We start from the raw sequence: 288,358 nt of genomic DNA, 5'->3' as shown, positions 1-288,358 counted from the left end.
TTATTCAGAATTGTAAACACAAGTGATTAAATCATAGTTTGTCAGAAAATCTCCAGTTCTGTAATCAAAGCATTTGAAAAATACATATTTTTGAAATAAAAAAAAAAATTTAGAAACTGTGAACAGTTTTGCAGCTGAGTTTGGACGTTAGAATGGTATTCCTGTATCTATTTTACAAATCACATACAAAGAGATTATATGAAGTACATAAGCTGACCACAAAACACAGATAACTGAGGATAATAGCCATATATCCTGACTTAAAAACATCTAATCTATCAGTCAGCTCATCTCTCTAAATTTTTAACTCAGTAATGCACTTGTATTAAAGAAAAACTTCCTCTGCTTTTATTTTCATGTTCACAAAATATTTTACCTGCATCACACTCTGTGCTGCTGCCTTCTACAAACCGAGTCCCTTGAGGACAAGCACAGGTGTATCCTCCTGGTCTCAACAAGCAGAGATGGCTGCAGATATCTTTACAAGGATTAGGCACTGAAAGATAAAAAAATGTGGTAGAGACAGTTGAAGAACAATGCAGCAGCTCAGCCATATCTCAGTTACTGAAATAAAGCAGGATACTGCATAGTCAGTAGTGTATCATCAACACCACATATAAGAAATCAAAACAAGTCTAAATATCATTCTTTTTGTTTGTTCCTTTATTGTTGATGTTTCTTTTCAAACAACTGATGTCAAAACACTGCATTTCTAAAGCCTCCTGTCTGCCTTTTCTTACTTTCTTCCTAAGTGAGAGACCACAGTTGTTGGAAGGCTGTATAATACCAGGAAGTGAAGAAACAGAACAGGCGGCCTTTTGCTTCTGAAAGCCAAAACATCTTTGAAGAAGTGCATGCTAGATGTTCTGGGTATCTCCCCTGTGATTAATGCAGACATGTCATAGTTATAACATCCCCCTAGGAACAGTATTAAGCGGCTAATAGTTTCTATATTACAGGGATAAGCTCGTATTGTGACTGCCATATCAAACAGTTCCAAGATGAAAGTAAAAAGGGAAAGGACATGGCCATGATCTATTACTAATTGACTCTGAGGAACAGTGTATGCTATTTCACAGCTGATTCCATTTTAAGTATGTAGAAAATACTTACTGGACACTCATTTTTTTATTTTCAGAAATAACACCACGTGCTGATGACGTGTTATCAGAAGGTTATTAAGCTCTTTTTGAAATCGACAATACCAACTTCAATCTCACAGCAAGGAGTGGCTCATCCAGGGTACTGATTACCTACCTGACTGATTGTATCTATGCTGGTGATAGATGCGCACTTGTGTAAGCCATGGATTTACAGTCAGCACTTTCACTTTTTCTCCATTTCCAAATTTATCTTTTTTCCAGACTTCTCCTCGTTCTTTAGCTATCCAATATAAATGGCCTTCAAAGACATCAAGGCTGTATGGACTGCCTACTTCTCAAAAGAACCAAACAGTAGAATGTCAGCAAGCAAGTCTCTAGCAAGAACAAAACAACTGCTATTCTTCAGCTAAATACATCATTTAATCCTTTCACTTCGATAAATTCATAGCAGGAGACAAATATCATCACATGACTGACCACCTCATGACATTGGTACCTGCAAACTGCTCAATAACATACATTAAAAAAGCAAGAAACTAATTTGCCATATTGTCCCTAAGTTGGTCACGTACTCACAGGGAATCTGGTTTCCAGGCATTATGAGCTTTGAACCTGGTGTACTACATAACCCTGTATAATGGAGGAGAAAATGCTACCTAGTCTTGCACTTTGAAAAGCTCTTTAAAATTTAGCCCTCGCGTGCACACCAGATGCTTGTTAAACACACATTTTGGTTACTATTCTGTGAGTTCCATAATAAATTCTTACCTCCACGTAATACTACGGTTCTATCTGTCCCATCATGTCTCATAGATTCAATAATATTTTCTTTAGAATCACTCCAGTAGATCCTATCATTGTTCAAATAATCAATAGAAAGACCCGTTGGCCAGCCAAGGTCTTCAGAGACCAAAGTTTGTCTTTGCTGCCCATCCATCCAGGCACATTCAATCTTGGGTTGCCTTCCCCAGTCAGTCCAGTACATGAGCCTGAAAGAACACAACCAGAATTCAGTATAGTTCAGAATTTCCACATACACAAGAGTTTAACTGAACAGGTCAGTCATGAAATATAAAGCTGCTCATCAGCAGCCTATGTTCTGCAGGTGAGATTAGTAAAGTCACACCAAGTTCACAGAACAAGCATGTTACATATACAGAAGATAAAAGATGTTTGCATCTCAAGTCCCAGTTTGGAGAGAAAGTGATTTCAGAGACACTCATTCTTAATGGAAGAAAAATGACTGAATATTTTGAGCACTAATTAGTCAAGATAAAGCTACTGAGTCCAAATGACATCAAGGAACTGTGCTGCTTTACTCCAGTTTTGAAGCATATATCACAGTATCCTGTGATAGGTCATCTAATACAAAGTGCCCCAAGCACTGCTGTTTAACATACCAGTGTATTTACATCGTTTTTCACAGAATGAGGATATTTCTCCACTACTTGGAAGTTAGTAAAAAGAGGTTCACATAAATTTCCTTATGTCAGTCACAATATAGAAATTTATGTAGAAATTTGGTGAGCACATAGCATTATAGAAAGGAAATCTTTATTTGGCCTACCTGCTGTCATCACCAATACAAGTAACTGTATGAAATCTAATCCTAAAATATATTTACGAACATCCTATATAAAAATTTCTTAACATCAATAAAAGGAAAAACCTGAATTTAATCAGGAAAATTAGTCCTTCCTGTCAAGTTTATCATTGTGATTTCTTATTTTTTATTTTTTTACTGAGTAATATTGAAAGTAATTCTGAAAAGTCCTGTAGTAACTTACCCACGTTTTGGATTGACAGCAATAGCTGCTGGTTGATCCAGCAAAGAAAAGATAAGCCATTTTCTGTACCGTCCATCTAATTTTGCCACCTCTATTCGATTAGTCCCTGCATCAGTCCAGTAAAGATGTCTAAAATACAGAAAACAGAACATTTTAAAAGTATATGGCTTCTACTTGACAGAAAAATAATAATAATAAAAGAATTAAAGCTACGTAAAAAACAAAACGAAATCAATAAAATGAAATTGGATTACATCTGAAAATTTTCACCACCAACATGAACTTTTTGACACAATCAACATCAGAGTTAAAATTACAAAAGTTATGCCCAACTTTTTCAGTTTTTCTCCAAGGAAGAAAAAATGAGGAGCAATATCATCATTTCTAGGATTAAGTAAACAAACAAACAACAAAAAAAAATATTGCCATATGTTCGCCTGAAGAGTAGTCACAGCCAAAAGATGAAGGAAATAAAACCATCATTCTTTCAGGCACAGTTACAGAAACAATCATTTTTTGAGAAAATGTATAATCATCAGACTTCAGAGCAGCATTACTCTGGGACTAGCTCATACACCACAAGGGTAGTAAGAAATGAGAAAACAGAAAAGAAACACGGCTACAGACTGGGAAGATCTCCTTTCAACAGTAGTGAAAACTTGTTTTCAAGTTTACTTGAGTCCTCAAAGAAGAATTCATCTGTCATGAAGGCTAGCAAATCATCACTAACTGACCATAGCTGATCTGCCACTTGTGGAACAATACAAGTTTCCTCAAAGAATACATGGTGCCATCTTCAATCTACATTTGACCAATTGATCTGCTGTCTGTGCCTTTGGATTACCTTCAAAGCAAGTAACGTAAAACAGAGAGAATTAACAAGGAAAAAAAAAGTATATTTTTCACTCCCTGTTAGATCCTTGACATATTAAATGCACAACATTTTACTAGCTTTTCAGTACACTCACCTTCCAACCCAGTCAACAGCTAACCCATCAGGATTAACTATGTATCTGAGATTCAAGTCAACTTCTTTTGTAGGATTGTTTCTACTGCTGTCAAAGGTGGGCAGATAGGCACGTTTGATGGCTCCAAACTGAGAACCCTGTGCCAGAATGCTGAAGTACACAATACCTTAACAAAAAAAAAAAAAAAAAGATTTTTTAATGTCTAGTTATTCCAAATTTTTTGGAAATTCTAATTTTTCAGAAGCAATTTTGTCAAGATTCTATTTCCAATTTTTTTATTCATAAGAATGCAGAAATTAAACTACATACATTGCATTAGTGGTCTATGATTCTCATAGTTGATAAGTACACCTAAAATGATCGTGACGTAGGTTATAAAGAAATACTTATCACATTTTTCAGGAGTAAAGAACCTTAACTTTGAACCTTTTGCACAGGATATTAATTAGTTTAGCTGAGTTCTTACAGGACTTGAATCAGGTTTGGGGATCAGCAGAAGCAGGAGATAAGAAAAAAGGGCTTGTTCATAGCAGTCATCTACTATTGCATAATCCTAAAAAGCAACAATTCCACAGCTGGATTCATACCAAAACAAAAGGAAAAAGAACAAAAAATATGTAAGATCAAAGTAAAGCATTAAAAGGAACTACACCGATGCTGAAGAACAAGAAGAGGGGATGGGCACATTCAAACAAGATCTGTCCACTTAATTTATCTATCTAGTCTGATTTTGATTTCCAACATGAACTAAATATGAAATGTGTCTTTTTCAACCAGCCACTGCGTGGCTGAATATTAATTTTCTACACATACTCACTTAGGCCTATCCCCTCAGGGTCCCAATCATAATCCAGAGCTTGGATGCGCTCCTGGTTATCAATATAGTCAGAGTACTGTTCTGATGAGATATTGTATCTTCGAATGCGCACATTATCTGGCAGCAGCAACAATGGAGGATTACCTAGACAATGATAATTAAAATTTTTCTTATGTACATTTATTTTTAGAAAAAAAAAGCCCACAAAGAAATTCACGTATAGTCAAAACTAAACTGTGACAATTTCTCTCTGAATAAGAAAGTAGAAGGGACACAGGACTGCTTCTGAAGCTTGAGAGCTTTCAAATCACACAGTTTTGCAATTAAACACCCTGGACATACCACTGAGCAGAGTATCACCCTTTTCACCATAGACTCTGCACAGCCATAATCACTAAGAAGTCCTTACAGCACTGGCATGTTACCACCTCACATCACCAAAGCAGAATGCAGGCATACTCTGCACAGCTCAGATCTTACCACCCCACAAAATGGGGAACAATTTCAGTAAGTATTAACACTTACTCAGTAATTTGAGTTAAGCAGCTGCCTTAGCTCTTCTACCCGATTCAGAATACTTTCCTATCTGGCCACAGGCTAATTTGGGTTTAGCTTCAATACTCCACAGAGGTGTGAGTCTCACCTGGCTCACTGTGCTGGTGAGAAAATGTAATTGTACAGCCTTTTTTTTTACATGACAGTGTCCAGCTTGGAGTCATGGACTTAAATCCTAGGCCTCCTTCTTCCTTCTGTTTGCTGGGGGCCTGAGGCCTGGACACAGTCTTCCAGATGGGGCCTCACAAGAGCTGAGTAGAGGGGGAGAAATCCACGTACCATAACATCATCCACTATCTCTTAAAGCTGTTACACTATAAGTAATTATCTAAATACAAAACTGTTTCGGTATTTTATACAATACTATTGTGCTGACAATTTTTTCACTTTTTTCTTCAGCTCTGTACTACTGTTCTACCACTGTTATCTGCTGAACCAGCTCTCTATCTACTCTTGCTCTTTACAGGTAGCAATCAATCTTGCTGTTGCTTAACATACCATTAGCTGCACACTGTTTCCCTTGTTGATCACCAACAGACTTGAAGCCATCCGCACAAAAACATTCATAGCTTCCTTTGGAATTTTTGCAGTCCTGGGTACATGTTCCAAAGATCTCGCATTCATTGATATCTGTAAAGAAAAGACACACGGAGCTTAATCTCTTTCTCTCACGACTTGGTCATCCTTACTCTATGAAGCAGTAGGCTTAACCCTTCCCCATATACTGTAAAAGATCAATGACCTAATAAATGATCTTTAACATCAACATCAGTTATCTAAAAGAACTCCAGATACTGCTTATCAGATTACTTTTCAGAACCACATTTTTGATCATGTATTTTTGTGTTATATCTGCTTCATCTCATCTTTCTTTGATGAACTACACTGAGATGCCAAAACCTCGTAGAAATGGTGAAGCAAAAAGACCTCGTCCCTAAGAAACTATATCAGCAGGAAGGATCAGGAGGAGTGGCCTTCTACTATGTTTAATAAAACTATACAAATCATCCATTAGATCTGGGACTAACAAAAGAAGCAATCTCATCAGAATAGACTGAAATAGTAAACATGACGGTACTATGCTGCATGATCACCAGAAGCACATTTTTGGTAAACTCCCCACAATATTTTATTGGTATAGAATGAAGGCAAAATAGTTTAAGAAGCTCTGGTAAATGTACAGAGATCCTGTTACAATGCAATAATAAGTAGTCGTATAGGATGATGAAGTGTTAGGTCATTGAGCACTTGTCAGTGATAAGATGTTTAGAAGACTGAAAATACCATCACAGGAGTTTCGGTTATTTTCACTGGCTTTGTAACCTGGCCTACAGGAACAGATAAAGCCTCCTTCGGTCAAGTTGGTACAGTTATGTTCACAGATATTTTCTGCACAAGTTCGTTCTGTTCCAGGATCTGAAAATAATGTAAATTAGACACTTATAAACAAAAAATGAAGTTTTAAGGAAGTAATAATTGTGACTGCTGTCTCTCTGACAGCTATTTTCAATGACAGTGTTAGTTTTCTAAGTGAAATCCAATTAACGTGAACATCCTATCTGTAAGACATAAGTAACTTACAGAGCACAGTAAGCATCATTCAAGAGTCAACTAAGAATAGTTTCACCTGTAGAAGCAGGTTATCAGGATCAGGATAAACAGCCGTAATCAACCACGCCCAGATCCTTAACAGTATTTGCAGCAACTGCAGAATCTATTTGACAAACTTGACTAATTCCTAGCTTGGCCAACCTACCCTCTTCTTATCTGTTCTTTCCTTATCACCTAAGAAAAAAGTATTCTTAATTGCTACCACATATGGCACAGACAGCTTGTTCACTCAGTCCATCATTTAAAGCCTTCTGAAGTCAGTATAGGTCATTGCATAGAATGCACTACCCTTTGAGATATGCTTATAATGGAAAAGACAGTATGATAGATAACCTATGACAGATAGAAAATTGTATTCTTCTCAGAGTACATATAGAATTAAATCGATTTTGACATACTTTACATATATACAAAGTTCTTTCATATTCAGATACACTGTATGTAAGTAAAAAAAAGAAGTAATGCATGTTTACTGATGGAGCATAAGACACTAAGACATTACATTAAGCTTATTATCTCTATCATAATATACACATTCTAGTGCTAATTTAAACACCTCTATTAAATATATATGTAGAAACAAAATCTTTGTACACACACAAAACCTTTTCTCTCAACATGTTAGGTTTTTGATGTAGGGAAGGTTAGGAACATTAATATCTGACCTGCATTCACATCTATCCACAAATGCAGAATGTTGAATGCCAGGAGATGTCTTTGATTTTCACTGTTTCACATTATTTCCATAATTTTATATTTTCATCAAGTCATTGCACTAGGTTGTACTGCCTAAAGACAACTAGAAATGTATGTGAAACAGAGAAATCAGCACTGAATTTCTGAAGGCTTTTCTTCAAAGATGGAAAAAAATGACATTGTCATGTCTAATCAGATTAAACCCCTCACAGGCTAATTCAGCATTAATACTTCTTAGTATTCTACCCAAGAAACATGTACTGCTTCTGAAATGTTTATTTCAATAGCACTGAATTTTTGTATTCTATTACTACTTACTGCAGCCCATTTCATCAAAATGGTCTCCACAGTCATCGTAATTGTCACAAACATAATGTAGAGGAATACAGTTTCCATTACTGCACTTGAATTCTTCAGTTGTACAAGGTCTTGGGGTTGGTTCTCTACCTACAGTTGAGAAGATAAGCAGTCTTGTATCACAACTTCAGTTATACAGTCCCAACAGACAGCACTATTACACATTTTCAATGAGGAAGGAAAATGCAATCTGGTAAAATAATGACTAGTGTGACTCTGCAAGTCTGTACCAGAGCTAACCAGGGCCTTCCTCACCTCTAGTCACGCCTCAATGAACTGAAAGATTACTCTCTATCTTACGAAGGCAGAAGATACAGTCTCCCTGTTAATAGCTAAGTAATTTATTTTTTTTAATAGTACAAACCTATTAATACCATTTAACTTTACTTAATACACCTACTGCAGTCTTCAAGAGATTGAGATATTAGTAAACTATTAACTTTAAGAAAATTGCACAATAGAGCCAACAAGTAAGTTAGCTTATTTTGGTTGCTCAATAAACAACAAAAAAAAATGATTACACTTCACAATATAAAAATCAACTCAGTCAATACAAATTACATAATATATTTGAGGGCAAAATCCTACTGAACATTAACAAAGCTTCTGTAGGATTTGGCCTTAAATATAAAAATTTACTACGTACATAGCAGCGCTATAAAATTTGCAAGTACCTAGTTATCCATTTAAAGAAGTCCCATCTATCCATCCCATCCTTATCTCACAATACAAACAAATCTTTCTTGTTTTAAAAGGACTTTATTGAAGAATAGAAACAATAAGTAAAGTTCATAATAAAATAAAATTTTATTTCAAAAAACATACTCTGTACTTTTCAGGCAAACGTTTATTTTTGCTACTTACATGGAGAACTGTGAATACACTGTATCAATAACAATAAACTGGTTTTCATATACTTATGTTTGATTTTGACATTTAATAATGCTGAAGGCCTTCAAAAACACATCACAATTACTGAATTTCCTATTTGCTGCTTAATTCTCTGTGTACTTACAGTGTTCCTCTTTCTCATCACTTCCATCTCCACAGTCATCCTCCTGGTTGCACAGCTCATGACTATATATACAGCGATTGTTTTCGCATCGGAAACGGAACGGAGATTCACAAGCAATATCCACTGAAAAGATTGAGTTAGTCACACTGATACTTCATGGCACTGAGTCACAAGCTATCCTGATCAGTTTTAACCTTCAAAACTAAAACATTTCCTATATTTTCAAAACGTATTGTGGTGGCTTTCAGAATATTTTCTCTATATTTTGGTGACCGTATGTCAGGGCACTACGTATTTTTTTGTCCGAAGACAGTATACAATCTTTGGCCAAAGAGATATCCTATAATTACATATAACTATAACACTGAGGTTTCTAGATTTGTTTATAAAGCTGATAGAGTTAAGTGGTTATAGTGGTTATTTAGTTCATACCTAACAAATATCATTTCCAATGCATGTGTTACACCTCTCATCGAGCTAAAGTCAATCCTACTCATCCATATTTAGAAAGACATTTTGACTCTATTGATGGCTTTGAAGACTCACCTTTGAGAATGTACATTATGTGAATTATAACTTTAATGGCAAACTGATGCCTTTATTTTAACTATCCCATTTGAAAATATAAAGTACCACCCTTATTCTTTGATATACTTCTCCTATTGTAATCACGTTTTATTCTACATTTTAATATTTTGATACAAATTTTCTCTCTTACAGCAAAGGTGAAGTTCCTCATCAGAGTCATCTCCACAGTCATTATCACCATCACATTTCCAGTATGGCTGGATACAGACATGGTTTTTACACTCAAACATCATGGGTGGACAGTATGTACCATTAGGATACCGTGTGGCTGAAAAATACAAAATTATTATGACATTATTATTAACTGTTGTAATGCAAATACTAGAGTATTTCTTCACTGCAGACCAATAGATAGAGGAAATCAACAGATTGAAGCTATCTGCTCTTTAAAACATCATAAAATCCCATTCTATTGCAAAACATTTTTAGAATACAGGTCAAGTGGAAAGAGTGGACCCTGCAGTGTAAGTGGGATAATTAAGAATTCTAACTCACTCACACATCTACCTTCTGCTGACCTGGTAAACATATTGATATTTCCTAGCATTATAACTGTGCTTACAATTAATGTAAGAGAAGTCAACCTACTAACATTAAAAAACTGATTCAGAACACTATTCTCCTCAGTTTCTACTGACAGCACCTACTGTCGTGGAATGTAGTACCTCTAAGGAGACATCTCATGTAAAGAGACAGTAAAGTGCATCTCTTTCTGGAAGTATGCTCAATGAGCACCAATTACAAAACTTGAAACTCACGACAAGTTATTTCATCAGAGAAATCAAGGCAGTCCGCATTTCCATCACATCTGAAGCGCTCTGCAACACAGTGCCCACTATTGCACTGGAAATAACCTGGGTGGCAGGTCCTCAGCTCTGAAAAGATTCAGAAGTAACTGTTGAAATATCTCTTCCTTCAAATCCTATGAAGCATTCAGTTTCAGAGAACATCATCCTACAGAAGACTGCAACGTCATCCCAGACCACTAAAACTGTGATAGCTGCTCCATTAAAGATGCTTCCCATAAAATACCATTTTGCAGAAAACTTTCTGATTTAGAAACAAAGCATTAGAGGCAGCATCCAGGTAATACACACCACAGTCACGTTCATCTGAATTGTCTTCACAGTCATCATCATGATCACAGACCCAGCGGGAAGGAATGCAGCGCAAATTGTCACAACGGTATTCACTTTCTGTGCATTCTCGAGGACCTTCATTTAAAATGAAAGTACAAACTTACAGATTTTCTCAGCTGTGGATTTAAATATCCACACCTGTCTTACTAAAACAGACAAAAGCAGTACTGCCAATGATATAATATAAATTAAAACTGTATATCAGCCTTTCCCCATACTGTTTGCTTTTTGATCCTCATTACATGGAAAAAAAAAATTATCACATACTTAGGCAAGAGGAATTTGTACTCCAAATCAAGAAAAAGTAATCTTGGTTAACTATGTAAAAAACCATGTACTCCTATATCTGAATACAGGGAAGAATTTGAATGTCATTTCCTAGCGGAAAATGGGAATTTATCTTATAGTGATGACTAGATTTATCAGTTTTTTTATTGATCAAAAATGCTTCCTTGAGACATTATTGTGATAGTTCAGCAAAGAAAATACAGATTGTAAAGTAAAACCATCAAATGATTGCAATTGAGATCTGTCTGTCACAGACTGCAAGAAACAAAGGGCTAGTTCAGTCAAAAGTCAGACTACACTGTTATGGCAAAAAAAGAACTCACTGCAGTTGCGCTCATCAGACTGATCTCCACAGTCATTATCTCCATCACATTTCCAGCGCAGTGGGATACACCGATGATTGTCACAACGGAAATCTCCAAGAGGACTGCAAGTCATCTCCTCTGCAGCATAAACCATTTGCCAATAAAACATGAGACCAGCACACATTAGTATAGTCTTTGGATGAGATGAAAAGGACCAGAGTTAATGGAAGTAGATAGAGACATCTGTGTCAAAAACCGGGTAAAATGACTGGAATCATTTCTACACACATAATTTTTCCTAAAGACAGGTAACTACTAGTTAAATTAGATTATATTGATAAAAAAATCCCAGATTCATGATTACTGAAAAGATTATCAGAAACCCCAGATGTTTACAAATTAAAGAAATCTTTTTGGTACAAATTATGCTGAGTGGATCTTCTTTTTCAGACATACCACAGCCTTGCTCATCGCTGTTGTCTCTGCAGTCATCATTCCCATTGCACACTGCCCACAGTGGTATGCAACGGTAGCTGGTTCTACAGCTGAACTGTGTGTGGTTGTCACAACGATAAGCAGGGCCCACTGCAACACAAGTAGTAGTTGTTAGCTGTTAGCCAGAAAATTGATTGGTAATGATTTGCAGTCAATACTTTCTATTACTGGACTTATCACCATGACATATTTTCCTTTTTTTTTTTCCCCCCCATTAAAAGCATGCCAAAGTGGAGTAAGGTAGAAATTGGTGAACTAGCATTCACTGCTTCCATATAGGCAATAGATTCTGTAAGCACATAACCTTTTTTACAAAATATTTTTAAGGACCAAGTGAATGATAATGCTAGTGTGAAGGTCAGTGTGAGATAATGTCAGCTCTTGCTAACAAGTCAGCATAATTAAGCATCCTCATTTGCAAGAATGACAAAGCAGTGAATTATCACATAGAATCTATGCTTTCTAGTACTCTTTACCATGTCAGCAGCTACCTTGAAATAAATATTTATTTCCCATTAATTTCCAACCACAGGTAAATTAACTAACGCAGTCTGCTCTGCTTTTGGTGCACCATAATGTAGGCATCTTACTACAGCTAAATGCTTACTGCATTCGTGGAATGGCTCGTCAGAATTATCACCACAGTCATCATCCACATCACACTTCCAGGACTCTGGGATGCAGCGTCCATTGTCACATTTAAATTGGCCTGGGGGACAGGTCCTACTTGCACAGTGAGTAGTATCTTCATCTGAGTTGTCACCACAGTCATCCTCTCTATCACACTGCCAGGCTTCTGGGATGCATCGTTTATTGGCACATTGCCACTGATGGGTTTCACACTGGTGATTAGCTGAAAAACAAATTGGCTATCAGGATACTTACAGGAATTGTCTGCTGCAGCAGTGTTACCTCAGTAGACATTTATCATGTCTATGCTACTTTTTTTTTTTTTTCTTAAAGGCAACAAACATCTAAAATATCAGAATCTACTTGCCCAGTTGAGGTACAGGTTCCTAATGCTACAGGGCGCATTTCCCACAAGCTCACTAAGGCTGTAAGTTTTTCAAGGAATGAGATTGTACTATCTTCTCCTAAAAAGGAGGGACTAACCCCAGTATTCAAGTATGATGGAGGCGGAGACTCCCAACCACTAAGCAGAGAAGTGAAATTCTGCCTCTAGCCATGCTATCAACTTAGATTCATATTGCCTGATATGTCTGCTCTTCTAAGCTATGAAGGAACAGGCTACCAAACTTAGAAGATCATGCTAATGACAGCTCCGTAATCTGTAAATGTACACCCTCTATTCCCAAGAACAAGGCATGGAACACTAATGTTAGTAGTACTAGCAAAGTGGGGGAGATTTGAAGATCTATGGAAAGAAGAGTCAACACTAACCTCACACAAAATTTCCAGACTCCTTACATCTCACTGGACACTACCCTACTGCTATTTCATGTATACTTGAAAAATTCTTCAAAAGGAAGCAATATATTATGATTACCACATATTTTCTAAACTAAAAGATTCTACTTTCATATAAAAGATGATGAACAAAAGGAGCTATATAGATCAAAACTGACTTAGAAGTATACCCAGGACATAAAAATAGTGACATGTTATGCAGCTGTCAAATTTGTATTTTAAATAATCCCTTGTGCCATATTTAAGAGTTTAGCTTTTTGAAATTCATGTAAAATTGAAATTTCATATAATTGTCATTGTTAGAAACTTTGCTAACGAATGGCAATGAAAGTAAATTACACAACCACACTGTTGTTTTCCTTTATGTTGTTTTCCTTTATATTACTATGCTCACACCTGCTAGAAATACATTATTTATAAGCAGAAGATTACCAATATGTTTTCTAATTTAGATATAAGTATGTGGAATAAGGTTTCTAGGGCAATGACATTATACCGCAAGCATTCTTAGTCTCCATCATCAAAATACTACCATCACAAACAGCTCTCCAAAACAATCCTCCCACATGTATTGGGTTTTATGCAACACAGAGTGTGAAATAATTTTACCTTATCACAAAAACCTGGAGAATATGGGAAAAAAGAGTGCACCTATGTGCTGATCAGGAAGGCTTAGATTTCTCATATAGATCGTTGATTTACACAAGATAAAACAGAGTGGATTCTACTCCCAGCGCAAATCTGACTCAATGGTATAAGAAAATTCTACATTTTGTATACTTTTACTCTCTTTTGCTCTCTTCTGTGTTGAGATAAACTACTCTTGTAAGTGCAAGACTAGACAATTAGGACCTGTATCTCTCTACCTCCCATTTTCACCTGCGAGAAGAGGATAATGATAATAATATATTTTGTTTACATAGTTTGTACTGGCAAAGCTCACTTAACATTATTACTGGTAACATACCACAAAGCACAGGATCTTCATCTGATCTGTCATGGCAATCTGACAGAGTATTACATAAGAAATGTGGACTTGTGCAGTTTCCATCATTACATTGGAACTGACCAACAGGGCAGTAACGCTGTGGACAGGTAGGGGGCTCATCAGAGCCATCTCGACAGTCTCTCTGCCCATCACATTTCCACCAGATAGGAATGCACCTACAAAAAGAGAATAATGTTTCCTTTTCTGAGGAAGCATCTCAATGGGTAAAATAAACAAACAAAACATCCTTTCACAGTACAGAACACAGTTTTGCCTCAGTCTAATTTCTTGAAACTGTGCCAAGACACCTTGAATTCCATCTCTTCCTCTTCATATGTCACATGTTAACAAACTATACCAGAAGACTCTAGGAACAGATGATACTGGCTAACCTCTAAAACGAGGACTGTATTTTAAAGTGTATTTGTGGTAACCATCTCTCAGCTCCTGAAATCAATCTTCACTTCGATTTTTAATCAGGTAACGCATTAATAATTCACATGTTCAGCACAGTAATTTCATAACAGATCATCATTGTAACACTGCTGCAATAGGCCACTCTATAAGAATAACAGCCTCACAGGTTCCAGAGTGATACAATGACAGCACAGCAGCTCTTCGGCTACACTCCTCACCTCCCACAACAGCTATCTCAGAGAAAAGAGTAAAAAATGTCCCCCCCACATCTTTTAAATGTTTTCTTTTCAGGGATATTCTCAGACAGCACGTCTGGAAGAAAAAGGTGCATTAGAAAAGATGTACAAATGGAAAAAAGTCCAGACTTCTGATTTCAACCCAAACTTTGCCATATAAGCACATTGTGTAATGAGGAAAAAAGGTGGGGGGGGGGGGAGAAGCAACAAACTAGGAGTCTGCAAATATTTTTCCTAAACAAAGTCTGTCTGGTCCCGGTTTTGTCTTTGCTAGGACATCACACAGTCATAGTGAGAAGAGGAGGAATTATTACTTTCATGCCCATCTCTGAACTGTGAAAAATGTCTTTAAAAGGCATCAGAAAAAAAAGATGGTGAACAGCAGACTTACCTCTCAGTGTCTGCACAGAGAAACTGTGTGCTGGAGCACATTGGAAGGCAGTGTGCTGTACTACCAAAGTGCACTATCATGAAGTTATCAGGACATTCACAGGAATAACCCTGTCCACCAGCTTTTATCAGACACAGATGGGAACAACCACCATTGTTGGTGCCACAAGGATTATTAACTGGTAAAAAAGAAAAATAGATATTACCACACATTGCAAACCTCAGGACATAATGGTCAGTCTTCAATAGACTCTTCATCCTACATTGAAAACTTAAACGTAAAGTTTAAGAGTTTAAAAATAAAACCTATATTATTAGGCATTCAGAGAGTGCCTATATGATTTCACACACATGAAATGCATACTATTGGTCATGAATTTTAAGAAAATAATTTAAAATAATGCATTTCCAGTCTGATTGTATTTCAGCAGCTAATCAAGGTCCATTAGTATGTGTAAAGCAGAGAACTACATTTGCTCTGTTTATTTCATTTCCCTGAGCAAAAGAGAAAGCAAAAGAGAAAAGTTCCACTCAGGAACTTTTACATTAGTCTCCATATAAAAGCTGGCCCTATAAATGCAAATATAATGCTGTTTTCTTACTAAAAGGCTGCCTGTATGGATGGTAAACATGGATGTCAAATGGCCTATGCGTGGTGTTTACAAGAACAGTCCTGTCTGATCCATCGTATTTATTCCCCTTTTCCACAGTTCTTGTGTTCCAATCAGTCCAATATATTGTGTCTTCAAAAATCGTTACTGCAAATGGGTGAGGCAACGTCCCATCATATACAGTATGACGATGATGTCCATCCAGGTCAGAGTACCTAAAGAAAGAAAAATTCACAAACCATTCACGTAAATGCTATAAGATCTTTTCATCTTTATATGTTAATGTTAGAACTTTATTGGTGACAAGGACCATGCAACACTTATTCTAGGAAAATAAATGAATTAGGGGAACATCCACTGACATGTAAAATCTTCCCATATAAGTATATCAGCTAATCCAATGAAATTTTGCACACTTAACATTTTACAAAACATTACTCCTGTCACATAAGAGACTGGCTTGCCTAAATCATCCAGACTTCTAATAACTGAACAGTTAATTCAACAGGCCTCTTAAGCCTCTACATTTTATATGCCTTCCTGATTTAGAGCCATCTCTTATCAGGCATCCTTAAAAAGATTTTATATTTTTGTTGTGATCTTGCTATATAGAGTTAAATCCTGAAACACAAGACAAATAGAGACAGAGAAACATAAATGTAATTAACATGTATTTTAAAAGGACATTTTTAACACCAGTATAAAAAAGGCTGCCAGATGAATTAAATGTAAAGAAAAAATATGAATAAAAGTATAACCCTAAATGCATATATAAACATGAATATCGAGGATTTGAAGTCTTTCAATGCCATCACAAGAACCAGAGTGCTACTTAAGGATTTCAGTGGACCTTTAAGAGGTAATTTTTTAGCACTAAGCTATTTAGACTAATCTAGGCCTACGTAGCATGGTTTGACAGGGGGCTTAGACTATATGATCTCTGGAGGTCCCTTCCAACCCCTACAATTCTGTGATTCAGTGATTAATAGATTTTTATTAATGAATGGGAAAAAGCTATGTGCCAACAGGAAATTTCATACTGTACCTATGGAAACGTCTGTAAAAGCAGAGGATAACATTACAGATTAAGTTTTCAGACATCCTCTAATGATGTGTGTATTGTTTTACCAGCACCTAACTAGTGTAGACACCGCAGCTCAACTAATACATATACAGAAGGGCATCAGAAGTAGTGATTTTACTTTCAGTTCTGCCTTGGTTCAGACAAGGTATACATACAGGTAGCCTGCATATTCCAGCATAGACTGTGACTCTTTTTATCTGAGTTTTTCAATAATTTTTGGTACATTTCTAGCAGGACCTAGAATGCAAATATATGAACTAGGCTACTGTGTCATTCATATCACCTAATGCTCCAGACTTCCTTAATTTGATTTCCTATAGCATCAGTGGATAGAAGCATGGTGCTTATAGCATTTACAAAGGCTACGACTGAAAACTGGTATGAGCAAGTTACTCAGTTGCTTTATTCTTCTCTGTGTACGTACTCAATGTAGTTCAGATGGGCATCTGCCCAGTAGAGCTTGTCGTTGGTGTAATCTATGGTAAGTCCATTGGGCCACTCTAACTTTGTAGAAATAATCACCATCTTGTCCTTGCCATCCATGCCTGCTCGTCCAATATAGGCCCGATCTGCCCAGTCTGTCCAGTAAACCTGTCTGTTCGAATAAAAACAACTAATTAGGTTTATATTTAAAACACACTGAAGTAAATATTAGAAGCTAGACCTCAAAGACAGCATTTCTTGCAACAGAATTAACCCAAATATCAAGTAAGATAGGAAAAATGTTAATGCAGTTACTTGTTACATTAATCACCACAGCAAACAAGTAGATGCATGCAAGCACAGTCAACTTCAAAGAATGCAACCACACCATCAAGCTACACAGGATTAATCTTCCTAGCTTTGCATTAAAAATTTCCCTTTTCCACATGCAACCAAATTTCACTTTTAATATCAGCCTGCGCAGCATATAAAGCTACAAAAGGCAAGCTGTTGTTTTTCCTAAGCTCCAGCTAAGATTTAATATCACACAAATCTAAGTGCACGCAAACAAAATTTATTTCAGATTTTCAGAGACAGTGCAAAACTATTCAAAAGGAAAAGCATTTTTGAAATATCATACCCATATTTTGGATGAACAACAATTGCTCTAGGATGCTGAAAGCAGTAAGTGTTGTTGATATCCACACATTGATCCACGAGTTTTTTCTGGAATCTTCCATCAAGTTCAGAGACATATAGGCAATCTTTGTAGGAATCCACCCAGTACAATTTTCTGAAGAGTTTTAGAGTTAATTTACTTTCTTTATTTACTTCACATTGATTTTCACATTTTTTTCCTTCTAGAAGCAATATATCCATGATAAAGGAAGAATATACATACTGTACTAACGTCTCTTGTACACCATGCTTCAGTTTGCCCTTTTCAGTCCTTTGTACTTTTGTCCACAACATTAGTGCCAAATTCAAACTTGTAGTTGCCCAGTTGAATAATAATATTCCATTTGCCTATAAATTACTGAGCAACCTTTTCTTTCCCTCCTCTCCTACCAACAACAGACAAAGAGAAGCAGGAAAGCACACAGGCAGTATAATGGATTGTAACTGGAGCTGTAAAGTGTTCACCTCTTCCAGGCTGTCACCTCTGCTCCAATCAAACAAGTAAAGGAGTCGGCAGGTTCTCCTTTGAATAATGCTTGCTATTACAGTTAGAAAGCCTTATCTAAATCTCATCTCAAATTTTATAACATTTCTTTTACATTACTTAGGAATTATCTACAGCTGTAATCAAAGAATACATGCAAGCTGATTGATTTTTGATTGATTTTTGAAACCCTGCAACAAAATAAAGCATTTAATTGAATTAATTAGAATTAAGATAGACTACTTTGAAATTGCCTGCAATGCTTTTTTAGCTCCACTGTGCACAAGGTCACTCCAGAAACAGCCTAAGTCTCTGCTTACACCACTCTGATCAGTACTGCGGTACTCCCGTGAGATAAGAGAAGTGAGAAGATAATCTTCCCCAGCCTGTAGCTCATGATATCTCCCAACCATCACCCTTTACTGAAACTGCAGACCAACTGGCATTTGGGAGTGATGGTAACATAATTATCATTAGCTTCACAGACAAAGTGGTGAAAAAACTGACTTGTGAATATATCAATAAAGTTACACCCTCATAAGTTCCAATTATGACTCATTATTCTGAAGGGCTTTGAACTTTTCATATTGAGAGTAATGCAGTAAAAAAAAAAGAAAGCAAAAGCTGATGAAATACAGTCAAGAACACTGTCAGAAAGGGCATCAAATAACAACAGTTTCTGTGGCAATAAATCAAGCTACTTTATGATACTTGTCAGGCAATTAAAATATTACCACAATGCAACATGCTTTCCAATTTTTCCATATATGTCTGCCTTTAGCAAATTATGTCAATGTTTAGCATCAGAAAACAATGTATTTCTCAAGAGCACAAAACCACACTCCTCATTTCAGTATAGGAGCTTAAATTAATTAATGTTTATTATTACTTCTTAACTGGAATCTAGTAATTGCTTATTGCATATTGTGTATACTAAGAGTGAAGCTTCAATTCTGACCTTTATTCCTTTACTAGCAACTGCAAATAATAGCAACTACTAGCCTAAGCTCAGAATCCCCACTCTCAGGAATATGTAATTTCCCAGCTGCCTGCTCAGCTCATCTGTTCATTGATAGTTTCCTAACGTGCTTCTCACATGAGCCACATGCATTACTGTATTATTGATGATAGATCAACTCTGATATAACCTTGGTAAAATTATCTGAGAATCAACTAAACAAAAGCACCATGCAAAGTACTATAAGCCCATAAACTTTCCAGAGCAGCTCTATAATACTGCATCTGTAATCCAAATTAATTCAGTGCTCTTTGTTTTGTATAAAGTAGGAGAAGAAACTTAAGGCAAACTCCCTCATATTTCCTTAGTAGTTCAGAAAGACAGAAAATGTGTTTTCTTACCTGCCAACCCAGTCAACAGCGATACCTTCCCCATTCGGCACATCATCACTTATCACAGCCTCCTTATTTGTTCCATTTAGGAACATTCGTTCAATGACCTTCCTCCCCACATCAATCCAGTACAACCTTTTTTCCACCCTGTCAAAGTCCAGTGCCACCACATTTCTTAGTCCTTGCAAAATGAGAGAGTAAGACTGGCCATCTGCTGTGAGATTTCTCAGATAGTAACGGTTGCTAAAAATAAGGTATGGGGAGATATTACTATTTTGTCGGCAACTTTTTCCGTCAGGCTCCCGGATATAGCCTGGGGCACACTTACAGATGTAGGAGCCAGCTGTGTTCTCACAAATCTGGCTACATACTGATGGAGTTTCATTGCACTCATCAATATCATCACAAGTTCGTTTATCTGACATTAGTTTGTATCCAGGATGACAAGAACAGTAGAAACTTGTTTGGGTGTCTGTGCAGTCATGATCACATCCACTGATTGAAGGGTCACTGCATTCATTTATACCTAGGGAAGGAAAGGAAGCTCTGCTCAAGCAGCTGACTTACAGAGAATATACTGCAGTGATTTTATAATGTATTGTTTCAATCTGTCTCTCCCTGCCTTCCCCTGAAAATACTGAATACAAATCTGGGCTGGCAGTAATAAGGAGAAGTGCCTCAATACAATAAAAACTCTTACAGCTCTTTTGAAATCTGTTGCCAAACTCACCGAGCACAAAAGGTACATAAACCAATGGTGGATTTTGGAAATTTAAGGGCAATAATGAAACAATTTATAAATTATATTTACAGTTTATATAATTAGCTAACTTCCATGGCTTGGCTCAAAACAGTATATAATTGATGTGATTTAATTAAGAAAAAAGACTAAATGTACCCATTTCTCCACCACCACATAATAGATATGACTGCAATTATGAAATTATTTGAAGATCGTTTTTTCTGATGAATCTGCCAATGCATTAAATAGATTAAGATAGTCCAAATAAACCTAAACATACCACATCCTTTTTCATCACTATTATCTAAGCAATCATCCAACCGATTACAGACTTTAGCCATCTCAATGCAGTTTCCATTGTCACATTTAAAATGATGGGGAGAGCACGTTGCTTCTGGTGTACTACAGAGGTGTTCCAGCTCATCAGACTCGTCACCACAATCATTATCTCCATCACAGAGGTAGGCCTTGGCAATGCAGCGTCCATTTTGACAAGTAAACTGGTGCTGCTGACATGGTTCATAGATGCAACTCCTTTCATCACTGGCGTCACCACAGTCATTCCGCCTGTCACATCTGAAGAACAATGAACACTTTTTTCAAATACAAGAAGGCAGCCACCACCTCCAGTGCTAGATGCACTCTCTTGATTTCTAAAGGAGGTCACATAAGGAGGGCTCCAATGGAAAAGACCTTTAGAAAACAGGGACATGTTACATAGAGACTGATCTAGTGAGTCCAGCTTGTATTCTCTGTATCCACTACGAAGTGAACAGAATCACCTCATGAGAGGCTATTAGGTACAGAAAAAAAAATTAAATACCAATGATGAGAACAGGGAATATTAACATCAAGGACTCCCAATCATTTTTGAGTAAAAATTAATGCGTGAATGCATGGTAGATAAATGGAAGTTACAAACCTGTAAGCACTTCGGATGCATAAGCCATTATTACAAGTAAACTCATTTTCTGTGCAAGATCTTCGTGTGCAGTTCTGGTGTTCATCAAGTGCATCACTGCAGTCAGCGTCGCCATCACAGATCCACGCCCGAGGAATGCACCTCCGGAGCGGCGGGCGATTGTTGGTACATGTGAACTCTGCAGCCGTGCAGCTGCGGTTTGCTAATAGAGAGCATGTTCACCAGGTCAGCAAGTTGCTCTGCATATGTAAAACATCCCTCCCAACACACAGCCTGGATAACAAAACTTAACCCACAACAGGGCCACGCTCTTCTCCACGTGCAGAAATAGGTATCACAGAACTTCCATATACGAAACTCAAACTTATTCTGATCAGTTCTCAACTGGACACTGCTCTTCATTGAGGCTAAGAGCCAAAACACTTTGGAACTGCCTACCCAATACTGGCACTTGCAGATCTCCAAATCTTGCTGGATACTACGTATGTGTTTTCCGCATGTCTGGCCAGATTTTCTGGCCGCTGAGCACATTTTAGGCTTAGGCTGTCTAGCTCCTGCTTTCTTCAAAGTATTCAGTACTCCAAGGATCACACAGATGGAGAACCACTGAAATTAAATAGTGCAAGAACTACAAGTGTATCCAGCTGTTGTTAATGGATTCAAGGAGCGGGACTAGGTTTGCTTGATTTTGTCTCTTTTTTCATCCTCTAAACAGCCAAGGGTTATTTTGCTCATTTATTTGTAAATAAATTATGCCAAAATTATGTGGATATTAATATTCAAAGATTTAGCACGTGATGATTCAGGAGTGTCTCTGCTGAAGTTGCTGCCCAAATCACACAAACATTATCTCACTTGAAACTCGACAATTCAAAGAAGAGTACTCACAGAATTTGAACATTTTTCTTTCTTTTTTAAACCAATAAACGATCGATTTTAATTTAACATAATGAAAACGAAGGTACAGGAAGAATGTACCTCATGCTTAAAGTGCATCTTTTATACATAGAAAAAATGGTAGGGTGTTTTTCTTGTTTCATTTTGTTTTTTTTAGTGTGTGTCTTTTGCTTTCTATAATGGAAAATGTCTGTTGAATAAAGTAATACTAGACACCTACCACAACTATGTCTTTGATCCTCATCACTCATATCCCCACAGTCATTATCACCATCGCAGATCCATGTTGCTGGGATACATCTGCCATCATCACATCTGAACTGGTCGCTTGAACAAGTCCGCACATGAGGCTCTTAAAAAATGAACAGAATCACTTTGCTTGTTAAGCTAACTTGCACTGCAACAATAATCTACAGAAAGAGGTGCTTTCGGGAAAATCCTATGAACATGAAATTCAAAAGGTTAAGTAAAAAGCTTAAGTAGAAGAGATGCACTGTTAAGAACACAAAGTCCCCCTCTGGTCAACTATATTGGCAATCTCTACAAATACTGTGCTGTTTGGATTATCAGCCTGCTGATCTTTTTATACCTGAAAAGCACCCTGCTTTAGAAACCTGAGAGCTGAAGACTTAAAAGTGAAAGCAGCATCAAATACAACATGAATACAGCAGTCAGCACACAATGACCCTGTTTTCTTTTACATTATTTATGTAATGAGGATCTGAAGTCGGCATAAGATGCAAGACATTTTCTTAAACTAGAGGTGCAGCTCTAGAAAAGTGCAAAGTGAGCTACCAGGCCTACTTAAATCGTAGAGACACTGTGTTATGTCACCTTTTACAGTGACAGTAATGACTGTGCTGTCATGTTAGTTCTCAGATACTTCACTCAGTCCCTCTTTTTTTCCTCCCTAGAGATTACTTCTTTTAATCTTCCTTCCCCCTCCCCATGCTTACTACCAACAGTTTCTACAATGTGTAGAGGATTTGCCTATTGCACTTCTACAATATTCTTATGCATACTAGTAAAAAATGTTCCTCCGTATCGCACATTCCTTTTTTCCCCAAATGAAATACTGAGTACGTACTTCCTGTACAACATGATATCTGGTTTTACATTCAAAACAGTGACACGACAAAATACTTGCTAACTCTCATCTCTTGATTCACCACCTCCAGAGTCTTAGAGGAGCTTATAAATAAAGAAGAATAAATTTTGGCTATTAAAAGTCTTCATATTCCACACACGGCTTGAAGTATGTTTAGCGACTCTAGATACTCACATTAGACTCACATTAGAGTCAGCAAATAACCCTCAAAAGATATTTATTTATTTGTGATCTAGTCTGGATTCAATCAGTTAGCTCTAAGAGGAACTACAGGTTTTCCATAAACCATCTCGTCTTTTGTATGTATCTTCTGAATGTACACTTACCACAAGAGGCAGGTTCATCAGAGCCATCAGCACAGTCTATTCCTTGATCACAGTACCAATGAGCAGGAATACAGCGTCCCGATGTACAACGAAACTCATTGTTTGTGCAAGTCATTGAGACTGAAAGAAAAAAAAATGACTTCTTTCTTCCTGTTACCTTTTCAACTCATTTTAAGTTGCTTTTGAGTCTGTGTTATGCAAAAACATTAGACAGCAAAACAGAAAAAAAATATGCTGGAAAGATGACTTTTAGTAGCCTGTCTGCAAAGAGCTCTTTGTATAAACTAGTTTGAGCGTCATACATAAAACATGGATTTCATTCTCTTCTGACATACACATATCAGCTAATAAACAGAATTTGTTCTGGAAGTAGTACTGCATGCAACAATTGTAGATATGTTTTATATTTATACTTGTTGTGTTTTGTGCACAAGAAAATGAGCACAGACCAATGTACTGATTTCTTCAGTGCCTAAAGAAAGTGGTAGGAGATGACGTGGTAGACTGCTAATTTCTTCAGTAGTTACTGCTACTATTACTATTCTGTAACCTCTGAAGACTTCAAGATACCAAAATGGACCCAGTATGGCCTTTTAACAAGGTCCTTTACGTGCCTTAATGACAGAAATCAAAGGCAAGTTGCATATTGTTCATTAATGTCTTAAGGCTTCATTTATCTTCTATTCTCCCTAGCTCTTCCTCTTTTTTGCCCTTCACCTCTTCTCAGTTTTAAAATTCAGAGGGATGGGACATAAAACACTAGAAGGGAAGGAGTAAACTTCTCATGAAAAGTACATGCATGGGTTATTACATTTATACACTTGCAGACTTTTTTTTTTCTTGACAGGTAGACGTCCATGCATAAAAGGGGATATCTTTTGAGTAGAAAAACTGCAGTATGGGTAATTTGAGGCTTGTAACTTTAGCCAAACTAGGAACAGCAAACATAATCCACTCAAACAATATTAAAAGAAGTCATTGTCTGAAAATATCCACTGTATTTTAGAAACAGATCCAGAACATTTTAAATGAGAAAAGTGCTACCTATTATCTAATGCAAAAATATGCTGTTCTGTAATTGATGTTGACTAAAAACTACACATTTTTGTACAAAAGTTGGAGTCAACAATTAACTGTGAATCCTTTGTTAAGGCATAAAAAACTGCATGAAATAGCTAAAAGAAATAACATTTAAGAGTACGTATCATTTCATTTGATTAGAAGGAAAATATTCTAATAATAAATTCCTGGAAAAAAAGTCAAAAAGTCAATTCACTGTAATACTGAAGTGACAAGTTACCTTGCAAAAATAAATAAATAAATAAATAACACAAAGCAGAGTAGGCAAAAGATATGATCCCTCAAAAACTGCCTAAACACTGTGCAAAGTCTAAAAAAAAATTAAGCAAGTTAGATGAACAAGAGCAAATAATACAACATATCTTTTATCTCTTCAATACTACAAAAGAGCAGATTTTGAGAATAGTTGCAGTTATGACAAAAGTTAAGGAGCACTGGAATAAATTAATGAAGTGCAAGGAGGTTAAAAGCCTTATCAACTTACCACAATGAGTAGGGCTTTCGTCACTCATATCTCCACAATCATTGTCACCATCACATAAATACGTTCGAGGAATGCAGATGTTTGTGCTTTGACATTTGGTAAAACCAGACTGACAAGTGCGCTCCGCTTTAAAAAGAGGGCAAAAACATTTCATTAAAACATACATACGTAATACTGTTTAAAAGACTGATCTGGGACTCTGACCAATACAGAGCACATTTTGTCAGATATTTTTCAGACAAAAGATTGTCAATGATTCATTATCACTTTCACCCAGAAGTGGCCAAAAGGCTTCAAAGAGGCTGAAGTAGTTTTAAAAATTCCCAGAGCTGAGACAGTTGCAGATGTACTCTACTCACTCAAAACAATACCAACTCAAAAGCAAAGTACACTGCCATTTTCCTCTTCAATAGAGGATAAAAACAGCTTTCCCTGGAAAAGGCAAGCAGGTATGTGTAAATAACACAAACCATTTTCTTCTCTTTTCTGCCCAAATGCTAAATTGCAGTCATACCTCTCGTTCTATATGGAAACAACGAGGCCACTGCTTTTACTGGGAGAAGTGTTGTCAAAAACACGATCAAAGGAATACACACTAATACTCAGAGGTGAGGGAATGTAAACTGACAAGCATTCACAATGTAATGTTGCATTTGCAACCAGCTGGTACTGTGTGAATCACCACACCAACTAAATGACTGACAGAGTGGGAATTTCAAACGTTCGCATTTCACTTAGAACTAAAAAGAATTAAGTCACAAATAATATATCTCAAGAAAACAGTGTTAAAACAATCTTCTTCTATTTTTAAATTAAAGTACTTGTCTAAAATAATCTAACAATCTTCCTGCAAAAAAATGACTAGTTTGATTAACTGCATTAATACTCATAATAATGAGCTGATCACAATTTGTATTTTATGGAAAAAAACATACATTTTGAAAAGTATAAGGAATATAATTTTAAACAGAACAAGTATAAATCATGCTTGTATAAGGGTCTCATATATATTCCTAATAATTAAATCCAGTGTACATAACATAGTGTGCTGCAAAGCATACAGCAAAAATCCGCTGTCAAATTCCACACTAATTTTGCATAAATATAGGTTCTACATCCAATTTATCTCAAATAATCTTTTTCAAGTCAATGGGATTACTCACAATAGCTAACATTAAGCACTCTAATAGAATTTGCTGGGTCAAGGCAGATTAAAGCAATAGTTATTAAGAAAGATCTCAGGGTACTCAAGAACATCTTTCAAGGATCAGTTTGCTTCAAATTAACACAAACCAGAATATGTAATGTAAATAAAAAACCTTTTATTCTTTTTTTCTGCCTTTGTCATAATTCTTCAGACTCGAAGAGATTTGCCTCCTCTTTGGTCTAAAGAATCAGCCTCAAATATGCACTCAGTAATTTGGAGGAACTTACGGCAATTTCTCTCATCTGATGTGCCATTATCGTAACAGTTGTTTACTCCATTGCAGACGTACTGAAGAGATATACATCTTCCATTATTGCAAGTAAATTCTGTGTGGGAGTCACAAGTCCGGAATAAGCAGCCAACCTCATCGCTATTGTCTCCACAGTCATTGTAATGATCACAGCGGTAATGATAGGGCACACATCGCCCATTACCGCAGGTAAAAGCTGTTGGCTGACAAGTATGGAAAGCTGAACAGATAAAAAATCATTTAAAAAAATTAACAAAGAATAAAATACATGGATAAAACAAACTAAGTTTTCTGACAAAGTAGCAAATCAAAACACAATGGTTTTACCTGCCAGGGCAAAGACAGCTGCAAAACGTACTGCATGAAAAGTAAAATATATATTTGAATTAAACAAAGGAGAAATTTGGCATACATGATATAAATACTATAGCACTTCCGAATGTCAACTAATTTGCTATAGAATTCAGATCTAAAGATGCATAACGATGTCTATAAGCAAGCAAGCAACAGATGATTTCAAAACTACAGCTACAAGACCTACAGTCAAAAAGCCATACAGGCAATAGAAAACATCGCACAGTCAGGACAGAGGATGCATCACACTAACATGCAGTTATTTTAAATGCTTACCACACACACTCTCCAACTCATCACTGCCATCACCACAGTCATTGTCGTTGTCACATTTCCATCGCTCTGAGATGCAGTGTCCATTCAGGCAGGTGAAGAAACCAGTATCACACCTGGTACCATTATCCACAATGCAGTGCTTGTTATTATTGGCTAAATACCAGCGACCTTCAGATGGGCACTGACATTCTGCACCAGCTGGACCTACATTCATATTTGACAATTAATATCAATGTTTTAGAAAGGGTTTTGTTAAAACTGTTCACAGCCCTAAATGCGATGAAAATGAAATGCAATGAAATCCTTATAACTACCTGCTTAAATAAAAACGTGGCCATTTAGCCAGATTCTTATCCCAGTTAAGCATATGCAAACCCACTGAAACTCAAGAGAGTTAGAGTTCCCTACAGAAACTGAGATCAGAACTTGGAAAACCACAATATAACATCTTACTGTCCAAATAATTTATTGGTGGCTGCAAAATGGTCTCTGATGCTTTCAGATATCAGAGCTACACCAACTGAGGCCCTATCCTTCAAAATGTGATAAGAAGTATCTATTCAGTATATGTTGTATCAATGTATATTGTTAAGAAACTTGTATGTTAAAAGTATATATCAGTTAATATTATAAATACCTACATTATTAAGATATGCTGCTGATCTCATCTCACATCCTGCCTCAGAGGAAACAGAAGTTAAAATCTTAGAAAAAAAATGTTTTGTTTTTATATCAGAGAAACACATGACTTTTGTTTCTGAAGATTCTCAACAGAGATCGTCAAGTGTGTTGGCAAAGTACCATGACCCTGAATGGCAATCACCTTGATTGCATTATATAAACAAAATAATTATTAAATTAATAGTAAGGAGTATTTCAGACGTCTCCATATGACGTAAATTTCTTATATTATGATTTCTAACATAGGCAACGCTAACAGCTTACAGTCATTAAGCATAGTTGCTTACCTGGTGCACAAATGTGACTGCAACCACCATTGAACTGGTTACAAGGGTTGGTACACTGCTGCTGTTTACTTTTCGCCCAGACGTGAATATCCATTGGTCTTTGTGGAAGATTCGTTATCATTACAATTTGATCTGAACCATCATATTTATTAGCTCGGTAAATGCTTCGTGTGTTCCAATCTGTCCAATATATGTGCTGATCAAACAATGTCATTGCAAATGGATGCAGAGCAGTACTAACAATTACTTCACGGTTTGTACCAATTAGAGTGCATCGCTCAATTTTTTGCCTAAAATAATAATGAAATAACGACATTTTAGGGGAAGTCTTTCAACTTAAGATACAAAGCCATGCCCTTATTAGTGCTGTGACTACTACTCACCATTTCAGTGACATGCACCAAATCAAGTTAAGAAAGAAAATACTATTTTAGAGAAAGTAGGATGACATATTTCAGGGAATAGCATAAACAAAATGAGAATAAACAGGAGGAAGAAAGGAGGAGTTACGGCTATACAGCTGGCCTTTGTGTTCTCTTGATGCACTAAGAGCTAATGAGCACTCTCATTCTTTGAACATCTGGTTCTCGTATCTTAGCTCATGATCCTCTAACAGGGGTAAAGGACTCCTTTAAGAAAAAAGAGGACTCACCTCCCATGCACTTAAAAGTGAGATTATAGGAGACTTGACATTGTTTAACTATCTGCTACACTACCTCCATTAATTAGAATTTAAAAGAGAAAAGAGGATGTCTCATTTGACATTCTGCACCTGTAGCAGGATCCTTTGGATAGAGCATCCTATTACAGGTTCCTTACACACAGATGAATCCATGTAAGGATGCCTTCCCTTCAGAAGATCCCATAGAGGCACAGACCACGAGCGTAATTATTTTACATACATCTTTCTGCCACAGCAGAAGAGATCTGCATGAGAACTGCTTTTTTGAAAGAACCAGATGAGTATAGTCTGATTACTGCAGTGATTTTTCAGAGAATATGGGTGAATTTGAATAGATGCAAATTAAGTTATTTTTAAAAGCTTTCGTGGGGGTGACAGAAATTCTGGTGGTCTACACTAAAGGGTAGGGATCTGTCTGGTTGGAAAAGTGAGAACTTGATGCCAAAACTCTACAGGTGATGGCCATTAACCACAAGCAGTGAATATAATATATTCACTGAGACCACATGCACAGGAGAAAATGCCTATAAAAGTAATGAGTTGAAAGTAAGATGAATGACATAAAGCACTGGATGAAATTTGTCTTGTGACATCACAAAACTTCTTGTTGTAGAGTAGCTCCATGTTAACACTAAAAATTGATACTTTGTTGCTATAAAGTATTCCTTATAATTTCTACAATACAAATTATTAAATTTAATTACGATGTTGAAAACAGTATTTAAAAAAAAAAGGAGGGAAAAGAAATAATAGACCTACCCAAATTAACCTAACGGAAATCAACACCTGTGTTATCAATACGTACAGATTTGCATCAGCCCAGTATAGCTGCTGTTCTTCATAGTCCAGGGTTAGCCCATTTGGCCACACCAGATTGGTGCTTACAATAGGTGTTCTGAAGTTTCCTCCAAGTGTAGCTCGTTCTATTTTGGCATTGGAGCTCCAGTCAGTCCAGTACATATACCTGTCAGTACATGATTGCAAAGTTATGTTTTCAGCAAATAAAGTTCACAGAGCTGTTAACTGCCCCAGAATATCTTCACTCTGGTGTCAACAGTGGAACTGTAGAGTGCAAAACTAGGGGAAAAAGAACTACTTCCTCTATTTTATCTCATATTTATAAAGGAATCTTTCAGCAGGGATCATTGGGCTCCACTGGAGTGAACTTCAGGAAAGTTCTTCCAGCTCCCGTGAGAATCTAGTGAAGTTAAACATTCTCTTTCTTATATCATTTGATATACAGTATAACACAGCCCCTAACTTTGAAAAGATGTCATATTAGAAACAGAAATTCCTGAGGCTCTCAGGAAGCACAACAGCAGTAGGAAAGAACTTAAATATAATTGACTTTTTATATATGACTTTTAGACAGATCTCTTGGTAGCATCACCTGATTATCAGGACGTAATATTCTTGAAGAAATCTTTGTTTCAACAAATACCCCTTGTTTCTCTGCCTTACACAAGGAATGGATGACGATTAGTTGCTTGAAAAACATCTGCTCTGAAAAATCATTCTCATTTACTATCCAGTACCTGGCTCCTAATCTCACTTAGTGAAGCCTCGTGCACTACGCATTCATAAGTGTTATAAAAAAAAAATCAATGAAGAAAATAAAAATTTCTAAGGCTGAGATAAACTTGAAACCTGACCTATTTAGATTTAGGGCAATTATGCACGCCTGAAATCAAGGGCTTAGAATAGGATATATCTAGCAGTCTTCATCAAAATCCAAACTAGGGTTTCACTAGCAATGAAGATAAGGCATACAAAGTGCAACACATACCCTCTGCAGGGATCTAATACTACAGCTCTTGGTCGCGGAACCCGAGCAATCACGGTGCGGTTAGAGCCATCCACAGCCATTGAGCTGATAGTCTGATTGAGGTAGTCACTGTAGTAAACTCTGTTGCTGATCCAGTCAAAGGCTATGCCATCTGGAGTCCCCAGGTCTTAAGACATATACAAACACACAAACAAGAGTTGAGTACAGCTTTCTGAGATATCACAATATCTCATCTCTTATAATAACACCACCAACAACATTTTCTTGAAACACAACTGATGTCAATGTAAGTCTGTCCACTTAAAAATCTAAATACCTAACAATTCAAGACCTTCAGTAGTCCTGCAAACACAGTGGGGTTGTAAAGAGCTAAAGAAGTTAACAGGAATCATCCCTCATTTCCATCGTGTTAGTTCAGAAAGCATCGAGACAGGAGGAGGCAGATAATAGACACTGTTTTGTCCTTATTTTGTACTTACACTATAGGAGAACTCATACGCTATGACAGACTGTGTCACAGAAGAGAGGACAGCAATAGCAAAGACTTGAAGATGTAAACTCTTGTAGAAGGTGCTGTTCTATACAACCCTTAACAGCAAGATGTGCTGACATAAGGATCTAAGCTGTCCATCAATCAAACATAAACCATTTAATCTGACAAGCACTAGGAATGATTACTGGCTTTCTTAACACGCGACCTTAGCCATCTCATTCTGAACTCTGCTTCATCACACTTCCGACTCACTAAATGTTCTCCTTTACCCAGACTGCTACCTTGCTTCCTTCACGTCGCTTGTGCTGAAGATCTACCACAGAGCTGCTTGATCGGCAGCAAAGATTAAGTCAGAGGAAAAACAGAGAGATTGTCCAGGATCATAATAATTCAAAACCTTTTAACAACAACAACAAAAAAAAAAACAACAACACTACAGAAGCCATTTTTAGTACAAGTATTAAATACATATAGCTTGTCCTTTCATGCTGGTAACTTTGTATTATCTTTCTGTATCACTATGGTACTTCCTGCAGTATCAGAACTACTGAAGGCACGTAACAATATTCAACCAGCTTTATATTTCCTTGACAAGATACAACAAGACTACAGAAATGAAAAACACTGAACAGAAGAGACAAAGTAAGCATTTTATCAGTTACCTTAAATAATCAGTCTACCTTGACTGCAAGTGTAAGAATACCTGTTGAGCTACTGCTAAATGCTGCAGTCCTTGTTTACCAGTATCAGATTATTCTGAATCACAATTCAATGCACTTACCAGATGCAACTACTATTGGAGTGCCAATTCCTGAGTAAATACTAATATAACTGATTCTTCCAGCCCTTGAAGGATAACTTTGTGTAAAATATATTCGGTTGTTTATGCTGTCAAAATCCAGGGCCACTGCAGTCCTTAACACATTGACTGCATGGAAGGGAGGGCTGTGATTTTCAGGATCCAGGTGAATACTTCTGAGGGCATTCTCAAGAGCAAAAATCAAGTAATCATCCGTTGAAATGGTACATCTCTTGCCATCATTGTCCAGTGTGCCAAAGGCACAGCCACATTTGGGTGTTTGCACATCAGGCAGGGCAAAACACAGATGGGAACAGCCTCCATTATCATCCAAACAAGGATTGTTGTTTACATCAAGTGGTGAACGTGACTGAAAATGACTATTGTAAATGGTAACATCCCTTAGCCAATTAATGTTGTCTCGTATTACTGTTGGTTGATCAGTATTGCCTGGCTCCTTGCTGGCTTTAAACACTTTTTTCAGGTTCCGATCCACCCAGATCATTGAATTCCCGAAGACAGTGATACCATATGGAGTTGGATAGCGACTGCCGTAACGCACAATTTCAACATCACCACCATCAGGCTGAATTCTTGCAATCATGTCTAAGGAATCATCTACCCAGTAAATGTAGCCATTGCTGTGATCTATGGCCAACCCACGAGGCGTGACAATGCCCTCAGATACCAGAACTGTTCTGTTGGTGCAGTCCAGAAATGCACGTTCAATCTTTGGATTTTGCCCATAATCTGCCCAGAACAAGTATCTGTTTTTCGGATCTACTACTATGTGCCTCGGCATATCTATGGTAGTTTTCAGCAGAACACGGCGATAAGTTGTGTTTAAACGTAAAACTTCTATAAACGTCTCTGTCAGGAATGCATTTGTAAAATAAAGATTTCCTGCATTAAAAAAAAAAAAAAAAAAAAAAAGGAAGGAAGGAAGGAAGGAAAAAAAACAAAGGAGAGTGACAAAATTTAATATATAGCATCACCACCTGATAAGAGTGAGCTTATAAAATACTAAACTATAAAATGAATATCCATAAAAAAATCTACAAGTTAAGAGCACAAAGTATGTGGCTCTGCTTTGAGGAATTAAAAAAAGAGATGATCAAAATAACAATATCAGATTATTTTCTACATCCTTACTGATTTCCATAGAGAAAATCAGTAGCAAATGATGAAAACTGCATTAACCACGGTTCTTCTTTTATTTTTTCAATCTAAAACACTTATTGTTATTATACAGCTGCTTTTAGCTTGTGCTTTCATATTCTCATCTCTTTACCTTTTACAACGTAAAACTATGAATTTTGTGTTGTGGCACAGCACTGAACAAAGTAACTACATTAAGCACATACAACAGATGATTCTTCCAAAATCTGTCCCAACTAACCTATCAATCTCCAGAAGAACTTCTGAAAAACCTACATATAGTATGGATATGTATAAAACTGAACTGTTAGTGGCTACTTTATTGCATAAACAATAATAGTCTCCTAAATTCCACTATGCTTACCTGCTACCCAGTCAACTGCAATGCCACGGATTCCATTTCGTCCTATTCCATTTGTAACAACATTTCTAAAATAAGAACCATCAGGTTTAATTTTACGTATTGCATTCTGAGAAGAAACTGTGCTACTGAAGTCACACCAGTAAATGAAACCAGAAGGCATGTGAACATCCACATGAAGCACATTCCGTCCTGAAAAGCAGTAATTAATCATCTTTAATATAAACTTACTTAATTCAAAACATGGCATGCAGACAAAAAATGCCAAAATACTAGGTGTTGTAAGATCTCATTTTACTATAATTGTCACATACCTCCTCCTGCTAGCGGTACCATGGCTTCAGAGTGATCAGATGTCTCTAAACTAAATCCTTTAATTGCCGAAAGCATAGAAACAATTACAAATGAATTGTATGGAGAACAGGTTCTGTTATCAGGATTTAGCTGAAAGCCAGTAGCACAGGCACAGGAGAATAATCCACCAGGAACAGGTAAGCAAAGTTGTTGGCAAACTCCAATATTATTATTGCAGCCATTTGAGGAACCAGCAGAATCTGTGAAAGGAAGATGCGGAAACAAAAATCTGAACTGTATCACTACAAACTCCTGCAGATGTACAACCAAATACATATACTTACGTAGTATTAGCAACCAGCTGGCAAAAAACATCTTAATTCCCATTTAAGCATTATGCGTCAGTAATCAATTTGTTTATTTTTTCTCACTTAAGATCAACAGGTCAAAAAAACAGACAAAAAAGACACAAAAATTTAAAGCTAAAGTAGTTGAATTTTTTATTTAGTCAATTTTACTTTGATGATGTTTTAGTAAAATCTCTCACGCCAGTTAAGTCCCTTAACAGGACAGTAAAACACCTCTGGGTAAAACCAGATAAATGCTTCTGACACATCAAACAATTTGTTTTGAGGAAGCAAGTATCCTATCTCTAACGGAAGTTTGAGTTTCCACAAGTTACAAATCTTGGAAATAGCTCTTTAGCAAATACTCACTATCTCTATAATACACTCGTAGGCACTTCAGTCTTGGGACGTTGTCTCTCAGTACTACTTTGTTTGCTCCAGTAAACTTGTCAACTCGTTCAATAACTTCATAATCTCGATCAGTATAGTACAGAAAGGTATCGTACACTGCAATTCCCCATGGATGAGAAAGATGAACCACGAGAGTCACACGATTTGTACCATCCACATTGCCTTTCTCAATCTAAGAGATCAATTTAAAGTTTAGTTTAATTATATAATATACATTAATTATATAATATACATTTAGTGTTGCAATGCTAAATTAAAATACATCATATGCTACTAAAATCTCCCTATGGACACAATCTTTACGTACCTTCCACAGAGAGGAAGAAAAGGTTAGCAGGATGCTAGTAGCTAAACGCTAATTGCTTCTTCATTCAAATCATAATTCATTTTTAAAGGTAATCAGTAACTGTTATTCAGATCTAGCCTGGTCCTGCACTTCCCAGTTACATGAATAAACTGAAGCAACTGAATTAGTCTTGGGAATCACATACGCACAAATAAACAGGTAACACCAAGAATTACAAAAGTACCACTTACCACTCCTGTGCTTGTGACAGCCCAGTACAACTTTTGTTCTTTAATATCAATGGTAATGAATTCTACGTGATCTAGGTTGCCAGTGAAGAGCGTTTGAATGCCTGATCCATCCATGTTTGCACTGGCAACCTTCGCTGGAACTCCACTGTCAGTTCCTTGATCCGTCCAATACAGCTTCCTGTAACACAGGAGCACATTATCACACCTATTAACAAAGCTGCTGATGGAAATCAGTGGTCGGTAGACAATAACGCACATGCTTAAATCCATCTCCTTCCTCTGCCAAATACTTTGGCACATGATGAATAGAGATCACTTAGAACCGAACCTCAATGAAAAAGTGATTTTTTTTTTTAGAAGAACAATGCTCTTTAAACTATTTTTAGAAATTCATGTACTCTTTCCTGTATCATCCACCAAACTGTCACAGGAGATAGGCTCAGAAGATTATTAGAAGTATAATAAGAAGGCAGGAGAATAGTTTTAAAAAGTTATGTTTCCAATTTAGAATTAAAACTGCAAGTTCAAAAAAAAAAAAAAAAAAGTCAGTTAACTGGCTCTGAGGAATAAGTGCACTGCTCTGGCCCCAGTTGCTGAAGAGCAGCTAGGGAGCACAGCAAACAGACTACATAATAGATAAAAAAATATATCAATGTATCATTGTAAATGTTTCATTTACAAAAATATTTCATTTATGTGAAAGACTGACAGGTCACCAGCAGAACAGTCTCATTACTAACATGGTCTTATGAAACACTTTGATTTTGGGGAAAAAAAAGCAATAAAAACCCAAAAAAGCCCACAGCATCATAGTATCACAGTGCACTTTTGTACTGGGAGCAAAACACTGAAGTCATTTTTAGTACTATGCTGTTTAGCATCTGACATTTATCCCATTTAGTGTGTCTTCATTATCAATAGGCTTAAAAACAGAAATCACAAGAAACACTTCAGTATTTGCTCTGGGTTACCACTTCTTTTTGTTTAATTTTTTTGTTTTTTATACAGTCATTCTGAGATCTTTTTTAATTAAAAAGCATGTTAAGTATACGGTAAATTAAGGAGAATGGACATCCATCCAACAATTCATTTAGTCATGCAATTATTTTCTAGGCCTTTGTGAGAATAAATTAAAAAAAAATAGCATCAAATCCAGGTTTTAAGCAAAAGGTCCTAAACATTAAGAAAAATGTAGAAGATATATTCAAGTCCAAATACAACTGCGATTTTAGTAACTTACCCTCTTGCTGGATCAACTGTCAAACCAATCGGCGCGCCAGCTCCCAGAGAAGTACCATCATTGGTAATCAGAGTTTTCCTGTACATTACTTCACCATGTAGCTTCAGGACCTATCCAAACATTGAATTCATCAAAGCATGTAATACAAGAACTTAAGATAGATATTTAAATCAAAGGAAGAGCAGAAATTGCAGAAAACTTGATCAAACACTATGAAGAAAAAGCAAGTTGCTTGGTACTCTAATATTCTTCCTTCTCTCACATGAATCCCACGAAGATCAGAACTGCCTATGTTAATATTAAAGTATCATAGGTAAAAAAATGAAATGTATTTTAAAAAAAACAAACCACTAATCTTTCAGCTTCCATAATATACTGATACTGAGTATTACAGACTGAAGGCATTGATGAAATGCTCATTGTACACATATTACCTTGTATCTGTTTAAATTTCAAAGTACATATTAATATTTCAGGACAAGGAAATTCATGGTGATTTATTCACACTTATTATATTACACGTTGATTATTCTCTATTTCCCTACTCTATTTGTTTTTTTGTTGTTGTTTTTTTTTCATTTTCCGTGTTATAAGACTGCTTGCCTCCACTAAGATACATAATAGGATACCAGAGCAATGGGGACTGGATCTTACTGCATTCTATGGCCACATTCCTTACAGTCAGAAGCAACGCAGTAGTTTCTTTGATTTGAAGTGAAAATAATAAAAAATTAGTAGTAACTACTGTGTCAGGGAAGTTTGTGTCTGAAACACTAGGAGCCTACTGACTTGAAGAAAAAGAGATCCATGCACAAATAAAGTTCTCAGAATACACTGCTTTTAAAATCTTTTGACTGCACAAATTTACATTTGTTTCTTCAAGTGTGCAAATCACTTTGCTTCATACTACCTATATGCTCTAAAAAAAAGTTAGTTTCTGATTTTCACTAAAAAATTGTTCAAATTTCAAACTTTATATGTAGCAGCAAAATACCTAGGCTCTTAGTTTTCAGTTGTTCATAAATACTACCTCAATTGACTGTGTTCCTGGGTTACTGTAATAAAGATTTGCAGATATCCAGTCCAATGCCAGGCCAATAGGAGCACCAATAACAGCTGCCGGAGCAAAAACTGTCCTGTTAGATCCATCTGACCTCACTCTGTGAATTTCACCCTTGGAAAAATAACAGAGGTGTAAGCATTCAGAACAGTTACATAAAAAACAAACAAAAGAAAACATGATTTATTCCAACCATGTAAGCAGATACTTCGTATTACAATCATTTCTTAGAAAAATGAAAATTTAACAATAGTGAAGTATTTTCATATGTTCAATTCATAAGCATGGTAAAAAAAAAGTTATAGTTATAATTTACAATAAAGAGGCACTACAGATCATTAACTGAAGTGATTCACAGAAACAAAATGGCCATATAACATGAGCCTGAACCTGTCTATTTTTAAGCTATATATAGGCACATTACTGCAATTTGTACTTCACTATCAAAAGATTTTACCAAGATATTTCAGCTAACCAACTTGAATAAATCTCAAATTTAATAAAGGAAAATAGTGTACTTTATAAGCATAAATACATAAGAACCAAAATTCTAATAAACTGTAACAGAAGAATCAAAACTGAGATTAACACTGCAGTTTCCACAGAATGATCTCTGAAATAACTTATGACTTGTAGGCTCAGTAGTATAACCCACAAAATATGATGTTAAAGCATGACACAAAAACAATGAAAAAACTCAGATAGACAAACTCCACTGAGATCTGAAGTGTTTACTATAGCTGAGTTTTCTTCCAGTTGCTTCAGTTTTACGAGTTCTGCAGAACAATCACTTCAGAAAAATCACCCAGTAATCATTAGGCCTGTACTTATTTTTAATCACTTTGTTAATATACCATCTAACAAAATTACCTCAGGGCAGAATTGAAAATGGCATTTCAGAAAGGGACCAATGCTTCAGCTGTCAAAAATCTTCTGATTAAGAATTCCAGACCAAATTCACTGCTCACTGAAGTAAGTACAATTTCCTAGACAGCAGGCTGAATACTAACAAAATTGTTTTATTTGTAAATTAACCCGTACTTGAATCCTTAGGCCCACAGAAAAAATAGCAATAAACTGTTTATATAATATTATATAATAGCACTGTTTTAAATCCTGCTTTGAGTCTGACAAATGCTGGATATTTATAATTTATTCTAGCCAGCGTATGGCATCGTAGATATTTTTCAGAGAACATTACAAATTCTCCTGCCTGTCATTGGCATCTGCTTTTAAATAATCCATGGAACATGACAGCTGAAGATAAAAATACTTGGGAAGTGTTTTTCAGATAAAATTGTGAAAACTTCAATAGTGAGTTGTCCATATCCTGCTTCAGACAAGGTGAACAAGAGGATGGATGTTTTCTTGAGATCTAACTAGAGCTTCAAATGTTCCCAGAACTGGGAATGAAATTACAGCTACCAACTATTTAACTATAGATAAACTCGTAAGAAAAGCCAAACATATGAAGGATGGAAGCAGAAGCAAGCTGTAAAGAAAAATGCCTTGTGACAATGGTCAAGGACTATAGTAAAGAAAGAAGGCAAATATGCTTCAACTATTAGAAGTAGTATCTTCTTCAGGAAGAAATCCATGACTGACAGAGGCCTCAGCTCCGCTGGTGAGCAATGGCATCCTGGGACCTGCAGGTCAGGGGCAGAGGTAAGGGTGACAGCCCATAATCATCCATTTATTAGGCTGAAGCTCAAGATCTATCTAAAATACTGTGCTTATCTGCACTCAGCTTGCAGAGGCTCCTGGTATTTCCCTTGCCAGCTGTGTTAATGGATACATCAGCTCACGATCACCTACAAAACTGTTCAACCTCCTGTAAATGTCAACTGTATGTATCTGCTGGCTGAGATGTGTCAAGAATATTTTTTCAGACTGCATGGAGGATCAAATAGATTCTCAAGGATTCATCAATTGCTTTTAAGTTTCCAAGAGCAAAAAGATAAATTGCTGAATCATAAGTTTCATACCAGATCCATCTCTGAGGCTTCCACAGAATAACTAAAGAGACTTATTCAAACAACTATAATGATCTATTAAAAATCATTTTGAACTATAATTAAAATTATTAACCTTCTATTTTCTACCTGGAATGGCTGTGATTTTTCCACACTTTTCTTCTGTTTAAGAAAAAGATGCCTCTGTACTGTGTTACTTACAAAGTGCTCAGACTAGAAACCAAATCCTGCAAGTATGCAATTTCATTCTACTAGTAACTTCATTTTAATATTTAGTGCCACTGGTCAGATGTACTATTGTCCATGGAGAACTCTTCTCTATCTGCAGAGTTAAGTTCTAAGCCAATAGGTAGGTGAAAGAGCAGACTGCAGCTAAGGACTGAGTACATTTCTGTCAGTACTATCTGGTCTTCATGTCTCTGCAAGAAATAGCGTTTATTAAATACTTTGGTGGACAAATATGAAATTCACAAATGAGATTAAGCCTCTTTTATATATATACTAGGGTAAAAGCCTTTTATTCTCTTCAATTATGTTTTTTAAAATTCTTACCTTTAATTCAATAATAAAAAATATTTTAAAGGAGGATATCTTATTTTAGCATACATTCTGAACAAAAATACTAACTTACTGGATTTTCAACCCAATAGATCATCTGTTCTGAGTCATCAAAGTCAACATCAACACCATTTTGAACTCCTGCTATTGGAACCATAGCATCATTGGTCTTCTCCTCAGGGTTCAGAGAAATTCCATAAATTATATTATCTCTTACGGCAATAAGGAAAGGGTGTTCAACTGTGAAAACACATAATGTATATCAGAGATAACTTTCCTCTGTTAAAAAAAAAATACATTCCCCACCTTTACCAAAGGCTCCTTAATGACAACTCAAAAAAAAACCTGTGCCACATTCCATTTACTTCACCATGATCCATCTGAATTCCTTCACATACTAAAACTAGTAGAGTTCTAAAGAAGCACCCAAGTGGCTTTTTAAAGAACAGACCATTAAGTATCAAGTAGGAAGAGGGAGCGACATATTGTTTAAAACTGAGATAACTTTAAATGAAAAAGATCCACAGATCTCAACACAGATTTCAAATGGTAGCTTATCCCACAGACAATTTCTACATAAACTTCAGTGACTTGAAGCGTCCTTACTAAGAAGCTGATGGAAAAAATACAAAATGAAAGCTTTATTTGACAAAACCAACACGTTCAGGTTTCTTGTCACAAACTGACTGCCAGTAACTTAATTTTTTTGTGACTTCCTAATAAATTAGCTGAATGATTTTTACAAATCTTTTGGTAAAGAAGGTTCAATGTGAACCTTTTTATGTGAAGTTTGGTTTGCAAGGATTAATTCTCTTACAGATATATCACCTGTATCATCTAAAATTCTAGGCTGTTTCTAGATTTTCTGCATTTGATATAGTAATTCATTATACTGGAGGAAAAAAAATTCAAGCTGTGAAATTTTGATCCTATCTAAAATGATAGCTGACAAGGAACACGGACACCATCCCTCCATACAAGAGGAAAGCAAAGGAGCACGACTTCTTGCAAAGCAAAATACAAGCTGAGAAAGTACGTGATAAGTTACTTTAAGAATATACACAGAATATATATCAGGAATGAAGGAGAACCACTGATGTTCTTTATCCCAAAGGACAAAAGTGGCGTAAGAAATGGAAATAAATGGGAAATAATATAATTGAATTGAAACCAAGAAGGCTTCCAGACATCAAAATTGTGAGGTTCGTTGAAGTATAGGAGCAAGAATCCAAATTAACCTTCAGGTGGAGCCTAACTGATGAGAAAGGACACATTACATAGTGGTACTCAAGGACAGGAAGGAAGGAGACTTGATAATCAAGCAATTCCCTCCTAGTTCTACATATCTACGTTCTTAGAAGTGCAATTAGAGGCTGAATATTTATAATGCCAAGGACAACACCTTTCCAGAATACTCCTTCATTTTTAACCAGCGCTCTACTCCTTCCAGATGCCACTGCAAAACATTCAATGTATTGAGAAAATTTTAAATGCAGCTTTTTCACGGTGCTTAAAATTAGAATTTCTTCCATTTTTCCCAAATAAAGTAATCTCTGTCTTTGAGCTCCTTCCTGAACCTGACTCCACACCTTTTTAGGACACGTACATTCTATTCCATCCTTCCTAAGTGAAGTCTGCCTGGAATATTCCCAAACTTTGATTTCATAAAAGCAGCAGCTCACAGTTCTGAAGCAAATTATCTGCTTGGCAGAGGGATGGCTCTGAAAATCAAGTCTTTTTTTCATCATGACTACAACCCTACCTCGCATGCAGTTCCTGTTGTCAGGAGAAAGCATCCATCCAGAAGGACAAGCGCAGGAAAAAAAAAGTGGTCCAGATGAAGAAAGCAAGCAGAGGTGGCTACAGGGTGATGATGCACAGAAATTGATACCTGAAAAGAAAACTAAATTTATTAGCAACTATTAACAATACAAGAAGCTAGAAAGCTACTCAGTGCTACTGAAAATGTCAACTCGGCACTAAATTAGCTCTGATATTTCCTTGAAATTCAGAATCAAGTTACTTACAAGAACCACAAGTACAGGACATAAACCAGCAAAATTATCATATGGATCGTTTCATTTTCTTCTCATAAAAATCTCTCTAATTCCTTTTCCAAATTTTGTTAACTGCATCAGAAGGCCTGCAGGACTTTCAGACACTGATCAGAATAACCTTTCTGGATGGGAGATTTAGATTATTTATTGAAGCTTTTCTGAAGAAAATTAAAAAGATAACATAGCTGACTATGCATCATCCAGAAGTAGTAGGAGTTCAGTGTATAATTTCTTGTATCTCTTTGAAACCTAAAGTCTACATTGTGAAATAGAAACAGAAGAGTTAAAAAAGAAATCCTTGATGAATGCTATTACTATAAATTAAGATTCAGCCATTTAGATCACTTCGGGGATTTTTCACAAGTCATCTTCATAAAATAAAAACCAGGTTGTGAGAATGAATACTCTTAACTACTGCAGCAGGTTTTATTCTAAGAAGCCAGTATATTCCAGGAAATAACAAATTATCCCTAATAGAAAAAAAAACTAATAAGAACTGAAAAGAATTTAACAAGATGGCAATTAATGACAAACTCAAAACTAAAACTGTAAGAAAACAGCTCATCTCTATTTAAAATCTAGTTGATGTGAAATCTTTGATTTACAAAGCAATAAGAATAGACGACTATCTGAAAACTGTATCTGGAATTTCAATTCCCAAAAAATTGCTTTCATTTGCAATTATTGCAGCGTTGAGGTATGTGGCAAGTGCTTTCTTCCTTGTCTGTCCACATAAAGAATAACAAAGCAAATAGAAGAGGAATATCATGAAATGAACTTATTTAATATAATGAAGAAAATAAGCCCCTTTCTCCACCAGTGGCAGGAGTATTTTTAAACTTCAGGCTGTAAAATAAAACTTATAAATAAAGCTTATTAAATCAAAATTACAATATATAAACTAATGGGACCCTACTGTGACTAAATAATCTAGCAACAGCACTCAGCACCTTTAGTTATAAACACGATCAAGGAAAGTTCTGTTCCAAAACAGTGCATACATACCACTGCATTAGAAATTACTTGCAAATTAATAACATACGAGACTCTGTCCCCCTCCATTAGAAAGTCTTCAGGAAAAAGAGTATGTAAACCACTGTAATATTTATTTGCAAAAAGCACCCCCAACACAAGGTATAAAGCACAGGAATCAAAGTCAATCTTTAATGCAATGAAGGATTTAAATTTATTATTCCATTAAGTAAACGATAACAGCAATTTGCCTGAAAGCAAATAAACATATAACTTATGTATGTGGAAAAAGTCTGGTTTGCCACAGAGACAAATTTTAAAAATGAAAACATTTTCAAAAAATGCTCCAATTTATGACAAAAACTTCAAAATAAAGAGCAGAAAAGTTGCACATGGTACTTTCCTATTATTCTCTTCAGCTATTCATTATGCTTACGTGATCCGTAGGCCACCCCAACTGAACCCCATACTATTCAGCAGGTCGGAGAGGTTGAATTGATCTTCAATTTTATATCAATGGCATAATTTTTTTTCTTGTTTTAACTAAGACTATTTGTATACATGGCTGATTCCAGAATGCATGACATTACTTTGAGGAATATTTTTGTAATCATCAAAGTTGTTTTGCTGAACTTACCATGAGGTTGCTTTACAGGATGAAGTGCCACAAGCCCCAAAGGCTGGTGAATGTTATAAATCATAACTGTTTGGTTTCCCCCATGCCACTTATTGGCTCGAATTACTCGGTTAGTGTATCTATCACTCCAGTAGACAAAATCTTCAAAAATAGTTAGAGTATGTGGATGCTGCAAAACCTGTAAGTTAAGAATGTTTATCAGTTCAATTCTGGAGATAGTAAAGCTTGCCCTGAAATAACAACAGAGCTGAGGAAAACAAAAAAAACAAAAAACAAATCAAACAAAAAAAAGCAGCTGTGCCTCAGAAGCTTTTTTTATTGCAAATGACTATGAAGTATCATCTACTGCCTGATAACAAGGCATCAGTTATGAGATGATATTTAAATATGTACAGCATGAAGAACTAACAAAAGAGTCTAACGACAAGGCAGAACACAAGGAAACAAAAAAAAAAAATTAAGAACCAGTTGCAGATTTTCATGGGCACAAGAGTCATGGATCTGTAGAGACCTTGCAGTCCTGATAAACTTCCAATATAATTTACTGCCCTGTTGAAGACGATGATTCAATGAAATTTCTGAAGACTAAGGCATGAAAGATTGCACTTGTTTCTAATACATGAGAATTGTCTGCCTATTCAAGATAAATGGGTCCCAAAGTTCAATTCTTAAAAATACAGTTATTTATACCAGCATATGAGAACAACTAAACTGTTGTACTGGTACTCCTGCCAACTGACAGCAGTACTTAAAGATATCCTGACAGAGGTACAGTCTTCTCAGTACTTCCAGCACATAGTAAATCCTGGCAGCAGATCATCCTCTGCTGCTGTTAAGATAAGCTGCAGTCATCACTGACAGAAGGTGACAAGGGAAGTCCTCCAGAGTGTTTTTTTGTTTTTTTTTTTAATTGTATTGCAAATACAGCAGATAGTAACTGCAGCGTCAGATGCCACTTTTAGACTTTACACTTGTAGACAGAACAAATGAGAAGGATCTAAAGAATAAGTCTACACTTAGCTCTAGGATCCACCAAAGACCTGAAAAATGGAATAGTTTATGTAATTCCTCATTTTCTAGCTGTAACAAGCAGCTAAAATACTTCACTACTTAATTCACCAGAACATTTTGGAAAAAAAATACATATTCAAGGCTATGATAGTGCAAATATTAGTTAACAGTGTATTTCAGCAAGGATACAGGAAAACACTTTTTTTAATTAATGTCTTACCAAGTCACTCGCAACCACCTGTCGTCTGTTGTTCCCATTGTAATCACAGAAGTCAATATAATCAAGATAAGCATCAGCAAAATAAAGAAGTTTATTTGGGTAGTCAATGGAGAGTCCATTGGGCCAGTAGATTTTGCTGTTAATAATCACTGTTCGGAATTTGCCATCCATGCTGGCTTTCTCAATTCGTGGGTTTTGGCCCCAGTCAGTCCAGAACATCACATGAGCACTGAAAAAAGTAACTTAAGAGTTACCAATCTGAAATAAAAAACAACAAAAATCCTGCCTACAAAGCTTCATTAGACCAAAAGTAAAAGAAATACTTTTACAAAATATCTTAACCAATGATACTGAAATCACTCAGATCAGCAATATGCTTATTCAAGATATTATCATCATTTCTGTTGTAAAAAATTTCGAATACCTCTAAAGCTATTTTCTTTTGTAAACACAAGAACAGTAAATACAAGTTCCTGTGTTATCAGTATTTTTCAGTGTTGACTGTAACGTGATTCTGTTTCCTAAATACTATCTTGATGTGTGTTTGTGCTTTCACGGGCATGCACTGATAGTGCTAAGAGCACTATAACTGAAGAGCTCCATGTGGCTAGCAGTAAGCAGAGTTCAAGGCACTGGAAAGCACATAAAACACAAGTCTACAACATGAACAATTCAAAACATAAAATTTTATTTACTCTATTGTTGCTCAAAACAGGAAGGCATTGTTGTGATGACATTAACTGTGACGGCCATTATTTCTCATCTGGGGCTACAAGGGAACCTGGTCTTTGTCAGTAAGAATAGGAAGGCACACCACCTTCTGTTGAATATGTAATTGTGGCATACAGTTGACTAATAACAATATACAAAAAATTTTAATTTAAAGTTTGCACCTAGGCAGAAAATACAGGAAGATTTATTTCTGAGGAAGACAAGTATTTTGCTGGAGCAAATCAGATTAACAGATTATGAATAATGACCATTTGAAACTAAATATTAAGTTAACACTGTAAACACACAACTTTAAAAAAATATTTTCAGTATTCTCTTCCACTTATCATTTACAATTACAATACAGTTGGACATATCTCAGGTTTGAATTTTTTTTTATCAAAATATGTATCTTTTCAAAACAAACAAAAAAATCTTACTCAGTTCTGGGATCTAACACGAGTCCTCTTGGGTTTGTCACATTTTCACTTATCAGCACAGTCCTGTGGCTCCCATCCATTTTAGAGACTTCAATTGTTTCCAGAACAAAGTCTGTCCAGTAAAGATTACGTCCTACCCAATCTACTGCTATGCTTTCAGTCACTGTGACACCACTGTCAAACACCTGTTAACAACAAATTAAAAAAAAAAAAAGAGAGAGAGAACAAACTAACTGTTATCACTTTTTCACATTTCTCTACAAATACAGAAAACAGGGAAACAAATCTCTACTGTTTGCTAGGCCACTTATACAGAATGAGTCCCAGAGTACTTACTAGGCATATACCCAACTCTTACTAACTTTAGCCAGTCTATTGCAGAAGTGTGGACATACTATGGGGAAAATCAGTTTACAGTCTAGCATTACAAAGCTTCCCAAAAGCATTCAGGTTCCTTTTTCAAAAAGGTATAGGAAATGTTAGCTTAACATCTACTGAGTTTTTTCACTTAGTCTATGTTATCTCCCTTCTTACTACATGGGGATCTGCCTCTTCCCTTAAGTGGAGATACGGTCTCTTCATTTTATTTCAACAGTGAAGGGACAAGTGAAACTCGGTGAAACTTACTATTTTTCGGTCAGTCCCGTTTTGGTATGCACTCCAGATTTTATCCTGTGTTGTATCAGACCAAAAGATACGATCTGAGACTGAATCAAAATCAATAGCCACAATATTTCTCCCATCCCTAATGAGAGAATATATACTGTGTGACTGAGAGGTGATGTTGTCCACGACAATTTGGTTACGACTTGCTACTAGCAAAAGAAGATTCCCAGACTCTGTTAAAGAAAAAGAAATTTAAATAAGCTACTAAGCTACTAACAGCAGTTGTCAGACAAACAACATCAAATAATTTGACATGGTCTGGTAGCATCAAAGTAGTTATATAGATGCATGGATTGAAATGGCAAATTCAAAATCAATTCTCAGGCAAATACATTCTATCATATCTACTCTGTCCATCTTGACACCTTGGGATCTACTTTGGCTTTCTTTTATTCTTTCTCCATCATTTATTTCAACAGACTCTCCTTCCAGTTTTGTATCTGGACCTTGGGTTATCAGTTTGCTGCTGACATCCAGAACTTACTTCCCCCTGAGCCACCCTCAACTTTCAATCCTGATTCAAACTGCAAAGGTCAAGTGCAACAAGTTAGCCTTCTCAGTCTGCAGAACTCGAGGATATCCCTAAATCAGGAACCCAGTGGTAACAATGGGTTTATGGTTCCTCTGTACAGCTAGCATGCTATGTAAGAGATACTGAATGACAGAGAACTAGGCCAGGTCAGCGTTCCTTGCTCTCTAGAATTATGACCATGACACAGGCATTAAACCTCATCAAAAGACTTGGATTTAAACACCCTCTATGCATTGAACTTCATAAAAGAGAAGATTTTAACTCATGGTTTAGAGGTGCCTGGCACTGCATTTCTTCAGAATATTATTTTTTACTATTGTGGAGTTAATAACCCAGGGTGCTAATTTGAATATTACATTTTAATAAAATAATAGTTTCCAATTAACCCCTCAGGTGGCAGTTTCAGTACTCAGGATGATCTGCTATGAATGACTGAGAGTGGCTGTTGCATCCGCTCTTTCAAAAGATAAAGTACAAGAAAGAAAAAAATGGACATTTGCCAGCCCTACTGTCATCCATTACGCTGACACCAGTATTCCTCACCTGCCACTTTACAAGTTCTCCCATTGGTTTCCAGAATGTATCCTTCATCACAGTAACACCTAAAAGATCCTCTCTCATTGTAACAGTGCTGACTACAAAAGCCTGGAGGGTCACATTCATTAATATCTTCACAGGTCTTAGAATCATTTGCAAGCTGGTAACCAACAGGACAAGTACACTGAGCTCCAAAGGGTCCTTGAATGCATTCATGAGTGCAGCCTGCATTATTATCGGAGCAGCTCTCCTGATCTGAAATGGGGTTGAGAAAAGAAATAAGCATATAGTTAACTAATATTTTGCTGTTGCATTACCAGCCAGAAACTGCTGTTAAAACATGCTGCACAATCATCAGTTATGTACGTAAGGCCAGATTGAGGCTCTTATGCAAAATACAACATACACAATGCATACAAAGGCAAATAATAATATAGCGTTCACCACTGAATCCTAGAATTCACTCATAACACTGTTTTCAAAAAAAAAACTAATTATACAAAATATCTGCTGTACAACTCCAGTACTAAAATGTGTTAATAAACAATAATTTAAAATCACTTATAATCATACCTGGCTGGGGTTCATCTGAGAATGTGCATTGATTAAAGAAAGAAAGGAAAGAAGGAAGGAAAGAAAGAAAAAGGTTATGATTAAATCAAATCATAATCAACACAAATACAAATGCTAGCTACACATAAGCTTTTAGATTTTTTTCATGATTCTTGAAATTAGAAATTTAGAAGACAATATGGAAGACTGAATTGCATTTAATCGGAACTTAAGGCATACCTTTCTCTAGTGAATTTGTTAAGAGAACACAAAGCTCATTCCAGTATTGTTATACAAAAGCCTATACTGTAGTCAGTAAAAAATCAGGATATAATTCAGAGTGTAAGAGAGTTCATCTTAAGTCTCATTACATTGCAAGCAAGTTCTGCTTCGTAATTAGTGCATTAATTACAGCGAGCTTACAATTTCTGCTAGAAATGTTGCTACACTAATGATACATGCTGAATATAACTGTTGTATGGATACTCAGCATTTCTGTCTGAAGTCACAGCACATGTAGGTTATTGTAGACACTCGAACAATAACTTACTGCACAATGGGGATTCATCTGCTCCATTAGGGCAATCGGCAGAATTATCACAAACTTTGCTCAGATTCACACAGACACTATGGCCTGGACATTGCCACTGCCAGCTGGGACACCGGAAGGGCTGTGTGGGACAGTCTCTCTCATCACTCATATCCCTGCAGTCATTATCACCATCACAGATCCAAGCTCGGTAGACACAGTTGCCATTGTCACAGCGGAAAAGGGATGGAGGACACGTCCTGGCAGGACATCTGTGATGTTCATCTGATCCATCTGCACAGTCAAGATGGCCATCACATTCCCAGTTAGCAGGAACACAATTGCCATCTGATTGGCATTGGAATTCATTCTGGTGGCACATTCCTGGTGGTCTTGTAGCTAAAACAGTGACATTCAACAGTTCAGAAACTGGAGATGAATAATTACTGTTTTCAGTTCTTCTCTTGCTTAAGTAGTTACAACACTGTAAAAAAACTCTTGTTTTTAAATCAGACTATAGAATTATGATCATTAAATCTCCCTCACATTCCAGAATTTGGCCAAAATGAAATTAACTCCTACTTTATAACACAGTGAACAAAGCAATCTACAGTTATGCTTTCAGCAAGCACACATTGCTATCTATGTATACTGATATCTATGTACATACCCAATGCAAGAAGAAATTACTCTCTAAGTTTTCACATCTCATGTTGAAAAATACTAACTTAAAAGTTAGTATTTTATCTCAAGGGAAAAATATATATATATATAACTCTCATACAATGAAGATTTTCAGCTTTCTAGCTGAACAGACTTTTAAGCCTTGAGACCAAGATACCAAGTAAAACAAAACTTAAGAGATAAAAGGAACGCAGGCTCTACTCTTTGCCAGGAAACTACTCTTCAGCTGAAATCTACTGTGATTTAAATTTCTGCTCAGAACTATTTATAGACAAGTTTACCTAAAAATAATTTTGAATAACAATATTTCAAATTATCTGATATAAATGATCAACAAAATTTTGAGCAGCATCACCTAATAAATGAAGCTTTTCAGCATCCCTATACTTACGGCAATTGGTCTCATCTGAGTGATCATTACAGTCAAAAACACCATCACATTGGTAGTAAGAACTGATACACTGGTCTCCACTTGCACATTTAAACTCCGTGCCACTGCAATTGTATACTAAAAAAAGAAAAACATTAGTTACTTTATTTTGTAGAGGTAGACTGAACCATATTTTTCTACTGCTGCACAAGGCAGCTATGGTATCAGAAGTCCACACTGCACTAAAAACCATGATTTCAATGGGATGAAGAAAATGCAATGACTTTTAAATCTACAGAAAACTTTGATTTCAGCCTCTGTAACCATTCAAAAGATCAAACAACTTACTATAAATGCTAAAACAAGTATCATAAACAGACCTAATTTATGGATAGGTTTATTATGCCTATTTGCTATCTTAGAGCTCATAATATGAGGTCATCAAATAAACTTCAGGGCACAACAGTAAGAAACAATAAAGCGATAGAACAAATAAGTGTCACACTTACTGCAGTCACGTTCATCAGCACCATCTACACAGTCTTTGTCCCCATCACAGACATAGTATGGATCAATACAGCGGTGGTCTGGACACTGGAACTGCCTGGGTTCACAAGTACCTGTGAAAGCTGTTAAGAATGACAGTAAACATGCCTGTGTTTATTTTGTCTCATCTGAAACCAGAATATTATAGAGTCAATATACAGACAATATCACTAAATTGCAGTGTGCACTGCAGCAGCTAGCAAACATATAAATGACAAACGCTGCTATGTTAACATCAAGAAATCATTTAATCAGATGTAGACTGTGTCTCATGCAAAAGAAACAGACCATTCGATTAGTGAGAAATAATGCAAATTAAAGAATATGAAGAAACTGTCTTACTTCACTGCAAAATATTTACAGATACTCCTGGACAAAAAAAGTCCACGCTAAATTATTTGACCACTCCATTAGTCAATATTGAAATCTCTCATTAAGTATGTATTTAGAATGTGTGAGATCTAGTTTTGTTTTGCTATAAATTGCAGTGGATAACATTATGCAGCATAATGATTAAAACCATCTCAGTTGCAACTCCTTACTTCTTTTTAATGATTTTTCTGCATTCTATGTGGTTCTGGTATCTCAAAGTAGGCAAGTTTTCAACATCTTACATACTGAAAAACATTAATCTCAGTTATATACTAGATCTTTCTTCCTAACTTCGTTTATTGTTCCTGCACCAACAGATATATCTATACAGACAAACGCAAGTGTTCACTGTTTATTGTTTGTTGATGTTTTTTTAAAGACAGTTGAGATACTCACTGCAATTTTTTTCATCTGACCCATCACCACAGTCGTTATCAGTATCACATAGCCAGATCCTAGGAATACACCTATTATTGTCACATGTGAACAGGGTTTCAGGGCATGAAGTGGGTCCTTGTGTGGGACAATGCAATTCATCACTGCCATCAAAACAGTCATTATGTTTATCGCAACGCCATCGACTTGGAATACACTGCCCACTGGCACAGGTGAAAGCTGATGAGGAACAAGTATAGTCTAGACAAACAAACAACAAAAAAAGACGAGGACACTTTTATAACCATCTCCAAAATTTACCTTCCATGAGAGCATATTAAATATATTTAAATATTTACTATGCTTACAGAATATCTAAATTATGCATCAAATTCTAAAAAGCACAGGGCTTAAAATAAAAATGTCAGTCGTGCTGCAGAATTGTTGCAAAATCAAACCAAATTCTTGTATGCTTTTTTTAAGCTGCAAGAATAAAAAGCTATAAATTACTAAGACTTCAAACCAATCTAAAAAGAAAGCAAAAGTCATTCTTCAAGTAACCATGTTTATACTTTCCCAAAAAAGATTTATTCTAAAATATCTTACTAATAAGAAACAGATTTTATGCCTTAGTCATACTTGTTAATTCTGTGCATCAAGGGGTGCATTTTACTGTTTTCTTGTTTTCTTGTTTGTGATTTAAAAGAATTAACTCTGAAGAAGCACCAAACATATAAGATCCAAGAACTCTTCAGTATTTTAACAAATACAACTATTCATTTGTTCTGTCTATTTCACTTTAAATATTATGTGTGAGTTATTTTACAGTAAAACCATGAAATGAATTCATTTAACTTTTAACTCACTTCATAATGATAATGGAGATGTAATAAATAGTTCAAAAGTGCCCAAATATAATGAAAACCTGAAAAAAAACCTATTTAATACAATTGTTAAATGAAAGAAAAGTGCTGCTTTGATCTTAGAAGTGGTCTAGGCAATGCATATGGTCTTGTTACTTTTCTTACGGTGCTTTTTAAAAGCCTTCATCTTTATTAAGACTCTTTGTCCTTCTCCATGTATCCAAATAGAACAAAACAGTGATATTCCAATGTCTCTCAAATTTACAAAAAAAAAAAAAAGGACTAAAAGTAGACTTTTTTCTTTAGAAGAGACATCTTTGTTACTATTCAAATGAATGTTGAGAACCTGTTAGACATTAATATTTTCATGCATTCTTTAAGTGTCCACTGTTAAATCCCGTATGAGTTATCTTGTTACTTTTGAAGTAACTTATCCTCCAAAAGGTCTCAGGATTTATCCTCAAATACAACCCTAAAAAATCAGTTTTTTTTCCAAGGAAATCAGGCTGACAGATCAATCTTTCAGAAATAAAATCATCAAATAGTAATTGTAAATTACAGGGAGCACTTACTTAAAGAACCACAGTTTTGTTCATCACTGTTATCATGGCAATCATCAACACCATCACATTGATAGTATCTAGGCACACATCTTCCATTATTGCAGGAAAATGAGTATGAGCCACACTGCAAAGTTGGTGGCTCGTTGGATGGGTCCTCAACACATGTCAGCTGATTTGAAGCCAGCTTCATGCCATATGGGCAACCACAAACTCTCTGAAAATTTGGTACTGGGAAGCAGAAATGGCTGCAGTCTCCATTGGGATTTGTTCCTCTGTTACAGTAGTTAGAGCCTTAAAGAGTGATAAAGAAGATGTTATGTATACACTGTTGATAACAGCTTGGAAGATATTAAAAGTGCAGAGGAACTGCAGAAGAATTAAAAAAAAAGAAAAAGAAGATGCTGTAGCAAAATCTGATTCTGCTTACAATGCAAAATAGGGTGAAGTTCACTGGCAGTAGCAGTAGTAAGTCAAAAATAACCCATTTGTCAAGATTAATAAATAAACAAACATATATGGTGGAGAAAAACTACATACAGTCACAAGTCACTCAAATGTAGAACCTGAAACTGTGTGCTGTGCCTCTCACACTTCACATTCATGACTAAGCAAAGCCATTTTAAAATTTACAATGAAATGTCCTGAATGAATGCCCCAAAATATTGTCTCTTATTCCATATTTCTTATATTTTATCTGGACAGCAAACAAGCTCACCTATTTGAGAATGTGCATCATATGCTTTAACATGCATAACATTACTAATGCCCCTTCTAATAATAGTCATTTCTCCTCCATCAGACTTTCTCACTCGAACTATTCCACCAAGTCTCCAATCAGTGAAATAGGCATAACCTGTTTTGAAAGACATTTAACAAACAGCAGTTACAGTGCAAAATGATAAAATAAAAATAAAAGCATCATGAGATAGAACTGCAAGACATTTCACAGAAATGTAATAATTTTTCATAATTATTTCCTGGAAAAGACTAAAGGACTCCCATCATTACTGCAGCAAAGGTAAAGCCTTCAGTTAGGGACAGATATAACAGGAAAAACAACAACAAAAAAAACCCTCTTAGATTTGCTTAGTGCAAGATGTAACAGACACTACTGACATTTCAAATGCTAAGAGTTTTAAAAATAATTCATTAAGACTACTTTTTTGATAAAGTTAGGATATTCTGAAGAGGTTTTTGCCCAATATCCGAAGGGGTCAGATGACATTATCTTCTTTGCATACACCATAAATCCAATAATAAACTCTACATATGATTAATAAAATCCTGAAATTGCTAATCATCCCTAGAGAGGTGATTTCCTTGTCTGTTCACATCAAGCACCCCAACTTGAAAGCTGTAATTACTACGGCATATCTGCCTTCTTGCACTAAGAGTCAGCTAATCTAACTAAAATGAATGACATATCTATTCAAAACACAATATTGCAAAAAACATTTATCTCACATACTCATATATCATTATATGAACAACATACTGTGATATTAACAGGTAGTATTTTTCAATGCCAGACTTACCACCAAAAATAGTAAGGCCAAACGGGTGAGTCATCTGAGTAATACGATCAAGAGTTCGTCTGTCCAGTCCATCAAAGGTGCTATGCTCAATTTTATCAAAAAAGGCATCCACCCAATACAGTCTTAGAGAACTAGAAATAATGAAAATGTCTTATCTCTTCAAATGACAAAATGTTTATTTTGAAGAACTAACATCTAAAAATAATCCTAAAACAGACAAGATGCTACCAATGCAGGAAAGGGGCAGGGGGTGTTGCCTGAAAAAAATGTGCATTTTACAGGCTTTAATGAAGTTGGGGGAAAAAAAACAAACATATCTTCAACAAGGAAGTGCCAACGCACAGTTTGATGCAACTGTATTGTCCTTACCTCCAGTCAATGGCTAATCCATTAGGCCAGCCTAGAGTTGTATTCACAATCGGTAAGCCATGTGATCCATCACTCCAGGCCCTCATAATTTTAGCAGGACGGAACCAATCTGTCCAAAATATATACCTGAAATAACACACCAGAAGACACATAAGCCCACAAATATATAACTAACAAAAACCTGCATATTTTGCCTTGACCTCCCTCCCCTCCCCAGTTAGTAGCGGTACTGACAATATTTATCCTGAGTACAATGATTTCCAAGATGATCTTAAGTGATTTGTCCCTCTCAAAATTATATATCCATACTCTTTAAACTGTTATGGATTTCATTTAACTGTTTACAAGAAGAAAGAATCAAGCAAATATGCATCCTCCAGGTAATACTTGCAAATAAGCATGAATGTTACAAATACTTTTCTCCCAATCCTTTTCATTTTTGCATACAGTCAAAGAGATACAGCTAGTGTTAAATAAAGTCGAGATGCAGTGAACAAAAAAGTTAGCTTGTTCACGTAGTTTCAAGACAGAATCAAAAACTATTTACCCAATGACAGGATGAACCACTATCGATCGAGGATTATTTAAATTCTGAACAATAGCTCTTCTAGATTTATCTGCAAGCCTCATTACACTTATGCTTCTGTATCGAGGGTCTGTCCAGTATAGATTCTTTGAGATCCAGTCAAAGGCCAAGTCTTCAACACTTTCCACTCTATTAGCTGTCAGAATTTCTCTTCCTAGAATTTACAATATATACAATCACTGTACATGTTCAGGATCAGAAGAAATAACTCAAACGTATTATTGTATTCACAAAATTAATGGTTTTCCCTGGTGAAAACTCTGCTTAACATAAAGTAAATAATTAAATATAAAGCCCAGAGGGGTGCCGTTTGCTCCAGGTGAAGGAAACATATGCTTGAGGAGCACAAATTCAAAAGAGGAGAAATAATAAATAGCCAAGCCAGGAGAAATATCTGTCACTAAGCTTCCACTGGAAGGAGTTTTACAAGTAGAGAAAAGTAAGGACATGGCACTGTTTGGTTCCCTAGTTTCATCCTACTCAACAGCCAGACTGTGCGCTGCAGTCTACCATTACTCTGATCTAAGGCATCATGCAAATTTAGAAGGCTGTATCACAGAATCAGAAAACTGTAGAGTTGGAAGGGACCTCCAAAGATCACTGACTCCAACTCCCTGCCCAAAGCAGGCTCCCTAGACCAGGTTTGCACAGGTAGGCATCCAGGCAGGTCTTGCTCCTGACTTAACATAAATTTGATCATTATTACAATTTAGATAAAAATATTCTTCATACTATCACAAAAGGAACTCCTAAAATCTCATAACAGTAAAGTTCCTTTTCTCTACTGCAGTTTTATGACAAACATCCTGCTCTTCAGGTGGGTAAACAAAAAAGAGAAACTCAGTCTTATACTACCAGAAGGTATAATAGAAAGAGAATGACAAATACAAGTTGTGACAAGTGCTAAAAATTGTTCATTCCCAAGCACGTTCATCAAATTTGTCAAATAACTGAAGGCAATTTTTGACTACTTTCATGAGTTTAATATGAGCTGAATCAACATTTGACAAACATTTTTCGGATCTCTGAGACAATACAGATTGTTCTGTATATGGCACTTATCAATTTTTTGTGTGGCTTTTTAGGGATATACATAGTACTCTCCTTAACTCAATTAGAATATATTTCTTAAGAATGATTCTCACCTGACCCATCAGTTTTCTGTTTATAGATCATGTCTCTACTCGTGTCTGAAAAAAAAATGGTGTCATCCTGAGCCCAGAAGTCAATTCCAACAAAATATGAAGGGCTCCCTGTTACAGGTATGATCACATCTTCTTGGGTAGAAAGATTGAATGGAATTCCCCGCACAGCTAGCTGGGATGAAAACAGCAGAAACTGCTGCACAGCTGCAAAAGAAAAGATGGCCTTTATTTGTTTACAGGGTAAGAAAACTGAGCATTAATTAATTAAAGAATTATTTTCCTTTCACAACACTAATATCCTAGAAATTGAGAAAAAAAAGAATAAGAAAATAGAAATTTAAATATACACAGATTTAAAAAACAAACAGAAAAAAGGAAAACAAAACTCAGCACAGAGTATTAAGTGATGTATCCAGGTCTTCTTTCTGCCTTATTACCACGTTCCTCTTACACCTTTACAGAAAAGGCCTCTATTAACCCCTATTAACCTCATGTTAATCTCTTTACAATCATATATACAAACATAATTTACAGGTTCTGTAGTGCCATCATATAGCCAGACTGTATTTGAGTAGCAAGATATTTAACTCCATGGTTAAACAGTAGAACTGGAGAAAAGTTACATGGCTTAACTTGCCAATAGCTACGAATGGCAAAACTCCCAGTAACAATTCATCCAGAGAGCAGCAGATTGCTGATGGAAGCACACAACCCCGAGTCTGAATCTCTTATTCTTGTCATAAAGGGAGAAGAACAACTTAACTCATGCAAACCTCTAATTAAGCAGGTTCCATGTTCAAATAATGCAAAATCTCCAAGCATCCATGGTTGACTTAAGGGCTAAGAGTTTAATTGTACTGCTGTCTACACATATTCTGCATCAAACTCTCTTAAAATGCTCACAGAAAAGTGGGGAGTTTAAGTTATTATGGCTTGAAATGAACTTCAGAAGATTATGCTTAAAGTTGTCAACAAGAGTTGTAATAGAAAAATATTTAGTCCTTGGCATATTGAAAACATGTTGCTATTGAAGAGAAGAAAGCAGTTCTATAAATATCTCTAGAGTTAATGGAATATTGCTATTCCAACAATCACACGGCCCCTTCTTACCAACACAGTGCCGTCCATCTATGTGTAGATCAAAGCCCAGTATACATCTACAGCGATAACCTAGTCCATCATTATCTGTTTTGTGACTGAGAACACAGATCTGTTCACATCCTCCATTGTTATTTCCACAAGGATTTCTCACTGGAAAACAATACAGACAGGATTGTAACTTCATCTGTCTATGTACTGACATATTTTGATTTTTTTTTTAAAACATTACTTTGATTTTTCAGTACTTTCTCATCATCCACAATGAAATGTGGACTTTATAGGGATTAAAATACATGGAAATCATACAATACTAGTTCCAACCTGGAGTGCTCTGAATTCCCATAAAAGCTAACCAGCATTCAAGTTCTGTACAGGGATACTCAGTGCACAGTACAGGCCACCATCAGGGTGATTATTTTCCAGAGATCTACTTCATTATTATAGGTCACAAAACTCATTCATACCGGTAGTCTTTTCCAACTGGACCCTCACTGCATTGCTTAGGAAGAAAAGTCCCAAATACCAAACCTGTTCAAGTATAACTTTGACTGTTCCAAATACCAACATGTTTTGTAAACCTCACTTTTAAATGTAGCATTTGACTCATTAGCAAGAGCAGCCGGATGAAAGTACTGTGCAAAGAAGACCAGTCCTAAAAATGTATGTACTACAATCATTAGTTCTTTGTCTTTCATTATTTTTAGCCACTTTTCACAGGATAATTCTTAAATCTCCATTAACAATCTTGTCAGTGTCTTACCATATGGCTGTCTGGCAGCATGATAAACTGTCACTCCATACGGTCTCAGTGAAGACTGGTAGATCACTTGAGGGTTCGATTCTGAAAACTTATTAGCTTTCACCACTGCCATTTTTGTCCAGTCAGTAAAATAAACATTGTGTTCAAATAAAGTAATTCCATACGGATGAGGAATTATTGAACCTCCATGAGCTATTGTTCTCCTGTTATAAAGAATTTGTTAATTAATTACAAAATACTATATGAAAACCTTAACAGATTAAAAGGCACAGGATTATTCATTTACACACTATCTTTTGTTTCTGTAGACATAAAAGCAAAAAGTACAAACAAAAAAGACCAAATTAACTGAAGAGATTAAGGTAAATATACAGGACATGTAAGCATAAAAAACATCAAAAATATTAGTGTCTTCTAAGAAAACACATCAAGTAAAAAAGAGTAATCAAAATGTAAGTAAATATTCAAAATTACGGAGAGAAAATTACAGAAAGAGTACAAACAGATGAAATTAAAGATCTCTGTAACATATTAAAACATTCAAGAAGTCTTGAATGCAAAAGATGTATGGGTGCACCAGCCACTTACCAAAAATAAGATAAAAAAAAAAAAAAAAGAAAGATATACAGAAAAGAAGCCTGATCTAGTTAAATCATGCAACAGCAAAGAAAACCTAACACTAGTAAGTTTTATATTTTCTATGCAAGGAATTCTAGCAGTATTTTTCTGGATAAATACTAGGAGATGAGAGACATTTAATCCTCAATATCAATTTTGTGTAGTCTTGCAGGGAGGCTTACAGATCAGATGAAATCTATAGATCTATTCTAATGGTTTTCAGCGTGATTTAAGTTCACTCTGCATGCATAAGAAATGTGATTATGTGGAGAGTAAATTGTATTTTAATATTGCCTGCAGACAATGCCATTGTGCCATTTCCTCTTGCCTGCTTGCACAACATTTAGATTTTTGGTGTTGCTGTTAGCAACAAGTTTTCATCTGCAGAATAACAGACATTTTACTAAGTACCTTCTTGCCTTCCAGAACTGCAAAAACAACCTTGAAAAATACAGATCAAGGAGAAGATCAAAGATACCAAGAGTATTTTTACAATTTTCGAAGAAAAGAATACACTGAGCAATAAATTTGTCAACTGAGCACAGGACTATTTTTCAAGTCACAATGTAAGAAGTATGTTGAAAGCAAACAAGTTTTTCCTGTGATTAAGTAACAGAGACCAATCACAAATGCAGAGATAAGCAGGCTTCTAAACACTACACTTCAAGTCAGAGTCTCATAAAAACTGAAAGGCTCCTTTCTAGCACACTGTGACACTGTTTACCCAGCATCACAACAGGGTGAGTGATGACTTTTAATTTCTGACAGCAAAGATTTATCGAGTATAAAAAGAACAAAACCCAAAGGACTTAATACCCATTACACAAATTAGTGCTTTACAGATTAATAGTTTAAATAAACTCATTTGTGAAAAAGATGCAAACAAAGGATGATGATCTAAGAACGTACAGTATTCAAAAATAATAAAAAGCAGACACTATAAATATGTATACTAACAGTGATGGGCTATAAAAGGGCACCTTGCAAAAAGAGTAACCTGCATTCAATGTAGAAACAGAAAAAGAATGAAAGAGTAATTAAGGATTTTCTACAAGTAGTATGACACCACAGATGTCAATGAATGTCACATTCATTATGTTGTAATTTACATCGTTTATGATTCATATTTTGTTCAACACCAGAACACTTAGAACTTGATGAAAATAATCTATGTATCTATAACCTCCAAGGAGTAATATTTGTCTTACCTCTGAAGCCCATCATAAGTTACAGTCTCGATGTAATCAAACCGGCTGTCAACCCAGTAAAGCCTTTTTGATACAATATCCAGAGTTACTCCAGCAGGCCAGCCTAATTTTGTTTTTATCAAATCCTGACGGTTTGTGCCATCCATGAAGGCTCTTTCTACTTTAGGATCACCAGAGAGACTATCCCAGTCTGAGAAAAATAAATAACTATAAAGGAAAAAAAAAAGTCCTGTGTTTTGTTAAGATTTTACAAAAAAAAAAAAAAAAAAAAAAAGAATCCAGAAAGAAATATGCTTTCACCCCAAAGACCTCAGAACTACTGAGTGTTCTTAGTAAAATACAGACTTAAGTGTGCTGCCAGAAATTAATCAGTGACAAATCCAAGCATTGTGAAAGTGGTATTCATTACTGTACATTTCTCTTGCAAATCACTGAGGATCCATATTTCCAAACACTACTGAATCACACAGGGCTGGAAGGCAATAGCCTCCCCAACTTCACTGTACCACTTCATTTCAGATAATATGATGTCTGTGGATAGTAACAGAAGTATTTATGGATAACTTCTAGTCTTGGAAGCAACTCCACAATCCATGTGTTTTTATGGCTGCTCATGCACATACAACTCCAGTGATAAAAAAAAGTTTCCACACACTGGGAACAAAAGCAGTGTACAGCTCCCCCATAATAATGTACCACGTACAATAGTAGAGGATAGAATGTAAATGTATAAACCATTTTAGATATGATTTTAAAATAACTAGCTTGAGTTTTTTGTTGGTTCTCAAATTTTTCATGTAAATAGAAGAATTTCTGGTACCATTTACTATTAGTTGACACTTATCACTTACCCAACAGTTGGATCAAGTGCTATTCCTCTAGGATTCCCAAGATTTTCAGCAATAAGAGTGACACGGTTTGTTCCATCCAAGTTAACCATATCTATTCTGTTCACACTGGTCTCAACCACGTACAGTTTATTGTTAACCCAATCCACTGCCAGATTTTCAGGAGTATCAACTGAAACATTTAAAACTTCTTGGAAACCAGACCCATCAATATTAATAGAAAAAACCTGCAAACAACACAAATATTATCAATGCCAACATTATATTTTGCTAATCATGAGTCACATGGCACCTATCATCACACAAAGCACAGATTGGCCACTAATAAGCTCTTGACCAGCTTAGGGTTTGGGGGCTGTTTGGTTTTTTCTGTTATGTGTATTTTGTTACTGTCACCCATTCATTTGTTTCACACACAGAAAAATAAAAAATAAAATGGAAAACAATGAAAAATTACAGGAAGTTTGATCTTCAACTAGATTCAACAAAATGAATTAAGCAACAAGCTAAAACAGCCATATGCTTTAGCAAACATGGCAAGTTCCTGGATTAAATAATACATGAGAAAATTGCATCTGCATTTCCCAGAATTTAACAAATACTATTATTTCCATTAATTGAAACACATTAACAGGCTTTAGCAAAGCTCTCATCAGTGACCAGAAACAAGAGGGGGAGTCCTAATTGTACCAAATACCAGAGGAAAATGGCAAGGAAAATTCACTTGGCAACGTGAAGAAAACAAGGGAAATTTCTCTATTCTGACAAAAAAAGAGAAGATTCAATTAGGCTTCCACTTCTTTTTTAAATAAGCCCAACTTAAACAGTATCATGCTCAAGAAATACCATTACCTTAAACACAAGTTCATAGCTACAGGAATAGTATAAATTCACTAACTTCCTAGTATACAGCAATCGTGTGATTCTAACGCTGGATAAATATGTAAAGCTAGGAAACATTATCTTCTTTTTTGAAGCAACAGCATGAAGTCTGAAACATATCTATATGAAAACAGAGATTACCACAAGGAAGCACATGCAAGAAAAAGAACAGCTGAAATGATTGCACCACATAAAGTATTCTTCAGCTCCAGGTAATAATAACCAAGCAAACCAATACCTGTCTAAAGAGTTCATTTGAAATCTCTTATACAGAAGAGTTTATGAGCATTAGGTTAGCAGGAAATACACTAAGTGAGATAAAGGTGGCAATGAATGCAGCCCACAGTTTCCTATTTTAGTCATGTTAATCTTTGAAAACAAAACAAAATGAAGTCAATCCCTTAATAATATCATATAAGCCATCAAGGTGGAAATAAACATCATATGATAATATTCTTAATGTTCTCTTGAGAGCATTCTAGTTAGGATTTAACTAGATTAATTAATCCTAATGAATTACTGAGGATTAACAATATTGGGGTAGATAAAAACGCAGTCCTTGCAACGCAGAGAACAGCGGAAAAAAAAAAAAAAAACATATTACCTTTTGTTTGCAACTTTTACAGAGTGAGATATATCTTCTGTCTCGTGACTGATCACATTTGACCCTGACTTACTGCCAATGCAATTTCAACGACTGTGACCTCAATGCAGTGAAAACAGAAATGCCAGAATTGCAAACAAGCCAAAAAGTTGTGCGCACAACTCCTCCTGTACAACTTGGAAGGCCACACAGTGTGCTTTCCAACGTAACTAATGTGGGACTGCAATGGAAATGCTAACTTTCAGCTATGAGTATAAATTCATAATGACAGTGATATGAAGGTGATCCATAAATGGAGCTAGCAGGAGGCAGACCATGGATTCTCCTGTATGCTGCATGGCAGTCAACATGAGGATGAAGATTCTAGAGTTTTATCATTTGATCTGATTTTTTAATGTTTGTTTGTTTGTTAAGATTTGCTTGGAGAAGAAAGAAAAAGGGTGATGTCTAACTTTCAAAAGGATCTCCAGATACTTGTGTCTTTTTCTTTGCTGTTGCTTTTAAATTACCCTATTTTGTCCTACCTTGAAGCTAAAATATTTCCTCTTCAAAAAAAATGCAACAAAATATTGGCTCATTACACAAAACACTGTCAATATTTGTTATCCAAGTTCAACTACAGTGCTATTTGAAGTATATGAAGGAATTTGATTTTTATCATCTTGGAAGGCACAAAGCTTTTACATTTAAAATGATCATGTTTCAAAAAATTACAAGAAAATTTTGTTCAGTTTTGAAAGAATGTCTACTATTTCTCTTAATTAGTTTTTTGGACTCCATCTCAAATAAAATCAAAAGTTGCTCAAGATATTCCCATACAATAGGATTCTTTGTCCAATATGTCAAATGTAATAGTATAGCTTGAAAAATGCAGCCATTAACATAAAACATTTCAAGGAGCTTTTTTGTTAGAAAACAAAAGCACAGCCAAATTTTGTTCTCAAAAATGAAAGCCTATCAACACATTCTGCCCCTGCCTGTTCTCTACTTCCACATACACAGAAATTTGTTCTTCTCATTACTCACCTTATCTTGCACTGTATCAGTCCAAAAGATCCTATGCAGGTAAAAGTGGAAGTCCACACCAACTGCAACGCCACGATTCTGCGACTGTACCAGAGTACGAAAATTTCTTCCATGAAGATCGCCAATCAGTAAATCACGGCCATTGGAAAAAATTATTGATGCAACACCAGCTGAAAGCAGAGGTGATAAATGTATGACTATTCTATGACAAAGCTATCTGCAAAAGGTCACTGAAATATATTCATACAGGTCATACACAGCAGACACAGGGTTGAACAGATACTCAGACTACAACCTGTGTAGGTGATTCTGTCTGAGTACTAACCTGCTTTGATGCGCCTTTTCAGCCTCGTAGCAAATCAAGCAGCACTGTGTATTTAAAACTCAGTCAGGCAAAACCTTCACAAAATTTTTGTGTGCCTTAAATCCTAAAGATGTTTTCTACTTTCTCATCTCCTTAAAGGAGAGTATAAACTTAAAGAAGTATAAACAAAGATTTTTCTGCCTGACGGGATTCAGATATTGTTTAATTCCAGCAGGCAGGCCACCTTCCCTAACTTCATGTACTGCTCTCCCACCTTCTTTGTTCTCTCAACTCCTCAGACGAGGCAGTCAGCTTCACAAGCCTAAAGGTGCCAGCAGACAGTCTCTTGTTGATTTCTGTTTATGTTCTCAATGCTGTCTCAACCTTAAAACTGTAAGTCTGAAGATAAAAATCAAACTTTCATGTCACGTTGAGCAGAACTTTAAAGCTCTATTAGTCCAGCAACAGCAAGGGACTCTTACACTACAGACTAACCTGAAGTGTTGGCTCTACAATGCCGATGATGCTCAAGGAAATAACCTTCCACACAGTGGCACTGGTGATGTCCCACACGATCTTCACACAGCTGGTCACAGACACCCCACATTTTGCAGTCATCAAAATCTGTTAAGTGAATGAGGCATATTTAAAAACAATGTTATGCATCAGAGGGAAGTCATCATATTTGGAAAGCTTCAAGTTTGTCCTCTCTACTCGCTTTTATCAGTTTGCAAAATGGTGGCGTGGGAAAAGGAGATTTTCTATACTTTTTCACATTTTGTACACACATGCACACTTGGATCTTACCGTAAGGGTAGTACTCAGCTCCAGCTAAGGCAATGCTTATTAGTTCAGCCACCTGCTAGCACAGGTATCTAATTTCCAATCAAGAAAGAGATGTGCACCAGAAACAAACAGTAAAAAGTACAAAGAAGTTTTTGGCATGTAAAATAGCACATAGGAAGAATCTGCAGCAAGGACAACCTAGCAAGTTCTCAAGATGTGTTATAAGGAATTACTAGTGTTGCTGCAAAATCTTTTACTTCCAAAACTGTGAAATATCTACCTAACTTCCTAAACATCTCATTGTATCTGTCATTATCTGAAGTCCAGATTTCTAATACTACTTAACAAATAGTGTCATGACATTAAAAGCTAGACCTCCTTTACTTGAAAATCCTCTGAGTAGCACCAGCACACTATAGTGCTAGGAACTGGCAATTCCACCATTAAGCCAAAAAAATAAATAAAAAGGAGAAAATAAATTCTCAAATATTCTTTCTATCAGAATTTGTATTTTCAAACATTTGTTGATACATAAGTAGAAGTTAAGTATTTCCTAGATAGTACATACTGAAAAAATGTTGTCAGTAGCTTTCCAGCCTCCATATGTCTACAGTGAGCCAGAAGCAAATGATGACAAATTAAAAATTATAGTTTAATTATTTTGGCCATAAACCAGTAACATTGATTTAAACTAAGAAATGGAATTATATGTTAATGACTGTGGGCATCTCTATGATAACCATTTCCTCCTCTACACACATGACTATGTCTCTGCAAACTAAAATACATCAATTAAAATTTCCAAGCTAGAGTTAGACAGTGAGGTTTACAGGGCAGTCAAGCAGAACAACAAAAGACTCACAGAAACTACACCAAGTTTGAAAACATGTCCTTCATGTATTTCCCACATAAGAGTGAAAGGAGATTAATTTTTTTTGCCTGGAGACATTGCATCGATTCCTCGATTCCACTAAGAGCAACCACGCTGCCCCTACTGCTCATACATCCCTAGGTTACCCAGTATTCTTGACAGTACTCTTATCTCATGAGAGGCTGAGCACTCTGAATACTTTTAATAGCACAAAAAACACAGCTCAAGTTTAAAACTTTTAAAGTAATCTGATTAAGCATATATGACTAAACTAAGCGTCATGATTCTGAAGTTACTGCATTTCCATTTACTGACATAAATCACATAGATCATCAGTAGTTTATGCTTCCAATTTACAGCAGATACAGAAGCACCAAAACACTTGCTTTAAGTTCTTGCAAAAATTATTTATTTTCATGTAAATATTTATTCTGCTATGTCATAGGAGATACAGCCACTCCATAATGCAAATATAAAACACTCTTTCCATGTTAAATTACAATAATCTACCATGTTTATATCTCACTTTCACTGCCACTTTCAAAAATCCTTCAACATCATTACCTGTTTTTCTAGGCATATAACACCACACACCTCTGGAGCAGAAAAACTCTCCTCAGCTGATCACTGAAAGACTTCTAACACAATTTGATAACAAAACAGATAACCAAGAGTAAATCATCCTGAACATAATCAAGCTATCACTATGTTATTAACAGTCTTATTGAATTGAATCCTTATGGTATCTCTCTGGTTTGTTTTTGTGTCACTATGCAACTGCTGTACTTATTTATTCTTCTGCTGACTTCAGAGATTTTCTATTTGCCAGTATATCCATCCTCCTGGAATCCAGATTTTCCTAATGAGATGTGAGAATGTACTAGGTATCTGCAACAACTGGATTTCACTTACCAATACAAGTACGACTGTCATTGCTACTTATTGTATATCCTGCAGGGCAATAACACATCCCTCCCGAAGGAGAAGAATGACAGCGATATTGGCAGCTCAGAGCAGCACAGTGTGATATGTCTAAAAAAGAAAATGAAATAGTTCAGAATCACAATTACAGCTATTACTGGCAGAACAGTTCTGCCTTACTGACAGTTACAAAGCTATAGCCTTTCCCATGATGAGTCTCCAGTTTCAGAAACAGCTTCTTCAAACAAGTATGCGCCAGAAAAGACATCTAAAGTTCCATAAAAATCACATGCTCAGAATACATGCAGGCAAGGAAATGGAAGACAGAAGGTAAGCTAACGTTTATAATAGGGCTTGAAAATGGAGTTCAGGGATAAATATCAATCGTACAGGTGATACGACAAGAATATCATGTAAATAGCTCTGTGGAGGAAGCCGTCTACAATGCACCATACCTTTCTCTGGTTCCGCAAAACATACTTGTGAAAAATACATCCTTGAGCTCTACTTAATGGAACATAATCTCACAATTTACCGCTTTATGCTGAAAAAATAACCTACTGCATTATAGTAAGAAGCCTATGCATGCTACTCCAATATATTAGAATATATTGGTCAGACTTCGCCCATGGAAAAACACTTCTTTATCCTTTTCTTCTTTTCTTCCTTCAAAAGAATTAAGGTAAAAATTCCATCATCACTCCTCCATTTCTTTGAAATAAAAAAAAACACAACACTGACAGATAACGATTATAATGCACTTGCTGACTTCCTACATTCTTTTCATCTTCCTTTTCCTTCTACATTCTTGATAAACTTTTCATTTTGCAGCCAATGTTATAACTACACCACTCAGCAAAGCAAAAGGGTACTATTCTACAAAGAGGTTTAAATTATCTTTTTTTTTCCCTCATATTCCAAAAGGTACTGGGTTTTACTAATAGGATAATGAAACAAAATATAAAATATCCTGGACCCTGATTCTCAAAGGGAATACACTGCTTCCGTCCTGTGTTCCAATCACTACTCAATGTTCCTTCTTGCTTATAAAAAGGGAAAAACACCGATATTTAAACTAAAAAGGCATATAGCACAGCTCTCCATGCCTTCCGGAATATACTTCAGGATGTGAAGATGGAACTAAAATCCTCAGCTCTCAAACTTCATGCATAATTTATGAAATGTATGGTCTTTCACATCATATATGTCTTTTTTTAGACCAGCCAGTCAAAACAGTACAAACAAAAGATTCCAAAATTTCTGGGTGGTTTAGGAGATAAAACCTGAATGTAAAAAGATACCAATTCTGATGTTTCTGCTGTTCTGTATATTCTTATGATTCTAATACATACTGCAATGTCTGCCTGCCGTGATGTTTGTTTCATCTTCTCCTGCAGGGCAGTCTGCAGTTCCATCACACACTTTCCCAATTGGAATACAATGCCCTGACCCAGGGCAGGCCCACTCTCCTGGGTAGCATTCATGATGATTACTTTCTGTGGAGAGAGAAACAAATATAACTGAGGAGCATTACAAATATACATAAAAATCTCTTCCCTGAAAGATTCCCAAAGCATCTATACTCTTCATTATTAAGTTTACATTTTACTACTCTTTGTGAGGATTTATCTTTTGACTATGGTAGAAAACAAAACAACACCAACTTCAATAGTCAAGAAAGAATAAGCTACTCCTGCTATATGCTAAATTTAATTTGCACCACATTTTGTGTCACAACAGTAACTTTCACATATACAACAATGTATTATAGACTGTACAAGTTTAAAAAAAAAAAAGGATCTAAAGATGGAATTCTAAGTTTTTCACTTAACAAAAATGGATTCAGAACATCCTGATTGTTTAAAACTCCAAAGAGGTAGCTTAGTGAGGTCTTCCTCTGAAAATACCATTAGAAATAAAGATTACTACATACCACATCCTCTTTCATCTTCATTATCTTCACAGTCATCATCTCCATCACATACCCAGCTCTGATGAATGCAGCGGCCACTTGGACAAGTGAAGAAGTTGCCTCTACAAGTTGCATAAGCTAAGGAAAGAAACACCAGTAAACTGAACTACTCTGAGTGACAGAAAGGTTAGAAACGTTAGCCTTGTCTGATAGACAAACTGTTGTTTATAATCTCTACTGTAAAACTGAGCTAGATCCATATCTTAAATATATTGTAAACAATGTTGTTTTGCTATGGTTTGCTCTTTATTTTAAAATACAATAGGGTGCTGGTTTTTTGTCTTACTTTTGATAGAAATGAGAAGAAATGTTGAATTTCTCAATTAATTATGCAACAAGATGAACAGCACCTTATCAATATTTTTTAAAGTGGACTTAAAAAGGAGAGGCTACTCAAGCCATTAGAGATGAACAGTTTGTACTCAAAGAGAGAGTAAAAAAACTCTGTAAGCATTTATGTCTAAAGCCCTCCAGGGTTGGTAAGCCTTCCCTGCTCAGAGTTTATGAACATCTGTGGATCTTCAAAGGACAAACATTGCCAAATAGGTAATACAGAATATCAGAGGGGGCAGGGAGAATTCAAAAAATTTGTGCTGGTGTTAAGTTCTTGGTAGGATAGAGAAACTAAATAACAACATGTGGCTCTCCAAAAGCACAGGAGAAAAAACTAACTCAGATCCCAGAATCAATGGGGTACTATAAATATACAGATCAGACATTTGACAGCTCTACAGCCATAATGCTGGTTGTAGATGTAAAATTCTGGGATATCAGACCATGAAAGGAATGAGTAAGAAATGTCCAGGAAGAGAACTGCCAATTAAACAACTGACATTAACATCCAGCAAACTTCTGATGGTCAAATGGCCAAGCAACTTTTTTTTTGTTCTTTTCTGTGCACTTTAACTAACTCTCACTGATTATTCAGAGGAACAAAAAAAAGAAAGCCTTCCTACTGCAAGTGTTTTCATCGCTCCCGTCTCCACAGTCATCATCATGGTCACAGACAAAGGCTTGCGGGATACATTCTCCATTAGCACACTGAAACTGCGTACTGGTACATCCACGTGCTGGAAGAGATTTTAGAACAGAAAGAGACAAGAAATCTGTCAGACATATCTCTTTTTAAGTTAATTTGCTAGGGATCTCACTGCATGTAGTACTTACTGCAATTAGCTTCATCAGAAGTATCTCTGCAATCAACTTTGCCATCACATCGTTGGCTTGCATTAAAACATGCTCCATTTGCACAGGATAACTGTTCACATCTTGGATAGCCTACAATAACAAATCCCTCAAGTATTAGAATGAGTACTGGACTGTAGAGTACAATGAATCATATATACCCCAAACCAATAGAACATCTTAATTTACTGGAAAACAAAACAGGGATACACAACTTGCCGTATTTCTACTGAAAAATAATCCGTTTATTCAGTATATTGTCTAACAGTTATTTAAGAATACTGCCTAAGTAGTTAGTTTAAGTCCTTGCAAGAGATTAGGCACATTTTAATTCACACTCCTGAAATTCAAAACATGGATTTTAAAATTATTATTCTTGAACTCAGAAAAGCTGCAACTTTTCTAGGCAGTGGCAAACTGTTTTTCTCACTTCTGCTAAATACCATTACTTTCCCGCTAAGCGTCAGTCACCTATGGAAAAGGCTTACATGATTTTAAATGCTTAGTTCGTAAGGTAAGAATATAAACAGCTGGGGTGATGTCTATCAGAACAGGTCTAATCCGACATCTCCTTGATTGATTCATTTCCATTTTGCTCATTTTTAACATGATTAATGTAAGTCAGCAACTAACAAGTAGGAACAGCATATGCCTGACTGGAGAAAAACAGTCCAACTACAGTACCAGCTTTCCAGCTACAGTGTTTCTACCCGCAGCCCTCTGTTGATAGTTTGCTTCACTTCAATTCCAAAAGCATGCTTGGACAATGCAAAACATGCTCTAACCATTATTACAAGTCTTCAGCCACACTTTTCACTCAAACTACTTTTTAACACAGACATCTTACCGATTTCTTGTTTAGGTTACGCTTATGAACAACTTTTATAAAACTTTGGCAACAAATGGATTCCAAAATCTTAACTCAGGGCCTAGAGTAAGAAAGGACTGACTTGGAGCCATGTCTTATGTTCAGTGTTTCCTTCCTGTTTGGAATCAGAGAAGTCATCACAGCAAAGGAACCATCAAGAGTTCTATTGTACAGCAGGAGAAAATTATTGCCCTACGAGAGCAGTGTAAGCACTTACAGGGCATACGTAAGAAAAAGAACTATAAAGGCACATGCTAGCTAATTGCACTGAAGCCTGCAGCAAAGAAGGAAACTTCAGTAAAGGACAGAAGATTTTTTTCTAGGTCAGTGACAGGTGCATTAAAAAGAGCAAAAAAGGACGGAGAAGGTCCTCAGTTAAAAGATTTAAAAGGTAGTTATGTGAATGTAAGTCTGAGAATACAGCTGCACAAAACTAGAGAGTGAAGAGATTGCAATGTAAGATAGAAGATGAATTCAGGAGAGAAAAGTGAAGGGACTGACAGTGAAATGCAGTGTTTTTTTTTCCCCCAGCTTTAACTGTGAAAAGCCAACATTTTGCATAAACATTATTTCACTTGTCTTTTCCTTCCAAGAACCTTCGACTTATTAAAGAAAAGTTATTAAAGAGGAGATTTTTCCTAGCGATCACCCTTTCTAGAAAATAACACAAGCTCTGTGGAAATGGGGAAACTCAGCTACGCCCTTCTTCTGAGACATCTCTTTTTCTAAGCCAAAATACTTCTCCACAATCTGTCTACCTGTGATATGCCAGCACTTCAGTGCAAAATACGATCAACTAGTAGACGCTAGCACAAATGACAGATTAAATATTTTTCTCTTTGAGACCCAAAAACTGCTTAGGAGCCAAAGCAGTAAATATATAGCATGTTTTAATATATACACATGCTCTCTTATAAACACCCTTGCTCTCTGCAAGCTGAAAATATACCCATACAAGAACACATACAGGAAACAGTAGCTGCTGATACTGGATTCAGCAGACATTGATTTCTGTCACACAGCTGGGAAGTATAGTAACCTTCTGTAAATATAACCAACATTCTAAGAAAGAGAAAGGAAAAGATTTAAAATCCTCTGCCATGAGTCACCACCTCCCAGTGGTTGTACTGTTACCCTCCAGCAAACATAGACACAAAGAGGAGGACTTATCCCAAGACCAAAACTCCTCTGAGCTACACTGAACGAGACAGAGTCCACAGAAGCAACGCTCTAAGAACTGACAGGCCAACAAGAGCCTTGTTCCTGGCCTTAATTCCCTACTTCGATCCCTGCCACTCTAGTCTTTGGCTGTCTTCTCACCTTACTTCAGTTCTGCTTCTTCCCTTACCTGAACTCTCCCTAGCATACACGTTTCCTTCAGCCTCATTCAGTAGTTGTTACATATAATTTGTCCCACACTGAGAACACTAGCCTCTTACCATGGCCCTTTTCTTCTTCTTTGGTCTACATCCTCTATGATCTCTTCAGTTCTTGATCTCTGTTCACCTTCACTCTCACCTCTGCAAATCCATCCCAGATCTAACTCCTCACTTCCTGATCACAACAGCTATTTAGTGTAGGAAACAAGAGGCAAGAACTAACTGGTTAGGCAGCTGACCCATGGCAGCAATTCAACATCCAAACTAGAAATGAGAATTTGGAGATTCTGAGCCCACATTCAGCTCAACGGTCTCAACAAATACATCACTAAAAGACTTCCCCTTTCTTTCTCATGGTCTCAGCACAGTGTTTAGTCACCAGAGTTGCATCCAGGAAGGTTGTTCTGTCAGTTGACACAGAGAAAAACAGATGGGGCAGGGACTTTCATTTTTCAACAACAAAGCCGAGGTAGGAGAGAGAATTCTACCTTTATTTGCAAGAAATAAATGTAATTAATACAGTAAAATGACATCAGTACTGCTGCTTACTACAAACAAGTATTTGTCATTTCAAATAGTCTTTCACTTCACTGTCCATCTTTTAAGTTTCAAAATGAAAGTATTTACTAGCTGCTAACTAGTAAGACAGCTGGAAAAACAAGCTGATCTACATATTTAAGAAATTAAAAGAAATACATTCATTTCATGAAATTAAAACAGCTTCAATGAACTAATTATATGACCCATAGCGGAAACATTGTTCTGATGTTTATCTTAGCCTCTGCCTGGGTAGTTTTCCCTTTCTGTTAATCCCATTAGCGGCAAACGGGACTAAGGTTTTGAATCCCCTTATTCTGCTTTATTACTTATTTTATTGTTGAGTTAGTTCATATTAGTGACATTTTGCACTTGACTAGTTTCTTCAATGATGTAACTTATTCAGAATAAAACGTTATATTATTTACAATTTAAATTTGCTTCCAGAAAGACCAGTGAGTGTGGGAATACAAGAAAGCACACTCAGAGCAGAAGCTGTGGATAAACAGCATAAGAAAGGAAAGCTGAGAACCAAGAACACTCCAGAAGAAAAGGAAAACAAGTTCAAGTAAGCTGTGTGATGGCCACATGATGATGATGACCCTGACTGGAGGAAGCATGCATGGCTTGGAACAACTCATGACAGGATAAGTGCCTGCATGCACAGTTAAGGTGGAGTATTTTGTAGACATGTAAAGGTGGGTAGAAAAGTTAAGAGAAAACTTCTGAATGTATATAAGGGATGTTAGAACTTGTAAATAATGATTTGGATTAGCCACGTCTGAGTCCATGCCTCAGATGCTTCAAGTGAGTGCAAAGCATAAATAAACAGACATAAGTTTACATTTTGTGAAATAATAGAACCAATTATTAAAAACTTTTTTCTTCCACAGTTCTAAGACATTTCATTTCTATTTATGAAATCTTTTAGTGTAAATTAATTGATAAGGAAAGGAACAGGTCAAAATAGCGGTATTTCTATTTGCTTATATCAAATAGTATAGTAAAGGAAGTAGATGGTAGTGGAACAGCCAACAGCGGAAGAAGTTAACTTCAGAGAAAGTAAAATAGTGAAACGTAACACAAATTCATTCCTACTGTATAGTTAGTCATAAAGTCACCAAACAATTCACTTTGTTTTAAGGCTTATGTTTAAAATATTAAGCCTTACAAAGATAGACAATAAAATTATCCAGCCTCCCTGGAAAGGTCTTGTCATTGCAGTCACCATGATCTTCCTGTCTTCAGCATCATCACATTTCTTCAGACTAGTGTGACACTCCTACTTGTAATGTTCCAAGTGACAGTCATTCTTCTGTCTTAGAGGGACTGTCAACACATACTCTAATAAACCAGAGTAGCAGCTGCTGAATGATATGAGGCAATTGCTTTCCCTGGGGCTAAATATGCTGCCTTCACAGCAGTCACGGGGCCTACTGGCAGATACAGGAGTGACTGGGTTTCCCACACAGCAGTAGAGCAGCACTGTTAAGGTATCTAGTGAACTCTTTCCAAACCACCTTTTTAATTATTCAGTTAAGAATGTTAAGTGTGAAATAAAATGCGCACTTCAGCTTCCACTCATCAATGTAGCATCTACTCCAAAGGAAGAATTCTGACTACTGCCTTCTGGAAATCTAACTCCCCCATCTGTTACAGCTTTACCAATTTCTAGTAATTACATCATTTAATATGGCTATTCCACACCTCATTCAAGGACTATTCAGAGACTTCTCAGAGGTACATTCCTCTTTTAGAATTCACATTTAGTGTGTTTTTCAAACAACTATCTTCAAGATGTTGTGTGTCACACATTTCCTAAATTAAGTTATGAGGTTATTTTTCTCCAAACTTAAAGAGAAAAATGGCAACCTACAGAAGATATTCTTTCAGCAATTATATGGGATATTTTCAATCCTGGTTTTTAGCAATTTGTATTGGTGACTTCAAAACTGTCTGTGGGTCTAGCACAGGGAAAGTTCCAATCCTGCTGCCTCAGCAACTCCTAACTATGATTCATTTCTAAAATCACCTTTCACTTTGTAGAGCGTACATTTTATCCACTTGTGAGTCAGGGATAAAATGTACTGGTAGTTGAATGACCATGTAATATGCTGGTTTTTCTTTACATGGAATATGCCCTTTTTTCTCTAAGAAGAACCATTAACATTTTGTTTCCTACTTCTTCATCTATTCCACAACCCCTATTTTTTGTCTCTAGATCTTCTCATCAAAGTTTAGAGTTTTGCCTTTTTCTCAGCAGCACATTACCTTCCATTGGCTGAAAGAGTAGCTTAAACATTACATGTCACTCCTAGAATGATTCAAGCTTTTTCTTAATATCAACAATGTAACAACACACTGTTACAAACTTAGCTATTAGACAAAAGCATCTATGAAAAATGCACCCTCTATTCCGTGGCCAGCTATACTTTTCATCAGTATTCAACCCAGGCCAACATCTACGGAGGCTGTCACCAGTCAGGTAGCCTCAATTCCGACCAAGTTAGACTGAAAAACCTACTTGTCTGTTTCTGTTTTGTTTGCACAGTATTAACTTCTTCCTTAATATCATACAATCCAATCTTGCTTCACCTCCATGGAAGTTGCAGTTTTAGAAAAGGGTTGAAGTCCCTCAAAGAAATTATTTGGGATTAAATCCTACCTTTCTATACAGGTTACAGTTACCACTGATTTCTGTAAAGAGTACATAAAGAGAATATGAGAAAAAAAATATGCAAAACTTGCTCTGAGCCACTTAAATGCAGCTGCTCTTCTCCACCACACTTTCTGATTTCTTAGACAAAAAAAAACAAGAGGTCTTGAACCCACGGTAGTAGTCAGCATCTGAGTTCTGTAATAATGAAACTGTATCAGAATGTCAGCCCTAATACACAAAAGAATCTGCAAGGAAACTCTAACAACAAAAAGCATATTGTGGCCATTCTGTCCATCAACAAGTCCTTTAATCTTACAAATTGATTAAAATGTCAGAGAGAGATGAGATGAAACTAGATATAGTGCTAAAAGTAAAGACTCACGGCAGTCTCTTTCATCTGTTCCATCAGCACAGTCCTTTACTCGATCACACCTGTATGCACTTGGGATACACTGTCCATTTGAACACGTGAACTGCTGACCTGAGCACGTCCTTCCCGCTGCAAGAAACAGGCACTTGTAATTTATTTTTTCCTTCAATCGGGATTTTTTTAAGGCAGAACACAACTTTCCCTCTTCCTTTCTTAATTACTCTATTCTTCTCACAAATATTAGCATACGACTTTATCTTCTCTCCTTCACCTTTGCATACTCAGGAAGATTTAAGAACACTTAACAAGCAGATAACGTAAGTTTGTAAGGCATTCTGGAGCCTGCATAGTCATTGTTTCACTCCGCTAGCAGGGCTGACCTCTAGGTTAAAAATTAGACAGAACACTTCCAAGGAGGCAAAAGATTTTATTACTGATTCTTACTTGTTGAAGTTTTTTTCTGTCATTTTGTTTATTGGCTCAAAATCTGTCAGTACATGTCAGCTATTCAGTCAGCAACCCAAGCATAATGAATGTTAACAAGCGCTCTTCCATACTTCCACTATGTATCACAGCAGAGAAGGAGAAAGGCACTTCTCTGTAATACAACCAGGTCTCAATAGTCAGAAATACTTTATATACATAACTAATAAAGGACCAAGAATTATATCTCTTCTCCAGACAACTATGACAGTGGAAGGCAACCACATAAAACTGTACAGCCACATAAAACTGTGCAATTCTACTTTGATTCTACTGGGGCTAAATTACAAACTCTGCTCCTCTTAGGTGAATTAATTGGGTCTATAAAGACATGGCTGAAAAATAACAGCTAACTTCCTCCCTTCTGCCATCTGCACTTTTGTTTCTTCTAAACTCACGCTGTATCTCAAAACAACACCAGTCAATATGCTGGCATGTGGTCTGCTGCTTTACAGGGTTCTAGTTCTTCTCCTGTTCAAAAAAAAACCTCAGAAAATAGACAGGAGTGTCATCAGGGAAAAGGAGATCAAGACAGTGAAGTAAAATAGACTTTTTTTATTTTCTTTATTATCCCCTATGTTTCTCAAGTACAGAGATAAAAAGTCCCACAACAGACTATGGCTCAAAAAAGAAGCAGCTGCTAGAGCCTTTTCAAAACATTCATGATTAATGAGTATATGCAGAACAAAGTTAAAGTGATCCAATTCAAGAGGAACCTAGAGCTGTTGCTCATTTTGCATTTTCTGTCTACAGATTTCCCAGTTAACGCATAACCAGTGCTTGTGCTGACACCTTTCCAGAGGAAAATGGAAAACACAGTTAAACTTAGTTCCAGTTATCCCACCCTTGATATAATATTACATCTTAAATACTTACGACATTGTTGATGTTCATCTGAGCCATCTTCACAATCTTCCTCATCATCACATACCCACGAATGTGGGATACATTCACCATCAGTTTGACACTGAAACTGATTGCTCTCACAAGTAGGTTGTGCTAAATGTAAGGAAAGAATAAATATATCATCACACAGACATCTGGGAAAGCATTTTCAAAGAAAGCAAATAATAAAGACTTAAGATTCAAGTATCCACTGACTGTAAGTTCCAGTAAATACATGAACAAACCACAGGAAATACAATGACAAATCATAGAAAAGGGCCAGACCAGAGTCAGGATTGTGGGCCAGAAGAATGTTTGAAGGCAAATTTTAGTTTAGTGAACATTTTAAGTATATTCTGTTGTGCATCATCACATGGAGAAAGACAGGCTCCTGACAAAGATGAGTCACAGCAAAAGCTTAAGGCTTTGAACTACCCTCCTGCAGTGCCTCTTTTTATTCACCAATGTATAGAGTCTTGCTAGCTTCCCTATGCTCACAGAAGTCTGATCAACTACATTCACTCCACTCCAGGTGCTCTGTTCCTGGTAGGAAGGTTTTTCAAACTAAGCTTATGATTCTTCTCCACTATTTCATGAAACAAAAGTTAGGACAGTGTCAGAACAACCCAATTGCTGTCATCCCAGCTCCACTCTGCCCTTTCCAATACCCAAGCAACAGGGAGTCATTAAGGAGAAAAGTAACATAATAATAATAAAAAGCTTGAAACTAGCTGCATTATTGTTTCCTAGCTCCATCCCTAGTTAATAATCCTGGGAAGAATTGGTAGCACAAATCCATCCAGTAGACAGCACTCTGGTCTTAAACATCTTTTTTACTGGGATCATGTTTTCACTGTGCTGCCAAGTCAACTGGAAACACTTTGTGCTCACAGAATGAAATGTAAGCACAACTATCAATGCAATCTAAACATTGATGGCAGAAAATGAAATCACAGATTTAGCATTGAGAAGTACAAAATTATATTACAGGTAAAGCAAGCAGATAAAAGCAATAACATACTATAGTATACATAATGCAAATTGTCTTTTTTAGATTTCTGACATGAGTATCAAAAAATAATCTTGTAATACAGTTTTAAACATGGGCTAGTTTTAAGCCACTCAGAACTATCATCCTAGACATGTGCCTCAATTACTTACAGCACATTAACATATTGTTTTTGAGAGCACAGTTAACTGAAGGAAAAAAGCCTGTAAAATTTAATTTTTATGTTTTTTTCCTAAAAAAATGAGAACAACTCAGACTCATGCTTGTAACTGTGATAAACGTAGGTGTCAGATTTCTGTTAGTTTTCATAAAGTCAATACAAACGTAACCTACCCTTTGTACAAAGCCCAACCACATCTATTCAGTCGCAGTTAAAAACTAAGCTGATATAGCAAGCTATAGGACAAGGTCATTCTGTTTTGCAAGTTCAAGGCATCCTTCAACCAGAAATGAAATTATTTTGGTATGTAAATAGGCTGACAACCACACCAGTGCACAAGAACTCAAAAAACACTAGAATCCAGAAGAAAAAAAAATTAAAGCTAGTTTCTCAAAACAGTCCACATCATGAGGGATGAGTCCACAACATGAGGGATTCCTTCATTTTCAAGTTTTTATTTTAATATTTAGCTTGAGTTTAGCTTGAGTTAGACATGAGTTTTTGTGCATGGACATTACAGCCTGGCTGAATGCAACTTTGTCTCTGAATTGCTCATACTGGGGACAACACAACCGCTCCAGACAACTAAGACTCTTCTTAATGTGGTATAGGTACACTGTCTGGATCCTCAAAGCTTCTGAGCCCAAATCATGCTGGAAGTATTAGTATGTATGTATCCAGTATATTCAGGATTACTGCAGTAACAGAACACAATACATTTCTACATCTACCTAGAACCTAGTCCACTAGTTATCAAAAGACGTGGCATTATTAAGGACTTAAAAGCATGACACCTTTCTCTTCAAAATCCAAGCCAAATATTACTTGAATTCCTGACTACTGAAAGCTAACAGAGAAGAGATAAGACTCTTGAGCAGATTCTACAGTCATCTCCAACAACTAGTATTTTTCTCCCCTTTTTTCTCTATAGTTCTTTCTTGAATCACAGGTATAGCTGAGAGCACACTGAGAACTAGGAATTTGTTATATTATTTAAAAGTTTCTCCATAAATATTTCACTTACGACAACCAGCTTCATCTGTATCATCTGAGCAGTCTCTAGCCCCATCACATCTCCATTCTGCGGGAATACAGCGACCATTTCCACAGCGAAACTGCCCACCTTCACATCCTGTGGTAAAACAAAGTAACAAGCAGGTTAGCAGTACCAACTAATGAAAGCAGACACCAAAGTGCATTCTTGTCAAATTACAATTCTATCATGTCTTTACAACATGGAAAAGGGAAAAAAGAATATTACAGTAATACAAAAATAAAGGTGTCTACATGAAAAGGTGTCTACCTTGGGCCAATGCTCAATAAACCCACTCAAAAAGAAAAATAAACAATCAAAAAGAAGCCGCTCTAAATCTGTTAATACCAATTTTAATACGCTTGCATATTACGCAAACAAAAATGACTTAAAAAAAGGTTTCAGAAGAGCACCTGTACTACAGAAACCTTCTCAACAGATGTTTCCACTTTAAATTCACAGACAGTAGAGATTTACTTAAAGGCAGAGGATCGTTTTCCAGATAATTTCTAACACAAAGACCCCCCCGCAGCACGTGAGGATAACAATAATAATTATCCCCTCTGCTCCCACTATCAAATATAAGCTGTGGAATATAAGGACGGGGTACAGTTCTATCTTGGAGATACTGGTGGATAACAAGTTGGGCAAGAGCCAGCAACACACCCTCGCAGCCCAGAAACCCAACTGTATCCTGGGCTGCATTAAAAGAAGCGTGGTCAGCACAGTGAGGGAGGTGATCCTGCCCCTCTGCTCTAAGCTGGTGAGATTTCACCTGAAGTACTGCATCCAGATGTAGAGTTCTCCATATCAGAGAGACATGGACTTGAACACAAGAATGATCCAAGAGACAGAACACTTCCCCATGAGGACAGGCTGAATGAGGTGAGGCTGATCAGCCTGGAAAAGAGAAGGTATCAGGGAGACCTGAGAGCAGCCATTCAATTTTTAAAGGGGTGCTGCAATTAAGAAGCAGGCAGATGCATTAGCAGGGTCTGTGGTGACAGGATGAGGGGAAATGGTTTCAAAATAAAAGAGGAGAGATTTAAACTGGATATAAGGAAGGAGTTTTTTTGCTTGTTTGTTTTTACAATAACCGTGGTGAAGCACTGGAACAGGTTTCCCAGAGAGGAAGTGTATGCCACATCTTTGGAGACATTCAAGGTCAGGCTGGATGGGGCTCTGAACAACCTGATTTAGCTGTAGGTGTCCCTGCTCACTGCAGAGGATTTGGATTAGGTGACCTTAAAGGGTCTCTTCCAACTCAATTGATTCTATGATTTTGTGTGAAGATCTTGTTTTAGCAGCCACGTGTTGATGACCTGTTTGAAAGTATAGAAAAACATCCATTCTGTTTTGTTTTTATAATACCCTAATCTTTAAAGTCTTTCCTTTAAAGCATAGGAAAGCACGTCAACATCTAAATACCAAATAAATTTAAAAAAGAAATTAAGCTTTTTAGACGTTTATGGCTGATCAAAAGCTAACCTGCTGTCATTCTATCCCACTTGGCCTACCAAGGATTAAGAGTTGATTAAAGAAACATTCATTCCCAGGTGTAAATGCGGCTGGATCAGGCCCTTATTAGACTCATCTAACAAAATCTCCAGTCCTGTAGCAGAGAGAAAATGCACTATTTATGGCCTTTCATTGTGACTACAGCGTTGTAAAAAGGGAGTGAACAGTTTTATAGGTCCCCAAAACAATGAGCTATAACATAATTAGGCTCAACAGAGCTCTGTTTCATGTTAATCCGTTGTCAGCACTTCAGAGCAGTGAATTCTGGAAAAAAAAAAAAGAGGTAGCAGCAAAGTCCAACTCTGGAGAGAAAAAAAAACCTCTTCCCTAATTTAATTAATAATCATAGGATAAAAGTACATCTTCTGATTATTCTGAATCATTTGTCCAGAGAAGATAACCTCAGTATATTTGAACACCATGACCTACCTTCTGAATCTGTGATGACGTAAATAACATGCTACCCTAACTTTATGTAAAACCAGACGTATCAACACTGTCACACAAACACATCTAAGTGATGTATTCCTAAGGGATATAGGCAAGCTACTTTATGCAAGGAATGTTCAAATCTGATTGTCTGGTAGTGACATCCTGATTTATAATGTATCCTGCAAATGGTCAAAAATTTCACTTGGATAAATGGTGGTACAGAGTGGTACAGGAGTACGTTCACCCAAATACCTTCTATAGTCTAATGCATGATGGTGGTTGGTGGTGCAGGTCTGGGGTTGGTGGTGCAGGTCTCTTATCAACTACCTTTAAAACACAACAACCTCCCTTGCAAAAATGCCCTAAAGGAATGTACAAGTTCACTCTGGAATCCCAGGCCCTCTCAGTGAATTTTGCCCTCCAGAGCAACATTTCCATATGAGATTAGCAGTTAAAGCTCTAATAAACACAACATCTAAAACACCACTTCTTTGTTGGAATTACTACAAGAAAGTATAAAACAAATATGCTTATATATTTAGCATATATTGCTATTCAAAACCACAGGAATATTAATAGGCACTTACTTTAAAAAAAGTTACAATACAGAATTAAATCCATATCCACAACTGGAGTTACCAGTGAAAACGATATTTAACAACAATCAAATAATTACACCATAATTTGTATATTATTTGTAAAGAATAACTGAGGGAAAATTTGCACATATTACATACAACTGCTAATTCACTTTGCTTATCCTTATCTTGTACTAAGTTCTTATATTTAATCATAACCTTATAGTCATATAAATGAATAGATAACACTGATAAGCTTTTTAGAAAGCATTATAAACAAAGCTGCCTCCATATAGTATGAGAAATGGAAACTAAATGTTAACAAAAAATCTGCAAAGCACTCAGTTCTCCTACACTGTAATTCTTCACAGAATTAGTTTAAGTTGCTCACACCTATGTATAGTTAAGTGCTGTATCAATGTCTGTTTATAAAATTCTTCAGCAGACCTGTTATAATTCATTTAATTATGGCATTAGCCTTTTCAAATGTTATCTTCCATGCTGTTTTTCTAAAGGCACACAACTCTGATATACCTTCACAAAAATACACAACAGATTGATGCTTAGCGTATCACTGCTTTATAAGATATACACTATCTTTGTAACAAAGAAAATTACACAGAAAATATCAACATAAATGCTTTAAAAAGTCAAACTTTAAACTAATAAAGAAGTAAAGGCGATCAGTTTCAAAAGAACTTCTCATCAAGGCTCTAAAAGGCCTGTGTTTCATCTCTGATCAAATATTGTTCTAACTTTGTTAACAAAGAAAGTAAACAGGAGGGAGATGAATTACTAAAACTATTACTACCAATATTCTGCAGAAACATCCTGGATGAGAAAAAAATAACCACATTAACAGCAACGGCAATAACCAGGTTTGTTCCTATAGAGGACCTACAGAGACCATTTCCTCTAAAATTAAATGTACTTTTTCTGCTAAAAACAAGCACCCCAAAATTAAGAAATTTGAAGAACCATAATTTAGCTGCTATGAATTTAGCTGTCTATTTTAAATGACATTCAGAGCTCACACCGAATAGTGACAACCCGCAGAAGAAGCATACAGATTTCAAAAAGACTATTTCCACTGCTTCAGTCTACACAATGTGAGCCTGCAGCACCTGGCTTAGCAAGGAACTGTCAGAAGACAAAGGGCATCTGCTTGTTTACTGACATTATCTGAAACCTTGATTCGCTGAAGTATTAGTAATAAGCAATTTTATGGAAAATTCTCCTTACTGTAAGATTTTTTTTTTTTTAAATAGCAAGGCATCTCATAAATCAGACACTGCCAAAAAAATTAATACTAATGAGGTAATTTCCATAGAAATTCTGATTTACTCTGACAGACGCTGATAGAACCAGACACCTCTTTCAGGCAAACAGAATTCTGTCAGCATGATTCCTGCAGGAAATAACCACTGAGTTTGAAAACAAGCAGTAAACCAATTAAAGTTTAAGCTTTACTGTCACACTTAAACTTTACTAACAGAAAATATCTAGGAGACTTTTGAAAGTTCGACACACACACAGGGCTGATTTTTGGTTTTGCTTTGTTTTTACTATAATTTGTCTGTTCGTCATCTGACTGTGCTTATAGCACTACTAAAAACAGACTAAAAAATAAAAATAAAAATAAAAATACATGACAAGCTTTATGAATCAGACCAGAACACATAGACAGGTCCTTCTGAAAGTAATTTCTGCTACATGGAAACTACAACAAATACAGTAAGAGTATTTGATCGAGCAAATATTCAGCTGTAAAACACTATTTATTAACATAGTCACCACCATTAGCTCTGCATTTTCGCTAGTGGTAAACAAACAGCCTGTATGTTATGCCATTCTCATCAAAATCTACACCAGCGGTGGTGACCCACTGTCAGTCACCACTGTTGAAACACACCACCCATGACCTTACTGTGCCCACATCCACCATTTGGTCTCCATAAATATTCAGCAAGTATTGATGAATGCCAATTGAAACCATTTTTTTTTTCCACATGGAGAAATTCAATGACACACATCTTTGCTACAAACTCACTTCCATGTCACACGTACTGTCAGACTGCCCCTTTGCTCCATCAGTCGCACTGCAACAAAATGTAATGTGATACTGGCAGAAAGGTTTAACCTGTACTGACATACCAACAGCATCTGCCTCTGATGTTGCAGGCTAATGTACTTAAAATAGGAGGCAGGACTTTCAGAGCAGCCCTCCTATAAAGAATTCCCAGACATCAACGGTAAGAACTTTGAAAGGTAAGTATCTATTTCAAATTGTTCAATATTCAGGAAAACACCAAGGAAAAATAAAGATTGTGTTTTTATCTTTAACATAAACCAGTCCAGTACCGAAACATGCAAATCTAAGATTAGAATTCTCACTGAAGAAATATAACCCAAAAGCACTATTGCTAAGTCGTTACACTTACAGTCTTAGGGCATTATGCTAATTTTGTCAGTGTCTCTTCTGTAGCTCTTGGAGCCTGGGATCCACTCCTGAGAAGATGCTAAGATTCAGAATTTACTCAGTTAAAACAATTAGGCTAATACTCCTGGCTCCGGCTAAGCTACTTGGACAAAGATTATGTCAGGTTGTCATTTTTCCAGGAAATAAAGAAATGCAATACTGATTTTGTCAGAGCAAAGGACAGGACAAAACACTAATAAAAAATACAATATTAGTCTTTTAATTGGTGACAAAACATATTCCTGTTGTTCAGCAATACATATAACACAATACAAACTCTATTACACAGCTATGATGAACTTCATGCTCTGCAACAACCAGCATATAGGAATGAAGTTAAACCACTGCCAAAGACAAACTCCACCGCCATCAAAGGTTGGTAGCCAATCTTTACACCACCAGTGTATGTTGCTACACATCACATTAAGTCATATGGAACTCTATCATGAGAAAGAGATGTTAATAGCTTCAGACATTTCACAGCATGATGGCCCTAATTCATAGGGCTACCATTATGCCCTCTCAACTTTATTTGTGCTTCATTTGCTCCAACATGTTCATGTTTAAATACTTACATTGAGAACTAAAAAACTTAAATTCAGGCTTGTTTTTTTTATTTATTGTTATTAAAAGTAGAATTTAAATAATTTTGTCTGACTCAGCGTGGAAACAAACACTATTGCACAGCTCTACAAATTATGTTTGTCTTCTTTCAGTTGCTCTCTAGGCTGTCAGTCTTTTCCGATTCTTTTCATGCATTTCTCCATCTTCCTTTTCAACCTTACTTTCAACCTTTGACTCCACTTGTTTTGAATTAACTATATCATGCTCAGATTTTTAAGGCATCGTGACTGTCTGACTACATAGAATAGACCCAAAAAAACGACTAGCCCTTTCTTCCTCACACTCACAATACCTTTGAGAATTGGTAATGCCTCATTTAACAGTTCAGCTTAATGAAAGACCTACATTAACAGAGAACATATTAAACTCAGAATAGATCTCACCACTCAAACTGCCTACTGAGAAACGCAATTTACATCTCTGTGATGACTTTACATCTCAGGAATCATCTTCCACAACTTTTTTTTTTTAATGCTTTAAAAGAGTGACATCCTTCAAAGCAGTAATTTTTTCTTCTTAACTGTTCTGTCTTAATACATCAGCATTTCTTAAAAAAAAAAAATTTAAGTGCTAAGAAATGATGTTACAAGCCTCTCCATATAAATTTTACAAAATAAAAGTGATAGGTTCTCCTTTCTTTCCGCCTTCCAACAAAGACTACTCTTTGTTCCCATTCAGCCCCCAAACAGAAAAGACACCATGTCAGTTCACTCCAGTGGCCTTGCAGGTAAAGTCCTGGAGATGCACCTCTCGTACACTTTGATGTCAGATTTTTGCCTAGCCTAATTACACTTCAAACAGCCTGGGGGTTTGGAATGCTCAGGGAGGTGAAGTTGAACGTCTGCAAATTCCAACTCCATTCCCCCACTCCAAAGAAGAAAGAAATATAATTCATAATTCAATAAAGACCTTCACTTATTTTTGTAAAAAGCTCTATGATACAGAAAAGTAGTTTTTTGCTAGCGATCACAATAGGAGATTAAACAAAGATGAATTAAACTACAAAGAAAAGTAGGACAGAGTCAAAGTTCAGCTATATTTCACACTCCTGCCTTAAGACAGTATTTATTTTTGTCTTTAAATACTCTTCAAGTACCATTAATATTTAATAAAAACTATTCAGATTTAGAAGTTAATGATAACCAGAAAAGTGGCACAAGATTAATCTTTGAACTTCAAGACTGTGCAATATTGAACATGTCCATAAAGAAGACCACATTAGAGAAATAATGGACAGCATCAAAGAAAACACAGTACAAAATTAGTCTGCACTCAAGTCACATAACTGGAAGACACTGAGAACGGAACTTAAAAGAGCAGACTTGCTTCTCTGTTGACAGTAACTAGACTAAGTGGTTTGACACCCAAATCCTGATTATACAGGTTCTTCAAAATTTAGCAGGAGCCCACTAACAATAACAAAACAGATGTTTTTTTTACAAAATAGCAGAAAATTATGCTTCCACTCCATCTCTCCCTAGGAATCCACTCATGTTTTAATATTACTGGATTATAAACAGAATTCATTAGGAGAGTGGGCAGAATGGAAACAGAAGGAAAACTTAATTTTAGTCTTCATTTATTTTCTTCTGTTAGGCTTACTGGACAAGCAGAGCCTAGCTCCATCTCAGACAGATGAGCTAAATATTCCACAATCACAGGAGCAGAACTTGAGAACAGCCCATGTTGTGAGTTCAGTGGAACGCTGAGTATCAGAAGCTGTTATAAATGAATCTTGTCTGTGGCAGCATATCTCAGTGACTGCTTTTTAAAGTATTATCCATTGATTTACAACAGCAAACACCTTAAAATTCAAGTACAAAAGTGAAAATTTTGTTTCTCACTACTGACTTCAAAATACGACAGTTTCCATTTCAAAATCAGTTGCCAAAAAGCACTGTCCTCCCAGTGCAAAAAAAAAAGTCTGTAGACAGCTGTCTCTTCTGCTGTTAAACAGCAACACTGCTTAGATACAAGAAAAGATAGTAAACATACACTACAAATTCTGTATTCTAAAAGTATATTCTGTGCTTTGCACATTCTTGCTCATACAGACACTTGCCAACTATAATGTTTGCTAATTTTAACAATGCTCATATTCAAACTCTTTTAAGAATACTTTAAATTAGCGTATTATACGTTAAACTATTGGCTTCCAGTTAATACAGTTATAAAAGGACTATAGATTCATTTTTGCCAATGCGTCAACATAAATCCAGGAATTAAAGAAATTCAGTATTTTAATCTACTGAAACTAAGCAGGAAAGCTTTCCTGCAAGGAAAGAAAAGTTTCAAGTCTCCGGCGGACATCAAGTTCAAAGGAATGACACTGTAAACGCCTCCTAGCAACCTTAAAGATATTCATAACCCTCATCCTCTACACTTAACTTTAGCTTTTTTAATTGAAAAAATATTGAATGTAAACAGTCTGACAGAAAACAGAAAACCTAATTTTACTTTTTTCAAGTACAAACTTCAACAATAAAGATAACAAGCTCTGAATTTTCTGATAAGCCCCATGCAGTCCTCTTGGAAAATAATTAAAAAAACTGTTTAAGAACAAAATAACTGTGGTCCCTACACTATCACTTTATAACTAATCTCTTTTTTCCCATAATGACATGCAATAGCTCTAAATTATTCAATAGTCATGTATGTGGAAAAAAATGACAACCACACTTTAAAATCAAAAGCTTCTTTACTACACATACCCACACTGTGTCACTGCCATCCTACAGCAGTGTAAGCAAATTCATAAAAACAACAATGCCTTTATAATCTTGATTGAACTTACACACTATTTAAAAAGTAGTAAGTAAACTCTTAGGATCTCTGCAGTCCTATAACAAGACAGAAATAAGAAACAGTCCACTTAAAGGACTAATTATAATAGACAGGAAGTGATACTCCTTTCTTCTGATAGTAAATATTTCTTATACTGAACAGTATTCTTCCTTCAGTTTAAGTCACTGTTAAACTTCCCACATTTCAGTGATGCCTGATTCTCAGTTATTAATTTTTATTTCATACTTTAACTTAACTGTATACAAAGTATTTGCATTGGTGAGACTAACAAAAATAATTTGTAGTCCTTTCTTAGAGAGTTACTAACTGTCCGTCCAAATTCAAGGAAACTATTATTTTTGTGGTAATGAAATATTAGCATCTGCAATATAAGAAGGGTATTTCAAGTACACCACATGTAAAGAACATGCTCTGCCCTAAATTAGATAATCTTAACCAGTTGTCCTGACATTAGCTGTCTTAATCCACGTAATTCAATTGTGATGGTGTTAGGTGGGTAAGTGAAGCAGGCACTGTGATCTCTAGGGAAGCACACACTTCAGAGTTCTCCTAAAAACCATCAGCTTCTTTTTCATGAATGGCACACTAAATATGCAAAAATCTGTTCTAATTGACCAAATGACACGAAGAGGAAGAAGAACAAGCAAACACAGGACAAGTAAAAGACACCCCCAATGACTCACGGAAGGAAGCATCCCAAGCATTTTTGTAAGAATGGGCCTTGCTAATGGCCCCGGGGGCTGCTGCAGAATAACAACTGGGAAACGAGGGGGCGATAGGGAGGGGGAGAAGATAGCCAAATGAGGAAGACCTTCGGGAATAGGAAGTATTTACAGCTACACAGTGGAGAAAAATGAAGGAGGGAAAAAAAAAAAAAAAGTGTTCAAACAACTTAAGAAAGAACATGTACAGTATACACCATTGAGAAAATCTGGTAGATGCAGTAGCAGATGATAAAACCACCTCACGGAGCTATTCCCATTCTGAGAGCTGCATTGTTTTTTTTAATAAATTTTCCAAATAATGTGCTGTTTGTTCTCAAAATTAAACCTCACGCTGAGATGGTGAGCTGCATTCATTTCAGTCATGCTCTCCTGAAAGCTGATGAGTCACTAAAGTATGAGGAATCCTGCTTCAGCAATACCCTTACAATCTGGTTTGTAACAGTGAAAACATGTCATTTGTTTTTCTCTTACGCTCTATTGTTAAGACTGAAAATTGCTATGCAACATTTAGCGTTTTACCAAATCATAAACTTTACTGCCATATTATACTATTAATCATGAAAAAAAATGAAATTCATCATGCAAAAATAAACTATTTCCCCTTGCAGATAATAAATGCAGTAAACATACAGATCAGAAGCTTTTTTTTTTCGCCCACAGAATCCACATTCCTAACAAAATTCTTCACAACTTAAACAATACCATCCTATCTATTGGTTCTCCTGGATAAAAAAAAAAAAAAAAAAAAAGACAAGTTAATCTGCATCCCAAAGCTTCACGGGGCATCCAGTCATCATTTTGAACATCAGAAATAGTGACTGTGACTTGTTGAAAACTAAATACGCGAGAATATTTTCAGAAAAACAGAAGAACTGAAATGTCTGTGCAGAATAGATCAGAGTATGCTACAAGCATGTATTGTACATAGACATTCTAATGCTACTTACTGCTGTCAACGACAGTACTAACTACAGATACTACTTCTGATGCATTGACAATTGCTATGTATCTCCCTCACTCTGAAGTAATGCAATTTCAGATAGCAACTAACAGACACAGCTGGTCACTCCCTATCAAGCTCCTTAAAAATTAAATTTCATGAGAAAAGGACATCTGAACTAAAGCAGTTACATTGTCCAAAACACTCCCAGAGAAGGCAAATTTATCTTAACAGACCTGAAAATCAGTGACGAAAAATAAATGTTTTTAAATATTTTCATTTTTTTATTTTTCATAAAAATATTTTCACCAAAATAGTAATACTAATGAATATCTCAAAGTGAAAAGTCCTTGAGTTTATCAGAAGCAGATAAATACAATAAATTAATCCTATCATACGTAATTACAAATAAAAGAAAAGACATCGCTTCTCTCCCAAGTTTCACAGTGGTAGCAGAACACAACACAGAATCACAGAAAGGACGAGGTTGCAAGGGGCCTTACAACCCACGCGGTCCCAGCCCCCCCCCCCACCCCCCCCCACAGCTAGTGGCTGCCCCCCACCAGCTCAAGCTGCTCAGGGCCCCATCCAATCGAGCCTTGAGCACCTCCAGGGATGGGGGTAACAAATTTCTTCCTAATATCTAATCTAAATCATCTCTCTTTTAGTTTAAAGCCATTCCCCCTTATACTCTCACTACACTCTCCTGAAGAAGGGTTCCTCTCCACCTTTCCCATAGGCCCCCTAAAGGTACTAAAGGACACTGTAAGGTCTGCCTGGAGCCTCCTATTTACAAGGCTGAACAATCCCATCTCCCTCAGCCTTCCTTCACAGCAGAGGTGCTACAGAACTCTGAGCTTGCATACACATTTGCAACCTTTAAATCATATTCCCCTTCCTCATGATAATAACTCCCATTAGTCTTTCCAAATGTCTGCTAGGAAGAGGGCCCAACCACACCAGGTACATTGCTGGCCAGAAAGTCAGCATCTCTATGAAGAACATGTAACGGCTGAGAATGACTGGGGCAATAATTGCGTGCCTCCCTCTCCTTTGATACCTTATGAAATTTCTTAGGGTTTAAGGGTCTGAGAATTCTCAGCTCTATGAGAATAGAGCTGCAAAACTTGAGTAGACCAACGAGACAGAAAGTACTACACATCTAAAAAGAGACCATTTGACTGCTAAAACATCTTTATTCAGGAAACCAAACAAGCAACAGGGAAGAACAGTATGTGTTATCTAACAGGGAATAAGACCTTAGTATGGATAAAGTACTTTGGCAAGATCAGAGCTTTCACTTCACTCTTGGTTATTACTTCACTCAATTTCACTGTCTGTCTTTTAGTTGTTTTTTTTTCCCCTCAAACAAATCAAAGAGGCCCAAATTTCCAAAGGATTTTATGTTGTTTTAGAAGTTTGTTTGTTTGTGTTTTTATATTTTTATTACAAGATAATCATTTCAAATTCCCTTCAGTGGCTGGCCTGTTAACAGTTCAAAAACACAAAAATAATGGAGACTAATAATAGCATCATTTCTATATTTCCACTAATAAATTGCCTTTTTGTTTTTTCCCAATTGTCTGCTACTACAATATGATCATGAAACAACTCCACTTATACAGCATTTGCCATAGGAGCCTGGCTGTCATTGTTGCATACCTTGCTGAGGCAAAGCTCCCAGTGAGGCAGATGGCAAGCTGGCTCCAGCAAGTCAACAGCATGACTGGAACTATGTCTGAGGCTCTATTCAGATCACCCTCTTGGTTCATCCAACAGCAATTTGTCAAGGCTCAGATTAATAACTAAGCAGGCTCAGTTCAAGCACACCACTAAATAACTTTCACGTACTGGAGAGGTAACAGAAGGAATTTTATTACTCATTTCACTGACAGAATATTAGGAACTAAAATTCACTTCCAGTGAGAGTCAGTCAGGCTTTAAAGTGTATTCTGTGGATCATTCATACACAGAAGAAAAAAACTGCAAAAATTATACGGGTATGAAAGACACCACAAACTGTCGCTAGTTTCAGACACCAATGTAGCTCACTTGTTTCAAGTCAAATGGTTTAGAAACCTGCTATACCTCTCAGTAGTAAAAATCAGGTTTAATTAATTCAGCTGGAAGGCCAATAAAAATTGTTGCAGCATTCCAAGTGCTTGGTTATCGTCCAACTCGTTTATTGTACTGAAGGTTGAGAACAGCCCTGCAATCTTGTTCAAAAGTGAACACGTGAGCAGTCCCATTCAAGTCAAGCCATCTGTTTACACTAGACAACTTTACAAAAGAGTTTCCAGCAATGCTAACCATTATAGCCCCGATGGGACCATTCTTCTAACTAGCATGCTAGCCAATCATTTCCTAAATACCCTTACAGTAGTATTAAGCAGCAACTGCATGGCCAACTGAGCCAACCCACTGACTCACTACCATAGACAAAGGGTCTCTTCTTTCCCTTTTCCAAAACTGCTCCTTCTCCCACTCAGTGCTGAGATTCACTTGCTTTTCCAGCCTCTAGTGACTACCAGACCTTTCTCTGCATTGTCCTAATTCACCAAGCCATCAAGAAAGTACCCAATTCACCAGACCTGGTTTAGTTTTCCACCAGATTTGTGTGTGAAAGTCACTCACTGAGAGGTGTGGAAAGAACAGGTACTAACACGAAGAAAGAGGAGCACAGGCAGTAACACAGGAATGTGTCATGGCAGGAGGGAGAGGAACAGAGCCTCCTGTTTCCCCTAGCAGTAGCTGCTGAAATGGCTCATCACCTCATTAAGACCATACCCCTAGGTGACATGGTATGAGGGGGCCTGGCAATGCTAAGTGAGGTATCTCAATACTGGTGGAGTGATGTGAAATTTGCAGCCAACATCCTGCTTCATGGCAGACCTAGGGAGGCAGGCATTTCAATTCTCCAAACCCTATACTCCTTCAAACTAAACTAAACCAAACCCTGCAGTATGTTTGCCTGAGTGCATAAAGGTTTCTGAAGATGAAACTCATCACCTAGATTGTAAATGTGAATACAGTAATTCCTGGGATATCTTGAGTATTACAGGTCATCGTTTTTAGTAAAGATGCCACAGAACTTAACTAAAAACCCCATCCCTCACCTTGTTCTACAAAAGTCTGAGCCTGCAGTCATCGACCACAGAAATCCCTGTTGCAAAGGACTCCCTTTCCTGGACTCTACATAACAAGATGTGGCATCATGACCTACTTGCATGAGAGAATAACCGGACAAACACCATGCTGTTTTACAGGGTCTTCTGCTGAAGATACAACTTCTTGAGTGCAAAACAAAGGCAATTTATCCATATTAAAAGCCTAAAATATAATAGGGCATAAAGGAAGAACAATTTCAGTTAACTCTTTTATGCCATTTTATTAATCCACAGCAAATTTTGTAATAGTGATCCTTAGATCTCTAATCCACTTCAAGCACTGCAAAACAAAGAAAACATTAAAAGGCTCAAAACCAACAGTAAAAGCTTATAGAACCTGCTAGAGGCAATCCATTTCATTAAACATTTCTATGCTTACTCATTAAACTTCACTTTCTTCAACTGTTCTAAAAATGTGCTGAGTTAAGGGAACAAAAGAAAAAAAAAGTCCCCACAGTTATAAAACATTACCATAAGAAAGTAAGACTTCAAAGTGGATCTCAAGCAATAGTAAGCTATTAAAAGAGATGTTTACTCTTCACTGAATCCTATTTTCCATCTAGAAGATCAGTATAAGTCAAGGGTATCTTCTTTGAAATCAATGGAGCTATACTGGCTTGACTGAGAAGAGCCCTCACTCTTTCTCCATCTAAAATAGTTCAAGATATTTTATGTACAAAGTACAAATTATATGCAGAAGCACTTTGAAGTAATTTGAAAAAGATTGACTTTTATTTGCTACACTCAGTGTAAACTATTAAAAACATGCCAATAAATTATCTGATTATCACAGCTAATTAACCAATGACATAACCTAGCATAAAAACATCAACTTCTCAGCAATAATCTGTAGATCATTAATTAGAAGAGACCTTTAATGTTATTCATCAATGACACCTTCTATAACGTGTGATATATTTTTAAACATCCAAAGTACTATATGATTTCAGTACTTATTAAACAAACCTCTAAAAGAGAAACAAACACTCCTTAAAAAGCACAGAAAGATTCTAAGTGTCATAGTGTCTGCACAAGTGAAATGTTTTCAGAAGGACTCAGATAGAAAAAGTTTTGAAGGAAGACTGAATTGCATTTAATCCAATACCCTCCACCACTATAATGTCTGATTACTGCTTAATTAAAAATATGAGTATTAAGTAAGAAAAGTCTTGACAAATGAACCCCCAGTTCACGTACTAAATATCGAGAAGTTAAAAGCAAGCATCATTGAACTTCGATATGCCAATAATCTAACACTGCAAGAAGGCAAGGGGGAAAGGCTCCAAATACTCTTACTGATTTCATATCAATCCAGGAAGCCCAAAAAGAAAATCAAAAAGCTTTAGCGAAATTGCATTCTACTTTTCCCTCAAAGGAATCTTTGCTCACTTCCTGCAAAACACATGGAAAGTAAATCTGGATTAAAGTGGGATTTTGTTGCTCAAATTTCCAATCAGCTCAATATATGAAAGACCTTGGTTTGTCTTACAGGGAAATTGAAGCAACACATGCAACACATTTATCTTAGCTAAAATCTCCTTAGATGCTCTGCCTCATAGTCTCAACTTCTGTAGCTTAATTATTTACTGTAACTCTAGCATTTGGCATAGAACCCAAATTTAACCAGGTATCATTCAATTACTGCTTTCAATTTTTAACTAAAATTTTGAGAGTTGTCCCATTCTTCACTTTAGCTGATTACTTAGCAAATTCCTGCTATGCTTTGCTGAACAGTATACAGAAAGAGTAAATTATTAAGAAAAGTCAAGAAATGTATTATAAGAAGACTACTTATTAAGAAGAACCTTAGGAAAAAAAAACAGACCATCAGTGCAAAGAGCTAGGACTCATTAATTACAAGCTTACAATCTGTTTTATCAAGATACACTTTTAAATTTTCAGCCCTCAGGAAAAAATAAGTTCAGAACTAGACTGACACTAAGTTTTGCTCTTGATTTTTTGCAAGTACATCACCAAGAGAAACCAAGAAAATAACTGCAGTATGATGAATGCTGATGAATGCTGCAGCACATAGGTTATTTACAATACTTATTAAACTGCACATCGGGTTTTGCATTGGATCAGTCATTTTCTTCTCCATTATTAATTTGGAGATTGAATTCTTACAATACCTAATGGAAATGCATATTTCTCCATGCCATTCTTCTCTCTACTTGGATTTACCATACCTATTCTATTCATCACTGGTCTCACTTCATGCAACACTTCTTTGTGATTTATGAGATGGTATCACACCGTACAGATTCAGTCTTAAAAGAGGTCTTCATTCCCACAGACAAAGATCTTTCAAAAACAACAAATTTTTGTCACAACCGTCTGAGCTGTATTTAAAATTAATGATTTCTCACTGCAGAGATTTAAGATGTAAATCAAATTTGATGCACTAATTTTCATGTTATGGCAAAGCTGTGCAAACCACATTTTGACATGCCGGGAATACAAATAATTTTATTTTTTTTTTTAAAGAAAAACAGAAGTTTTTTAACTGTAGTTTGGACTTGATTACACAGAAAACTGTAAAGGCAACTGAAAAAAAGGAGGAAAAATACATCTTGGAAGTCAACCTAGCTGTGATCTCCTGGGCTCTTAGCTCAATGCAGAACACAAAAAATTAAAAAACTCACATGTATGTAATAAAAAATAGGAACCAATAGGAATACTTAGGCTTCCAGCTACATTCCAAAGAATTTTTAAGTTTATGCTAATATCATGATTACCTGCGAGGAAAATATAGCCTGGTTAAGAAATCATTTATTTCATATGATTCACAGCAGTGTGAATCTGCACTCCACATATCAGAAGTGCTGAAGAAATAAAAAGATCCAGCAGAAGCAGAGAAGGAGGAATATTGAGCAGCAAACCCCAGTTTAGATGTTGTAAACTATACAGTACAGTGAAGGTCTGGCCTCACAAAAGCAAATTAGTACTTTGCAATAAACTATAGCGAAGCCAAAGTTTCAGTACAAGTATGCGTAATTCTGAAAAAAATGAAGACTGGCAATGTTTTGCAACATGCACTAATTTAATAGTATTGATGACAAGAAACAGCACCGAAGTTTAAATATTTAATTATTGATTTACATCTCCTGTGTTGAAAAAGTTCATGAGGACCTAAGGGACACCAAAAAAGAAAAAATAAATAAAAAAATGGAAGTTTAACTTAAACACACACCAGAGATGATAAATATAGTACATCTAGAAGAAATGTTTTTAATATTTTAGATCTAGAGGGAAGGTGTCTTCTTTATAAGGAAAATCAGTTTTTTATGAAAGATTTCTACATGATTTTCATGTATATGAATGATGTTGTAAAGAAGCAAACAGTTCCTCTGTCCCTGAACCATTAAGAAAATAAAAATCTTCCCCCACTTTCAGGTACTAAATCCTCCTCAACAGAAGTCCAGCAGGCCTTCCACGTTAGATAAGTTGAGGATGATAACAGACAGTATGTGGAGCACTGCATGACCATACAGACCTGGTATGCTTTGCAGAAAGATTAAAGACCTCATTGTTCGACTGAGAAGTTGCCCTAGTGAGCTCATGTGCCCTCTGCAAAGCTGCTGAAGGCATAACAACCATCCAGCGTCTGGGGTCTGTGGCTACAAGCATGAAGGCCTTCCAGATTCCTCAAAACAAACATTAACATCAGTGCCATGAATGGAGTTAGTCCCTTAGCTTTTCAGATTCTAGCTGCAAGGTACTGGGACAAAAGCTACCTTAGGGGCAACAAGGCCCACAGAGGCCGGAAGAACCAGGCCCCATATGAGCAGCCATATGAGGGGCAGTACTTTTATTCAGCTTTTAAGTACTGAGGTCTAGTAAATCCAGGATTAATAAACTGGTGACAAACCGCGATATCAACATCTGAGTAAATACACAGGTGAAGCTCATTCTAGAAACATCCAGCACATACTGGGAATGCTCAAATACTGCCAACCTCAAGCCTTCAGAAACATTACTGAAAGCATATTTTAAAAATACTGAGGATTAGGCAAGATAATACAATTTTCCCAAATTTCCTTTTGAGCCTCAATTTGTTTTCATAATTCTCTTTATTTTTATTGTTTGGGTTTCTTTTAAATCAGAATCTGACATGATCTCAGGATTCAAGAAGCTCAGCTCAAAGACATCAAATACTTCACAAGAAAGATCACCATGTGGCCAGGATTGCAATCCATGCGTTTTATTATGATCAATTATGCTTCTACTAATACTAGACAGCCTCATTTACACAGTTATTTATTTTACTTCCTTTAAAGGCATTGTGGGGAAATTCAAAAATTCTGCTTTTTTAGTGCCTGCAGGTTCGTGGTCCAGACCTCGTGTCCCCCTCCCATCGCAATATTTGCCGGGCACGTCCCAAACGGCTAAAAGTGGCCGAGGAGCAAGAAAACAATATTCTGAGGTCAGTGCCGCAGCCCCCATTGCACCCAGCGTGCAACAGCACGCGGGATTAGCTGGCCGCCTAGAGCTGACCTCCCTGCCAGGGCCTTTGCAGGGCTCCTGCTGCACATTAGCCATCTCCTCTTTTGCTGCTAAGAGAGAGCTGTTAGCAGCAGTTGCTGCATAATTACTTGCTTGAATCTGTCTAAGAAGCTTAAGAGTTGAGCAATGCAAGCAGATTAACTATTTGGGTGCACCAACACGCACAGCCAGTGGCTCCCGGCCCCACAGTCGGGCCCATGGGCGCGCCGCGGCCCCTCACCCCGCCGCAACCGGGGGAGCGCGCCCGGCTCGGTCCCGGCAGCTCCGAGCGCCGGCCCGGGCCCAGTCACATGCTGCCGGTCGCCTAGCAACGGCAAAGCCCAGCCGCGGCGCTCCGCCGCCCGGCTGCGAGCTGTGACCGGCACCGGCGGGGCCGCCCCCCACGAGGGGCTGCAAGGCACGGCCGCCTCGGGCTACGTGCGGGACCCGCTGCCCGCCGACACCGGCTCTCGTGCCCTGGAAGGCGCGCCCGGACACGGGGCGCTCTGTGCGGCGGAACACTCGCTTCGCTGGCGAGAAGGGAGCGGAGACCTCAAGGCACAAAACGGGAAAGGCTCTGTGAGGTTCTGTCCGGCTTCATCTCGCCCAGAGCCAGAACGGGTGCTCGCACCCCGGGCACGCCGAACGCAGCCCGCGGTGCTGTACGGCCGAAGCGGCCCCTCTGCGCCCAGCAGCGCGCTGCCGCCCCGCACAGCCCAAGAAAAGTTTGTACAAAGCAGAAAAGCTATCCCGGGATAACTTAGTACCAATATAAGAGAAAGTAAAGAGCTGATGAGCTCTGCAGGCTCTTTTAAGGCGAAATGAACACCCAACACAGGGCCCCGGGGACAGCCAGCTCCCCGCTACTCCGCGCCGACTGTGCTACCCCGCGGCCGGCGCTGGGCTCTCCCAAAGGTGTGGAAAGAACAGGTACTAACACGAAGAAAGAGGAGCCCCGGGCAGCGGGAGCAGCACTTACCTTGGCAACTGCCCTGCAGGACGCATGCAGCGAGCAACAGCAGCACTCCGCAGGCAGTCGCTGCTCTTTCACCCGTCTGCTGCCGTGTTCCCATCTGGGCTGGGATGCTCCAGCTGTCTTCGGTCCGGCCGCTCCGCTCCGGGTATCGCTCTGCACAGAGAGCTCGGGCTCTTTTTCCTATCCCGCTACTTGCAGAAGAAAGGCGCGCTCCCCTGTTGAGACATCGCGTTCTCTATAAACTCCCACCCTCCAGACATTGCATAAAGCTCTTTATACCCCGCGGCCCCGGAACTAGCATGAGAGAATGAGGCGCGGAGCGGGCCCTGCGGCCGCACTGCCAGCCCCTCCCGCCGCGGGGCAGCGGGCGCCGCGTCCCAGCACCTTGGGGCAGTGCGGGACAGCGTCCGCCTGCAAGCGGCTCGTGTCCCTGATATTAGCGTCCCAACGACACGCTCCGAACAAGGGAAGCGTATCTGACAACTTGGAAATACCCAGTTAGCGAATGCAAGGGCTAACACTTATAATTTGGTTGGTATCGTTCCTCACAGAAGTATTGCAAAATGCAAGCAATGTTACTTCTGCTCTTTCTTAGGAGAGGTAATCAGTTTGGTAAAGTACTTCAGCTGAGAATGCTGAAGACAGCAGCTGGACACCTTCCTCTGCCCCTAACTACAGCACATGGGAGTTGCCTGCCTGCATTTTATTGCTGCTGTTGCAGGAATCATACACCTACAAATGAAGTTGGAGCAGTGCAGAGGAGCACAGGGAAATACAGATACCCATATGCTTCAGAGCACGGCCCTGGGAAAAGGGCACACATTTGGGATGCTTTCTGTGCAAGTTCAGAAGCATTACAGATAAACCAAGTGAAGTTACCTTGTTTGGTTCTGGTCAGGAGAAGGCTTCAGAGTAGAAAATCTGAGATATGCCAAGCTGTTCCTTTCTATGCTTGTGTTCACACAGATGTGCGTGTGAAAAAAGAGACTGCTGTGTGTACGCACAGTGAGAGGAAGATTGGTCTGTTTGTCTAGCAAGAAACTTCGTTAGATTAATTCTAACGCCACCACTCATAAATTCTTCCTATCACTTCTGTTAGTTTCACATTGCACTCATCACAATGGGTGCTTGCTAACAGCAGAATCTAACGTGATACTTAAAAACAAACTTTTCTTTTTTGCTTCGAACTGTAATTTCAGGCTGGGGTGGAGGGACCTGCATTACTTTTGCAGAAGTTGGAGAGGAACATGCTGTTGTTTACTGGCAGACCGAGATTTTTCTCTAGGTCCTGCAGGACGCTAATCCTCCTAACCTCTTCCTAAGGTTTTCTATCTATCAGGCTAGAAAAGGAAGAGGGGCGGGGGAAAAGGGGGGGAAGATGTGGAGTGCGGGCTTTTGCAAGGTTGTGATTTATGCAGGTTCGGGGCTGTTTGGTGTAGTGGTACGACACAGCACCGGGGTCAAGCCACAAGAAACACTGGGGGCAGATCAGAATATTCAATTAGCTTCCTGGCACCTCTGAATCACAAAGAGAGGATAAGATCTCTCCATCACAAGATCCAGAGCTGCCGGGGGAGGGGACCTGCTCTCTTCAAATCTCCCTGCGCCCTCCCACCCGCACTCCTTTCACCGTAGGAGAACAGCGCTCGAAACATTCCTTTCTGCACGGAAGGACTTTTCCTATTGTTGTTTTCTTTGTGTTTCAGTGTTGCCAACTTACTGGAATTCTTGTCGTGGTTTCACAGCAAGGCTCAGGCTGACCAAACGGAACCAGCTGCGTTTGTGTATGGGGCCGCCACCGCTTTAATCCCCCAACAACGCCGATGGGGAGGGACGGAAGGGATCCGCGGAGGGGCACAGGCAGATCCGCTCAGTACAGATGGGTACCTGAAAAGCCAACAGACCAACACCATTCTTAATTAGAAGGAGAATGGTTTAAAGCTGCTCACACCCCAGCAGTATGCAGACAGAGCTTGAGAGCTGCAACACCATACTGGCAGCAACACGCACCCTTGGTCACTGCATCTTTGGGTGGCCTGGATGCAAGGTTTGGGAGACACCTGTTTCACACAGTTGGCACACAGAAAGCACATTCCTGCCTCCTTTGCTTTCACCAGTGCTACACATCACCATTTCCCAGAGGGCTGGAGGCAAGAATTATTCTTAAACAGAAACGGAGATACTACAGACAATGAGGGCGAGCCCTATGCAGAGACTGTGGGTCAGCCCTCCTCACCATTATTCCTAACGCTCAAATAGAAACTAACCAATCAGCCCAGGAACTTCACTGGAGAAGAAAGAAAGTCACTAAGGAGCCAGCACAGGATCATGCTGTTTTCAGTTTTCTTAAAAACTTTCTCCTCACACTTAACCTAATCATTCAACCAAAGGGACCCTGTTCTGCTGGACACCATCAAGCAGCACTTCAGGAGAGCTGAGCTGCAAGATGGAACACATCAAGGCTGTTCCAGAACTACATCCAAAACTGTACCAACATAGTGCAGCTCTCTCTCTTTGCTTTCTCTTGGCTGTCAAACACTTTGTCTGCACTAGATCCAGGAGTTTTTAATGCATTCATTCAAGTTTAAGATGCATACTTCATCTATTAGAAGGTTGTACAGAGAAAACATTGGCAACACAGTTGTTTACTGAAATATGGGTTTACTTCAAAACATAGTTTGGGAAGTGTTTGTTTGCCTAGTTTGTGCTGTAAGCAAGCAAGTGAAAAAGCTCTGAACATTATAATTTAGAGCAAACAGCCATTTTGCTTGCACACAAAAGGTGCATGCTAAGCACTGAAGTTAAAAATTGAAAGGCCTGATTTCTGACCAAAGTCCAGTTCTAATTTGCAGTATCCAAGCTCATCCAGTTCTTAACAAATAGACAAAAACACCAGGGTTGATGTATGACTAGATAAAGACACAAAGCTGATGGCTAGAGGCAGTGGGGAGAGTTTCACCCAAAGAAGCAGCAGGTCAGACACATTTCTTGTCTATCTGGAACTTCTCAGGACTGGGACACTTTACACAGGCTGAGGAGCTGCCTTGTGCATTATCCAGTGCTTTACTGGGCAATGTAATTGCCATTGGCATTTGGAAATCTTATGGCCAATCTGTCCTTGAATAAACCTAAGTTTTTTCAAATAGAAAACACTTCATGGCACAGTGCTTTGAATTTCACATACAAATTTCATCATGAAATATATGTCCTTAGTATGATGAGCTACTTTATTTTTGTTTAACCATACTAAAACAAAGCCACCTATAGCCACGCTCAGAATACTGGTATGAAATATCGTACAAATCTGAACTAAAAAATGACTCTCTCTACCTGGGTGATAGCACAAAAACCCCAAAACAACAAGTTCATTGTTCAGATTTCACCCACCTTTGCTGCTTTATAATTTGAAGAGTCACATTCATTTAACATAAGAGCAGAAAACAGCCCTTGAATTCACCAAATTTCTGATATAAGCTATATCACATTCTGCAATACCTAAAATAATGGAACTTAATCGCCTGGGAGGTATTTTTCTCGAAACTTTTTTTTTTTTTTTTTTAAGGAAAAAATAAGTCAAACCATCTATGTTCAAAGTAATAAAAAGAAGGCCTTATTTGACATTGTTCTCAAGCATCTAATGCATATTCATCACTAAAGCACAGATTTCCAGAAGACAAACACACTGGATCAAAGGTGGATATACAGTCCACATGAATGCGAAAAACATCCAGTCCAGGAGATGTGAATCAGGCCAGAACAGAACCCATTAAGTCAGGACAGCACAGCTTAGCTGGTGCTGTGGAGAGAAGGTCTCAAGGTCTCCTGATTAGTAACACATTACAACTTCTCTTTCAATTTGGAATTATATTATTGTGCCCTGGAACAGAAAGAAGCACATGGAAACTACACACCTTTTTGAAGACTGCCACTGAACAAGTGAGACTGGCAAAGATACTCACAACATAAGCCCTGTTTGTTTTTCTTTGTTCAGCTTTTTGCTTGGTTTTGGTTTTACTCTGTAGCATTGGGCCTGTGATGGATTTTAACAGGAACACTATAGAGACAGAAGGGTTTCTTTACCCACAACACGGAAGGAAACATTAAGACTAAATACTCCCAATCCTGTCCCTTCCCCAACTTTGGCTGGCACTGTTTGGTTCAACTTGCAAGTACCTAACCCCCATCCTGAAGACAGTCACAAAATGAGGATTGGTATGCATTCCCCCTAGCTAGATCTCTAGTTATCAAAGCTTTTGGTACCTGTCTTACTGCAAGCAGGCTTCTTTGGCACTTCGCCTCTAAGGAACAGAGTTCCTTACTTTTGCTCATGTTCACCAACCATTCAGCAACAGCTTTGCTCTGCAAGGAAGCAATACACAGAGGCATTTCCAAATAACTTACATTCTAAAACATTCAAAACTTGCTAGGATACGTACAAGGGAAATAGGGTAATATGGAATAACTCTGAAGACCTTTTACAAGAGCAAATTGAGCTATGCTGAGAAAACTCAAGCCTGGAATCCTTGTCTTCTTGATGTTTTCCCAGATAACAGACTTCACTCTACAGTCCAGACTGGGGAGCATTGCAAAACCACAAGTGAACATCCCAAGAGTACAAATACGATAGAAAATAATGAGTATCTACCTTGGGTTTCCTGTTTCACTGTATAAAACACAAACAATAGAAATATTAGCCTTTCCCAAGTTAATTTAGGTGCTCTGTATGATGCAATGCACTTCCAAGGTTATGCACCTCAACATCATATTCCATTAAGGAGAGAAATGCGGAGCACATCTTTCACAAGAGCCAGAACATTTCCATTTCTGAAGCCCAGACCTACTGTTTTCCATAGGATGCTACCTCATCCAGTATTCCAGCAGGTGTACTCACTGATGAAGACAAAGTAGTGAAGGAAGTATACTGTCCCCTATATTACAGAAACGTAAATATATGAAACAAGAAAGGAAAGAAGTTTACTGCACTTGAGAACTAGATCTGCCCAGGCAAGAGCCTTTCTGTATAATAAGAATTCACTTGAGCTTCCAAAGCATTCATTCTCTGGTTTGAGACACCTGAGCCTGTCCAGCCGAACAGGAAGCACTCATTGCTGTAAGCAAAACTGACGAGAGCTGTGCTTTTAACGTACAGAAAGTACAACGAAAATGAGTCCCTGATGTATGAACTGAGGTACTAAAAAATCAAATTATATATTTAAACAGAATTCTTCCATGCACCAGTTTTCTGATGTAAAACTAGGTGAATCTCTCAAGCTTTACCAATGAAAACTAGAAAAATCCAAAGGAAAATCAGTTGTCTTCTTAGAGAAAAATATACCAAAATATACAAAATTGTACAAAAGAAGACATAACATTCCCCTCAGCAAATGGTACAAGTAAATGCAGATGTGATGCTAGAATAGGTAACAGAGTAGACCCAGTAAGAGGTAAGATTACTGGTCATTAATGTATCATTCAAGCTAGAATGTCTCACAAATTATTTTTATTGTCATTTCTCACAGAGCTGGTTCCAGAAATTATTTGCCAAATAGGTAACAGTATCTACTGTGTATCAATATCTTAAGTTACCTATTTTCCTTGCCATACATCCCTGTTAATCAAAGAGTTCAGAGATGTTCAGAAAGAACTTCAAAACTGGGATTCACACATGCTAGGGGATGTTTTTCCAACAGCCAGGATCAAATGCTCCAGAGATCCCAAAGGCATCTTATGAAAAAAAACAAACTGAAAACAAATAACACTGAGTAAAAGAGAACATGGTTTAGCAGTACATGGGACTGTATATGACAGGTTTTTTTGTTTGTTTGTTTTGATACTTATTTCAGACAGCTAGAGATTAATCACTTCATACTTAATAAAACAGCAGAAAATAACTCCATGAATTTTGTGAGCAAGTTTTTGTGCTCACTGAAAAAGGTGACATCAATAGGCCTACAAAAGAGTCTTTCTGAAAACAAAGATATTCAGTGTACAACCAAAATACAGCTGCCCTGCAACACCCTGCATATTCCAATCATTGAGCTGTATATTGAGGTATAGTATGAATACTGAATATAAAATAAAAAAATATGAAGTAAACAGTAACTCAAGATAATTGCTACATTTTTAGTAATTCTTAGCTGACTGCTAAAGAACTGTTAGCAAGGCTGTTGCTTTGAAAATAGTACCTAATTCACCAACCTGCAAAACTACTTAACAAGAAGAGACCAAACTCATGAATGCATAAGGTCAAAAGGATTACAATAATAATAATAAAATAAAATCCCTCACTCTTTTTCCTGGGGGACTCACTCATAGAAATGAGATGTAGGACAGTTCAGTGAGCAAAGTCATCGGTAAGTAAGGTAACTGCTTTGAAAAGTTCATGCTTCCTCTTTTACTCATCATCCTTCTGAGCTGCAGCATTGCAAATCTCCATCCCTTCTGTCCCTGCAGTTATTAAGGTCCTTGAGAGGGACTGCTGCGCCTTACAGCATAATTCCACAAATGTAGGAGCAGGCTGCAAATCTTAACAAGGAACACAACACTCGAACTGACTTCACTACTCACGTGAGCATCTCATCAGATTGTGTACTTCATAAGCCAGGAGGAACTGCCAAATTCCATGTCTGAAGAACCTAGAGTCACTTAAGCTACCAGCTTGAGAGCATACTATGTTATTTTTATGACCACTTCACAAAATGAGAATTGAGGTGAAAGTTTACCATCAAAAACAGCCTAATGGTGTGTTTTGTATTTTGCAAAGTGTCTAACTAAATTACTCCTTCTTATTGCCTATTCTTGCATATAGAAGTTGGATTATTGTATAATCCACAGTTCCAGAATTTGAGAATTTTTTTCCTCATTAGGAGATTTGCAAAGACCCCATCACAGTAAGGGGTACCTCCTCCTGTTTTGAAGACAGAGCGATCAAAATTATTCAGAATATGATCTTAAAACCACCAGGTTACTTCTTTGGTGGTTAGTTTCTAACACTACACCAATAAGGTGAAGGGCAGAGTCAAGAAACTTGAACAGATTCTTTACTCACTGTGCTTACGTTTCTACTGGAACAGTATGAGTGTCAAGAAAAAAATGTTTGCAAACAGAGCTAAGCAATGTATCCATTGTAATTACTGTTGTCTTCAGCAGTATGGAAGATGCTTTTTTGTTTTAGTTGGTTGATTTGTTTTAAGATAAACAATTGTCCTTAAATGTCATTGTAAGTAAAAGCTACAAGCTACTCAAAGGAATAGCAGGTTTCATACTGTATTCCCCTAGACATTAATGACTCCTTTTGTTCGTCAGGAATGACTGTTTAACATTTAAACTTTCCAGAAAACCTGAAGCTATATCATTTGTGTCAGGCACTTTAAGAGATACTAATGAAAATGCCCTAGGTCCCTATAATCCTTTGTGGCTGATTGGGTACAGTAGAAGCGTTGTTTCATTAATTTGAGGGCTACGAGCCTGAAACCTCATATTGACCTGAAAGTAATGTTTTATTCATATAGGAGTGTTGTACTCAAAACTCCAGAAAGAATTAAGAGGACAAGCATCAAATCTTAGACCTTTGAATTATGAAGCCAGATAACCAGTTAATTATTGCACAGTGGAAAAAAGGAAGAGAGGATTCAGTAGTTCTGATAAATTACCATTTCCAGATACCTATGAAAAGCTGATGGGTGATCAAGAAAAACTGCCAGGAATGTTTTGAAAATTGAAGACATTCAAATTCTTTCCACAAGTTGCAGTTAAAAGTTATTTCTTCTTGGATTAAAAAAAAAAAAAAGGGGGGGGGTGAAACATAAGATTAAACTCTGGCTCTATTATACCATCAAGGGAAAGCTCCAAAGTTCAGTAGTCAGCTAAGATTAATCAGCAAATACCAGCTCCCCATAGCCATCAACTGCAGGAAGAATATAAGGTATTTTTCAAAAGAAGGAGGCAAAAAAAAAAAAAAAAAAAAAAAAGCATGATTTTAGAAACTAGATTTCTAGTTATTTTAGATGCAAGCAGAAAGCCATTGTAGTCAGAAAATAGTTTTTCCATTTTCTCAGACAGCCTCCTGAAATTTTATTAGCTGTTCTTTCTGAACAGTCTTCAAGACTTGCTACCTCTTGAGCTTAATAAAAGGATTCAACCTGAAGAGAAGAGCATGTGTATCAAAGGTAAACGTGTCACTTTAAAAGCAGTCATCATCCTACAGACACACACATAATAAGAAAAGGTAAAGATTAACAAAGAGAAACTCTGCTGAGTCATGTTTACATATTCCAGCAGATCTAGAGATCTCTCTCTCTTTCCAGAAAGGTACATAGTGAAAAGTCAAGACAAACATTTACATTCTCAGCAATAAACACAGACACCATCCTCGTAATAGGAACTAGTCAGGTCTATTCCTTTATGCATCTTGCTGCCAATAATCACTGTTGATTCCATCTTGCTTGGGCTTTGTCAAGTCTCGTGTACCTAGTAAAATATTAGCTTTAGAGAACCTTTTTCACCTGTTAATTCAGATAAGTGAGCTTCAGTAAAACTTAGAACACAATCAAGATACATTAAACTTTTCTCATGTTTTATAATCCAACTTTTCCAATTATCATCAGATCATAACCATTTCAACTACTCAAGCATTGACTACAATCAGCAGAAATTAAGAAATTATATCTAATTGACAGCACTCTATGCACCATGGTCTTTTTGATGAAAGAACATTAAAACCAAATGTTACTTGCAGAGCTGTAACACCAAAAACCATCTACCATTTTCTTAATAAACACACCATTCTTCTCTATTTCTGCTGCTATATCCCCAGTTATTCTAGTACTGACTGCATTCTTTTAAATTGCTATTTCCTTCTCCCTTCCCCTCCCTTCTTGTTTTCCCTATTTCTCCTTGCAGACACTAATTTTCTTCTTCAAAGATAAGGTTACAAGAGACAGCAAACAGTACTGCAAACAAAAAGAATGTAATCAATAACTGCAGTAGTCTCTATTACTCTTTTTATAGTACAACATACTTCTTAAGTAAACTCACATATTGATTGAGTTGGAATACAAGATAAAAGATCAGATTAACAACTATGGAGTTGCTGTTTTAAACTAACCACTATAAAAACCTAATAGAAACTGAACGTGGACTAGGGTCATCAGAGCAGATTCTACCCCAGACCACAACAGGAGCGCACACCAGAAAGAGATGGAGCTAAAACAATACAGTTCCTGTATTTTGCTAGCTCCTAGCAATCCCTGGGCAAGTAGGTATGAGATAGAGCAGTTTGCTGACTACTTACTATGTCTGTGATGTTTAAATCCCCCTAAACCAGGATTAGGGAAGGGCAAAAGGTACTTTAAAGCCACCTGTCATCATCTCACACACATCCTGAGTTAAGGACAGTGAAAGACAAAGGGGCAGCTTTCCATTTGAGTTTGACCTTTAGGCTTTAAGAGTAATTTGAAGAAAAAGCTATGCAAAGTACTATTTTTTCTGAGATTCTGCTAATGGTTAAATATTGAATTTTCCATATTCTAAAATACCATGTAAGTTTCTAATCTAAAAGTAATGCTTCTATCACATCTAACCAATATCCAAAGAGAGACAATTGCATTACAGGTCCTCAATCAGATGCTTCAAAAAAGATGACTTTTTTTTTTCTTGTAATGAAAGGTAGCATTCCATGAATATTTTCAAATTCAGTCTCCAGAATTTTCTACCATCCCTGCTCATCTTACATTTATGTTCTCTGTATTTAGAAAAACATTTACTTCAAGCAGTGAATTTCATTAGATGCCAAAATAGTAAGTTTTAATCATATTTTTTTTTACACTGTCCATCCAATTATCTCTTAATCCTAATAGGACCTATGGGTGCTACTATCAAATAAACACGTTAAAGTACTCTAATAACTCTTTTATCCCTGACAGATGAATAATAACTGCACTGAATAACAGTGCTTCCAGTATTTTAAGTAGTCTAGACCCAAATAAATACTTAGATTTTTACGTATGGACTTACACTGTATCTCCTGCTCTGGAAAGCATATATTAACCGATGCTTGCAACCTACTTATATATAGTTATAATAAACCCTTTCTTTCTTTCACAGTGACTGCTAGCTAGTTAAGTTTATCATGCACATTAAGGCTACAGACAACCCAGGAACATAGAGCACATGCAGTTTCATTGAAAATACATCCCCCTACATTTGATCTAGGCTCAGTTTCATCAGTAAATCATATAGAAAAGAGCGCAGGACTAGTCTGGTGTTATTTTAAATGATTTGAGGAGTAAGTGACAAAAAATATCTGTGTGAATTTTCAAGCTTCTCATCCACCATCCATACTCCTAACTAGATTCAGTCTAAAAATGCTCTAAGGCAGACTCTCATCCCAGACTCCTAAACAGAATCTATGACTGTGCTTTCAAAACCTAAAACAATACTCACTCGTTAAATTTTTGACACTTTGCTTGAACGTTTTCCTGCTGAAGCAAAAGATAAGTTGACAGTAGACTGTATTCAGTCCCCTGTACAAAACAATTCAGTATTTTTAGAGACTTCATCACACACTACCAGTGTTGTTGCAGCTCGTTGTGCAAGTCACTCCATGGTTTAAAATTTACACTCAGAATGGAAACAATTAGAAACAATTTGATTATACAAAATATTTTGTTTGGTAGCTTTATCTAACAAGTTTATTACAGCTAAATTAAAAAAGGAACATTCAATGTCATTTTTTCCTTTTTGTCTGCATTTCTCTACCTGCCAAACAAAGAGATCTGAGAAAAAAGAAAATACATTCACAGAAAACCGAGGGCTAAAGTTCTGTGGGCAACATCAGTATTTATATTTTCAGACTGCCCATCTCTGCAGCTCAAATTGTTTGATGAATTTAGCTTTAGTTTATTTAAACTACCTGGCAGAATCCTTCCAGATTTTGGAGCTAATATTTGTTCCACAATATTTTTCACTGAAAATGAACGACAGAAAGGAGTCAACAGAAACTTCTCTGTCAGCTTGATTGCAACATCAGAAAAAGAGCTCAGTTTCACATGCACATTTGCAGAAATGATCCCTGTTTTCCTTGAATTTCAATCTGCATTGTGACATGCTGGCAGCTGACTCTGCTCCTTTCTCAGCAAATTTCTTCAGGTGAAAAAGTGGGAGATGTTTGGAAGGAAGTCTGCTTCTTTTAATCTTATCTAAGCACTCCTGAAAGGAGTTAGAGCTAAAGATAAGGGATGTTGAGTCACATGTGTTTTCTGCCTTAGAGTTAATGTGCACGGGGAAAGATCCTATTTCCACAACATCAATTTTAAGCTACTGCAATTCCAGCATTTTTACAAGAGATGTTCCTGATACATACAAGTATGAAGAGTACCAGGCAGAGTCATAACATTTAACTGAAATAGGGAAGGAAGGGCTACTGCTGCTACAGTGCTCAGTAAGAAAATAAAAGCCATGCTTGCCCTTTGAAGTGGTCTTTACTTCAGCCACCCATGGCTAAAAGGGCTTGATGGGAGGAGAAGAAATTTTTTCCTGCTCTCAGGTGACATTTAACAGACCTGAGAAACAGACGTGGACCACAAGAGTCTACTCAGAAAGGCCTACGGCACGAATGACTAAGCATTTAAAGTAGTAATGAATCCAGTGCACCAAATGTCTCAGTCTTTGACAAAGGACTTCTTTCTTCTTGACTTTATCTCCTTTTTGATAGTAGCAATTACCAACAGGGCCGAGAAGGACTAAATAGCTGACTCAGCGAAGACTGTCAGAAAAAAGTGCCCAATATTGAAAAGAAAAAAAAAAAACCACCTTTCATCAAAATCCTTAAAAACTCTATAAATCCCCCTTGCTTTCATTTGGAAGAGTAACTGTCCTAACTACGTTAGTTAAGACAATACAGTGGTTGCTTCTCAGAAGCTGACAATTTCAGATGAACCCAAGTGATTTGTCTGGCTCTTCACCCACAGCAGCATCCACTTGCTCAGCAGCTTTGACTACAGTTTTAACTCCGTGTTCTACCTGTTTCCTTAGCTAAAACTTTCATACTACCATTCTCTTCCCAAGACATACACTGGCTTCTTATTCTTTGTCATATATGACTCTATGCTAAAGACCTTCCAAAAAGGCCAACCCAGTTTGAAAACTAATATACATAGGATGTTCTTGGGGTAAGGTCCAAGATCCACTGCTTTATGCTACACCACAAGCATAGGCACTGCACATAGCTACTGCTTTGTCTAGGTTGGGCTTCATGAGCGTGCAGAAGATGTACCACTGTTCTCTTCAACCTAAACTTACTGCATCACGCATCTTCGCCCAGTCCTCCCATCTACAGCCCACAAGTATCACCTCAGAACATAATCAGCTTCATGGGCACAGAGTAGATGTCATTGAATCTTTTGTGGAAGTGAGTTTTGAGACTGTTGGGACAGTTCTGTCCCACAGCCTCCCAGCATCTCTAATTCCTACAGATCAATACAAAGTAGTCAAATACACTCCACAAGAATAATTAATTAAGTAAATAAAAATAAAAAAACCCACAAACATCATTTATAAGATACATAACTGCAGCTGACATCTACATAATTCTCAGCCTAGCTAGAACATAAAAATGCAATGAAGATGATTTGAGATGCTGCCCATGGAAGGTACCTTGACATTCTAATACTCAGCTAGCACATATCTGAAGTTATATTTTTGATACTGTACACTAAATTGAGATAAGGAACCAGCACTTGGAAGTTGCTTAATTTTAACTGCAAGGAGCATTCCTTATCAGTCATGTCAGCTTTGTCACTATCACCACATCACTATTCAAAAGCAGTTTAACCAGGACAAAAGAACTTCCTGAAAGCATAAACGCAGGTAATTTAAAAAACTGGGGAAAAGAGCAAGCAGTTAGGCTATCTTTGGATCTCCATAAAAACAGGAAATATGACACTGTAACTTGCCTATTTTGAACACCTTCTGAAATTAATTTTTAAGTATTTTTGAGTATTCTTTCTTAAGAATTCAATTATACTTTTCTGAAAGTCTTAATATTTTGAGATGACTCAAGATCTACTTTAGCCGTGATAACAGTACAGAATATTTTGAATCAACACTTTAATTTCATCTGAATCACCAGTAGTCAAAGCCCCATTCACTAGCAGGGATTAGCAAAGCTCATGTACTAGTTTCTGAGGTCCCTTGTAGCAACTTTTTTAGCCTTCTTATATGTCTGAGATATGCAAAATATAAGGAAATGTAATACAGCCTTAGACATTTACTGCATACACAATATCCAAAGCTCAATTAAGAATACATTTATGGAGAGAATATAGGAACTATGTCCTAAGTAACAAACAATAAAAAACACTTTATTTTCCGGGATGCAACAGAACAACCAAGGTTTTTCAAGTCATTTTTAGAAGATGAAGGTCTATAATGTTGGATAAACTCTAAAATGGACTAAATTCTTACACAAAGAAAACAGTCGTACATTGGTGAGTCAATACTAATTGGGCTTGGCTCACGAAGCCTGTATTTCAGTCATTCCAGCAAGAAATGCTATTTACATAGATCTTACTTGCTCTCCTTTTGTCCAATTCAGGGACACTTCCAGGAGCTGACTCTCCACTAAGGATCAGTCCTCCCTCTGCAGTGGTTTATGAAAGCATTCCACAGGTCAAGGAGGAAGAAAAATGACCTATCTACATCTTTCTGATCCACAGGTAAAGTGCAATGCCCAAACCCAGCATTCAATTGAACACCACCACAACAAAGTCACCCCTTGACATATTTTGGTTGATTTCTAAAAGCCCTCACTGTAATCATAGCACTTTTACTCGTACACGACAGCTCAATCTCGTTGAGTTTTTGGAAAACAAGTATGCAGGTTTGAGTACTGATAATCATCGAATAGCTCAGTCAGCCACCTCAAACCACACCTCTGCAGTCAGCAAGGCCCACAATCGTTCATGCTTGACTTAAGACTGGCCCCCAGTGGCCGTATCTTCTAACTGATTCTCTGCATACTTATCTACTTCTTAAGAAATGAGACTACGCTGAGGTTCTATTTCAGACTGTCAAGAGTTCTCTCCTCCGAAAACCACTTGAAAATCTTCAATTGCTCTACACCATTCAAATTAGAAAAATAAACTTACTTTTAAGAAAATAAGCTTTTTTAGCGTTTGATAAGTCAGCTGTTAAGTACATGTGCAGAGTACTACAGAACAACACACAGGCTTTAAACGAAATCTAGGGACTGACTGCCCCGGAGCTAATCTCAACAGCTCTGGAAACAGGGAACATCCCACTATTTCTTTTTAGCATCCAACAAGAACTCTTTCAGTTTGAATTGAGGTAGGAAACCTTTCAGAGTGCTGCTCTGTTTATTTGCACAAAAAGCATCCAAGAAAGTCCTTCAGAGGCAAAGCAGCAGTTTCACTTGGAAGTAAGGCCTTAGAGTTAAGTAAATACTATTCAGGCTATTGTTGACCTTAAATATCTGTGGTTCATGTGGCAAACAGAATATTAAGCCAATATTAACCCTCAGACTTTTCAGTACATTGAATTTGTTACCATGAAACAGAAAGGCGAGATTTTTTCTTCTAGTTGTGCTTGCATATATTACTGAAATTTAACTTGTGTACCAGGAAAGCCACGATATTCCCTTTTAAATTTAACTTAAACCAACATTTACATTTTTATGTATCGTTAAAGGAACAGAATACTTCATTTTATCACAGGAAAGAGCCTTGCCAGTGTTTTCTTCTCTGGTACACAGTGCTCACAAGTACAGTTAACACAATTCTTTCACAGCTACAAACGCAGAATATAATAATTAAAAACAAAACCTCACTGAAACAAAAATATTGTTGAAACAAAACCCACCATCTCTACAGTAGTTCTCAGAGGCAGAAATAAAGATCCACTCAGATCCTTTACACACTTCAGAAAAACACCGGCCGCCTCACAACGTCTGCCCCCACTCACAGGAACGTTCTCCTCACGTTAACCGGCCCGATCTGAGGCGGCCCCTCTGAGCCGCGTGCACACACACAGGTGCTGCAGCTGCGTCAGCTCCACGCTCAAGCCGAGCTTAGGCAACAAGAGGCAGCCGGGGCTTGATGTTAAGCCTCCTCGTTGCCGCCTCTCGAGCTGAGCGGCAGCCAGAGCCGCGAGCCGATCCCGCGCGCAGCTATGGGGCAGGAGAGCGCGGGACCGGCGGGCGGCAGCTGCGCTGAGGGGAGCGGGAAGCCCTGGCGGGGCCGCGGTGGGGGCAGCGCCAGAGCCCGAGAGCTGCTCACAGCTCCGCGCTCTTCCCGCGCAGCGCTTCCACCGCGGTGGGCACAGAGGGTCTAATGCGTGCTTTTATAAACGCCCCCGAAATCCTGCAAGCGCCAATTCCGGCGTTTATGCGGGTTTTGAGTTATACTAAAAACAGTGGACAAATCCTTTTCATTTTCAGTTCAAAATACTGAGCGCTACGTACAACAACATACTGTAACTTACTAGGCATTTTTCTAGCAGACTAATTCTTTTTCCAAATGCCAGATAACGTCTTCTGTATATGTGCTAGGTGAGATTAAAGCATCTGCTTTCTACTACAGCTCCACCAAGCTTCATCCTGAAACGTATACTTACTGTATTTAGAAAGGAATAGTGTAACAATTGGCTATTGCTGCAGTTACTGTACTGCTGAACGTTAAGGCAGGCAGAAGAAAATACTCCAGCAAAGTGTACTTTACAAGAAGTAACAAATGCAACAGAAAATGCAAAATAATTACTTGCCTAAAAGCGTTGTTCATTTGTACCAGAACAGCAAATCAAATATTTAAGATTTCATTTTGCTTCCATTTTAAGAGTATTGTACCTCGTTAAATGGTCAGTATTACTAAAAGTTCAGTCAACATTCAGTGTGTTAAAAATGTATTGATACTGTTTTACGTATGTGCTTTCATTCCCTTGTAAGGCTGAATGCTGCAGATCTTGAAAGTAAGCATTGCTCAAGGATACTTATTCAGGCTGTAAGCAGAAAATATATCTTAGTGAGTGAAACTAAAAGCGAAAGGAAAATATTCAAAACACTATCATGTTGATATTACAAGTAGATTATGCGCAGAGTGACTTTTTGGCTGTATTGCATAGAGGTAAAGTTTGAAAACACTGAAGACAGAATCCTCCATCTGAAAAGATCACAGAAGAGTATTAAAAAAGGAAGAAATGGAGAGACAGGTAAATACCATCTGTAAAAGAGACAGCTGCGTTTACCACGCTTGTCTCAAAGAGTCATTAGAATTTGTTGGAAGCTGCACAAAGATTAATTCTTTGACATCAGAAACCTTTCTTATAGCATTTTCTGTGGCAGTAAGTCCAGATGAAAACACAGTACAGCTGTCTTGCTCACTTCATGCTCAAGACTCGTACCAAAAAGCAAAGATAAGTCCTGGCTCTACTGGAATCAACAGTTCTGCCAGTACCTCCACATCAGCCAGGATTTCATACAGGTTTTTATAAAGCTATGCCATTAGGACATAATTTTTAATGTAGAACAATCAGCTTTTGTCACAAACGTATGTCCAAAACAAAAATGTTTAAAAACTGCATCTACAACTACAAGTCGATTTGTCAAGACTTAATGTCCTCAGCCTGCATCTTGGGCTGCCAAATCTGCTAAAACGTGTTTTGCGATAAGAAGGCCAAATACATCTTTCTTCAGATACAATCTTCAGTGAAGTTGGTTTTATTTATTTATTTTTTCATTACCTTTGAATATTTGAATGTTTTAACCATCTTTACTAAAATTCACACTTGAGATACAAGTTAAGGGACCGTGAACCACATTCTTTGTAACACTGATGTTTAATACCAGAATTCAAAATACTGTAAATAGCACACTTTCATTATTTTACTAGTTAAAGTTAGGTAGCATAGTGGTCATGTACTTACAGCAGTAATGGAAACAAAAAAAAGAGGGCATAATATTACTTAGGTTTCCCTTCTGTAGTTCCTAATCATAGCTTTTAAGACATTTACTCTATTGAAAAATATTTATGATGTAGTCCCATGAGAATGTTAAACTGGAAAACCTGTCAAAGCAGAACTGAACTTTTTTTTTGTCCTTGTACTGCTGTACTACACTACTGTCTTACGATTTGTGTTGTTTAGGAAACAGAAAACAAATAAAATATGTTCTTCAGATATTGGTGGCTTTTATGGATATTTGAACAACATGAATTTTTAGCAGAAAATCTCAGTGAAGAAAAAAGATCCAGACTGAGAAGCCCCAAAACTAAACACATTCTGTCAAATACTGTCGAAAAATATCCCAGCCCAAGTGATCAAGGTGACTATTTTTATTTTGAAACTCTTTTTTCTTCTTGATTCCTTTACTTAGGTCTATGCAGCTAACTTGCCCTCTGAGATACTATTTGTAATTCACCTCATTCTCCATTTTAGCTTGCCGTATTTTTGCACTTTAACCTTTTTACCCCTTTCTCTCCCTCCCCTTTTGTGTTTTATAAAAGGAGAAAACTTGTATCTTCTTTTATTTTGTTCTTTTGTTTGTTTGCTTTTACTATGGTTGGTAGTCTGTTATTGTCACTACAAAAATAGTAGCCTATATTACTTTATTTATATAGAAGTAATACCTTCAGTAGTTCAGAAAATCATTACTATCCACTGTACACCAGTGCAGATCTTGCTCTAAGAATTCTTTATGTCACTAGATGTGCATGTCAGTTAAGTGACAAAATGTAGCTCTATTAAATCGCATTCTAGTGTCTCATTCTGTAAGACTTGTTTTCCTGTAGATGACTCTCATCTTCCCAGTCCCCACTCTGATAACCAGCATGAGGACAGAACATATGTATAAATATCACAGCAATATTCCTCATTCCATGACATACCTCACTTTCAGTTTCTTATTTCCTGCAGTGTCTTCTCTGGAGCAAATCCCTTAGCCTCTATAGGCTCTGCATTCACAAGAGTTTCACATTTGTGTTCTCGGGTGTTTTCTAAAACTTCCATAATTTAACTCCCAATTTCAAAGCTAAAAAAAATACATATAAGGGTGAGGATAGAATGAGATTTATTATTAAAACCCTTCACTCACCAACTTATTTGTTCTAGTCTGATTCAGACTGCATTCTGGATATTGCTTTTTTACTGGACAGCTCTGAAAGTACTAAACATTATAATCATGACCAGCAAAAAAAAAAAAATTGTATTGGAAGTGGCAGACTGAATGAAAAGCCTGCAGCTTAGATCTGGACAAACCCTTAGCTGGAGAATGGCCTTACTCCAGTGCAGCAGCACTGTTTCCATAGAGCGAACTTTTCATGACTGGAAAGGTCATGAAGCATTCAAATCCCACATTGCTCCTGTCACCTACATAGGTCATGGTACCTACACAACTTATGCTATTACTAACCTTACACAACTCTATGTGACTGAAGTGATTCCAGGTAGTTTGAAACTAGCTGTGCTCTTCAGCGATGGAGTTGGCTATCTAAGAAACCCAGATATTCTTCCAGCTACAGCTGATGCTAAACACCAAGGAATTGTACTGTTCACAATGGGAATGACCAGAGTGGCTGAGGAGGTTAGCAATGCTGCCAAGCTCTGGCTCCTGGCCAGTGTCCCGGCATCCAGATTTGTTTCCAACCTCCAGGAGAAAGGAACTATGGAGAAGATTCTCACAGAAATGGTACGTACACAGAAATGTTTGCAAATGGTTAGAGAAATGTATGTGGGAAAAAAAAAACATCATATTCCCAATAATTTGGAATGCTTATACTATTAAATCTGTACTTTTTACAATTTACAGAGGCTCACCTATGGGTTCATGTACACTTATTAACAAAGCCACTGTAGCAAAGTGCAGGTTTCATTTTTCTCCATGTTGTTCAGGTCTTGCCAGCCAAAATATTGAAGCTGGAACTAAATTAGACTCAAGAAGACCTTACAAAGTTTTTATTTGAGCTAATTTGATGATGAGTACCAAAGAGAAATATATTCCAAGTTAAATCTTTTCTAAGGTGTTGTTACTGTTCTTATTCTACATGCACACTGTTAGGCACTCATCAGAAAGACATCTGATTTTCTGAAGTGCAGAATATGTATCATTCATTCATACTAAGGAGCTGCTGCTATTCAGCACTTCAAAATACAGCAGTATAGTCCCTGAGTGTTTTGTCCTATAGAACTCTGCTTTGTCATAAATCTCAGAAATAACTTGCCTGAAACAAACATACTGCTTAAAAAATAACTAAAAAAAAAAAAAAAATCCAGCTAAGGTTTGGTTTTCCTAAGCAAGACACACACAGTCATCATAAACATCCAGAAGCATTCTTTAAAATTCTTTAAAAACTTTATATTCACCATATTGCTTCCTTTGCAAGGGAAGAAATGACTTGAAAAAAGATAGAGGATACTAACAGTGGCATTTTTATACTGAAATATTTGGGATGATTATACAGTGTCTATCATATAGACATGGACCACAACTTCGTTTTCCTTTATCCTGATCCTGAATTCTCACTGAAAGTGAGATAAAGGTTACTCCAAGATTATCTTCCAGTTTATTATTAAGTCTTTTGCTATTAATTCATACAATGGTATGCATTTCCAAATGAGATAAAAAAATCAAAAAAGGTTATAAAGTACACTGAAAGGACTATTTGGAAAAAAAAAACAAAAACAATCTGTTGTGACAGAAAAATAACAATTTTTCTTGTATTCCTACACAGCTGGACAGGAGGCCTTGAACGCCACACCAAGTCTAGATTATACTAAAAAAAGGATTTATAGTAATAAATATTCAGTGACTGAGAGGAATATCATTTCCATCGAGAAATCATGACTATACTGACTTTCAGTTCTTCAATGGTTAGATTTCACTTAAAATATAAAATAAATGAAATATTAAAACTTCTAACAGAATTTGAACGAGATATGCACAAATTTTTTCCTCCAAGAGATGCTTGTGCTCCATTCAGGAAAAAAAAAAAAAAAACAACAACACTGTTTTCACTCTCCTTTCTTCAATGCAGGGAGAGCCTGGTGTGCCAGGATGTCTTGGAATGGCAGGCCCCCTGGAAGAGCTGTGCCTGGACCCAAGGTAACATCTTCCTAGTATTTTTAAATCCTAGTACTTCCTAGTACTTTTAAATACGGTGTGAAAACTACAAAGTAGGCCACACTACTTTTCATGTAAATAATTTCAGCTTCAAGAAGTTACATAAAACTTATTTCCTATCAACAGTGTTATGGATTATATCCATTCTAGTTACCACCATGGCCTGATATTAACTATTTACCAGCTTGAGGTGTAAGTAACCTTTTCTTTGTCTTTGATAGCCTTGGTATCAAAATGCTTTTATTTCTTCTGCTTTTAGTATTTAAGATATATATACATATATATTAGCAGGTATTTATTATATATTATTATATTTATATATACACACATATATAATTAATGTTTATATGTATATGTTTGTATAAAAAAAATTAAAAAATCACTATATGGTGTTTAATAATATACACAAATACACACTAGGTGTCATGGTTTTATGATTTTTTGGTACTGGTATTCCACATCATATCATCATGTAGTGCGTTGAGAGTTAAAGAGTTAATGCTCCAGCTCCGTGGATCATTGGTAGTTATGGGTGTACCTGTCTCATTCTTCAAGAGAAGAAGAACTGCATTCCCCAGAGGACTTTGTGTTGCTTTGTACTTTTATGTTTTTTGAAAGATAAAAAACTTTTTGCATGTCACAGGACACTCTCTTTTCCTTTGGAGATCGACCCAGCAGTGGGTGCTTACTGCTGTCTCACCTTCAGCATTTAGCATAAGGCCTTAAGTTTATCAGACACTCTCTCTTGCTCATTTGATTTATTAGCTTTAATTCCAGTTATATTATATTATATCATGTTATTTTGCTTTCCAACATCTTATTTAGTAAATCAGCTTTCCTCCTCAGATCCTTGCCACTGGTTTGTTTCTAGGCCCATCTCCCTTTTCCCTTTCCCAGAGCGTCCATTGGTCCCCCGCACCAATTGTCATGGAACCAGGCTGAGCCAGCCCATAAACTATTGACAGTGACCTTATTTACTTTGGATTTTCACCCTAGATTCTCTCTACACACATACTTTTAGAATACTTTTACCTTTTACATTACACTTGTGTTCTTCAGCAACTTCAGCCCTGTTCTATGCACACACCCTGGGCTCCCTGCTTCCCCTGTTATTCTAACTGTCCTGTTAGTCACACTGAAGATCAGCCAGCTGGGGACCAGTTACAGCCGAACAACTGGAGTCACGCAGTTCCCTTTCCATTGGGTGGAGGCTAGAATTTCTTTAAGCCTGTATTATTGACAAAATTTAAGTGATCCCAGAGAGTTTGAAGTCAGAAGAATCTGACAGCACACTTGCTTAGGCAACTCTTTCCTTAAGAATCAAAAGAAAAAAAGCTACAACTACAAACAGTTACCTACTCTGAGGGAAATATATCATTCTCTCCTGAGGAAAATAAAAAATATGGGGGAATTTTCAAGCAAGATTAATGCATTCCGTGAGCAAGGTCTTACTAAGAACCTCCTCACATAATGAGTTTGGCAACTCTTCTTCAAATAGGAATTAAATCTGTCCCCTTTTAAACTCCTTCACAGTTAGTTTCCTCTTATAAAGGAACTATCTCACCAGTTCACAAGGAATTCTAGCAGCTCTGCAGACTGATTACACTCACTTACATGAAGAAAAAAGGAAATTCCCTCTACTTCTAATGCTCCTGGTCTTGTAACAAACATGTAAAGCAACACATCCAACAGTAGTCAGGCTTCAAAGGGTCCGTGCCTGCTGCCAAGGCACACACATTGCAGAGTCACCTGCAGAGGCACTCCTGCCAGTGGGATGGTGCATCAACCAGTTACAAGTGGACAGCCACAGACAGGCCCCAGCACATACAGCAAGGTAAACATTTGCACATTTTAGACTAGCTCTCATTGGTGTCACATACTTGCTGCACACTCATCCTGCAGTACTTACCTTAGGGTAACATTTTGATCATGGAGATAAAGCTAGCTGGTGGTTTTCTTCAACTGATCCAATTTTCTGCTTGATGCTTCTCTTAGCAGCAGATATTTTGCTTTCTTTGCATAAAAGGAAAAAAAACCTGTGGTCTTTCTTTGTAAAACTGAGCAACATCACAACTAGTAAATAAAAACAACAGCAAATTGTTAAGGTGACTTGTGACAAACAAGATACCAAATACCAAGTGCAGTTATTTTGACTCCCTCCTTGCTTCCCTTGGTTTTTTGTTTTTAATTGTAGAGGAGGAGATTGTTAGAACTATCGCCCAGGACTAGTTTGAAATAGCCTCAGTTTCACAGAGTTAGGACATCCCTTTATCCTCTCATGTGTATTTGCAGGTTACACTCCAGTAGTGCAGGTCTAGGTAGATCACCATAATTTCTTACACAGATGTGCAGCTTTCTAGTTGCATAAATATGGTGAATATTAGGCAACAATGCATGTTATGTACATGCTGGTGAAGCAAATTTAAGTAACTTCTTTTGCAGTATAGATGCTGACATTCTGTCTTGTGGCTTGACACTGCCACCTGCCTGTAGGTATGACAGCTGCAGAGACTTGAAGGAGAAGAATCTCTCCGTGGGACATACAACTCACTCTACGAAATGCTGAGCTGAAAAGTCAGCTTCAGTCAGACAAGGGTTTCAGTCCTTTGCCATCCTCTCGTGTCAGAAAAGAAAGCAAGCTAAATAAATACAGGATACATACCATAGGATAACGGTGGTTCCTAATTCCTTGAGATGTTCTGCACACAGATTGCTAGAGGAACCACTCTTAGTTATTAGGTTAAACAAATTTAAGTAAAAATCTGTTACCTGCAATCAATGCTCTTCCAATTCTGTCTCACGGAAATAATTGAGCATTTTCAGGAAAACAATCTGAGCCTTTCTGCCACAAAAGCAGCTGCAAGGACATGTGTCAGAGGTATGCACAGCTACAGGCAAAAATCAGGCACCTCTGTGCATATGGAATTTCAGTGAGACCTGCAAAAAGGGAGTACTATTCAAGGATAAGTAGTTTGATTTTAGTCTCTGCTCCCACTTTATCATAAATACAGAGGAAGGCTAATGGAACTTGAGATACTGAGACAGGAAAAAAAAAAGTGTAAATCACACATTTTCCTGTAAAAATCTCAAAACAATTTTCCCTTGAAGGTCTGAAGGAAAAACAAGGCAAAAGTATATACTTCAAAATAGGATAGCATAGAATAAATGCAAACAAAAGCCACTGACCTAAAGAAGATACTTAATTTTAGCAGAGTAGTCCAACCTTTTTTGTTTCTTGCCTCTTGTCACAATACTGCTAGAAGCATGCATTAGCTGCTGTAAAATGACAGCAGGTAAAAACAACTGAAAAAGAGTACCAGAAAACGTTAAGTATACTGATTGCAATTGAGGCTGACATTCAAATATTCTGCCTAGAAGTTGATAAGCTATTTGTGATTTTTTTTGGTGAAGTTTTATCACTCATAAGTAAAATGTTTTTCAAAAGGCAGTAGAACATACTCTAAGAGTTGTTTTCTAGATTTAATCAACACATCTACACTGCAATCAAAGTCTGACTACAGCTTGTATTGTACACCTATATTTCCTTTAATTGCATAAGTATGAACAACTGCAAATAGACTAGCACAGCAAGATCAAGTTTTTGAATTAATTTCTAAGACAGCTTTTATGTGCAATACTTAAGCAGATGCCAACTCACTACGCCTAAGTCTGTGCACCAGTCACTGCATTCTAGTCAACTTTCAAAAAGTTCTGATTTTTATTAAATAACATTGCAGAACAGATGATGATGTCTGGAAGAAACCACACAAGATGACCAACATATTGAAAAAGGACATGTTATACATGTTTATTGTGAAATTTACATTCCACCATGAAACAACAGTAAGTGCAAAAAGCAGATGGAAAAAAACAAATGTTCCCAGACCGTTCAAACAGTGTGTAATCCCTTTGTGTTACAGCCAAAGGAGGCTCAAACCTATCATTCTCATTCCCTCTGTACTTCTCTTTTTCACTTCCTCAGCCCACAGGTATTCTGAGTATTCAGGTATTTCCAAGTTTATCAAACACAGTGAAACCTGAACCATACATTTGTACAACTAGAAAACTATAAACCTGTACTTTGTTTAAGCCAACCTAAATAAATGTTGACACTACAAGAATTTCCTTCCCCATGTCTTGAGCTTTCACAAACATGGTACCTCTTTTCTTTGTAGCATCTATTTTTTGTCTCAAATTTGCAAGGTAGCAAAATGTTTGCCAAGTACAATTCTCCATCAGTTCACTCAACCAAATCATACCTGTGCAGGACAAAAAGATCTCGTGCAAGATCTCAGTTACCTAAGTCATCCAAGTTCATTTTCCTTTTGCAGGAGACAACAGAACACAAATCAGTTCCTAGAATGATGGCAACTTTAGTACGCTATCAGAAACATGTGTTTGTTTGATTTTGGCACCAAGAAGTAAGCTTGGAAGATGTAGCAACTTTTTCTGTTGCTGCAAGCTAGCCACATGCATACAAAATGCACAACAGAATTTCAAAACTACTGTAACCACAGCATCAAAAAAAAACCAGATGAATACAAACACAACAGTATTCAAATTCTTTGATCATCTTCCTGCCTTGTGTAAAGTATCCACTGATCCTACAGAAAGCAACCCATCAACCCTGCAACGTATCTGTCATATTGTTTGAACGGAACCAGTTTGTATTGCTAGGCTACAGAAAATGGATTTGTCCTGAAAAGAAACATGCATCTAATTAATGTGCCATTACATAGCTTCTAATGGAAACACGGTCTGCCAAAGGAATTTGGATTTAGTTCATTTTCCTTTTTTCTGCTGGTAACACACAAAATGATCAAATGGCTGGACTTATACAATTAAGCTAGTCAGTGAGACAGTGAAATACCTTTAAAAATTATCTGTCTCTAAGATGCACTCCTGTAATAAATGTACATAATGTAACAAATGTACATAAAACGGAGAGACTTTTGACACAATATGTACTTCCCTACTTAGACCAAACTATCTAATCTCCTGTAAACTAACTCTTTAGTTCACTGGAGAGCAGGAATACCTCCCCCCAGCCCTTTCACTCTTACCTTATTCAGCTAGGTAAGGCCAAGTGCACAGTTAAGGAAGTACAAACAAATATTTACATGAAGTAATTAAATATTTTTCATTTAAAAAACAAATTAACCCGTATATAGTATATCAAATAAAATTCACCTTTCATAAGATTTTGCTTAAAGAGCAAAAGGCAACTCCAGGAGTTCCTGAATATTTCTGTGCGCTGCTGACAGTTTCTGCTGAGAGTCCCTGTGCAACTTTGAAGTAGTTAGTCCTTTTCCTTTTACAAAAATGACTGCTATATCAGAGTCATCATGAGATCCATTGGGCTGTAAAAGCAGAAAGGCCACATTATAAATCACTTTAAGAAGCTTTTTTTTCCTGCCCTACTGTACTCAGTCCTGCAGCAACAAGGGTACGGGTCATTTTTGGATGTGCTGTATGCCAAATGCAAACCAGTGTCATTATACCAGTGCTTCACACCATGCATCCAGAAAGATACCAGCTATGTCCCACATACACTCTAACAGCCAAGGTAAACACTGACTGTTCTATCTAATTGTATGGAAACTAACTTTAAAATCTTTTAAATACGTTAAATACACAGAAGGAAAAAATAATAATAATCAATAGACTGAAGAACCTGTTTCCATTCTGGTCACTGGCAAAGATCTATTCCTCCAAGGAATGGGAACAACTATTATTTCTTAAGTTATATTTTAAATCTATTTTAGATTATTCAGTTATGACTACAAGCTTGGTCAGCAAGGAATCCAAAAAGCAGGATATGCAATAATACTTTGCTGAATGTCACTCTAAAACCAGATTTCTCCAGTGGTGTTTTCTTTCGAGACAAAAAGACTCCCTCCTTGTTAATTCAGAACGCAGGTCAGAGCCACTTTTCATCATTCAAATACGTGATTTCAACAGAGGCCAAATTGATCCGCATTCATAAAATGCTACAAGGAACAGTAGCTTTCATCTTCCATTTTCTGATTACAAAATTATTATTTTAATCTGAATGAAATCTTTCAAACAAAATCCTACCTAAAAACAGAAATATCTGAACAAAAGGCATGATGTTGCTGCCAAACTGTCCAATATACAGAATGTCTAGCTGTCAAGAGTCAGATTACTGATTTTTCAAGCACTTAGCTAACTGCTCTGTGCTTATGCCAAATGAAAACAAACTCTGAATCAAGCACTTAGTTTTTATTTCCTTTTGCAATATTGAAATGTGCCTGAGATTCTTCTTTGCATGTGGAAAAAAAAAAAAGATTTCTTAGCTTAAATTTTCACATTCTTTTCTGCTTCTTAGTTCTCATTCGTTGCACTTTCCACCGTATGCTTCAGAAGCTCTAGAAAGAAATCAACTTTCTGTGAGTACTTCACTAGCACAAAATTGCACTCTTTCAAAAAAAAAAAAAAAAAATCCTGACCTGTCAAATATCAAATTAAAGGTTCTCTCCTCTGCTTCTCAAAATGGGCATCAGTTTCTGAACTAGAAAATACCAGAATTAAGGTAGTTCGAAATTTTTGTATTTGTTAGAGAGGAACTTGGGCAAATTATGCTGGTCAGACTGATTACTACCTTAATAACATATTCAAATGATAAAGTCTGACTGCTAATAAATTATAAATATGGCCATATGATAGAAAAATAATAGAACAGCACCTGCAAGGCAGTTCTACAAGTACAGTTTAAGAAGTTAAAATACTGAAAACATCTACAGTGAGTATTTTACTTAAGCTAAGACAGATGCTAAAGGGATCTCAAAAACTAAGCTTTGGTTTCTACTTTCTTTTCTTATCTTCCACAAAAGCCTTCTTCCCCATACCCAAGCAATGTTCTTTTCTCCTTGATCCCATCACTTTTCTCTGCCCCCTCTTTTAACATACACATGCCTTCTTCAACTCTTCTGTAACACACCTAACCATTCCTGTACTGGATATTTATCTCTCTTGAATTGTTTACTATGCCAGTGTCCAGAGCAATCAGTTCTCCTTTAGGATATTCATTTTTGATGACTGTGTGCAAACTGGGGCCCCTAATGCTCCAATCATGGCTGGAAGACTCTGGTTTCTTCTCAGTCCTGCCATTAAGTTGCTACCTGCATTTAAAAACATAGCTGAGTCTGGCCTCTGTGAGCTAGCCTCTGCCCCCAGATTCTTCTTGTGGTCCTGTGTATCAGGGGTCTTGACGACCCTGGCAATACCCAGTCTCTTCAGCCTGTCCACCAGGTTCATCTTCAGCTGGCCTACATCTGGAGCATTACGGGAGGGCTTTAGGCCATACATTTCCTGCAAGAATGTTTCTGCTGGTCTTGAAGCCAGGAAATTTTCTGAGTGATGCACTCGAGACTCAAATGGCAGAGGGGAAGGACAAGGTGAACGCAAAGGAGAATTTGGCGGTGTAGAAGGAATGGGGGCTGTTCGAGGGGGCTGTAGCAGAGGCAGTTTTTCTAATAGCGGGCTATCATAAACCTTGGCAGAGATGCCTCGTTCTTGTAAGAGTTGAGCCAGACTGCTGGTACTGCTGAGGGTAGTAGTAGAATCTCCTCTGTTGGTGAGAAATTCTCCAATGCTAAGCCTGTAAGACATGGCTGGAGTGCTTGCTACATGGTTTCCAATGCTGTTGCCACTATTTCCAAGTGAAAATGGGGCACAGGTGGAGCTGAAAGAGTGGATACATGTATTAGACATCTTTGTATGCTTCACTTCACTCTATATTGCCTTTTAGTATATGAAAGGTTCAGAAAAAGTAAACATGCTATTTTTGACAGTTTCAGCTTTAGTGGATTCACTATTAGTGTTCTGCTAAATATCTAGAAGGTATTGGTAGATGTTTTGATGTAAGTACCAAAGCATTTATTACAATTTTTAATGTCTGAAATGGAGAAGGGAAACAAAAAATAATTGTTACGACGCTAAGCAATAGCTTAGTTTTTAAACAAAAGGACAAAAAAAAATCCTGTTTTATTCTGGAGAATTTCAAGTTTCCCCTTTGTGATTACAACCCCTGTAATCAGTAACATTTTGTGTGTTGCCTAACTGTCTTGGTACTTTTTAAAAAACTTGTCTATATATTAAAAACAAGAACGCAACCATCTGATTCTATGCAACAATTCTTAATATGTCAGCAGTCATCATACCTGGGAGTAACTTGGGTGATATCAGAAGGGTGAAGAATTCTACAGGTAGTAAAGGTAAATGTGGAATTTGTTGAAGACAGACACTTGCCAGGATTTGAGGCTGCAATGTGGAAAATTTACATCCCATGAGGTTAAAAATAGAGACTGATTATGATTAATGAAAACTGTTTAAGATGATGTTGTTATTGTTGTTAACTTTTAGCTTTTTCTAGAAGACAAAATACAGTATTATCTCAAGGTCAGCTATTTCAGTTGAGAAAAACTACCATTAGTTTATTTTAAAATCCATTTACCTTCTTGCTTTATATTTTTTACTCATTTAAGATAAGGTGAAATTATGCTTTTCAAATGTTAGTAATACCAATAAAAACAGTACTAACAGTACAAGAAATACAGACATTCAACTCAAATCAAAAAACAAAGATCATTCTGCACAGGCACAAGCTTCTACCTAGATTTTATGAAATGCTCTGAAGATGAAGAGAATTGGAAGAAACTGTACTGCTTGTATTAAGTTGTATTTGAACTAGCAGTTCGAATTACTGTAGTACAGAATACTGAAGAAAATTAACTTTTGGAGACATACTCCTAAACTAAAATAAAATCAAACAAAAAGTAGAGTCCCGATAAGAAATTTTAGTCTGAAATCTCACACTGCAATCAGAGAGCTCAGCACATAAACAGTGATGAAGCCCACACATCAAGAGAAAGCAAGGATGTTTCTCCCATTCTTTGACATCAGCATTCCTTAGGGGTTTGGATTTTGAGAAAAATAAGATCAGTATTTACAATACATAATTTTCCCATGAGGGGTTTGATACAAATTTAATGTTAGGATATCCATCCTCACCTTTGTAAGGCACTGTTTTCCGCAGAATCTAAGCTTTACACCTTTTACTAACAAAAGCAACATATTTTTGATAATTAATTGGAAGACACTGGTCTCCTTCAATTGTTTTGTAATATAACTGCTTAGCATATAATTATTCAGATTTAACCTTATCCCAGGTAAATTTTCCAGCAGTGCTCAACCACCTGATTAAAAAACAGACAAGCATAACCTTCTACAGCACCCAGCACTATATTTTGTAGCACATAGATAACAAACTCACTGCAGGCTTGAATAGGGAGGGTATAAACACTTCGTAAACAGCTAAAATGATCAAGACATCAACTACAGATTAAAACCTCAGAAATAAGCATACAAAAGGAGCAAAAAAAATCACTAACTCTGCTTCTTACCAGTGAATGGTACTGCTACTGAAGTATTAGGTGAGAGGAAAATCCCTGACACTGGTTCTGCCACTGCATACTTCTTTTCCTCAGGGAAGGATTGTTGCACTTCAAAAGTTATACCTCCTTCCCCTTCTTCATCATCTTCCTCCAAGTCAGAGATGCGGTGAACAGAATCATCGGTCAGAGGGGTAAAGCCTTTTGTAACAACACCTGGTCTTGGGTCAAGTATGGTGCCTAGGTTGGGTCGAGCAAGCTGCTGCCAGTGAAACAGGGTCTGAGATCCTGGTGTGACAAAAGAGAATTGTTTCAGAGAGCCAATACTTACTATTACATCGAGTCACAAGAATGCTTGATCACAATTTCAGCCAACCAGTGCTGCCACTGAAGCACACGGTGCACTTGGATGGCGATGCCAAGAACCAGAAGAAGCCTATCACTTAGCATCAATACAAAAAACCCAAATACAAAGCAATACTGAGGAGCGAGTTGGCACATAGCCAACAATACTGCTTCTTCCCCTTATTAACTATCACATTTGTCTATACACACAATAATGAGTTAGCTGGCAAATCCATGTCAGATCTTTCCCTGATGACAGGAGAAGAAAGATCATCTACTTACCTTCGATGGGCTTGACAATTTGCAGTTTTTCTGGCAGAAGGACACGGAGGTTACTGGAGCTGGCAGAGAGATCGGAGAATTCGGAGTTTGTACCCAAGGAAAAACAACTTTCTGTTGGTGTACTACAATCACTAGCCCCTTCTTTCTGCTCAGTCAGCAAATGCATTTTTCGCTCCCATTCTTCCTCAAAGAACTTCTTCTCACTCAGATAGTTCTGGTGACGGAGGGAGAGCCTGTGCAGAGCTGTGACTAAGTCATGGTCTCCAGGGGTTCCTGGCTGGCCGGGTTTATTTCTGCCCCTGTGAGAAACAAGAAAAAATAACAGATATGGAGACCACTAAATTAAATATTTCTCTTTTACACAGCAAGGGTGCAGTGTGGATTTAGTTTTAAGTGAATCAGTTTAGAAAGACAATAACAGACTGTTTCCTACTTCAAATTCCTCTCAGAGCTGCTCCTCTGGGTCATCTGTGCATGGCTATCCATCTGTAAGCCAGACTGAAAAGGCTTTGCTGTCATAACAACACTTGACCTATTAGATCCAGGGATTGGTAATGGAGCAGGAAAAGAAGAAGAGCGGCCACGAATAACATTAGCAACCCTGACCGTGTCAAATACTCGTTTCTGTTGACTCCTGCAGAAAAAAGAAAAAAAAACAAACAAGGAAACAAGCGTGGGTTTCAGAAGAATTTCTAAAAGGATTATAAAGCTTTGTGCAATAAATTTACCAAAGACTACAGAGAACTGACTAAAAAGGTTTAAGCCCAGAAGAACAGAATGACATAAGACATTCCTATTTTAATATCAGAATTAATGCTAACTTTGACCTGGAAGAACAAAATAGCCCATAGATGACTGTCTGAGAAAATGTAGGAGCTTATATTTAAGTCTTGCTCAGGAATGTGGCCTTCAGGAATATATTTTCAGAGCTTTACAAATTGTTATCAGTATTTAACCTATCATTTCATTTGCCAGATAATTTTTCTGTAAGGAGTCAAAGTGATAAAACTGCTGCACATCAGAGAATCTGCATCAAGAATCCCAGAAATCCAAGAATGAGATAACATTCTTCTAGCAAATTTCCATCTTCCTCATGGAACCAAATAACAACAATAGGTTTCAAAGTCAAAAAGTCTACCAGCTAATGATTTTTTTTTTAAGCTATATAGAAAACATACTGTAGAATGAAAATTCACACTTACAGATTTTCAGAAGTTCACCTTACCTAATACAAAGACATGAAAAATTACTGAAATGTCACAAAGATATTTTAAAAACATACTTTTGCTTGGACAGGAGAGATTCATCAACCTGACTCAATTCCTTCCGCATTGTCCCTTCAATTTCTGCTGCAAGGGAATCCTAGAGAAAAAATGAGAGCCAAAAGAGTTGACAAATTAAATACAATAATTTTAGCAGAAAACATCTCTTAAAATACTTGAACATTTTCAATTTCTTTCTCATCAACATGTTCCACGCAGGGTATAATGCACAGGCTTTCCAGTCTCCAAAGGTGGGAGAAGCAAGTTCTACACCATAATAACACCTACATAAAAACCTACTTCCTTGGTACTCTATATGTTGGTTTAAGTTAAGCTACACTTAGTAAGAGCACTACTCACACGGTCAAAACACACACGAGGAATTATGTATAACCAGAATGACCAACCGAAACCTTGCAAATTCCCAGCATGGCCCAGAAATTTGTGAGTACACTAATCAGAATATTCCTGATAATACTAAGAAGAAAATAAATACTTTTAACATTTTTTCCATTGGTTTAGTTATCTTCAGCAATTAGTCTGACACATTTCTGATCATATTTAAAGTTTAATTTCTCAAGACACAGAGATAAGGGCATTAAAGCACATCATAAGATACTTAAAAGGAAAAAAATACTATTCAAACTCTCTCAAAAAAAGTTTGTTTCTTAAATATCGTCAAGTTATAAAATCTAACAATATTCTAGCACAACTGAACAACTGAGCATATCATTTCCTGTACTTAAAGGTCACATAAAAAGGAAAAGCCATCCTAATATCACCAAATAGCAAGTGAATGATTGATTTACTAGAACCAAAATTCTCAGAAGTGTACACCTTAAGGAATTGAAAAACCTCAGCTCCTTTGCCTATTTCAAAATGGTTCCCACTGCCATGCCTGTAAAAGCTGTTTACTCCAGGCCATCTGTGCCAGTAGGCATACACCATAGCAGCAGTATTTATTACCACAGGAAACACTCCACATGCCTGAGGGTGGCAGAGACAAGCAACGGAGCTGGCTCTGCTGCGCAGCAACTTCACTTCTTCTTGTGATTCATGCAGCATCCCCAGACACTCTGCGTTCCGATCTTGCAACTCATGTAACTGAAAGAGAAAAGACGACACGATATCATTAAACTTCAACAGAAGCAAAACAAAAAGGCACAATGAAACTGAGTAATTTGAATAGGTGGGATGGATTCAGTATTGTATTTCTACCACTACACAGCACGTGCCAACGTGTAAAATTAGAAGCAATAACAGACACAAGAAAGACATCGAGCTTCTGGAGCAGGTCCAGGTGGCTGTGAGGAAGATGATCAGAGGACTATTCCCCTCCTCTACGGGGACAGGCTGAGTGATCTGGGGCTCTTCAGCCTGAAGAAGGCTTTGGAGAAGCCTTATAGAGGCTTTCCTGTAACTGGAAGGGGCCTACAGAAAAGCTGGGGAGGAAGTTTTATAAGAGAAGGTAGCAACAGGATGAGAGGAAATGGCTTTAAGCTGAAAAAAGGTAGATTTAGACAAGAAATCAAGAAGAAGCTCTCCACTGTTAGGGTGATAAAACTCTGGAACAGGTCGTCCAGTGAGGTAGATGCCCCCTTCCTAGAAGCATTCCTGGAAGCCAGGCTGGATGGGGCTTTGAGCAATCTAGTCTAGAGGGAGGTACTCCTGCCTATAGCAAGGGAGTTGGAATAATGATCTTAAAGGTCCTTTACAACTCAAACCATTCAGTTACTCTATGACTGTGCTCAGCATAATAACACACCAGTTTCAGTAGTGAGGGACAAAGTCCAAAATAAGACTCAAAGGAATACAAAATTTAAAACCAAATTACATAAAATACTGCAAATACCTTAACTACAAGTGTAGAAGAAGGAAGAGAATTTCCTTAAGCTACAGTGAGCCACAGCACTGTTGATGTACAGTAATATTCACATTAAAGCACTCTTTTTCATAACAACTAGGTAAGTAAGATTTATCTACTTAGAACATCCTTTTTGCCTTTCAGACTGCTATGAACCATGAAAGTATAATTGTACAGACTTAACTAAAAGTAATTACTCTTTTCCTCCAATCATTTGAGTCCTACTACAATGAAAAACAAATAAAGAACTAATTTTAAAATAAACAATTAAAAAGCAGAAAGTACTTGTTTTTTTTTTCTCTGGTATTCTGTTATGCACATAAATGCACATATGCACATTACATACCTCTGCTGTCAGTTGTCTCTGAGCATCTTTGGAAGCTTGTAAGTGAAGTTTCAGCTCTTCCTTCTCAATCACATGCTGAAAGCACAAAAAGGTGTCTATTATTTTCTTAGCTGATTCCCCTGAGAGTTGATCCTCTGTCATACTTTCCTGAAACAGTCACAGTGATGTGACCCCCAGCCTGCAAGTCTATTTTCACCCACTGCAAGCACACATATGTGCTTGTGTGTGCATGCACGTGCACACACACTTCATCAGTGCTTCCTTACTTCTTTGAGTTTATGCTGAAGATTGACAATCTGAGACAAAAGCGATGAAATCTCTTCCTGGTAGTGTACCAACTCTTCACTCTTCTCTGACAACTCCTCTGTCATTCTGGAAATTTGAGCATTTGTTTGTCCTACAAAATATAAAAGCAACTCAGAGAAGGGCTGTAAGTAATACAAAAGAAGAGAACATGTTAACTACAAATGTAGGTATAATATGCTGAGAGTTGAGTATGCAGAAACTAATATACATGCAAAGACAGGATTAATGATCATAACATAACCAAGATAAGATGTCACAAATTACTTCAAATGACACAAGGGCTTGTAATCAAGACCAGATTTATTGGAATATGCCAAAGAAAGCAGGCTCTGAGTCGATCTTGTCGTTAACAACCATTCTCTGAAAGCAAAGAGATTTTTTCATATTTTCCTCAACACAGCATATACATCTTAATGTGCCTTTTGATTCTAATCGCTATCTGTTCCCCAAAAACTCACTGCACATAATTTCTAGTGGTTATTATTTTTTCTTTGAACATTTCCTGAAGAAAAATAACAAAGCACCACAAAAGGTTGAAGTATTTTATACAGAGAGTTTTTTTGCTATGCTTTCAGTTCAAGTGCACAAAGTCATAATAATTTCTATCTTACATGAAAGATCACAATACAGATTTAGAAGCATAACCTTAGAGCAAAAAATTATATTTTCTATTTCTTAGAAAAAAGAAGAAATATTCATCAGTATTAATGGAATTCAAGTTGGAAAAAAAATGATTCTCTAGTAGTGCTAAATACTTTCTTCTAAAGCAATGTAAATTAGCAAAATGCATCTTTAATTGATAGTGATTATTGCATCTCACAGGTTTGTCACAGGATAAAATCCTGCTGAAGTAAACATAGAGAACAGTTTCTGACAAATCAAAACATTTGCCAATTTAAATTCATCTATTTTCCAGTGTCTGTAGTCTTCAGTTTAGGAGGGCTATCAACACGAGGTCTGTGCTTAAGCTGAATACCAGATTGAAGTGTTATGAAATAGAGAACAAAATATGTTTGCACTTGGTATAAGAGTAAAATTCAAATAACTGGCAGAAATTACTGAAGCTCATTTTTTTAATTCAAGGATGAGTAAGAGAAGGTTTAGGCAGGTGTTCAAGTAGTACTTTGATACTGCAAGATACAACTTGGGTACTCACGGAGCTCTCTGACACAGTCATTGACCAACTGTTGCTCCTTCTCTTCATATGTAACAGTTTCTGTTTTCAGATGGCAGGCCTTCAAAAAAACATTATTGATTTTCTCATTTCAATTTATGCATGCATATGTTAATGCTAAAAGTTTTATTTTGGACATTGCTGCAAGTGAAGCATCTGCCCTCTGTATTCATAAGGATTTATTTATTTAATCCTTAATATCAAACTAAGATGAAATACCAACACATAGGAATTTCCAAAATGCTGCTACTAATTGCAGTCAGATTCACACCAGAACAGGTCACAAACACTCAAAGGTCTGATATGTCCACATTCTTTCACTGGGTTCTCACAAAGGTTCACATGTTCTTTCATATAACATAAAGGCATCATGAGAGGAGTAGAAGTCTTTGAACACAATAGTAGTGAAGGAAACAGAAGGATGCGGAGAGTGGAGGAAATGTGGTTGGACATGATGTATATACAGTGAAACAAAACACCATAATGTTTCAAGAGAAGCCCAGATGCTAGATCTTTAAGCTGTCCTTGATTTATCTCACACCCAGCGTCTGTCATACATACTATAACTCAGGTATACCTTTGATCGGAGAGCAAGGTTCTCTTCTTCCAACTCCCTGAGTTTATCTTGCAAGATATCCAGCTGCAGGAGACCTTGTGAAACACTGAAAGACTCATTGAAACGATGCGGTGTGGAACAACTAGAATCTGTTTCACTTTCCTCAGAAGCAATTGAAACAATACGAAGCAGATCATCCTTCTTCGATAGTTCATGCTGCAGCTGGTTAACCTAACAGAAAACAACAGCAGTTCAGAAGCTGGTGTTTTTAAGCTAAACACTATGACAGTGTATTATTTATGCAGCTTCTGCATTCTTGGTATATCACTGCTCTACTCTAAAACGAGACTAAGAACTGCTCATAGGTCATGATCAAATTATTCATATTTGCACAGAAGGCCCAGGCCCTGTCTATCTTACAAGAAGTTCACAAAATCATAGTTGTAGCACTGTAAAGGAGACTGAAAATTTAAGGTAACACAGGAATGGACAACACAGCTTAGTTTTTCATTTATTTATTCATTCATTCTTTTTTTTTTTTTTTTTTTTAGGACAATTCACTTCAAAATAATTTTCCAGCTGCCTTGCTGAATCTTACATTTTAACAAGCAAATATCTTTGTGATTGTGTCCATTTTTTCTGCACTGTAACTTCCTGGACAAAAGAACCAGTAAATATCTAAGTATGTGCACAGAATGATCCCCTCCAGTCTAATATAGTAAATGAACTGTAGAACAAAGGAAATAAAATAGAGAGATGAGACAGATATCAAGCTACGGTAAATTCTAATTTGCATATTGATTTTATATGAATAAATAAGCCTATGCTGGCCTACAGCTGACTGTAAGTATGAATTTATTAACAGCACACTATTTAATACAAGCAGCTGAAACTATTTCACTATCATTCAGCCTACATGTATTGTCCTCAAAGATAAAAGAAAAACAAACAAAAAGTGGGATACTTTATCAGTTGTCAACTATTTAATTCCTTTTTTTAAAAGTAAGAATAACCAAGAAAAGGTTAAATAAATAGTAAGTGCTTCAAGGAAAAGATGGAATGAAGATTCGGAACCGAATTCTCTTTTCGTGTTGTTGTTTTCATTTTGTATTTAAGTGGAAGCATTCCATTAAGCCAACTCATTTTCTGATGGCTCTTTCATTTAGGAAGTTGCTACATAAAAGGTCACAACAGCTATCAACAACATAGTTTATTTTTACTTATACTACTATATTCTTAGTTTAATACCAAGATGTCAGTCCTATTGTCAAAACACTTTAAAAATGCAATTTTGCTCTACGTATATCATAATATTGCCTAATGTTCTCACTATTTCTCATTAACCACCATGCGTAGACTTCATAGTAAATCCTTAGCCCAAGGAAGTTGACTGAACTATGACAATTAGGAGAACGATAGTTTGAAAGCAGCAATTATGTTCGCAATGGAATAATATATTTCTACTAATCCCACTTCTACCATGACACCATCATAAAAAGAAGAAAAAAATAATCAAAAATAATCATTAAAAAAAATCACTCACTTGATCTAGAGTTTGTCCTAACTGTTCTTCTAGAGCTTCATTCTGTTCTGTCAATAGATGGTTCCGCTTAAGCAGGGCTTGTCCAATTCGTGCTGCCAGTTCGAGGTCCCGATCTTTCTGCACATAAAAAGGGAACGAATGTCTACTTTTGATCAGAGAAAGCATAAATTCATAGTAATAAGTTTCTCTCATATAGTCATTTTCAATAACAGGGGGACAGCACATAACCTAGGTATAGTTTTGGTGAAGTTATATGGACCCTGTTGTAACATTCTAGGAATTCACATATACTTAGTTCTATTGTCTTTCAACTAGTAACTTTCCCAGAACAGACTGCTTAAATGGAGTAGAGATGAGAGGGTAAAAGCCAAGCAGGAAAACAGAAGAAAGTTGCTTCTTTCTTGTTACTTGCCTGGTCCTGTGAGGCACCCATAGTTTAACTAATTCCTGTTTCTGAGATGATGCAACTGACTAGGCAGCTTCTCATGACCTGTATGTCTGATCAGCAGCTCCTGAAGACAAGTGAACCAAAATTCCTAGTAGCTAGAATAATTCTCTCAAATATATGTCCTCAAATATATTAACACAGCATTACGGAGATGAACATACCTCAGCTAGCAGATGTTTGACCATATCAGCATCACTGTAGGCTTTCTGCTCCACATTATCCGCATCTAAAACTGAAAAGTCAAAAACACACTTAGTGAAGTACCTTAATTTAAAAGAGGTTTTTAGACTGACGGGAACTCAGAGAACTAAAACATAGCAGAAATACAGCATCAGTTGAGGAAACTAGCATGCACTTATGAAAATGCATTTTAAATTCAGAAATACAAAACAACAATAATTTGAGAGACTGATGCAATGAGGTACTGAGCATTTAGAGATGTCAGCAATATTGGCTAGAAGTTGAGATGCTAGCACATCCTGTAAAATTAGAAACAGTTGAAGAAACTTTAGATCAGTTTTTTCAATACAGCTAAGCTATTAAATCATCCACCAGGCTGTGGGGAAAGGGAGAGTAACGCATATCCAAGTATAGTTGAAAACAAGACTTCATTGAGAACAAGTAGGACTTTAAAAACAGGACTAAAGGCATGAAGAACTTGAGACAATTCTGAACAAAACTGAAAAAAACAAAGCCCTATCCTGTTTCAGTTCTTGTCCTGAGAAACAAAAGATGCCAGTAAGAAAACTTACCTTGTGCAAATTTGCAAGATCCAGACAAGGTGGAAGGAGGAAGTTCAATAAGAGCTATAGTAACAGAAAATGAAAGACAGAAGAAAGAAAAAGAGGAAAAAGAATTAAAATTTAAGGCAATAGTCTACTGGGTCTGGCTGGGGTGGAGCTAATTTTCCCCACAGCAGCCCATATATTGCTGCTCTTTGCACTTCTAGGTAGAACAGCACTGGTGTAGACAAGACGTGGGCAGGGGATGCCCTCCAGGCAGCTGTTTTGAAGTATCCAATGGGATATTCCATACTCTATGTTGTTATGCTCAGCACTAAAAGCTGAGGAAAGGGAAGGAGAAGGGGGACTCTTGAAAGCGTTTTCCTGAGCAATCGCTAGACATACTGAAACGCTGCTTCCCAAGACATGGCAAAACATTGTTTGCTGACAGGAAGCAGAGAATTTACCCTTTGCTTCTGTGTGGCTTTGTCTGTTGGGTTTGGGGTGATTTTTCTCCCTTTAATTAAAATGTACTTATCTCACCCCAAGTGGGTTTAGCAAGCAACTACCACAAAAAAAGTAAAGGGATGTGTAAAGCATATCTTCTCTCATTCCTAAAACTTTTGTGGAACTTCTAAGGAACCACTTAAATATTATTCTCTTTGGGATTAGAATTAGATATCTTACAGGTGAAGAATGTTCATGCCTCTTAAACAGAAATTTGCTATTCTTACTTTATGGAAACACAATCAAGAAAGCAAAAAATGAAGCAATATAAAATGAGTAAATATGGAAGTATCTGCTTCTGCTGAACATGTAAATTATCCTGTTTTGAAATTAATACCATCACCAATGCACTGTGAAATTAGATTATCACAGGATTTGGTCTAAATCTATTTCTGATAATTTTATGCCTTGTTGAAATCTGATTCATGCTGCAAGTATGTGATGCTATTGGTTCTGAGTGTTTTTGTCTTTGTTCTCATTAAAAGCTGCTGATATAGTTATGAGACAGTGAAGCTACACTGAAGTGCACAGTAATTTCATTAATGTATGTTATGTAACCTACATATATTCTATGTTCTTTACATAGGTAATGTCCACAAATAGCCTCACATAACATAACACTTAAGCTGTGCTTCAGCAAAAAATAAGTTGCATTTTAGCATACTGAAGAAACTTACATAATCTTGAAAGACAGGAGAATAGAAAGAGCAACATAGAAGAATAAGATTTACTGAACTGTTTCTGTAATAGTTTAACAGGGAAGGAAATGAAACTAACAAGTCAAATACTTTTTACCAAGTGGATTAGTAAGCATGAAAAATCAACACATGCCATCCAAATATTAACAAGCTTTGAACTTAAAGCAGTGATATTTACTAATACTATTTTAAAGTGCTGTGAAAATAGAAAACCAGCTTCAAAAACCATAAAGTACTTACCTGTGGCAAGACATGCATTTTGAAGGACAGTTTCACTATGCCACTTCCACATAATTTGCCAAGAAGGCAATAATTTGCTTATTAATATTTTGAAAATTCAACTGCACACAAAAATAACTATCAGCCCTTACAGGCAGAATATTACAACCAGCTCTCCTGTAGTTCAGTGTTCCCACCAGATGACCCATTTCTACCCATTGCTAAATCAACTTAATAAGTTCTATGCTAACTACGTGCAGGGTTACTAGATACATAGGTTCCTAAAAACAAAGATACCTATCTCCTCTGGTAAATGAAATCTCAGAACTAACAACTTTGAAACTAAGCTCCATACAACCTTAGTTAATTTCCTTCAGTACAGAATCAAAATTATAAACAAATTTGTTTTACCACTCTCTTATGAGCATATATATATATATCTGCTCACTCACCTTGCCATGTGAAGGCTACAAACAACTCTTCACTTTGGTTAATATTCTTGTTACGTAGTGCCATGTCCCTTTGCTCACATATACAAAGTAGTTCTAAGGACAGACATTTTATACTTCTAGGTTTCTTATGCTACCACAGTTGAAGCAGAAAAAATTCTTCTGTCCCAAAGAAGGCATTCTTCCACTTCACTGGAAACCAGGTGAGTGTCAGTAGAAACTCACCCAGTCACTGGATTGATCTAATAGGCAGCAGTGACCATAAAAATAGGAGGAGTTCAAGTGAAGCAAGTAGTGTGCTACTGTTTTTTTCCTTAGATACTGACTACAAATTGAATAAAATCCATTTTTTTTAGGAAAAAGTACACCATTCTTTTTAGGAAAAAGTTGTTATAATGTTTCCATACATTAACAGGGAGAGAGATACACATAAAAATCCCTAGTTATGCTTCATCACACAATCATCACACTTATTGCCACTCATTCCTAATTTCAGTCAATAGTAAGAAAGATGCAAACTTCAGCTAACAAGCGATTTGGATACGATTGTAACTAGATCCTGATCTGCATTGTTGTCTGGGACCATCCCAGTATCTTCCTGTAAGTTATTAGGCTCAAAAAGGCCCATATTTTGACTGCTCTTCAGACAATTCCTCAGAGAAATAAACCATACATGCCTTGAATTTATATGACTTGGCAATTACAAACAGTGTACTTAAATCATCATGATAGAATGGCATGGCTCCAGTCCCAACCCCAAGCCATGTGCCCATGGGCTGCCACCAATTAGATGGCTGTCCAGAGCCCAACCTGGCCTTGAACACCTTAAGGGATGGAGCATCCATGGATTCTCTTGGCAGCCTGTTCCAGCACTTCACAACTCTCTAAGTAAAAAATTTCCTCATAAAACCTAACCTAAAACTGCCCTCTTTTTGCTTAAAACCCCGTATGTTTTAATTTTAAACACTTCTGTGTACAATTTTCCCTTATCTTATCACTACTTGCCCAAGAAAATGACAGAATTTATTTGGTATGTTACATCTAACTACAATGTTTTAAAATAATGTGATGCACTTCACATCCAGGTTGGGTAACCAAACTTGAATCTTGAAAACAGAAGTGTCTACAAGACCCTAAAATGCAAAATTCTAGGATAGACTCATTCAAAAGATTCAGTTTTAGAGAGTTTTGCAGTCATAGTTACTGAACACTTTTGAGAATGCCAGGAAAATTACAGCGGCTGTTCTACAGAACTCTCAGAAGCAGCTCACTATTTTCACAGAACACATTTCTATAGCTAAAAAGAACATTACAGTAGTTGAAGGAGGAAGACACCAGTTTCTGTAGTATCTTGACAGCCAAATAATACATGACTTAAAACCTATGCCTCTCACTGATTGGAAATGCAGGCTCACATTCACTGAAGAGCCTTACATTGGAGCTCTGTGCTTTGTCCCTCTGAAAATGCGGGCATTGACCAGAGACACATTTGATGTCAAATTGCTACCAGCACTGACAGACTTTGATCCCACCTCTTTAAAAATAAAACTTTGAGGATAGTACACACCCCACTGACTACATACAATCACTTCAACTGAACTATAAAGCGTTCATTCAACTCAAAATTCATTTGTGTTTGCAACACTATTATCAGAAACAGGCTGAGCAATAATCATTAAGTGGCTTTCAAAACACTCTCCACAGTTAAAAAAAATTCCAAGCATGAAAGTTCAACTGATAACAAGATTGCTTTAAATTATGGAATACTGTATTTGTAAAAGGCAATATGTTACTTTTATTTAATCATTTGCTATCTGCCCTGGGTGGAGGCTGAAAGCACAGACAACAAAAAATCCCTGTTCAGAGGTGGCATGTATGTGGAAGAAGTAATCATTACAGAGAAATACCAAGTTCATTCTCCCAGGTGACTCCTTCTAACATATGGAAGAAACAGAACTTAGCCATTTATAGAAACATAGAATCTTTAGAGTAGGAAGGGATCATTAACGGTCATCCAGTCCAAATGTACAAGGACAGTCACAACTAGATCAGGTTCCCCAGGGCCTGATCCAGCCTACCCTGGAAAATCTCCCAGGATGGGGCATCAACCACATCTCTGGGCAACCTGTTCCAGTGCTTCACCACCCTTGCTGTAAAAGACTTTCCTTACATTCAGTTTAAATCTATCCTCTTTGAGCTTGAAGCCATTTCCCCCTGTTCAAAGAAGGTAGATTTATCTAAAAGCACTTACAGTGTTTTCCTCTTTTTACATGAAAAACACTTGAAAGTGACAAGTGAATGTTTAGGTTTTTTTTTCCCCTGCAACCTTTCTATAATATTTCATTTTTAACATATTAATAGCTTCTCCACATGATCTGACACTATCCATTTTCTTCTTTATGATCTGCTAGCTTTAAGGACTGCTGTAATCACAACTGACCAGTAGCAAAAAATTAGTTATTTTCAGAACTAGAAGGCAGTGATCAGCATTGATCTAGTACTCTCCTACCTGGCTTTCACACATTTATATCCCCAGAAGAAACAACTAACAGCATCTTAAAAGTATCACTGACACCATAGATCAGGGCAAACATCATCAAAAGAATCACAGCATCATGAATGTTCCTGCTGCATATGCTGTACTTCTCATATTTTATATAATCTAGCACAATTTTAGATTCCCCTCCCCCCCATCATGTTTCTGACCTTATTTCTAAATGAAGCCTAATGATCAGGCAGCCATGTGACATGCTAGTTCAGCTCTAAGAACAGCAGAGTCATACTAAAAACACTTCCTCTGAACTCAACTTTTCGTTCCACTCCTGCTAAAATGTCTGAATTTGAACATTACACTTCTAACATTAATCCCTTAATATTTACATTTTTCTCTTCAATAAATGGAAATAAATAAATAAAAATCCTTAGGCCCAGATATACTCACTCACGTAACGGAATGTCTCCTCATCATGAACTGGAGAAGAGATTTCAGGAAGATGAACATGGCGGGTAGGAGACCGAATCCAATCTTGATTTTCAAAAAGATAAAGGGAGTCCACTCTTAACTTGTAATCTGGCAACTGTTCTTCTAGCATGCTCACCAACTCTACTTCAGGAAGGTCCTCAGCGGAGCAGTCATCTAAAAACGATTAAGTGCCATGTATTTAATATATGCTATTAGTATTTTTAATATATGCTTATAAAAATAAAATATTAAAAATATATTTTAATATATGCTATTAGCTATTTTATAGAAGTATTGATTTAAACTACTATAAAATATTTTTATAAATCTTCATTAGATTTGAAAAGAATTGTTCTGCATTGAACAAATGGCCAGAATACTTATTGATCGAATGCTTAATTGATATTACAGTATTTGCAAGTTCCTCATTCTCAAGTTACTGCAAAACTTCCTGCAAAGTTGTTTTACCTATGGCTCCCTCAGATTTCTCCAATGCAGTATGTGGAATGAATTTCAGCTTCTATTCTTTCCTGCTTACTGAACTAAAACAGAGACCTAATCGCTACCGATTAATTTTGTAGAGTTTCATTGGCTTTAACATAATTACAGTTCTCTTTCCCAAAGGAAATTCACATTTTTCATTTTCTTCTGTTTATGTTTTTGTTTGCCAATTATAGAGGTTTTAATAAAGTGACTATAAATAGCCATTGAATACTGCCTTAAAATCAGGCAACTTGAGTATACAATTCTATTATCATCCATCTGGAATCACAGTTTAAGTAAACATAGTACTTAAAAGTCTGAACAGCAAATTTAGCTCTTCCTGCTTTTTCTCCTTCTCAATAGTATTGGAGAAAAGACAAGAAAAACAAAAAAAAAACAAACAAAAAAAAAAAAAACCACATTAACTCTTAGTTGCTAAAATACTGCATATCAAAGGTATATAATTATTGTTTTTTGAACATGTCCACTAAAGATGAAGTCCATCTTCAATAACTTCCAGTAGAAGAAATGCCAATAACAATCATCAATACTGAATCAAAACCAACATCTCAGAATGGAAACTGATTTTACAAGCTAATTAGAAAGGATTTAACATTTCTGTTCATTTGCAACATCAGGGAAGAAATACAAAGAATGTGAAATGCAAGGATGTTTTCAGGTTGGCCACCTATAAAACATTAGACACATTCAAGATTTGTACCAGAATTATTTCTCCAGCTCACCAGAGATGCTCTCCAAGATCCTGCTATCAAAATTCATGAGTCTTTCTTCACAGTTCACTTCTTCGGAAATTGCATTTTGTAGTCAGATTGTGCATCGTCCCTTTATTGCTTTGGTAGAAAGATGGTTTTGGTTTAGAGACAGAGTAATTGACAGCCATCAAGCTACCCAGACAAATCTGGCATCAGTTCACTTCTGTAGACTGGTTCTTATTCCAGATCTCTTAGGACATGCTCATTTCATCTGAGGAACTACTCATCAGCAAAAATATCTATAGGATATTGTATAAAAGCTGCATGAGATTCTCAACTCAGCCATAACCTAGGAATAAAACAAAGAGAGTGCCAGAATTTAACAGATATCACCCTTTCAAATGAGACAGCTCAATGATTATGACCTCAATTTTTTCCAGTCTATTTCCTCTCTGTATCAACTTAAAAAAAAAAAATGTTTTAATGCTTAGCTTACACAATACATCATTATATATTAAAAAAAAAAGTCTTCTCGCCACACTGATAAGATTCAGCTCTGAGCTTTCTATCTCAGCTCTTCTCATGTGACACATGCTCCAGTTCTTTAACCTCTGCAGGACTCACAATTACTATGTCTCTCATACAAAGAGACCCAGAATTGAACTCACAACTGCATGTGTTGCACTGTGTCTGAATAGAGGTGAAGGATGACATCCCTCAACCAGCTTGCGATTATCCTAACACAGCCCAAGATGGCTGCTGACCTTCCTTTGCAAGGGAACATTGCTGGTTAACATTCCACTTACTGTTTACCAGGACTCACAGGTCCTTTCCTACAAAGCAGCTTTCCAGGCTGCCAGCTCCCAGCACATACTGCTACATGCCTTATTCATTCTGAGGTACAGGACTTGGCATTTGTCTTTACTGAACAAGAGGCAATGGACAAAAACTGACATGCAGGAGACCCTGCCTGAACCCTGGAAGTGTTTTTTGTTGTTGTTTTTCTTGTTTGTTTAATTGTGAGGGTAACCGAGAACTGGAAAAGTCTGTCCAGACAGACTGTGGAGTTTCCATCCTTGGAGATATTCAAGAGTCATCTGAAAATGGTCCTGAGCAAGCAGCACCACATGGCTCTGCCTTGAGCAGGTTGGCCTCTGGAGTTCCCTTCCAATCTCAACCATTCTGTCACTTAAGGTAACAAAGCACGTTCATAAAAAGTGCTTCAGGTCTTCAGATCGTTTAAGGTGTATTTCTCAGTTTAGCAAGTGCTTAAAAAGTAAAAAGCTCAGAGCAATTCTTATACTGTTAGTGATGTAAACACGCTTGGTAAAAGAAACAACCTCCTCACAAGGCAAGGTGGTTTTGTTCTCCATTTTCCACCAGACGTGCCAAGGTTACATTCCTTTCCCTGCAAGTCCTTCTTAGGGACTTCAATACACTATTATATGTTAATTAGAAGGAAGAAAAAAATAAAAAGACCCAAATGTTTAATAAATAGTTCATATTAGCAAATAATATTAATAGGCAGATACTTACAAACGACCATACTAAAACTATGTAAAATATATATATATATATATTTATATTTACTATATATATATATATAGTTTCTTCTGGTTATTCAAGCTTTAATACTGATACGGTTAGATTGCTGCATGAACAATGGTTATGATATCTACTTGCAACCATATTAAAAAGCTGCCAATTAAACAAATACAAATCACATAAAGGAGAAATGATCACAGGCAGTTACAAGACAATGAAGTGTTACAGCAGTTGTGACTACAGTTAAGTGCCTGAGGCCAGTAACAAATCTGTTAGCAATGGCAAGTTTGCCTCAAAAATGGGATATGCCAGCATCCATATGCAGGGGTTACCCCTGCATCAATGCATTAATAATGTTGCATTATTAATGTTAACAGTGCAGTTACACAAGGTACTAAAAGCAGTACAAACAGCTGGAAGATGTCCCAGAAAATAATCACCACAGGACACATCAAATCAATCCTACTTTTACAGCAGAACTCTTAAGCCACAATTCTCCAATAACTAACTTAATCTTACACTTCTTTTACATGAACATCTCACGGAACCATTAGACACCCACAACAATAAAGGTCAGAGGCATGTGTGTCTGATAAAGTAGAGACACTGGGCTGTGCCACCTACATGCACTAACTATGTCACCTGAGCATCAAAGAAGCAAACTTTTGATAATTAGAGTGATGAGCTTACATAACTGTTTTTTATCAATGACTTTAGCTTCTAAACTTAAGGAATTCCTGTCTGGACTAAAAGAATCAAATTACCTGTTTAGTAAATAACTAGTCTCCACAAAACAGCTCTGATCAATATTCCAGATTAATGAAGAAATTTGTAACAACAACTGATTTTTCTTGCCATAATTAATAAACGAACAAACAAATTAATATCTCCTGACAAAACTCATATTCTTGCCCAATTTTAAAAATATTAGAAGGTGGAATCCTTCCTTGATCTGTTACTTCTGCAGCTACTACTCTCAACATTTCCTACAGTCCTACTCCCATGTAGGAGTATATGTGCATTTATAACTCATATATTATACCTATATGCGCATTTATAACTCATCTGCTTTGAGTTTCAAAGTTTTCTTAAACATCCCAGGAGGAACTGGATCAAGTACAATAATATAGAAAAAAAATAAAATAAAACATTTTCTAAAAAGTATAGCCACTTTATAACTACATGACAGTGGATAATATTTATTTAAGTCATCGTTTTATTTGTATTTGGTTAATCAGAAAACAAAAACTTCCTCTATACTTTTTCACTACCAAGTTTTTGATTTAAAAAAGCAACCAAAAAAATTAAAAGAAATAAATAACCAAAGACAGCTATGCTAAGTAATGTATAGTTATTTTTCATAACTGTAGAAGTTTGTTATGCAAGAAGTGTGCAGCTGGGATGATTTTATAAATACATGAGCCACTATAGAGCAAGAGAAAAATATCAGAATCCAGCTGTTTCTTTATGACTCTGATTGAAAAATGAATGTCATTTCCTCTCAAGACTGAAGCTAATCTCTCTTTAATGTAGTCCAAAGCAGAAACAGCATTTCTTGCAGGTCGATACAGTTCAAACAATCATGGGGAAAAAAGAAAATGATTTTTTGTTGAAGTTTCTAGAGCACCATTCCAATAACAAACTTCTGACTTCAGAGAGCAACTTCATTTGCAACTCCCTTGAAAAGCAAGCACCATAGAAGTCAATATCACCACTTCCAGAGTTTCCCATAGCTTTATTCCAGCATGCCATGGGGTAACTTCACTGGAAATTTGACCAGCCAACATGCTGTGCAGTAAAACCCTGACAGTTCCCTGACCCTTTTAGTCTGCAGTACTGCAACTGTAAAACTATTCCTGAAAGCACAGCTTCCACCTGCAAGTTCCATGTATACTTACATCCACATGGATAATACCCACAACATTTATAACATGGTTTTAATATACATAGCTCTACTATAAGAAGATGGTTAGAAATACAAATTAACTACTTGAGTTGTACAAAGAGATGTGCCTGAAGCAGAAGCCAGAGACTTTCTCAGGTATTCTTCTACTCTGAATAAAAAATAAAAATAAAATCACACACAAGTTGGAAAAAGTGGACAGTGAATACGAACAAGTGTCAAACAACTTAGGTCTGGTATTTATAGTGAAAAGGATTAAAGCATTAAACATTAAATATTGAATTTAAACTACGTCTGTCAGAAATTCAGAAACCAACTACGGCATTGACTAAAATCACAACAAAGATTAAAATAATTTGAAAATCCTTTTTGTGTATAGAAACTAAAATGAAGGGCAGAACACTAAACAAGGTTATTAATTTATAATTATTAATTTGTATCAAAAAGGAAAAAAAAAGTAAGAAAGTTGTTAATTTGGGGAAATAACAACTAAGTCATTTATAACTTGACTGCAGCTTTGTCATCTATTCAGCAGGTAAGGCTACTTGAAAAGCAGAACTGGAGTTTATCTTCTCTTAGACATTTTGGAAAAGAACGAATGCAATTCAAAACACCAAGCGACTGAAAAAGCAGAAACTTACATTAACCTACTTAAAACAACCTGTGCAGTTCTTCCTACTTTGTCTCAAGGCTCAAAGGAAATAGCACTGTCAGAAAACACTTCTTGTTGTCTGAATTAAACCTAGATGTTGTTCTCTTCACAAATACAATTTATCTCTTGTTTATGTTTGAAAACGAATTGTCTAAGAAGCAGATGTTCTTTCAGTGTGCAAAAACAGCTCTGCTGTCATCTTTCATGTTCTGCCTCACAATTACATGACAAAACTTGAAGCACTGTAATACCTTGCCGATACCACCTGCCCTTCTGGGCCATTTATCCTAAGAACTACTTTGACAGATCTCAAGTAACCCCTGGCTTCAGTACTACACTGCAGCGTCAAACCACACACCCTCAGTTTGTTCTTGCTGCAATTTTCTTTGATTAAATATTTTAAATTTTGAATGCTAAGTGCTTCTCTGTATATTTTATGATCAACACTCAACTCACTATAACAGAGGATTAATTTAGTTGGCATATATGAATTTCACTAGAGAATTAAAGTTAGCTCTAAAAGCCATGCCATTTTCTTCTTATAAAAAGGAATAAAGGTTTCAGTTTCCAGTTGGATCATTTGTTAACAGTAAAGACATTCAGAGACATTCGTTATGAATTAAAAGACAGCTCCTGATCTTTCTTACTCCGCTGTGCAAGACAGCCCAACTTCTTCCCTTCTCTGTTCCCTCTTTCACATCCTTTATTAACCACTGAACAGTAAAAAATCTGAAGGACTCGTGTCATAAACTATCAAGAGCAGACTGAACACAACCACAGTACAAAAAACTACTGATTTAGTACTTTAATTACTTCACTTTTTCACAATTGTTAGAAGAACTTATAAGAAAATACCATTTCCACTGTTAGTTTACTATACTGCTTTTACACAAGTGTACTTGTCAACAGTTTTATCCTCATACGCTTCATATGCCCATTTCCCATTGATGTTGAAGTCTTTTAGAAGTAATTCAACTGAATATGAGAAAACCAAATAGAATTCAAATATTGGAGAACGGTTTACATGCAGAAGTGATGCCCTCTAAAGAAAAGCTGCAACATCAGACAACATTACATAAACAAACATGAGATACACATGTATGTGTGTGTATTTGCATGTTCTCCAAACTAAACTCTCTAACACACCGTGCGTTTCAGAATTCAACTATCAAATAGCTTGAGACAACAAGCTAAAACAAACACGCCTATCGCATGCTTAAACAAAACTTATCTTGAGTAAGTTAGAACTAAACCTAGACCTTCAGTGCATGCCCCACAAAATCCAGTTTGCATAGAGATTTACTAGATCAACTGTGCATGGAAAATAGACAAGACGAAAAACAAATGCAGTGCTGGAGCCTATTAACACCAAGAAGTACACCAAGTGCGGACACTATTGCTTAGGGCTCAAGCAACGGTGTGATTGTTAACCAACATTATAACAAGATCTGACAAAGCTCCCAAGGAGAACTATATAAAACAAAAGCGTAATAACTGAAAAATAAGAACAGTTAGAAGACCAAATTAAAAGCATTAAGAGAAATATTCATCAATTTTTTAATCAGTGTTGTCATTGTGGCAGGAGGATTAGAACTTGATCTCTTCCAACCCAAGTCATTCTGCTGATTCTGCAAATGTGCATATATAAATAAAATGGAAGCCACATATTCCATTAAAGCACTGGTATTTCAACATCATTCCATCTTAGTGTAAAGGAGACAAAAATAACTTCTCTTGTGAATCTGGTGAGATATTAAAGTAATTTTTTCTTCAGCAAGTCAAAAAATCTCAACCAAAATTAATTGCAAAAGCAAGATTGAGGGCAGACTTAGAAAAGTTGAAACAGCCATGAAATATTACACAGATGAGTTAATCTGCTCTTTGTAGCTGCCACTCCGAGCAAGATGAATGCAAAAAGGCAGTTGTGCCATCTTATTTAAGAACATAATTCTGAAGACTTTCTACCACTAGAGAAGAACCCTGTTACTTCAAATCACAATGATCTGAAAGCAGAGATGAGCTGCTTTTACAACAGGAAAGACTAGATAAACAATATAGGTTTTCATTTCTTCCTGCATTAAAGCTTAAAAATACTTTCAAAATATTGGCATCTGTTTTGACAACATCCAAACTCAAACAGAAACATCCTGTTATTTTCTCTATTTTCCATTTGTTGTCAACAATTGCCTCTTCATCAGCCTCTGGAAAGACCAAATGAGATTTGTTGCTCTGTGTAGTTATAGGATGCAAGACGACAGGCCACAAGTAACACAAGGAAGATTTCAACAACAAAGAAGAAAACAATTCTAAAGCAAGGCTACCTTTCCAAAAAGAAGCCAAATGAATAAGTCAGTTATTCAGAATACCAAATCTTACTGTCACACTAACACGTTAAAACAGAATGATTGTATTAAGTCATTAAACACACTGCTTTTTATTACTACAACTGGAATGCTGTCGTCAGCTAATAACAAAAAAAAATATTTTGCATTTCAAGGTTAATGAAACAGTTCTATTCTTACAGCAAACATGACCACACTGAATTGCTGCCAAAGCATTCCTGGGACTCCTGCTTGGAAGCAGAAGCCGAATCTTCCAACAGTATATAGTAAGAGATAGAAGACAAAGGAACATACACACCAAAAACAAGTATCCGTGAACGTGAACTTTATCAATTGCAGATACCACTTGCTGTGTGTCTCACACCTATTTTAGCTCCAGCCATTACTATCCCCACAGAGGCCCAAATAATGCCTGTTTTTCCTCTCACATAAGAAGAAGAATCATTTCAAAGAAAAAGCAAACAATTCTAATAACAGATACTCAGATACTACTAAATAAACATAAGCAATCCTGTATCAGACCATCAACTTCCAGAACTTCCAGGTAACAACTTCCAGAAACTGATATAAAAAATAGAACAAAACCAGAACCCCAAGTGCATCTCCTGCATGCTTTTTAAACTTGGAGTAGGGGTTAAGGGTTCAGAGCGGATGCAGGAGAACATCTCACACAAGATTATGTGTATCAAGGGAGTAACAACACTGAACAGAACAGTTCTCGCATGATCTTCATTTGGCCTTTGGCCAGCTGGACACTTTTGTTCCTTGTCAGCCTTTATCTCCATACACAACAAAACTAGCTGTTCAGTACGTGCATATATGCTGTTTGTCTGTGTATACATGAACAGTGCTGAATTTCACAGTGCAAGACTAACATTTTTATAAAATCCTACATGTTTGGAGGTTGTACCACTGTACTACACAATGCAGAAATAACATACACTTAATTGAATTCTATCTTTGGCAGAAACTATGAGCACTACCTAAAAGAAATAACCATATAAAGTTTTATCAATTCCCAGTTCTTTTCTATAAATGCACAATCATAACATTAATGTGTGCACATTCTTGTGGGTACACCTCTGGTGTTTGTTTGTTTTTTTAAATCATCTATTTCTTTAGAGGAAAAAAGACTATCCTCTATTTGTTAGTTAGGGAGTATAAAAACGTCACATGCTCTTGCAGCAAGTGCTGTGCTTGTATTTCATTTAAGGATTGTTAGAGGCTTCTTCAAAAATTGAAGCTTGTTGTCTATACTTAAGATGAACTTAAATAATATTTTCCACTAAAATCGCTAATGTTTTCAGATTGATGCATAGCTGGATTCAGCCAAGTGAATGGTTTTAATTTCTTAACATATACCATGGTCAGCACTCAGAATTTTAATCACTACAATTCTCTATCTATTAAAATAAACCAGACTGAACAATGTGACCCAGTCATCAGAGTACTGCTAACAACGTAACTAGTTAAAGGGATCTGTAATCTCTTTGGTAAACATCTCTGCAAAAATGCTATTTTTGTAGCTTCCTGGAAAACTTATCAAAGAATCACATGTTCATCCTTCCTGAAACAGCAAAAAAAATTCACCCCCGTCAGCCCTCTACTATATTAGATGCAAAAGAACAACAGAATGTCCAGACTGTCCACCATTCGACTTCTTAAAACACATTTTCAAATCCTTATTATAGAAATGTGATGAACTGATTCAGATCCAGTAGTGAACACCATCACTAAAGAGCTCTTAAGTTTCAGGTACTGGAAATTTTTTTCAAGTTGCCTTCAGTGTTAGAAGTACAATTAAAAGAAAAAACCTTGAGGATGCATGCCTTCAATACAATGAGGTAAACAGCCTACTTAATTTCCCTGAAAAATATATATACCAACTGTGAGAAAATAGATGAAAAGCACAGGCAATGTAGACAAGAAGTAGAGGAGCAGAAATGAATACCAAGCATGTTTAGCCTGGTTGAAAAGCATCACATACTAGTTGTTGGAGAAACATTTCCTCTTCATTATCTCAATTCCTCCTTACCAGCCTTCCTCCAAACAAATAGATGCCTGGCTCTATCAGTAGAGTGCCAAATGCCTTCACATCTGAGGTATCACACCGATTTCTGTCTGCACATCCAGGCAGGCTGTATTACCTGTGGGTGGGAACCCACAGACCAGCATGCCTATAAGCCTTGGAATTAGAGATATCTAGCTTTCCATGCATTTGTTCTACTGTTCTCCTTCCTCCTTTGTCCATCACATTAAACTCTAGGTATGTTAAGACTTGTCTTCTTTACGTGCATTTCCACCACAACAGATTAACTTCAATACTTTCTATGTGGTTTTCTTAGCTAACAAGCATAAGAAATGAAATACAACCAGCTGCAAGCTTTAGTGTGTGCCTATAATTACAGTAAAGATAAAAATCCCAATAAAGGCTAATAAAATACATACTTCTAAAATGAAAATTTTAATGTTTAACTCTTACATGAAAGCTAACCTCAAATTCACTATGCTGCCTTGTAACATTGTGTTAAGACTTATTTCATAGTATCTGATGTATTTGAACCACATTCTCACTACCAGACAATAACTCTGAAACATAACAAGAAATGATGTTTTCAACACTGTACAGTTAAAGATTACTTTCAAAAATAATAATAATAATAATACAAGGATGCAGCTCCATGCAGCATGTTTTTACTGGGTAGACAACAGGAAAAAACCTATTACTGCAGTTTACTCAGAAGCTCAGAATGCAATGCTATAATTAAAAAGCTGAATCGCCTTGCCCTGAAGTCCATACAAAACCTGAAACACAATTGATATTTTGCCAAGCTTTGCATTCTGTGAGCAGAGACGTAGTCTCCCATACGGAGCCCACGTGGGTAAGGGCACTTTTACCACAGGATGAACTTGGCGGCACACTGAAGGTCACACCACCCACCGCCTGCGGTCACTGCCATCGCCCCAGCAGAAGTCTGGCATCCGACTGCAGTCAGATATGCACATATCACAAGCATAAAGCTTAGCATCACCTACATCTATATTACTGCCCGAAAAAGATCTCCACCAGCCTCACCGCAAGAACAACCGAGGGCTGTCGCTTGACTCCCACTCGGAACAGCACAGCACAATATACCATAGCATAGCCCAGCCCAGCCCAGCCCAGCCGCAGGCCCGCAGCCGGGGCCCAGCCGTACCCCAGTCACCTCTCGTGCTCCTCAGCCACAACACGCACCCGCTGCACCTCAGCAGCTTGCAGCGAGAATTCACAGAACACCTATAAGCGGCACAACCATCCCAAACAAGCGCCGAGCAGCGCCTTACCCGAGCTCCCTCAGTCGCTCCGCCTCCCCGCCGCCGCCCTGCGCTCGCGGCTGACAGAGGCCCGCCGTGCAATCAGCCGGCGACCGAGGAAGCGCGGCGATGACTTCCGCCCGGCTGTCACGGAACTACAAGCCCCGGCACGCCGCGCGGCGCGGCTGGGCCACCCGCCGCCAGGGGCCGGACCCGCGGCACACCGGGCCGCTCGCAGTTACGGCCCCGCCACCTCTTGCGGCTCCGCGGGGTTCCGGGCTTGCGGCGGCGGTACGTCCTCATCCCCGCGGGGCTCCGAGCTGGCCGCGCCTCCGGAATTGCTGTCGGGGGTGCTTGAAGGGCCGGGAGTAGGGGGGCGGTGCGGGGAGTGGGGAAGCGCTGTCCCGGCCGCGCGGGACTAAGGGAAGCAGGAGTGGGTGGGCACCCTGAGGGAAAAGTACGAGCTGGGCTAAGGGAGGCTGGGGGCGCTCTTTTGCGTTCCGCTCCTTTAGTCACGGACTTCAAGTCAGTACCTGACAGAGATCGCTTAACTAGAACCGCTTCAGCCACTCAACCTCAAGTAAGAGCTGCAGAACCTCAGTAACGTTTGGTGGTACCTGGGCTTTGGGCTACAGGGCCTCCGCACCTCACGTCTTTCTGGAAATAGATAGAATTTGCTCTGCCCCGTATCGCCGCATCTGGAGCTTTAACCAAGTTGCGATGACTGTCAGCTCAGCTGTGTACTGCTGTCACAGCCTGCAGTAAAAAGAAAGGCTTAGGTTAGGGACTTGACCCACAGCCATAATGAAAACGGACACAACATTATACTATGGAATTTAAAAAAAGATCAAGAAACAATAATGTTATTAAAAACAAATGTGAATTAGGGACACCTCTGCTGTCTGGTTAGCCTCCTGCACAGCTTTGAACCAATGATTTTACTTTAGCATACCCAAGTTACTAAGACATTTCTCACCTTAGCTTTTGTATCTTAGTGTTCCAACCAACAGAGTAACTACTTTCGTATAATGAAACAAGATTTCTTTTTTTCAGGTATAACAAGGTTGCTGTAGCTGTTACTGAACTGGACAAGGTCTTGAGGAAACTGCATTTTTTTACTACTCTGCCACAGGCTTCTCCAGTGAAGTGGGAAAGTCAAGCCCTGATCCTCTTAACAGAGCCAAACACCTATTAAGGATCTCTCCATTTTTCATATTTGAAAAGGAATTGCAACATATCTACAAGTTTTTTTGTTTGGTTGGTTGGTTGGTTTTGGTTTTTTTTTAGGGTATGAAAGGTTACGGTTACTGATAGCTTAGGTATTTGGCAGTAGATGGCTCATTAGTGCTTGTTCACTTTTCAGTGTTGCCTAGATTAAAGAGTATCCATAATTTTAATGAAGGATGTAATCAAGCTTAGGCCCTTGATTAACAAAATTATCTGGTTTGGATGTAGTAGTTGACCTTCTGAAGTGAACTTTCAAGCACTAATTACATGTTAATGTGGAACTACCCCCAGCACCCGACTTTACATCAGCTGTCCGGTAGGACTGATTCACACAGTAGAAGACTTCCGTGTGGATCATCAGGTAGCTTAATGTAGATGAGGTAGTCCCACTTTATGCTTCAGAAGCTGTGGTGTGCCTATGAGACATAACTCCCTCTCTCTGTCCTCACTGTATAAGCTTTCAAAGTGTTGGACAAAAAAAAGTCTGTTGGACTTGTAGTGATTCTGATCTGTGAGGGAGTTTGAGTGCTGATTCTGTGACCTAAGTGTGTGAAAAAAATCAGTTGTCTCCCCTTTTTCTCATTCAAGTTCCCTACAGCAGTATTTTTGTGAGCTAGTTCAGCTGCACACAGCTGTGCTTCTTTAAAATAGGTTGGTGTTTTTTCTTTCTTACGAACTGTTAGTGATACACAAATACATTTCTGTCTTATTTTCTGCATGTATGCAGTAGACTTCCAATTAAATCGTTTGTTCAGAAATGGTAATAAGATCTCTAAACCCATGAATTAAAAAGGAAAACTTTAAGTTGCAATGTACGTGGCATATACTTGGTTATGGAGTGTGACATCCATGCACTGCTCAAAGGCTTAATAGAAAAGCAGGCCTTCCCAATGCTGAAAAAGTTTCAGTGTGTGACATAACTGAGAGGAATGCCTCACACTTCTGATTTATAGGAAGACTTACTTTTATCATGGGTTTATGTATAATCTTACATGTCTGCTTTAATTTTTCTAGGATCAATGGGTGTATGTGACTTTTCACCTCATCTAAAGTGGTTCCATGTCTTGTTTGGTAAGTTTGTATTTGGGAATCTTTGACAGTTGTACCTTGTTAGCCAGTGATACCTTGAAGTGAAACAGTTCTGGTGAAATGTTTTGCTTAAGTGGATTTCCACAGTTCTGAGATACTGGATCTTTCTTGTATCAACTTTTGGTGAAGACTGTTTAGTTCCTAGTCTACCCATATACTCTATACTGTTTTCTAACCCCTTGCATGTCTAATGTGTAGCTGAAAACTTTCTGAACTGCAGCTTATTAGGGTTGTGTTGTTTTCCCACTGCCTTGTTTAATAAATGGCATCAAGACCACTACCAACTCACTTGTTTCTTTTCACAAGGACTGTTCCTGTATTCTGCGTACACCAGTTGAGTCAATCCGACCAGAAAAGCAATCTCAGAGCAGCAGCCATGAGTCCCTGGTAAGAAAAAAAAACACAAATAAGAGAAGCATTAATTGGCAAAGTTCAGTACAAAGTTGCACACGTGGAAAAACATATATATATAGTTAGTGAGCACTTAATAAAATACTAACAGGAAAAATAACTGGAGTACTTTGGGGCTTCCACTTCAAAAGGTGACTGTAGTTGACTAAATATTACTCATAATCTTTTACTAGTTTAAATAAACAGAAAAAACAAAACCAGTAGCTTATTTATGTAAATCTCAGTGTAGTGGTAGAAGTGCCAGCTTGAATATTCTGACTTCAGCACTTGATCTTAGCATTCTAATTGATGCTATTTATGCATTAATTTTAAACATAAATGTACATAGTAATTCTAAGAACTGTGTTTTTCTCCATTGTTAGGCTGATTCTGAGCTAGCTTGGATTCCCCCATCTAAAGGAGGGAATGAAATGATATTTTGCTCTTCTAATGTCTCTCACTATGAACTCCAGGTGGAAATAGGTAACACAACTGCACCTTAAAATATTTCTTGTTCTTGCAGATGCATTCTCTCTGTAGGCTACTGCTAACTGCAGTAAATATTAATTTTGGAAAAGATATTATCAACTGACTAAAACTATTCTTGTTTCTGCTATCTTCTATTCTTGAGAAAAGTACAGATTCACTTGTTTCAGTTAGCACTTGCTTTAAAATATAAGACAAATTAATAATTATCTGAATTTTTCTTTTGACATTTGTGCATTTGGACATAATTGTCCTAAAATCTGTGGCATGTGCGCAATAAATACAGCATTAAGTAACATCCTAACCTGTCACTTGGCTACTTGAGTCGATTGTCTTAATGATGGCTGCACTGAATCCCACTGTTCAAGCTTAGAATCATGCAGTTGTTTAATTTAGAAGGGACATTTAAAGGCCACCTAGTCCAACTTCACTGCAGTGAACGGGGACATCTACACTAGATGTTGTCTCAGTTCTTGGAGATTAGACTGCAGAGGTCTAGCCATCTCCCCATGCCAGGGCCACTGCCATCACAGACACCAATATGGTTATGTAGAAAATGGCAAAATGGTGTTTAATAGCGCACGGCAGCTCCTTATATATATACATCTATCATCGTCTACATCCCTAAGCATGTATAGTTAATTAATCTCAGAGCAGGGAAGGTCCTGTCCCGTAATATCCCAATGTCCCAGCCACGCCTACTACATCAGGTTGCTTGGAGCCCTGTCCAGCCTAAGCCTTAATTGTTTCCAAGGACAGAGTCTACCACCTCTCTGGGCAACCTGTGCAACTGCCTCACTGCCCTTACTGTAGAAAAACTTCCTTATGTCCAATCAAAATCTCCCCTTGACCTATCACTACAGACCCTGCTAAAGAGTCTGTCCCCTTCCTTCTTGTAGCTCCCCTTTAGAGATACTGAATGGCTGCAATCAGGTCTCCCTGGAGCTTTCTCTTCTCCAGGCAGAACTGCATCTGCCTTGGCCTGAACTTGTAGAGATGTCCCATCTCTCGCATCATTTTTGTGGCCCTCCTTTGGATGCTCTCTAACAGGTCCACATCTCTCCTGTTTATTCTAATGTGTACATTTAAAGGGTTGTTAATGTAGATGCATTATTGACACTGACAAACATTTAAATGTCCTTTGTTGCTCTAAAAATAGCAGAACCAAGTTTAACTTATTTGTGGATATATTTTGCCCCATCTACTTAAGTTGTTGGCGTGCTGAAAGAAAAGATCACACTGCTATCCATTGCAATTTCAAAACTGTAAAGTTCTCTAACTATAAGGAAAAATTATGTGGTGACTTACTACATTTTCCAATATTAAGGTATCCACTTCTGGGTTTCAGGAAGGAGATTCAACAACTTAACTTCAATCTACCTTGCACGGCATACACCTACAGGCATGCAAGTTGCCGTAAGGATCACAGACCTAGAAAGCTGCTCAGAAGAGCATCTGAAAGCCTTACAGGTAAAACAACAGTACTTCTGAAGACGCTTTGGAACACATAAGGGTTTACTAAGCAGAGGTAGCCCTAGTGCTCTTACTGGGCGACTGAATTCAAATTTTTCTCTACAAATGAATAGAAAAGGCTCGTGTAAGTCTGAAAGAGTTGCATTCTGAAGAAAACGCTGACAAGTGTTTCATTTAGGAACGCTCATTTAGTTTTACATCTTTTACTTTGAAACACATTTTGTGCACTGCATTTAACAGCAAAATTTACAACTGTGAACAAACTACACTTCAGAAAAATGCAATCATATGCTAGTTATTTCGATTTCTATTGCAGTATGCTCATCACGTGCAATTTAGTATATATACACAGTGGACAGTTCTTTCTACTGATGACTGATATAATGCTCTTACTCAGACAGTTGTTTTGCAATTAACACATCAATTTTCATTTAATTCCATAGAATGAGGTGGTTTTATCCCACTTTTTCCAGCATCCCAACGTAATGACGCTTTGGACAGTGTTTACAGCTGGTAGTTGGCTTTGGGTCATTTCTCCATTCATGGCCTATGGTAAGAACTTGTTAACTGCAGTTTTGGAATAAGGAAAAGGATTGATGAAATTTGGGCTACACAGCTGACACCTGTTTTTTTCTTTAAGAATCTCTTGTCTTGTAGAGAAAGAGAGGGGAGGAAAGAAAAAAGAACTCCCAACAGACACACTTTCACGAATCCCTTGTTTAGATAAGTCTTCTGTATATCATCTTCCTCCCCAGAAAAGACTGGCATTTGAGTTGCATTAAATTGCATTTAGTCCTAACACCCACAACATATGGAGTGATAAGTGAGAGACACATTTGACCTTACAGAATTTTTAATTTAAAGAATAGAAAATTTGTTGGCCTCAGTGCAGGTTTGGCATAGGCTTTCAGTTAGCAAGCACAACATGAGTGTAATCCTTGATGGATGCATCAGCTGCATCTATGTAAGAGTTCTTCATGTACCACAGTCACTCTTGGTGAATGTATATGACAAAAGAGGCATAGAAAACATGTTGAAGGTGGCTTGTTAGGCTTAGGGTATTTTTTCCCCCTGCTTCCAGGTTCTGCTAGACACCTGCTGAAGACTTACTTTCCTGAAGGAATGAGTGAAGCTTTGATAGGGAACATTCTGTTTGGTGCAATCAGAGGATTAAATTACATGCACCAGAACGGCTACATTCACAGGTAGGACAATGTCAATGCCATAGGAAAGAATCAGATTACAGCATCTGGTTTATTAGGAATTTAATTTCACTTCAAAACCCATATTCAGTTCAGCTGTTGTCTCCTTTCCTTTTTCCACATATTTCTTAGAGCAGATGCAGACACAGCGCAGGAGCAGGGTCTTTTTTGTTTGTTTTGTTTTAAATAATATAGCAGAACAGATAAACACTTCCTTATTTTACGCTCTTTGCAAGGATGGAGAGAAGACTCTTCTCCAGTGTCAGGCAGTCAGTTTTTCTTGCTAACCATTTATTGGGGTGTATTAAAAAGATAGCTTATGCTAAGTGAAGACCACCTGTGGAAATAGTCTGCTAAACAGAGCTGCGTGTAAACCCCTCAATATAAATTAATGAAAGATTTTCATATTTCTATTTTAATAGTGCTTTGAGTAATGTGCATAACTAAAATTTATCACTTTTTGTTACAGGAATATTAAAGCTAGCCACATTCTGATTTCAGAGGATGGACTGGTTTCTCTCTCTGGCTTAAACAACCTCTACAGTTTAGTTAGCAATGGACAAAAGTCAAAGGTGGTATATGACTTCCCTCAGTTCAGTACATCTGTGCTTCCTTGGCTGAGCCCTGAACTACTGAGGCAGGTCAGTGTAAAATAGTCTTCATTCTTCCTATTCCAAGTTAACAGGAAATACTCAACTTCTATTTTACATCTGCTTGTAGAAGTGCAATAGAAGCTGTTGAACTGCAACTTAAAAACAAAACAGAAAAACACAGATGAACTGAATTTGGGATTCTTCTAGACATAACAGGTTTTAAAGCTGTTGGTACGGTGGTGGTGCTGTACAACTGAATCTGCCTGATTCTCTTCCTGAAAAGTAGAGCAGATCCTGTCTTCAGTGGGACATCACATTTATGAGAAAAAAAAAAAAAGCCTGTCTCAGTTTGTTAATTGCCTCAATCTTATGTAGATTACATAATATTAGAATTGTGTCTTGACTGTGGTATTTGTATTTTTGTTTGCACTGATCAATGGTGTTAGTGGTGCAGTAAGTTTTATCTCTCATACAGGATTTGTCTGGGTATAACATGAAGTCTGACATTTACAGTGTGGGAATAACAGCATGTGAATTAGCCAATGGACACGTTCCATTTCAAGACATGCCTCGGACTCAGGTATGATGCTAAACTCCATTTCTACTTCACAGGACACTGAGATTTTTTTCTCTTTTTAAATAAAACATTACTGAGATAAGCCAGTGCTGTTACTGATGAAATGGCAGCAGCTTTAACTTATTTCAAACATGCATGTTTCTTACTAGAGTAAATAATCCTTTCTTGGAGATTCACAGCATAGCTCGAATAGGACTATGGATGGTACATTTTTAGAACCACTATTCCTTTCTACCAGATGCTGCTGCAGAAGCTGAAAGGTCCCACATACTATCCTTGGGATGTAAATGTCTTCCCCCATGGGGAATCCAGAATGAAGAATTCCCAATCAGGTGTTGATTCTGGAATTAGTGAGAGTATGACGCGCACAATGACAAGTGAGAAACTACAAAATCCTGTTTCCAAAACATTTTCCCCTGCATTCTACAACTTGGTAGAACTTTGCTTGCAACAGGACCCTGAGAAAAGGTAATTTTCTGGTGAAAATTAATTTGGTGTCATTTTAGTCTTAGACTAAGTCTAGCCCACAGATTGGGATACATGATTAGTTGAACACCGTTAAAATCAGAATTTCAGACCAGACTCACTGCACGTAACCCTATAGTTATGTTTAGTCTTGTACTTTAAGAACTGTCTTATCTGACAAAGGAACCATGCTTTTAAAGTTTCGTTTGACTCCCTTCAGGCCTGGATCTCTTACGGTATGAATCTATTTTGTATTGTGGTTAGACAAGTAAAATTAATTTTAAACATGCACCTTGTCCAAGAAAAAAAATGGCAAACTTAAGTATATATTTTCAGTATGAAGTATGAAGTATGCCTTTTCTGAATGAGACATAAAATCTCTTGTTAAGCAGAAAAGTAAAAAACAAAAACAAAAAAAACCCAAACAGAAACACAACTTTAAAAGTAAACTCATCTCTTCAGTAGCACTCACTACACATTGAGACAGAAAATGTAAAAATTCTATGCTGCCTTTCTCATGATTCACATTTGATCACATGCATTAACAACCACGCAGCTTAAACTGATTTGTCAGACTAACCCCTTTTCCAAAAGCAGTATTTAACTTTGCAATATGTAATTGTATTGTTCATTTTATGATGCAGGCCGTCAGCGAGCAGTTTGCTTTCTCATACGTTCTTCAAACAGGTGAGTTCACTAAATTTTCTTCAAACGGCACAGCTTTCAAAAATAATCAAAATAAGTGCTAAAATATTAGAGTTGGATTACAAAATAATTAGGTCAGCTGGAAGCAAAAACTATCATGTAACAGCTCATCTGCTTCAGACAACTTTTATAAAAGGGTACTGGTAGGACACATCATTAGAATAATCTATTTTCTCTTTGATAATGTTGGTTTAACTTAACTCAGCCTGATGAGAAAATTAGTAAATATTCTGGATTTCAAGTATAAGAATTCCATAGCTAATTAGTCATGAAAGATGAATTCAGTTTTCTGTAGAGTGAGGAAAGAGAAACCTCTTATCCCATTTTCAATACTGTTACATGCAAGAACATGGCTCTATGACTTCTACATTTTTGATTGTCAGATACAAGGTTATGCAGACATAATTGCAGCCCTCTTTTGATTAACTTTTCTTCTTCATAGGTAAAAGAACAGACACAGAACTCACTACTGTCCCTGTTACCACCTCCTGTTCAAAATAACAGATCGGAGTTCTTGGCGCTGCCTTCAGCAGTAGCTGAGGCTGAACTTGGATGTATTACTGCAAATCAACACGATACAGACTGGGAATTCTAAGTAGATACCAAACAATCATACCTCTACTATGCTTCAAAGAAGGAAAATGTGATTTCTCTTGCTGCTTTAGTTTGTATGGTTAAAATACAATTAGACACAGTATACTTGAAAAACGCAGTTAAGGCGGCCGCATTTCATTAACTTCATCATATGTTCGTATCATGAAGTGCAGTATGCCTCATTTTTTCAGATCACGTGCAAAACTGCATGTATGGAACAACTGAATCCTTACCTCCCTCTTTCAAAATATTTCTTAAAAAACATGAGGGTTCCTGCTGTATTTTCACTTTATACTGCACTTTTTAGCTCGTATTACTGCAGTCCAAATGCCTTTCTAAATTCAGGCTTTGTCTTTTGTCTACAGTTTTTCTTCAGTAATCTGTTTATCTTTCATTGTCACCTAGATTATCTTAGTGAGGAAGAATCTTCCATTTTCAAGCCTAAATCTGAAACTGCAGAAATGAGTTTCTCCCACCTCCCAGAAGGTGTGTCGCTCAGTTGACATGCTATCAGTGTTTGCCCTAAGTTAGCTATCCATCAAGTCTTCCCTGCAGTTTCAATACTGCATGTTGACCAAAGCTAGTTGAAAAGATGACTCACACTCTTGGATTTTTCTGCATTCTTAATACAGATCTGTGCTTTTGCATCTCTATTTACTGTTGCATCATCTTAACAAGCAATCTGAGAACATCTTATAATGTAAAGAAAGTCTTAAGTTATAACACATAAGGGTTAATTTTTAAGACCTGTTAAATGATCTGAACTCACTGTGTGTGTTTTTGTTTATACTGTGTACCTGTCTGTCACTAAAAATTATCTTCTCTAAAGAAGTTACAAAACACATTAAGCTTCACCACTGTTGCTGCTTGCAAACATCTGCAGTTGGATTCCCATGATTTGATTTAGGGCAAAAATTCACAAGAATCTGAGAGATTTTGTCTCTTCCTTGATGAAAAACTGCCCTTGTGCCTACAACTCACTAACTTCTCATCTCTCACACTATACCAAGTAACTCAAGCTGAACAAAAGCACTGTTGTTTTTTTTTTTAATTAAAAAATTTAGAACTGCAACCTCATCGTGGTTTAGAAAAAGCTGTGTCCCAAGCCACTACTACTTGCTGACGTATGATCTGACAATAGTGAAAATATATAGACAGTGAATGGATACATTTTCATTTTTCAAAATACATACATTTCACTGTGAAGTACTCAAATCTGACATCTGGGCCATCTCAAATCTGGGCCTATCTGCAATCAACCTGCAAATACTGCTGCTTTGCCAGCAGCTTCTCTTCAAAGCCTTGAATGCCAAACGCCCGGTAAGCAAGCCTGAGATACAACCAATTCTAAATAATCACACTGAAGCATTAACAAAATACTTGACATTATTCATTATGCTGTGAAGGGAACTCAGTTCAAAACATAGTAGGTAAAACTAAGCTTAAGAGCCTCTCAATAAACTTACCCTGTCTGCCTCAGCATATTTCTGTAATTCTTGTACTCCTATTTTCAGCACAATTCAATCATACTAACAGCTTCTTGTTACTGCAAGAGATGTTTCAAATTTACGTCAGTCATTAGTTTAGACAACTATTTTCTTAACTAAGTTACTCTTATTAGTCATACAGATATTAGCTTGTGTGTTCTTCAATGAAGACATTACTCTCACATGAGCCCCATATTTTCTTGATCCCTAACCACTGTAAATCTTGATTGTTTTAAAATAAACTATATAGCACCTGCAAGTATTTTTAAGTAACTGTACATGTAAACCCCAAGTCAAATAAGTGAAAATAGACATGAAATTGCACATACTTTAATTACAGATGTCTGAATGAACATTAGTACACTGCTGTTTGTTTCTTTTTAAGAAAACCTGATGCCAAAAATTTCAGGCAGCTGAAGTGCCAGTGTTTCCAAGCTTCACTTGAAATAATAGTACTCTGCACTCTCTATAAAAATGAACTTGAATATTAATAACAAAGTGAAGTATAGACTGACTTAAACAGCTGAATATTCCAGTAGAGTTACTATGCTGCTATCTGTCTCGTTCCATAGAAAGAATAAAATTACCTTTTTCCAAACACTGGTCCAGTTCATGCAGTGACATAAATTATAAAACAACATTTTGTTTTCTTAAAAAGGTCATGAATCTTCATGATTAGAACGGCTGCATTTTCAATGAAGTTTTCAAACTAAAGTAATTAAGAGGGACTGTGACTTCTAGCGGTTACTGAACCAGGAACACTTGATACTCGTCTCTGGATTAAGTTTACAGAAAGATTTGTTGCAGTCCTGATCATAAACTGTGATACTTTCTTCTAAGGAATAATGTAAAATATGTTAACACAGAAAACGTGTAACCATCATATTCATGAAGAGGTTTCAACTGCATGGTATTGATAGTAAGTTCTTGGAAACTGAAGTGTACTTCTACTGAAATTTAGACACAGTGCTATGAAGAGGTTTTTGTATACAATTTGCGTATTCAAAATCTGATATGTGATCTGCACTGTTGAAATGAAGGTTGATGGACTTTCTATTCCAAGCTGACACACTTCTAAGCACAACAAACCTCTAATTTCTCAGCACATTCACGTATTAACCCTTACTGATACCAATTATATGCTCTCACACTCTGTGAAACAGAAATTAATTTTGATGTTTGTAGAAATAGAATACAAGGTGGTTCGGGTTTTTTTTTTGTGATTTCGTAACAATAAACTCAACCTTCTATATAAAGTACTTCAATAAATATCTATTGGAGAAATGACTGTTTCTTCCCATTGATGATCTCAATGAACAAAAGCAAGTATTACAAAAATATTACCTAGTTTTACTTTACCTCTCTCTTTTCCCTATCCCCTCTTTCTACTCAAAAGTGATGTAAGCAGTTTTTAGATTGCAAAATTATGGAAAAATATTTTTAAAATACTATTCTGAATGTCTCTGACAAAAGGGAGGTAACAAAAGTAGGTGACTTACATGAACTATCTTTAATGCTAGTAAGCAGCTTTGCTAAAGTACATTAAGCTGCCTAATAAACCTCTAAAACACCTAAGCTAGCTGTAATGACTTGTCCTGATGATGGTCTTCCCTATCCTGTATGACTGAGGAAGAAATACTAAAACTTAGAGATCCGGCACAACACAACAGACTGACCTCCAAATAGCAGGAGTACAAACCATACTGTGAAATTCAAGTATTGGGTGCAACAGAGCAGCAGAGACTTAAGGATTTAGCACTGAAAACTGAGGCAGGTAGCAGAATAACTTCTGGTAATTTAAATAATTAAATCTGTCCAGAAACTTGAGGTTCAATGAAGGAATAAATACTACATTTAAACTGGTTCCTATAGAAACCCCTGTGATTCCCAAAAGCAAGCAAGAGATTCTACTCCACAAAACAGTTACTTAAATATGGTAGCTATCAAAAAGACACACGTTTCTGAAAAACGCAAACAACACAGATTAGCTGCAATTGTGTTTGGTTTACTTTTCTGTTAAGTTTTGCATGCTTTTGCATTATTATAGATCTTCAATTTATTAAATCGTTTAGCTAGATTTTAAGATTGTCTTGAAGGAAATTATGTAAAAGGGGATTCCGATTGTTTCCACAACTCTTGCTGTAAGAGTACACAGGGAGTTCTGGCTGAAACACAATTCATTTCTGCTTTCTGCCAGAGGCCATCCTGTTCTGCCCTGGGCAGCCACGCCTCCATACACACTGGCGATCTGGCTCTGGTCTCTAGTAATGGATGTTATGAACACTTTCCTTGCATCAACTTCGTTTCATAAAGTGTCTGTAACGTGAACTTTTAGAGGCTTTTCATGAGCTTCCCTCGGCGGGGCCTACCCTCAAGACACCTCCGTGCAGCTCCCACAACCACTTTGCAGGCGCGCCTCTAGGCCCAACCCGCCCGGCCTCCCAGCTCCTCCCCTTCCGCGGCACCGCCCGCACCTCAGAAGCCTGCACGCCTCCTTTGGCTCGGCCCCTCCTGTCGAGACTCCCTCGCCGACTGCCCGGGAGAGGGCGGCAAGGCAGCACCGAGGCGAGCGGGCCGCTTTCCGCAGCCAGAGCCCCAAATGGCGGCCGTGCCGTGGCAGCGGCTTTCGGGCGCGCGCAGGGCGCCTCCTTTTGGCGGGAAGGGGTGCGGCTCCGCGCTGCCACAAGGAGGCCGGGCAGCGCTTCATCACAGAGTCACCACAAGATCACAGAGTCGGGACGGTCCCTTCCGTGCCACCCGCTGCAACCCCTCGCAATGAGCAGGGGCACCTACAGCACTTTTGGGCGCTCAGAGCCCCGTCCAGCCTGACCCTGAGTGTCTCCAAGGACGGGGCATCCACCACCTCTCAGGGCAACCTGTGCCACTGCCTCACCGCCTTTACTGTAAAAACCTATGTTCAGTCTAAATCTGTTCTGGCCTACCAGAACCCTCCTGAGGTTTACCTCAGCACAGGCAGCTGGAATGCTCCTGATGCAATCGAGATCTCAGAAAGCACAGGCCAGTGAGTCTACTTGCTAGTTCTTGGGGTTTTACAGTGCTACTTCTGACTGCAGAAAGCCAGGAGCCTGCTGTTGGAAAGAAAAGATGGCCGTTACTTGCACCAGAAATGGAAACAGACAACAGAAAGCAATGTTTTCCCAGATCATCTGCTCAGAGCTTGTAGACAATAACATCACATTAGCACTAAAGAAAAAACAAGTTAGACTGATTTATTTAAATTGACTAAACATTTGGAAATGGTACAAAGTAGTACAACCTAAGTCATTCACAGATCACTTCCTCACTCGCTTCAGATACTGAATATCAAAAAATTGGCACTAAATTCTCTGCAATATTTTCTTCAACAAAAAATGCTGTATTAAAAACATCGGTAATGGAAATGCACAAAGGCATTTCAATTAAGGCTTCTACATATACTGTACGTACAGAATGGATGTTTAATTATAGAAAACTTTAACATGTGCAAAACACTGCACACTTTTAAAACCACCCTGATACATTAAATAAAATAATGCAAAACTCAGTATCAATACATATTAAATAAAATATAAAACTAGTCTTGTGTGATACTTGCATGAGAAATGGATTTCGGACTAGCTCTTGCCTAAGTCAGCTAAGGAGACTGTTTCATCCTGCAAGACATCTGCATTTATTCACTTAAACTGCTTTCTTCCTAGGATTTGTTTTCATCTCTATGGAATACCTTGGACAAAGGATATAATTCAGGTGCTATGTAACAAAACACAGACTGATGATGACAGTATGGCACTGTCGTCAAAAAAGCAATGAATACCAGATCTTCAGCATCCACTAATTTCCTCTGGCTGTCTAGGCAGCAGTGTTTAAAAAAGTACCCTGACTTTATGTCTCAATCTACTTTTTAAAACAAAAAGCAGATATATAAAAGATTTCAGTCACATTTGGATATTTAAAAATTAGAGTACAGAAAAGATCCACAAAATATATACAATATAAAAATAATATATATATATATTTGATTTATGAAAGTTATAATACATGGTTAAATACAGAAAGCATTGAGTCATCAGTTACAGCTACAAGGTGCATGTTCCACACTATGGCTGGACTCCGGGTATGATAACTCCCTGGGGAAATTCCTCAATTTCAGTATGAAACATCAGTTCTGAAAGAAAGAGAAAAGAACGCTGTTTTCTTGAAAAGGTTTCACCTTTTCATCATTTCTGAAGTTCTCTGGAATTTCACCAAGCTTTTCTTTGTAGCCCGTGTACCAGTAATTCAGTAATGGGAAGATTAACACAACTAGTACTGACATTAGCAGCTGATCACAGAAAGTAGGCTTCAGCTTGGACACTTAAAATGTGTATCTGAAAGTAGACTGAGAGACGGCTCAAGTTTTGAAAGTGTCAAGACCAAGAAGGAAGATTTCCATTTACACTTCCTTTTGCTATCCCATCCTGTTAATATTTCTCTACTACCTGGGATAAATCCTAACAGAATTTGTCTCTTGAAAGTGCTGAAGCAGATTACCTAATCTGAGTTGGCATCTGTAAATATCTAAAATCTCATCAAAACCTGGGCTAGATCAATGCCAATGTCTTCCTTGAATAAGCCTTTTATTACTTAAAAATGACTTGTAATTACAATCTAGACATCCACTATAAGTTAGAATTAAGTAGGGTAACTGCGGTCAGCTGAAATATAGAAAGCTGTGAATTAACATTCTTGAGTAATCAGAAGAAGCACATTTAACCTACTTTGGCTTCCCAAACTCAAATCTATTTCTCAGTCAAGACATTTCTCAGTACTAGATGTGAACACCCAATGCAGACAGTAGGAGATAAAAGTCCGAACAAACAAGTTTTTGCTAATTAATATTTCCTACCTTCACTGTGGTCTAGCTCCGGTCGGTAAGACAAGAATATCCAACTTGCCCCAGCTAAAATAGATACTACCAGATTCACCACAATCCACGGCTGAATAATTTCTTCCTCCATACCTGCAGTCCTGGGAAAAGCACATCAACCAATTAGCCAGGGTACACACCAGTATGCGCATATTACAATAATAATTTCAGCAGAATATCATAAAAAACAAATTAAAAACCTGCTAAGTCAGATGTAAAAATATCACTATCATCTTAATGGTCTTGCTTTACAAAGATCTGGTAAAGAGAGTGTATACCAAAAACAGCAATTCAGCAAAGAAACCCTGTTAGCTCACAGAGAACATTCACTTTAGATTTAACAGTAAGTTCCTTTCCCTGCCCAAGAAATAGAAAATAAAAACCAAAATGCATTGTCAGATTTTACTGTGGTAAAAGATATTGTACAAAGTCATCAGCAGATCTTATTTTAATCACTTCTTTGTGGGGCAGCAGGGAAAATGAGCAGCAAGTCAGTGAAGTCTGCCTGGAAACCACTGCAAGGACTTGTGGACAGATGCTGTAGGCCAGATAAGATGGGACTTTAGGTAAAGGTTAGGATTTACGTTGATTGATATCTTTTTCACTGTCATAAATAGCAGCAGGTTGAGGTTTTGTTACTAGAAACAAGACTTTTCAATAAACAACAATAAATAACACTTATAAAAGCTGTAAAAAAGGAAAAAAATAGCTAACTGCATACAGCAAAAGAGATTAAAGTTCATTACGCTCTTGATATTCTCAGAACCATTCCAACAAGATCTTGTTCAAGTTATAACAGATTTCTGACCAACATGACTAAGACCAAATATGAGTTCTCATTTCTGAGTGAAGTTTTCAGAGATTCAAGACACATCCAGACAAAGGCAGATGTAGTAATGAAATTCTTCATTAATACCTTCTTATGCATGTTATATAACCTTTCGAATCCACCAGTTAGGCTAAGTTTAATAAGTAAGCTATTACAAAGAAGACCTTTCTTAGGTTTCCTACCAGATGCTGCCATTTTCTGAAGGTGGTGTGTAGAGGTTAATTCTGTCACATGTCATCTGCTGACTTAAGGATAAGATAAGAGCAGTGAAGTACACTGGAAGAAACAGAATTAGTAGTGTCAGGTATAAAGCAAATAGAAAATGCTGTCTCATCATGACATGATAATTATCACTACATTTTCTTTCATTTCACTTCACTGATTCCAAAGACATTTCCATCTTTACCATATTCTCCTTTCTTCAGAGTTCTTCTCAAAATCTCAGTATTCTGACCCATCAAAGTTGGGTTTCTGCTCTTTTGCAATCTACCATCTACACCAGAGGTTCCATCTTCTGATTTTAGTTTTTGCTACTTTTGTGTTTTGCATTTATAAGAGGGGAATCAACCATCCCAGCAGTAGTGCCACTTATGCTATTATTGCAAATACTTTTAAAATGTGCATAGTGTTCATAGTTCTTGAATGCTATTTTCAACTGCTTCCCAAGTCACTTATTTTAAAGTAGAAAATAACCATGGAGAAAAAATCCACCAACAACAGAATGCAGAATTTTTCCATTTACTTTCTTTTCTGGGCAACTTCCTATTCATTTCAGGTTACTTACAGAATGAAGCCAGTGCTGCTGGGTCTAGGGTAAGAATACCCCTCAGTGCAACTGATGCTTTTGCCAAATCAATCCTGCTTAGAAAAACAAGAGTCATTAACACAGCTCAGTAAGATAATAATATTGTTCTTCTAACAGTGTTCGATTGTTGGTTTTTTTTTTCAAGACACCTTTTCCTGCCTGCATTATAGTGCCTTAATAAGCTACCATACTACATACACAAGGAATGATGAGGGATTCACATGAAAAGTAACCTAACAGAAACAGTAGCTGTTCTCCACTCCCCTCCACCACAGCTCTCACATTTGGTTCACTTCTTGCTTACACAAACAGGACCAGCACATTGATACAGGGCAGCAGGTAATGGACAGAAACGAGTAATGAAAACAGAGTATACAAGTACACCTTTTAACTATACAACCAGCTACATGCAAAACTGTTTACTAAGATTATCATGTTAAATCATCAACAATTTACCTATCAAAGGCTGAGACTGTACTGATAGACAGCAACAAATAGAACAAACTTTGAGCGGGGTAGGCTAGCATCTTATACTGCTGGAGCAGGTTAGAAACTGTGGAAAGCTGATTTCCTGCCAAAATGTAGATAACAACGATGTTCCATACAGCATAACCAGCAAGAAAGCCATGGGTAAAGAGTCCAATCACCCTGAATGGATAAAAGAACATACGAGAAGTTTAATGTCTTGAATTACAGAAGAACTACAGACGAAAAGACCCTTCAACCCTGCTGCTGTGATAGACAGTTTTCAAGTGCTCTTTTCCTGATCAAGTTTTAAAAATCCTAAGCAATGTGACTTCCGCTTCCTCCCCGATGGACTGCACCATGGCCTGAGCACTCAGTCAGCAAAGTGCAGGTGTTTACTCTGATCCTGTTGCTATACCCCTTTACTGCTGCTACAGGAATCAAATATTTTCACTCTGTCTCTACACTTTACCTGTAGCTCACCAAGACCACTGCCCTTTTCACTTATGCAAGGCTCTTCAATTTGTCCTTGAGAGAAAGTTAGCCTTTTCAGAATTTCTTCAAATTGTAATTACCTTCCTTGCTAACAAAATGCTAAGGAGCAAGCACAGGTTTCCAGGTAAAATATAAAATAGACCACAGACATGAAAAAGTTGTCATCTTCCCATTCTGAATCACAATTCAACCGCACATGAAAATATAAACATTTTTTACTTCTGTGTGCAAATTTATGCCCAGTCCAACTTCACTCCTCGTTCTCTTACAGGGAAGCATTCTGATATCTTAATTCTGCTCATATCACAGCTGACAGGTGAATCTTTGTTTTTTTTTCTGTAGGTCCCTAGTATTTTTGTTATCATACGTATCTTTTTCTATTGCACATCACAATGATAGAGAAGAGGGGCTAGCATCTTAAAGAAAGAAAAAAAAAAACCCAAGGCCAGAACAATTTCTGTTTATTTACATCAAAATATTAATCCATCACCTGAAACTTCGGTGCACTGAGAGGGCAACATCTCTGGTGGTCCAAGAAGACTTCACATCCAAAAGCACGTTGATATTTTCAGTGGTTTTAATCAATTCTGCACGGTCAGCTGCTTGGAAACGCCCTACAAGGATGATAAAATTTATTTTAGAGAGTACCATTTCCTTCACTCAACATTTTTACATTAATGCTTGAACTTCCTACTAAGAAAAGGTCATGGGTGCCAAAATTTCCATCAGCTTCCTTCTCCCTCCTGCCCTCTTCCTGCCCTGTCAGCTTCCACTCACATCATGATGCCTCTGTCAGTGTGGTGTACCCTGACAGATCGGGCTACGGATTTATAAATGCACAGTACAACTCGGGTAAGTACTCAGTGTTCTGTGCTTCAAAACATAAATAATAAAACAATTCAAAAACCCACCTTCCATATGAATCATTTTTTGCAAGATAGTAAGTACTCCTCAATGTGTTGTGACAGTATTAGGTCAAATAAGCTCAGTCCTGTACTATCAGGCTTTTTCACCCACAGAACTCAAAAATTCAACAAAATATCAACACTGCAACACTAGCATTCACTGCTGCAAGATTATAATGTACATTTATTTTCAAGTACTATTTGCTGGCAAATTTCCTTTTTAAATTTTGCCCAATAGCAAAATACTTAGATTTTAAATACAACTCTATTTTCTTGAAATGCAAGAATTTCATTAAATTAAATAAATCACACAACGCACTTACGATTTTTTTCAACAAACACCTTGCTAACAGGCTGGCTAATTCCAGTGGGAGCAGCAAACACAGGCTGCTGATCTGTGCTCCTTCTGTGCTCATCTTCAATGATGTCATCCTCCTCCACCTCCAGATCATTGGAACAGTGTGTTTCTGCTGGCCGAGATTTCCTATTACCACAAATCATACAATGGGGGAGAAAAAGAATAAGAAGAATTTAAAAGCTGAAGACTTCGGTGAAGATTTACCACGCCTAACTTCACTGATACGAACAGTTCAAGCTACCAATTGGTATACTACATCTATTCAGAATTTTAAAATTATCATTCTTGCTAAAACACTAACAATAAACCTTCATTTGGGGGCTTTTCTTTAAATTTAGATACCTTCTTGCATCAAAATACTAAGTTGGGAAGAAGTACAGATCAGGAGATTAACAATTAGAAAAAATACGTACAAACTAAATACAAGGCTGAGAGAATGGATGCTTGTGGTAGGAAAGGCAACTAGAATGTTGTAAAGGCATAGCTCTTGCAGAAAAGGCCATTCAGGAGGATAGGAAAGCAGTTGTTTCTCAGAAAATTAAAAAAATACAGTCAAAATGAAAGAAGGCATTACACATTTTAATTTTTCCTGAACAAAAACTTTAGGCTCACACTAACTTATTGTGAACCGAAATGCATCCAGATATGCATAAAACAAGCAAGTGAAGAAAGTGAGATCTTGCCCCTGGACAAGACTGCATGCATACGATTTGCTATACAAGGTACATGGTATTGTGAACTTCTAAGATCCACTGTCTTTGGAAAGTGACACTAGAATGTTATTCAGCCACTTATACCATCACAGATATTCTAGATTACAACGTATTCATCTCACTTGGTTCTTCTTCTCTGTTTGCGGACCACTGCTTCTTCAGCTTCAGGAACATCCACACCATTTCCATTCTGAAATAAGGATGCAGTGTTCTGCTGGGTAAAGGAGGTCTCCGAATCTGGAGATTCAAAACAAACCACAATATATTTTACAGCTTTTGCAGAATTAGAAACACATTCACTTAAATACATAAACGGTTATTACCTAAACACAGCAGAAATAGCAACTCTAAGCTACAATTCACCCACACCCACAGATTACTTCCACTTGTTACAAGAGCACCTGAGTTGAAAAGTTTTAACCCAAAATGCAAACTGGCCAGTCGTGCTATTGTCACCATGTTTTATTCAGCCCTTTCTGCAGCGTACCGGGAGGTACTTTCTTCTTCTTGCGTTTCCGCTGAGGGGCATCCTGAGGTTCAGGAGTTAGGGGCTCACTGCTTTCAGACTGCCGACGAACAGTTGCTTGGACAATGTCATCTGAAAACCAGAAGAAAAGCTCCAGCAACCTCAATTCAAAGCTGCTGAGAAAAAGGCAAAAAAAATCTGCTACATGTTATATAGCACTGAGTATCTGTATTTGCTCAGCTGAGGAGAAAACATAGTGGCTAGGATATGTAAGAGATGGGAAACAAATGTGGTAATAAGAATATACAAGGTGAAAACACACAGTCGTCATTTCACCGTGACAATTTCACGTCTGGGAGGAAAGGCAGGTTATCCAGGAAGTAGCACGATTCCTATTCAGGTGTATAACAGAGGACTGACAGAAGGGAATCTAATACAGGAAGGAATAACAGCTCTGTATTTTTCCTTTCTACACGCGAAGATGATGATGCAAGGGACAGAAAAATCAACAGTTTGTTACAAGTTGATTCACACAGACAGATAAGTGCATTAGGGCAAAACAGTGTAATATCAAAGGGAAATTTAAATTAATTGCTGAACAAACAGCACAAGAATCAAGGAGGAACAGAGAAACAAAACAATTCTGAAGAAAGAGTTCTCCAATCTAAGAACTACTAAGCTTTGGAGGAACTACATTTCCATGACAGGTTAACATGAAATCACATCAAACGTTCTAGCATCAGTTGGCATCTTTTCACACAGACAGACAAACTTTTTTATACTGCTTTCAAGTACTGCAGTTTTTATCAGTAACAACTAATTCTACTTTTGTTTCCACATGAAGCAACAGGCTTCTCCACCTTTTAAACAGTTCCACTGTACTAAAATGGAAAACTAACCAGCAAATTAATGGCCAACGTCTAAGCAAGCTTTGCACCATCACTCTGCTTACTGGAATAAGCAGTCACAAAACCCAATCCTTGGGAAGCCCTGCTGGCAACAGCTCCACTCGCTGCATTTAAGTTTTACAGTGAGCCCAAAACTTTGCACTGTTTTAATCAAATAAAGGACACTTACACATCAAACCATGACAGAGTCCCAAGCCAACTGATTTAGAGAACTCCAGATTTTATCAACACATTTTATCAACATATTTTCTTAATAAAGAAATTGAGAAGACTATTCCAAAACAGAGCACAAGAGTGAGAAAGGTGCATTTGTCAGGAGCTTGGCTACAGTGCGTCGGTATCACCCAGGATTACAAACACAGTTTTTGGTCTCAGTGAGACCTTACCTAAAGGAGTCTTTCCTTTGGGCTTTCTTTTTTTGGGACGACTGAGAGGAATGTCATCTGCAGAAAAGAAACATAAGTCAACGTGCACAGCACAGAGAAACCTCCATTTCCCTTTTTTAACAGTCATACCATTCCAAATTAAGAAAGGGAGCCCTTTTTACGAGTGAAGACATCCTTCGCCTTTTACAGATAAGATGACAATTCACCAATTTGTGCAAGCAGGTAAAGTACAAAAGATAGCAGGAAAACAAGACAAGAAATCTGTCTTATGTGCAACAAAGGTTAAATATGCACATGCAGATGTGTTAAGCAAATAACTGAACAATACTCCAAAGAATAAACTACTTCTTTAGAGCATAGTGACATCATTCCAGTTACCTCGATTCAGTATGGAACTAGCATTGGTAAAAAGAACAGAGGAAATCTGAACATCAGATAGTTCACATAACAGCAGCCCAAAAATCCATACAATTTAAACAATTATCAGCCTGTATTTAGGAAAGTGTAAGGATCAATCCTTCAAGAGAGAATGAATTGACACCAAACGGAACTATTGATGTTTATGATTATCTTTGATGACAGAATAACTCACCCTGGTTTCCACTTCACATTTAATGAGAAAAGGTGTTGAAGAGCAGTGCAAAAAGAACAAATGTAAAAAGAGAGTTAGTTCTTAATCATCTACAACTCACAACAGTGACATTCTCTCTCCTTTTTTACTTGATTAATTCCCTTATTCTCAGTCCTATGTCTTATTGGCAACTGTGCTCACAAGGGTTAAATGTACAAAGCAATCATCAGGACTCAACACTTTGTTCGTGACTGTGCAGTTTCTTGATTGGCTAGTTGTCGATCAGATTAAAAGCTGTAATCACCTAGCTAATTAAAAACTTGCCTGGCATGTAACAAATTAACAGAAGTTATGAAACATTTGAATATATACATTTCTAAAAATCACGCTATCTTCATATACTGCCAATCATGAACATAACGTTTGTCCTAAGGTACTCTGGGGGGAATTCTGACGTATCATGCTATAACAATCTACAGAATTGCCTTTCCTTCCACACTGCCCATTAAAATGCTGGAAAAAAGCCTAAATTTCTCTTTACGTTATGTCAAACTGGTAGACACCTGTGCCTCTGTTCAATAATATCTACTTTCATTTCAAAAATCCCTGTCCTGAAGGATTTGTGATTTAAATTTACTAAAGAACGCGAGGGGAAAAAAAAGTTAAGAAAGAAGAAAGTGGAAAGAGGAACATCAGTAAGACTGAAGTAGATGTTAATAAAACTGAAACTGCTACGTGTGCAAGACTTCAAAACGTTTAATCTATCTGTATATTAAAGATGATGTAACACAGTACATTTTCTCACCCTCTAAAAACTTTAAATGCTTTGTGCTATTTGTAAGGGATTCTGGAAGAATGAAATAGCAAGAAAAGCAAATGTTTTTAAAGCCACTATGACCATGCAGACACTTATCAAACTCATTTTTCTTCATTTCTTTTCCTTTAAAAACACAGCAGTAGAGAACTACAATCAATCCTGTAGGACAAACTGATCTTACCTTGGCACTGGAGGGAGGGCACGTGGGGGGCACTGAAAGAAAAGAGGGACACAAAGTCAGCTTCTGCCAGTGCAAAACCATCCTGAGGGCTATTAAACCGCTCCGCAGAAAACAGCTGCTTCCAGAGGCAATAAGAACTCGTGCTATCTTTTGCTGCCTACGCTCCTGGAACCTGATTCCCAACATCTCATACATAAGCAAATACACAGAAACAAGTGCCTCCCATTATCAATCGAAAACACGGTTCTTAAACTGGATGATTCCCATCGAGATACAGGAAGGCAGACTGCTTGCTTATTTTGTATTATAATAAGTAGCACAGCATGAAACATTCCCCACGTTCAAAGAATTCAGTTGATTCCAGCAACACAAAAGGCTGTTTGACCAGCATGGCCCAAGGGCCCCCAACTTACCACTTGCTTCTTCCCCATATCATTGGAAGCAGTTCCCTGGAAGGGCACTGCGCACAGTTCTCCACTCCTGACGTCGCTCACGCTGAACCTCCTCTAATTCTGAACTAAAAATAAGCTCCTGGCAGCCCGGATTAGCTGCCCGTGAACCTCCCTGCCCCTGGGCCAGAGCCCACCGCTACTCCCATTGGAATCAACGGTCCTAAACTTGTCCTGAACTGTAACTGCCCGCAAACCTCATCGCTCCATATGCTGCTGAGAATTCAGCCAAGTGCTACTTCAGGATTTACACCTGACAAAAGAAACACCCAGTTGAGAGGAAGCACTTGCACGGCGAAACAAGAGCTTACAAGCGTAGGTCGGGGCTCATTACTTTTATCGATTCCTACGTTCGGGCGGCAGCTATCGTTAACTATTTAGGATAACCAACCGCACCGTATGAGATCTCCGGTCCCATAGCAGCAGTTGCTCAGGACCGGAGGAGCACGCTGCACAGCGCAGGAGCGGCCGCAGTGACGGCGCCGTTTCGGAGCCACCGGCCCCGGGCACCGCGCGCTCCCGACCCCGGTGCTGTTCGGCGAGCGGCCGCAGGCCTCAGCCCTAGGGCAGACGAGCGGCCCCGCACCCTCACCCCGCAGCAACGCCGAGAGGAGGCGGCACCGCTCCCACTGACGGGCGGGCCCTCCCCGGCCGCACCGAGCCGCCTCCAACGCCCGCGCCGCGGCCTACGCCGAAGAAAACTGAAGGCCCGGACTCCCGCCGCACTTTGGGGAGCCCCGCCGCACCCTCACCCGCTCGGGGCCCGCCCGCGACTCGGCCATGCCGCGCCCGCCACCGGCGTCCCGGGCCCCGCAGGGAGGAGCCGCCGCTCGCTTCCGCCCCGCCCCGCCGGTACGGGAGCGCTCGTCGGCGGCAGAGCGGGCTGGAGGTGGGGGGCTGGCCGCGCGGTTGCTCAGACCGGCAGGAGGGAATCAATGCCTTTTACAGACTGGGATTCTGGCTTGTTATCACCTTGTTATTACTGACACTATTCGCAGTTGAAGTGATATGCTATAAACGGGAAAAAAAAATATATATAAGGGGAATGAACAGCCGATCCCGTGCTTTTCTAGCAGCTGCCCTTCAGTCTACGTCCCACTGCTGTAAGGGGCACTGTGCTAGCCCGTGCACCAGTCCCTCTCCCTCCCTTATACTTCACCCTATCTCAGGGCCATGGTGGGCTTTGCTTTCCAATGCGTTTCTCACCAAGGACGCTGTTGTGACTTCAAAAGAAGCTGCAAGAACAGGCTTACTAACCTCTTTCTAGGCAACACAACTTGCTCAGGTAGATTTTCTCTAAGAGGAACTGGGCCGCCAGAATAAGCTGTTTCGTCAGGGTCCAAAACACCTGTAACATGAAAGAGAGAGATTAGCCGTAATCTCTCTACCCTTTGATGAAGCATACCCATGCTGCCTTGCCTCAAACCAACAGGAGAAGGGACTTCAGATTTGATTTTCCTCTTTAATAAACCTGGGTTTTGTCAGTTTTCATTCATTTGAGTTAATGGAGTAAAAGCCAAGCCCTGCTACATCATGGGAGCAGCTCCGCCACACCAAGTGACCTCAGGTGTGCACCCATCACTCACAACTGCATGTCAGTGTGTGATCAGCACTGTCTGGGCTGGTATGGGACACACACAGGGTGCAGCGTGTGCTAACTCGTGTTACGACAAATAGTTCTGAACACTGATACATTAGCTGAACACAGACCACTAAACCACAAAAATATATGCAGCCATGCTGTCTGCTTTGAAACAGGAATTTGAGTAGATTTCAAGATTGTAAAAAAAAAATCATCAATATTTTGGCATATTTGGGACTATATTTTCAGTCAACAAATGTATAACCTGTGAAATTTCAAACAACACATAGAGCTGCAATCAGACATTCAATTCATTGAACCAATGTGTTAATTTTCACAAAAAACAAGGTCACATATCCCACTAGTTTTATGTTTTTGACACATAAATAAATGCTGAAATGTTTGGTTTCTTATGCAGTAACTATATTGTATACTTTATGAAGGCTGCTTTGAAAGTAAAACTTCTTATTTTATTATGCTGGCTCACAATCTCAGAGGTGGATGTTGGTGGTACAGCAATGGAGGTGAATCTTCCCACCAATATTCCATTTCATGTTGTTGTGTGTGACAGATGGCAGCAGAGGGGCAGCATTCTAACACCAAAGCGTGCATGAAGCAAGACGTGTCACTGAATTCCTCCATGTAGAAAAAATGGCACCCACTGATATTCACCAACACTTGCTGAACATTAACGGAGAGCAAACAGTGGATATTAACTGCGGGGCGGTGGGTGGTGCATTTCAGCAGCAGGGGGTCACATCTGCTGGTGCAGGTTTTGATGAGCACGTCATGTAGGCTTTTGTTCATTGCTTACAAAAATGCATAGTTAATGGTGATTGACAACAGTGAAAAAATGTTTTGTAGGTGAGAATTTGCTCTACTAGAAAAAGAGCAAGACCACATGATATCTGTTGTAGTTTCCACAGAATTAAAATAGGAGTCGTTACTTTCAGAACAGTCTGTGTGGCTTAAGACAATTCCTTGCAGTGTGGCCCAAGCAAGCCAAAAGGTTTGACACCCCTGAGTAAATTATACATATACATGCAACAAAATAGACTTTTATTTATTCTTGTAATGAAGAGCTCACAGTGTTTCCTTTTTTGTACAAAAAATGGGTGCAATTGTAGCATAAAAGCTGAACAGCTACACAGAACATAGTACAGTTGTATCTTCTATAGCGGCTTGTTTCCTAATCCTCTTCCAAATCCCTCACATACAAAGATAAAATCTTGCAATCCTGACATTAGGATTATTCTTGAAGTAAAACAATCTGTAATCTTCACAGAGCTGCCTGCCACTCTGAATTATGTCGGGGTGTCTGAGCATATCCATACTGCGGGGACCCACTGGGGCTCATCTTGCGCAAGATGGACTGCAGACAGCAGCTGAGCAGATGCTTCTTGTAAGTTGTCATTCACAATCACTTGATCAAAGAATTGACCAAACTGAGCTTCCATTTTCTTTGCAGAATCCTCCATCTCCTGTAGATCTTCTTCCTGTGAGACACAACAAATCTCTAAAGCTTTAATACTGTAAAGAGGAACAGTCTGAATGGCATCTGCAGAACACCCTGCACCATGTCTACTTACCTCTTGTTTACAAGACAATGCCAATGTATGTTATTTCTATTTATGGTTGCTATAAAAACTGAAGTATGCTGGCTACAGTCAATTCCAAGCTTCTGAAACAGCTGATTGCTTTATGTTTCTCCAAGTACTCTGAGTCTCAGTATGCTCCACTTGCAGAGTAAGAATGTGCAAGAAAGCATTTTAATTTACCTTCCCCACTTTCGTGTTTCTGTCACTGCAATTTATTTCCATATATGGTTATGCACTGAGGTCTCTAAGATGCTAAACATGATTATGACTTGCATGGAAACAATGGTGACAAATTCACTACATGCATTGCAAATGCAAGCTATGTGTTTCCTACTAACAGAACTTGTGTTCTGTCTATAGAACTCACTATGGAATGGCTATCAGTACTGTCAGTAATACATTATACAGCATTTATGTATAACAGTGATACATTACATAGGTAAAAATGCATGAAAAAATACCTTATTACATCACTGAATGAAGCACATTTGATCCATACATTCCAGTGAAAACAGTAAGTGTATGTGTTGACTCAAATCTTGTCTCAAGGCAGTTAGTTAAAACTCAAGTATCCTGAATAGACTCCTCGTGTAAAGACATCTGACTCAAATGCCTCAATTCCTTATGTACAAATCACAACACTCCTACTTCAAAGCAAATTTAGAGGTGAAAAAAATAAAAATTAAAAAAATAACATAGATCTGATCCTCAAGACACAAACTTGTAAAGATTTAATCAGGTAGCACAGTTGAATGCATTATGTTCTAAACACACAACCCCAGTGTAGCAAGTTGGGTCTCTTCCATTCCCACATCTCACCTTGAATTTCATGTTCACATAATAATCTGTAATGATTCTGGCATTTTTACGAGTTTGCCTCATGCAGCTTATGCTGGATGGCTTTATGAAGATAATATAGGGCTTTAATTCATGAGTCCGGGCTATTTGGATGCCCTGCAAAATAGAAGTAAAAACAAGTGTTTCAGGTGTATTCATCCCAGTTTTATTCCAAAAGAAAGCCAATTGTTTACAACATGCTATTACCTCCAGACCTAGCAGTAATCTTTTCCACAAACACCTACTTTAAAATGACCTCACTGATAATCCCCGGACCAGACATTATTAAAGCAAGTATAGCATACCAGTCACTTAATTCTGCTTGACAACCTTATTAGAAGATGCTTTCAATGTCAGTGAGTATCTGGATGTGGCCTAAACTGACAATGTTAAAGAGGACTCTGACTTTAAACAAGCCAACAAGCACCAAAAAACTATTGAGGAGTTACCTTTGGAAAAGCATTTTTGGAAAAGAAAAAATAACAAAGATAAAAATTTCAACATGTATTTTAAATGATGTAGCTTAGCCAACTTTACAAGTATGCAACTACACAGCAATTTTCTTACCACTAGCAATTATTAAAGAATAGTTATGTACCGTTACTTCATATCCTTACTAAAACTTGTCCACAAACTCACATTCTAGAAACTCATAGTGGCATATAATGTTGAAACAGCAAGATTAAATGTCTGCCCTTCTCCTCCCTCTTGCTCAGGAAAAATGCAGCAGAAGAAACCTATGGGAGTTTTAAGAGGCAAAATGACGACAGCAGTGTAGCCTCATCTGCTCCTAAAATGGTTTGGATTTTTAGTAGTACCCCACAGTTATATAACTTTAAAAAAAAAGCACAAACCACTGCTAAGCTAAGGCTCGGACTAGCTCAATGTAATAACAGCTTCCACATGAAAGAACAGTCCTTGCTGCATGCAAGTATGAAAATTCCGTTCTGCACCATTTCACCTGACAATCCAGCTGCTCACTTGGAAACAAACGAACAAGAGAATTACACTGATCTGTTTGTACTTGTCACAGTAGTAATGTTCCCCTAAGACCCATGCAAAGACAGATCTATGATTAATGAACACTGTAACAGGAAATACAAGATAAAGCATCTAACAGCGTTCCAGTAGCTCGTGAGTATTATATAGAATTATATTTCCTTCCAGAAAATAGCAGTTGTAGATTTCCATTACCCTTTACAACTCACCTGTGGTTCCAAATCTATTACACAGATCTTCCCTTCATCAAGGACTGCTCGCACTGCATCAATGCTGGTGCCATACAGGTACCCTTTGTATTCCCCATATTCCAGCATTCTATAACAGTGGTGAGAAAGAAGAAAAAATGAAAAAGAACCTCAGTCTCAAAAAGGTTCCATTTAAGTGTGAAACTTTCAAACTAATCCAGTGATTAAGACCAAGAGATCATAAAACATAATGAACACCACTCAACTTCTACCTTTGCTCTTGCAACTTTGCACTGCTTAAGAAGTTTAGCTCCTGGTGCTAAGCTGGCCTGTTTTGACAGAAAGACTACTGAAGCATAGAAAGGAAAAGTTCCTAAAGTTTGGCCCTTACAGCTGAGGTGCTTACACAGAGATGTCATCATCACAGAGGTTGGTCAGGGACATGCCTGATCTGCTCAATTTTGAAAACAAGACCAGTTTCTAGGAGGGTTTATACTCCCTAACTTACAAATCACACAATTTAACCTCAGGACTAGAGACCATAGTTTTAGACAAATTCCAAGATTAATTATAGAGGAACTTATTTGCATTTGCACAAAATGATTTTTGAAACAATGGGCCTGAGTAATTTGGCCAAAATATACATCAAACTTAAACAGCAAGCATAAGGAGAAGAGCCCAGACTTAAGTCCTAACTACAAAACCATCAGCTCTTGTATCATGTTATAGTTTACCTGTGGCTATAAACCATGTTTTCAAAAGTTTCCTTTGATACATAGTGATATTCACGACCATTCATTTCATAACTCTTCTGAACACGAGTGGTGTCTGGAAGTAAAGATGGAGTAGAAATCAACTGCTTGTACAGTCTTGCAATGTTATAAATGAAAGTACAGCTTTCATGAGAGCATATAAATCAATATTTTTTCTAAGTACTAAACTTAGTTGTCTTCATTGGTTAATTCCAGAGCAAAAGCCTCGTCTACTCTGCTGGTTGACCAACAGGAAATACTTGAAGTTGCTAAGCTATTGGTATTTTCTGGAATGGAAGAAGCATGGTTGTTTGGATTAAATCAATCAGGAACTTCTTTGGAACTAGTAGCATAATTTCTTTTCCTCCTCTGAGGTGAAGTTGATTTACATTCAGTCTGAAACATTCTGCAAACACTTCCATTATTTTTAAGATCCCAGATATGAGGGAAGTGCAAATGTGGAATTCCTAAGTTTCCAACAAGTTTCAGATCGATACATTGTCTGTTAAATTATCCAAATCACAAGAGCCAAACAAGCAAAGGTAGAGAATTTCTATGATTAAGTCAGAAATTAATCTGTGTAAGTCTCATTTGAGTCCAGAAGGCTAATAAGGAAAGCTGCAAAGCCTATTAAGCACCATCTCCAGTTGCTTTCATTCTCATACCTGGATCAACCTAAATGCAATGAACTTACAACACGCCTAATAAGTACTCTTGTTTCTTTATCTATGAGAAGGAAACTGTGAAGATTAGAGGAAGCTGTACGGATTTATTACTACATAACGTTTTAAGCTTTCAGGAGCTGTAACTTAAAAGTACCTTTGGCCAATTTACCAAAATAGAAAGATAGTATTTTAAACCAACTTCCATAAAAGCAAATGTCTATGGCTTGCAGTATAGAACACTCCTATTGCAAAAAGCATACAAGTACCCAAAGGCAAGAGGTAGGTACCTGGCACTTCTTTATCACATTTTTGAAAGGGGTGGGGGAAAGAAGAAGAATATTACATACGAGGCACTGCACTTTGAAACTCTCGTGGGTTGCTTGCAATAAGCCTTCGCCTTAGCTCATTCACACCCACTCCCGCAGGACCTGAATAGTTGAAAACACAACTAGTATTACTTTAAAGGAACTCTTTGCACCCACCCCCTACATTTTCATAGAATCATTACGGTTGGAAAAGACCTCTAAGACAATCATTTTCTAACATTTTGCACATACACAAATGAATTGTAAATACAATAAAGCTTGTATTTTTAGGTAATAGGCAATGACCTATCACCAGAATAGAAATCAGATTGCTACTTGTGTTGATGGATTATTTATCAGCAAGCAACCACAAGTTTGATCTTGTGAACTTCCTGAAAAATATACCAGATATGACTGGAGTACCATGATGGACGAGGGTACAAATTATTTCTCAGCAATACAGTCACACCTAGGAAGTAAATCAGCAATACCATTTTAAAACAAAACACTACATGAACTTCCAGACTTGGAAAGGACAAGTAACCTGCTTTTACTCAGTTTGCTTTATCAGGAACATGGAAGACTACAGAAAAGCAGGTTTCTTTCAGTTGTAGCAAGTGAAGAGAACTCGAGAAATGGTAGCCTGTTTAATACAATATTTACTATAGTAATCACAATTAAAGATATCTTTTTAGCTTTCCCTTCCACCCTGGCTAGATTTTTCTAGCTCATAGTTTATAAAAGTCTCTTCTTCCTACTACCATACCTATGTATGTTCAATTCTAGTTGTAGAAATGCTTGTATGGAATTGTTTTCCTAATTAAATACAAATATTTTTCATCACTTTTATGTATCAGTCCCACCTGAATGCAAAACTGAATCATTTCCCTAATAAAATGGATTTCCTGCCAGAATTCACAACTGTACGATTTCTTCGGAAGACTTGGCTTTTTGTTGGTCTGTTCTCTTTCAGAAAATTGTCTCAAGCAAAGATGATACGTACATTAGAATTAAAAATCAACAATGGAGAAAAGTTACAAGAAATCATTCTTGAAATGTTGCTTTTGAAGGTACCTGTGCTGTCCTCAGCCACCTCCTGTTCACAATTAGCAGCAGGAAATCTCAACTGATCGAACACAAAGTGACTGTTTCCTCCTTTCTGTTCCAAGTTGTGAATTCTTCCTCAGAAAGCTTCCTCAGAAAGTAATTACAACTCACCAACTAGTACAATTAGTCTGTTCCGATCTGCTGGGTGCCGCTGGTACCTAACCACCTCCTCATATGGAGCTGCAAAAGTGCTGTAGCAGCTGCTAGGGCACCGAGCATAACACGACTGCTGGTTGGCCCGGGACTTCCTGCGACACAGCCGCATGCTTCTGCGGAAACCAGCTGTGAGGGACAAAGGCATCAGCACTAAGAACTGCAACTAAAATGCAAGCAGTCAATTCTGTAGCCTAGAGAGTCGCTTTATAAGCTAAATATCTGCACCATTTTTGAGCAGGGTAAAAGTTAATTTCACTAGTATTCTTGGCATATTAGCTTGGCAGGACCTCTGAACACTAGAAGAATGAGGTGAAATCTCATTAAAGTTACCTGAAAATTATCCCATAAGTACAGACCACAAAAATATGCCCCAAACAAGCCCAAATAGAAGTTTATAATCCTACAATATAAAGTATAAATAGGAACAGGTCAACCAACCTATATATATATATTTTTTAAAAGGTCCACTCTGCTAAATCAACTCTGGAATTTTTACTCCATCCTACAGATGGAATACAAATACTTTTATAGAGGTTAGTATCAAGGATAGGTTTATTGCTTCACTTCACTATCCAACTCTGAGAATTTCACTTTTACATTTACTTTTCTAATGAAAGACGTCATCATTATTCTTGATACATGACAGATAACAGAGCAGTGTTCTAATAAAGATAATATTGAAGTTAAGGGAAATATGAAAAAGTCTAATTAATTGATTTGTCTTAGTACAAATCTAAAAACAGAAGTTCAAATGAAGAATGCAAGTACTAGGATGAGGAAAATGGCTTTCTGTAAGTCTGGAAAACAGCATGAGCAGAATTCAGTTCAGTAAGTCTCAAGGTGAAGTGAAAAACAAATCATTTGATTTTAAGTCCACACAAATATTTAATCTAGATCAAGTCCCAGACATCTTACTTATCTTTAGTCACTGCATACCAATGAAGACTCGTTGGCCAAATTCACCAAATTCTTCCTCTTCTAGAATGAGAACAAATACTCATGAAGGAAAAAAGGAGTGAAAGTTTCAAAGCTAAACTGCTAGCAATTATTTCGATCTCACAAGAACAGCGTTGCAGAAAGCAAGCTAACGTAGTTTAAAAAGCACACTACACAATAACATGAAATATTCAAACAACCAAGTTTTCTGTAAGTGCTTGGAAATTATGCTTGATCTAATTGAATTAAGCTTGAAAAGTCATGTGTTTTTTTTCTGTTAGATCTGAAACTCCGTGTTTTATTTGTTCAATTTCTAAGATAACTACATGCCAGACAATGTTTTGAAATACTTCAAGTGCAAAAGAAGTCCACACAATTTAAGTTTTGCAGGTGAAACCTAGCTTACACAAATGCTTCAGTTACAATATTGTGATGACAAACAACACGGCAGCTCAAAGTCGAAAATAAGAAATTTTGAACAACCATACAGGTCAATTTCTGCCCAACAGCGTACCTGGAAAATACAATGCACATCTACTCAGGTCACTCAGGTACTTATTGTTGTTTTTTTTTAAATCTTCTTTGGATGAGATATACTCATACTCCAATATTCCAGAAAAATCTGTTTCCTCCAGTTCATTTGATCCCAATTTTCATGCTGTTTCTTGTAATGTAACCATTTTTGCTAAGTCTTCTAAATCTCTACAAACATTTTTTTAGAATTAAATATCTTCTACTAAGTTCAAAAAATATCACATTTCCAACAGGTGAATGCTCTAGCTCAACCATTTTATTAAGGGGACTTGAAAACAAAACAACAACAACAAAAAAAGCCTGCTGACTTCAGTATTTTATTTCTCTTCAAGAAATAATTTTCCCCTAATCACATGTATACTTATTCAAGCTATGCACTCCCTTTACAAAGGCTTTGCTAAGCCAAGAACAAGATACAAAAGACAGGCATAATCTCTAAATGCAGTATTTGATCCAGAACAAAAAACTTACACATTTGATGCTTTGCAAATGAAAATAATATTTTAGAACTCATCAACTGACTAGTAGTTATCTCATAAGCAAACAGATATCAATACAAGTTCAGATGCTTTTTTTTTTTTGGTCTATGCACTCTGCCCTACTCACAGCTTTAAAAGAGTTGCATTCCAACTTCCTAGACATACTAGCAACTTGTTTGACTGAAGAAAACCCTACTTGGCACAGAACTGCTTGACTACAGCAAAGTTGAGATTACTGCGCAGTTCACATATGCCTACATCCTTTCTATCCTCATTTATTTTGAGATGTCAAAGCAGACTGAAAAAGATCTATATATCTACCCTCTCCTTTTATGGTACAGAGTGTAGCACAGTAATCTACAGTGAGCAAGCAGATCAGCTATCAGATATTGTAAGAGGACTATAGTTTCTCATCATACAGTAGATCCTGATAAATTCTAATACATTGCTGCTTACAGGAGTTAGAGAGAAAAAAAAAAGTGTTACCTTCTTTAAGCTCCTCTGAGGGTTCAAAGACAGATAGAACAATTAGCATAGATTGTTTTCTCAAAACTAAAATGAAGAAAACCAACCAGCATGGACCAATGAATTTAGGAAATTTGGGAAGCAGGTATTATAGGCTTTGAATCCAAAATACACCCAATGAAGCATGGAGCATGAATGTTCAGAGTAAGTCTCATCTACAGCATCTATTTCAGTGTTGTACTTGCAAAATAAATAAAAAACAGACAGCTAATTGTTTACTAAGACATAGGATAGGAAATACTTGTTTCCTTATTCCTTTAACTGCTTAGATACAGCAGAGAGCTGACTCAGTTTTGAGTAAGGAATAGGATTTGCAACAATAATCCTCAAATGCTGTTATCACATGTCCTAGCCTGAAAACCAAAAAACAGCTGCATAGATCTGTCTTAAGAGATTTGGGCACTGACTGAGAGGTGGAAGAAAATCAATCATCTGTGATAAAAGAAGATTCTACTGGCAAGTCAAATGCAGAAGAGCTGCATAAAGGGGGAGGTAGAATGACATTCCATAGCACTGCCAAATACCTCAAAGAAATTTAATAGAAGATGACTTATTTTAGTGGAAAACACATTTACTTCAGAAGACTTAAGGCTTTGCAGAACTCTGAATATGCAGTAGATGGGTAGCTGTTAACTAAAAGGATTCGCTTGGATAAAAAAAAAAAGAACCCTCACAGACTGACTTATACATAAAGCAACCATTTTATAAAAACATTTTTTCTTTTATTTTTGACTGTGCACACAATCAACAACACAGAACATTTTTCCTCTTTGCACATCAACAGCTCCTATAGGCACTGTAGACTCAGAATGACTTTTAAAACTGAAACAGTATTCTTGTTTTTGTCAACTGCTTGTTTTTAAGCCACTTTTTTTGTGGACAGTCATCTCAAAGCAAAACAATATCAAGGAATTTCAGAGTTAGGTCAAGAGGAACTTACCAGACTCAAATGTTTCTTCATCTTGTTAACAATCCAGACAGCAAAGATATTAAAACAAATTCAAAAGTTATTTTCTCCTCTTATAGGATTTTGGAATTAGAAACTGATTTTCCATTTTCTATAAGCCTGCTTCATACACGTTTTCTTCACTTCCTTCTACACTGAGGCCATGCTTGAATTAACTGCCTTGTCTCTCTTGTCACAGTCCTTCTCCTGGAAGTCTGCTTAAAAAATGTTCGTTCCCCAGTAGCAATGTGTGCACAAAGTGGACTGGTGTAGGAATTGGAAGACTCTTCACACGCGGTCTGTTTTTTGTTTGCTTCTTTTTTATTTTTATGTGCCAGCAAATCTGCAGTACCTCCTTGCACATGAGGCAAAGACTCTTTCAAACCCCTCTTATGACATCAAAAGTAACCCAGGCAGGTACTCGAGCCTCTGGCTAAGGATGTGACAGTAAGATATGCGAGATTAGGGGGACTTTGGTCACCATAATCAATGCATTCCACCATGCATGCACTAACCCTGTGACACACCAAGCACCTGACGGCAACAAACCTAAAAGTATTCAGGAGTCACCATGCCTTTATAAACAACATTGCTTGGGGACCATGCCTTAGATTTTTGAAGTTACATTTAACAAATTTAACACCATACAAGTACCGTGCCAGCAGTTCTACATGCTTCTAAATGCAATCCAGATGGGGACTGTAACAATTGTTTCAGAAAACTGTAGAAAGTTCTGTAGAAGGCACTTCCAGGATCACATTACCTCTTGAGAACTTTCTTAAATACCTCAGTAGAAGGAAGGAACAAACTGTGCCACTTCAGGAAGTGTGTCAAGTTCACACCCTCCACGTATACTGTTCACCTCTAAAACACTATTCTTGCTCAGCGCCTAAAAACGTATTCACCTCAGCTCAGACTCTTGAATTGTGCGGGTTCTCAAAGATTACAACAATTTCTGGCAATAAATAAGCAAAACAGATGTTGCCATTACATGGTACAAAACCTGAGTCAAAGACATTGATTCTCATTCAGACATTTTTTGGGTGGCCCCTCATTGCAGAACATTTCACTGTAAACAGTCATTCACTGTACACCAGAACTGCAGACAGCTCATTTCATACAGCAACATACGTTTCCAGAGTATGAAAACAAGAATTTCTATAGTTAAGTTCACTTGGAGAATGACTCTCTTTATGTAGGAAATAAAATCAGCTTTGACTAGCTATTACCTTGAAGCAAACAATAGTTTCAAGTCAGTTCAGTTACCTGTCTCCACACACTTCTCATCAATCTGCATGTCATCCTCTGCAAACAGATTCAACACACACAGAAAAAAGTTATCCAGATCAGGAAAAAAAAACAGAAGAGGAAAAAAACTTTTACATATGAGACTGAACTCAGACAACTGAAAGAAGAGACTTGCGGTTCAGATCAGCTTTAGACATATTTATGGATTTCAAGCACTGCAACCACATCTTCCTGATGTTCTCCATCTTTAGAAAGCATAAGACTGCTCTTTAGCAAGTGCTCAGAATTCAAGTTGGATGTGTTCACTTTTTGAAATAATAAAAGGTTTAACATGGTAGTTGCTCTGCTTACCCTGTGGAAACCTAATTATTAAATATTATCATTATAGAGTAATTTTCCACTCTGTTTTCTCACTGCCTTTGGGTCCATCTTTCCATTATGTTTTACTCACAGAAATGGTTTAATTTGGTTGATCTTATTTTTACAAAGAAATAAGAGAGTAATTCAGGCTCCCTCTTTATGCCTAGATCACGTCAATTCACATCCCTGAAATTCAATACCACGGATTTTGGCAACCTCAGGTCTTGTATTCTGCTCGTGTGCTCTACAGACAGACATAGTAGGAACTATTTTTAGCTATGTTCCAATCCTAATAAACTTCTGCTTTCATCCTCAGTGTTTGCCCAAAGGTATCCTTTCAAGGATACCTCTCCTAGAGTTGCTATCTGCTGAAGACGGAAGAAAAAGAAAAAGGGTGTCTTTTCCTCCTCTAAGCATCTCACCCAAACTCTCAGTTCCCCATCAGACAGTGCATAGCTCAAGTTTCCACTTTCAGATAATTTAAGTTTCCACCACTCCGAAAAACCAAAAGACTTGCATGAAAATTGACAAGAGCTTAGCAAACACATGCAAAAGAAACACCAACTACCTTAATTTCTGGCAACTTTTAGAAGCCTAAAAATCAGCATAGCACTTGGTTTTCAAGTACAAAAATGTAATATAGTCCAGACACCATCTCCTACCTTCTTCCACAGTGCTTACTATCCACAGTGTATCCATTGAAGCAGTTAAAATGCAATGAAATTATGGTAAAAGAGAGCTCTAACAAATCATTTCATGTCAGAAGAATCCTATGCAATTAAGCGCTTAATCTAGGAGTTATATAATATTCTTTTTCTCCTGTGATAAGTATAAGGTACCATAGGAAAAAAAAAGAGGAAAGGAAAACAAGATACATGTTCTTTGTGTCTGGGAATAACTACAAGTTTATGGAAAGTTAAATTACATAGTTGGAAGATGATAACGCTTCTGGATCTCCCATGGGCAATGTAGCTTAACTTGTATCTTGAGGAAAAAATACTTCATTCTAATCTAAACATATTGTGTATCCTTTTCCTGTGCAGAACAGTTATCTGTGCCCCTGAAAAGTCACGAGGCTAGTACCATTGTCTCTTCAGAACCAGCTCTGTGGGCACTAAGAGCTCCTAGCTCTTAAAGATTCCAGAAGGAACTAAATTCACAGCATCTCTCAGTCACGTATCAAGTACACTGGAGACAACTGCAACCACCACCAGTCCTCCAAAAACAACTACAACTACAATTATTAAGTAATTATTTTCAAAGGAATATTTAAAATACTTCTGAAGTTACAACATGGCTCTAGAAATAATGTCTCTGACTTAAAATGAATTTGTATGAGCTTGTAATTTCTGCATTCCTGGAAGCAGAGACAAGACCTTTCCTTCTTGCTCTATCACTCAAATAACTTCACTCACACATTGATGATTTGAGACAGAGGTGGGGCTGGAAGGGCTGAGACCACCAGAATTCTCGCTGCTTCCTGCATAGAAAGAAATTTAGCACAGTTAAAGAAGAAACCAATCCACAAGGGCATGATGCTTCAGCCATATTCACTGAACACATTTAATATTAATCAATAGTGAGCTTGTACAAAATGCCAAGAATGGAAATATTAGCAATTAAGGACTACTTTACCTTTTAAGAAGATGGTTTGAAGGTATAAGTCCAGCACAGGCACTGAGATCTGATACTTTCCTGGCCTGCCACCACAAAGCATCATTCTGGTCCACAATCTGGAGTATTTCGCCTTTCTTAAAAGGCAAACCTGCATCAGCACATGGTATGGCAGGATCTTGTAATGGCCAGTAATCTGCCATTGCTCGCACATACAGCTAGTAAAAAATAAGCAAACAAAAAAACCCACAAGATACAACATTAGCTTTATAATCACAAAACCAAGTATGTCTGCTAGTTATGTCTGTTCATGACAAAGTTGAGCTTAAAAACAAGATCAAGCTCTGAACCCTATCAACTCATTAAGGAAGAGAAAAAGGAGAGCAGCAAAGAAATCACTGAAGTTCAATTCTTCTCACAATTTACCTCTACATAGCTCTAAAAATGTCTTCATTATATGAAACAATTATATTTCAGCTTACTCTATTTACTGCTTCAGCAACAGCATTTCGATATCAGCTGAGGTAGCCAGCATGGCAAGTAACATTATAAGGACAGCAGTAAACTTATAAGCAACACCACATCTTTACATCACACTATTAGACAGACATCACTGTAGCAACTCTTTGCTGTAGCAATATAGAAAAAAGAGCATCTCTTACTGTTGTTTGGTTGCTCACAGGACGATCAGAAACTGGAATCAACTTGAACATAATTGTCCCTTGAGAAAGAGCCTAAATAATTGAAGAATAAAACACGACTGGCGTTCAACTGATAACCAGACGTATTCACTCAAACTTAATACAACATGACTTTTATGTTATTATATTACAAATGGATTTAGGTAGACTGAGTTAATACAGTAATATTTTTTTCAAAAGTAAAATTAAGAAAGATCTTCAAAATCTTACTGAATATTTTTAATTCAATGAAAAACCATGTTATGTTAGAAATATATGTACCTTCAACATGAATTCATACCAAACTTCTCTACTGAAACCTAATTTAAACCAGTGGCAAGTCTGGTTAGACAAGTGATATAAAGGGGGAGGAAAAATATTTAGTATTTAAAAATTAAGCATTCCAATTAAGCTTACAATTACCTAGAAATAGTATTCCCAGGGAAATAACACATAGAAAGACTTGATATTGATCACGTATAGCATGACCTTCCTCACTGGCACTAATACACTGCAGGGAAAAAACCTGAAAGATTGTTTGCGAGTCAGTAAGTAAAAAAAGATAGATGAAATTTCTTCAAAAGAATTTGACCAGTGATTACCACTGCATTTTCATGCAAGTGAAGGCAAGTAACTTACAAGTTTATTCACTTCACGCTGCTTTGGTTCATATTGCAAGGTGTGGTTTCATTAAATAGCACCTTCCCACTACATTCTTGTGGAAGATGACCTGACTTCCAAGGAAAATTAAGCGTCAGTAAAGTTTGAATAAATTAATAACTTACTATTTTTTCCCCACAGAAGCTGGGGATGGAAAGGCCACAATTAAGTTAAATTTAATTGTTACATCCACACGTTGGATTTTTAAGCTTGAATTTGCACAAATTTTATAAGCAGCTGAGAATTTCATCCACAGCAATGAAAATCTTTCTAGGGAGTGGAAGGCAGTACAGGTAGGAAAAAGGAACAGTATGCTGTTACCCCCAAAGTACAAAGAAGATTTAAAAGAGATTAAGTACCAGAATATTAATAACTTGTTCAGGCTCAAGTCCATCAACAGAAACTCCATTTACTTCCACTAGTTTGTCTCCAGCATACAACAACCCTACAGGAAAAACAAAGATGAAAGCAGCAGCAGAAGCTTTATTACAGCATGTATGATCTTGGTGGGAGGTAGGAAACAAAGATACACCACAAGTTCAGATGTCAGCTGTAGAAGTCTCCATACCCTAGGTACATAAGAATATACTATATTGTCCCTGGATAAGACTAGGAGATTCTGTGAGACATGAAAAGTTGGAACACTTCAGTTTTCTTATTTAGAATCATAGAATCATTAAGGTTGGAAATAACCTCTAAGATTATCTAAGTCCAACTGTCATGCTATGACCACTGTACCCATTAAGCCACGTCCCTCAGTACCACATCGATCTTTCATTGAAAACCTGCAGCAACAGTGACTCCACCATTCTTCTGGGCAGTCTGTTTCACCTCTCCTACACAATATGTCATCTACTGATGATTTGCCTTAAAAGTTTACATAAACATTTAAATTTAGCCTCCTTTCCTAAAATAATTTCTTAATAAACCATTAAACTTGGAACCAGATCTTTAGAAATTTCTAATTCTGTGGGTGCTGAACAATTAAGGATATCACATTTTCCTTCAACAGAATCCAGAAATACTAACAGAAACTTTATAATGGTTACAGTTAAATTTTATTTCTTATGTTTTATGTATTAGTTATACTTCCCAAGGAACACAGAAAGCATATAATTCTAGGATAAAAATAGTGATGTTATCAAGGAAAGTGTTAAGTTTGCTTAGCAACTAACACTACCAAAGTGTTCAGTAGACTACAGCTGGAAAGTATTATTACATATTCCGTAGCACTCTTTATCTTACAGAAAGTTATCTATAATTCTATTTCGCAGAGAATGAGCTACTAGCTTTATATTACATTGTAGTTTTGGTTATTAACAATCAATCTCATAGTAGATTTATGTGACCTTGCTTCCAATATCTGAATAATGAAAAACTGATTATACCTCAGCTCGCTCAAACATATCACATTCTTATGAAGATTAAAGCAAAATCAGACTCCAGTGCATCACTGCATACACAGTGCTGTATAGTGTACACATCTGCTTGCCCATAAGGGAAGGCAAATTGTAAAAGTAAAGCTATTATCTTGACAAATATCTCATTTCACCTTGAATTTTTATTACCTTGTTTCAAGTAATACCTACCACTTCTGTCAGCTAACCCACCATGGATCACACGGGCAACTGTTATGTCACCTGTTATCTCGTGGCGTTTAATAGTGGCACCCTGGCAAACAGAAAAAAGACATCATTCCATCACTGAAGATCATCTAAGTTTCCTTTAAAATTACAAGTCTTATCTCTTCTGCAATGACAAAAAGGCATTAAAGGATAAATACATATTTTTAAACAACACATAGAATTAGGAAGAACATATCACTAGTAGTTCTACTGCATAGTACTAAAGTCATCCAACATGCTCAACTCCCATCAGGATAAACTAACATCAGCATCTGACTGAAATCTTTCTAACCTGATTAGTCAGAATATAATGTTTTCAGCTTATAACCATAAACGAACCTTTCACTCTATCCTCCTTTCTGTCCTCACTGTTTTGACCAAGAGAATAGTTCTTAGACCTATTTTAAATTTTACAGGGTAAAGGCATCTGTCAGATGTTCACACCCTGACTGGACAAGGCCCTGAACAACCTTGAAGTTGTCCCTGCACTGAGCAGGGACCAGATGGTCTCCCAGGGCCTCTTCCAATCCTAACAATTCTAGTGAATCTCCAATTCTATAAAAACCTCAAGAATACATGCAATTTGTGTGATATTCCTGGAAATAAATCAATATGCACGTGATGTATTATCCAATAATTGTGTAAGCTGAAGTGCTTTGACAGATATCAGTAAACTCCATAACCAGAGGCTGGTTGTTCTTCACTAAGCAGACAATCCTCATGGCTTCCTCATTTTCAGGTATGTTGTCTGGCAGTGGTGGAAGTGTTGGTTCAAAATCTTTCTTGGCCACAGTATCATGAGCAGATAGTAAGGCCTGTTACAAACAAAAACAAATAAACAAATCAACCCATCTTCAAAGATCATACAACAAGACAGATTTATTTACTTTTACACCAGTGATTAGTCAGGAAGCAGAAACCAGAGTGGACACAGGTCTCTGTTACATACAGACTTTTTCTTCTTTCCATTTGGCAATTCCAACTATGGAAAAAAAAAGTATTAAGAACAGTTCCTCTCTATATTTCCTTTGGAAATCTCACAAAAGGTGAAACACTTCTATTTGGAGTTCTTGGTTAAGAATACAGGCTTTACACACAGTATCAAGGAAACTGATTTCACATGTCTGCATCACCTGTTCAGAATTTAACTTCTTAAGAAATCTCTCTCCAAAAAGTAGTTGTTAATAAAACTCAGCCTAGTGCAGGTAGTGCAGATACACAGTCCCCAAATGAATTCTCAACTAGGTTAGCCCATGACTAGGAAACTAAGCCTCTCCTGGCTTCCTGGCTGATTCCTGTGAGCAGCTAGCCATCTGTTTCCATTCCCATCACAGACATCCCTATGAACAAATTTTCTATTTTCTTTAGCAGTACTTACCCTTAAGTGAGGAGCCCTCAGCAATCGTCTTAGCTCTTTGATTTCTCTGGTTGGAGGGGCTTCATGCAGTAACTCTACCACCTGATAAGAGTAAGCACAGAGACTGATTCACAAATGTGCATGGGAACTTCTTCACAGAGCAGGTGATGGAGCACTGGCACAGGTTGCCCACAGAGGTTGTGGAATCTCCATCTCTGGAGACGTTCAAAACCCACCTGGATGCCTACCTGTGCAACCTGGACTAGGGAACTGCTAAGGCAGGGGCGTTAGACTCATTGATCTAAAGAGGTCCCTTCAAACCCCTATAATTCTGTGATTCTGGAGGAACAATTAATTTAAAGGAAGTTCTCAAGTTGAGGAATATGAGATGGCACAGTGCCACGTGTTCTAAAATTACCTTTTTCTATGCCTCAACCAATATCACCACCACTGTCAGTTTCTCCACTTAGTCACTAATTCTCACAATTTAAAAATCAGCTATTAGAAAAAAAACTAAAGCTTTTTGAAAACCTTATGCCAAATTGCTTTATGATATCCATAACACTGAACGCTAAGAAATGCATATACACGTATTTGTAGTCAGTAGTTAAAGCAAACAATTATCTCATACAGTCAGAACATGTGCAGCTTAATTACTACAGCTGTATGTATTTCCTTTTCCTCTCTTAACACAGTAAGTTATCAGCTGCTGAACAGGTGAACAATCTCTCCAGTTTATATAGTGTACTCAGACTTGAGACATAAAACAAATACTAGAACAATGTTTCCTGCAGCTAAGTTGACTAATTTGGTATTAGTAAGTGAAGCAATACATGGTCTTACCTCACGATTCAATGCATGTGCCTGCAACATAACAGGAACTGGTCTCTTTCCAAGGTAGTTCTGGAGGCATTCATAGATCTACGCATGCCACAACAGACAAGACAATGCAATGACAGCATCATTTCTTTTCTTGACCATAGAGACATATACATGCATACCAAAGACAATACTATATTTCTAGGAATTTGTTGTTTCAACTAGAGCCAGAGAGCTTGTGATCTCAGTCTTTAATGCCTATTGCACCTATACAAACAAATACAGAAACAAGCAAAACAATAATTGCTTTTCCATATGCTCATTCAGCTAGCCAGTTATGCTTTAGCTTTTAATTTTCCAACAAGGAAAGCTGATTACATAGGACAGTAGCAAGAGTGTCAGTTTTGATTTGTGACTTTCTTCCTTTCCCTAGTTGAAGGCCTGATTAAAAAACAAAGGTAACACCAAATAGCTGTATTTAAAATGGCCCTAAGGGCATTCCGAAATTTTTCTCTTATTTTAATTTTAAAGATTTTTAGAATTCTTACAAAAGAAAAACATTTGTACAGAATTTGTTTTATAAAAAGATATAGTTGATTCTGACAGAAATACCAGTCAAAACTCTGAAACTCAGTTCTATAACGACACAGCATTCAGCTGTGTGTCAGATCAATACAGTCAAAATCAAAAAGTATGATTTTACCAGTATCCATGCCAAGCGGTATATGTAGCCAAACAGACACTTAAGAGTAGAAAAAGACAGCTGAGCAATGTCATGTTCAGTCTGTTCCTCTACACCCCTAGCCTTAATATGGAATCAAGTAAAAAAGCTTTTATATTTAAGATATAACAAAACATTTTTTTTTCCATAAAACTAAAGTGGTTTTATTCACCTGGACTGATGTTAATTCTAATATTACGACTAAGAACAGATAGCATAAATTAATTTGTATTGTCTTTACATGGCAAAATAAAGTAGCTATCACCTGGAAACATCTGTCTTCACAGCTCAATTTTTTTATTATTCTTATTTTTTTACCTTCAAAAGTGCTTGCAGCCAGCGAGATCTGAGCAGGTCATATAACATGCCAACACCATTGACATCTCTTTTACAGAGCAAACTCAGTTCTTGTAGCACTAGAGTCAGAACATGAGATAAACCTGAGTCCAAGAAACAGAAAAGTGCAACACATTTCAGCACAAATAGATCAACCAAAGCTAATCAGTGACCCATTCCTCCGAAAAGCAACTTCTTATTTCTTGCAAGATAAATGCACTGATTCCCTCTGTCTGCTTTACTTGCTTTCTGCAATGAACTCTGCTGCATGACAGCCTTCTTCTGCTATTGTTATGTCAATACTAGCAATTTTAAACAGATCTGTGTGAAAAACACAGGGAATCTCACAGATACCTAAGTCTGGGTTCGAGCTCAGATCTCCTAAAGTGGTAGGCATAACAAAAACCTGTCTCGTTCATTTTATAGACTTCTCCTTCCAGTGACCCAGAGTTTGGGCCAGGGACCACATCTCCTTCCTCACATCCAAGAAGTGTAGACATTTTAGAAGACACCACTAATAAAAATGCATGATACTTCTAAGTATATGCCATTGTCAGACACCCAGAATGCTTCACAGAAAACAAGAAGAGTTGTTCTTCCTGCTTGAAGTTATATCTGTTAGGAACAGTATTCTAACACAGTGGGGAAAAAAAAAAACTTTTTCACAGAGAAACAAAGAGGTATCAAACAGATGAGAAATGTAATACAAAGTCAGGCCTAGCTATAAACTAGATTTTAACTGAGAACACGGAAACTACTTTTGTCTCAGAATTACCAACAGATTGTTTATGACGTGAGATGCTCTGCTCAGGAAACAACATTTATGACAACACTAATACCCCACCATACTAAATAGTGTATTGATTATGCTATTAGTGTTCTTGGAGAGAGCATAAAAGTTAGGATACCTGACTTACTCTTAAAGTCAAAACAGAGTAGACTGTCATCTTTTGCTGCTTAGTTATGTCAAAGTCAATATATTCATTTCTTTCAACTATGGCTCATCATCCAGCAAACCCAGAAAAACTGGAAATACTGCTGGAGACAGTATAATCAGCTGCCATTATCCAGTCACCACATATAACTGAACACAGAAACCAGCTCTTACTTTTCTCCTGAACAGAATTTTTTATAGTCACTGACAGTTAACTGTTCCCTACTTCCTATATCAACTATACACTGTAATGATGCCAACACTTAGATATGATCTGTCCTCAACTTTAGTTTCAATGAGCTATTTTCATCGGGCAATAGTTTATTCAGGTACTTCCTTGCTAAGCTTCTCCAGATGGGACTCTTACTTCAACCATCAGGCAGAATTATTGACTATTTCAATTAAGAAGCCTGGAAATATACCTCATTACCAAAGAAAACATTTGTTTCAGGAAAGCAGACATCTAAATGCTTATAAAAATAATGATCTTGGAATTCTGTGAACCTTAACTGTAAGCCCCACAGGGAAATATATCTCCCAAAACACAGCTAACTTTAAAGGACTGCCTTCAGCAAGAACTTCCTACTGCCCAAGAGAACATCGCTTCTTACGATCTCTTCCTCATTACTCACTGCCTCCCTCTGAGAGAACTTGTACTAAGTATCTCCAAGAATGCAAACCCTACACAAACTAAGCTCAAATAAAACAATATACTCCACATAGAAGTGTGAATCTTTGAAATGAAGAGAACCATTTACTTCAGATTTAAAAAAAAACTCGTACAAATTAGAATCTTTTCACGCAGCTACAGGAATCCTCGACTTTAAGCCAGAAATAAATGTCAGTAATTCTCTTCTGACACTTTATAAATTACCTACCACCATTAGAGACCAAAATTCATTCCCATTATTAAGTAGTAAACTTTTAGACATAGTCTTTCTCACAACTCATGACTCACATTGCGAATGCAATAAAGCTTTTTTGCCAATTTTCTTGGAAAGAGAAATGCATGAGTAACAAGTACCATTATCTTGACTGCAGTCTTCTGGCACCTCCATTTTTTCTTTCATTTCAGGAGATTCCATCTATGTTTTTGAGTACAGCATTCACACCAAGTTGGGGTCACAAAGACGCTGAACTAGGGAAAAGAGGATGTTCATACTGGAAATTCATCAAGTATATTAAATTGATACAAAAGTAGAACAAGAAAACAGTGACAACCATTTTTATTTTTATACATGCAACAACAGGTTGCAAGCACTACTTGAAGGCACGAGCCACAAGTGTAAAGTCAGTTACCCACCAAAACACAAAACACAGAGAGATAAAACTCAAGTGCAATATATAATTTTATTTCTTCATGGAATTGTCATTATCTTGCTTTATTAAGCTACCTAAAGTAACGATCTGCATTTATAACTTCCGTTTCCCAGCTCTAAGTGTGCTAATATGGGAAGTTATTTTCCAAGATTTTAAAAGCTTGTTTTGTGTAAAAAAAAAAATGCATTTTATACATCTTGGAAAATAATCATATTCAAAAAACAAATATATTCTTGTTATTATTGACATTATTAAAGTTGAAAAATTCAAGGGCATGATTTTGCAAAGATAGGATCTGTTTAAATAATTTAAATTTAAGGTCTTTGAAAGGATTTGTTTCAAAATCATATCATATTTTCCCTTGTACTACCCTCAAAGTGAATTAAACAAAAAAAATCCCACACCTCACCTCATCTGACACAGGCATACACAGTTATTATCTTAGACTAGAATTGGAGGAAGGTTTCCAATCTATTTCTGATAAGAAACAATGCAGTAAGAGATTGCCTTAGAGAATATCCAGAATCCTTCATTTAGAAGTTGTACCAAGCATGGAAATTCCTCAGGTAACACAGTATTCTCTCTCATTTGTAGAACCCTGTGCTGACTGATTTCTCTAGACTTGTAAAATAACTTGGTGCATTTCTACACTGAAGTATCAAAAACCCATGTATGAGAGATGCAAAAGAAGCTGAATTACTATACATCTCAGTTAATCCAACTTCAAATCATGTTTGATACAAATTCGAAGATATTATCGTTATTGTCATTATTGCAAGATTACTCCTGAAAAAACTAAGTATTAAAATGGGTCACTAGAGAATTTTCAGAGTACAGGATAAAAGGTTTGTGCTCAGATATCTGATATTGCATCAGCATTATGACAGTGTATACACAGTAGATGCTTTACCAAATTCTGTTCAATATATGGTAGCTTATTCTCCAAAAATGGTAAAGCAAAAGCACAGCCATTTTCCTCTCAACTGTTCTGTGGACAGAACACAAAGGGCCACAGAACACATCAAAGGCAAAAGCAGGAAATGTATTACCTTGATCTGCTTATAAAAGCAGAAGGCATTACTGTCACTTTTACTGCACATCTTAATACTTATTTTTAGACATTTTTCCTCTCCCCTGTTAAATCACAGAACTGTTTTCAGAAGGCAGTGGAAATGAAAGGAGGAAAAAACAGAAGTTAGGAAATTGTGATTCAAACATTTTATTGCTCAGTATTGGTAATTCACTACAAACTACCTCCTCAGGATGCTCACTTATGTGTCTTACTGAAATTCTAATCCAAAGACCACTTGTACAATTATGATTTCCTCTTTCAAAGACCAGCAAATACATAGTTGGATCTCCCTCTACCACCCAATGCAACATTTCTGTTTAATTGTTGCATTGCACTACACAATTGTTTTTTCCAAGGAAAAACTATTTTTCCATATTTTATTTATGTATGGAATTTATGTAATACTGAATCCTCCTGCCATGCACTCACTGGGAACTGAGTTTTGAGCCATTATTAATTTTTTTTTACATCAATATTCTTGAGTTCTGTTCCTTTAAGGGTTTGCATTCTCCTTTGGTTAAGCTTTCTTAAATCCATCATTAGGCAGATCAAGTTAGCAGGCCATATAAATCTAGACATGAATACCTGTTTCTTAATTACAGAAGACATTAAGAATCGGCCAGAAATATTTTCTGTGGGACGGTTTAGACAAAGAGGAATCCATACACTGCAAGCTACATTCAGGATATGGTAACCTGGTTTTCACTGAATATTAATATGGAATCAAACGTGAGCCTCAGCTTCATTGTTCTGACCCACCTTATCGGTAACAGTGAAGACTGCTAGCTTGCCAATTACCAAATTGCTTGCTTAAGGGAAAAACTAATTAAAAACTACCACTGCAACTTCCTTTTCTGACACATACACACACACTGTAAGGGCAATACTTAGGGTCTCCTTGACAAGCTTACTGAGCATTCTTAAAAAGGAAAAGTACTCCATTTAAATTTGTCAGAATTGTTTGGGATACTGAAGACTGCAAATTAGTTTGAGAGCAGAGAATACCCTTGAGCTTTTGTTGTAAGCAAGCCATCAAAAAACAGTAAATTGCAAAAGCAAATAATGAAAGACAAAGCATATTCTAACGATATGCCTTATGCAGAACTTTTTTCTCCTGCACTAAGTGAACTTAGAATAATCCCTCCACTGACATAGGTGACTCTCAAGTGAGCATGAAAAACTTTTCTTTTGTATGCTTTTCATACTTGAACTCAAAAAGCCACCTGAAACATAAGCAGAACAAATATATATTTTAAGCAAAGGCAGAGACATCCTTTGAAACCATACATGTAACTACTGCAAGTCTGAGGTGGCAAAGCTGTTGGGGTTTTGTTTTTAAAAAAGAACACCCAGTAAGCCATTCTACAGTATTTAGATAATCATACTTGCATGTGTAAAGTTGCTGATTAAAAAAGTATGTTCATTACTCTTTGTAACTAAATATATTGGATGATATGATTCATCCTTTCTTCTAAAAGAATAGCATATAGCTACACTGATAGTGCTACTATCTTGTTTACATGGTGGTAATACCACTAAAGCATCACCTCCTAGAAGAGCAGCACATTCAAAGAATACTTGAGTGCAGCAAACCACAGTCATGTGAAGCAGGCAGCTTTACTTCCGGCTGTTTAATGCCAACAAGTTGGGCTGAAAACAAAACTGATAAGATGAGCACACTGATCACTAAATCAACGTAAACAGTACAAGGTGAGGGTGTTCATAGAAAGAATTTTCCAGTCACATCTTCTACAGTATCTTTCACTATACAAGAGATAGTTCCCTAGACTGCTTTTACAATAAGGATGGTTCTGAAGTCAATTTACTTTTGGCAAAAAGAGTCAGTGTACATAGAACCTAGCATTCAAGTCAGACTGATCTGCAAAGATTAGGAATGAGGAAAAATTATCTTTTGAGTTCCTACTCCCCATTCATACACATCTCTAGCATTTAGCTGGTGGGAACTAAACAACTACCATGCATTTAATCAGTTTTGCCACAGCTATGAAAAGACATTAATTTCAAAACTGCAAGGGGGAAATTTACTTCCATAGCACAATGGTTTCGGTACAGCACATAATTTCTTACCTGCAAACAGTGCAGAACACACCATGTTCAGCTCAGGCAGAATTTCTGGAGAGAAAGAATATTTGTTGGATGTTAGTAAAGCAAGTATCCTCACTGCCCTAGCTAATCTAGGGACATCCCCTCCTTTCTAATCCGCAGAAACCTAACCTTAGAACTACTCATTACCAGGGAGAACAAATCCCCTTAACCCTTTTCTTGCTTAAAAAGCGTACTTTGTCTCTCACTTAAGTGGTTTCTTATTCTCAGCAACTTTCTCACTTAATAGGACACCCTGCTTTTTAGATCTGACTTCAGTTACTGTGCCTAAAAATTACAATGTGTAATCCTGTAGCCTCGATCTTCCATTGCTCCTTACAGGACTTCCACAGCAATGCAAGAGACATCCAGCTTTCAAGTTAAGAAAAATAAAAATAAGAAGATGAGGAAAAAAAATAATTTCCATGAGATAATAGACATGAAAGTCTTTCAGGTTAACTCATTCCTTGGTTAGATACAGAATCACAAAAATCAAAGCCTCTGTGTATTAATTTCCTAATGCATCACATCCCACGTAGGCTGTAAACTGGAATCTGTGTCAGAAACATGTTTAATCCGAAGAATCTCTTCAGCCAATAACTAAACTATGTCAGAAAGGCAAAAAAATAATCCAGCCCAGGCTTCTAATAATCAGAAAATAAAATATGTAAGCGATATCATCACTATTTTTAACATAATCTGTGTACAGATAGAGAAGGCAGGTTTTTGTTGTTTTTCAATTCTCAAATTTGTTCCATTCACAGTAAATGAAGCTAAACATTTAACATTGTTACATATTTGTAGCTAAACCATATTTTTGAATGGTAGAGAATGGAAAAACATTCCCACCTGCAGGTGCATTCTCAGCTTAAGGCAGAGAAGCAATATGGAACTAAAGTCATACAGAAAAGAGTTCTTCACATGTCTAAGTTTAATCATAAACTTGTTTGTTCTTTGGAAACACCTACAGGTGAGGATCAATGATGCTGAAAAGTTACAAGGGAAAAAACAAATGTTTTCAGTGATTTGCATTCATACAAATAGTGAAATAAATAATGAGTTTACCTTGCAGATGAAAATTGGTTTACCTGGTTGTTCAGCATAATTGCTTTTTAAGAAGCAATTCTGTTCCTGCAGTTTTCATTTACATATCTTTGTACGTTGAGTTCTAAGAGATGACTGCATGGAAAGACACTTAGCACAAAAGATTAAACATTAGAACTTGTGTGTTATTCTTCAATATACTCTCCAGCCATAATCACACATCTTTTTTTCAAGAAAAAAAATTGCTAGCTTGCTTTTTTTGTTTATCTCTCATCATATTGTTCAGCATAATTTAAACATAGGATTGAAATAAAATAATTGTTAATGAACATGAAGAGGTCTATTATCTCTATTCTAGGTTGAAAGCAGAACAGTATAACAATACTTCTAAGCATTGCCCTGCCAGAATGACTCTTTTTCTGATAATGCTAAAAATAATTTCAGAACGACCAATCTTTTCTTACTTTATTATGAAAATTGCTACATTACAGTCACTGTTCAAAACAGTATTTTGACATGGGGCTTCTTTCCATTTAAGTGTCAGTACACAAGCCATGATTACTATTTCAAAAATATTATTAGCATTATCTATGGTAGTTAGACATATCTTAAATCATTATAACAGTCTATAATCAGTTCCCCCTTCTCATTTTTGTACCAGCCACAGTGAACAGCTTCCACAATACCCACATTATCCATTAGTGTTATTCATATAAATTACCATAAACCACAGGAAAACACACGTACACAAATCCCCAAGGGAAATTACTTGTTCTCTAAATGTTCAAAAATGCACCAAGGTGGTCTTTTTTTTTTTTCATCCTGATATGTAAGTGACCAAATAAGTAAACAGGCAGAAGTCTCAAACCTAATTCACTGTCAGCTTGTTCAAGAGCACGTTCCCATTGTCTTATCTCATGGGCTTCTAAAGAAAGTTTGTCCTTAGACCCCTGGTTAATGAAACTTAACACTCTCAAGATTGAGTGATTAATTTGGTGCCAGAGTTTGAATTGGTCAGTGCCTTTTCAATTATTTCATACACAGAAAGCATGGTGAATTCCTGTATACAATTCTGGTAAACGGACAAGTCTGTAATAGTGTGCTTAGCTAAAATAGCACATTAATACTGCATTCAGTAAGTCTCTTTCACAAAGATGCCTCAGAACTTATACAGCCAAAACACACTATAGGATATCATTTATAAATACTAACATTTCTATTCTTAAATAAACAAATCTAACAGATAAATTCAGGAAGACTGAATGGTTCTGTTGTGCAACTCATCCAGGTTTAAACACCTCTGTTGACAAACCAGGAATAAAAAAAGAAACCTACTGCTTTAGAAGCCATGCGACCCAGACTTTTACATGTACTCTATGTAGATGCCATGCCTTTTTGTAGTATTTTTAATTTAAAACAAGTAAATGATCTGTTAGGATAGGAAATTATTTCCTCTTGGCAAATACTTGAACAAGGCAAGTTCTTATCTTCACCACCACTTCACAGACAGCCTCTGGCAGCAGTTTTCCAGTATTAAAATTGAAAGTTCAGGTGTAACTGAATGTTTTCATCAGTAATAACAGAACTGCAGCATCAGAGTATTTTCAATTTTAAAGTGTCATGTCAGGAAACAAAGTGGTATCATTGAAGTTTCACTCAGTAGATAATCCCAAACAGACAGGTCGTAAACGGTGGTCTAGGTAAGCTTTTCATGTTGAATCTGGTAGTAGCATGCCTGAATTAAAACAAAAGTCACGACAGCATATGTACCAGCTCTGAGCGAGCTGATGAAGAATCATATACAAAAAGGTTGATTTCCTCCAACCCACCCCAACCTGTCCAAGAAAACATGACTAGGCTTTCAGGAAGCAAGTACAATACAGTAAAATTGTAACACAACAATCCTCTGACACAGTAAACAAATTATGCCCAACTCTTTATTAAGAAAGATAGCATGATATACAAGTTGGGCCTCTGAATAAACTTGTTTCCCCATTTTGCAAAGATAAAATACTCGTTTTTTGCTCACAGGTCTTTCTTTACCCTTTGACAGAAAGGCCTCAAAATGAAAGGATTTCCTCACAGTACAAGGATGTGGGTTTGAATACCTCTCAAAAGCAAACAGAATGAAAAGCAAAATTTCTGTTTATGCTCGGACTTTAACTTTCACTCCTGGTCTGCTGCTGTTCACTCAGCGCAGTTCCTAACATGCATTGGACCAACCACGACCAGCAATTTGCTATGTTTCAGTAAACATAAAATAAGATTCCACTTCTATTAGATTCTTGAAGAAAGTTTAAGCAACTCGAGACTTCCTTTTTGCTGTACTACAATAGGTATGAAAAAAAATTCTGCACCAAATTCTATTTCTACTTGTTTCAACAGTTTTGATGACACAAATATATTCACTGTGGAGGTCCTAGCTGTACAGTGGGTTATTACCTTCCTCCATACTTATAAAGAGAAGGATATTAATTAGAATGTGGAAAACAAAAACAACCTTATTCCACAAAATTGAATTTTTGAGTCATCTTGATGCAACCTTTGACTTAAGCATTATCAGAATTTTTATCCTCAAAAAAAAAAAATAGCACCTCTTTCCAGTTTTTATAAAAAGATTAAGGTTTCTTAAGTTGCAGGAGAAAGACAAGGTACATGTAAGTGTAGAGAACATGTAGAGAACAGTCGAGAGCAAGCAACTTGTTTTACATTTGAATAAAGGAGAGTTGCACACTGTACCACTTAGCAGTTTCTATAATTGCTGGGCTATCCTAAGCTTTGTTAAGTTTCCTTGCTCATCCTAGATAAAAATTACACAAAAAATTAAAGTTAAATCCTAACATTAACACAACTGACCTAAGATAATCATCATTGCTCAAAGCTGATTAATTTCCAAATATATACATATTTATAATGCTGAATAATTTTCATACCTTTAAAGTGGTAAACATGATGCCTTGTTCCCCATGTTGCAGGTAAGGATCCATCAGGTCTTCAATTAAGTGCACCTCAGACCCCAAATTCCTTATCCTGTCACACAAAGAGGAAACAAAAGAGAACAAGTGAAGAAGACATGGCACATGATATACTGGGCAAGAAATAATCACCTCATTCTGAGGACATAGTCATCTCAATTTTGACTCTCCAAAACATATTCAGGTCAAAGCAAACAACTAAACCAGAAATTTTACTAAACTACAAAAAGCTAAGAATTAGTCCTACGGTGAGAAGCTTGAGAGTTTAATACAGGCATAAGTTCTCAAGTGACCCATGCTCAGCTTAGACCCATGCTTAGGTAGCACCTACCTGGCTCGTAGCACCACATAGAGAAAAACAGGAAAAAGGTCATCCATGGACCACAGAAAATCTTCCTGAAGACTCTCAAGTACATTCTGAGATATCTCTTCAAAAGTCTGCTGGATTACCTTCAGTTTGTCAGCTGGAGTAAATGTGGTACTATTTGGAGAGCAAAAGCAAAACCGGATAACATCATGTAGCAATGTATCTACATTTAAATATGGATGACAGTTTTCTAGCTAGCTTTCCCTCCATGAAGGAAGATAAGCTTGATCATCCACGGCAGAGCAGTCGCAGCCTGCAATGGCTATGTAGTACACCCCAGACTATAATTACGGGTTGAAAGCACACTGCTGCAAACAAGACTATCCTCATAGTTTAAAGTTAGTTAAACATCGTGGAAGAGAGGGGGAAAAACAACCTTAAGTTCTTACAACATAATTCCTTATGTCAACTGACAGACAAACTATCCCCATACAATAGGTAATTTTATCCTAAATGTTTAAAAATTCACATCCATAGTTGAATAGATATCCTTTTCTTTTTGAGTTTGTCTACAGACAAATTTCTCAGTCACCTTTACAAGGCTACATGCCTTCCCTCATCAGGAGAATTTTGTCTGTAGTAAGTACGCTGAAACTTCTGGCTTGCCTGAAAATAGACCTTGCCTACTAAGGCAAACAATGATAAGGCGAGAAGGATCACAGTTAATCAGATGCCATTAGAGCAGAACCAGTGAAAAACTAAAAGAAAAGCTTCAAAGAATTACCTGATTTGCTGCAAGCATTCAACTGCAGAGGCAAAGCAGGCATCTTTTGTATTTGATGATACCTGCGTAACCACAAGAAGAGTTGTTATTCAAGTTTAGCAACATACTATTTAGGGAAAGAAGAAGCACATCATGCTTTGTCATAAAAGAGTTTCAAATTCCAATGCAAAGAGAAGGAAACGTGCCTGGAAGCTAACAGTATCCAAGAAAGCTGTCATGTATTGCAGAGTTCCTTTAAAATTCAGAAAAGCCTATACTGAACAAGTAGATAAATTACAAGAATCAGAGTCTTTTTAGACATCTTCCATGTCAAGGAAGACTAAGAATCAGTGAATCTTACTGGTTAGCAATCAAGAGGGAACCTTAAGACTGAAACAGCTGAAATCTAGAGAAGTCATATTAGTTAACAGAAAAAAGATCTACAGGCTTGGAGCAAACAGAAAATAAAGGATATAACTGTGAGCTCAGTTAATGTATGCAGCTGAGTCTACAGCTTTCTGAATGAAGGAGAGAAAGAATAGCTGAGTGCAGAAAGCAGAAAGACTTAAATTCACAGAAATAAGGAAACTGGATAAGAGAAACAGATAAACATGATGTCTCACTGAATGCATCCTGTTTAACAGATGGATGACCACAGCAAATAAGGTAGACAGTTGCAGATAGCATCAGACACCATGTGCAAAGACATGCTGTGTAGTACATGTATGTAGTGAAGGTAGTGAAGGGGTTCTGTTCTACAACAGAAAAAAACAACCCCAAACAAACAGATTGGTAAAAATACCAGAAGCTAATCAGAATTTTGCTTAGTACCTAAAAATACAGAAGATTTGCAGCAACTCAACACATTATTGCTGAATTTCAGAACATTTCAAGTCTAAGCAAAGGTCTGCATCATGTTTCCTCAGGTGAATCTTGAACTCTATTTAAAGCATTCCACCATTCATGTTTTGGTAAAGATGGAAGATGCCTTGCTGGGAACCCACAGTTCAGGGAAAGGGGAGGTAAGCAGCAGCTTTGGTTATTACTATAAACCTCTTAACATTTCATCTCTGTCAAGGAATGGCACATTGCTCATGTTCATCAACTAGCATGATCAAAACCACACTTAGAATATTTACAAATTTTGGCCAAGTTGCAGTTATAAATACAGAAGAGGTCATCTTGAAGGCAGGGGGATCTAAATGACTGCAAGAAATCAAAAGTTCTAAATAAAAATATACTGTCTCACAAACAGATGTGATATAAAATATATTGTAAAAGTTGAAATTGTTCAAAGTAGTGATAACTGAAATAGTTACTACTGGACCGTGGAGGCTAAGAGCTATATTACTACAGTTTAAGACCAGTGTTTAGCCTCTGTCAATATTATGACTAAGAATAAAAATAATTCACTTCTCCTAATCAGAATACATACAGTAGCACAACCTTCAAACAGCTTGAAAATTTGGTAGACATCTTTTCCTCATACTATATTTTCAAAACTAGAGACCAAGCAAAAGGGTTATGAATCTCTTCCTGAATTAGAACTTCTTAAATGGCAGAACTGGACAAAGAGTTCTTCTAAGAAATCACAAATGTAGCTTTTAAGTAGCAAAAACTTTTTTTTTTTTTTGGGGGGGGGGGGAATCCTGACAACACAGTATCCCCTCAGCAAAAAAGTCTGTCAAAAGTTCTTTGACCTATTCTGTATGGCTTTGATTTTAAAGAACTGAACAAAGTACACTAAGTCAAGGCCAAATGAACATACCTTTCTACTCTCTCCAAGGATGGATACAGTTGCTGGCCAAAATTTCCTGCAAGAAACCCAGAACAATCTATTCATATAACAAAGCCTATTGGTTTATAGTATTTACCTTATGAAAACAAAGTTACATTCTTTTCTGAGTCAGAGCATCTCTTCCAACAGGTAGAACTGTATCTAGCACATAACTGGAAAATACTCAGATTTGAAATGCCTCCCTCTGGTTTTGTAGTGATACCAATCTTCCTTCCCCTACTCCCCCAGTTTTTATTTACTTTAAGTGAGAGAAGCTTCGATTCATGCTATCGACCACAGTAATTAGCTTGAAGATATATTTACATGTATTTTAACCAGAGAAATGCACTCCAGACAATCTTTGACTTGCTTTATTTTTTTTATAGTCTTTCTTTAAGTCTTGTTTTAGTGTTGAAGCATACTTACGCTTGCACTCCAAGAAAACTTAGAAGAGCCATATCGGTTTGCTTGTTTAGACGTAACACACACTCCCAATAAACATCTTCCTCACGCTCATTGTCTAAGGCATATAACATAAACAGAGGTGGATAGAGTCGTGGCAGTAGTACAGGGAGTAGCAAGCCAAAACTGGTTACCACATAGCTACAACAAAAGAAGAGGAAAATGAGGTGAAGAGAAAGACATTTAAAAAAAAGACAACTATAAAGATAGAATTAAAAAATACTGATTGGAAAACAAAATTTTAATTTGGTATGAATTTATTCTATGAGGAAAGAGTAATAGAGAAAGTACCAAAAAAAATCTGTGCTAAGAAATACTTAGCAGTGATTTTCTTTTGCAGTCCATACACAGAGTACTCACTGGGGAGCTGTATACTATACTGTAGTTCAAGTTTTATCTGCATATTCAAGGTAATCATTTTGCTCCCATTTTGACCCACTCCACTAAGAGCTTAACTTTAACTTTACAAGCTTAAAAAAAAAAAAGGGGGCTAAGTCCCAGGAAGTTACTTGACCTAGCTCCACACACTCATACTATAAGGCATCATGAAGTCATGAATCTTTGCATCAAGATATAATCTTAACAGGGAAAGCTGAATGTAGGGTACGTACTAACAACCTACACAGATAATTGGGGCCTTTCTCAGACAGTTTTCTTTGCTGATCCCTCCTTTCTTCTGTTGCCCACACCTGAACTGGCTGTGGACAGGCAATGAAGGAGTCAAGGCTGAGCTCCACAGGACATTTCTTCTCGACCTGTAATAGCTCAATATTCACATTCTAAATAATCTTCTGAAATCCAGGCCTAAGTTTTATGTTTCGAAATCTGTCATCAAAATCAAAAGGAAAAAACATCTGCTTATATCCACCAATTGCACAGGGCTTTTTTTTTGTGCTGTTTTGTTGTTTTCTGGGTTGTTTTTTTTTGTTTGTTTGTTTTTATTTTTATCTTGAAAAAGAAAAACTGTTAACAGAAAATAAAGCAAGGCCTTCATTAGTTCACAAGGGGTTTTTCTGCTTTACATACCCTGGCTCAGGAGATTCTGATCTGGAGTCAGATTTCCCACTGCAGAATGATCGTCTTCCCTTTATTTCCACTGGCTGAAATGGAATTGTGCTGCCCTCTTCCGGAAGATCAGGGAACAAGAACCTAAAGTGGCAATACGTACAGTAATGTATGAAAATTTACAGAAATTTCCACAAGAAGAGATGATCTGAGAGAAAATTCTCCTAAATTACATCTGTGCTGACTAAGACAGAACAGATTATATACATACAGTATCACCCACCTGGAATAAAACTTAAAAAGGCTATACTCTTATATGACAAAGGGACCTTGGCCACTCTGACATCACCTCCCTATACATAGGGCTTCTAGTGGTTACTAACCTGGATTCTGCCAACCTGAAAGCAAAAATGCTCTATTTCAAGCTGCACGTGCTCTGAAGAATCTAAGTAACCACTTCATATCAACATGGATGAGCCACATTCCTAGTAACTTTAATTGAATATATTGCAATTTCCTATTCTCGTTACTCTCCTAAACCCTTTGAATGCTGTCCTCCCACAGCGTGAATATCCAAAGATGCTAAATTGGAAATCTATACTGAACACTCCTCATCTGCATTTTAAAGTCACAGGATATAAGTCACTGGGTGTAAGCTCCATTATTTTACAATCTTGACAGAATATTGAAGACTTCTCAAAAAGTTTAAGGAAATATCATCAATGTTCCAAACAGAGTAAAAATGCTGGTGTACTTGGATTACATAAACACTATCTCAGATACTGAAACAGTCTATTTATAAGTAAGTCAGCAGTAGTTTCACTTGAAAACTGGAATCTCATTACCTAACCAGCTGGAAGATGCGCTTGAGGTAGGACTTGATCTCTCTTACTGCCTCCTGCAGTAACCGCCGATTAGCTCCTACTCCAACGTAAGTCATTCTGTAGACAGCTACTAGTGTTTCCACCAGCTTGCCCAGTGGATGGAGAGGAGTATCACATGCCTGATGTGAAAGATACCAATTGCCTGGTCAAATAGGTCAACCTGCTAGGCAGGTTGAAGAAAAAAAAGTGGAACTAGAGACGGATCAGAAAACCAACAACACAATTCGAAACAAAATATTACAGACGTTAACAAATGATCATGTGAACTATGTAATTTACGTATTAGCTGAATACAGGCTCATACAGTGGTCAAGACAGTACAAGAATGTGCTACTGCTTGGATAAGTACTAAAATAACATGATACAATCAGCAAGTACTTCAAGATGCTCTGCTCGGATCCACTGCATAAAAATCAAAAAAGCAACTGAGAAGAAACTGACTTTAAAGAAATATTCATTAGATACATAGTGATTTTAGCCTTAGTTAATGGTTGTTAAACTCAATGACTTTGGAAGTTATAAGTAAATATGAATGAATACAACATGGACTATAAGCATGCAAATATTAAAGGGATTCATGGAAGCTCTTACATAAGTTATAACTGAAATGAATTTAAAACAATGCCTTGCCAACAAGCAATGTGAGCATTTGTTAGTCACAATACCTTTATCAAATATTTTTTGATATTTTCATATTTTTCCAGGGTGAAGGCACCAATGTGTTGCGGAATGAATTCCAGACTTTCCAGTGTCTGAGTATGAGAACGACTCAGTAATTCTGGACTGCAGTTGAAAAAAGGACAAAGACATACAGATTATTTGAGACACAGAATAGGAATAAAAATTAAAGCTAAACATGGAAGTTACCACAAGAAAGTGATAAGCCATAAAGAAAACGATGGTAGAATTACACACAGGAAACTAGTCAATCCTCCCTTCGAACTTTCAAAGTCTTACTGAATCCTTCAGCCCCAACTTCACCTTCTATACCTGCTTAAGCAAAGATTCAGAGTTTTTGTGCAACAAACTGAATTTGAAATAATGCTGTAGAAGTATTCACCCATGATTCGTTTTACCATAAAATCCCAACTCTGTACAATCAGGAACACGAAAGACACTGACACCCACCCTGACAGACATCCAGTAACCTCCAGCAACTTGTCACTACACATTTCCAGAATATCAGCAGTATTTACTAAGAGTCACACTATGGTTTACAAGGTAAGTTTCTTGACATTAAAAGTTAGCTTCCTGCACTAATCTTCTGAGCTCACTTAAAGCTATTTTCCTTTACATAGTCAAGCCTGCTAAATGAGCCTTTCGTGCAACATCCTGAAAGTCTACCCCTTTTTACTGTGTTTTTTGTTTGTTCATTTGTTTTGTGGCTTTTGTTGTTGTGGTTTTGTTTGTTCTTTTACTTTAATATCTCATGAAAAAATTATCCAAGAAACCTTCTCTTTCCACCCCTTGAATTTCTGTTTTCTGTATTTTCCTGATTTCTCTGCACTGATTTTCTGACAACTGAACACTCACTTACCAGGCTACCTGTAAAGATTAAGAACTTTCAGTAGTTTCAGTAGTAATTAGTTAGCATCGTACTGAATAATCTAACAGATTGTAAGAGCTGAAGCAATCCTAAACACCATGCCCACCTGACAGAGATGCTTGTATTAGGATTTCTGTTTTGATGCTTTGTTACTGTTGCGTTCACATTGCACACGATTTCAATACTTCCTTCATCTTGCAAAGCACATTCTCTAGGAACCAACCTGTCTTTGTGTTGCCGTCGGTTGGTGGTCAGAGCAACTGCAATGTTGTCCCAAGCCTTCCATCTATCACCCTGGCCTGGGCTCTCACAGCCAAGCTGGCTCCAGCATTCTTCAAATACAGCCTTCCACTTCTCATCAGGAGGCACTGCCAATATCCCAAGTTTCCGCCTAATAAAATGATCAGTCTGTTAAAATCAAATGCTCTTGAAACAATGCATTTAGACATAAGTGGTTTTCATAGCTAATATCAACCTAACATCTCAAAGAACTTAACCAAAATCTCATTAAATGTAAAAAACTATTAAGCATATTGCTAAGAATAAACCCATTACTTGAAAAAAAAGTCTCAGCTTAAAAAGAGGTAACAAACTTGTATTCATACTTACCATTATTTTCCTTCCTGACAGCTTTGAAATATGTATTAATCCATGCAACAGATTATAAAGTTTCAAGATTAAAATGTATTAATGTCTGTGTGGGAGCAACAATGAACGTTACTATTTTATGCGTATCATTCTTAATCTTTCTTTTGTTGTCCAAAGAAACATCTTTTTAAACATAAAAAGCACTGATCTGTTTTTCAATAATGGGACATAGTGATTGACGAGGCTTATCTACATCACTAGCGTTCATTCAGAAGATTTGGACACATTAACATAACAAGAACATAGTAGAAAGATATCCCAAACATCTCATGATCTTGGAACTTAAAAATAGCCTACCTACACAGATAAACAACCAAAATCATCTATGCCTTCAGTCTCAAAAGTATCATCTACAAATAATACTGCATCTCACATTAGGGATGAAGAGGTAGAAAGCAAAACAAATCCAGGCATCTTTTCACTGACAGCCATTGCTCAGGGATTCTCTACACACAGAGCCAAGAACTGCCTATTCCTATTCATCAGGTGTAAAACTGAATGTAGGGCTTCACAAAGCAAATAGATTTAAGTCTGGCAGTGCTTTTTCATGATCTTCAATCAAATTTCAGAAACTGTCAGACCTTTCATAAATACTTTTTCCCCAACAAATTTAGATGAGAACTAGCAACACTGACATTGCCCCATGTTTTCAGTCTCACAAAGCAGAAAAAGGAGGCTTTCAAGCTTTTTCACAAATGATATCAGAAGATTTTCGGTCTCAAGAGAGACTGCAAAGGGTCGATGAAACACTTATTTCACAAGTTACTTCACAAATATGTACATACATATATTCATAGACTCCCTACTGGCGTAAAAACAAAAGGCAGTTGCTACGGTAGTGAGTGCTCAGTACAGCAAGGAGGCCTGCCTAATTCCACATCCCTTTGTGGATGTCAGCACTGTCAAAAGAAATTACCAGTGAATGCTTCAGGAAGCATACCAAGAAGTAATCTAGGTTAAAATAGTTGCGTTCCCCATTTTAATCTGAAATTTGAGTAAGCTTCAAAGGAACTGAATTCTGTACAATTACTACTAGTACTGCAGACTAGTATACAATGCTATAAACACTGAACTTTCATCTACTGCTCTTCCTAAAACTTAAGTTTCTTCTACACAAGGACTTCAATAATGATTTAAATAGAACAAATGTGCTGTTTCTTTTCAGAGGTGATACAACTGAAACAAATAGTATTACGTATGTTTTACAAAATTATTTTTGTTAGAATGCCTTTTGTATTATTTTTTGTCAATTCACCAATTCAAGTACTTTGAATTTCTGCCCTGTTTGGAAGAGTTGTAGTAGTTGCTACTTCTGTCCAAATGTACCCTTACTGACATTAAATTACCATCAAAGTCATTAGCAGAAGGCAGAGCACTCCGTGAATTATTTAATCCCTCAAACATAATTTAGTCTCTTTCACAAATAGAAACATAAATCATTAGATATAAACTCAGGTTCTAAAATACAGTCTAGATATAAATAAAAAATACTGACTGCTATAGGTCAGTAACAATATGTCAAGTACCCTGTAATTTTATACCATTACTCAAGTAGTAACATAACACAACAGCTATGAAGTAGGTTTTTATCTTATTTTTCAGAGAGAAGAGAAAAGGAATCAAAAAGGAATCAACGTCTCAAAAACTCAATTTTTTTCTTTGAAAAATTTAACCAGCCTCTGAATGTAACCCCTGGCTTTTTTCACCAGTATTACTTAACACCACCAGAATTTTTCTTGTTCAATACTCACAATGCTTTAGGCTTATCCTTCTCACTCTCATATAAGCTAGGCTTGAAGTAGGTTCCTGTGATTTTTATTCCAGATCCCCATTCTCCACTGAAGAGACCTTCAATATAATCTCCATTTGGCAAGGTCAACGTTCCCTTGAGAAAAGACAACAGAAATTGAACTAAAATCCACTGCAAACAAAAATGTTATTTTAAAAGATAATAGTTTACAAATGATTGAAATATCAACCTTTCCACTCAGAGTCCAGTTATCTGAAAATTCCCCTTCATAAACAGTATCATCCTCAGAAAGCAGAATGCCAGTCCCCTACAAAGAGAATCATAAATAACACAGAGCTATAATTATAACAGAAGGCCTGACTACAGATCTAAAGATACACTGAAATGTTTGCCACTAATATTTTTCGTGGGATTTTTCTGTAGTTTATTTTTTTTAAAGCAATGTCTGCAGTAGTCCCAGGTAAAACAGAACAGGGATATAGACAGTTAAATATAAAAAAAATAAACAGTACAACAGAAAGTTAGAAGAACAAAAGGCTTACACAACAGATTGTCATATATGACCAACTATCTATCCCAGAAAGGTACCACACCTAGAGGACAAGTTACTGTAGCACAAATCCTAGCTCTTAACTTACCATCATTTTGTTAGTGCTGAAGGCTCCTTCATAATACAATCCAAACTGAGTAACCACAACACCATTGCCTTGACAAAGGTCATCTTGCCACATTCCCATATATTTTTCTCCTCTGAAAAAAAGAATGAAGTAGAAATAATGTAGCTTAGTATGTATCTTGTCTTTCTATGGCTTTATTCTGGTATTTGACCATCACAAAAAACATTATATATGAGTTATAAATCAACTGCTACAAGTCTGTCAATCCAGTTCCACAAGGTTTTGATAGAAAGAAACTCTGAAGAACTTCCTTTAACAATTCACATTACAGATCAGCTATATTCAAGCAAACTGCTCCTGACTGCTTGAAATAGTTAAAGCCCCGTTAAGACCAATTTCTACTTAAAGGAGCCAAACCAGTAGTTACAGCAAACAAGAAACAGATCTTAAAACTGATCCAGTTTAGCAAACAAATTGTATGTGGAAAGAGAGATCTTCAGCTTCACTAGGTATCTACCCTACATATTTGACAGGTGGTTAGAACAGATGCAATATGCCTATTTTAGGCAATTTGCTGCCAGAGTTTTGAATTGTTTGCTTAAGGTAGATGACTCAAATTGAGAGGATAAATAAAAAAATAAATCAGGATATTATGTGTGGGGATTTAGAAGGCTTACAAAAAAATCACTTGACACTTGAAAATACTATCAGAGCACAACAAATCTAAGGAAATAGCTTATACTGAGGAACGTTTCTGGACAACATCTCTACAATAGTTACACTATGAAAAAAGCCTGATTAGACAGTATTAGTTAAATAGTCTTCCAGACTATTTGAAATACTATTTTTTGTGACTGTTTAATTCCCCCAAGGTCAGATTAGTATTTGAAACTAAGAGCAAGTTCCAAGTCTTTTGAAACACTTTCTAGTTTTCCCTAAAAAGAACAAGATGCTTTCAGCATACAAGCAATAAATAAAATTAACTTACCAAGGATATTCTATTTTCTTTTAGAGGGAAATAATAATCTACTTAAAAGAACTCTGCTTATTACAGAGCATTTTGCCTCAAGCACCCTCAAATAAGTATGGTAGGAAAAAGGAGATAAAACCCATTCCTGAATTCAGATTAAGGTCTCTATCCCAGCTGTTTAGATCAATAACCTAGCAGGAAGCTGGTCTGATCCATCAAGCTTGCTACAGGGGTCTCTGTTGGATGACAGTTTCTTAAAGAGAGAAGTTTGTATGTTCAGCTATCAGAAGGACATTGAAAATAGAAATCCTGCTTGCTCAAATGACTATTTTGTAATAATGACTACAAGTTATAAAAAGATTCTGTAATGATGCCTTATTTGCCTAGGCTGAAGAAAAAGAAGCAAAGAAAACAAATAATTTAGCCACAAATGTATGTGTATGTCCTCTGAGATAGAAAAAAAGAATACTACTGAGATTTGAGTAACTCAAATAGAAAGTAAATACCACATTCTAAATACCACATTCCCTTCCTCATCCACCCCTATGAACTACCACTCCATACACAAAATCCTGCAGGTGAAGGGAACTGCCAGGAAAACTCTCACCTCCTCAGTTTGTTTTAAGTGAATGAATAAAGCAAGCAGACATTCCAGCACTAGAGTATAAGAAAATACCATCACCACATATCAAGACTACATACAAAACTGAGGTTGGGCAACACCTAGAGGTGCTCTAGCTCCGTTTCAAGAAATATACATTTCTTCCACTTCCAGTCTTTTTACTACTCTGATTTGTAAGTGGGCTTTCAGTCCAGTAAAACCAAAGCTGATTTCTCTTCTCAGGAATGAAACACCAATTTGGTGACTAGAAAGACAAACCTATACTGATCCGCACCCAGAAAGAGTTTACTTAATGAACTTATTTACCGCAAACCAGAAACAATTCTATTTCTAAAGCCACCCACTTTACCAAACAGCTTTAAGAGGAAATATTTCGCCCTCATAGCATGACAGAAATAGTCTATGGAATACCCGAGTCTGAGCCAAAATTTAATTTAGTCTTATATAGCAGGTCACTACACAACTCAGTCTTACAGGTCTGAGATCAAAGAATACTCCTCTCACAATACTCACAAGACTTAGAGTGCTAACACAGTATCCCTCACTAAGGCACCATATTCAGCACCAGCATTCAGGCAGGAGCATGACAGAAAAGAAAGGCAAAAAAAAATGACTCCAGATACAACAACAAAAAGAAACCTCTTGATTCATTAAGATTATCAATACAGAAAATCTAATGGTAGTAGGAAAACTAGTCAGCATTGCAAGAAGTAGGAAAAAAATGGATCTGGTAGTAGTAGCAGTACTAGCATAAACGTATGTTGTACCCGTGCTTAAGAATTCAAGGAACTCCAGTGTTACCTTGTAATATCATCAAAAACCCCATAACCGCTCTTCTTATCCATTGTCCACTGTCCAATGAACATACTGGGAGAGGAAGAGGTCAGCTTCCCACTGCGCAGCAGGCCATGGCCATGACGCATGTTATCCTGAAAGCATCCTTCATATACTTCACCAGTAGCATAGCTATGAAGAAAAAAAATTAGTAAGATTCCTACAATTTGCCATCCCCTTTTTTCTTATAAAAACTACACTACAGTCATACCAAGTACAAACCACAGTTAAAGTACATTTGGGGCATAAGTGAGCTTTGTTGTTTTTTAAAGACAACTTCTCCCCAACAAGCAAGTCTGCTATATGTCACTTACCTTTGAAGAAAAAAAAAAACATTGACCTATTGAAAAGTGGTAGCAACTGTAGGATAGATGTAAACAACAGAACATGAAATGAGTATAATTGTGAGCAATTTGAATTAAATGCAGAAAATAATCTGAGCTACCTCTATACCTATATACAAGGGAAGGGAAGAAGGGAACAGTGAACCAGAAAATCAGACCTGCTCTCTCTTCTTCAACAAGAAGGGCAACACAAATACTAAGTTACCTGTAGACTCCATGCCCACACATTTTCCCTTCCTTCCAGCACCCCACATAGTGGTCATCTTTATTCAAGGCTTTATTAGGCACTCTGTATTCACCATACCTGTCAGTGCACAGAAATGGAACAGAAGTAGCTATAATACTAATGCACTTCAATAAAAAAAAGTAACATCCATTCTAAAATCAGAATGCTCTACACTTTAGTGCATGCCTAGCTACAACAGTTACATATTTATGTAAAGAGAGAAAGCAGAAATTTTAGCATCATTAGGTCAATTTAATCTGTACTGCTTCTTCTACTGTTTGATTTTGACATTGCTCTAAACTCTTCCCTCTCTACCACACTGCAGAAAATTGAGAAGAATGCTAAAGGACACAAGACTTCTCACATCATACATCTACCTTGGCTGTCTTCAAGTCTTGATAACTCAAATGTACTATTATCCCAGGGAGAGAACATTAAAAAAAGTAAAAAAGAGGCTACCTTCCAATTATGCTCAAGCATATGCACAGAATTGTTCTTATTTTCATTTTGTCTGAACAGACAATTTATTTGTAGGGTTTGATCTTATGAAGAGATTAAAATTCTGTTAAAGATTCTCCTGTGAGCATATCTACCCCCGTAACATAATACTATTGCTGAATGTTAAGAACACAGCATGCATGCTGAAATGCAAGACATGCATTTATTTGATTATCATAGATTGGGATTTAGCAGTATTTACTATTTATTTGTGTTGGGAATTCGTATCTCAAAGATTGACAAAATGATCATGGTTATTTACATTTACTTGTTACATGTGCAGAAAGCTGTGACTTGGTTTTATAGTCTAACATATACCAATAGCTAAGGTGTACATTAACAACCTACCTGCAGCCTGACTATGTTTCAATTTCTCCTCTGACTCCATACTTTGAAAATACAACTAGAATTGGATCATAAACTCCCCTCATTCATTTTAAAATCAAAGGCTTATTTCAAGACTTAATCTTCTTCCAAAATTCTTACATCCATGCTCCACAAGAAACATGACAAGAAAAAAAAGTGACAGAAGTTGCATCACAATACTGTATGAAAATCACTGCCTTTTCTAGAAGGAAAGATAAAACACCAACTGGACATTCTGAAGGAACGCTGCAACACAAAACATTAGTTACCTATATAGAAGAAAACCTGACTGTGGAGTTCTTAACTGGGTTCCTCTGCTTAAAAGTTCACACCACCTACATATTCTATTATCTCTGCATTCTGCAGCTGATTACCCCAGCCAGTTTCAGTTTTTATTGAACAGCAAGTTTTTAATTGCAGTTATAGAGCCAGCTCTGAAGACAACACTAACACTTCTCTCATACATTCATATATGTATCAATGCACATGGATATCTTAACATACATAACCCTGAGTCAATGCAATTCACTGCAAAACCTTTTAATTAAAAGATTTACAATCTTATAATCCTTGTTATAATTTATACTAAAAGGCATTTCTTGCCCTTCCCCTTCACAAGTAGCGGGAGCTCTTACCCATCCTCCAGCCCAGTTCGGAAGGTCCCTGAGTACATTCTTCCATCAGCCCATTTTAGAATCCCTCTGGAAAATATAGAAAGTCATAGACGTGTACCAGATAATCAGTTCACTCAACACTTCCCAAATAACTTCTGTGAATAAGCCTACTTATTAATTCATTAACTACTTCATTTTGTTTTCAACTGTTACATTCAAATGCTTTTACCTGCCATGGGGTTTTCCTGACAGCCATCTCCCATCATAAACAGCATCTTTAAATCGAGGGTCCTTATAGAAGGTGTATTTGGCACTGCGAGAAATAGGAGGTTCCTGTCTTGGAACATTCCCACCAGCTCCATACAGAATTAAATCAGAAGTCCCTTTAAGGGCCTGATCCACTGCTTGGCTTATTGCCCTCAGCCACTTAGTCTGAAACAGAGTTTTAATCACAGAATTAAGCTAGCATCTGTTTTTGCATTGAATCTCTCCTTTGTGCTCTGCAGTATGGTACTGCTACTTCTCCCTTACAGTAGGAGAGAAAAACCTCCTTCATATCACTGCAGCCATGAAAAATTTGTAGATATGCCTACCTTTTCCTGTGGTGTTGAAGAAAGCAGAACAAACTGTTCTTCTGGTGTTGTAATCTTCAATCCATTCCTACAAGGAGGGCGGGGGAGTTATTTTAATCTAGTGAAATTTCATCCAAAAAAAAAAAAAAGGGCAAAGTTTCTTAGAGCATGAATATTGTATTTCCCTACCTACTCACTAGAATTCACTTTAACTTTAGGCCACGAGTGAAAAAACAGCAGAAAAGACTACTGTCTAATCTCTTGATTCTACCTTGTTCTTAATTTCTATACAATTACTTAAGACAGAAATAAAAGAATTTTTTCTGAAAGAAAAGGGGCTAGACATGATTACATCCAGCCCATTCCTCTCCTAGTTTACAAAGCCATAATTCTCCCACCCGAGACACCTGACTTTTACAGCATTACTACACAATCAATATTCATACTCACACATTACCAGCTTCTTCTGAAAGAGCTTCTACCCACAGTGTGGACAAGGCAAAAATGTGGTGTGTTGAAAACTGAAGACAAGGAAAAGGAAAACTTCATTGAGTACTGACTCATTACACCTGCACCATGCTTTTTCTGAATATACATTTTTTCCTCTAAGGGCTAAGGAAAACAGTATTACAGACTCCTCATGCGTGCCTTCCTCTATCAGAAATAGCCAACAGAAACCATGCCAACAACAGGGCAGCAGCAAACAGATTTAAAGAAAACATTAGTAGATCACTTCAAACTCCATAGTAAACATGAAAAAAATACCACTTTGTGTTAAGAAATATTGTAATGAATAGTGCAGAAACTTACTTCCACTGTACAAAAAATGAGTCAAGTTGTTTGAAAGAAAGATTTGGTCCTGGATGCAAGCTGACATACCTGAGCATGCACTAGAGCATCATTAAAGAGAATAAACCAGTTTACAGAGAATCTTCCAGCATGCTGTAGGGACAGCCCCCTATTGCTGCTTTCACAGATTAAACGACGGTCTGGCTTCCGTAAAGAATCCTACAGGTAGAGGTTAGAAAGAGTCACAGAAGATTACTTCTCACTGATTTTTATTTAAGGTCAGTGCTATTTCTTCTTCATAGTGTACTTACAAAGGCCAAAATTTTCTAAAATTAGATTACTACAGAAACAACACAAAAATGCAACCTGCAACTGAGAGTAGCATAGATAACAGACAGAATATAAAGTTCACAGCCAAGGCCTACCAACTACTAACATGCTGACAATTGTCATCATACCGTCATTTTCCCAGGAAATGTCTTCCAGAAGCTAAGTGTGTATTCTGCTTCTTTCCTTTTTCTGCCAAGATGAACAGCAAGGCTTTCATAACAAGAACTAGAATCTTGTAGCTTCTGGTATTCTGGAGATGCCTAGGGCACAAAGCAAGACAGACCTGAGAGTTTCTGAAGACCCATACCGATAACACTAACCAAGCTGCAAGACAACTAACCCCTTTTATCAAACGATCACCAAGTGTATGACAGCTGATCTGGTTAATAAAATAAACAGTGGAAGCTAGGTTATTTTCTTGGTCACGTTATCTTGGTGTGCTAGGAGTTCTTAAACCACATAAATTCCATGAATGCTAAAAGCAGAATGATTAATATACAATTACATGATTTACTTCCTTACAGCTTAACAAGATTTAGCAGAAGAAGTGTTAATAACTTCAGAAGTAATGCTTCTAACAATCACATTGAGATGGACATACAATTAATTTTTGTTCCTGGGTAGTCTTCTACTCTTTTTACTATATACAACTGCATTCTTCTGAAAGTCTACCTGACATTTACATGTTATCTTCAGTAGAGTGATAAGACAAGGATCGCTAAAGCAGCAATGCCAGATGGAAGCTACTTCCAATTACCTGGCATCTGCTTCCCACTGCTACTTCCAAGCCATGTTTCACACACATATTTTCTGAGATACAGATAATAAAGACAGCTTACCACTTCAAAGCATGTGGCAAGCTTTAGCAAGGTTCTGGCATAATCATGAAGTCGTCCAAACGGCATGAAAAACAGAGCATTCAGAACTTCCACTAGCTGCAAGTTTTCCTCATTGTACTCAGACAGCTTCTGTAACAGCTCCTGGTTTTTACTCAAGAAGTCCCTAATAGGGGGACCATTGGGGAACAGAGGAAGGAAAGAAGAGCGACAGTAAGACATCAGTGATGATTTGCACCAGTGAGCACTGTACTAGCACAGAATGCACCTTTTGGCTTTTTATAAAACAAAAGTAAGAATGGCAAATGCATGCTACTTATTAATCCGTTCCCAGTTCAACTTAAGCAAGTACTGTAATAAAATCATGTAGCACTCTACCAACTGCAACACAGGACTTCAGTTCTGCTCTCACAAGCTCAGTCATTACACTGGCTGAAGAAAGCTGACTTAGTTGCCCCACTTGGAGAGTAACTACTTGCCTTTTTCCCCTTTGACACTTGATTAGTAAAAGAAAATAGGTGGAATGTTTTAGCCTTTATTGTTAAAGTATTAAGTTTCTAACAGCACTGACTCATAAAAGAAGGTCTGAGTGGATAACTTTGTTCCAGTGCACTTTCCTAAACATAACGAAATAATCTCTTCCCCACCCCTGCTGTTCAAGAAAGCTGAACAGTTTTTCCCCTAACTAGAAAAATTACATCCTACCTCAAAGAAAGGCAGGAAATCTGTTCAATCCTCAGTCTGACTTCCAAGAGGGAGAACTAATCTAGTTCAGAGAAGAAGAGGGAAATGATTCTGAAGACAATGCATTAGCACATAAGACCAGGAATTCTTCATTAAAGTGAAAACAAGCCTGCTTTTCCCTCTCCTTCACAATATCTGTGTGCACACGCGCTGGCACACAACATACCTGCATGATTACATGTCCAGCTGGGAAGCACTTAAACCACAAGGTGCAAGAATCAGGTGAGGGTGAGAAAGTAAGCCCCAGGGACAAAGAGCCAGATCAGAGGATTGCACAATAGGCTCCTTAGAATTCTACATCATTAATTTGATGTAGAAAACAGTATCTTATGTACCTTGTCTAGGTCTGCTAATGATATTTAAGAACTTTCTTCAACAAGCGTTAACAAGGGTCTTCTTCAGAGAGTAGGTTGTACTATTAATTGTAAGTTAAATAATTAAACTTAGTTGTAAATTTAAACCAAGTCAACCACTTAAATGGATGGCTGGCATTTTTGAAGTGCTTTGAGATCCTCACATTGAGGTCCCTCCATAGGAAAGGGACAAATAATAATGGTAAGTATGTGCATATTCTTATACACATCTATATACTACACAGATAGATAATTAAACTTAGCACTGAAGCTGGCTGGCTTTAAAAAAAAAAGTAAAGACTACTCCTAACTGCTCATCTTCTGAAATGTCCTGGAATACCCAAAAAGATACACTGACATCATTAACCATTCACAGAGACAGTACTCCCTGAAAAAACAAAATCATTATTGGTAAAGACACTCTTGACTTCCCTTTACAGGTAAGAGCCAAAATTTTTATGACATCTGCTCCCTGAAGTCTCAGGACCCATAGTAAGTGGTGTTCATGTAATGAGACCCTGGTTGCAGTAGGAGAAGCTGTGATAGCAAAGAGAATTCAGTATACGTAATTTCAGCATCCAGAACTTGTTGGTGCTAATAATAAACAAACTTATACTTGAACTTAGATTTCTTGCAAGTCATTCTAAGAATCTTGACCATTGTGGAAAGATTCTCAGTGGGATTTTGTATTCAGTCATCAACACTGGTCCTCAGGAGCAGAAATTGTGACAGATACCCTGGTATTTCAAAGAATTTCCAATACCACTGCTTATGCTACATTCAAAGCATATCACAATCAGCTGCAACAAAATCACATCCAGATGAGAGACTTTAGGAAGGAATGAAAACTGGCAGCAATTCTGATATTAGTTAAAAAATACTCCTTTATTGCAACAGTTTCCTCACAACACTAAGGTGTAAGCTGTACAGCATCATATCTCCAATTCCTAGGCAAAAATACTATTTAAGTGAGAAAAGCCTGTATTCTAAGATCTAAAAGCACAATTCCTTCTTCATGCCTAAAAGTCTCAATACAATAAATAAAGCATCTCTGATGCAGAAATATTTCTCCATCCTTTTAGAGAGCTTCCATAAACTTCAAAGAATAAAAGCATAAAAGAATTCAAACTAAACTGAATTCACAACATCTACTCTAACTGTTAAAGAAATGTTTACTGTTCTGTATATTCTTGAGAACAACATTTCAAAGCACAAAATAGTGACAAACACTGAATAGATAATGAAAACTTAACCTCACTCCTAAGCTTTCAGGAATTACATGAAACCCAAATTCTTTCAAAGAATTTGCCATCGTTTATGACTTTTTTTTCCTCCTCTCTCCACACCTTGATGTTATAGCAATTGAACTAATTAAGCAGCATCTTAACATGAATTATTATTACAGCAGAAAGGGAGAAACTTTTGCTTCATCTAATGGAAGATGAGTTAACATACTCAAATATGCCAAGGCGACGTCACCACATGATCATTTCTATACAAACATACTTCATTAATACTCTTTACTAGTTGACCAAAAACTCCATATAACAGTAAAAGTTTGCTTACATTGCTGGTTTTGCGAGAAGCATAAATCCTCCCATTACCAGGAAATTTGTTATTGAAGTACAGTACCTAAAATGGTGAAGAAAAAGAAACCTTTAGTTTCAAACTAAGAACAATTCTGGAAATAGCATCTATTGTAGCTTCCAACAGCACAACATTGAGATCTGCGTTATCTGCTACATAAGTAACCAGAAGTCTAAGGACTTCAGAAAATATCAAACACTGAAATACTCAGTGTTACCAGAACAGTTTAATACTGCTAGCATTTAATAATATTAAAGATAGAAATCTCTCATTTTTTCCTATTCATCATTTTATCTGCCTTTTCTTCCCTATTAAAAAATAAAAATTAAGAAATGTGACTATTTGGATACAGTTTAGGCAACCTGCTCTGGATGGCCCTGCTTGAGCAGAGGGCTGGACCAGACAGTCTCCAGAGGTCCCTTCCATCCCGTGTAATAAAAACACCGTTCACATCATAAGCAAGTCTCAGTTTAACCCAATTAACTGATAATCTTTTATGTGGCTTGATGGATCCTTGGAAGATGGTCAAGACACTATACTGAGAAGCATGCATAGGTTTGATACCATACACAGATAAATATTTAAAGAACTAAGAAAATAAAGGGGAAGAGCAGAAGCCAAGAAAATAGAAAAGAACACAAAACATTGCAGTGCTTGACAGGAAAGAAGGAACTCTAGTAACACTGAGAACCAATTCTAGGTATCCTTGCTATCCTAGAAAAACCTGCAGTCAGAGCATGGATGAAATGGAGACAATTTCTTGGTCACTATTACAAACAACTAATTTGATAAACAAATAAAAAGTTTGTTTCAAGGTGACGTGGCTAAAATTTTATCACTGACCCAGTAGAAACAATAACTTGTGTTTAAGAAGATGTGCAACTTACTGCACGTTGCGAATGCTACTGCATAACAAGTGAAGCTTTTGAGTTTATGGTCGCATTTTATTTCTTTAGGGATTTTCAGATATATAGTAAGACAGACTACACTCAGATAGGATACTTCTAGACCCTTTCCTGTTAAGCCAGTATTTACAGGCCTTGTGAAGAACACTAAGTTTGAGATTTCTGCAACACATTTGGAGAAGTCATTCAGCAACTGCAAAAGTTATTGAGGACAAAGATAGCAAACAATTGCACAAGCTTCCTCTCCCAAAATAATTAAGATAATAGTAGTAAGAAAGATAATTCAGACCAAAGATGGAGCACTAATGCAGCTTTGTTTTCTAGGTCTAAGGTCTACTATTAGCAGACACCAGACAGAATCTCAAGGAAACAACTTTTAGTTAACTTTTCAAAAGACATTTTGTAACCACAGTAAATCTCAGTTACTTTTTACCTTGCAGCCAAGTAACAGCAACTCTATTATAACCTTACTTAATAGTTAAAGATCTCCTAATGTAACAAACATGTCATGCTTTACTATTATATACGTAGCAATCAATTAAGTGTTTGTGAAGTGTTACATCCCTAATGCCTTCCTAAAGCCAAAGTTGTCCAGCGTGCATCACTACTTTGAAATACATAGCTCACTACAAAATGAATTAGCCCATGAAGAACTCTGCATAACTTTTTGACTGCAACAATGCAACTTCAATTACAGTTTCTTATATAACTTCTCTTATGATCTATTTTCTCCTGACACAGGGCTTGCTGCAGTTAGTAGACTAAGCCTGCAGACACTCAAGATGAGATAATCAGATACTTACTCAGTATAACTATCCAAAAAGAGACTGGAATGCTTCAGGATGGCCAAACTCCTGGCTTCTTTAACTCCATGAAGAAAGCTACTTAAAGAAGCTCCATGTTGACCAATGAGATAACACAGCTTGCTGAACCTGCTTGCCATTTCCTGCAACAACTGGATTGTGTTTGCATTGCCCAAATTATCTGTAATAAATCAGAAGGAGATTTAGCCTGTTACAAATGTAGAACACCCATTAATAAAAAAGAGAATTACCCCAATACGTTGTTTGGATGTTTTATCAGCCCGTTTCACTTCCTGGTAATATCAGCCATAATCAGGAATTTAATTATTTTACATTACATAATAGTTCAAACAATTATTTCAGATGAAACAGGAAAGCACAAATACTACTGACAACATGCAGATATCAAACTCCAGTTGTGTATCAACATTTGAATCAACTATTTAAGGGAGAAGGGAAACTAACGTTGGCTCTAACTTAAAAAAAAAAAAAAACAACATACGTAATGACCTAAACTTCACATAAATAACTTTACTGTAGAGCATAGAGGAAGTTATATCAAAGAAAATATTAAAAAAGTTTTTACCTAAACCTAGAAGAGGTCTAAGAACCTGAGATTTGATCTCACTCAGTCTGAAATAAAACCTTCTCTCAGTAGAAGCCAACTCATGCAAACTGGCAATATATCCCATTATGTTTTTGTCTACCAAGACCAAACAGTTGTCTCCACCAGCTATCACATTGCTTATATATCCTATCTGAAAGGCAAAACAACAATAAAAAGAAAAAACATAAATTTGAAAGTAAAAATAACTACATAAACATTAGGATGACACAGAATAAAGGCCATCTTAACTACCTGCAGCGGTACTTGGCACTACTAAACACTTAAGGTCAAGCAATCCATTCAATGGTTTAATACAAAATTAATAACATAGGAGAAACATTTATAGTACTATGTACGCTAATAAACAACATTGACTAACAGTCTAAAAAAAATCTTTTAAGGCACGACCATCGCTTGTTTGAGAGAGAATGACCTTAAGTTTAATCACTTTTAGAATGTGCCTATGTTGATATAATACCACATTAGCTGTTTTTTCTATTAATTAGGAATTGAGACAAAGAAGACTTTAATGTAATTATGCTCTGAACAACAGCGCATTCTCAATCAGAAATACATCAATTAATTGATGAGAGCAGTATTACAGTATTAACAAACTGGGCTAATACTAATACCTGCACTAATACCACTTGCAGCTCACAACTTCCAGGAAAACAAACAAACATTCTTTAAGGCCACTGTGTGCATCACCGATCTAAAGCACTGAGGTTCCTCACTAACTCCAGTTCATAAATCTCTTTCAACTCCACTTCTTTTTGAAGAAGATTCCTTAGAAAGATGCATATCATAGAATCATCAGTATATAAATCCATCCCACCTCAAAATCTCTCTCCTATTGCTTTTCAGTTAGATCTAGGGATGTAGGAATGAGGCTCAGATTGAGATAAAAGAACAGCCTCCTACCCAAAGCATCCCCTTTTTGCTACCTTAGTCTGAATGATACAGAGAGATCACAAAGACATGGAATCAGAGTACACACTCCCTCATCTCAAATCAATTTCTTGGTAGCTACAATAAGATTCAGCTTGAATCAGTATGATCTGCACTAACTTAAAGGAAATATCACTCACCTTACTACAGGACAGTAACAAAACTGGATTCTTACTACTATTATTTTCACTCAAATTATTTTCTGTTGTTGTCTCTTGACCACAATAATATAACCCAGGTTGGAAGTCTTCCTCATCTGCTAAGAAGAGAGAATAATCTGATCCCGCTGCTGTACTCCAAACACCATCACCACACACCTGAAAATCACGAGGAAGAAGAAGAATCAGAAATTATCTCCACGTAGAAGGAGATAACTTACAGCTTCTAGACACATGTGCAATAAATCTGATGACAAGATAATGTATTACAGTAACTGATAGTTTTTCAACGGTGACATCTTGCAACAAGTGTATTTTCTGACTTTCACTGAAAATGATCTTGTTTCACTCTTCATTCTAATGGCTGTTTCTTTTAATCTTTAAATTATAAATCTATTTTATTTTCAAGTGACTAGCAGGTGAGTTTGATGGAAGTTACGGCACTAGCTTTCCCTCTCCATTTGGCAATGGAAATCCATAATTATGGCAGATAGCTAACATGCTGTACTTCAATTTGCACAGGACCAAAGCAGAAAAACTCTACAGCTAGTTTTCTGGTGCTTACCTGTCTCAGTGAAAAACAACCGAAGATCTGGACTGACCCAAAAATCATTATTAACATATTCACTCAACATGATTCACTCAAAACAAATTAAAAACCCTATTACCAGAACAGTAAGATTTAACTAACAGCTCTAGAAATACACAAGTAAGAAATATGGTCATGACCTAGCACAACTGGTAAAAGCTAGAAGCATTTGTTTAGCTATTCTATAAAAATAGAAAAGCTTCAGTACTTCAACATCTGTATCAGATAAACCAAATGTAAGGCAGGAGTGAAGTTTATTAAGAAGACAAAACAATCATGTTTCTTAGTATTAGAACTCCAATGCAACCAAAGACAGAATAAGTATATATGAAGGATTTCTTGGGTAGACTTTTCAGAAGCTCATCTAAGGATAACAGTCACAGTATAAACCAAAGAAAAAGACTCGACTACTAAATAGCATGCAGACTCATAAATAAGGTCAGTTTTGATTACTTTGCATCCCTAGGACTCAAAGAAGACAAATACAAAAAACAAAATACCTTTGCAAGTCGAGGGACTGTTGTTGGGGAGTTCACGTGACCTAGCTGACCAAAGGCATTATTGCCCCACGAATATACCTGTAAGAAACAGCTAGATATCAGTATTTAACAGCTAACATACATAGATGAAATCTGAATTGTAGTAGCACAATGCACTGAGCGTGCAAATACAAGCCAAAGGTATAAACTGCATGTACTAAGAAGCTCTACTAATTTTCAGTGTCCTTCTGAATGTGAGAAGATAATCTGAGAAAAGAAATAGAAATGCAATAAGTCATTACAGCCTTTAAACATAATATTGATGGCCCATAGAAAACTGTAATACTATCAGAACTGCATTAGGCACACTGTTTCCAAGTCTCCTCTCACAAACAGAAACTAGAGCTTACAAGAAACACCAACCTAGAAAGCATTCAACGTGGCAGTAACATGACAGATGAGTAATAAATGATACAGTAACACGTACCTGGGATTTAGCAGTGAGTGCTAAGGAATGATGGCCACCAGCAGAGAGCTGAATCACTTCTTTACCATCTAGACTTTTCACACATAATGGCTGAAGCCTGTCAATTTCCAGACCCCATAAAGAAGAGGTTAAAAAAAAAAAGTTCTTTCCCTTACCCCACTCCTACAGAACATCAGAGAAAGCAAACAAACATTCAATCTTTTTCAATTAATCAGCTTAGCCAAAAAGGACACGAGATGCAAAAGTAGACATGAATATCATCCTAGCGTGGACAATACAATCGAAATATCACCAGAACCCCTAGTAATTAGAAGGGAGAAATTCTGGCTAACTGAAATTCAGTAACAACGGAGCATGAGACATGTTTCATAGAAGAACTTTGCTCAGAACACCTTAAGGAACAAGAATAATGTAAGGCAGGTGACCAAAATTAAATTGACACTTAAGATATTCATTAGATCACTAGAAAAAAGAAACATTTATCAAAGAAATCTCACCTTGGTAGAACATCACCATGTCCAAGCTGTCCATCCTTCCCCCTTCCCCAGCTCCATACCTCTGTTCTTAGAGATGGTAAAAGAGCATCTGCCTCGCCACTGTAGGTTGGAGTCAGAGCTACAGTCCTCATTTTTGCCCGGCCTACCTTCCTTAAGAGCCTAGGAGAAACTGAAAACATGCCAAAAGGAAAAAATAGCTCATCACTTACACAGGCATGTTACACAGTATCACGTATCACAGTACACCAAATCAAGGCTTCTTCAAAGAGTCTTATTTAAGAGCAAAGGCTGACGTGCAAGAAGATAGGTTAGTGATAAGAAGAAGTGTATGTGCTAAAAGCAGATAAATCAACTAAATTTTAACAGCTAAAGTTAAACCAGTGAAGTTAACAAACACATGAGAACAATGCAGTTACACTGAAGAAAATGCACCAAAGCAAACTATATACCAAATAAATATGCCTTCAAGGAAAATATACACTTGCAGCAAACAAATAATCCAATTCCTAAAATTTCCCCACAGATACAAGACCGATACAGAACTAAGCTACATAACCACACATTCAGAGTAATTAATACCACTAAAGCCTGTGATGAAAAAACATCACCAGCTTTGAATGCTGGTGGTGAGAACTGGAACACCCCAAAAAACATTGTTCAAAATCACCTCAGCACAGCAGGGATCAGAGGCCATAGATATTTCATCTGCAATAAAATCTGTATACACATCCATTTTGCAAGAAGATGCCTAGACTAACACAATGGGCCCATTTGATGAAAAACTTTGTATTCAATAAATACGTAGCATTTTCAGCCATAGTCATCCACGTTACTATAACTTCAAGTGTTTTTTGTTTTTTCTTTTTACCTTGCGATAACAGGCCAGGCAGCGAAAGTCTTCGACTTCCTCCTTCTGATTCCTCCTCTCTAATATCTACTAAACTGGAACTCTTCTTCCCCTGCATTGATTCCAGTTTGACCTGCTCTTCTCGACTGTCCTTCAGAGCTTCAGGCCCTGTGGAACCACTGCCAGGCTGAGGGCCTGGTTCATTTGAAGATGTGCCATAGAAGTTCATCACTTTCTTCAGAGACAGTGCTCCAGCTTCATATGTAGCAGCTACTCTCACACCAACTGCTGACGCACAAGAGGCCACCAGGCTGTTTAAGGCAGATGCACTTGTACCTGGAGGACCAGGGATACAAGCACCAATTTGTTCTCCTTGAGAAGGCTAGAATAAAATAAGAGCAATAACAACAAAAGTCAAAGTATTATACAAGACAGCATGTAACAGTGGGCTGGTTCACTAACCAAATTAAAAGCTATTCTGAACAAGACATTGTAAGAAAGGTTTTTTTTAATACTCTGGCATAAACTAACACTAATTCTTGAAATCACAGGTTAAGCCTGAGCACCACTTCCATGGACTTGACCAAAAATACCTCCAAGTGTCTTTTGGACTTGCCTCATTGTTGCTCATTCATGAGCAGCTGTGGGCTATTTTTTGTGGTTTGTTTTATTTTTAAACAAACAAAACAAAATGGATCTTTGCAAACAAATATAGAAAGTGATTTAATTTTAGGCTCATCACCAACTTCTTAGTCAGCAAACAAAGTGCGTCATTGAGCACGGTGTTCTTGAAGAAATGTAAGGTCTTATTTTCACATATTAGAAGGTAAACAACAATTGACTGATTTATTTTCCAAGGTCTGCCTTAAGACCACTCTATTCTGTATGTTCTCTCACACTGTTACTGCAGCCATATAACAACTAGCTAAAGGTCATCAAGTTACTAATAACTGCCTATAATTAGTTTATCACTAGAGTATCATCACATCATTACCCACAACAACAATAACTTTACCCATCAAATAAGATATGATACACAAGCTAGTAAAGCAAAAACAGGACAGAAGAGTCTTATTTCATCACCCAATATCTGGCAGAAAATATTATACCTTGTTTTTTATACTGTCAGAGAGGAAAGAATCTTTGACATTTCTGTATGGAAAACTAGCTTAAAGAATTGGTTCTAATCATTTGCACTTTACAACTTGAGAGATGAGGTCTGCTGTTGTCATTTTTATTTTTCCAAAACTAAGTTGAAACATTACATGAGCACCCGTGAGTCACTTGAAGAGCAGAGATGAAGATGCTCAGTTGTGTTAAGATATAGTGAATCAATTCCGTATTTGTCTAATTTCTCAAACCATGTGAGAAAGAACTATTTAGAACTATTACAGGAACAAGAAATCAAGACACAGCATGAAATTACTTATTTCAGTTGTTTCTTAATAGCAGGAGTGCTCTCATGGTTCTGAGAAGCTCACAAGTGCTAGGCTGCATTTGCACCAGCAAAAAGGACAACTGTATCTAGGTAACATTTATTAAATAAGTCTCCCTCAAAAGGAGAACAGAGCACGCTGAAACACCAAATTATGGGACAGTCTTTTGTTCTTAATACTACCTAATTTTGTTTTTGCAAGCAGTGGCAATAACAAATCTCAGGTAATTGTAAAATGAATTTGAGAAATTTATATACACACATCTGAAACAACGAAAGAAACTCCGCTATAACCTTTGCATATTGGACCAAAGCAGCAGTTTACCTTATAGAAGTTATCTTTAAGATAAGATCATTTAGCATTCACATAGGTCCTGCAAAACTATTAGCTTTTGGGTTACATACATATATTTTCCCCCCTTTGATATATAATCTTTTTTTTCTTCCTAATTGTAGAAAGAGTGATATTTTGTCAGGGATCTGGGAACAGTGTTTCTTGAATCTACACATCAAGCATCATCCGCACCTTATTAAGAAGTTTTTAATTAACTGTTCATATATAGCATAAAAATAGTAGTGTTGAACCATTTTCTGCATCACTCAAAACAGAGTATTATTTATTTAATTCCTATCTCCATTTATCCATTTCTGCCACCTTAGATGATTAATATTGGGAGTCTCTTATTCAATGCTTTAACATCAAGAAATTAGATTTGTGAAGAATCTACTCAATGCAAAGGCAAGGAAGTTTTACCTTAAAGGTAAATTTCCACACAAATGTGAAACCCATACATAGAAGGGCTTCGAGAAGAGAATGGCAAATAAGCTTATGCTCCATAGCATCAAAACCAAGTAAAGAGTTATGACTACAGCAGTGTCGCTGCTACTTGCATCAAAGGGTTACAACTCAAGGACTGGGGACAAAAACGTTTCCGCTTCAAAGTTGAGAGCCATTACTGAGATGAAACACTTTAAAACCATAGGAACACCACAGCCCCATCAAACTGAGTATTTCATTTGTGATAAGAGTAACATCAAGCACAGCATATGTAATGGGAATTGCAGTACATTAAGAGCAAACTACCAGCTACCAACCTGCTCAGATTCTGTGCAGATGTTTTTCTCCAGGCTCTCGTTTAACGTATGATCAGATAAACCAATTAGGTATTCTTTCACTTCTTTTTTGTCAGAATACAGAATATTTCCAGGGCTAGAAATTCCACTGTCTTCTGGCTCATCGTTGCTGGAAAGCAAACTTGCTCCATCAGATTCTAAAGGAACAAGAGTATGTTCTTCCACAAGAGGTTTCTTACAGTCTTCGCTCTGACTACCTGTTACACTTTTTCCTTCCAGGTTTTCCAATGAAGGACAGAAGGCATGGTTTACTGGTTGCTTATCAGCCAACGCTACACCCAGTGGGCAACAGTGACTGTCGGAAATGATTACATGATCTTCCTTGTCCGTCATGGTAATGAGGAGCTGACTGCAATGATTGCACCTCTCTGGAATAGGCTTCATCTCCTGCACAGGGAGGCATTGTACCAGAGCCAGGCTGTGGTAGGCTCCACAAGCGATCTGGAGCACAACACGTCCTGACAGGTGCTCTACCTTCTGTGGCTTTGTCACTGGGAAAGTTGTTGTTATAAGACCTAGCTGGCAGCCACTTCCCCAAGCCCATATCTCTCTGCTTAGCGATAGTGCCAGTGTGTGTTCTTCTCCACATGCTAGCTGCAAGATCCTTACTGAGAGTAGAGGACTGGTTTCAGAATCAGAAATACTGATAGGTTGCGGTTCTGGCACACGTGGTTGATTAGCAACTGCACACTGTCCAGAAGAATTGTTCCCCCACATGTACACCACACCACCTTCTGTTACAGCTCCGTTATGGAAGCTGCCAGCTGCCACTGTAATAACATGCTGCCCAAGCAAGGCATTTTCTAAAATGGGATTAGCATAGAACTCCTCTGGTCCTGACCTCCAGGGCAGACTTCCAAAACTGTAGACCTCACCACCTATTGAAAAATGAAAACAAAAAAGTCATGATTCTAATAAAGTTAAATTGATACAGCAATTTGAGAAAACATTATGATAGGTATCCACTTTTAGCTTAATGTTGTCTCAGAAAAACTATGGTTACTGATATAGAAAGACTGCTGTGTGCCCTCTGCTACTGCTGCTCCTAAGTTCTATGCCAATTTTAATTGGAAAACAAGGCTCCTAGAAATCCAGGGAACTTCTTATTGCAATGTATTTTTTGAATGAAATACACTGCATAAACATCATTTTTATGTAAGGCAGTTCAGACTACATTACCATTTCCAAAGGTGAAATCCAGAGCCATCACAAAAAGAACAGGAAAGAAAACACTAAGCTCTGCTCCAATATGGTTTTAAGTCATTTATTTCTAAAAAGGAAATACTGGCAACATTAAAAAACAGTTTTAAAGTTGCGCATGAGACTTGCAGATGTAAGCAATGAAACTTTCTAAAAGAAAGGCTGGCAATAATTAAAGTTTGTTACTGCTGCAAATCTTAAAAATTAAGATTTATTACCGTCTGTTAGAAGTAAGCCATGATTTGTACCAAGGGCTGCCTGCAGTACAGTCTTTCCACTGAGGCCTGGAAGCCTTTCTGGAGTCATAGAGCAGGAACCAGCCCTCCAGATATAGACCAGGCCTCTCTCTTTGGCTCCTTCTGCCTCTTCTGAGCTAAAAAAAAGATTGGAGGAAGCAGAGAATCAGCTTGAAATGTTCTGTGGTACTACAATACCACAGAAGCTTGCTTTTCACGTATGTAGGAAAAATCTACAAGTTGATATATCAGTTTTAAATTCAGGATGTCAACATTTACACTTTGGTAATCTAAAATTAAATGCTATTTAAATTATAAACAAATCTTCTGAGATCATTAGTTTTCCATTTTTTCCTTTACTTCCCTCAAAGAAAGAGGGACTAGTAACCTTAATAATATTTATTTGCCAACAACGTAACTAATTATATATTGTACTTGTTGCCCGCAGCGAGATAAAAACCCACGTACAACTTTGCCACCATGGGCACAGTGGGAGAGATGGTTGTATCAATTCTTCTTACATATGAGCAACTCTGTTCTCATTTACAGTGAGATTTACATGAACCTTTCCTATGCTAGAAAATAAAAGGAACACTTCTGGATTGTTATGCTTTATTCATAATTTGTATCATTAAATTTGGGGAAATAAAGATGTAGAGGAAAAAAACAATCTGGATCTTTCAATTCTCATCGACTTTCTCAGTTTCAGATGAACCAGCCATTCATATAACTGGACCAAGGAAAAGAAACAATCCTGAAGCATCATGAGAATATCTGGGCTCGCAGACAACAGCAGGTATCCAAAGCTTAACCCTCGACACTTACACTCCGGTTTGAATGCTCAGTCAGCAATTTCGCCCTTTCACCAAAAAGGAATTCTCTGAACTTTGACAACAAGCATACTTATAGCAAATTGTGAAGTCATTTGGTTGTTTTTTCAAATATCAGTAGAGATTTTAAAATTAAATAAAGAGTTCCAGATTCCCAAATTTATATATACAATAGATGCTTATCCACCCTGCAGGAAAAGTAGGCTTAGCTCCTTCTTTGGCAACTGCCAAGTCATTTACCACCTACATAAAACAGTTCTTGCAGCTTTGCATGAACTGAAATTAAACACCAGTGGTGAAAGAAGAGCTTTGATGGATAGCAATGTTTGTCCGCAGTAAAAGGCACAAAATAACACACACATTCCATTACAGAAGCAAATTCCGAAAACGTCAGAGAGCTTAAATTGTGGACAACTTCTAAGACCCAAGAAGTACATACAAAAGTTCTTTTCATGAAGACCACTATTTTTTTAAACTATGCTTGGCTCACTGTGGTGCACTGGCTGAACAACACCTTCGCACAGTCTGCCTCTGGAATGTTTAAACTGAGAGTAACTCGCACAAGACTGAATTGTCTCTCTTTTCCCCAGTGCCTATCCTCAGTCTCTTCTTCCACATAAAGAAAAAAAGGAACATGATGAAAAACAAGAATTCTACTATAAATTAGCTAAATAATGTAATCTAAGTGATACATATATTAAAATGCAGAGTCCATCCTGCATTTAAAATGCAGAGAACTTGAGTTTAGAATAGAAGTACATTTAAAACCAAGTAACATGCAGGGCATGTTAAAGGTTAGAGATCTGAGGACCCTCAGAGCTCCCTTCCAACCTCTATGATTCTGTGACAAACCCAACATCACAGTTAGGATACTTGGCTAGAAATAGAAATACGGATTTTACTGAGATGGGCAAAACACCCCAAAGAATAACACTAAAACAGAGTGCTTTCATCAGCATAGCATGCATTCAACTTAGTTTACAGCAGTATTCTTGGGATTTTATCTATTTAATAACCCCCAGAGATCAGTGTGTGGATACTTATATTCCAGAATTTATTACAAGGTACTAGTTTTCCACTCCAGGAAACAGAGTGGATTTCCCAATTCACCGGACAATGTTACTTTTAGGTTTCCACATCCACAAGTTTCAATAAATAACTGAGTAACAAATTTTCTGTTTTAATCAGTAGACTGCTCCAGACATAACTGAAACAAAAGCTATGTTACTCTTCTTTCCTTCTTAGGTTACACACAGAGTATGCTGACGTTACTTGGTAGTTTTACAGAGCAGTCATTGGCTGGCATGTTTCCTGGAGCCTCTGTGGCTTTACCTAGCTGCTCACTCATTCTTACCTTCTTTCCTGTGAGTCCATCTGTCAGTGGCAGCTCTCCATCACCATCAGTTCATCTCTCTTTCAAAAAGGAACAGTCTCTCCACAATCTGCAAAACAAAACAAAGCCTCCAGCTATTTGATTGCAAATAACATTAAACCAACATCATGATATTAATCCCGGAACCCCAAGAAACAAGGAGCAAAGTGTCAGATCCCATCTGTAAAATTAAAATTACTTCCATGACACAAGGATGATTTGCTTCACTCACACAGAGCTGGCAGACAAAGCTAAGCAGCCAGACTTGTCCTGCTCACACTTCTCACAGTAGGTCCACTGTAAGGACAGACTGATCAAAACCTAGTTCAAAGGCAGAGAAACCCCCTCTCTAATTCTGTGTACACAATCAAACAAACAATGCAGAATAACTGATTTATTTTCAGTTCAAGAATTCTATGCTTAAACAAAACATTTAAGGCAAATATATGCACAGAAAATGGTTAGGAACTAACTCAACTAATCCTGAATCAAACCACATTACCATATGTAACAGAGTACAATTGTATTAAAACTTGTGTGGGAATGCAGACAACCAACTGAAGAATTCAAAACATTTCATCACAGAGCCTGGTAACAGAGTATCTATATGATAAGACCACAGAAAACAATTAGGAAAAAGCAGCTGTTCTATTGTTTTTATCCTGTGCAAGTTTGAATTTTGAAAGTTTACACTTTCCATCTTCTTCAAGTGATACTACAGAGAATGTTTGCTTCTTATAATCTGTTGGGCAGAGAGGGAGCTGTTATTTTCACTCAATATACTACCCAACTAGATGAAGTACTCAAAATTTTGATTACATTAAGGAATGCATGTAATCATGTTTATTGCAATAAGTTTCAGACAAATCTTTATGCCATTTTGTCTCATCATAGCTGCTGTCTGATATCTGCTGTAACAAAACAGAAACATAATGGGTTTTTAAGACAACTCATCTCCAAGAAAAAATCCAGAATGTTTGAAGCCCTTATATAGAGAAAACAATGTCCAGTCTTGATCACAAGAGATAGCATAAACAAAGCTGTAAACTGAGTACAGAAAAGTTTCAGTTCACACTTGGAAATAATACTCAACATGATGACAAATAACTGAAATAACTCACACAAATTCCAGCCCTTTTGAGCAGTAGGATCAGCAAGAGTTGCATTCATCAGAGGCATACTGCTTTCAAGACATAGCTTCCTCTACAACAGTGATTAAAAAAAACCACACCTGTCAATTTTTACATAGCAGAGGAAGTCTCATAAAGATAAAGAAACTGTCATGCAACACTTGAGTAATGCAGGTGTTGACAAAACATCAAAAAAAAAATAGAATAATTCCTAGAATTCCTGTTTTTGTGACGTGTTCTTGCTTGGAATAAGTCCATTTAGATACAGTTTCTAGGATTTCATTATTGAAGGTGTTGGCACATCTCTGTAGCTTCACACATAACTTCCTAATGGATTATATGAAGCTATGATACAGTCAGAGTATCACCAATTGTATCATTTACAACAAATATTTAAGGTCAGAGAAATTAAGCCTTAATATCCTTGGCTTCTATCATTGAGGAATTTATTGTTAATGGCTCAAAGATGTGTCTTTACCAGAAGGTTTGACTGCACAAAAATTTACTATATTAATTCTAGTAACAAGTTCTGACTATTTTCTACTTAGTAAGTAGTTATGTAAATGATGTAGCTTTACAAATACATTATCTCACCTGAATTGTTATCAGTAGCAAAGTTTAATATTCACAGAAGTGGAAAACCAGATACCACCTATCATTGTCGTGGTATGAGAGACTGGTACGTTATCAGCACCTGCACTGCTCTACCCACACACTTCTTTCTACATTTTCACTTCAGTACTGCTGCAAGAGAAAAACTGCAAACAGTGCCAAACAGAGCCAAATTATGAAATGGATTTTTGTTACAAACAGATGGTCACTACTGTGACACTGACATCATGGTTTACTCTAGCAGAGCAGATTGCTAATTCAAATTCTTCAGAAATCAAATGCTGCCACGCTGTAACAACTGCTACTGCAAGGAATGACCTGGTGTAAACATTGCTCTGATTACTATGGACTACAGCCCTCCCTGGACATTGAGTACTAGGTACCACGAGCATAAAAGTTATCTCATATTCAAAGCTCAACAAAAGCATGTACGCCTCTGATCTGCAAAAATAACGGAACTCCCATCAGCCTCAAAAATATATTGCCATTGGGTAATTTATTTACCTGCTACAATTAACAGATAACGATACTTCTGTAACTTCCTCATATGCTTACTTGCTGCTACAGCACTGTAAAGCTGGTAAGCATGTAACTAAGAGGACTGCAAGTTTGTCTCACAAAGTTATCTGTGCAGTTACCCAAACAGGTTACCTCCAAACTGTCAACACCAGTCTCAGCCACATTTAGGTACACTTAGCATTAGCTAAAAGAACTGGGATGAAGATTAACTGCTATATCAGCTAATTGGTAATTTAAGACCTACTGAACAGATGAGGCACCAAAACTTCTGAATATCCTTCAGCCCTTATTCATCTGAAGCTGCACCTTCTTCATTCAGCTCTTACACAGATGCTTTCCCTCCTGAACCTTGCAGCCGCTAACCGTGGCTATTTTTGTTAGGGCAACGCACTGTGCCAGCTGCGGTGAGGTCTTCACCCCAGTGAGGACCGGTCCCTCTACAACCACTGCAGCTGCACTACGCCACCTGTAACTGCCAGTGCAGCTGGGCCGGGCTGCCACTAAGGCACTCTGAAAGGTGAGAGTGTACTCACTGAGCAGCCAAAACAGGTGAAGTGAAAACACTTTGCACTGAAAGCTGAAGGAGATAAAGAGGCGACTTTAGATAACCTCCTCATACCGAAAGGGAAAAGCCTGTTAGAAACCCGCAGGAACACGGCCCACCACCCCTGCTTTGCCCTGCCCCTCACAGCAGAGACCTAAGAGCCGGCATCCCCGTCACGGCAGCCGGCGGCGGAGGCCTGCTATGTGCTCGCCCGCGCAGCGCAGCCCCCCGCCGCCGCCCGCGCTACGGCCCAGGCCCGTGAGGCGCACGGAACCCACGCAGGGCGCCGCAGCAGCTCGGTTCCACCCGGCGCCGCTTATCTCCAGAAACAGCCGGCCGCGTCCCCGGACCTCTCCGAACTTCCCGCACCTGTTACCCTCCCGCCGTCACGGCGGCTGCCGGAGGCCCTCAGCCCTCTCAGGCTCGGCCGCAGGCGCGAGAACGTCGGCGGGAAGAGCGAGGGCCGCGCGGGACCACCACAGAGGAACGAAACGCTCCGCGCGCACTGCCTCGCACCTCACCGGGCCACACACTCGCATCCACCGCCCGCCCGCGCCGCCGCGGCACGGATCAGCTGGGGGACGCGGGGCGGGGCGGGGCGGGGCGGGGCGGAGGAGCCGCAGCCGGGGGCGGGTTCAGGCGGCCGCGCCGACGGGTCCCTGCCAGGGACAAACGGCGCCGTGCGCGGCCGCGTGTGAACGCTCGGCGCCGCTGTTCCGCCCTCGGTGCGGGGCGTCGCCGCGGGGTGGGCGGCTCGCATGGCTGCAGACTGCCTGTGTTGATTGTGCTTAAACGTCAAAGCCCGTTTGTATACACGTGGCCGTAACGCTCAAAAGTGCCTTCGTGCTCGGGAAGCCTTCCTGCGGCAGGCAGCCGACTCTTGCACAGCCGGTCCGTGCTGCGCTCGGACACGTGAGGTCGTGCCCGGACAGGCGTCGCAGTCACTGCTGCGCTCCGATGGCTCCGAGGTACTCGGGGCCTGGAGAATAAACACGAGGCTAAACTCCGTGAGCGTGGGTATTTAGCAAACTGCTGCCGAGCAGGCAGTTAGCAATTGGAAAGGAAAAGCATGGAGAAAACACGCAGAAGAAATGACAGCTTGCAGGCAGGCCGCTGCCCTGCTGCCACGCTCTGTCTGCGTTGCATGCTTGCATGGAGACACAGAAACATCTCTGCCTTCCCAAAGCATTTTTGCTTAAAAAGTCCTTTTTATCAAGAAAAGAGAGCGTTGTTAGACACCCGAACAGTAAAGCAAAGGGGAAGACTTCATATTACGCATCCAAATGAAGCTGAAAAACATCAGGAGGCAACACAGCTACTCCAGTGCACCCTCCGTCCCCCTCTCCCTGCCCTCCCCACCTCAGGCTGCCCTGGGCTGGGAGCTCATCCCGGGCGCACGGCCCCTCCCGCCCACATGCCCCCAAAGAAGGGCACTTTCTTTTGCATCTGCGCTGCACACCCACACTGCTCAGATAGCTCAGCTTAAACTTAATGACATATAGAACTGCACTTGCTAGAGACGTGAGGAAAGTCATTGGTCTGTTCCTATGTGAAACATATCAATTACCTAATCTATTAATTACCTAATCTATTACACTGAGAATTGTTTAAGTGAAAGAACTTTGTACCAAGAAAGAACTCCGTATTTATTGCCTATTTTTCCATCTTTTGTTATGAAAATATCTTGGATATTTTTAGAGGACATGTACCCAATAAGCTTAAGTCAACAGAGCTATTGTAGGCATGAGTTTGGATCACCACATATTGCGCTTTAAAAGAAAAACTGCAGAAATCATAAGAATGCTCAAGGCAGAGGCCTCATGCAAGTCATATGAACAGCTAGAGGGGGGAGCAAATGTGAAAAGAGAGAGTGCTAGTGGGACTCAGGACAACACGGGAGACATGCTGTGTCTGAGTGCTGTCAGGGCGCGGTGCTGCAGTTGCTGTTCTGAGGGAAGGGGCTCCCAGCACAGCCGAGGCCTTCAGCATGCGGAAGCAGCATCTACAGAAGAGGTATTTAATATTACCCTGCAATGATTCTGCACTGTGAGAGATTGTGCCTGGGCTCTTCTCTTTGTTGTGGAAGTGCAGATGTTCACATTAGCTTCTAACTAGATAGCATCAAACTTTGCAGCTCAGGTCTTGTGAAACCGCTGTGAGAGCACTTCATGCTGTAGATTGCAAGTTTCTTTGGTGTGATGATCTGGGAAGAGATAGCGCTCCAGTATGCTCTGTGCCTCCAACAGATTATAAACAGGGAAGGAGCCAATGATCTAAAGTTCTGGAGGAGGCATCATGCCATAGACTACAAGTCCTGTTGTGTTTGAATCCAATGGCAATGCAGGCATCCATCCCATGAAACTGTTCATAAGGAGCCTACAGGCTGCCTGCCCTTCATTACTACTGGTTTTACAATTTATGGCACTGTTATGTAGAATGAGCCAAATTAAGAGGCTGTGTAAAGCACACAATGGTGAGAAGGGCTTAATGTGGTGGGGGGAGGAGATGACATAAATTTAAACTTCTTTAAAATTTACTCCTGCATTTGTTTTTTAATTGTGCCATAACAGATTACTATCTGGAAAGGAATAAATCAAGGGTAAGATAAAATATAATGCATTTAGGATGATACTGATTGAAGTTTTTTCAGCAGTTACAGCAGCTTTATCACTGTGTGCTGCCAGTGTAAGCACTAATGTTTACCAACACAGAAACATACAGACATTTGTTCCCCTTTGGGATGTACCAGGAATCGTAATTGAAAAACATGAATGATGGGAAGGGAGCTGAAAATGAAGTGCTTAAAGCCAGTGCAGTTAAAAGAGAAAGGAAAGAATCCCCCTGGTTAAATAGTTGTTCACCAGTGATATGGTTTGCCTTCTGTTCTTGGACCAGCTGAGGGATGTAACCAGAGCAGCCCTTCCTGTGCCCTCACTGCAGCCACAGCATTTTCACACTCTCCAGAGTCAAAGATTCAGGATGTGGAGGCCTTGGACTTACGCTGATCCTTTCCAAGAGCAGGATGTTGTGGAGAGGTTTAAATGGGTGAGTGTGCAGCATCCACAGTGACAGCAGATATTTCATCCTACGATTATTCCAACCATGAATCTGTATTTAACTGGTGAATTATATGCTGGTAGCTTTTTTTCTACACAGCAGTCTAAAATACACACCACTTTCTTTGTGAAGCAAAGGCAAGGCATCCCTTTTGGAGCTACTACATCCTACGTGCAACTGGAGAAGCTGTGTGAAGGATCCTCTGCAACTGTTTACAAGGGGATCAGCAGGTGAGCGTGGACCACCAGTGCTGTTAATTGCATTCATCAGTTACAGAAATCAGAATAATTGATGGGGATTGCCCCCTTGAAGCTGGGCAACTCTGAGTACTTGTAGGAAGACAGACTGATCAAATCTCTGGCTTTGCTTTTAAGTGGGATATTTGCAAAGCCCCATCCATTTTTTTTCAGAGAACTCCTCTGATTCAGCAATGAAGTCTCCACTAGTACACTTTCCTGCATGGCAGTGTGCCAGGGAGACCAGAGATGGACAAGAGTTTTCCTTGGAATGAGGAATTCCTGAATGACAGCAAAATTGAGGCTGAGGGCACACTGTCATCACATGGGGCCAGGAAAACTGTGAGAGGGAAGAGTGGGAGCACTAAGCTACACTCTAGCCACACTATCTGGGTGGGCTGGTTCAATTCTTCTGCTCAAGGAGACAAGAGATTTGCAACTCCTTTATAAGCTTGGCCTGGGAGGGAGAGTGAGCCCTAATACTTTTGCCTGGGTGAGTGTGAAGCACCTCAGGAGCCTGTTAATGCTGTCATGCCAAGCACTGAGGTGCTTTGTGTGACCTTCCACTCTGACCTAACAGGATCAATGCTCAGTTGGTGGCACTGAAAGTTATCACCCTGAAGACAGAGGAGGGAGTGCCCTTTACAGCCATCCGGGAAGGTAAGAACTTAAGAGCCTTGACAAACACTGGTGAAGAGTGAGAGGCATCATTCTTGAAGAGCATTTGTTTTAATCTGAAAACAAAAAAACCCTCCACTTGACAGCTTTCTAACTTCTTTCTTGCTGAGTGTACAAGGCTGTGCTTCTTTCAAAACTCTCCAGTGTCCTTATCCCTTCATGAAGGAGATCTTTGTGTTGTATGGGGTAAGCATGTGATAGAAGGAGGGGGAACCTGCTGGCCAGTGTATTCTCTCATGTGACAGACAGCCAAGCCCGTGATGAGGAAAGGGCTGGCTGCAGCCACAGTTTGTCTGTTCCAGCAGTATAGGACCCCCTCACTCCTCCTGCCTGCTATCTGGGTTGCTTTCTCGCTGCCATTTCTAAACCTTTCTGGCAGTGGCAGATCAGAGTGACCTGCATCTGCCAGGTGGGGCTACTGGATGCAAGACAGGTTGCCTGCAAGACATTTTAGATACAAGTTCTAAAGCTGGGGTAGATATAACAGGAGATAAGTAAGTCTCCTGCCTAATGTATGATGAGCATGGTCTGTGATGAGCTGTCATTCTTGCTAAATTTTTAGGAGCACAAGGTTGCTCTTCTCCTTAAGATTATCACCACTTATTTTGTGGCCAGAGCACTGAGAAATAGGGAGACATGTTTTGTCTCAGTTACATGGAGAATCGGGGGAAGAACTCGGGCTGCAGCTGCAGAGCATGGGCTCTAAGCAACGGAGCAAACATAGTATACATAATAAAAGAGTTTCTTACAAGGCATATCAAAGAGGGGCTAGTTTTTCAACCTCAGTTGAAAACACTGAAACTTCAGTGAGATTTAAGATTTTATTTAGTGGGCATCATACTGTTCGATGCCTGGCTGATGCTGTACCCTTTATGACTGTGTAAGAAGAGAGAAGCCTTCTCTCACTGTCCATATTTTAAACACTAAAAATAAAAATGTAAGTTACATCAAAGATGACATGTATCATATCTGCTCTCCAGAGCAGTCCCTGGATGCTCCAGCACTGCCTGTGTTGGGATCAGACTTCACTTTTAATGATGTACTGCTCTAGGCAGAGCTGGACTCACCTGGCTTCTGTTCTGTCAACACACTTCAACTCCCTGGCATCAATCCTGCTGTGTGCTATGCCCACCTCTGCACTAGGGCTTGAGTGGATGTAATTTCATGGAAATCATGCAGCTTCACCACAATGAATTCTTTAACAGATCCAGTGGTCAAAGGCCAGAGAACGTGGCATGCAAGGTATTCCTGGAGGGACAAGGGGAAGTCAGTTAGCCGTATGAACTGATTGACCCTCTTTCCCAAATTACATGCTTTAAAAGAGAATAATGGTACAAATACAGCCTTTGTACCATCAGTCACAGGGACAGTAGGTAGCTTCTCCTGTGTTTGCTCTGGCCCTCAGCTTAGTCCTTCCATCACAGCTGCATACTGACAGAAATGCTCATTGCACATCCACAAGGTATCCACAGGTCACTCAGCTCAGAGTCAGCCATTTCAAAAAATCTCTTTTGCTATCTCAGTGTTCAATTCCAAAACAGGCTCAGGCTCCTTCTGCTCATCTTTGTTTTTAGTGCAGAGAGGCATAGATGCACAGGCTGTGGGCTTGGCCAGCCCAAGTACAACTGTGCTCCTTTCAGTCAACAAATAGCCAAAGTCCTCCTAAGTTAGAGGCTTCTATGAAACCTGGAATGAACTGTTAAATCCAGACACAGCTATGCTGCTATTGTTTTGACAAATGCAAAGCCATGCAGCCACCTCCACAAGCTAGGTCTGCTAGGAACTAGAGGAGCACAGCAGTTTTTGCACTGGGCAGTTGAGGACTGGAAGTCCTCTTGATGTTAGCACATACACAGCTGATACCTGGAGGGTCACACATCCCGGCTTGAAGAGAAATACTTTGAGTAAATCCAATGCTTAATAGCATTTATCTTTTAGCATGGTGAGAAATTCTGTCGGTCACCTTCACAGAGCACTGGGCAAAGTACCTGCTGCTTTCTCAAGTTCTTTGAGAAAGAAATGCTTTTGTTTAAGTGCTTGATTTTGGTTGAATTCATTTATGTGTCCCTACAGACACAAGTTCAGAAACTTCCTGCTTGATTAAGCTTCTATTTTCATCTGTGCAACTATCCCAAGAGGACCATAATCCAGTTTCTTCCTTTCACAGAAGTATGTAACCTTTGCACCAGTCTGTTGTCTCGTGTCAGTGAGAGCTATGCATGTAAGAGGCCACACGTATTTTGTTTTCTGCTTCTTACTTCACTTCAAAAGTAGGGTAGACTTTGTAGCTGTTGAGATGGAGTGTCAGAGGCTGGATGCACCAGCATTCAGAGCAGCCCAAGCACAGAGGGACTCTTGACATCAGACAACTCCATTTGAAACTCAGAAAAACCAGAGCTGTCAGTGGACCCACTCTAGGCTTATGCTAGTATAATTAAGATAAGAAAGTTAACAAACTCCCCAGCTGATTTCTGAGTGAAAGCAGAGAGATACCAAAATATGGCTCTTTACAGAATGGTTTGAGCTATACAGTTTGCTATATGCTCATTTGCTGTGGTGTTTTTACTCTATGGCTAAAAGTGTATTTACACTTGTATCCCACCAGTGCAATAAGCCTTAAAAGCTTTATGTACATAGAAGTAATAATGTTCTAAAGATCAGCACCCCTTTAGAATGCTCTACTGTAGGACAGGATGAGAGTCTTAACTTCATTCATTATGGGGGAAAACCAGGGTGATCTCATGAAGGCTCTATTTTAAATAGATCTTCTGTGTACCACTGAGCTTTGCAGCATCTGACACCTCAAATTTACAATGTAAGTCAGCAGTGCAAACAAAGCACAAGATTTATTCATGTGGTGCATTCTCTGCTACCCCGGAGGAATGACACACCACTGACAAAGAGCCACTTCACCCCAGGAAGCCCCACAGAGCTGAAATGCATTTTAAGTTCTAGCTGTAGCACCTGACTCCGCAGCAGGAGGCTGTAGAAGCAACCAAGTGAGGAGCAGTTCCCAGGGGCCTGATTCAGACACAGGAGCTGAATTCTTCATTTCACCATGGACCCTCTGTACTGCTGCTCTGGAGCAACAGCTCTGTCTGGCTACGTGGGACTTTTACGGCATCACACAGCCAGGTTAGCAGTCCCTTTTGATAGCACATAGAGTCTGCCTAGGATACAGCTAGAGTATAATTATTATGTTCATGGGCAATTAGGTACAATGTGGAGCATTTTTAAGGTTCATACCACAGCATGCTCATGGCAGTACCAGCAGCAGTTTAGCTGCAGCAGCACCAAGCTCCATGCAAGAGCTAACTGACATTCAGTGCTGCTTCCAGCACTTACCAGGTATCCCATACTGCTCAGCAGTCTCACTACTGATATAGGTTTAGGCCACACCTGGCTATAAGGCTTTTAGAACCAGCCTAAACTGTTAGGTCGTAAGATACAAAGTTTGCATTGCCAGTCTAAAATCCTTCAAATATTGTTTGTTTGCATAGTTAGAAGCAAACTGCTGGAGCAGCTCTGAGGCTGTGCTGATAGTTAGGCCAATAGACAAAACATGCTGGAGCTGTATAAATTACTGCGCGCTCAGTGACTTCATCTCTGTTCAGTTTTAAGCTGGAAAAAAATACCAATATGCTAAAAGCTAAATTCAGCTTAGCATTGACTGATTTCTGCTGGCAGCTTTTGCACCAAAAGCTAGAAGCTGATGGAAACCTACACTTCCCCAGAATTCTACTAAGGGCTTTTCTGAGGGCACATGCTGGGAGGTGGATAGCAGAAGGAATGTGAAGCTCAGTGGTGACCCACGTCTGCTGCACTCTGGCACTGGGAGCTCCCAGCCCCTGCCTCTCTCAGTGTTTGCATGGAAGAAATGATTTCTCCTAGGCTGAGAAGCTGACAGCTGAGGTACCTCTAAGAGAGGATGGGCTCCTGCCTAACCCAAAGCACTAATTCCTGCTTCTCTAAGGAGCTGTTCCATCCTCTTCTGCATTCAGTATATGCTGCCTAACAGAAATGCCAAAATTAGAATAGTTACCCCGAATTTTATTTTCTGCTGCATGTGAAGTCTGCTTGAACTCGTAGAAGCAGTAGTGAAGATGATCTTACATTTATGTTTCCCCAGCTTCTCTTCTCAAGCATTTGAAACATGCCAACATTGTGCTGCTCCATGACATTATCCAGACCAAGGAGACACTAACGTTTGTCCTTGAGTACATGGTGAGTTATTCTTTTTTCTGGCTTCCTGTGAAGCTACTACTGGGAAGTACTGGGAAGAGAGCAGTGGCTATATAATGAATTTGATGCATTATGAGACATCTGCAAAGAAGCAAATTGCAATCCTTTAGTGCAGTAATTGATTTCCCTTCTTGATCTCCTGCTTACCATGCACAACTTTTCTGTTTTCCTTCAGTGCACACAACAGCTGTATGCAAAAATGATTCCACATCTTGTCTCTACGAGGGTAGAAGAAATTATTTACATCCATTTCTGCCTTGACAATACAATAACAGTACTGTTATTCAGCACAGCAAGGACAGTAAATAATGATACCAGCTCACACCTTGATATCAAATTTGTCACTGACCTCAAGTGGCTCACCAAGACCAAAGCTGCAGGATACTATCATGGGTAGGGCAGGATGCCAGTAAATGAGTTCTCTGCATGAGCTTTACTACTTTTGTTGCTTTTGCTAATGGCTATCAACAAAATTCTGAGAATGTTTTATCCATTCTGCAGTTTTATAATTAATTTGGCACAAGCATCAATTGTGTTAACTTCAGGCCATAAACTGCTAGAGAAAGATAACAGCTAGCTCCCCAGTGTGACCAAGCACACATCCTTATGTGTTGCATCAAATTAGATGTTCTCCAAGGTCAAAGCAATACCTTCATAATGCTTATATATTTTTTTCTAAGTACAGAAGAGGCACAGTTGGTAAAAGCACTTTACTCTCATCGTTTTGCCTCAAGTTATCTGCTTTTTTTTAGCACACAGATCTGGCACAGTACATGGCCCAGCATCCTGGAGGACTTCATCCTTGCAATGTTATGGTGAGTTCCTTAAAAGACTCATATCCCTTAAAGTATGAACAAGAATGTTATTTTCCTCTGTGTATGGTGATTGTGAATAGCTGCAGTGCTTCAAACACCTTTAAGCTCTTACTAGTATCCATTTGTTCCATATATGACAAGCACTTTGGAGAAAAGCTGACTCTGATAAAGATGTAACAGACTACTTCATGGCCTCCAAAGCCTTTCTGCAGTTTATTCTTCCCATTTCATACACCTAGTTCAGATTTTCTGGACAGTGAAGTCTTGTGGCAAGCAAATTTGTCTTTACACAGATTTGTATCTTCTTAGAATACATTATTAATCTCTCTAGTTAAAAGCTCTCAAATATCACTCTCTCCTCATCTGAAACTGTCTTCATATTTACAGTCATTTAAACCTCTTTTGTTTCTGCCACAGTTTTTTGGGATAGGTTGACTGGAACTGAGCAGAGCTGAAGATGTACCATTACTCTGTAGATTGATGTTATAATAGTTTCTGACTCTTCTTTGTACACATCTTCACATTTAATTAACTTTCAGGCTTTCTGCTGCACACTGACTTACAGTTTCAGTGCAGATGTCCTCAGTGAATGCCTGGGTCCTTTTCCTGAGTAGCGTCAGTTAATTTATCTTACAGCTGTCAACAATAACTTTGTACCTTATCAAACTGCCTATTCATCTGACTTTGTCAGATCTCTCTGAAGTTTCTCACTGTCACTTCTTATCTTGGCTAATCTAAACACTTCTGTCATCTTCAAATGCTGCCACCTTGTTCACATCTTTTTTTTTCAGATAGCTGTTAAGCAACACCAATTCTAATGTAGTTTCTCGGGGCCCCAAATTTTAACATCTTTAAAGTTCAGATATGTCCAAGATGCGATGCTGTAGTTTTGGCACAGATCTCAAGGGCTCTGCTACCAGGCAGGCTTGTAAAGCACATGGAGTACATGGCAGCATTGTATACTACCTGGCATTTGTGTGAGTAAAACTAGCCAGCTGCTCTTCTTTTCTGCCTCAAACTCTCACTGTCAGCAGAAATCAAATCACAAAAATGATTTACTGCTCCTTGAAGGGGTTAATCTAGTTTGTTTCATTTTTGCTGGCAAATGATTGTTGTTTTTTTGTCTGAGTGATTCCTACTGAATATGATGCATATATCACAGGGACACTTTTCTGATACAAAAATGAACTATGGGTGTCACTGTTTATCTTCCTCTTCAGGTTAAGTTCTGGTGAAAAATATCTTTTCCCTGATAAACTCTATTTATATACTTCTGCTGTGCTTTGTTTCCTAACCACTACCCAATTTCATACCTCGTTTCTGCCCAACTTATTTTACTTAAGGCTTAGTGATACCATCATAGTGGTAGGAGCTAGATATTTCTTTCTAGCTTGCTTTCTTGCTTGCCTTTTTCCTTTCTTGATTGCCTAATTAGATTCTGTCTGATATATCTGTTCAAATCAGGTTCTCGTGTTTTCTCCCAGCTTGAAGATAACAGCTCACGTTGTCAAATGAGTCAGTTTACTGGTCATTCTCGGGCTGGGGAGAGGCGGGGTAGGTGTGAGAAGTAGCCCCACTGCTCCCTCTGCTGGTGTAACTTGCTCAAGTGGGCAAAACTGTCAGCTTCTTAAACCTTCATCCTGCTTAGCTTTATGTCTTTGTTACCAACGAGAATATCTGCTGTTCCAAAAGCTGAGGCTTTGTTTTGTCATGTAGCTTCCGCATTCAACACTTCACTTCTAGAGAAAAGCTGAATTTCCAAAACATGCACTTAGGGACTGCATTACAATTGCCCTCACGGAGAAATATTCCACCCGAAAGCATGAGGGCAATCATACCCTACTCTATAGTCTTTTCTATGTCTCAGCCAACTCTTCATTTTTGAGATTTTTACTGGTTTTCTCAGTTGCTTTGTCTCTGCTTTGTTCCAGGACTTATAAAGTTCAGAGCTCATGTGTAAATGCAAAGTCACACCAAATCACTGCATTTTTTTGTTGGCTTTTTAAAGCTCTTCATGTTCCAGCTTTTGCGAGGCCTGGCATACATCCACCAACAACATGTTCTTCACCGTGATCTGAAACCCCAGAACTTGCTCATCAGCTGTCTTGGTGAGCTCAAATTAGCTGACTTTGGTGAGTCACAATTTGTATACTGCTACTATATCCACTCAGACTGTAACTTTAGCATGCATATAGATCTGTACCCACAGACAGCTAAGGCACAGAAGCATGGCCTCTTATGGAACTTCACAAAAGTATTTCTGTGGTCAGTCCAGCCTTTCTTGTCTTTGTACTGCTAGCTGCAGGGAGTAACCTCATCTAAGTCAGAGCAATTTCTGCCATACAAAATTGGTTCAAGAGAGCTGAGAATCAACCCCTCTCTCTTCAGAAAATCATGAGACATGTGAAGTCCAGAGCAATGTACTGACCAGAAGGGCCTTCTTGTCATCAGTATGTGATGGCTGCTTCAGTCACACATGGTGAAGCCCAGCACAACATAGCATATTGCTTCATCTGATCTGCCCTAGAGGTATATTCCAGACCCTTTTTTTTTTTTCTGTCAATTGATTGTAATCTGCACTTGGACTGCTTGTGTTTATTGAACCAAGAGAAAATAATGTTCTGTTTCCAATTATTATAATTCATGTATTGTACCCATCGAAAGATTGTACTGTCACAGCACTCAGTATTTTTTATTCTGGCAGGTCTTGCTCGTGCCAAGTCCATCCCCAGTCAGACATACTCCTCTGAAGTGGTGACACTCTGGTACCGTCCTCCTGATGTTTTGCTTGGAGCTACAGATTATTCTTCTGATCTAGATGTCTGGTACTTATCTATGTCAAATCATCTGGGGTCTTTTGGGGAAAAAAATCTTTATCTGAATTAATTAAAGTCAACCAATTTACAATAGTTGTAAGCAGAAGAATTAACACCTGTGAGTAGGGTGAGTGAGTAGGGGGGGGTTTTGTACTGCAGGGTTCATAGACATTTTGGGAAATGGTGTTAGCACATGTTAGCTACGGAGTTACATAAATCTGATCTGACAATATTCATAAAGTATGTAAATCTCATTTGGTGACATTAAGGAAGCACTTTCAGGTTTTGTGTTTCCTTAAAGCACTTATGGTTTTGTATATATGTGTTTGGCTGAGTCAGTGTTAACTTTCTACAACTACGGCTTTGCGAACAAACAATGAATGCAATCACAAATACACAAATGATGATACTCTACACTTCATACAGGAGAAGAAATGTCTTCAGTTAAGGCTTCTTATCTCATAAGCACTATCACAAAATCTTAAAATGGCTGGGAATCACAGGAAGGAAGCTGCACAATAGCAGAACTGAAGGAAGAGAGGCTCCTGAGAGCAGGTAAAATGCAGGAGAGGATGAGTGTTTTACAGGGGTATCACTAGACCTTTTGGGCTGGCATGGATGTAAAGCTGGGTCTGAGTGTACATCCACTTTCTGGCTCTCTTCTGCATCAACATGAATCTTCTCCCAGCAACACAGTCCTGACTTTCTCATGGACAATGTGAATCTCATGAAGGAGCAGCAGCGCATCTTTATTCAGGGCAATTTTACATGTGGGTATTACAGCAGTTCTGCCCTTTCTTCAGACCAGTTGATCCTCTGCCTGTGAGTATCGCACTGAGACTGTTCCTCTCTGCTGTGCAGAGTTGAAGGCTGTGAAAGGGTGGGAGCACAGCAGGCTGAAGTATACATAAGAAGAGAGTTTGGTAAGTTTGCAAAGCTCCCAGCCAGTATCCCCTGCCAGAGATCTGAGGCTGTTTGGAGGCTCTGATGAACTAAGTCTGGAGGGCAGTTCAGGGAAACAGGAGATTTGTTTGTTAACTTCCCTAGGGCTGATGCTAATTTAATTGCTTAAAAATTTCTCTGAGGAGGAAAACCTTGTTAAATTCTAATGGCTTCCAGCTGCTAAGCCAGTCCAAATAGTCCTGACTTCTCCCTCCCACTTCTTGCCACCTCTGCTCTCCAGACAGCCTCTCAGGAACATCTGCTGTGTTGGATAAAGATGCCTACCTAACAGGTTGGAGGGTTTGCATTAGGTAGATGCTGGCAGTAATCTGTATTTTTTTTCTGAATGTTGGGTCCTGTTCAAAGCCCTGGTTGCACACATAAAGACTGGCATTTCTGCCAGTGCAAACCCAGCATCCCACTACATAACTCTGCTCTAGTGCAGTGAATGGCAACAGAGGGCTAGAATACAAAGATCCTGTCCAGCACTCTGTCCAGCTCTAACAGCACAGTACTCAGCCCCACTGAACTATGTTCACACTATAGGCACCTTTGTTATAACACCTCCTTATAATAACAACATTCCAAGTGTTGGCCTTAAAGAAAGATGTCACGCTGAGAGAATAGAGAGTTCTTCAGTGAGCTCTATTCAGTAACTTCCTCTAACGAGGGTCATTTATTATCTTGATGTACACTGCATTTAAGTTCAATTTTTGTCTATTAGGAAATAATGTGAATTCACACAGATGTTACTTGTCTACTGGGAAGAAAGAAAAAAAAACTATTTCTTTTGGATACTGCAATTTACATGAAGACAGGTCAAAATGCCCTTGCTAATGGCATGAGACAGTGGGTGTTAAAACCTTGGTTTAAAGAAACCAATTACAACAAAATAAAACATTATGGCAATTCATGCATAGTGTGCTTGAGCAGCAATACTGTCAGTGGGAGGCACACAGGAAGTGAATGAGGCCTTGAATAGATGAAGAAAGAGATATAGAAGGAACCTCACTAGCTCTTGGACTAACTAGAAAAGCTGCTTTAATCTCTCAGTATCTTTTTATTCTCTTTCTCCCTCACTATCTCTTCAAGGCTATAGAAAATTCGATTAAGGGAGAGTGACAATGTTTCAGCAAGATTACACTGAGTATCAGGGAGATTTTTTTTTAAACACCAAGGGCTTTGTGTATGTGCAGTGCTAGTTTTCAACATTCAGTTTTCAACATCATAAGTACCTACAGTCATGGCTTCTTTTCAGACAAGCCCTCCATGTAATTTCTTCTATGATGGTTGCAGGAATCTCCCCAGATAGACTCACATAGAATAAGAATTCCTATGCAGTCATTTGATGCAGATCTGCCAGGCCCACTACAGCCTTCTCCCAAGTCTGGATCATGTTGGCCGATTTTGTCAAACTGGGAGACTCGGACCAGGAGCTCCAATGTGCAGCACTGCCTGGTGAGGCATGAGGTAAAAGATGCACTTGTGGATAAATGCCAAATTGTAATCTCCCAGTGGCAGAGAAACTGTGGAGTGGGAACTGTGGAATGCCACAGAGATACCTTAGATCTTAATCCTGATGGAGTTGTTTCTCCGTTGTGTGATGCAGTACTGGAAACCGAGGAGTAACTGAAGTGTCCAAATCTGCCTCGGGGACTGAGGGCTGATGTGATGGAGCTGTCTGAACCAACCCTGTTTGTGTTCACTCAGATAACCAGTTATACCTCTCCTGTTACTTTAACTGTCAGTGTATTGCTTCATATGCATGCCTAGTGCATGCTGAAACATCATGCCTAAGCCCCTTCCTGAAAGACATCGTAAGGGGCTGCAGATGGTGCTGCTGCCTGTTGTTTTCTCCTGCAGGATGGTACAACTTCTGCTTAACTTAGGAGGCAAGAGAGGAAACAAACTGCTCTGGGAGGTACCAAAAGGTCCTTAGTGTTATTTGCAGTGATGTAACTCTTCTGCTCTCAGTAGTGTACTTCTGTCTGACATGACTGCAAGGGAGACCAGCACTAACACCACATTCCTCTCTTCCCCTCACTAGGAGCCTATTAATGAAAATACACCATTCTCAAAGGGGTACAGCAAGTGTAAGGAGATAGTTGTGACTAGTGAACAGGCAATGAAGGGCTCCTCTGCATTTCCTCCTCCTGGTAGAATTTGCTATTAGACCCCATATTACTCCTCCACAGTTTATGATGTGACCCTTGCTCTGCCTCAGTGCTTTCCTAGACTGTAGAACTGACATGCTTTGAGAAGCTTGTGGGCTTTCAGAGGTGAGGGTACCTCAGGAATGAACACCAGAGGGCTAAGGGGAAGACAGGAGAAAGACAGAACAGTTCTGACCTAGGCCTAAGTCTTGAGAAGTATTTTAAAGTAAAGGTTGGTTTTTTTTGAATCATCCTCATTAAGAGAAGGATCTTCATAATGCTACAAGGGCAGTGCCTGTAACTCCCATATATTGGAAGATCAAGGCATCTGGGGAGGGTAATCAGATGACTAGCACCAAAGAGGTTTTTTTTTGTTTTTTTTTTTTCCAAAGCCCTACTTTAACACACAGGGGAAAAAAAAACTATCTGGGAAAAGAGGTGGGTGCCCATATGCCTCTGCATAACTAGTTCCAGCAACTTGGGACTTTTTGTAAGGAAAACCATATTTCAGCCTGTAAGTACACAGAGGTAGCAACAGTTACAGTTGCCACTGGTGAATCAGTGCAGTATCAAGCAAGCATAAAGGAAGCTCTTCAGCTGAGTCACAATACAGGAAACAAATACCTCTTTCTTTCCAGCTGCCATGGTTGCTCTGATAGCTTTTTTACCAGACACTGGGGTTGAAAGTCATCCAGATATTATTGGAATAAACCAGGAATACAAATGAGAGCTCTGTTAGAAAGAGTACAAATCAAAAGTACCTAAATTGCACTGACTATATGTGGTTAGACTTGTGTAATGGCATCAGTGGATTGCAACAGTCCCTGTGGTTGCAAAATAGGGTGAGCCATCTGGGTACATTTATCAGCCATGAAAACAGAGGGTTGTTATGGCACTGGTCTCAGCAGAGTGGGCTCCAAAATAATATCTAGTGATGTGGTAGTACTATGAAACACAAAACTCTGCATTGCAAAAGCTGTGGGTTAAGTTTCATGATAAACCTGGATTGTGTGAAAGCACATTTGACAAATAAGAAGCTAAGCTCACAAAACTCAAGTACATCAGAGTTGTTTGTGAAAACAGTTACATACAGATCTGCAAACAGGCTTGACATTTCCTAAGAATGATCAAAATGAATACCAGAGACGAGCTCCATGTCAGGCTTTCAACTGACCACAGACAGGTAAAAAAAATATCTCCAGCACTGCAAAAATGAGATGTGAGAGGTAACAGAACAGTACAAATGACCAGAGGAGATTACTAGTTGTAGCTCAGCAAGTGAGAATAATAATGTCAGAATCAGTTAAACAAAGTTGGGGTTTCATCATTTAAACTTGAAAGACTCAAGTCTGGTATAACAGGAAGATGAAACTTGAAAAGTTGGGCCAGGGCTTAGTGAAAAGGGAGAAAACCTAGAAAATGTTTGGAGGGTAAAGTTAACAAGTAAATGAGCAGAGTTTTACACCACATAATAAAAGATGGAAATGCCTGCAAATAGATAAATCTATCCTGACTACAACTATCTAATCATTATTCCCAGCAGGACTAATCCACTTGAGTGAAATTAAGCATTTTTTGCAAGCTTTGGTGGGCTGTTGTGTTTGTTTGTTTGTTTGTTTTTAAGCTGGCTGGTTTGGTTTAGCAAAAGCGTAGGGCAGAGGATGACATAAAAATAGGATTACTTTAACTTGCCTTTGCCACTGAATTTTTTATGCCATGAAATCTTGCTTTCAGTTTTCCAGAGAACGGGTTAATTGCTTCTGAAGGAAAATCACTGTACTCGTCAGTGCTTCTGGGTTTTATCTGCATCTAATGTGCCCTTCTAGCCCATAAACTGTCTAGTAGTTCCCCATTTATTTTTCCTACTCTTATCTCAGAGATTTTGTACCTTTTTCTCATGGAAAACAACCTACTGCTGCACAGGCATCTGTCCTGACTATCTTCTTTAAGGTGGCTTTTTAAAAGGGTAGGTTGAAAGAGACCTGAAATAAGCCATTTGCTGCTGGAAAAAAAAATGATGGTGCTTAGTGAGTTTCTTTTCCAAGGATATCACCTGTCTTGTTTTGCTGGTGAAGGGTGTTGTTGGTTTTTTTTAGTGCTGATGAGAAAAGCAGATGGGACCATAACTCACAGGCAGCTTCGACTGCTCTGTGTTATTTTAAAACATTTATCCTGGAAGGATATGAATGTGATGAATCTCTAGTCTCCTTCAGTCTTATTTTACATGCTGGGTTTTTAGGTCAAGCGTTTCGTTGTGAAGGACTTGGATAAAGTTGCTGGTTACTACAAACAATTGGGAGCAAAGGCCAGAGGCAAGTGCTTAGGACAGTGTTGGGAGCCCAGGGCTATATAGCTTGGTCACTCTCATAGGAAGCTGAGTTTTTTTTATAATGAAATATCTTGCCTAACACCATACCATGAAGGTAGATCAGCCTTCACTGAATCTTTACTTATGTACATGTATGCAGTCACCTCATGTCCTGCCTTGCTTCCTACACACAGACACTAAATGAAGAGCAAGTAGACGATAATATCTACACATCAGACTCGTACTTCTTACATGAGCAGCAAAACATATAGTATTTACAACTTATGTCAGGATTTCAGAATTTGCAGGTCAAGATTTATACATTTCCATTCCAACAAGTCAAATTTCTCCCTTCAGATTATGCATATGATGCATGTGAATGAGTTAATACCTTGGTCTTGCAGGAGTGCAGGCTGTGTCTTCGTCGAAATGATCCAGGGCCAGCCAGTGTTTGCAGGAACTTCTAGTGCTCCTGAACAGCTGGAGAAGATCTGGACGGTGAGCAACATATATCCTGAAATGGGAGAGGAAGGAATCTGTTGCTTCAGCTCCTTACTTAATTGTGAAGTCTGGAGCATAGGTCCTGTGAATAGCTGAAATAATTTGATCTGGTCTGCCAAGTTCATAGCAGACTTTGTAAGCCGTTTTATATTTGGCAACTTTCTTATAGACACAGGAGTAAATCAAATGACTTTCCTTTGATGTTTGTCATCTCATCAAAGATTTAAAGCCAATTAAAGTGACACCAAATTGAAGTAGGCATAAAAGCTGTGCAGGTACTGCAAATTCTATTCCTTCTTGTTAATTGCTTTATACAGCACACTATAATCTCACAAAGAAGCTCTAATACTGCTAGTAAACTACCTCAGAAAAAGACAAGGCCCAGGGTGTTTTTGCAGGTCCTTTGTTATATTGACTTGGAACATTTTCTATCAACCAGCTATGATGATACAGCCCTAGAGAGTGCTTTGGCATAATGCAAAAGTGTGAAAGATACTTTACAAAGATAGCAGTGAATAAGAACAGAGATATTTAAAAAGTCTTTTAAGATGACTTTTCTGCCAAGGAAATAAAATTCACACTGCTATGCCCTCAGTGCTTCTTGGCAAAATTGAGACAGGTCCTGGCATGGGTGGATTCTTTATGTTCCTGACTACTCAATGCTGACCCCACTACTGACTCTCCAGAAGGGTCAACCCAGAGGTTCCCATTGGGTTTTGCCATAGGTATCTGCCCTTTCACATCTCCCAGGAATTTACTCTTTCACACAGGCTGTTTTCCAAAGATGGGGTTTCAAAGGACAAAGTGCTGAAGATTTGGGAAGTGGTGAGAGAAGACTTTATAGCTGAGTTTGTTGAAGACAAGCTTTTACTTCTTAATAACTTCACCCAGAATCTGGTTTTCCTCTCCACTTCTAGCTAGAATTTGTTGAAATGATGTACAAGCAAGTCTAGTTACTAGACTTGAGTTCAGTTCACTCTAACAAATGCTGAATTTCTCTTTCATAGAAAGTGAATAGAGAGATCCATCCTTGACCAATTTACACAGTTCAAAATCAGGGCAGGACTCAGTTTCACAGTGTGAATGAAGGCTGTCCTTCCACATTTGGCTCAAATCTCTGGACATGTTTCCTGTGGGTTTACAGTTGGAGGTTTATAGCCCTATCGCCATTTCTCTGGTATTATAACTGATGCTGTGATTAACAGGATTTGTGCTATAGAAGGCAAAAACTTATTTAAAAATCATGAGGAAGCTTTAAGAACCATGAAATAATTAGTGCCTTTCACAGTAGGTTTTATGTTATTATACAGCCTGGAATGAGACTCTGTGTTAGGCCAAGATTTCAAAGCTCCTTAGAGGCTTTCGATGCCTAGCTTGAGATATTTTGCATAGTCAGAGGTTCAGAAAGGGGATTCCTACTGTTTTCTAATAGTCAGCTCCTTTCATGTACTAATAATAGAGGCATCAGGCACTGGTTTAGAGACTGTTTGCATTTGTGTGCATGGCGCTATGTCATCCAGAATGCTTATCTCTAAGCAGGATTGTTGTTTCAAACACCATATAGACGTACAGCTGGAAAATCTCCAGGCTGTGAAATATGTTCATCCTGTCAAGCCATCAGAGAGTCTGACTGTGAATTCACTGACACTTCTAGAGGCAAATATCGCCTTAAGTGGTCTCCATCCTGCTCTCTGTCCCTGGCTGTCTTTCCTGCCTGTATTACCCCTCACTTAGAGGAGTTTCTATCACAGCTTGCAGCCCAAGTTGCCACTGAAAGTATCAGCAGGTGCTAATGCCAGTGGGCAGAATTAGTCTCCAGCGCAGCGCTGGCACAGGGACATCTCCAGCAGCGTAAGCAGTTGGACAGTGTGACCTCTGGGCTGGTTAAGACATGCTTGGGTGGCACCTGGCAGTGAAGCTGCATGCACCTTCAGTGACGTTCCCAGGAGTGACAGCATTAAACCTCGGCAGGAACCCTTCCATTGTAACATCAAGTGCTAAAATGTGAATGTTGTTTATGTGCAGAAGTAGATCCAATACCACCTATGGCAGTGCAAAGCTGTGCTGGGTCACAGAAAAGGACACAGCCCTCTCCACTGAGACCAAGTTGTCCAGCTGTGCACCAATGAAGGGTATGACGTACTGAGGCTATTGCTCTTCTCACACTCTTTTTTTTTTTTGATTTGCACAGGCACTAGGGGTCCCAACTGAAGATACCTGGCCAGGACTTTCCAAGCTCCCCAGGTACAAGCCAGGTAGGATTTACTTCACAAGAATATGGAGCTTTTTGTCTGAGCCTCTGACCACTTAATAATTTTTGGATCATTCGTTTGGATTAGGAAAAACCCAGAGTTACTAAATTCCTTGAACTATTTAACCACAGTGTTGTTGTAGGACAGTGGCCTAAGATATGAGCAAAAGTACATGCGTGGCAAAGCTGCCTCACCAAGATACATGCTAGGCTGATGTAAGACTTCATTGTCCTAAGTGTTAACAATCTAGTTAGTCTCCACTCAGTGCAAAGAACCAATGTCTCCTGTTTTACACTGGAAAAGCTGACAGGTACCAGGGACATAGTTTATCTGAACTTTCCTTATTTTTATGGAAATTAGTTTGGGAGGCCTTAAGCCTCAGTTTTAAAGGTCACCATCCCTGATTTTGATGTGGGCAAGGTGAGAAATCTGTGTGATTTATAAAGCTGGCTTCTTTTATTTCCACATGGGCTGATAGAGAAGTCTGTGTCCTGGACTTCAAAGGGCCAGTTGTCTCTTATTTTGATGTGGGCAGGTTTGAGAAGTATGCTTTGAAAAGCTAGCTCAGTCACTCTCCCTCTCCCTCTCTCTCTCTCCCCCTTTCTGTCTTTCTCTCTCTTTTTGTTTAATGTTTTCTCTTGGGAAAATATATTCAAGTGTCAGTGAGGGGGAAATGATGAGCACTGATTCTCAGCCTCTCAGCAGGATCATTCTCTAAGAGAAATATAAAAGTGAAATATTAAAAACCCTAGAATGTGAAATCCACCCATCTGCAGTCTAGCCATTCTCTTTCTCTTATAACCTAAGAGAGTGGTGGGGGGAGTCTCTGGAGGGAAAAAAAATGCAGGGGAAAGAGGAGGGAGAAGATGTGCTTTGAGCAAGAGGTTTACAGGTTTAGTAGAGCATAGTAACATCTTTTCAAAGAAGTGGGTGTTGCTCTGTGACCCAGTCCAAGATGCCCCTCCTTTGATTCTGGTGCATGAACACTAAACAGCCCCCATTTTCACATGGTAGCCACGACTGGCTGAACAATAACCTGGTCTCACAGTCGAAAGGGCTGGAATCTTTCACACAATTAGCTGAGACACATTAATCAAACCAGCGTGAAATGGGAATGTGTCGCTGTCCACAGCAAGTTTAATTTGGACAGGGAGTGAGCACAGAGCAGACAGCTGGAGGAAGCACTTTCTTCTCTGGCTTGCTGAAGGCTTAGTTGGGTATTCTACAAGTTATGAAGGGAGGAGAGACATGCTCATGTGTGCGACAAACCAATTATAATTTTTTTGACAGCAGTCATCTCTGCATACATAGCTAAAACTCTCCAGATACTGTATTGAGGGATACTTGAAAAATGGGAGCACTAATGGTAAACTAATCAAGAAATTAGTAGAGACAGTGCAGAATATCTGGGTACCCAGAATTGTCCTGAGCAGTAATGCCTCTTAGCACTGTTTTGCATGAGCAGCAGCACTGTCCTCTTCCAGTGGCAGGGCTGGGAGGGGAAGACAGGCATGGAAATAGCTCCAGTCAGTATAAGCAGTTTTCAAACCTGAATTGCTTTCAGACTGAATAGAATGCTTTGTTAATGGACTACAGTGGGGCAGAAGTGACCTGTGCTATGATGCTATGATGCTGGTGGCATTTTTGGCTGGAGAAGACAGAAATGCTGGAGTCAGTGCAGGAGAGGACACCCTCCTGTGGAAGCATTTCAAAATGCTAGCAAGAACATGAAAGTGGGGTGCTGAGCCAGTGTTTGGGGCAATACTTCTGCCAATAGGAGAGCCAGCATCTTTTTCCTTCCTCAAAGTCTGCTGAAGGGGTTCCAAGTTGCTCCAGCCACACAGTGGAGCCAAGCACATGGCTCAAACCTGGGATATAGAAACCTGCCTGCTTAGAATAAGACTGTGCATATGTGGTTAGACTGTGTTCTAGTCATGAACTAAAACAAGTCAAGTTTTTGATGAGGCTGACAGTAAAAAGGCAAATCAGACTCTTTGTTTAAAGCTATTTGCTTTAAATATGCCCTGAGTACTTTCCCCCTCTTTTCATGAGGCACAAGAGATGCTGTCCCCCCAGGACACTCAACAAGTGGAAGTTCTGGAGCTGCTTGAGGAAACCTCCTTTCCTCTGCAGGCTCTTCTCAACCCTGTTGTATGAATCCCAGTGCCTGGGACAGTTCAGATAAGCAAACAAACTTTGGAAGCTTCCCCAGATCTGATGACTTGAATGCTTTTAGCTAGTCCTATTGATGTTTGCAGTGAGCACAGGCAGCAAACAAACAAACAGGTTCCTGCCTGAGGCAAAGCACGAACACGCACAAAACAAAGCTCTGAGGTGTGATCCTATTCTCATTGAAGTTGATGGCAAAACTCCCACTGGATTCAGCAATGTGGGCTCAGCCCCAGACTGAAGTTGTTACGGGAAGGGTTCCTGGGCCAGGTGGATTAGTAGGAATCTTTGAAATGAAAGCTGGAAACCTTCAGATGTTATCTTGTCACTACTGTGGGCTTTAGCACATCCTTCTGCAAACCCTGAAGAAGAGATGGTGAGTGTGAGAGTCAGGCACATGCAGGACAGCTGCAGGAAGAGTGGCTCCACTAGCCCCCCTGTGGGAAATTGGCAGGGGAAGAACTGTGAAAGGCAATACTTGTCTACCTGTGCCCCTGTGCCCTCTTGCACAGAGAAGTCCAGAAATGGGCCCCACGCCCACTGCCTGAAGTTTGATGAAATCTCAGCCCATGCCAGGTGAGCAGGGAGATAGGTGAGCAACTCTGGCCAGCCCTGTAGCTTGTGATCTCCTGCTCTCTCTCCGCCAGAGAGCTGAGGCAGTGAGTTACGCACAGCCATGGACCCTCAAAGCGTGATGTTCTCCAGGCCCTGGCTTCTGGACTGGCTCCTGCAGAATGCACTAGGCTGGGAGAGCTCCGGCCCCATGCACTCACTGGCCCTCTCCCCAGTTCCTTGTGCTTAGGAGCCCTGCCCATAGCGACAAGGATTTGCCCTGTGTATGTTCACTTGTTCTGTTCCCCTCATTTTGCTTTCCCTGAAAGAGGCAGTTGTAGCTCTGTTAACACTATTTTTGAAAGCTCTCATGCTGTGTGAGCTCAAATCCTTGCATTAATCTACTGCTGTGTTCATTTCACTGCGCTGAAAAGCAGGGAGTTTAAATCCCCTCTAAACACCATTGGTGACACCAGAAGGCCAGTGTTTTGATCCAGCCCCATTAATGGTTACAAGTTTGAATCTAGACAGCAGGGGTCAAGGGCAGGAAAGGATTAGGAATCACAGCCCATGACATTAAGCTAGTGCTTTTGCCAAACTGGGAATACTGGAGCACCGAACACATTGTTTTTCACCTCATTTTTCTGACATTTGGATTGCAAAGAGGGGGAGCAGTGCTTATTTGTTTATAACTCAGTGAGCTTGCTGTGAGTGAGCTTTAACTTGCTGAGAGCGAGCTTTGCTCCTCGATTTATCACACAGTCTGACTTTAAAGTTTCTGATGCCAGGTAGTATTCCTTCCCTTTGGAGGCTCAAGGTGCTCACTTGGCCTTTTCAGGTGAATCAATAGTTTTTTATATTAATCCACGTTTTTCAGTTGTCTGCAAGCTTTGCTATGCCGAATGAGATTTAAAAGTCAACTCTTCCTCCTGAGAATATTTTTACTATCCGTTGCTTTTCCAAAATGCCACCGGCAGATGGAGGCAACAAGCAGCAGGCAGTGGAACACAAACATCAAATGGCATTTTTGAAAATGCAGATGAAGTATGAACTCTGAATGCTGCTTTTTTTTTGTTTTTGTTTTTTTTGTGTGTGTGTTGTTGTTTTTTTTTTACCTCACTTATTTTTATGCTGATGCTTCATTTAATAAATTGGATGGTTGGAAACTGAATTCTAAAATGATGAAATTTTTATTGTCATAATAAACTGCATACGGCTTTGATCCCAAAGAAAGCTGTGCTGTAGCTAAGGAACAGTATATGCTGTCCAGGCTGAAGGGAAACTACCTGTCTGCCCGGCACTGGGCACAGGCTGCACTTTACAGCCTGCCACTCGAACAGAGCTGATCCTGTCCTGCAGCCATAGAGATTTCACTAATGAGAGAAATTTTCCCTGTGAGCCTGCAACCTCAAAACCTTCATCCAACTGAACTAGGCATCCTATTTCTCTCTCTTCATCGATTAGGAAAGTTTAACTTTTGTCCTCTGGCTTACTTGCCTCATTATCAGTTCATTAGCCACTTCCACCTGGGTTTTCTTGTAGGGAGGTATTTCCTCATTAGCACACACCGCACTGCATACTGATGGAAAACAACAAACCCAAGCACTACCTTTCAGATCTACTCACACTGCTGAAAAAGCCAATCAGCCCTACAGGATCTCATCATTTTGTGTCATTACTGTAAGATGATTAAATCAGTAGTTCATCCACTTTTTGAGTGGTATCTCTCACCTATAAGGAATAGCTGTTTACACTGTTATACAGTTTTAGGTTGGTCCTAATCTTTACAGTAGGAAAAATATTTACTGCTCTGTTCTTGCTCTGTTCTTATTCTTCTCAACACAATGAGGCCTCAGAATTTTCTATGGGTTTATCTGTGTGAGGTCAGTCAGGAGATTAATCTGAACTGATTTAAAGTGGATTAGTTAACTGCATTAAATCTTGAGACACAGTGTTTTCTTACCCATATCTTCCAGTTATAATCAAAGCTGCATCTACTGAGAGTGGCAAGTTTGGCTGTCCTCACTCAAGCAGAATTCTGCACTGAGAGATTTGTTTGGTCTGGGACAGTAGTAGGTGGCTCATTGACTCTTATACTACCCCTTCTAGACAATTATTATCTCTGAGTTATATAAATGTTAAATTATAGTCAGAATCTTGCTCAAGACAAAGCAATTTGAGTATTCCTCTCAGTTCCCAGGAAGAGATCTGGTATTACCATCTGTAATGTAAGGATAATCCAGTTTCCTCTTTGTTTCACAAAAACAAAATGATGTTCCAGTTAGATCTCATTGAGACCTCTTGCCCTATCATTACCAACTGAACTCGCATTTTTCAACTTTTGAATTAAACTCCTTAAAGAATATTAACGTTAAAAGATTTCAGTAAAGTACAACTTTTAAGTGATTTTGGCATCTGTATTAAATATTAAAGGGATCTGATATACTGCCATGAAACATTTCCATCTCAGTAAATCAAAACTTTCTGGCAGAGTTGCAGCATCTGAAAGTTTTTGGCCAGCTTAGTGAAGAGGCAAAACCTGCCTCACACACACACACACACAAAAATCTTTTACCCTTCCAAACTATTTTAACTCAACATCTCTACTTGGTATGTAGAATTTGTTTCTACACTTTTATTGCAGCTGAGGGGGAAAAGAGAAGGAAGGAGGATTTAGAGAATATGTTAATAGTAATCCAAGAGGAGCATTCTGCCAGAGTTAATCTCAGTGATTGACCAGGGAAGAGGCTACTGAAGATGTATAAATTCTATCTAACAGTGATAATTCTAGAGCTCTAGCACCTAAGCAGTCAGGAACCTTATCCCAGATTATATTGCCATTTACCGCTTTACAAATTACCTTTCTATTTGGGTGTAAGAGAATGCTTCAGCTGTGACCTGTTACTTACACTGTGATAGACAGGTTTAACAACCTGCTTGCTGGCTTAATGGTGAAAGATTGTTGCTGGAAAGGTTAAGTGCTGAAAGTTCAGTCATTTGCACTTTTTCAAATTGCCTGTGCATCAAGTCAGACACAGTGGCCCAGCCCCAGGGCCTGGTGCTCTGGAAATGGCTACACAGACTGAAAGCAGAGGTGTCTTCTGCTTCATCTGCAGCTGGACACTTCTGTCCCTAAATAGCACGGCTAAGCTGAGCAGCTCGATGTGCTCCCTGGCACAGAGGGGCAGATGCTCTAGAATTTTGCAGGATGAGGCCCAGCCAAACTAGAGGCCACTGTACACCAGTACACTGGCAAGAGAGCAGTGGAGCTTGCCTCTGGGTGGTCTTGCTGCTGTGGGGTATGCTTATCCAGACCCCAGCTGGAAGAGGGGGCTATGCCATTCTTCCTGCTCCCCTTGTCATGGCTAGGGCAGCTTTCATCTCTGCTGTCAGCAATGGTGCTCAGGAAAATGTGGCTGGGTTTAAGTTACAGCCTTTCTGATGCAAGAAAATGTCTTTGTTAATCAGCTGCAAGGGGAATCTTCCATGTATATGCCATTTATTCATATCTAAACTTGAGAAAATGTATGTGTTGTAAGAAAACATTTGAGGAATGTGTTTCTCCACATATTCCATACTGTTTAGAAATATGTCCTTGAAGAATGGCAATAACAACACAGCTTCCCAAAACTGCAAACTTTGCAATGTTCCAGTCTGGTAGAGATGCTTGAATCAGTAAGTACAAAGCATGCATGAAAATGGTTAACGTGATGAATGATGAACTTAGTGAGGAACTGACAGCAAGAGCAGTGGGCAAAAACAGAGCAGAATCCAAGTGCCTTTGCTTTGTCCCCAGTCCTTCTGCCAGCTCCATGCAGAAAAGCCCCATGTGCCCGCATGGGAATACATGAACCTCAGTAGGCCTTATAAGTAATAGCTGAGGATGCAGGCCTGAAAACCTCTTTCTGCTTCCTCAGAGTGAAGGCTTTGGGGACTGATGCTGTATTTATTGAAGTCAAAGCCAAGACTCTCACTGTAAGAGATGGAGGCCCAAGGCCTGTATTCACAATACATGAAAGGAAAGGGTTACAGAATTGGAACAGTCTTATTAACATCAATGCTGGTACTCAAATCCTATAGGAATAATGTATATTTATAAATATTAAGGTGACAGATTCTATAGGGCCCTTTGAAATTCTGAGCACATGTTTTTGTAAGGGCTCAAAGAATGAGTTTTGGCTTGATTTTTGTTTCATCCTGATTGCATATTACACTTTCTAGAACTCGTTGCTTCCAGGAGACCTCAGAGACTTCGAGTGATCTGTGACAGGTAAGCTACCTGTAACAGCAATGTCAAAATGGCCTCTGGGTTTATTTGTTTCTTTATGCAGTCATTTAACTTGAAATGAGCTCTTTTGCAAGCTGAGGAAGAGCAGGGTGGCTCTGTAGTAAAAAGTAAATCTAACATCAGCTATGCAACTGATTTTGAGAGATCACAGTAAAGGTAGGCATGAAGTGGGGATATTATCCTCTGAGAAGGAGGGATTGTTCTAAGATAAGCAGTGATTCAAGGACATTATGTGCAGCTTTTTGCAGGACACAGTTTGATTCAGAAGATCCTGCTTTCCCAGGCCCTCTTCCCCAGACCAAAGATAGGCTTTGCACTTTTTTTTTTTTCATTTCTAGAAACGTGTTGTAGGAACATCGCTCAGCAGTGGTAAGGAAGACATACCAGGTCAACATTTACACAAGACAGTGAAACAATCCCCTGGTGAATTGGGAGAGGAAAATTCACATTCTTCAGCAGCCAAAATCTACAAGACTAGAGCCTTGGTTACATATCTCAGCTTGAACAGGCACCCACACCACCAAACACTCCTGAGTCTGTAAAGGAAAGGAGCATTTTTCAAGCACCTACAATGTGTTTGCACACACAGGCATACATCCGTGCATACATATATTAGTGAAAGAAATTTATCAGCAGGCAAAGTGCCCTAACAACACAGAGCATCATTAACATAGCACTCCCCATAATGATTTTGATGGGTCTCTCGCACACAACAGGCTTCACAGATGCATAGAAAAGAGACAGGCTCTCTCCTCAGAACTCAGGTCAAGAATCAACTGTTCTTTGTGGATGTAGCCACATTTTTCATCATTGCTGTTCATTATCTGTTCAGCTCATTGCTTTGGATTCACCACTGCTCAAAGGAAATATGCTGTCCTTTAGAGCTGGGTTTCCCAGTCTGCTCTGAATTGCTGAACAAACTTGCTGAAGTTTTCAGCAAAGCACAGGTTGCTGAGTTGCCAGCCACTGTCACACACATCATCAGAAAGACACAAAGCTCAGTACATCCCAACCCCTGATAACACACATCCTAGAACAGAAGAGACCCTCTCTCGATCTGAACAAAGAAATAACTATATTCCTTGAAACTCTGCTGTATTGCACTTCTGCTTTTTGGCTGTGGTCCCTTGACAGGCTCCCTTACTGTTGCATGCTGACAGATTGCAGCAGCAGGGTTGCGGGGCAGTGGGACTTGGGTAAGACCCCACCATATCCTGTGCAGGATCAATCTAGTGAGCACCTCTAGCTGGATACTTCAGCTCCCTGTCTGTCCCTGCACCCCCAAGAGCACGGGCTCAAACTGTTTTGCTGGAGGTGAGAATTCAGCCCTTAAACACCGCAGTGAGGCCAGATACTTTTTACAAGTGGTTCTTAGACATTTTATACCCTCAGAACAAAATTGCTGGCATGTCAGCTGCCTTGTGTGGGGAGGGGAAGCAGAGAGGCGGGGGATCCTGGCTGTGGTCACACGGGGATGGGGTGCTGAGTGGGTTCCATGGGCCTCCTGATGCTGAAACATAATCAGAACAAACAAACAAAGTAAAAGCTGTAAAACTAAATTACTGTTTTTATTTGTTTGCTTGTTGGTTTGTTTTCTCTCCTCTGCTTCCTTGTCCCCAGCTGCGTGCTCTTCTAGGAAGCAGCCGCTTGGCATTAGCATCTGCTGGGTTTGGAGCATGTGTGTTGCATCTATTTTAATCTCTCATCCTGGAAAGCAGAAGCATCTCCCTGAATTCCCAATGCATTTTACAATCAGATACATGACTGGTGCTAGGGTAGGAGATGGGGAACAGGTATTTCCTTTAGTTCTTCAGTTTTGACCTGTTTGTGTGCACTTGCACTTCTCCCTGTAAATAGTTAACACTGACCTCTAACATTCCAATTATGCCATGTAAAATGCAATTCACCCAGCAGCATTTTCCTTTTTACTCATAAACTGCTTTAAAAAAAAGTAACAATTGATTTTCGAAACTCCTCTGAAAAAATAAGCCTGAGCCTAGGTCCTGGAAATATTCCCCAACATAACCAAGCTCACATGGCAAAGCAAATGTCCTGGGAAGCCACGTATCTGTGGTGTGCTTACCCAGCTCCCGTGGGCCTCAAGCTCTGAGAAGGGCTGGGTGTAGTTTTGTTCCAGCCTCCTGGCCTGCGCTCATCTCCTGCGCTATTCTTCCCCATTTTGCTAGGCTGAGCAGGGCACCAGCAGCAGAGGACTTGGCCTCCAGAATGCTCACAGCCTTCCCTCCAGGGCGAATCTCTGCACAAGATGCCCTTCTTCATGGCTTCTTCAGCCCTTTGCCTCCTCAGCTCTATCAAGTGCCTGCTGGTAAGCCAACCTTTGATTTCAGCTCACCAACAAAGACCTACTTCACATCCCATTCACAAGTTTCTTCAGTACTTTGGACCTGGACATCTCATTTCTCCCTGCCCTCACTCCCCTCTCCTGTATGCTGCAAAGTTTACATCCCAGTGCAAACTCCACAGCTTGTTTTTCCATTTTCCTCCGCTCGACCACAGAATTAATAACAGAAGTGGACCTGGATAGGATGTGCCCACGCTGCACTTTCAAAGCTGATGTCTATGTGCTTTGAAGGGCTGTTTCTCCCCCATTCTATAACCCCGGGGGCCCTGAGCTTTTCCTCAGGCTGGCTCACACTGTGTATTGAGTGTAACTGACATGCTGGTCCCTCCTGATGTCCTGAATTCCCAGCTGCTCAGCATGATGTGCTAGCCCCAGTTCCCTTGGACTGCTCCTCCTGCTCCCTTTGATGTTTGGAAGCAACAGCTGTTCCTCGTACCCTATCACACCAGTTCTCCCTCAGTTTTACCTGCCTTATTTTCTTGTCCCCTTGCTGCCTTTTCATAAGCACACAGTTGCATATACATGTCACACACATCTGCCTTTCCTGCCCTGAGCTGATGATAAATATATATAGGGTCTCACAAATGATAAGTTCTGTTTTTCCGTGGGAAGAGCTTCCTTCTTTTGGGAGACAAGCCAGAGAGCCCTAGCATTCTCTCTTGTCTCCCAGGCACCAGCAATGCTGGTTTGTTTTGTGGTGTTTTTCTTTCAAAGATAGGGGCAATTAAGAAGAAACCTTCTTAGACTGTGTTGTCAAGCTATTTGAAAACTTAATTTCTGGCTTCTGTGACATATCCCAAGTGAAGGAGCAGCCAGCTAGCATCTCTCCCAAACTGCCGCCCTTCTGAAGGTGTTGTGTGTGCATGAACAGGAGTGAGAGACATCTGCATTCCTTTTCTGTTCACCCAGCCACAGAGCACAAATCTACTTTGACACTTTTAGAAAAATGAAAAGATGGAATCTCACAGGAGCCTGCCTGTGCCGGGGGTGGGGGGGGAGGAGGGGAGCACGCACAGCAGGAGGGAAGTTGACTTTTCTTTATACATATAGGGTTTTTTCCATGCAGAGTTTAAATTATGCCTGATAAAAGGAGTTTCGTGGATGTTTCAGTTCTTTCAAACCCTCCTGGCTTCCTCCCAATTAAATGAGGTTTGTCAAAGCCACAGGGCTCTGCTGCTGCCGGAGAGGCGGACAAGCACTTCCCGCAGTGACATCTCCAATCCCCAAGGGAGAAGATGAAAGTGTCAGTGCCACGAGAGAGAGAGAGTGTGGAAAAAAACAGGTACAGAGACAGACAGTGTGAGAGTAAGGGAGAGAGTGAGGAGAAATAGAAGGAATGAGAAAACAGATTGGCATAATGTGTCAGTCTCTCAGACACATTTCCAGAGATTCATTTCACCTGGATTTCTACACAATCTCATATTTATTATCCTCCATATTGCAAGAAATACCTTTTGGGCAGGCAACTGCATGGCAATAATAACTTAGCAACCAACATGCTGGGGGCAGAATCAAAGTGCACAGGGCAGAAACCAGTGCAGTATGGTCATGCAAGACCATATTCATGAGTGACTCATTAAGCCTGTAAAAATTAGGCAGTTCTGACTAATTTCCCATGTAGCCATCCCTACTGCCGTAATTGTGTAAGATATTTGTTCTCTTGTGTCATTTTAGTATCACACTATTTCAGAGTTTAACTGTATCATTTTAAAATTCTGGTTGCTATGATAACACAGTGCAGGTTTTAAATATATTCTGCTCCTACTTTGTTCTGAAGGATGCTGGCTATTAGTTCCCATCCTCTGAAGGATAAAGTTAAAGCAGAAGAGCAAAGAATGAGCTGGAGATGAAAGGCGAAAGGAGGAGGAGGTTGATGCAAGGTGTGTGAGAGTAAGCAGGAAACAACATTTGGAAAAAGTAATATGTTCTCGTAAGAAATTATTTTTTATTGTTATGAAATAATTGTAGACATAACTGTCCTTTTTATAAGTTGCTATGACAAACTAGAAGCCAGAGGATATTTTTCAAAGGTCAATTCCTGGGAAAAAATAATTGGAGAAATCAGAGTTTCGAAGAACCCCTCCGAATAGCATCTTTCTCATTACTGAGGAGAATGCGAATGGCCAGAGCCTGGCTGCTGCCCTGGAAATGGGGAGGGGAGAGGGGGGCTCATTGCTTCCTGGTCAGCTTGCAGAGTGGGGAAGTTGCTGATGCTTATGCTCATCTGGATTCAGTGTACCAGGAAAAAAGGAGTAACTCACTCTGCAAGAGAGGAAGACTTTGTCCCCTAAGAACATGTACTGTCCTTTTTCTGGCCTAAGCCAATCCTGAGACAATTATCTGTGCAGTGTAGCCCTGTACTACAGCATCTCTGATAAAACTTCAGCCTAACCTTTGCCACCTGCTAAAACAGAATGTTTTCTGTCCAATTAATCACTCCTGGAAGAAAGATGACATCCTTGAATCAAGAAAGCAAGAGCTGTGCTCTTAACCCTATTTCAGTCCTGAAGTGCAAAAGACTTCCTGAGAAAGTATTTCACTCTGCTGTAAGGTCAGACACAGTAACAATTGCAGTTTAATATTCTTAGTTATAAACCTGGTTTATTTCCATCTGTTTGGGCCACAAAGGCTTTAAAGCAGGCTGGTAGGCAGGGAGGTGAACAGTGGAATTTGGAGTTAGCACCAGTGGGTTGCCAGCAAAACGTACTATGAGAAGAGCTCCAGCCATGAAGCTGCAGATCAAACTAGGATTGTTCCTTTTGGGTACAGGTGGGCTCCCTGAAGCAATTCAAGAACAGTGTGCAAGCTGATGATAACACTTTCCTGAAAATGTCTGTCCTAAAACTTCCCCATATTTAGGCCTTCAGAGACAAGGAGGGGGAGGGAGTTTTGGTTTTGACAGAATACTGTCATTTTAATGCTTGCTGCATCGAAACTTGTGCAAAGCAAGTTTAGGCAATGGGGATGTTAAGGCTGCAAGCACTGCCTACCAAAAATCCCATTTCCATTGGGATTAGCTAACTCTGGTAGTTGTTAACACAAGGCATGTGTAAAGAAGAGCTGGCTTTCACAGACAACTTGTTTGGGTTGGCTGATTTCCCTGTGTTCTACATAGCTGAAAGGTTTTTACACTCACTTATATTTTTTGGCTTGTGTGCTTTGCCACCTCTGTATACAGAAAATGGACATCCTTCACTGAAAATCAGATACAAACACCTAGAAAGTGATGTTTCCACCAGGTGTATGAATCCGGTTTATAATGTGTCTATAAGGGAATAAACCAAAGCTGGTGTTGAGTAGCAACTCAGCTGTCACTTCTGAACCAGAAGCAGTCTTTTCTGCGAGCTGATAAAGCCAATCTTCACTTAACTCAAGCAAAACATCTCTCAGCTATTGTGGCCACAGTAATGGCTTGTGAAAATACTGACAGGACTCAGCTTTTATGCTATGTCCCATCCTCAGAAAGAGACACTGCAACCTCACAGATGTTTCCAGAAAGCAGCATGCCAAGGGCATGTGCCCCTGCAGATACTGTCCCGCTTAAACTCTTCCCTAGGCATTGGCCCGGAGCAGCCATAATGCCTGCATGTTCAGGAGCACAGGGAGATGGAGAGGTCAAAATGGGGGTTTCCTTTGCTCACTCCCCAGCTCATGCTCCTGCAAAAGGATAACTGGCACCAAGTTTGGCCCACATGACTAGGGGAAACAAAGTCCTACAGACATGGATCAAATGCTCTGACTCCCATTGATCTCTAGCCAGAGAATCCCTATAAAGGTCCTATTGTTCAGAGAGATGAACTGCTCTGGGAGGGAGCACTGCTAATGCCCTTCACAGAGGCAGACACTATTGTATCAGAGGTTGGCAGGCATTTTTCTGTGTTTTGTCTAATTGCAAAGTTATATCTAAGGTTTCTTTAACTTCCACTTTCCTTTTAATGCTCTTAAATGCAAATCTGAGAAGATTTAGTTGTTTGTTGTGAAAGACATACAGTTTGGAAGTACCATGTACTTATTTCCCATCCTCAGGTGCTCCTCTGCCTTCAGCCAGGCAACAGCAGAAAAGAGCAAATGGGGATGCAACGATCAGATTTCTAAGGCACAAAAGTTAAAGCTAAGTTTGAGATTGTGACAGCAAGCAGCCATGAGCCTAGGAACTCAATTAGACTGAAAGACAACTATCTCATTATCTTTCCTAAAATGATATAAATACATAAGAATATAAAAATTTAAAATAAACTCTCTCTCTATTGACTGTCTAGATGACTGAATTTCACTGCTCAATTTCTTTAAACACCCACTTTAGTATTTATTTATTCTAAGCGTGAAGCAGCTACGATAATTAGACTGTCAGATTTGGTAAGTTAATGAGGAGTCACTGGAGTGGAAGGTTTTGCATTTGTGAGATTGCTGAAGGAGAGAAGCTCCGTGCCTTTGCTCTATCTCTTTTTTCTTTTTCTTTTTTTTTCCCTCCTCTGTTGGGTGGGGAGGAGAGAGCTTGGCAGTGCGTAGATCCATTCGAATCCTTTTGATTAGTGGATTGCATTCCCACCACTGTTCTACCAAATAACATTTTGCTGGTTGCTCCAAGAAAAAGAAAAACAAGAAAAGAAACCATAGATGAGATTTCTAGAGAAGGGAGCCTAGTTTAAAGAAATCCTTTTCCAAAAAAATCAGGAGGAAAGAAGATGTGAGAAATAGGATCCCGAATTAGTTTATGCTGTGGGTAATGTTGCAGGAGAGTATTAGGAAAGTAACTCAGCATAGGAAAAGGACCATTCTGCAGCTTTCTCCTTACGTTGTTTTTCTACCACAGGACAATCAGTTCTCACAGTTCCAGCAGTGAGACTGCAGCCTGAAATCTGTGACCTGTTTGCTTCTTATCATAAAGGACATCTCTCAGAAGGTTCAAGCAAGTTTTGGTAGAAAGCAGAAATGACTGGCTACTTCTTGGGTAAGCACGTGGTTGCCACTGCTAAAGCTGCTGCCATCGTCCTTTAGCATATGAATTCCTTTATTCATTGAAGGTGGGAAAACAGAACCAGTACCCACAGCTGGACCACCACAACCCAGGCTGAGGGCAAAGTGGGAAATCTCACATTCAGAGAGAAGAGGTCAGCAAGCCAGTGGCCTCCACTGCACAATGCACAGTGGTATTGTGGGAGGTCTGGGTTTGTTTTTTCATATTCCCGTATCTCAGACCAGTGCCCTTTCCTCTCATGCCTCCCCAGTCAAAATATGGTTTCATTTCCACATTGCTTAAACTGACCAAATTGCTTTGTTTGCCTTTGTCTATGTTTATGGAGTTCACGTTTTATAGCTTGTTACAATTCAAAACACAATGAAATTTGCTCATTTAAATATCAGAAATGACAAAGAGCTGTACCCAGGGAGGAGAAGAGCAATGTTGCAATGGAGGTTATGGCAATGTATATTCTTCCATCGGAGTGATGAAGCCGTAGCTCCACCTTTCTTGGGTTCATCCTGTGTCATAGCATCCTGACACAGTAGGCCACTGGTCAGCAAACTGGAGTTTGTTGTTGGAGTCTTTTTTCCCTCAGAATTCCATACAGCGTTGTGTCTTGAAGCAGACATTTGGGTATTTCTGATGTGATTTTGGTACTCTGCCACATGTCATGCTTAGATTTCATCTATATCACTGTATCAGTTGATAACAGTTGATCAGATGATCAACTGATGATGGTCAAATGATACAGTTGATACAGTTGGATGATTTTTTGTCACAAAATTGATATGCCTAATATCGTGATACAGTATGCTTCCCACATATGTACCAGAACCTGAGCAGAGCTAAAAAAAATCCCTCAAGTTTATAACATTCATGGTTTTAACTGATCTGTACTTTAATATGAGTGACTTTAAAACATGTGTCCAACCTGCTAGTTTTATGTTTTTGTTGCCCACTTCTTTTTATGTTTTAATAAAAAATATTGAAAAATAAAAGAAGCTCTGTTATTTATGTACATTAGCCATATTATATATTTCATATGCACCCAACATAATTCACTCAATGCAGCTCAGGCAAGCCAAAACCTTGGACACCCATGCTTTAAAATGTTGTTCCAGTGCCATTCATCTCCTTTCGTTGCAGAAAACCTCTATTAACAAAAGATCACTTAAAATCACTGTTATTTAAAGAAATTATAGGAAAATACCCCTTTCATGTATCCTGTCTTTGTTTATTTTGTGCATTTGCTGCAGCAAGTGTCCAGTCAGTGTCACCAGCTGAGTTCTGTGCTTGGAAGACAGACATGGAATCTGGTCTTGAGGCCAGATTATCTTGACTTACTGCCTGCAACCTAGCTGTGATAGCAGGACAAACCTCAGCTATATTCCTTGCTCTCAAATGCATGTAGATGGTGTTTACTGCTGTGAGATCAGGCCTCAGCATCTAGTGCCTGGTCTCACAACCTTGCTCAATCCCATCTGTCCTCATCACGTGGACAACAGCAGACAGGACAGACTCGAGTCCTTTTGAGAAGGAACTGACATTTCCAGCCATGTTGGCCTGACTGTATTTTGGAGGCAGCCTGAATTCATTCCCTGCTCACTTGCTAGGCTGAGGGCAGGCAGGACAGCTGTTCCTTCTGTGTGATCAGAGAAGAAATAATCCGGACATTAAAATGGATGTCAGTTCCAGTAAGGCTTCTCGGACAACTCACTTGAGGAAGGCACAAATGCTTCAGTGTTTATTGACTTAGCTTTGGCCAGTTTGACCTGATTTTGATGCTATTTCACAAACACAAAATTTAAAATAGTGGAACTATGAAAAAAGTAGGAGATTCTCTTAAGTGACTGTTTTGTTTTGTTTTTAATATTAACCTGGCTTCAAAGTGACTGTGTCCCTTTTTTTAAGCTGCTAACAGAACATACTAAACAAGCTTAAATGTCAGCTCAAGTTTTCTTCTGCAGTTAACTACAGGAAAACATTCTATAAGTGATGTTTTTCAGATTATTGAACTTTTTTTTTTTTTTTTAAGAAAAAGGCATGTGGATTTAGACTTGCATGCAAGGTTAAAAATGGAGCAGTAATTTTTTTGTCATTTTAATAGGCTACCAATGGAAAGCAGGGCTTCTGTATGCTTTTTCAAATCTAATCAGAAGTAGATATGTATCTAAGGCTCAACAGCCTCATGCCAGTGCATGAGAGAATGGAATTTCCTGGGAACATGATGAAGCTGGCCAGCCTTCTTTCATTGGCCAACCTGAGTTAAGTTATAAAAATAGACAAAATCAAATAACTAAACACACCAGGCTCAATCATGAATCCACAGGCCCTGTGCCACACAGCAAGAGACAAAACATCATCACAATCTCCTCCTTGTTCTCCTTCTGGTTTCAGGAAGGGACCAGATAGTTCTAGGCGTCTATCCCAGGGTGATATAGACTCCACGCCAATACATCATCTACCTGCTACTCTATTCCACCTTTTTCCCTCTATCTGCAGAGAAGAAACGTGTGGATTGTTGGATCTGCTTGCTTTCTCATGCAAAGAGAAAGGAAAGTAACTGAAATCACCGGCCTCACAGAATATTTGGAATTAGGATTTTTGTCCTTTTGATTCAGGATTTAGGCCATGTATTTTTATGCCAACAGAATTCCTTTGCAAGAGGAATAGATTCTATACTACATTACAACAAAGACCTTTGAAATAACTTTTCATATTGATGAAATGAAGCAAAATCTTTGTAGGTGTAAAATGAAGGCAAAGTCTGGTCCAGAGTGGCTTATTTTTTAAAATCACCTTTCAGCAGAAGAGAACAAAAGCATGCAGATGCCCTGCCTGTTGTTTTTCAGAAAGCAATGTCAGAAAGATTGACTTGGCAATGAAGATGTAACAGCAAAGTCTGGACACTGGACTTGCAGAATAAACGCAGCCATGTGTCACTTAATAGAGAGATCCCTGGACCAGAAGATCGATGTACAAACAGGACAGATGGGGACTGACAATTGAAAGAATGTAGAGGCTGATTCAAGGCTTACACAGACCTGTCATTCTTTGGGTTTGCCTACAATCTTCTTCAACAAAAGAGCTCCTGAGGGAAGGAAGGGATTAGGCAAAAGTTGAGTGAGTCTCCAGGGAAGATGGCTTCTTGGATGAAGTTGTCAACAAAAGGAATTGTTTAAGACTATTTGTTATAATTTCCTAGAGGGAGCTTCTGCCATTGCTAACAGGATTACCAGCATACTGGTTCCACACCAGCAAAGCATTAGACATATGCATTGCAGTCTGGTTGCTTAGAGCTGAATTCAGGGATCTTCTTATACTGGGTCCCAAATGTATGCAGGTGCTGGTGAGAATAGGAGAGATGGCAAACAAGATGTAGCCAAACACAGGCCATTTTTGGTCCAGCTGTTGCAGAGTCCTGGCTCATTAATGAGTTACCAGGGTGTTTTAATCTCCTTGATCTCAAGGGCTGCTGACAGGCTACGAGAAGAAAAACTTATCTGAGATGAGTGCTAATCAGGATAGATGGGGAAATTAGCAGGAGCTCTTTCCCAACTATAGGTACTGCAAAATTCCTCATATGATTTGTATTGGAAGAATCTGAAATACAACTCACTGTGGTCATATATTAGGGTGCTTGGTCTCAGTTAACTGGGTTACTTTCTCTTACTTCTGGGTCCTTAGAAGTCAGAAGTCTTGGTGTAATCTCACAGCACATCTGGGAGGAAGAAAGAATACAAAGACACATTATTAAGGTGTAGGCATGCAAACTTTCTTGAACATTTCTTATTCCTCTGAGTAATGCCACTGGCAGGACTGGGACAACTTCTCTGAGCAAGAGTTATGCAGGGCATTGAGGTATTAGGACAAAACCTGTAACGGAGCTATGGCAAGACACCAGAGAAGTGGGTGGCAGCCACAGAAAGAGATGGAAGAGGACATTTTGAGTTAAAGAATCTACAGTTCCAACTCTACCCTAGTCCACTGAATGCTCACTAAGCACTGCAGATAAAAGCAGAAAGCAGCACAGCTGTTTATGTTCCCTTTTGCCCTTACTGTATACATAATTGCAGAGGAAAAAGACATAATAGGCTAGCTGCAGGTACTGCTCAGTTAAGAGGACAATTAGTATTCCTTGTGTTATTGTTAGAGTCCTCAATATTCTCTGCTTTGATAAAAAAGCCGGTTATATTCCAAAAGTTCTTCCAACTCCAGACTGTGTGGATCCAGATCTACCAAACAACAAGCATTCAAAGTGAGTACAGATGCCTGACCTCACTTTGCAACACTTAAGAGGATTTTATGTCAATATCAGGACCTTACGCATTTTATTTGTTTTGCAATGAATATGTAATTACAGTGACCTCACAGAAGTATAAACAAAATCTGACTAGAGCCTGTAGAGTTCTACTTGAGCAATATCTCTGTGTCAGCTTTCCATGTGCAGGTTTATTTGTGGACAGAAGGGCAAAAAAATCTCTTTCAGAGCAAAGCATCAGTTCTTAAGCACTGGCTGCTGCATTGCAAAAGCTTCTAAAAATGCTACAAATAAAATGTCTTTTAAGATTGTTGGTAAGATATAGCTCTCCAATTCTGTGTTAGATTGCATTGTAATATGCATGTTCAGAGAGTCTAAAAATGATGCCCAGCTTGGGACAGGGAGTTCTGCATTCCTTTTGCTCTCTTGAGTATGGCAGAGAAAAGCAGTGAAGATGCAACACCTATAATGCCTGTCACGGTTATGGCTGCATGTCTACTTCAAACTAGGAGACACTGAGTAATAGTTCAACAAATGTTAAATGAAAGGCTTTTGTTTTGCAAAGGCAGCAAATGATCTAATGATGGGAACTGATGCTCTTTCCTCACCAGGTCTCCAATGGCTTTGTTTTTACACTGCAGCTAACCCCATAATGGACAAAGCTCTTATGCTAAATTGCCAAAGGGCCAAATGATACCTGATACCTTTGTATCTGGGGGTCAGGAAATCCAGGAAGACCCTGGAAGAAGGATGTGCTGCAACCCAGCGCTTCTCATCTGTTCATTAACCCAACATCTGAGGCCCAGTACCTCAAATATGTCAGAGAAGAAAAGTGATTGCCCCAGAACCAGCTGCCTTCCACACTAATAGACAACTGTTTACATCACCAGTGTTCATTTCAGCACATTCTCCATTCCCTGGCCTGACCAATCTCAGGCACAACAGCTCTCAGAGAAAATGGATGTTGTGTTGTAATGAGTCAGGAAGTGTGAACAAGAAACACACCTGAATCCCTGGACCAAGTTAGTGCCACCCAAAAAGGTGGCTATTATTCCCTATTTCTCTACCTGTTTGTACACAGTCTTTCTCTTTTGCTCTTTGGTGCTTTCCTAGGCCCTAGATGAGCTGACTTACCTCACTAAACAGGTGGAAAATGATTCACTCTTTTGCTGGGTTAGTTCTTCATTGCTTTAATGAACTGAATCAGATTTCAAAGGAGCCAGACAAGTACTACGGTTCATGCATGGCTAACCGTGGAGTGGAAAAGCAGGAGCAATGAAAGGCGATGAAGTTCTGAAGCTTATCTCCAATCTGCCCACTTCCAGCTCTTGTAGCTGGTCACCCCGTGACACATCTGGATGTTTCATGTTCTGTTTTGAGGTTACGACTGAACAGGTTCTGGTCAGTTAGTGCTCAGAACTGCTATGACGTATGTGGATTCATCTCAAATCTTTGTGTCTGATGGTGAAGACCTCACAAGAAATCCCAAACACTGGTGAACACTGACCTTTCCTTTATCCAGAACAAACTTCTCTTGGCAGATGTAGGATGCCGTGGTAAAGCACATAAGAGTTCATAAGTGCAAGTAAATGGAGATTTTTATTCTTGAGGGTCATCAAGGTGTTTCTCCTCACCATCTAATAAAAAACAGAAAACAAATTTGAGATTTTGGAGAAATCCTCTAATTCAGAGAACATCATCTTTTACGTAAAGAGAGTTTAACAGCAGACTTAAATATTTGCTTTTAAAACATCCTGAATTAAACGCAATAACTTTGCTCCCAGGCCTAGATTCTGTTTTTCTTCAGGTAAGGGCAGGTCTGTGGGCCAAACTACATACCCACAAGAAAAAATCAGAGGGCTTTAATACGGGTAGAAACCTGGCTGTAGTGGCACAAGTGGGCAATGCTCTTTAAAAGGAAAAAAAAAAAAAAAAAGCACCAAGAAAATCCCCCACACAACTCAGAACTGCATTTGGGGAGCACAGATGAAAGCCCTGATGTGGGTCATGTGACAGGTGTCACTTCAGTAATGATATTGGGGCAGAGATAAAAGTCCTTGCCGGCTGGTCATGTGACACCGCTTCATTACTCTCACAGCAGGTGGTCGGAGAGTCTCAATGCTTTTATTTTTTTATTATTTTTTAATTTTTTTTATTCTGTGATAATGAGAAAATGTTTAAACTTCCATCCCTGTGTTTAAACACTCCTTCATGCTGACAGCAGCAGGAGATCCCTTGATCAGCTGTCAGATTGGAAAGTGCAATTTTTCTGGAAAGTAAACAGCGTGTTTGCCAGTTGGAAATCATTTTCTGTTTGTTGGGACTGCGAGTCGCAGAGTGATGGAGCCGTGTCACTGCGCCTGACAGCTCGGGAGCAGGGAACAGAGAAGAGCCTGAAAAATGTTTTTTAGACTCTGCCTCTGATAACAGGAGCCTGAGATTTCTGACACTTCCCTATTGTTACTGTGTGAAAAAAAATATCATTTATGGATTGCTTCTGAAACTTTTGAAGCAGCGGCACTGTGTCAGCACAGAATACGTGGGACCTTCTAAAAGAACCTCCTGCATTTTAATACAGACTTTCAGAGAAAAGCAAACGGGATGCACCAAAGAACTGAGCGGGCGTGGGAACACATGGCAGTGGAGGTGGCCAGATCTCATCCTCCACAAGCAAGGAAAAATGAAAAAATCCTCTTATATTAGAAAACATTTCATGTCTGATGTCACACAAGCTCAGGGAAGTCAGTGGAAGTTTCAGGTGAGATGAGGAAGGGAAATGCGGTCCGGGATGACGCCAGCAGCCCTGGGGCTGAGCAGGCCCAGCTGCAGGCGGAGTGCAGATTGCACTCTTCTTCCCGAGCACCTGGGATCCAGCTACTTGCACTTTGCAGGTTAACCACATTAATTTTGTTTCCTATTAGACAAATATCTTCTCAAAGTCATTCTCATAAAGAACAGGAGATACAGATATAATGCACGTAATTTTAACTAAAATTAAGGTTTGAATGTGCATATGCAGAGGCATACAAAGCATTTTTCCTACGCAGACAGAGACAACATCTCAAATGCAGAATCAACTAATCAACCTGATTTCATCACTGGGAAAGTTAATTACTCAGAGCATGGCTTGGATCATGTGTTAGATTATTTGCAGCAATTACGTTATGCGGAGCCTTGGTAGTCTCCCAGCCAACACTCCCCACTGAGGGCTGTGCTGCAGTCCCACAGGTGTGTTCTCTCTTTGTGAAGCTCCCCATTAAAAGCTTCCTGTGTATTACCTGTCAAGAAGATTTGCTTCATTAGAGCAGAAGGCTTGATGCCCTATTGCCATCTCACTTGTCCCAGCAAAGTCCCTGCTGGTGGAGTGCCATACCAGAGCTCAAGCAGGGCTGGACAATCAGCAAGAGTGATCCCAAGCAAAAAGATCAGATCCAAATCTGGCCCTTTGCTAGCAGTCATTAAAAAACATAGCATTTCTAATAGGAGCTTATTCAATTAGCAGACTAACAGGCTCCATCAGATAAGCAGGGGATTTCCCTGGGAATCTGAGTCACTATGGCACATAATGCTGAAGCTGCTCCAAACCGTATGATTAACCCTCTCTGCACTGAACCAGATGAAGAAGCCAGATCTCAGGAAAGGGTTCATTTCTGGCTTCCTAAGGGAAAAGGAAAAGCTCTCTGCTCTGCCTACACACCCCGAAAGGTGCCAGTGCGGAGTGTGACTCACACATGCAGAAGGATCATGGCACCAAACTGTAAGAGCTGCAGACAGGAGACCTGCCTGATCTCTGATAAACACGCTGACATTTGGCAGCCTGACAGCTTCACGGTTCCATAAGAGGCTTCCTAATTAGAGCCTGGGTGAGAAATAATCCACAACTTGAAGTTTGTCTCTAGCTTCCTTGCTGTACTTTTTTTTCCCCCCTTTCTGTGCTTTTTCTCCCTTTTCAGTGTTTTCTCTCACACATTCTCAACACATCCTCTCCCTGCAGGCGGAAGCTGTTTGCAACACCAAGCAGGAGGAAGGTTAATTTTTGCCTGTCCTCTAGGCTCAGAACAACTCTCAACAAAGACACCTCTCTTGCACTCCAGTGTTGCCCTTGAAGGAGACTGGGAGATAGTGCAGGGAGAAGACAGGACATGTGGACGTTTATAATGAGGCAAAGTACAACCGGTCTGGAAGAAAACCAAAGCAGTCCCATTCATTCCTATTAAGACTTGTAGGGTAAACCTTGTGCTCCTAGCAGCAGAAGAACAGGGACTCTGGCTCAGGATCCAGCCTTGGATTTCACTTTGCTCCTGTTGCCCAGCTCTGCAGCAGCTGGCCCCAAACAGTGTGTTGCAACAACCTGAGCTTCAGCTGCAGCCAGGCTCTGAATGCAGCACTGTCCTTAGGATTTAGAGTACAGTGATGCTGCTATATCACAGCACAACACTGGCCCATCTGGTCTTACAATTAAGTACATCTTTCAGAGATATGAACAAGGGCAGATCTTTAAAAGCTAGATCACATTCCAGTCCTTTATTCCATCACAGCCGTGTTCCCCAAATAGTTTAGAAAAATGTCTAATGCAATAACCTCTGAATTTGAGATAATATTAACAATCAACATCTGCTAGGACAAGTATAACTCTTGTACTGTATTTACTGCTGAGGGGGATATTTGCTGACAGTGGGGTTGTTTGTCCTCTATTAATATCCCAATGACTCTTCCAGTGATAGGACAGGTCACAGAGTTGTTCAAAGACAACAGCCAGTGTGCACTCTGCAATAGCTGGGATACAAATACAAAATCCACTTTATGTTGGAGGGTTGCTCCTATTCACTCTTCTCCTCAATTAATACAATACTGCTGGGATACGACAGGCAGAAATTTGGGATTCACCACATACATTCCATAGCACAGGCTACCACCATTATGACAATTGTATGGGACCTACAGATATGTTACTACCAGCTCTCTCCAAAGCAAAGAGAGCTCAGTCAAAATGTGCACTTGAAGCTAATTCCAGGACAAGCATATCTGCTGCTGAGATATACTGGAAGATCAGACTTATCCAAAGGAATCAAGGGTCCTTAATGAGTGTGATCTTCGGAGGTTTCCATCTGTGGGCTTTGTTATAATTGCCAATGACCAAGTAGGTATTTCACATGCTGGAGATGTCCGTGAGAGAAAATACGGACTATACCTCTGTAATGGGGATATCAACCCTACACAAGGACTAGAAAAGTCTGCAAAGTTGTTCTCATCTGTAAAGCCTGTACAGTTAAGATACTGAATCTGAGAAAACTGTTAAACTGGTATTTCCAACAAACAGATGTTTATGAAGTAAGCAGAGCCAGTCCCTGAGGTTCTAACAAATTCCCTGAAAAGACTGTAACTGTGTGTTTTGTACCACCCCATTTCAGAAAACGAAGCATGGATTAGTACACTCTATTTATAGAGAACAACCCTCCCACTTGCTCAGAGAACCCTTGAAGCTGAGGGAGATGAAGCTGTGTTTGTAGCCTGACACAACCTCCAGAGTCCATGTAGCATCATACTAAAATTCTGCCTTGCAGCACAGTAGAAACCTTGGAGAAAAAATGCAAGAAGTTGTTCTGGACCCAAGATATCTGGCCCCGTGCCAACCTAGATATTCTGCATTATAGATCACTGTAGATATGAAAAAGGAGGATATAGATGTGGGGAAAAGCTCTCTGGAAGGCTGATGGGAGGAGAAAAGGCAGGGCTGTGGTGGGCAGCTTGCCCTCAGGTCTCTGCCCCTCGGGTACTGCCTTCCCGTCACTGCAGGACAGCACTGGGGCTAGAAGAGCAGCATCTTGCGCATGACTGCAAGTTTGATATGAACCATTTTAAAATTCAGATGAGTCTGCTGCCATGAAGATGATAAGTGAGGGTGACACAGTGCAATACCTCAGGAGAAAAGCAAAACATTGATACTTTCCAATTAAACTCCATTTTTTTCAGAATTTCAGTTATTTAATTCCATTTTAGACTAAGTCTTGGAATACAAGTTGGCAGCCTGAAGGAATTAATTACATTTATATATATATATATATATAGAGAGAGAGAGATTCACTCAAGTTGATAGATATAGTCTGGTTTATTTGTTTGTTTTGTTTTTTACTTTTTATGGTTTCAGATGTTTAAAAAGAAATTTAAAATAAACAAACAAAACCAGTTGAAAATTTGGCAAGGGCTGAACCCTTTGGGATGAATTTTCCCAGGAGAAGCACAGATCTCTGATAAGCGACAGAGAAGTCGCCGCATTTTGCAGCTGCAATGCAGATCTGTGGCCTCTCTAGGGACTCGCACAGTCTAAACAGGGATTTCTTCCACTTAAATGCCAGATCCGCTGAGGTCCCGGTGGAACTCCAGAGGGGCATTACCTAGGAAGTGGGGCACACTTAATCCAATCCATCATTAATGCAGAGAACAGTCTCAATAGTTTTGAAAATCGAAAACACATACTATGAAAGGTTCTTCATGTCTTGTGTAGATCAAACATCACTCACTTCCCAAGGCAGCTGGGCTGCAGTTTGTTCATATGGGTCCTCCCACATCTGTATGTAAGCAAGTGAGAGCTGGAAAGATGGCCTGACTGTGCAATTTCCTGAAGGATGTGCTGGGAAGTTTCGTTGTTTGGTAACCACAGGTGCAGAAGGAAAATAACAGCTTTGAGCAGCATGGTCTAACTTTGATTTCAGCCTTCTCATTGTTTCGATTTCTTTGCGGAACCTCACCCACTAATGAAATCTGAGGCTATTTTACATTTTGACTGGAATTAAAATCAAGAAGTTGAAGAGATTCCATGGCTACTGAAAATAATTACTGAGTTCATTGCCATGTGATAGTACTACCAAGGCCAGCTCTCTAATGAATCTGGGAACAATCCTTGTGAGGCAAACAAAATGCTGTTCCATCTGCCTCTGACTGTGTGGATGTTGCTGAGCCATGGGTGGGTGACATGAGCCTGCATCCTTCGAACGCTGAAATGCCATGAGGTGAACTACACCGTGCTGCTCTGGGTGCTGTTGAGGTTTTCTCACCTGACTGTTGTACGCAAAACCATCTCAAAAGCCATTCAGCTGGACAAAGACCCCAGAGGCTTTATTCAGCTGAAAGCACACAGTCTGCAAGAGGCCTGTAAGCAGACATGCTGTTCCCACTACAGATTCTAAGCAGAAAGATCCAGGAGACAAGCCTGAGGGCAGTGGTGAGGCCCCATGCTCTGGGCTGTGTCTGAAGCTCCTGCAGGCAGAACAAGGAGACTGCTGTGGAGCTAGGTGAAAAGATGAGCCAAGACCCCAGGAAAGCAGCAGCCCAGCCTGTAGAGAAGGCTGTTCAGGCATGAGGAATGGATGCAGGCAGGCCAACAAGCCCCACTATGTTCTCAGAGAATGGCCTGCCCCCGTGGGGGGCAGGTTCTGCTCTGGTTGGTACCACCTGGGGAGAACGCTTGGCCTGGAGGGCAGCACGCTGTGAGCAGATGGTGCCTCAGGCAGCTGGGGAGCAGGTGTCCCGGAAGGGATGCCCTGAGGTCCTGTCCAGGGGAAAACATCCCCTGAATGCAGTCCCACTTGTTCTGCCCCTTCCCTGCACAGCAGCTGGATGGAATTCCCTTCAGTTTTCACCAGTCAGGGAAGAACATGGCCTCATCGTGCAGATGTTGCACACCTCCACCATGGCTCTGGATGAAGGTGGAAGGGCTTTGGGTCAGAGAAGCCCATCACTGGTGTCTCGGTGGGCAATGCCCATGCAGGGAGGAGCACCTGACAATGAGAAGCACTCTCAGCCCTTCCTCCAGCAGTGCTCACCATCCCTGCTGTGGGCATGGAGGAGGAAAGCTGAGCCTGAGGCAGATGTGCAAACCCTCTGCACAGCCACCACGTTTGCCAAGCATCCAAAGCGCTTTCAGGAGTCTGAATGTATCTTTCACTGCCAGTCTAACTACAGCTCTAATGAGATTTGAAGCAAGCCATTTCTTCTAAACAATGGCACTACCTCATTCTAACCCATTTAGATGATAATCTGCTCTTCCAGATATTAATATTTTCATATTAATGTAGATCCTTTTATCCCTGTAGCTTAGCGCTGAGTTCTGATTTATTAATAGCTGGCTCCCTCCGGACCGGGGGAGCAGGATGCTGCATTGTGATGAGCTTAACAACTCACTGCTCCCCATTAAATCACAGACCAGCACTTCAGTTTTGCAAAGAGAATTGGGTTGACTTTCCCTCATCTCTTGAAGCATCTCAGTCCTGTTGTGCAAAACTCCTGGCTAACAATCGCTCTTAAATGAGCCAAGCGCTCTGATCCAGGTTCAGCCCACTCGACTGAACTTTTAGCAGTATTTCAGGGAGCAAGGGCAAGAGCAGACCTAACAAATTTCACTGACTTTCCCATCAGATGGTGCCAGGGCACTTTTCTGGAGGCACCAGCAATATAACACCCAGAATTAATGTATTTATTATTTTAGAAGAGCTCATGTTTTTTTAATGTCTCCCAGTTTGAAGGAAGGGTTGAAAGTAAGGGCAGCCTATTTGCATTGTGAATAAAGTTATCTGGCTCCGCTGCCCCCGGGAATATGCAGAAATAAATGCCTTCTAATGAACCCTGGGGGGCTGAAGCTTTGATATGGATCTTGCCGGGGGTAGACTGGACGGGAGAAGTTCTCGCCAGACTGAAACCCAGCATGGCATGGGGGTAAGCAGCCTTCCTCAGAGAGAGAGAGAGAAGGAAATTGGATTATCTTGCTAGCAGTTGGTGTTTTTCTGTCTCCAAGTACTTACAGATGAGAGGCCCCACTTGGGAAGTTAAATTCAGCCCTCTGAAAACAATAATGTTTTTTTTTTCCCTCATCTGAATAAAAGAGATGTGCCTGTCCAAGTTCTGCAAACTTAATTCTCTTGCTCCAGCTGGATGCAGAGCAGGAGAGCAGGTAAAGAAAAAAAAATGCAGGACCTGAATGTTGGTTTGGTGGCTGCTGAAAGTGTTCCCTATGTGTGTTTGTAAACACAGATTACTCTCTGAATGTGACATCTGGCTTTGAAGGAGCTCCCACAGCAGGCAGAATCACAGCAGTACACACTTCAGTTCCCTCAGACAAATCTATTGTAGGACAACACTTTACAGTTTACAGCACCAAATAAGCTCAAAAAAAAAAAAAAAAAACCCACAAAAAACAACCCCAACTAAAAAAAAAACACAACA

At 38.3% G+C, this 288,358-nt stretch overlaps 7 protein-coding genes across 21 annotated transcripts in view; 2 read left to right on the top strand and 5 right to left on the bottom strand.

Moving 5' to 3' along the window:
* Positions 1 to 99,356, bottom strand: part of LRP2 (LDL receptor related protein 2) — a 108,286-nt gene extending 8,930 nt beyond the window's left edge. Inside the window, exons 1-72 of one of the 2 annotated variants that reach the window (XM_065751109.1) lie at positions 99,317 to 99,356; positions 97,600 to 97,811; positions 78,859 to 78,966; positions 76,657 to 76,779; positions 75,310 to 75,426; positions 69,467 to 69,577; positions 69,256 to 69,369; positions 68,261 to 68,377; positions 67,680 to 67,823; positions 66,319 to 66,438; positions 64,245 to 64,373; positions 63,446 to 63,615; positions 60,937 to 61,160; positions 60,086 to 60,292; positions 58,260 to 58,462; positions 57,509 to 57,649; positions 56,399 to 56,602; positions 55,215 to 55,407; positions 54,668 to 54,793; positions 54,299 to 54,429; positions 53,479 to 53,616; positions 52,773 to 53,054; positions 51,359 to 51,598; positions 50,554 to 50,673; positions 50,066 to 50,182; positions 49,012 to 49,389; positions 47,916 to 48,164; positions 46,802 to 47,013; positions 46,175 to 46,359; positions 45,024 to 45,252; positions 43,793 to 43,970; positions 41,889 to 42,017; positions 40,200 to 40,366; positions 37,566 to 37,709; positions 36,536 to 36,645; positions 35,296 to 35,473; positions 34,717 to 34,930; positions 34,021 to 34,260; positions 33,710 to 33,898; positions 32,170 to 33,090; positions 30,896 to 31,061; positions 29,915 to 30,073; positions 28,428 to 28,717; positions 27,460 to 27,663; positions 26,807 to 27,049; positions 25,373 to 25,498; positions 23,809 to 23,928; positions 22,595 to 22,726; positions 21,478 to 21,679; positions 20,836 to 21,131; positions 19,823 to 20,339; positions 17,942 to 18,094; positions 17,303 to 17,473; positions 15,786 to 16,009; positions 15,185 to 15,362; positions 14,120 to 14,316; positions 12,332 to 12,577; positions 11,686 to 11,814; positions 11,248 to 11,367; positions 10,595 to 10,711; positions 10,256 to 10,372; positions 9,628 to 9,765; positions 8,910 to 9,032; positions 7,856 to 7,984; positions 6,515 to 6,646; positions 5,729 to 5,860; positions 4,676 to 4,819; positions 3,859 to 4,024; positions 2,891 to 3,019; positions 1,872 to 2,092; positions 1,258 to 1,434; positions 377 to 496 (exon numbers count right to left, since the gene is read on the bottom strand). In XM_065751109.1, the coding sequence (XP_065607181.1) occupies positions 377 to 496; positions 1,258 to 1,434; positions 1,872 to 2,092; positions 2,891 to 3,019; positions 3,859 to 4,024; positions 4,676 to 4,819; positions 5,729 to 5,860; positions 6,515 to 6,646; positions 7,856 to 7,984; positions 8,910 to 9,032; positions 9,628 to 9,765; positions 10,256 to 10,372; positions 10,595 to 10,711; positions 11,248 to 11,367; positions 11,686 to 11,814; positions 12,332 to 12,577; positions 14,120 to 14,316; positions 15,185 to 15,362; positions 15,786 to 16,009; positions 17,303 to 17,473; positions 17,942 to 18,094; positions 19,823 to 20,339; positions 20,836 to 21,131; positions 21,478 to 21,679; positions 22,595 to 22,726; positions 23,809 to 23,928; positions 25,373 to 25,498; positions 26,807 to 27,049; positions 27,460 to 27,663; positions 28,428 to 28,717; positions 29,915 to 30,073; positions 30,896 to 31,061; positions 32,170 to 33,090; positions 33,710 to 33,898; positions 34,021 to 34,260; positions 34,717 to 34,930; positions 35,296 to 35,473; positions 36,536 to 36,645; positions 37,566 to 37,709; positions 40,200 to 40,366; positions 41,889 to 42,017; positions 43,793 to 43,970; positions 45,024 to 45,252; positions 46,175 to 46,359; positions 46,802 to 47,013; positions 47,916 to 48,164; positions 49,012 to 49,389; positions 50,066 to 50,182; positions 50,554 to 50,673; positions 51,359 to 51,598; positions 52,773 to 53,054; positions 53,479 to 53,616; positions 54,299 to 54,429; positions 54,668 to 54,793; positions 55,215 to 55,407; positions 56,399 to 56,602; positions 57,509 to 57,649; positions 58,260 to 58,462; positions 60,086 to 60,292; positions 60,937 to 61,160; positions 63,446 to 63,615; positions 64,245 to 64,373; positions 66,319 to 66,438; positions 67,680 to 67,823; positions 68,261 to 68,377; positions 69,256 to 69,369; positions 69,467 to 69,577; positions 75,310 to 75,426; positions 76,657 to 76,779; positions 78,859 to 78,966; positions 97,600 to 97,693 (13,114 nt within the window). In that variant the 5' untranslated portion in view covers positions 97,694 to 97,811; positions 99,317 to 99,356. Of the gene's footprint in view, positions 1 to 376; positions 497 to 1,257; positions 1,435 to 1,871; positions 2,093 to 2,890; positions 3,020 to 3,858; positions 4,025 to 4,675; positions 4,820 to 5,728; positions 5,861 to 6,514; positions 6,647 to 7,855; positions 7,985 to 8,909; positions 9,033 to 9,627; positions 9,766 to 10,255; positions 10,373 to 10,594; positions 10,712 to 11,247; positions 11,368 to 11,685; positions 11,815 to 12,331; positions 12,578 to 14,119; positions 14,317 to 15,184; positions 15,363 to 15,785; positions 16,010 to 17,302; positions 17,474 to 17,941; positions 18,095 to 19,822; positions 20,340 to 20,835; positions 21,132 to 21,477; positions 21,680 to 22,594; positions 22,727 to 23,808; positions 23,929 to 25,372; positions 25,499 to 26,806; positions 27,050 to 27,459; positions 27,664 to 28,427; positions 28,718 to 29,914; positions 30,074 to 30,895; positions 31,062 to 32,169; positions 33,091 to 33,709; positions 33,899 to 34,020; positions 34,261 to 34,716; positions 34,931 to 35,295; positions 35,474 to 36,535; positions 36,646 to 37,565; positions 37,710 to 40,199; positions 40,367 to 41,888; positions 42,018 to 43,792; positions 43,971 to 45,023; positions 45,253 to 46,174; positions 46,360 to 46,801; positions 47,014 to 47,915; positions 48,165 to 49,011; positions 49,390 to 50,065; positions 50,183 to 50,553; positions 50,674 to 51,358; positions 51,599 to 52,772; positions 53,055 to 53,478; positions 53,617 to 54,298; positions 54,430 to 54,667; positions 54,794 to 55,214; positions 55,408 to 56,398; positions 56,603 to 57,508; positions 57,650 to 58,259; positions 58,463 to 60,085; positions 60,293 to 60,936; positions 61,161 to 63,445; positions 63,616 to 64,244; positions 64,374 to 66,318; positions 66,439 to 67,679; positions 67,824 to 68,260; positions 68,378 to 69,255; positions 69,370 to 69,466; positions 69,578 to 75,309; positions 75,427 to 76,656; positions 76,780 to 78,858; positions 78,967 to 97,599; positions 97,824 to 99,316 lie in introns of those variants that run through there. The other variant, XM_065751110.1, reaches the window with a different exon arrangement.
* Positions 99,357 to 124,185: 24,829 nt separating this feature from the next.
* TRAK2 (trafficking kinesin protein 2) lies at positions 124,186 to 152,386 on the bottom strand. 6 transcript variants are annotated; one of them, XM_065751079.1, is made up of 17 exons: positions 152,367 to 152,386; positions 142,044 to 142,362; positions 140,797 to 140,991; positions 136,013 to 136,066; positions 135,422 to 135,492; positions 134,813 to 134,929; positions 133,291 to 133,500; positions 132,696 to 132,774; positions 131,500 to 131,630; positions 131,234 to 131,308; positions 129,990 to 130,127; positions 129,044 to 129,123; positions 128,195 to 128,395; positions 127,762 to 128,060; positions 127,147 to 127,422; positions 125,905 to 126,004; positions 124,186 to 125,426 (listed from the first exon to the last, which is right to left on the bottom strand). In XM_065751079.1, the coding sequence occupies exons 2-17, from the start codon at positions 142,078 to 142,080 to the stop codon at positions 124,748 to 124,750; spliced, it is 2,742 nt and encodes a 913-aa protein (XP_065607151.1). In that variant the 5' UTR covers positions 142,081 to 142,362; positions 152,367 to 152,386; the 3' UTR covers positions 124,186 to 124,747. The 6 variants fall into 6 exon arrangements, with proteins under 6 accessions (XP_065607151.1, XP_065607149.1, XP_065607152.1 ...); XM_065751077.1 differs by lacking the exon at positions 152,367 to 152,386 and adding an exon at positions 151,780 to 151,859; XM_065751080.1 differs by lacking the exon at positions 152,367 to 152,386 and adding an exon at positions 151,780 to 151,859 and having other exon boundaries at positions 130,011 to 130,127.
* STRADB (STE20 related adaptor beta) lies at positions 151,905 to 278,188 on the top strand. 5 transcript variants are annotated; one of them, XM_065751092.1, is made up of 14 exons: positions 151,905 to 152,040; positions 152,803 to 153,014; positions 153,991 to 154,047; positions 154,372 to 154,452; positions 154,839 to 154,938; positions 156,290 to 156,411; positions 156,858 to 156,966; positions 157,496 to 157,619; positions 158,086 to 158,257; positions 158,685 to 158,789; positions 159,025 to 159,254; positions 159,896 to 159,938; positions 160,399 to 160,860; positions 278,176 to 278,188. In XM_065751092.1, the coding sequence occupies exons 3-13, from the start codon at positions 154,036 to 154,038 to the stop codon at positions 160,549 to 160,551; spliced, it is 1,251 nt and encodes a 416-aa protein (XP_065607164.1). In that variant the 5' UTR covers positions 151,905 to 152,040; positions 152,803 to 153,014; positions 153,991 to 154,035; the 3' UTR covers positions 160,552 to 160,860; positions 278,176 to 278,188. The 5 variants fall into 5 exon arrangements, with proteins under 5 accessions (XP_065607164.1, XP_065607165.1, XP_065607166.1 ...); XM_065751093.1 differs by lacking the exon at positions 152,803 to 153,014; XM_065751094.1 differs by lacking the exons at positions 151,905 to 152,040; positions 152,803 to 153,014 and having other exon boundaries at positions 153,634 to 154,047; positions 156,888 to 156,966.
* TMEM237 (transmembrane protein 237) lies at positions 166,052 to 176,126 on the bottom strand. 5 transcript variants are annotated; one of them, XM_065750294.1, is made up of 13 exons: positions 176,044 to 176,126; positions 174,843 to 174,874; positions 173,866 to 173,876; positions 173,274 to 173,330; positions 172,001 to 172,111; positions 171,636 to 171,750; positions 170,766 to 170,926; positions 170,028 to 170,151; positions 169,034 to 169,225; positions 168,557 to 168,630; positions 167,955 to 168,048; positions 166,923 to 167,044; positions 166,052 to 166,202 (listed from the first exon to the last, which is right to left on the bottom strand). In XM_065750294.1, the coding sequence occupies exons 1-13, from the start codon at positions 176,071 to 176,073 to the stop codon at positions 166,135 to 166,137; spliced, it is 1,191 nt and encodes a 396-aa protein (XP_065606366.1). In that variant the 5' UTR covers positions 176,074 to 176,126; the 3' UTR covers positions 166,052 to 166,134. The 5 variants fall into 5 exon arrangements, with proteins under 5 accessions (XP_065606366.1, XP_065606367.1, XP_065606369.1 ...); XM_065750295.1 differs by lacking the exon at positions 176,044 to 176,126 and adding an exon at positions 175,256 to 175,450; XM_065750297.1 differs by lacking the exons at positions 173,866 to 173,876; positions 176,044 to 176,126 and adding an exon at positions 175,603 to 175,698.
* Positions 177,924 to 198,312, bottom strand: MPP4 (MAGUK p55 scaffold protein 4). Its single transcript, XM_065750912.1, has 21 exons — positions 198,213 to 198,312; positions 196,303 to 196,424; positions 195,288 to 195,365; positions 194,466 to 194,546; positions 193,771 to 193,902; positions 193,052 to 193,133; positions 191,822 to 191,907; positions 190,785 to 190,856; positions 190,144 to 190,340; positions 189,924 to 189,988; positions 189,171 to 189,188; positions 188,167 to 188,205; positions 186,895 to 186,915; positions 185,916 to 185,930; positions 184,417 to 184,458; positions 183,436 to 183,606; positions 182,260 to 182,340; positions 181,230 to 181,323; positions 180,517 to 180,625; positions 179,291 to 179,425; positions 177,924 to 178,369 (listed from the first exon to the last, which is right to left on the bottom strand). The coding sequence occupies exons 1-21, from the start codon at positions 198,310 to 198,312 to the stop codon at positions 178,178 to 178,180; spliced, it is 1,932 nt and encodes a 643-aa protein (XP_065606984.1). The 3' UTR covers positions 177,924 to 178,177.
* Positions 203,067 to 238,095, bottom strand: ALS2 (alsin Rho guanine nucleotide exchange factor ALS2). Its single transcript, XM_065751369.1, has 34 exons — positions 238,018 to 238,095; positions 237,722 to 237,809; positions 235,520 to 235,674; positions 234,063 to 234,979; positions 231,554 to 231,914; positions 230,686 to 230,854; positions 230,189 to 230,285; positions 229,723 to 229,800; positions 228,616 to 228,792; positions 227,507 to 227,678; positions 226,921 to 227,101; positions 225,192 to 225,257; positions 222,532 to 222,694; positions 221,821 to 221,952; positions 221,453 to 221,581; positions 221,024 to 221,094; positions 220,595 to 220,661; positions 220,231 to 220,433; positions 220,023 to 220,088; positions 218,503 to 218,601; positions 217,921 to 218,085; positions 215,549 to 215,660; positions 215,140 to 215,217; positions 214,912 to 215,045; positions 212,736 to 212,903; positions 211,632 to 211,749; positions 210,928 to 211,085; positions 210,104 to 210,226; positions 209,042 to 209,218; positions 208,607 to 208,652; positions 206,860 to 206,921; positions 206,100 to 206,249; positions 205,727 to 205,823; positions 203,067 to 204,528 (listed from the first exon to the last, which is right to left on the bottom strand). Exons 2-34 carry the CDS (start codon positions 237,739 to 237,741, stop codon positions 204,490 to 204,492), a joined length of 4,950 nt encoding a protein of 1,649 aa, XP_065607441.1. The 5' UTR covers positions 237,742 to 237,809; positions 238,018 to 238,095; the 3' UTR covers positions 203,067 to 204,489.
* Positions 242,447 to 274,838, top strand: CDK15 (cyclin dependent kinase 15). Its single transcript, XM_065750305.1, has 13 exons — positions 242,447 to 242,557; positions 243,440 to 243,589; positions 243,734 to 243,831; positions 244,418 to 244,497; positions 248,645 to 248,739; positions 249,510 to 249,572; positions 251,581 to 251,704; positions 252,277 to 252,397; positions 258,196 to 258,289; positions 260,484 to 260,547; positions 267,487 to 267,535; positions 269,740 to 269,879; positions 274,729 to 274,838. Exons 1-13 carry the CDS (start codon positions 242,447 to 242,449, stop codon positions 274,836 to 274,838), a joined length of 1,299 nt encoding a protein of 432 aa, XP_065606377.1.
* Positions 278,189 to 288,358: the final 10,170 nt, after the last annotated feature.

This window comes from Cyrtonyx montezumae, unplaced genomic scaffold, assembly GCF_038088225.1.
Source record: "Cyrtonyx montezumae isolate F1298 unplaced genomic scaffold, pur_monq_1.0 scaffold_7, whole genome shotgun sequence".
Lineage (NCBI taxonomy): Eukaryota > Metazoa > Chordata > Aves > Galliformes > Odontophoridae > Cyrtonyx > Cyrtonyx montezumae.
The sequence above is the reverse complement of the archived record's forward strand: the minus strand, read 5'-3'. Positions and strand labels throughout refer to the sequence as shown.

What these genes read in the sequence shown, in the direction of transcription:
- TRAK2 (XM_065751079.1), bottom strand. Translation starts at nt 142,080, where the DNA reads ATGAATTTTGATAGCAGGATCTTGGAGAGCATCTCTG. An exon ending in TAGGACAAACTCTAGATCAA is followed by an intron (nt 133,501 to 134,812) that starts GTGAGTGATTTT and finishes GTTTTCTGTTAG; the next exon opens with GTTAACCAGCTGCAGCATGA. An exon ending in AGAGACAACTGACAGCAGAG is followed by an intron (nt 130,128 to 131,233) that starts GTATGTAATGTG and finishes TTTCTCTTTCAG; the next exon opens with TTACATGAGTTGCAAGATCG.
- STRADB (XM_065751093.1), top strand. An exon ending in AGCATCTGAAAGCCTTACAG is followed by an intron (nt 156,412 to 156,857) that starts GTAAAACAACAG and finishes TTAATTCCATAG; the next exon opens with AATGAGGTGGTTTTATCCCA. An exon ending in GCCCTGAACTACTGAGGCAG is followed by an intron (nt 158,258 to 158,684) that starts GTCAGTGTAAAA and finishes TCTCTCATACAG; the next exon opens with GATTTGTCTGGGTATAACAT.
- TMEM237 (XM_065750294.1), bottom strand. Translation starts at nt 176,073, where the DNA reads ATGGCCGAGTCGCGGGCGGGCCCCGAGCGG. An exon ending in CAAAGGAAAGACTCCTTTAG is followed by an intron (nt 172,112 to 173,273) that starts GTAAGGTCTCAC and finishes TCTGGTTTTCAG; the next exon opens with ATGACATTGTCCAAGCAACT. An exon ending in GAAGAAGAAAGTACCTCCCG is followed by an intron (nt 171,751 to 172,000) that starts GTACGCTGCAGA and finishes TTGAATCTCCAG; the next exon opens with ATTCGGAGACCTCCTTTACC.
- MPP4 (XM_065750912.1), bottom strand. Translation starts at nt 198,312, where the DNA reads ATGGAGGTGCCAGAAGACTGCAGTCAAGATAATGGTACTTGTTACTCA. An exon ending in TGGCCAACGAGTCTTCATTG is followed by an intron (nt 183,607 to 184,416) that starts GTATGCAGTGAC and finishes TGTCCCTCACAG; the next exon opens with CTGGTTTCCGCAGAAGCATG. An exon ending in CAGACTAATTGTACTAGTTG is followed by an intron (nt 182,341 to 183,435) that starts GTGAGTTGTAAT and finishes TCAACTATTCAG; the next exon opens with GTCCTGCGGGAGTGGGTGTG.
- ALS2 (XM_065751369.1), bottom strand. Translation starts at nt 237,741, where the DNA reads ATGGACTCACAGGAAAGAAG. An exon ending in CGCATCTTCCAGCTGGTTAG is followed by an intron (nt 210,227 to 210,927) that starts GTAATGAGATTC and finishes TTGCCACTTTAG; the next exon opens with GTTCTTGTTCCCTGATCTTC. An exon ending in TCATGTTTACCACTTTAAAG is followed by an intron (nt 204,529 to 205,726) that starts GTATGAAAATTA and finishes GTTTTAATTCAG; the next exon opens with GCATGCTACTACCAGATTCA.
- CDK15 (XM_065750305.1), top strand. Translation starts at nt 242,447, where the DNA reads ATGCTGTGTCTGAGTGCTGTCAGGGCGCGGTGCTGCAGTTGCTGTTCT. An exon ending in GCTCAAATTAGCTGACTTTG is followed by an intron (nt 251,705 to 252,276) that starts GTGAGTCACAAT and finishes TTATTCTGGCAG; the next exon opens with GTCTTGCTCGTGCCAAGTCC. An exon ending in AGCTGGAGAAGATCTGGACG is followed by an intron (nt 258,290 to 260,483) that starts GTGAGCAACATA and finishes TGATTTGCACAG; the next exon opens with GCACTAGGGGTCCCAACTGA.